This window comes from Amblyomma maculatum, chromosome 1 (genome assembly GCF_055883805.1).
Source record: "Amblyomma maculatum isolate TAMU_Amacu chromosome 1, ASM5588380v1, whole genome shotgun sequence".
Taxonomy (NCBI): domain Eukaryota; kingdom Metazoa; phylum Arthropoda; class Arachnida; order Ixodida; family Ixodidae; genus Amblyomma; species Amblyomma maculatum.
The window spans coordinates 78,421,422-78,709,779 of NC_139344.1; the positions used below are offsets into that span (position 1 = coordinate 78,421,422).

Below are 288,358 nucleotides of genomic sequence, written 5' to 3' on the forward strand. Positions count from 1 at the left end.
TAACACACCAAACGGAAATCTCCTTCGAAATTAAATAAAAATACTGCGTTCAAGCTCGTTTCCAACAATTGAAATGTATTTTATTGCGAAAGCAATACCGCGCCAGGTTTCGAGCCTTCAGCCTAGCGTGGTCCGGTAGTTAAGCTTTACACCACGTGACTACTGACATCATACCAGCGCGAGAGCTGGGCTACCAAGTCGGCTCTTCAGCGTAGCGTGGCTCGTAGCCACGCCGGGCGTTTCGCGTCCGGCGTGGCTACGACAGTCTAACAGTCTAAACAAAATTTAACAATAAAGATGACGAATGTGCAGTATGTGGTAACTCCACTGGAACAATTAACATATTATACTCTAATGTAACGGTATCCATCCGGAAATCGATGCAAGCGCAGTCACTCTTCCTCAAGCTCTGGGGTTTAGATATACCAGTGGCCGGGTGAATAAACCTGCGGTGGAGGTTAGCAAAAAATGACTGGAAGATTGGTGGCTTAAAAGCAGAAAAGTGACGTAATGTTAGTATTGTAGAAACAAAAATACGATAAATAGAATGACGGTATAGTTAACCGATCTAAAACAATATTTAAGATATAAGGGGGGGGGGGGGGGGGGAAATGAGCATGATAGCAACTGCTCCACCCCGTTTCAAAGGGGACGCTCCTATATTCCATCCATCCATGGTGTGACGTCATAAGCGAGGCGAAGATGGGCTACTAAGTCGGCTCTTCAGCGTGGCTCGTAGCCACGCCGGGTGTTTCATGCTTCTCCCACTAGGTGCCCTGTGGTCTAACAGGTGGTAAAGTCACTGGAACTCTAACAGGGTGCCAGGGGCTTTGCCTCGATGCGCGCTCCCCCCTCCACCGCTCCGGAGGGTGGGGTCAGTGCCGCCTCTACACCTCCATATTTGAGCCCACGCAAGTGTGTCCCGCTTTTGCGGCGGCTGTCGCGTGGCGTTCCTTGGCGTGCGTTCAAGTTTGTGATTGCAGATGGCAGGAACGCTAGACAAGATGAGACTTCTAGAGGAAAGGCGCCGTATCTTACTTTCTCTGAGAAATGTGCGTTTGGATGGTACGCCATCGCTCCTGTCGCGTGGCGTTCCTTGGCGCGCGTTCAAGATTGGGATTTGACATAACAGGAACGCTCCTGAAGCGCTATGAGAAGGGTGGCCAAAATATGGCGGAGTTATCTCCACCCTTCGAGGGCACGTGGGCGCGCGCATCGAGGCGCCCTACAGGTGGTGTCGTCTTCCATTGGAGGCACTTCGCCTCTCATACTTTCGCAATCTTCTAGGCTTAACTACAGCTAAGCCGCTGTGATTTTTTTTTTCTTATACGCCTTTTATATGAGGTCGATAGCAGATCTTGTGACCATGCGGTACTGAATGAGCTCTGAAATGAATCATTTTATCAGGCGAAACGGACATGCCACAAACAAATGTTAACAAATTTAAGAGTATCAATGTAGAGCTCTCAGCCCATTTTCATTGGTTGACAAACGAAGAGAGGAAAAAGGACAAGATCATGGTAATAGGAATTGTGCATGTCTCGTATCTGCACTTTCTGTAAATAGAAAAAAATGAATTCTCTATAACTATGTCAGTGAAAGTAGCTGCGCAAACATTGTCTCTGCCCATCACTGAAGACCGTAACGCGGCTCAAATGATGATGGTGGCTGCCTTTTCCTTTTCCGTACTGGGATTTTCTTGTACATAGGTGGGGAAATGCTAACATTGTAACTTACGCTCTTGGGTTCCTTCCATTTCCAATTGTCAATAAAGTGATTACAGATGAAGGGTGCAGCTTTGGCTCCGAGACTCTCGTGTCGTCACTCCATAGGGAACAGAAGGCACAAAACATCCGGTTGCAACCGAAATTTAAAACATTCGGCATTTTACACGATCACACAGTAACCAAATACGTAGACGCGTGCCTCTTCTTTCAAAGAACCTGCTTAAGGCCGACCCACATGGAGCGATTTTCCCGCGGCAAACCTTGCGAACTAGCCGGGTGCGACAGCTGCGATGCAAGCACGTCTCTCATCCAGCTCCAGCTGCACGCTCTCATCCAGCTGCAGCCGTTGCGGCATGGCTCTGCCCCGATCCGTTTGCATGTCACCTCCGCAAAAACGTGCAGCTGAAATTAATCATATTTTGGTTTTATTATTGCAGAATTGGATTGAGAGTTGGATGAGTAGCCGTTTCATGTACCATCGACGCGAAACAAAATTGTCCTATACGACGATTTGGGAACAGCGCACAGCTTTGTTAAGGTCACGCCATGAGGTGCTATAAGCGTTGAGTTTTTGCCTACTCTGATGATACAGCTGAAGCGAGACCTTTTTAGACGTTCCGCTCATCGCGCCTGCAGTACGTTGTTGCTGCGGCGTCCAACGTACTCGGATGCTGTATACAAGCGTGGTCGGGCGCCATTTTAGACGCTGCCTATTTTATGTGTTGCTCTTAAAATGTCATTCAGTGTGAAAAGCGCCTTGTTGAAGCGGATGTTTTCTCACTCGGGCGCGGCCACCGCCAGCCGCCAATTTTTTCGCTGCATGTGGTATACGTACGGCACGGCGACTCTGAAACATTTTGATCCACAATTTGACGGGCTGTGCTTGCAGTGTGGGGAGGTGTCTGGCACCTACCACATGGTGTGGGCCTGCCAGAAAAACCCATCTTTGCCCCCTATCCCCAACCCCACCCGAGAGAACTGGGAGGCGACCCTGTCCGGCTGCTGCACCCTAGAGGCCCAAAAGGCCGTAACGCAGCGCGCCCGTGCTGCGGCAAACGCCAATGGTGTGCCCATCCCAAGCCCGTTATGCCTGGTGGCACGGGCAGAGGCATATTATTTTATATTTTTTTTTGGTAGCCTCACCATAATATATGTCTAGGCATCCCGCCTAGTGTCTCTCTGTACATATACCAATATATGTTTTTACCACCACCACCAGTGCGCCGGCGTCCCACCGCGCCACATGAAGTTCGCAGAGAAAGTTCGCTCCATGTGGGTGGCCCTTTAGGTCACCCACCACTCATGCTTGTGTGAAAAGCGTCCGACGAGTTCGCGTAGCTGCCAGTGCAGCCAACAACGCACTACGTTTCGCCAGCATTATTTGGCCAGACTTTGTTTCACCGCATATATTCACACAACTAGCCCAACCTTTCTGCTCTTCTGAGGATATATTCACTCACAACATCATGTAAACATTCTGATTTCCAATTTTCACACATACCAACGACAAACAGCGCTCCAATGAGCTGGCTAGGGCCGGCGCATGCCAGCAACGAGCGATGCGCTGAGAGGCGGTGCCACCCGTTCAGCTGTCCGGTCCCTACACTCCAAATCGAATTCGCCATTTTTTTTTACGCCACCGCCTCAAGTACTAGAATATTCTAGTACACTGTACTCAAGTAGTCCGAAATGTGGCGTCAAACTTTGATCATTTACAGCAATGGCATCCTTTACGTAATGAAACGCCATTGTTACATTATCATATAATGCTTATGCATGACGTATTTCCCACCACACAACGTCAGCCAATCAGGTTTCAGGAGGCGGCTCTTGACAGTGGGCAGTTCATTTCACCCCATTCGTAATACAAGCGTAAGTGTTTTCCTCTCTATCATCTATACCTCCGTTTTCCCTCCACAATTACTTATAAATACAATCCAGGCATCATGAATAGCGTTGCTAAAAATCTGTTTTCACACTCGCGTTATTTTTATGTCACCGCAAAACAAGATTTCGACAGACCGCAATTTCGAGCCCCAAATTTGAAACACGTGACTATTTTGCCAACCAATCAGAGAAACAACATGGCGCCGAACGGCGTCCCCCGGTTGTTACGGCACGGTTACAGTGAACTAGAATAAAATATTCTAGTTCACTGTAGCACAGCGCCCTAGACGCGGTCGCCTCAAAACCTCCTCGATTTGGCTACACTTTCGGCACGAGTTCACAAAAGGGTAGTGGCAGGTGCCAGTAGTAGTGCGAGTGCAGCTCGACACCAGCGCCCTGTGTGGCGCGACCAAATGGAGAGGTGCAAAGTATGCAAGCCTTGTCGTCTGCTACTGGTCTACTGGTGAGTAAGAAACTCTATGGCTGCGACGGACGTGTCTGTCTGCTCCACGATCGGCGTTTTTGAAGTTGTTTGCGACCCTTCTACTGTTCGAAGCGGGGCTGCGATTAGTCTTTGTGTACTGTGAATCAGACGAACATGGCTGACATTGTGCAGATAGGTCCAAAGTGAACGTTGATCAGTTCAGTCAGCCTAATCCACATTTTTTTCGTTCTGTATGGGTTAGAGCAACATATTGGTTATTTTTTGTTTTTTGTGGGCACATAAAGAAACTGCACCATCGGTGGCGGCGACAGCAAGCGTGTTCGCCGGTCGTCTAGAACAGAATCCTCGCTGCTTTTGGCGCGGGCTCAATTTTAAGTCGACATGGGAATTTCGATAAATGGCTAAAAACAACTACAACTAGAACAACGTCGAAACAGTTGCGAGCGGCATCGAATATTTGAGATAAATCTGGGCGCGCTTCGCATCGCAAAAACAGTGATAACACGCTGCATGCCGCTGGCTGTGAGCATGAAGAAACAAGCAAAAGAAAGTTTCGCAAGACACTAATCAGAGAAATATCTCTGGGGAAGGCTACTTGATTCGCAGACAAAAAGCCCTGCCCATATAATTTAGCTCAATTGTGCTTCGCCTGTAATCGCTGCGCACGACTCACTTGAAGCCGCATCTTGAGTGCGCCAGCTCTTTATATTTCTCAAAACAGCGCTGTGTGTCTAGGCCACGTCTCTCTCTCATTTTCGGGCACCAGCTGCGCTTCAGCGCTTGTGCCCGTGTCATCGGCTGCCGCACAGGCTCCCATAGGTGCCATTGGTCGGGGTGCTGCATGAGCAGCTGGAGCTGTATCTCGGCCCTCTTCGCGACTGTCGCCTCAGAAACAGCCGCACAGGCTTCCGGTGATGCCGCTGGTCGGGATGCTGCATGAGCAGCCGCATCTCGGCCCTCTTAGCGGCTGCCCGGGCTGTCGCCCTCGAAAACAATGCAACGCGGAGGCCATATATAGTTTCAAAGAAAAAAAAAATCTTTAGCTGACCAACAAAGAACGCACTGCTTTCAAAACTCAACGTCGGTATCGTACAGTAGCCCTCGATCCTCCATCTCCCAGTGCGTGGCAGCCGCTGCCATTTAACACGGGAAATGTTTCCCGCTCCACACCGTTCAAATAAATGCGCATGTCGTCTGCTGCTGTCGCGCGTGCACCGCTTGCACTTGCTTTGGTGAGAGTGCCACCGTTCAAAGAACTTTGCACGTTGCCAAATCGAGGACGCGAGTGCAGGTGGCGCTCACTGCACTTGTCAAATCGGGTGCCAGAGTGCAGCACTTTTGAACCGGTACGAAAAGTGCAGTCAAATCGAGACGACCTTCAAGTGCTCCGAAACGTGGCGCCCAACTTTGTTTATTTCATAACCTCCTTTATAAAAAAGGCTATGGTTATTTACATCAACGGCTTTGGTTGGTGGGCCACTTTTATTTCTATCGGTGTTGTATTTGTTGGGTTGTGCCGAAGGCAGCCGCGAGCCTGCGTTCCTGTGCCAAAGGCAGCCACGCGTGCCTGCGTTCCTGTGCCAAAGGCAGCCACGTGACTGCGTGCCTGTCGCTCACGCTTCTCTCCCTCTTCTGTAACTCTCTCAGCACGAGAGGGTTTATAATCTCGGTTCTGGGCAATAAACGCTGTTGTTCACTGCCGACCAGCGTTCGTGTTGCTGCGCAGTTCGCGCTAGCTTTACTACAGTGGCGACCAGTTCGAAAATTACCCATGCGGTAAATGTTGAAGCCGACGAGAGCTATGACCAGCCTGCAGCTCCCTACTTTCGACAACACATCAGATGAATAGAAAGCGTACCTTAAAAGGGCATATTTTGAAGCCAATGCTATTACCGACCCAAAACGGCAGCGAGCCTTGCTTGTGGCAGCACTCAGCACGGAGACTGTTTAAGTGTTATCGGGACGGATTCCACCTCGGACGCCGAATTCCCTCACTTATGACGAAGCAGTCGCAGCTACAGCTACTACGACCTGAAGCGTCACGAGATAGCGGAGAGCTATACATTTTTGAAACACCCGTTGTCAACAAGAGGGTGAGGCAATGCAGGAATTTCTGGTCGAAATACGGCGCATAGCAGACGGCTGCAATTTTGGGACTGCGCTAGACCGAACGCTGAGGGATAGAATTGTTTGCGGTGTGCGCTCAACTAACCTACGCAAGCAGTTACTGGCGAGGAATAACTTGACGCTGGAGGAAGCCGAAACGCAGGCAATAGCAGCAGAAACAGCCGAGAACGATGCAAACGATATTAGTGCAGAACAACCAGCGGTGCTAAGAATGCAAGCCAGTCATCGCGAGATAATCATAACAGCGGCGCAGTGCAAGAGTGCGGACGATGTGGAAGCGCGAAACACGATGATAACGCCTGCCGCTGGGCTAACGCACGATGTTTCCGCTGCAGGCAACGTGGTCATTCGGCGAAGAAATGCTACAACAGATGAAAATGCTGCTAGGCGAACTGCGAGTGCCAAAGCACTGACAGTTAAAACAGCGTCTAGCAACGAGAGCACGGATAAGGCACACGTCTGGACGTTCATTTCTGAAAGGAAAAACTGGTTGGAACCACCGTTTCGCCGCACATTTCGGTGGGGGGAAATAGATCTGGAAATGGACACAGGATCCCCGTTGTGCGTCATATCACAGAACGTTTACGACCGACACTGAACGCAGTGACCACGCTTGAAAACACATGTGAAGTTGTCATGTTACGCGGGACAACTGCCGGAGCTTGGCGAACTCAAGCTTCTGGTGCGATACAAAAATGTGTCGGTAACCTGTCCACTTATAGTGCTTGACTGTTCAGGACCGAGCCTGTGAGGCCGCAATCTGATTGCGGCACTTGGCAAGACGGGCGTTCCGGTGACAGAACTCACTACGCCGGATTCGACAAGAAACGCGCCAAGCGACCACATGGTGAACAGACTGCTGGCTGAGTATAAAGATGTCATTTCGACAGACCAGGGGCTCATCAGGGACCGCCAACAAGCCTAAAGCTCAAGGAGACGGCGACGCCGAAATTCTGTAAGGCCAGACCACTTCCTTACGCCCTCCGTGATAAGGTCTCTCGTGAAATTGATCGGTTATTGTCCCTTGGGGTCTTACCACCCGTTCAACATTCAGAATGGGCTACGCCCATCGTAGTTGTCCTGAAAAAATATGGCACCGTAAGAATATGCGGAGACTTTAAAGTCACGCTTAACCCGGCTGTGATATAGAGCATTACCCACTTCCAGTGGTCGAGGACATATTCGCGAACTTAAATGGAGGTGAATACTTCAGCACCTTGGATTTTAAGGACGCGTACAACCAAGTGCCCCTTGACGAAGCGTCACGCGGACTTTATTGCGGACTTTTTCGTTACAACAGACTTCCGTTTGGTATAGCTTCTGCCCCAGCTATATTTCAAAGAAAATTGGACGCTGTACTCAGCGGGCTACCTGGCATCCAAGCCTACCTTGACGACGTGTTAGTGTCAGAAGGCAAATCGGACAACGGAACGCGGCTCAAGAATGTGCACGTGTTGGAACGATTCCGGAAGCATGGTGTCAAGCTTAGGGTCGACAAATGCAAATTCCGGCAGAATTCAGTGACTTACCTTGGGCATCATATAGATCGACAAGGCCTACACCCTATCGAAAAAAACGTAGACGCCATTATGCAAGCCCCGCGACCAAGTAACGTGAGCGAGCTGCGTTCGTTCCTTGGTATGTTCACGTACTACGCACGGTTTCTGCCGAATATGTCGACTGTGATCAGCCCGTTATATCGACTCATGGGGATAAGAACCCGTTGGGAGTGGTTACAGCCGCAGCAGTCGGCGTTCGAGCGAGCTAAACAAGCCTGAAGAATGCACAAATCCTCGTGCATTTTAATCCTAAAAAGGAGCTGAAATGAGTGTGACGCCTCTCCGTATGGTGTGGGCGCAGTGCTGTTTCATTCGATAGGAAATGAACACATGCCAATTGGATTCCTTTCCAGAGCACTAACGAAAGCAGAGTAAAACTACTCGCAGCTGGAGCGAGGAGCACTAGCCCTCATTTTTGGCGTTTCTCGTTTTCGTGACTATCTTCTAGGTCGGCAGTTTGCCCTGGTGACCGACCATCAACCAGCTCAGGCCTGACCGTCAGACGCCGCCGATGGCTGCTGAGCGAATTTAACGGTGGGCACTATTCTTGGGTGGCTATACCAGTGCAAGTTACAGTACGTGCCAGGGAAACAGCTGCTGACAGCAGGTGCCCTCAGCAGGCTACCAGCGCCGACTACGGAACCCGAGACCGAGGGGTGAACCGCCAGAGTATGTCCTTTCATTGGAATAAGGTATAGTGACAACGCATGAAATGCAAGAGCTGACGGCCAAAGACTCGAGGTTAGCCAGTGTCACGCACTTCATTTTGCATGGATGGCCTAAAACGACTAAAGGAATAACGAGAGACTTGTTGCCGTTTTTTTATCGTAAGCTGGAGCTATCGTGGGCTCACCGCCTTATCTACTGGGGCAACAGAGGCGTGATACCGCGGAAAGCGCAGGAACGGATGTTGCAGCTGCTACATGAAACTCATCAGGGCTCCTCGTCAATGAAATCGTCGCGCGTTCATTGTTTTGGTGGCCAGGCCTGGACAGGGACATGCAAAACTTGTCTGCGCAGTGCCGCAACTGCGCGCAAAACCTGCCAATGCCTATACGGCAGCCCCACCAGTGAGTTGGCCGAAGACAGCGGACCGGTGGTCTCGTATTCACGTCGATTTTGCAGGGTCGTTAGGCGGCAGGATGATACTAATAGTGGTTGGTGCCCACACGAAGTAGATTGAAGCAGTACCCTTGAAGCACGCGAATACAGCTAGTACAATCCGATGCTTAAGGAGCATGGCGTTCCTGCTTTCTCTACTAGTTGTGTAACCTTTTCTTTTTTTTTTTTTTTTGGATTCCTCTGTCTAGGTTGAGTCCTACTTTTGCAAGGATCACCCTGCTCAGATCGGTCGTGCTTAGTCTCTCTAACTGGGAGACTCTCACTGCCTCCGCCAATTCTGCCCACGTGTTGTGCACCCCGAGTTCGAGCAGTCGTTCGCTCGAGGTGCTCATGGGCAGTCCTAGCGCCTTCTTAACGCATCTTCGGATCAGGCAGTCTAATTTCTTCTTTTCTCCGGCCATGACGTCGAGGTAGGGCGCATCGTAACTGATTCTGTTTATTACGTACGCCTGGATTAGTTTTAGTAAGTTTCTCTCATTGAGGCATCTTCCTTTAGTGGCGACCCTCCTCAAGAGCCCGAGGGTTTGCATCGCGTAATTTTCTAATTTCTTCAGGACTTCTCCGTTATATGCCCGTAAGATCGGACGACCGTCCCCAGGATCCTGATCTGATATACTTTTGGCACCAGTTTGCCTTCTACCCGAACTCCCCGCTATTCTTGCAGCGGAGGTATTTTGGACTATATACGAACAACTCCGATTTTTGCGGTGAGCCCGAAAGTCTCCTTTCAGCCGTGTGATCGACAGAGATGCCGGTCGCTGCCTGCAGGCATTCCTCCATACTTGCATCCCTCGCCTGATTAATCCAGAGGTTGATATCGTCTGCATGGATGCTAAAATTTAACCCCTTGATTTGGTTAAGTTTACTAGGGAGGCCTCTAATCGCCACGTTAAAATGACACTGAGCTCTGCGACGTACCTCTACTTCCTGACTCTATCGTGAGAGATTCTAAAGTTTAAAATCTCATGCAGGCTTTTCTTCCCGATAAGAAGTCTTTTATATTGTTGTGCTCCCCTTCTCCGAGAAGCTTTGAGCCCTTCGGGGTTTGCTTCATGTCTGATATTGTCGAAGGCCTTGGTGAGGTCTAGGCCCATGATCACTTTGGCGTCTTTCGATCTCGAGTCTACGATATCACGTTTTAGTCGGAGCATTGCGTCCTGCGTGCACAAGGCGATTCATGCTTGGGCTGTCGAGCAGTGCGGACATGCGTCGCATGGGCTCCCACCTCAAAATCAGCTTTTGACGGAACGCTTCGGTTCTTGGACCTGCCACGTATTGGAACATCTCTAAGGGATCACCCAGCACCCGTGGATACCAATTATTGACAAGTTGGCGCCCAGCTTCCGTACTTTTCGGACGTTTTACCCGGACCAAGTGACGGAGGGAGCTAACGCGCTCGGCCCCGTGCCGACGGGCACCTTTAGCAAGCCCGAGACCTGCGCAACACTGAAGATGTAGCAAAGAAAGAAGCTGGAGCCGCAGAAGTGAAGACAAGTTCGATAATAAGGTGAGCTGGCCGGATAAGGCCTCTCATATAAACAATACTGAAGAAAAAGAACTACGGAAGCAGATAGGCACGCGATGATAAAATTGCCAAGATAGAAAAGGTGATGGCGCAGCTCCGCCAATTAATTAAGAATACTAGGGCACTAGAACTCCCAATAGCTAAGGAGACGCGAGCCCCGTTACCGGTGCTGCCGGTAGGGGTGGTATAACGATGGAAATGGACGCTAGAGCCCAGATCAAAAGGACATCTGCCCCGAGCGGAGAGAACAGTAAACGAGTAGCAGAAGCCTCAGAAACTGATATGCCGCAGCACACGAGAGCAGCCCCGAAGAAACTCGAGACTGTTGTAAATGCACTCACAGAAAGGGTGGACGCCTTAACCAACAAATTAAGGGTGTTCCAAAGTGAGGTAACCATGTCGTTCAAACAAATTATGGAAAAAACTAAATGCAATGGAGGCGCGCCTTCCTCCGTTGCCTGGTCAGCAGCCAATACACACATTTGCTACGCATCATCACGCCCCCCCGACAGCAAATTAAAGTGTGGCAGTGGTACTGCAGAAGCTTCCGCCCTAAGCAGGGAAATTTTCGGCGCCACATACAAAACCTAAAGCTTCCACCAGACGTTATTGCGCTACAAGAAGCTATAGTGGTGCCGTAAAACTTCCGAGCTACAAAGCTTTCCTACCACCGTGAGATATGACGCCAGTACCGCCACGGGTGCGTTCACTGCAATGTCACGGCAATAGAGCACAATATTGACAACTCCAAGGAAGACTACATCCTTCTTGAAATAGTGTAAAACAACTCTAGATGACCATAGATGAGTACGTGCAAGATGCAGGTCCAGAATTATCACCTCAAAAGTCCAGTTACATTCATGTTGCCAACAAGAATGGAAGAAAACAATTGGCAACGCAAAGAGTCACCCTAAAGATTGGAAATCAGGCATTGGAAGAGGTGGACGAGCTGAGAGTTCTCGGCCTAGAAATTCACAAATCCGGCAAAGGAACACAATGGCTTCATAAGGTGAAAAAAGTAGCTGCGACTTCCTTAAACTTGATAAAACGCATTTCGTCTAGGGGAGGAGGAGCTCGAGCGGACATGGCAAGACGTCTTGTACAATCAGTGTTACAGCCGAGGATACTATACCAGGCCCAATTCCAAAGACTCACGAGGCGGCAATGGGCGAAATTGGAAACAATAAATAGAAACGCAATGCGCACTATCATGGCCTTACCAAAACTTACCCCTATCCCTATTCTCCAAGAGTTTGCACAGATAAATACGTTGACAGAATTAATTGAACAACGAGAGGCAACAAGGGATATGAAGCGAAAGTACGTTACGCCCATAGCATCCTTGTACAACGAGGTGGCAGTTCGAACACCACCAATGGCTGAACCCCCTCCGTGGGAATTCACGACTATTACGACAAACAAGACCACTCGGCTTCGTCGCAAAGAAAAGCTGACATCTCGACCTCTGGTTGGTGCACTTCCAGGTACCTGCATTGCATATACGGACGCATCAATTATAGAAAATGGCGGTAGAACAGCAGCTACTAGTCCAACACACAGCGAACTAAAGGTACATAAAGAATATGTTTTAGAATACCCGGACCCACTTGTGATGGAACTCTATGCAATCCGCGATGCTATGGAGGCCATAAATAAAATAGAATCGATAACAGAAGCCCACATCTATACAGACTCCTTAGCCGCCATAAAACAACTGAAGAAAGTGACGAAGACGCTATGTGTTACCCAGGAAATCCATGCACTCAATAAAAAAACAAAGATAAGCATCCAGATACACTGGACACAAGACAATGTTAAGAACGCTGAGCAGAGAAAAGTTGACCATCTCACACACGAAGTTCCAAACACTAATGCGCCCCCTGCCAGGCTCCCTTTCGATGTCCGCTCCGCTGTTCCCATCTTAGCATCCTCTTTAAGGAAAAGTACACGTGCCCTCATTCCCCCGTGTACATTCCCACTCCCTCGTAACTTAACGAGATTGGAGGAGGTTTCCCTTAGAAGGATAAGAGCTGGGGCGGCCCTTACCCCGTCGGTAAAATGCCGATGGGAATCGCAAGCAGACATCGGACCAACCACATGCCCGAAGTGTTCCACACCAGCTGCAGAAGTGGATGTTCGCCACCTGCTATGGACTTGTGCAGGGACAAGGGCATCAAGGACACAGATTCTGCGCGAAGTGGGACTAACCACAATGGAAGAGGACTTTTCTAAATGGCTCACCGACAACGCTAAGAGCGGGAGCCTGCTCCGGTTCCTCACGGAAAACTATTTACATGAGTTTATATAATATGCCTTATGGCAAGCTTGCGTAAAAAAAAAAAAAAAAAAAAAAAAACTCTAGATGACAAAAATTTCTTTAGGTATATACAGCCCGCCGAAAGATAGAAGAACGGTATTCCGCAGCTACGTCAAAAGCCCAAAGTTGACAGCCGAAGCGCAGCTACTAATTGTCGGCGACTTCAATGCCTCGCACCCGGAATGGGGATACGTTAAAGCCAGCCAAACAGGCAACATAGTATGGCAAGCGATACAGATGCATGGGTTGCTCCACAATAAACAACCCACAGGATAAATGCACGAGGCTAAGCAATAGTATCAGCTTGTACACATTACCGGACCTCCCCTTGCCAGAAATACAATGGAAGCCAATGGCTAAACACCACGCTAAGCGAACCTCTCCCTCCGTGATTACTGAATCTAGAGCTGGATTTGGGAGTCCGCGGTAGTCTGGCAGTTGAGTCCAAGAGGCCTTTGCTGAGATATCGATCCTCGTTCTAGCAAGAACTCTTGCCCTCGTATTTGTGGATCAGTCTAGCAAGCTGATTTTTCTGTCTATTTCGTCTGCGTCGGGTCTAGTAGGTGTTTGAGCATTTGCAAAGTTTTTTTTTTTTTTTTTTCATCCTATCTGTCCATCCATGCGGTCGCATATTTGACCCCACTGCTTTTTGTGAAGCTCCAGCATGTATAGCTTCTGTCTTTCTGTAGTTTCGCTATACGTTTCCTTAGCAGTCGTATCTCGAGCATTCGGCGGAGCGAGCGAGCGTAATCCGCTGCCGCCGGCACTCTCCATTGAATCAACACATCGCCGCCATCGCGCTTCGGCTGCGAGCTGTTAAGTGTCGAAGGGAAAATAAATTATCATTCAATTTTTCACTAAATCATGGCAGATCTGACCCACGTACTGTAGCAACAAGAGCTTCAACGTGCTATTCACAGGCATCGTAAACAAAAGGGGCATACGCACGTGCCGCTCATACCAAGGGCAGCATCGATCGTATTAGTGTCATCCTTCAACACATTGCTCTTGTGTTCGAGGTGACGCTTGTCCTACCGCGAACGATGTAGCTTCACAGCGTCACAGCATTTCGGCTGCGGCCGTCACTTATTGTCAGCCGATCGTCGATTTCGAGTACTCTGTTGCCATGTTGGCCCCTGAGGGATGCTAACCAAACTCCTTCGAAAAGCACTGCCATTGTTAGATCTTTCTGCCACCCCGCTGGTATTGGCTGAACCCTGAGTTTCCTCCTCGCCGCCTCCTGCCTCCCCAGCATCCTCCGCTCTCCCATTCGCCAGTGCGTGTCACGTGTAATCGCGCGTTGCGCTTTTGTATATTTTTTTCTTTTCCGGCGCACTCTGGTCGCCATTTTCGCACCAGCGCGACGGAACTGCTGAAAGTGCAAGCTTCATCACGATGCCATGCTTCTGCTGCGCCTTCGGTTGAAGCAACCGACAAGGCGAAGGCAAAAGGCTTTTATTTTTTTTTTTCGTTTCCCATCCTGCTAGTGCAACGCAAAAAGAAAAAAAGTTTGACTGTGCAGAATCGGGTGGGCTGACTTCAAGGAAATTGAAAAAAAATTCACGGCTTTGTGAAGTGCCATGGCTCATTGTTTTTTTTTTCTTTTTTTAACCTTTTTGACTCCTGCCTCTTTAAAAAAGCGTTTGCACGTGTCTAAGCTGTGCTCGAGTTTTAGCGCATTTGAGTTGACCCTTTTCTCGCGAGAGCTGTGACATAAGAGCGACTTCATTCAGGCCGTGATTTCAGTTCCATTATCGACACGGTTGCTAGGCTCGGCTTATGAATGCACTCGGTTAGCTTCCGCGTACGCTCACGCGTATAATTTGGTTTGTGGTCTCGAAGCAACTTAAGATATATGAGGGGATGGCTCCAGATTATTTAGGTCACCTGGGGTATTTCACGGGCGCTTTGATCGTATATAGTACGTGGGCATATTGCATTTCGTTCCATCCCAGAACTTCGTGCGCGACCTCGAATCGGAGGTATGAGCGGCTGCTCGCACGTTTTGTGTGTGGGTTTATTATAACAGAGAAATGCTAACTACCACAGGCCCCTGGTATGGATTAATAGCTTTGCTGTAATATAATATTTCTTCTTTCATTTCTTTGTGTATGTGTTTTTTTTTTTTTTACAAACACATAACTTTAGAATGCGCCTGATTATGCAAAGGGGTTTTGTATACGCCATATGCGCTTATGTTGTCTTGCATCATGGAATGATTTCTCACACTGTGATAGCTTGCCACAGTAAATTTATCGTTTTTTTTTATTATGATGTGCGGATGGAGTCGCTGTGGAAGTTGTGCACACAGCAGTCGTTTTTTCAATGCAGTAATTTTTTTTTCTGTTTTGATTTTCCGGGTTATTTGCTGTTCAGGTAGCTATTTGGGCAGTCAGGTTTACTGCTTGCATGGTCAAAACGATCTGCCCTTTATGAAAATTTGAGTGTCAACTCTGATCTTCGCTATTAAAAATATTTTTTTATTAACTCACTTGCTGCGATTTTTTATGTTTCACATTCGAGAGATCCGTCCGTCATAGGCCTCATTCTCACAGCCGATGCTCCTCTCCCTCGCGGCGGCAGCGGCGGGAGACACCGCACGACGGCCGTCAAACCTGTTCGGACGGAGCCTCGCTGCTCCCACGTCAGCGCTTTTTTTTTCTTTTGCAAGAAAAAAAAATCGGAGGTGGCGGCTGCCCTCCCTGCAGTGGTGGAAGTCGTGTGATCCGCGTCTGCATAGAAAAAAAAAAAAAAAGCGTGTTGTCTCACGTGCTTTAGCAGCAGTTTGGAGCTAGAACGCGTTTTCATCTCAGCTTCGGTAACGGTACAATCACCGCGCGTATTGCGCCAAAACAAATGAGTATAATTATAGCAAGCATGTATTAAACCGCAGCAGAAATAATGTTCACTCCAATAACATTATACTTCGCAATCAGCGGAATTCACAATCAGCGAAATTATTCTTCGCACTCAGCGAAAACATATAATGAACAATTTTATAAATAAAAAAAAAATTGTTCGCGACAACATGGCAAGATGCTTTTGATACAAGGGTTAAAAAATCAAGCTAAAAAGGCACCAACTGAAACAATATTTCACGCAAATCTGTCGGAAGTCGTGGTTAGCAGTGACGCCCTGCATATTGCAAAATGAAATAAAATCGGCTGTTGTTGTCAGTCTCTTGTGCTTTGGGGCTGGAGTGCGTTGCCATCTTAGCTTGAGTAGCTGTACGCAACTCTACAGTTTACTGCAAAGTACCGCGCATAAAGCGAGGAAGCAAATGAGTACGAATATAAGAAGCGAGTATTAAAGCGTAGTGGAAATACACATTCTAGTTACATTACTCTGGGTAAACAGTTTCGTCACAGCGTTCATAAAAGGGGTTCTCTGTCTGGCGGGTAGACTGCGGCCTTTTCTTGAATTTCTTTTTGTCACTGATATGCTTCTTTATTTCTTTCCTTAGACCTCCCCTTGATGATGTTTTCTTGCCGCGCCATTCATCCGCTGCTTGTCTTTCTTCCTCTCTTTTCTTCATTTTTCTCCTCTGTTTCTTTCCTCACCTTGCCCATTACCTCTTTCTTTCCCTTCTTCACCTTTGACTTCTTCATATCTGCCTAGCCAACAGGTTTTCCGCCCGTCCAAATCTTTACTGTCCCGAACCTTGTTTGCCACGCCGTGCTTGTTTTTGGTTCTGGTTGTGTCTGTATAGTGTATAATGGCTCTTAGCTGAACTTGTGAGCCACATGCTTTACATGATTTCAATTTGCCAAGGACCTGTTCTTCGTTTGGATCGGCTTATGTTTGCGAGAAAAACTACCACCTTAACTGTTTGCAACGAGATACCGTTTGCGTAGCTCCGACATGAAAGGGAGTGAAATTCTAAATCTACTACTTGAGAATAGTGTTACTTCAGCACCCCAGATAAAAAAAAAATAATCCCCATCTCTTACATTCCGCATTTAGTGCCGCGACCTCTCGCAGCAGTTTGGAGTTCGAACGCCTTCTTATCTCAGCCTCAGTAAAAACACCGCGTGTACTACGGAACAACAAATGGGTACGAATATTGATACGTGGCAGAAGACTAGTACCACAACAAGGGGAAACCACAACAGGGGATGAGAGACATAGATGTTCAGGCAAGCACCAACCGTTTCTTCAGCTTCGTCGTCTATCACTGAGTTGTCCATCGTCGTCCTCTTAGTGGCATATACGTAACATTACCCCGGCACGAAAAGCATAGTCCCGGTGCGTACCACGTCGAGGAACTACAGCTGGAGTGGTACGGCTTCATGCGAGCGACATGAACGATTTCTGTACGGGGCATATCGATCTGTCGGTGTGGGTGCACAGGGGTGACCCCGTATGTCACGGAAGTGACTGGCCGTAAAACACGGTAGGGGCCTGTGTACCGCGGCAAGAGCTTCTCACAGAGCCCAACTCTACTTGCGAGAGTCTAGAGCAAGACACGAGAGTCCGGAGAGTAGTGGACATCCCTAGGACGAGAATCATGGCGGCGTTTTTGAGAGTTTTGGGAGGAAGCCAGTCGGCGGTGAGCAACAACACGGGCGGCGTCAACTCGGGATATGGCGTCACAAACATAGGAACCTGCATCAGCGGTGTGAGGCAGTACGCTGTCAAACAGAAGAGAGGGGTCACGGCCGAACAGAATAGATAGAAGGTCAAGTAGCCCGTCGTATCATGACGGGAGGAATTATACGTAAACGTAACAAACGGTAAAGTAATATCCCACGGTGATCAGCCGATACATACATTGACAGCATGTCCGTGAGTGTGCGATTGAGGCGTTGGGTGAGGCCGTTCGTTTGTGGGTGGTAAGCGGTGGTGAAATAGTGCTTAATGGAGCAGTATCGGAGAATTTCTTCGACTACTCGAGCAATGAAAGCAGCGACCACGGTCAGTAAGCAGCTGGCGTGGTGCACCATGGAGCAGGATAACGTCGTGAAGGAGAAACGCTGCCGCGTCAGTTGCACAGCTGGTGGGTATCGCTTGTGTCACGGCGTAACGCGTAGTGTAGTCCGTAGCCACCGCAATCCATTTATTCCTCGAAGCAGACAGAGGAAAAGGGCCGAGGAGAACAAAGCCAACTCGGGAAAATGGGTCTATTGGTATGTCGATAGGCTGTAGGGATTCAGCAGGCACAACCGAGGGCTTCTTCCGTCGCTGACACCTGTCACAAGAAGCCACATAACGACGAACACAGCGGTAGAGGCCTGGCCAAAAGAAGCGCTGGCGAACGCTGTCGTACATACGAGATACGCCGAGATGACCCGCAGTCGGCGCGGCGTGCAGCTGCTGAAGAACGCGGTGGCACGCAGGTGGCCGGGGACTACGAGCAGAAGCTCAGCACCATCTGGTCGCATATTGCGCCAATATAAAGTGCTGTTGTGGAACACATACAAAGCAAGGGTAGCGTCTGGGTGATCAGTGTTGAGGCGGTTGATAATGTCGCAAAGCTTGGGATGTAAGCGCTGCTCATGGCGAATGTTTGAAAGGTCAGACATCGACAACACACGGATCATCGTCACACTCGCTTTCAGACGGCAGATCTACCGGGTTGCGGGACAGGCAATCGGCATCAGTGTGTAGCTGGCCGGACCTGTGGACGACAGAAAAAGTGTATTCCTGAAGACGCAGCGCCCAACGCCCGAGACGACCAGTAGGGTCCTTCAGCGAAGAAAGCCAACATAAGGCGTGGTGGTCGGTGATGACGGAGAACGGGCGGCCAAACAAGTAAGGGCGAAACTTTGTAATGGTCCAAGGGCTAAACACTCACGTTCTGTGATCGAATAATTTTGCTCAGCCGCTGAAACGAGGCGACTGGCATAAGCAATGACGCGAGTGCGACCCGTCTGCTGCTGGGCGAGAATGGCACCAATACCGTGACCACTGGCGTGGGTGCGTACCTCCGTTGGTGCTGAGGGACTGAAGTGTGCCAGGACAAGCGGGTTGATGAGGGCTGCAATCAGCGCAGAAAAGGTTTGAGATTGTTCTGGGCCCCAGCAAAATAGAACGTCGTTCTTGAGAAGAAGAGTGAGTGGACGAGCCGTCTCCGCAATGTCGGGGCATAAAGGAGGCTATGGTTGGGGACAAACCGCCGAAAATACGAGCAAAGGCCAAGAAAACTGCGAACGTCACTGGTACAGCGGGGTGTAGGAAATTCACTTACAGCACGAATTTTGTCGGGGTCGGGTTGAACGCCGCGGGCATCGACCAAGTGTCCGAGTACCTTGAGTTGACGTCGGCCGAAGTTACACTTCTTTGAATTCAGCTGAAGGCCAGCTCTTCGGAAGACTCCAAGAATGGCATCAAGGCGGTGAAGATGGCTCTCGAAGGTCGAAGACAATGACGTCATCGAGATAACATAAGCACGTCGTCCAGTTAAAACCACGTAGAAGAGAGTCCATCATACGCTCGAATGTAGCGGGCGCATTACACAGGCCGAAAGGCATCACCTTGAATTTGTACAGGCCATCGGGAATGACAAAGGCCGTCTCTCTCGGTTCCTTTCGTCAACAGCGATCTGCCAATAACCGGAACGAAGATCAATCGAAGAAAAATAACTGGCACCGTGTAAGCAGTCGAGGGCATCATCTATCCTGGGAAGTGGGGAAACGTCCATCTTTGTAACTTTGTTGAGGTGCCGGTAATCAACGCAGAACCTCCAGGTATTGTCCTTCCTTTTAACAAGCACGACTGGTGACGCCCAAGGGCTGCTCGAGGGCTCTATAATGTTTCTTGCCAACATCTTATCCACTTCATCTTGACGTGACGTTCAGAAATGGCGACTCGGTAAGGTCTTCTGTGAATTGGGCTGGCGTCTCCGGTATCAATACGGTGAGTAACGAGGGACGTTTGTCCCAAGGGTCGGTTACGAAAATCGAAAATGTCACTGTATGAGGTCAGAAGGCTGCTAAGTGCTTGAGCACGATCAGTACACAAGTCAGCGAGCTACCATTCCTGATATGCGGGCCTCCGTAGGCGGAGATGGCGCATTCCTTGTCGATACTCTAGCAGTAGGGTCAGGTAAAAGTGCACACACATTAAAGTCAGACAACGGGGTCAGTTCGGCGAGAGAAATGCCTTCAGGAAGAACTTGTACAAAGAAGCTGAAGTTCAGGACTGGAAGATAAGTGTGGTTATTCGCTATACATGCACAATATTAAGAGGAAGGGCTATGCTACGCTGCAGAGTCACATCGGTTAAGGGGAAAACAACGTAGTCGCCATCAGGAATGGAGGGAAAGGGCGTCATCAGCACAGCGGCTTCAGGTGGCAGGCGAGTAAATTCAGCGGAGCGAAGACGGAGCGTTGAAGTTGCATCAACTTGTTCATCGGGACAACACGGCAGGTCCAGGTGAAGCAGTCCAGAAGAACAGCCAATGAGAGCGGAGTGTTCAGTTAAAAACTCGAGGCCTAATATAACGTCTTGAGGGCAACTGGTGAGGTCTGTAAATAACATAGGGGTGTTGCGGCCGGCAATGCTAATGCGTGCAGACATACCAATCACAGTAGCTGTGCTGCCGTCCGCAACACGAATGGTAGATGAGGTGGCGGGCGTGAGGACGTTCTTGAGGCGTCGGCGGAGCGAGGAACTGAGGACAGAAATGTGGGCACCAATGTCAATAAGTGCAGAAATTGGAACGCCATCCACAAGAATATCAATGAGATTACGTCTAGGTGCGGGGTTCAGAACCGAGTTGGCAGTCCGGGTCGGTAATGCAGCATCACTTCCGGGCGCTGCATTCGCTAGTTTCTCGAGTATAGGCGCCAGCGTATGATGGGGAGGAGCCGCGACTAGGTACCAGTGAACGGGATCGACGAGCCCGGAGAGATGGAGATCGGCTGAAGCGACGAGCAGTTGCGACGGTTTCAGTGCGAGGTTCATCTGGTTGAGGAGAAAAAAGTGTGTAGGTCGATCATAGGCGGGGCGAGGCTCCTCTGGTGGGGCAGCAAAGCGTCGAGGTCCATAGTAATACCGACGGTCAGCGTTGTAATAGGAGCGAGGGGTGGGGAAGATACGGCTACGGCAATACCGCGAAGTGTGGCCGGCTCGACAGTCTGAGTGCGCCACTCTGCAGGATTATGACCAAGGTAGCGACGTGGGGAGGCTGTGCTGGTGGTTGTAGCAGCCACTAAAGGAACAGGGTGCGATGGTGGCGGGGGCGGCACGGAGCTAGAGGAGAGGCCCACGTTTGCAAGTTCCTGGCGGACAACGGATTGTATCATGGCCACGGTGTCGGGCAGCGGTGACGGGAGTGGTGCAGGAGTTGGGGCCTCGAGTTCTCTGTGAACGATCCGAGTCACGGTCGTGGGATGGGAAGGTTGGAGGGGCCAGGTCATCGCAGGATGAGGTAGCCGCGGTGTTCGGAAGGCGCTCAAAGCGAAGTACGAGACGTCTTTGTTTAGCCTGCTCGAATTTTCGGCAGACTTGAAGAACTGAGTCGACGGTAGAGCAATCCACGCAGAATAAAATGTAGAACGTATCATCCGCGATATCCTTGAGGATATGCCCTACCTTGTCACTTTCCGGCATGGAAGTGTTGATCTTGCGACACAACGCAAGCACGTCCTGAATGTAGGCGAGGTAGGACTCCGTGGGAGATTGAACACGAGAAGAAAGTTCCGGTTTTGCAGCCAGAGCGCGTCCAATTGGTTTCCCGAACAAGTCCTTAAGCTTTCGCTTGCAGGTATCTCAGGTAACGAGCTCTTGTCGTGGTTTTGAAACCATGTTCGAGCTGTTCCCGCCAAATAAAAGATGATGTTAGCGAGCATGATGGTGGCGTCCCAGTGGTTGTTCCGGCCGCAGCGCTCACACTCATCTAGCCAATCGTCAACGTCTGGGTTGTCGTCGCCATTAAAGGTGGGAGGGTGGCGAATTTTCGTTAGAATTAACAACTGGCTGAGGCGATGTTACCGCGGTGGTAGGGGCTGCTTCGGTAGTCATCGTGGCTGTTTGAGACGTGGTTGTGATCCCAGATAGGTGGCGGCCGCTTCGCAAATCCAGCTTTTGGCAGCGTAAATGGGTTAATCGGCGCGTACGGGGATCTTGATTCACCTCCACCAAGATGATACGTGGCAGAAGGCTAGTACCACAACAGGGGATGAGAGACGTAGTTGTTTTCTAAATAACTTATACCACATACCCACAGAGGGGGATCGGCCAAGAATTGGGTAGCAAAAAAAAAAACATTTTTTTTAATTGTACTTGCATAAGAAAAAAAATGATTTGAGGGGTAGAGGAAAGGAAACAAAACGGGAAATTAGTGAAATATAAAATGAAAAGTGGTAACACTTACGGGAGATTGACACTGCAATTGTAGAACAAGTGATGTTTAAATATTTAGCAAGGCAAACGATTTGATTCCAGTAAAAATATTTGCATGGCGGTAAAAACAGACCTAGCTGTGACTGTGCGCAAGGATGGTGGCGCCAAATGATAACAATGTCGGGCTGCTTAAACTAAGGCCAAGCTGTTGCAATAGCTTTTCCATCAACTGTCTTCTCAGCGTAGTAAAGCGGCGACAAAACAATAAAAAGTGATCTAATGTTTCTTGTTCATCGCAAAATGCGCATACGGGAGACAATGCCAAACCAGACCTGTAAAGATAGAAATTTAAAGGTGGGATACGGCATCGCAGCCTTGTTAGAGAAATCTCAATTTGCCGTGAATGACGTAGGTGTTCTTCTTCTTCTTCTCCCTCGTTGTAATGGCACATACCCACAGTGGGGGATTGGCCAGAATTCGTTGTAGGTGACATAATATTTTTGATAATGTTGATTTGACTGTATGATATAGATAACCTAATAATTAGGAGCTAGTGTTGCTGAAATAACTTGAAATTTTGAGGCGATGTAATAGAAAGCAATGAAAGAAAGGAATAAAATTGTAAATGACTAAAAATAATAAGAAGAAAAATACAATTCAGACAGATCAGCGCTAACAAACAAATCTTCCAGTAGCAATATTATAATTATGAAGTGAGTCACACACCGGTTTTAGGGCACACCCTTTGACGGTTGCACCAAAGGAGAGGAGGACAGGAACTGTAAATGGCAATCCTAGGTGAGTAAGAGGTATTTCTAGATAATGTCTTCTCTGAGTAGCATACCTGTGGCAGGAAAGGATGTAATGTTCAATTGTTTCCACGTCATTACATGACGCACAAAGATTCGACGGCGTGAATCCAGAGCGACATAAATAAAGATTGAGGGAAGGAATTCTACAACGCATGAGCGTCATGGAAACCTCACATTGGCTCGAGGTACAACATCAGACATTCCAATGGAAATTTAAATGGTTAAAATCCGTAGTCGCAAGGAGTGGCTCATGGCTCAAGGAGTTTAACGTTTCAAGTTGTTCAAAACGGGATATATTTAGCAAGATAATATTGGGTACAACATCGGCAACAGGCCCACTGAGAGCTGAATTTGCTAAATAATCCGCCATTGTATTAGAAGCGATGCCGCAGTGTCCCAGAACCCACTGAAAACGTACTTCCTGTAAGTGTATCGGAAGGAAAAACATCAGGGTTTGTTTCAAAAGACGCATTTTCGGACTTTCTAATGCTGCTAAGACTGACAGGCAGTCAGAGAGTATGATTACGTGAGTAACATTACCGGGAACTTTTTGAAGGGCCAAACCAATTGCAAGCAATTCAGCAGTAAATATTGGCGTGTAATCAGGGATCCGTACAGAAAAGCTCCAATCAAGTACTTGGGAGTAAATCCCTATTGCTGCTTTTTCATTTCGTTGTGAGGCATCTGTGAAAATAGCTACATGTCGTGGATATTGTAATAGATAATCTTCAAGGTGTCCCTTTATTACCGTGGTAGTCAAGTGTCTGAAAATAGCTACATGTCGTGGATATTGTAATAGATAATCTTCAAGGTGTCCCTTTATTACCGTGGTAGCCAAGTGTTTTGCATTAGATGGCAACGACTGGTCAAAGCACGGTGTGGAAGTAGCTTGAACATTGCCAACACGTCATACTGACATAAGCGAAACTGCAATTTTGGACAGCAAGGACTGAGTAAATACAAATTGTGGTTGCTTATATTGCGGCCAATGATAATCTAGAAACTGAGATTGGTGTGTAATAAAAATGGGAGAAGCCACTCTAGACAGAGATTCCAGTGCTCGTAAAAAGGTTCGCACAGTGAGCAGCTCAAATCGAGAGTTCAAGTCACGTACACGGGCCTCTAAATAGAGGACTGCATTTGAAACTGTTCTTGGCAACCCCAAACATAGTCGTAAAGCGCACCTCTCCAGTAGCAACAAAGGTTGTAGTTTGTATTTAGGACTGCCCGAGAAAAGAACACAGCCGAACTCCAGAATTGGTCTCAAATAAGTTTTATAGAGAAACAAAAGAGTATCTCTACGCATACCAAATTTCTTATGGCTAATTCGAATCAGGCGACCAAGGGCTCGCTCACCTTTCAGGCAATTACTTTTGATATGAGGCCGCCAGTCTAATTGGGAGTGGTATAATACACCCAAGTATTTTAAGGATTCAACCTGTGAGATTTGTGAACTGCAATACGCAAGGGAGATATAAAGAGGGCGTGCCAGTGGGAAAACGAGTACTGAGGATTTCTTCACATTGAGAGTTAATTTTACTTTACCGAGCCAAACTTCAAGGGCATTCAAGTAGGCTTGCAATAGCTGATATAAGGAATGAACATCTCGTGCAGAAGAGAAAAAGGCAATATCATCCGCATACACGTACACTTTTATATTTGGATGAACAGGAATATCTCTCATTAATATATTAAATAGCAATGGAGACAGCACCGATCCCTGAGGCACGCCTCTAGTTTGGTAATAAGTTTCAGAAGTTATAGAACCTCTCGTGCAGAAAAATTTTCTATTGCTTAAGAATTCTTTTAACCATGCAAACATGTAAAAAGGTGACCTAATTTCGTTTATCTTATTCAACAGAATAGAGTGTTCTACACTGTCATATGCTTTGGCGATATCCAAAGTGACCAATGCCAACACTTCTTTCTTCTTCATTGCTAACCTAATTCTACTCTCCAAATCTGTATGAGCCGTCCAAATGGAGCACCCTTGACGAAAACCAATTTGTGCATCATTAAATGCATTCAGGGTCATCACATGGTTTGTGAGGCGCAAGTGAACTATGCGTTCAATAAGTTTCACTAGGTGTTCAGGCAAGCACCAACCATTTCTTCAGCTTCGTCGTCTATCACTGAGTTGTCCATCGTCGTCCTCTTTAGTGGCATATACGTAACAATATATATATCAAGCCAGTATCCAAGCGCAGCGTCAATGCGAATTTCTATGATATTATTCATAGAAGTCAGCGAAATCGAAGAAATCTATAGGAACATATATAACTCTGTGATCAATAAAGGAATGAGTCGCCAGAACTTGCAAGATTTCTTTTGATACATCCATTCAAACAAACAAGTAACTCATCAACTGAAACATTGTAAAGTTTTGTAGGTGGTCGGGCTAAGCTGCGACACTTGGTGCATTGAAAAATGAAAAATATATACGGCATCTGTTGCGTTTTGTCAGCGCGCGCTTCGCTGGGCACCAGACAGGAGCGCAACCCACGCTTTTTTTTCTACAGAACGGGCCGATCTCTCAACATACTGACGGACTCGAAGGAGACGTGCAGGAACTACACGAGAGGCAGGATCAGCAGAACAGCCCTTAAAATACTCAGCGGGGTAACCTCAGCCGAGGAGAAACCCAGGCATAACCTAATCTGGATCCCGGGCCACACGGGCATAGGGGGGAACGAAAGGGCAGACAGCCTAGCTCGAGGTAACGCATTCCGGGCAGGGCAGTCAAATGCTCCGGAGCTCCGCCTACAGGCTTGCGAGGGGGGATATGCAGAGATCTTGCACTTGCATAGGGGAGCTAGAATTAGATATCCACCACCACACAAAGCCCTAACAAAGGAGGAAGCGACCGACTGGCGCAGGTTACAGACCAACTCCTTTCCTAACCTACACATACTTAATAAAATGTTCCCGACACAATACAGAGCCACCTGCCCTTGGTGCGATGCCACACCTACACTTTATCATATCACATGGGAATGCGAACGCAACAAAGCATTCCACCAACACGAAGACCCCGAGTGCGGAGCAATGGGAGAGTCGGCTCACCAGCGGCGAGCTCGTGACCCAAAGGGCCTTAGTGCAGCACGCGACTGATGCAGCACGACTCAGTGGAGCTTTGGAATAGGGGCCACCCTTGCTGACGAGAAGCCTCAAGTCGCCAGCGCCAGAGAAGACGACGGAGACTTCACAACCGCGAAACCCTTGAAATATCCAATAAAGTATTCACTCACTCACTCTCTCTTTGTGCTCGTGCACTACCGTCTGCACTAGTCTGCATACGAGCCCGCAAGGGCCGCACGCAGCAGCTCCGCCGTCGCTCACTCGGGACACGCAAGCCGTGACGTAAGAGTCACGGGAGAGAAGCGAGCGCCATCACTGGTCCATCTTTCGAGGGGCGGAGTCCGTCGCTTGCCGGACGGCGGCACCGTAGAGCAAAACCCTACGGCGCCGGCCACCCGATTTCGGAGAATATCGGCTCAAATGCCGGCCACGGCCAGTCTCGAGGGAGAGAGCTAGCAGGTTCTAGCTTCTATAGCCGTCTTTCAGTGGGGAGCCAGCTCGTACCAGCTGGTAAGCCAACTGACCTCTGCCATTACTGCTGTTGAGGTCAGCTGTGTATTATTAATCTCAGCGGATGCAGTGAGAGCAGTGACAAAAGAAACAAATTATTAGTTACAGGTTATGACTGCTAGCTGACAACCGCCCAAGTAATTTCTCTCTGCTGTGAGCTAAGATGCGAGATTCTCAGGCGGGTCAACGTTGAAGATCTCTTCAATAATCTCTCCCAGCTAAAGGCTCGAAAATGATTATGTAAACGTAAATACCTTTATTCACTTTCTTAAAAGTGAAACAAAAAATGCAGACGTTTTACGAATTTGCGCGACTGAGAGTATTCCTTTTATTCACTTGCGTAAAAGTGAATTTAAAAAGGCAAACATGTACGAATATACGCGACTGAGCATAAAATCTGCTTAGGATTGGAAATTGCGAAGGCCAATTTAAATGACTGTTTTCATTAACTGCATTGTTATTGTCATGAACACTGTTTTGGACTATTTATAGTGTTTAACATCCCAAAGCGACTCAGGATATGAGAGATGGTGTAGTGGAGAGTTCCGAAAATTTCGATCTCCTGGGGTTTTTAAACGAGCACTGACGTCGCTAAGCAGACGGGTGCCTTGATTTTGGCCTCCATTGAAAAGCAGCCACCGCGACCGGGAATTGATTACGCATCCTTGAGCACAGTAGTCCAGCGCCCTAACCTCTGCACCACCGCGGCAGGGCTGTCATCGGTACTCTCACCATCATCGTAATTGACTGAATGCACCATCATTTTCATCGCTTCTGTCATCGTTATCACTAACTACAGTGTCATTGTCACCGCTACGGTTATCACTAACTGTAGCGCTATTATTGTCGTTACTGTCATCCTTACACTATCTGCTTTTCATGAGCCTGGTTGGAGCAGTGGTTCACTTCCGGTGAGTGCAGAACGCGCGTCGGCCATGCTGGTGAACTGGTGAACCACTGCCATACCGAACGCTTGTGCATCACTGCGTAATTTGTATTGCTTCGTGTTCATTTGCGTCTTTCAGCAACTACGAAATGATTTTCTGCGTTATATTTGTCGCTCCAACCGAACCGAACTGTCGCTCCTACCGAAGCGACACTTCGAGGCGAAAGCAGAATCTGACAAATACGCACTTTTCGCTTGCCGAGAATCAACGCAGACATGTGTGAACGCACCAAGACGCTGAGTACAGATCGGTGCACTGCGTGGGTGGCTCGCATTATTCGAGCCGATTTGGACCCCAACAACTCGAATTTACGGGGGCATGTGGCTTGCATGTACCGTGAACGTGTTTTGCAAAGAAGTGGAAAGCGAAAGCTGAATGAAGTAAAGGGCCCCTGAAGTGCCATTTACGGTCGTATTTTGACGCTACAGGTGTTTAGAGGTGGTCTTAGTGAGCACTGAGACGATATTCGAAAAGCTCTGCGTGTTAGCTATAATTTTCAAATAATTTTTGAAAATTGCCGCTCGCAGCCTACTAGGGCGACTCACCACCATGTATGTGTTCAGCTGCCCAGCCCATGCGACGTCATTGGGGCAAGCGTTATCATTGGCCATGGCCATATGACGTCACGTGCAATTTTTTGCAATTATATTTTAAAATGAGCACTATTGTTTCTTGAAGTAATATATGATTCGTTGGTAATTATTGTATAATAAAAAAAGCTAAGAATTCTGCGCGCATCTTGATGGAAACAGAACACTTCCGGCCGAGAGAAATCCGTCTGCTCGCAAAAGCACGTGTTGTCCAGTTGTCCGTTTTGAAATCTCGAGATACCAACTGGTGCTGCTTTGTTTCTGGTTCGGAATGGACCACCATTGCTGTGTAGTTGGCTTTAAGCGCTGAGGACAGAAAAGATGTCACAATGAGACATTGTGTCCCAACAAAACAAGGTGTCAAGCGGGAAAGCTGGCTCCAACGCATCGGGCTGTCATCGTCGGACAAGCGCCAGGAGCTAAAAGTCTGTGGCCAATATTTTTCCCTTGACGCATTCGAGTAATATTCCAGTTTGACACAGCTAACTGGCCTAAACGTGAGACGTCAACACCTGAAATCCGACGCGTTGCCGACGCAGTTTCTCTCTTGACTGGTAAGTTTTCTGGGTTGTGAGTAATTGTGCAGACATGTGTAACACGGCTCAGAGTCTCGCATGGGAGTGCATGAAACCTAACGCAAGTTTTCCAGGCGCAGATATCTTGCGCGCATTATGTGGGAAAAACAGTGTAGCTTATAGGATGAGATTTCGGCCACTCTTGCAAGAGGACCACAACTGCAAGTAAAGGCGCTGAAAATGCATGAAAGGGAGCTCACGTCTTGCGCACTTCCATGCGCAATCGTCAGCTATAGCTCTTGTTTCCTGGTGCGTTAATTCTGAAAGCGCATTAGAAAAGAAAAATAAGATGATGCGAGCTGCGCACATTGAACCATGAAATAACATACACTAATGTAGACGATCAGCACTACCGCATTATATAATTTGTTTGGGTGATGCAGTGGGTTAGGACGGTCGACTGCTGTGCCCAAGGCACAGCGGCCGCTTTTCGACGGAAGCGCAAGCAAGGCACCCGCATACTACATGTGCTGAGCGATGTGTCAGTGCTGTGCAGCGTTGAACTGCATAAACCAAACCGGGTTTATAATAAAAAAATAATGCAGCACACTTATAAGAATACAGACCGCCTGCCCCCCCCCCCCCCCCCCCCCAAAGAAATGTTTATGATTTTACAGTGCGTAGAGGAAATGAGGGGCTTGTTATAATACAATGAAAGGAGCCAATACTCTGAGAGTCCAAGGTAAATGTAGGTTTTTTCTTTTTTTATATAATTTTGTGGTTAATGTTGACCAGTAGTCCTGTAATGAGTTTAGGGAGAAAGATAAGAAACACAAAGTAGAAGGAAAAATAACATGCAGTACACAGATAGAAAAAAGATATCCCGTTTTTACCTTGGACTCGCAGACTGTTGGTTCCTTTCATTCTCATTCATGTGCAGAATAATTAAACTGCCATTAACGCTATGTTGATTATGCACCAGTTTTCGTTCTTTCCTAGCATGGCAAACCATTGCCAGGAAGCCCGAAAGACCTCAGCACTACGCAAGTTTTCACTAGACAGGTTAGCACTGTGATCACGGCATTAATAACATATGTATACATTTAAATTTAGGCTGCATATATAGCTTTGCAATATGTTGCACACATATATGATGGATCTATTGCTTGAAGTTATATAAACTAAAACTGTAGCTATGTATTTGTGCTTTCATGCAATTGTGTTCAACTATCGCTTGAGGCACCTACTGGAAGTGATCCAAATACCACAGCTCTTCCTGTAGAGGTGAGAATATTTTGGATGGCTCATTTTGTCCAGTGGATGATGCAAGTCTTTTGACATACGAGTATGTACGTGCTTAATTTTCAACTGTACTGAACAGCTTTGCATTGTATCGCATATGATGGCTCTATCGCCCGGAGTATGTAAGCTATGCAAATTAGTACAACTGTTATGTCTATATGTGCTTCCATGCACATGTTCAACCATTGCTTGAGGAACCTTCTGGAAGCAATTCAAATGTTGTAGTAGCTCTTTCTGTAGATGTGAGATTATTTTGGAGTTCAAATAGTTCATTTTGTTCAGTGGACGATGCAAGGCTTTGGTGTGCAGTGGCGCACCAAGAAAAGAAACTCGGAGCACATATATTAACTGGATTAACATGGGAGACTCGACGTTCAAAAATAATGAGCTGCTGGATTTATTCATGAAACACTGTAGTAGCCTACTACCCTGCATTGTCTTTTTTGTTTGTGCTGCTAATATGCCTCCAAATTTTGCTGAGATCTTGAAACTCAACAAACAGTCTGTCCGTGCAAATGTTTTAGATATATCAGTTCTCCACTTTCAGAATATTTGTGCATGTGTAGCAGGTTCACAACGTTTGCATTTTGTTATGGGCAGTTCACTTTATACAGCACCTGAAAATGAAAGCATGAAAAATTTCAAATCTGTAACCATCACTATATTTATGAATATCTGTTTGTAGGAAGCATCACAAGCGTGGCCTTCAGATACTCGCATGCAGACTGTGGCAACAGAGACAACATGGGAGCACCATTCTGTTGGTAAGTCATTATTGATAAAGCTGTAATAGTGTTGCGAAAATGCATTAAAGAGAGTTACATAGTTGATTACATTAAATGTAGATGGGGTGCTTGCCAACAGTTCTAAATATATGAAATTTTTTCAGGTACACAGGTGTCTATTGGACTTAAATCTCTTGTCAGCACAAAGGTTCAAACAGAGAAGCCTGCCACCAGAGAAGCCAGGGTAGAGGCCGACCAGGGAGCCTGTACAGCTAGGAAAACAAACCTAGCTGCAGCGGTACTTGATCTGCTACCACCTGCAGCAGGGCACTTTCAACCTCCTCGTGGCTCAACACTCATCCCGATGGAAGTGGATGACTCTCTGTGCACTGAAGACGACAACAAGCTGCTAACTGCAAAGAGGGACATCAGTTATCTGCTGCCGTTTGATGCCAGCTTCTGCAGGTAATGATATTTCCGCTTCACCAGAATCTCATTATTTAAAACCAAAGGCCCCAGCTACAGACAGCCATGATATTGTGTATTACAGTGAAAAAGTAGATAGGTTGCACTTATTCAAGCTAGCTCAATGACAGACATAAGCAGTATGTCTAGTGGGAGCATACAAGTATTTAAAATTTCCTAGTTTAGTTCATCTTTAATGAAAAGCAGCATAAAAGCAGATGTAAAAAGAAGAAAGAGAAGCATAGTACATGTTTAGTGTTTACTTAAATTTTCTTGTCCCTGTCTGTGTTGTTTCTCCTTTGAAATGGATGTCACCCAACTTTCTATCTACTGCAACAGAGTCAAGTAGTGCATGTTCACAATTATTTCAGCCAAATCAGATGCAGACTTGAGCTTTCAAATATCACAAAGTTCCAGAAATATTGTAACAAAGTAAAGTTCATCTAAAAAACTCGCTAGCTTCCTTCTTGGAGTATTTCAAGGACAGGATCAAGACTGCAATGCCCCAGTACGTGGGATGAAGGGCTCGACCGCACTATGGAAAATGTAGTTTTGCACGTTGTGAACAAATAAACACATAACACGGTGGTGACATAGCATCTATGTCATAGCTTCCTTCCTGGTTCTTAGGAGTGTAAATTTTGGGATGTGAAGAATTGATGCGAGATGGTAGAAGGAGCCATGAAGTCTGCTTCTCTGTAGTGTGCGGGACGTTCATGGTGGGACCAAGAAGCAGAAGAGGGAGTCGAAATATGCGAATTATGGCATTACATACTCATCATGTAAATAAGTGAACAAAATGCAAAGCTGGGAGCTTGATTAGAAAAGGGCCTATACCGCAGGCTACGGTAACTTCATTGGGAAGTGCTAAGTACACTTTCCTGTGGTCTGGTATTTCCTACTGTCACTGGCCGCATGTTCGAACAGAACTTCTTTCAGCCACCTTTGTGCATTTGCTGGCCATGCCAGGCAAGCAGATTTGTCATTTCAGCTCTGTTCATGGGCAAAAAGAAAAAAAAACATGACGAGATACATAGACGTGACATATATGCTACATAACCGATATGTCACATGTTCATTCGTTCACAACCTGCAAAAGTACCCTCCCCATGACACAGTCCATTCGAGTGACAGCGTTCATAACTATCATACATGACTTGACATGATGTGGTAATGCTCACAATGGGTCAACAAATACTGCCTTGATGAATCTTTAGAGGCCATGTCTCATACATACCTTGCTCACCACTCATCTCGAACATGGTGTTAGGATATTCACAGTTGCTTCTGGTAGCAAAAGGGCAGTTTCGCCTTATATAATATGGTCATATTGTGTTTGCCTAGTGTACATTAGTGCTGTCTTCAGAGCTACCATGGAGCCATCACACTGCACTTTGCTGTTTCATTTTGCACAAACATTTGAGCAAGTCACCAAGATGCATAAGAATATTTGAATCTGTTGTGAAAAAAATATAAGTTGCATAGCCCTAAATTCTACCTAATTTGCCATGGTAATTTTCTGTTTCCTGATGATAGAATTAAACAAAAAAAACTGCATACCTACTTTGAACTTTGACAGCAGATTTATTTAGCACGATATTTTACAACCAAGACATTCTGAGATGAACATCGACGGCTGCCACATATTAGTTCATAATACATAATAACAAACACAAGGCACCAATTGCTGATGTCATTGCACTTCTTTTTCAGCGACCATCAAGATGACACAAGCCAGTCAGCGATTGAGCAACCCCACTACAAGAAGCGAAAATTCTTTATGTTCGTGGGTTGCCTGCGGCAGCTTCTTCAGACCTGCGCAATATGCGGGCAAAAAAGAACTTCACTTCAGCATAGTAGGAAGTCTTCTCACTGTGAAGGGAACTTACTCACTGCAGTATTTCCTCTGAAAAAACCAACCACTAGTTGAAGGAAAGACAGCAGGAAATGTCCTCCTGGCCGCAGGCATCTTGTTCTCTGGCTGCGGTGTAGCTGCAGTTCTTCGGTTCCTGCAATCCATCAGGGTGCAAGACATCACAGAGAGGACATACTACAACTACCAAAAGGCATACTTGCTACCTGCCATAAATGAGGTTTGACGACAAGGATATCTCTTGTACAACACAGAAGTCAAAGTATATGTCATTAGCTCCATAACTAGATGTCGCATCCTTTCATAATAAAAACCTGAAGCTACAATGCAACACATACAATGCAACATATATGCAACAGCAGTGGCATTGCAGTGCAATGCACCTGCCATGGCACATGTCTGTTGCCTTTGGCTATATTTTTAAGTGACCAGCTGCATGCTCTAGTACTGAAGACATCATTTTTGCAATCTACTTTTTTTTTTTCGATAAATGTGCTGTGAGAAAAGCAAAAGGCAACGCAGCACTTGAAATCTAAAGGACTTTTCAAATGCTACTTGCGGTAATGTTCTAATGCAAGAAATTTATGAGGTGGTCTTTGCAAGTAATCGAGTCAAATTGAAAAGCTTTGTGTGGAGCCAACCTTTACATTTAAATTTTAAAAAGTGCTCCTTGAAACACTTGCAACAGACTTGGGCAGCACATCCTTACTTTCAAACCTCATCATTGATGTCAGTGGGTCCTCTACATCAATTACAGTACCTCATATGAGAGATAACTGGCAGTCAGTGCTGTGGTCTATGTCTGCCACCTCTTCACTCTTTGAACACCGATTATTCCCAGCTTCCCACAATATGAGCCCTTCTTCTTCACTAGTCTGCCCGCACTTCTTCCTCTCCTGGTACATCGCAACTAGTTGCACGAAGGAAATACCTGCACAACTGACTTCAGGAATCTCACCGTGGCCACAGCATGGCCATAAAGAAAAGCTTCTTCAACTATAGTTAAACAGTTCACCAGCCAGCTTCACAACCACCATAGTGCAGCCAGCCTTAAAAGTAATAGGTCTTGGAGGTTATTGCTACAAAATGCCAAATGTAGCCAATGGGTGGCTGTAGAAAATGGTGTTGGGAGGTTACACATTAGACAAGCCGCGCTTCTTTGCAAAGTCGAAAGCCCTAAAATACACCTCCTCGGCTGGAACCTGGCCTCCTGGCCTTGAAGGAATGCTTTCTTGGACTTGTTAAACAGAAAAAGGATATTTAGTTGCATAACAGGCCAGTCAGGTGGCACAGGATGTGCCTAGCTTTGACTGAAAGACACATAGAAATTTTTGCATACCAATGATAACACAAGATGATCAGGTCAATCTGGAAGCTTAGAGGTGAGCCGATGAGAGTGATCACTCACTTTTGCCACAATACAGAGAGCCAGCAATGAAAAATAGGTTTCAGACAAACACTGCAGAGCTGTCTTAAAAGAAAATATTTTCAGTTTAAAGAAGCTCGTTATACCAGCTCTAAAATACCGCTGGAAACATCACAATTCATAAATGAAGCTGAGCCTGGATATATGCAACAGACACCACCATTCACAATGGTCAGCAAAACACACCCCCACTGCTAGCATGACACATGTCCAACTAGCTAGGTCTCCTGCACATCATATGAAACCAGGCAGAACATGGTGAAGCAATCTCTAAAGTACATGAGGCACTCTAGAAAACTGTGATGAATGCTTCATTTGATAGCAAAAACTGCAGGACTTCTAAAGGAAACTGCACATCAACAATATGCAACCAATGGCACAAGCCCTAACATGGATACTGCCACACCTACGAAACAAAGAAGCAGAAACTGATGTCACAGAATCAGTTCGAAGACCAATATCTTGAGTGTAGGTTATTGTAGCCAATCCCAACAGAATTAACGGCATCTGGCTCTGCATGAACTTGAGGCAAGCCAACCAAGCCATCCAAAGAATGATACCCAACGTCAATGGTTCAAGCAACAACAGGCCCCAGTTCTGTGGTATCATCAGCAGGAACATTGAAGAAGCTTCCTGGGGCATAACCTTTAGCAGATACTGTAGACAACAAAGGCTGAAATGTTTCTGAGAGTACTTCAAGTAACACAAAAACAGGCAAGTGCTCAACTGAGAAGAAAGAAGCAATGTTTCAGAAAATGTCAAGGCATATAGCAAGGATATCGAACAGACTAAAACTGCAGGAAAGGTAATACATATGCTAAAGCATGACAAACAAAGAATGAACTGAAAGTAGTGTGTATTTGCTGCCAACAAATTACACATACAGATGAAAATGACAGAACCAATAGAGATGAGAAAGCCCCAGAAAAGGTCAATGAGCTGTAAGGATTTATGGGATTTGCCAACTTTGAGAAAAACTCGTGGCACAGTTTGCATCCTAGATAGCCCACTGCAAAAACTGCACCCCCCCCCCCCTCTAAAAAAGTTCCCAAGCACACTCAATTCTGCTTAGGTGCAGTAATGTGAAAGCCCTGCGAATTATGTCACGCTGGTTGGTGGATTGGCCCGACATTGCACTAGCAAACCTCAGCCACACTCGGCTAGATGCCTTATGTGTATGCCATATTTACCCAGGTTAAATGAAGGAGTGGTGCAGATGGAACTTCGTGAGGATGATGTTCGCCGCACAGCTGAACAGTGTGTTGCAGTTGGAACTTGATGAAGAGAATGACGTTTACTGCACAGCACGAGAGTGTGTTGTAGAGTATGTTGCTCGTACCGTAGACGGGGAATGCCTCAGTCCACGGAACCAAAGCAGAGGCCAGTGGGGACCACGCCCTGGCATGTAGCCCGCTGGAACCGTCGAAGCTGACAGCCCACACACCCACTTAGCTGGTCGAAACGCTCTGCCCTGGGGCACGTGACCTTTTTCCCTTCTATAAGTGCTCCCTTCTTTCTCCTCTCCTAGCAAATTTCATTATGGTCTTTTTGTAATGCTGCAAATTCTTCGTCTCCATTTTTTATTTGTGGTGCTCTGTTCTATATTGCCTCTTTTTCCCGTGACAATCCAGCAGGAAGAAGCGACCATGAAAAGAAGTCAAAAAGGAGGACACACGTGGATAGAAAAGCGGCTGAAAAAACTAGAAACATATTCACTGATCTTAAAGAATCAACAAAACAAGTGAAGCTATCGACAATGTCCAGGCTCTAGAAATTATAAAGAGAACAAGTTAAAAGCATCCTCATCAACAGTACTCAATGAATGAATTATGAAAGAAGCTCCTCATTCTATAAAATGCGAGAGAGATAAATACTAGACGAGGCAATGACAAGGTCTCCCTGCCCGACCAAGTGATTCCTTTGGGCCTGGCACCAAAGAGAGAAGCAATGGCTATCATAGCTGGCAGAATTCGTGTATATTCACTCGTGAAAGGAAAGTGGGACAATGCACAGTAGATATTGCTGATAACCAAAGAAGAGGGGATTATGTCCAGGCATAACAGTTGGCGGTAGCCAAGACAGCTAAAGTAAGGCTTCCAGAGCATCAGCGCTACGCATTCCATGCACAAACCTCAAAGTGAATGCAATGCTGATTTTGCACTGTCATGCTGTGCAGCAAACATTGCCATCTTTATAGCTCAGGCATGAGAGCACTATGCTATTGCCACAGCCTATCACACCTTGTTGTAAAACTGCAAGACACTCTTGTACTGTAAACATCATTGTCTCCATCAATTTCTAACTGCAAGATATTTTCGTGCTCTACAGTGAACATCATCATCTTCAAGTTTCATCTGCGGCACTCCTTCATTAAACCTAGAGAAATACGCCATACACGTTAGCCCACTTGCTAAAGACAGCTGCAACCGTACCAGACAGGCTGCCGAGACTATGGAACAATGAGAAGCCAGGCTAGCTTGTTGCCAAAAAGTGCTTAGCAAGAGCGCAAGAGAGCCAAGATCGAAGCGGCAGCAGTGACTGTGGCCGATGGCTAACGCTCATGAAATTTGGTTCAAGGATGGTTGAACCTCCACAACTTTTTGAAAATTGCAGTACTACCCCTATACTTTGGAGAACACAGCCAAAAGGGACCAGCTACTACTGCAGCTTGGAGATAAGAAATGTGACATTCTGCAAGTGCATTTGGCTGTAAATAAATTGAAACTAACATTTCAGCTCAGCAAGTACAGGAACAGGAGTTGTGGTTTTATCTGTGCTTCACCTGTATTACAGCACTGCTGGAATGGTTCTGCGGTTTGTTGCCATGCATTCACGGCTAGAAGTATCAATAAACAAACCTTTAAGCACTCATTTCCTTGTGTCAATATTGCGCACTCGCATGGTAACAATAGTAACATTACATATAGGTTATGCCTGCAGTCCAGGCTGCCTCGGCACAAGCCTTCAATGTTTTAATTTTTTAATCCTGCAAAATTTCATTCCAAATGAATTAATGTTTATTGTAGATGTTTGGAAGCATGTGCCCAGAAAGAATTGGTGATATGCTCAGCGTTGTCCTCCATTTATAGCGAACTAGAATAATGAGTATTCTAGTTCAGTACCTGCATTCTAGCACCTTGTTGTTTGGATGTGTATCTTTTTTCTACCAGGATTTGAACTTCCTTCCAGGCTTTGTTCGTTTTTCGCTGGCTAACCTTTCTTCCTTGTACACCTAGAAGTTCTACGACAGATATCCATTTGTTTTTGCAATTTAAAGGAATGAGATGTCTGTTCTTAAACAGTGCCACAAAGCAGACAGTCGACTAAGTGCATAACTTGGTTTTCATAAAATAGCATTCTCTATTTTTCCACCCTAAAAATAAATTGCCACTACCATGCACCTCTAGAAGCAGTGCGCCTGGCACACGTGATAAAGTTTAGAATACAGCATGCAGTGAAACGACAATCACCTGAAATTAAAGGGGAGGGTGCCCGAATCCTACATAGGTCACCGACGGAAATTCGCGCCGAACGATGCCGAACGCGGCTAACGACGCAGGCCGGCAGCACCACTCTGTTGCCTTCGATAAGCCTGCCCCAAATCCACTTCGTGAACAAGTGGTAGGATATGAAGTGCTGCTGCCTGAAAATACTACGCGTTACAGCAAATGGATCACAAAAAACATGCGCATCTGCCACCCGCCGCTTCCGGACTACATACTTATTTGTTCATCCCATCGATGTTTGTCCCCTCCTCCGCCAGTGCAATGCGCACAGCCCGAAGGACTTGGGGCGTCAGACACGCTTGGATTACTGATCACCCAGCACACCACCTCTGGAACGCTGCGGCAGCACTGGCTCACTTTAGTTATAGTGCTCTAGAATATTGGGCAGTGTGACGACCGCGCGCGAAATGCATGGGAGCAGGGGGCCGCTTTTGCGATGACGGAGGCGCTGCAGCGCAGAGGGCGCCACCAGCAACTGGTGTGTCAGCCGTCCGAGCGCCCGCGTATGCGCGCTGCGCGGCATAGCGCGGCGGGGCGGATCAGTACGTTCTTTTTCGCTTGTGCCTCGTCTCGATCTGCTAGTGTCAACATTTTACAAATATGCCGACTAACGCTCGTCTAATATATTTTCCATTTTGGCCGTCGGCAACACCTCGGGGAAGCAACATGACAGTAGTTGGGCTATAGTGCTCTTGGGCTCCGAAGAAAACAGCTTGGAGAGGGGCGCGCGCACGAATTCAGACTCGCACAGCACGCGGTTCATTCGCCGTACAGCTTGAGTTAGCATTCCTAAAGCACTTAATTCGCGTTTTGGAGTGTAGTCGTTTTGAAAAGGGCGGTGTGGAGCCAGGATGTATGAAGAAGTCAAAACGTGCAACACATGCGTTCGAGCGCTGAATAAATACAGCTGGTCATCAGTAAACAATTATTAAGTCCAAAATGGTATATTCCGTTGATTGACATGCAAACCATGCCGACTACATTGCGTCACCTGAAAACACTAGAAAAGTCGGCATTGCAGATCGATTGAATTAAATATAGATTGTCCCGCTGAAGGTATACATGATAGCAAGGAGATAAAAAACGAACGACAAGCAGGTAAACAGGCTATTGAATTACAGAACACAGTGGGTCTGGAAACGTGGAAGAAGTAGGAGGTAAAGACTGCAAAAAAAAAAAAAAAAAAGTGTCGCCTAAGAGGGAGAGAGAAAGGGGTGTGTGGGAGGCATGCGGCATCGTGAATAGAGTGACCGTGAAGGTGAAGAAAGGGTTGAAATTTTTGTGCGGCACGGCAAACGTACGACTCAGAAAGCGGACAATTAAAAATAGAGACATATGAAAGGCAATAAAGAAAAACGGAAACGGCCGAGCTTAAAAACCAATTGAAGCCATGGGAAGACGAAAGCAGTGCACAAACAATTAAGCTACAATTCGGGCGTGCAATCGAACGCGTGTAGAGGTATGACTGTCGATATTTAGGAGTCAAAGTGTACGTTAATCTAAGGACAAACCTTTTTTTTTTTTTTTTTTTTTTCAATAAACTAGAATTTCTTGTAAAGGATGGCTTTAAATATCCGGAGAAGCGTGTTTACTTAAGACGTTTAATCTCAATGCGTTATAGCTTGACGGTAACTCAATTGTCCCAGAAAATGTTTTCAATCTAAGTAGTTTGTTTTATTCTGCGTGCTCAAGCAACAGGCAATATGCAAGTGATTCTTACCCCCAGAAAATCGCTCTAGGGATGTTGTGGTGCACATACAAAATGAAAAAGAAAAATAATAGCTTTGAAAAAAAAAAAAAAAAAAAACGACGCATAGAGGACGCAGATGCTATAGTATGCGCGTAATTCGCTGCCGCTAGACCATTATTATAACGTCAAAACGTTTAGTTTACTATATGGAGGGATTTTCGATCAGCTTTTAACACGCTGCGAAAGAGAGGTTGTAAGACCGGCACTCGGTTTCTCACCATGAACAAAAGCTGCGCAATAGGCTCGAAGCTAGGTCACAGTTTGCCCAACAATTTGACTCGAGTGGTCTTTCTGGACTCCTGCGCAATTCATATTTTGCAACATTCCTGTAGAGTGTTGAAGCTGAAACATTTATCTGCTTGGAACAGAAAGCTTACACTTGAAGTAATGAAATTTCATGTGCTTTTGCGGCTTCGCTTTTTCCGAAGTCAAAGAAACGCGACAACAGTTCCCAAAGGAAAATATAATTAAATTTCCTTGGAAGTATTTCACGTGTAATATCAACTTTATTATAATTTTCTTAGGGAAACAATTATAGCCTGATTAGTTCTGTAAAGAGTAGTCGCCAAGTCGCCCCATTATAGTCATTTAACTAGTACATTCGATTACTCATATTTCGTACCACACACTCGAAAATAAACACGCATTAGTGTCCGAAATTCAATTTAACCTTACATTAATTACTTGCTTATTGGGTGCTCCTCATTTGTTTCGCATTTTTTCGTTTTCTTTCGGTGCGCGACAAGAACCGCAGTACTTGCCAAGGTGACACGCAATTATTAGTGTTTTTTTTTATTTGCTCTGTACATCTACCATTGATATACTATTAAACGTCCACACTCAAGTGCCCACTATAACCGCATTCCTTCGTTAGTGACCGGTTTAATTTTTCGTATTTTATTTCAAGCATTGCCCTAGCTGTACTTGACTTTTTTTTTTCATCTGTACAACTGTTTCACCCTTTCGTGAGCGGCACGTAAACAATTGTCCGTGACATATGTATTTGTTAATCGCTAACAAAAAATAAATCCTTGAGTGGCGTATATGTTCATTTATTTTCGCCGGTACCCAGTGCAATGCTTCAATTTATATGGTTAAGAATAAATATATTTTGCTCGCGCACTGTAATTTGTGTAAGCGGTGATTAAGGTGCAGAAAGAACACCAATTAAGGAGATAAATTACAAATTGCTGATGATTTAAGATAAACGTTCAGTCATATATTGATAAGCGCAAGCTGCAAAATATAAGCAGGTGTTCGTAAAAGATTCGCAAAGAGCCCTCATAAAGCTCAATTAAGCATTGATTCTCAGGTATACTGTTTTCCTCCGCGTATAATACCGCTCCTTACGGGAAGAACGAATACAAAAGTCCACGATTCGTTGGAAACAATGCGTACAAATATCTCATCTGACGATTTGTGGCTGTCCGCAGGAGTAAAAAACGTTGAAAGAGATTCAAATAGCGATTCAAACATCGCACGCAGCTCTGAAGGAATACCAAAGCGTGCAAGGCGTCTCCACAGAGATGTAAAGGAATTGCATGGATCAGTTTAAGCCCCTGGAATAAGTAGTCTCTTTATTAAATACTGCACCAATGGCGTAGCGTTGGAAAATAGCTCCAAACAGAACCGCACCGCTCATCTGTACCTCCGCTGTCCCCGCAGCGGCTACGCGCCGAGCGCCGAACGTGGCACCCCTGTTGCAGGTCGCGCCCTCTCGCGGAAGTCGGTTCCTGTCATCGCAAAAGCGGCCCGCTCTCCGGCGCCGGTCGTCACACTGCCCAATATTCTAGAGCACTATACTTTAGTCATGCTTTCGCAGCGGCCGCATAGAGAACATAGCGAGATTGGCGGCCGCAGCCATAGAGTTAATACAAAGACTCTAGAGGGAAAGCTGCCCGTTCACCCAATGCATTCGAGGAATGACCGCGTGATTGCCGCCATTATCACACTGTTCATTGGTTGCCAGATGAATTTTACTTGCTAAATCTGGCACATGAAGATGGTTTGAAGCTGGCAACTTGGATCGTGGGAAGATGGCGGAGTGCAGTTAACCGACGGCGGGCGGCTACTGTTCAGTAGGTGCTGTAAACAACGGCAGAATCGTCGCGTGAGGAGCATTTCTTGTGATATGTTGCGTCGCGTACCTACTGTAACATCACATAGGTGTCCTGATTCTTCTGAGTTGTTATCGCAAGGCCGGCTATCCCTGCGATTGTTTCGCGCTTCGCATGCATTTCGTCCGTCGAGCGCACATGCATCTCCTCTGTGCCCGATCACCTGAAAATATGTCAGAAATTTGCTTTGGCGCAAGACGACGACCACAGTATATTAAAAAAAAAAAACGGTGACGAATTTCACAGCAACGGCCCTTGGTCTATCCGGGATGGCTAGTGCTGCATACAGTAAATGTCAAAGGGTGCTCGTGTGTGTTTACTGTTGATCTGCTACGTCTGCTCGCAAACATGGTTTCCAATTGTTCTGTATCATTCCTTTATGGCCAAGAAGGTGCCTGAAAGATTATATAATATGCTTGAAACTTGAAAACAATGTATAGAAATTTCCTACAGTTGTGTTATTGGCAGCGGTTTTTAAAACTTTTGTTCAAACCTTTGTTCATTTTTGACGCAGTGAGCAGAAACTGTGCTGGCCACAATGATAAATTTGATGATGGCGGCGAACCAGTGAGAAGCTCGTTTTCCTGCCCAGCTTTCCCTCTAGAGTCTTTGTATTAACTCTATGGCCGCAGCTGGCCGCAGCGGCATGAAGCGATGCATGCTGGGTAATCCTCCATGTTGGCAGCAGACGACGCAGCACGGCACTGCCACACAGCCTCGTCTACATGATCGAGTAGTGCGCGCAGACGACGCTGGCGCGATTGGACAGGCCGACTTTGGGTGCTTCGGGTTCTTTACGATTCCAACAGTACGTCTGCATGAGGGCGAGAAGGCAAGTGATTCCTCTAGCGACGCCGACGCGAATGGCTCGCACGTACGGGCCAACACACGCGAGAACAACACCAATCCGGGCAAGTATAAAACTACATACTTGCTAGAATTAGAAATCATGAATGTCGGCGATGTCGACGGCGGCCAGGTCCAGACGCATAGTGCAGTCAGTCGTTGTCATGTCGTTGTCGCGTAGCTTGAACAGGTCCGCGTCGCACTGCAATTGCATTTCTTCATAGCGCGCCCGATTTTTCGGGCACAACGTCGACGCGTACGTTACTCAGGAATCTGCTAACAATTGCACGCACGTAAGAGCAGCGCACAAAAAGCCGCGTATTTGTTCGGTGGACCGTCGAAAATACAAGGCATTTGCTCAATTCACCCTGGCTGCGCTGCTTGCCGTCTGCTGCCGCAACGACATCATCATGGCGGATTACCCGGCATGCATCGCTTTACGTCAGCTCGTGACGTCAGTGGAGGTGCGGCGGCGCTGGCGACAGCAGTGGCTTTCGTGGTGTAGGCAAAAGCATGCGCCGTCTGCAGTGGATGCGCGGCACTTGCTGCGTTTTTGAGATGTAGCAGAGAATAATTCCCGATATTCCTGCAATATGTGGTGCTGTTGGTTGCGCCACCAAGGCACAAAAAAGAAAATGGTACCGGTTTTCACTTGTTTCTTGCGGTCGGATAAAGATTAGAGCGAATGACAGAGACGTTGAGCGCGATTGTACACCCTTCGGCGACGGGTTGCCATGACAGCTAACGTGCGTTGCACTTCTGCACTGAAACTTGATCAGTTCGTTTGCAACTCTTAATTGTCGTTATTGCTTTTCGACCACACGACGAATAGCGCTATAACAAACACCTGCAGCTCGTTCACGTCTTGGTGTATATACTATACCAGGCCACATGAAGTTTAGACGTACGTGATATTCCGTGCGCGTATGATCTTAATCGAACACAGTTAGGAAACCGCACTGTGAGTTCCATTCATGTGCGGTACTACCCGTGCATATTTTCGTACAGAAATGGACACAAAAGCTGCAGCGAAGGCAACTGCATGCAGTTACCTTGAGCGGTCACCAGCGCGATATTGCCGAAACGGGCCAAGAGTTGTGAAATAGTTTTTCTTTGTTTTCACTTTCCCGAATTTCAACGAGTGACGCACTTTTCATCAACGGTCCTAGAAATCGAGTGAACAAAGTTAGGATCCGGACAAAGTCAAGCAGCGCTATTTCTGAGAGTATTAAATTTTATTTTTGAAGGTCATTAAGATCATAATTATAACCATGTACAATCAGCTCTGATCGAGCAAGATTTTCAATCGTGGTATTTACGGTACATGAAGCTTAATGTCCCAAAGTGGAATTGGCTGTGAGGGATGAAAAGTAAGCAGAATATGACGCGCATTTGAATAAAATTTTTCCCAATATATTAAAAAATGTCAGCAGATCGCGCAAATTATGCTGCAAGTGATCGTGGATATCGTGGAGAACATTGCATTTGCGCTCATAGCAAAAAAACAAAAAAACAGCATTCTTACGAGCCTTCATGTATATATTAACTTGTGAATGACCCTGACTATACGTCTGTGCGATTAAACAGACGTCGAACGCCTTAGTCTTAGTGCTGGAGTCTTGCCCTCACACCTGCGGTGACATGAACATGGCCGCAATATCGATATTTATATCAACGTCCAAGATGTCCTGTCTGCAAGTCACCAGATCACGAGGCAGATTTTCACCACTTGTTGGTTTGCCCGGCACTGAAGCCGACGAGAAATCGGCACCTGACGGCAGTGGGCCTTTCGCCGAACAACTCATCTTCATATATTGCCTGGACTCAAGGGTCTTATCATCGCTCTCCCTTGAACTTTATTAGAACATCTAACTTTTTTTCTTTCAATTATTACCCCTCTATTTTTACATATTCCATTATGCCCTGAGGCAAAAACAACGTTATTAAAAAAAAAAAAAAACCGTCTTAGTCGAGCGGCATAAAACAAGTTGGCAACGCGCCCACTTGGCGAATGCTACAAACAACTATAGAAGATTGAGTTTTTCTCATTCAGTGAAATCCTATGACTTACGTTGCTGGTACAGTGAGCTAAAAATATGATTTCTAGTTCCGGTAATATTGTTCTTTAGGGTGAAGGTGCTTGGAGCAGAATAATAGTAATTGGTTCACAGGAAGGGAAAGGCGCCGTAACTGTCACACTTGCTCTGTGGACACCCGAACCGCGCCGTAAGGGAAGGGAGCAGGATGGGAATGACAGTGGAAAGAGAGAAACAGGAGCCGGTAGTGGAGGGCTACGAAGTAATTTCGACCACCTGGGGATCTTTAATGCGCGCTGACATCGCACAGCACACGGACGCCTCTTCGTTTCGCCTTCATCGAAACGCAGCCGCTGCGGTCGGGTTCGAAGCCGGGAACTCCGGCACAGTGGTCGGACGTCTTACCACTGCACCACCCCGGTGGGCAGCAGCAGAAAACGTACGTACTCGTCAAAATAGTCGTCATATGAAAAACGAACTTCCAATCATTCATATCATCGTCCTTGCATGCGCTAACAATAGGCCCAAACGTTAGACAGTGTTCACTATATATTAGTTTTTCTTATACATTGCGATTTCTCGTTTTCATTTAATTTAATCAGTCACTACAGTCGCCCACCGTAGCCACGCGCTGTTAAAACCACGGAGAACGAAGCCAATGCAGCGCTCTTCGCCAGGTAATTCCAGCAGTAATTGGTTAGTAAAGTGCTGAACTACTCTCCCGGCAATGACCAAACTATTTCTACGAACAAGCAAAGCTCACGCTTCAGAATATTTGCACGCGCGAACTGGTTTCGAAGTCGGCGTCGCTTAGCGCAGTGTAGGCACGCTGCGTTTTTGCCTACACCCCTTGTCGCTGTCGATCGCAGCGCCACCTTTGTTTGCAAACATGACGTTTGTTTTTACGTAAAATGTGAGAAGGCGCCGAAGCAAACATGAAACCGCCTTTTGTGAAACAATAAAGTTGCGATAACTTATGTGCCGTAGCGCGCGCGCCATGCACGATACGCACCATGGTAGGCCGTCGTCTCCGTCGCCACCGGCGATGACATGCTGCTGTCGTCCAGCGGGTGCGGCGGCTTCGCTAAGCCTCGCTTCGAGCTCTAGATCCATGCGGACCATGGCAACTACATGGCGACCGACCGACGCACGAAACGCGAACAAAATCGGAGCACCACCGGAAGTAAACAAACCAAGAGTCAGTGGCACCACGGCACCACTTCGTGGCGCTCCAAGGGCGGGGCGTCGTCCCGGAGTTTTTTTTTTTTTTTTTTAATTTATTTTGGCACTCGCTGCGGCGTGTTAGCGCGACGGAAGAGGAGGAACATCATTTTAATATGGAATATCTGCATTGTTAAAGAAGTTAGCCTAAAAATTTTGGCGCTGTGCTGACTAGTGATGGAGTACCGATAACTCGTGCGCCTTTCTTAAGTACGGCTTCAAGCTTTTCATGGGACTTTGGTTTATTTATAGTGTTTACCGTCCCAAAGCGACTCAGGATATGAGAGATGGCGTAGTGGAGAGTTCTGAAAATTTCGACCTCCTGGTGTTTTTAACGAACACTGACGTCACTAAGCCTTGAATTTGGCCTCCATTGAAAAGCGGTCACCGCGATCGTTAATCGATTACGCATCCTTGGGCACAGTAGTCCAGCGCCCTAACCTCTGCACCACCGCGGCAGGGCTGTCATCGGTACTCTCACCATCACCGTAATCAACAGAATGCACCGTCATTTTCATCGCTACTATCATCGTTATCACTAACTACAGTGTCATCGTCACCGCTACGGTTATCACTAACTGTAGCGCTATTATTGTCGCTACTATCATCTCTACACTAGACAAAGAGATACACTATCTGCTTCTCACGAGCCTGGTTAGAGTAGTGGTTCACTTCCAGTGAGTGCGGAACGCGCGTCGGCGTATTGCTTCATGTTCGTTTGCGTCTTTCAGCAACTACGAAATGATTTTTTGCTTTATATTTGGCTGCTCCAACCGAAGCGACAGTTCGATGCGAAAGAAGGCGACAAACACGCACTTCTTTCGCTTGCCGAGAATCATCGCAGACATTTGCGAACGCACCAAGACGCTGAGCACAGATCGGCGCACGGTGTGTGTGGCTGGCATTAATCGAGCTGATTTGGACCCCAACAACTCGAATTTACGGGAGTATGTGACTGCATGTACCGTGAACTTGTTTTGCAAAGAAGGGGAAAGCTCTACTATTGCTATGTTTGAACGCTGTCTGATGCCGCGTTGCTTTTTTTAGGCGAAGCAGGGCTAGAGTACCTACTTCACATTTCATCCCATTTGAACGCGTCTACTTCCGCCACATTTGATTAACTGCGCAAATCATTTTTTTTTTTTTTTTCAGAGACGCCGTCGGGGCTGTCGCTGAGCCTTTGAGAGCGATTGACCTGCAAATAAAATTATTAGGCTTGCACAAAGGAGCACTTTTCGTTTTGAGCAAAATAGGCACATGCACAGCAGATAAACTGGTCATGGATGAAGTTTCCACTGTCCAGTGAAACCTATCTTGCATAACTTTCCATTCAACATTGCGTTTATACCTCAGTACTTTTTCACAAAATATGTTTTGTAAAGAGTAACCCCAAGCAGTCACTGTTTTTCCCATTTTCCTCTCTCCAAAGTAATCCCTGTTTGTTTTATGCTCAAAACTGCGCCCAACTGGAACAACCCGTCCTCCGTCGTCTCCATCGAAGCTCCTCACACATCCAAGGATGCTTGTCTTCATGTGCTGTAACTACATCTATTTTTTGTTGATTTTTTCCTCTCACTCAGTGTTACGCCTGAGCAGCCTTGAAAGTAATAAAATGAAATGGCTATGTAGGTGGACATGCAGGGCTTATCTTTGTCAACTGCATTTTTGACGTGCTCCGCAAATTTCGGTTCGCGGACATCTGATACTCTCTCGTAACGGTAAGCGCTGCCTTCACAGCGAGAATTTTTTTTTTCTTCAAGTCGTGGATATTCATTCACGTAAACCATTTCGTGTAATTTAATTTCCGAGCAGAAGCACTTTTCATCTCGTAGACGCATCGCAGCCAGGTTTTTCACCCACACACTGGAGAAATAGTTGTGCGTCTCAAGTTATTTTAATGCATTCATTTCTTCCAAACTCACAAAACAGGAGGAATAAACTAAATAGCCGACGATATCACTGTAGGTCCCTTCAGGAAACACATCAGCGTCGACCGTCGTGTCACTCCCGGTCGTATCTGGATCCGTACCGCCGCACATTTGCACTTTTTCTTCATAGCGTACGCGCGCCTATCCAACTAGTTCAAGGTAATACCTTGCACACACGGCTCATTCCTCTGGGGAGGAGCATTGCGCCCAAAAGAACACGAAAATATCACCCAAAGCGCCTGTACAGTGGTCCGGCGTTACCAGCGCGAAGCACAGGCGGTCGGACGAATGGTTCGGCACATGATTCACCAGCATGGCCGCTCGCGCTAGGCGAGGGCGGGAGTTTAAAGGCGGAGCTTAAGTGCCCACCCTATTTTTTCCGACCGCCGCCGCAGCATCTACTCCGTGGACCGAGCTGGATACGCTACCTCGTAAAATGTAAATTTATTCTGTAAATTGAATGCTGAAAAAGTATATGATACCTGCAAAAGGGCTTCATTCTGTTTTGAAAATGGAAATTATGTGCGAAATGTAAATATATAGTGTTTACATGCAGAGAATCTGTATGAAATGTAAACGTAGTTACATATTTTTTTTTTTTAGCGTGTTAAAGCTTTATTTTTGCTCCAGTTCAGTAGCGATATCATTTTCTGCAGGCGCCACTATTTCAAACAGATTTAGCACCGCGCATTATGCCAGCGTTTGGAGTAATGAATAGTATTTTCTGTACTTAAAACCACAGGCGAGCTTCAGTTTGTCTTGCTGGATGAATTCACAAAATTAAATATTTGATTATTGGCAGAGTATTTACGGTAATAAACTGCAAATAGCTTTTGAATAAGACTCATCTCTATACTTCGCCTTTGCTCACATGCAGCCAATCATCCTGCGCTATCGAATTAGTCAAGAAAATAACCACTCAATAAATCTTTGTCACGAATTCGCGTTCTCATTTTTGAGGGATGATGTTGTGTGTCCCGTGATTTTCTAAAAGAGCTCAGTCTAGACACCGGTCTATCCTTGTGCTCCGCGGTAAAGTGTATGCTCAGGCGATGTTAACAAACGGTGCGCAGATTTTTCGAATAAATATGGCGTGTGTTCTGTGTAGAAAATTCTAAACTCGTCAAGTCTCAAACATAACAACATGGGACAGATAGGGTGGTAGGGGCTACAGGGGCCTTCCTAATATTTATCGAATCGGGCCCTCACCACTGTTAATCCGCCCCCGTGCACGGGCGGCTGCGGGCATCGGAGTCGATAGTGACAAAATATTAGGAAACAGCGGAAGAGGAACTTTTTTAAAAGTTTCACTTATAACTGGAACCTATATGGAACGAGAATGAGAGTGCAGCATTGCGGGGGCCAGAATCTCAACTGCGGCACATCAGACTGAAACTGACCAGGCAACCACACAAAGAAATTGAAGTGATATGGGTGCCGGCTCATTCGGGGAATCCGGGAAATGGATCGGCCCACAACATGGCTCGAGGTTTCGACAAACGAGTCTGTAGGCCGTTCGTATCCATGGATGACTCCAAAGTGGGGCTTTCATCTTTCAACGATATCACAAGCCATTACAGATTGGAACGACATAAATTTCCACCACCTGATAAAACGTTGAATAAGACACAAGAGATCGCTTGAAGGAGACTCCAGACGAGATCCTTTCTTAACCCCTATCTGTTAGCAATAATGTACCCGGATTACTTTAACCCCGCGTGCAGTGTCGAAACAGCCACGCATGATTATATACTATGGCAATGTAAAGAACCTCCACCGGAGGATCCAGTACAAATTTCTTCTCTTGAGCGATGGGAGGCCATTCTGGTCAGCTCGGACCCGGGCATTCAATCCATGGCCACCGAGTGAGCCGCCAAAGTCGCCGCCAGTCATAGGCTGGAGGCCATCTAGAGCGGACCGTCTGCATCTGCATTTTGACGAAATAAATTTTTTCCAATCCAAAATGCGCGCACAAGTGTGGTCGGAAACTGGCCACCTCGTGCGGCCACAGGTCGTTTTGCTCCATGAAGCACGTTCGTCTGGACTACGTGCTCCATCAACTTCCCCATGCATGAGGCTAAGGAAATTTGTCTCCAATTTTCCAATTGCGGGGGTTTGCCCGGTTTCGGTATTAGTATTTCCATTGATCTGGCAACCGGCTCGTTTCCCAAACTTTTCCAATGCAGCACATTCTTTACGTAATTAAATGTTATTTTGACATAATGTTTATGCATGACTTATTCCCGCCACACAACGTCAGCCGATCGGATTTCAGAAGGCGGCTCTCTACAGTGGGCAGTTCCTTTCACTTCATTCGTAATACAAGCGTAAGTTCTTTCCTCTCTTAAATATACCATCCAGGCATCATGAATAGCTGTGCTAAAATACGTTTTCACGCTCACGTCATTTTAACGTCACCGCAAAAAGTCATTTCGATAGACCGAAATTTCGCGCTACAAATTTGAAACACGTGACTTTTTTGACAGCCAATCTGAGAAACAACATGGCACCGAACGGCGGCCATGTGTGTCGAAAATAGGAACCCTGCTAAAGTGAGCTCACTTTACCCCTGCATAGCAGAAATTCTGACGGAAGTCACATGCTTTCGCAAGGGCTACTGGGATTCAGTATGGTTTGCCCACATGCGTCGTTTGCATCACTCCTATCGACTGCATTGTTGGTTTCTTTTATGGGGTTTTAAGTCCCAAAACAACTCAAGCTACGGGAGACGACGGAGTGGAGGGCTACGGAATTTTCAATTACAATGCACAACACACAGACGCCTTGCTTATATCCCCCCCCCCCCCCTCGAAAACTGGCAGCCGTGGCCGAGATTCGATCCCTCATCGTTGAGCACAGTAGCCGAGCGCCAAAGCACGCATGCACCATCACGGCGGGTGGCTGTTGTTGACAGAACCGGCCGGGATGAGTTGAAAATTTGCATTTTTGAGTTTTGTGGTTGGCGCAAGGTTTTAAAGGCCTACAGTAAGCGTTCGGTTTCACTATTGCACGTTTAGTTCATTCAGCATGCCATTGTAAGCGGATTTGGAAGCCGATAGATGGCGGCGGCCGTAGACGTCGCTCTCCCTTCTCTCTCGCACGTGCTCTGTTTCCGCCATCCTCACGCGTTTCTTTCGCATTGAGAAACGAATGTCGGCTTTGCACCTCCATGCTTAAAACCCTGCAAAACTAGGTCTGGCCAAGCCAGAGCTATTGCGCGACCTTTCTTTTTAGTGCGTAGCACTACTAGCCGCAATCACGGATTTCACCGACGTCTGTCCGAAGCCGTTCACTCTCCCTCTCCGTGAATTTGAAGCGGAGAAAGAGAAGTTGGCGACGCGCGCATCGCAAGGCTCAGCATTGAGGCGGAGCGGCCGCATAGCCGCAGCAGACGCCGCTCTCTCTCTCTGCCTGTCTCTCCATGAACCTGAACAGGAGAAAGACAAGGTGGCAACGCCCGCATTAGGCGACTTAACAATGAGAGGGCGGAGCTAAGGTGGAGCGGCCTCACAGATGCACCCAGTAAGAGTGGGGCGTGTCACAGTTGTGGACGTCACAGAAGTCACTGGGAAGCATTGTACAAGTGTTATTCCGGGCGGCATCTCTCCCCTCTAATCAGTCACTCCTCAGCCTTCACGTACAAAAAGCAGGCGTGTACGCGCGGTGCTCCCTGGACCTCGGCTCCAAGCCAGTCGTCGCGTCGTGTAGCAGCTTGTGCTTACCTTCAAGCGCATTTCCTGCTCTTGGATTACCTCTCTTCGTCCTGGAGACCTTTTTTCTGTGCTCGGAATGTGTTGACGCCGTAACTCTGGAGCATGTTTTGCTCATGCCTACATTCTCCCCAAACCTCTTTCTCTCCCCCTATGATATGCCACCCCAGACTTTTCGGGCGCAGTGCAATGCATTCCAAGAGGGATGCAACACAGTGTGCCTATTTTCGTTCATTTGTAATAAGAACCATTCAATATGATGTAATAAAAGCTTAGGAAAGTTTACTTCTCTTCGCAATAGATGACGCCTGGCCGTCTCGCACTGCGGCTAGAGCACTATACTGCGGCGCAGGTTCGCCGTGCTCGATGAGCAGAAGTATAATGGTTACGAAGTCCCCCCAGCGGGAACGTCACTCTACTAATTCTGATATTGCAGCTAAATGGCGCAAGGACCTCATAACAAAGTGTAATATGCATGAAAAGTATAGCAGGGCTACTTCTTATTTGATTAAAGGGGCGATGACAGGTTCGTTCGACGTATTGCTGTTTTATACTTCTGTGAATAATATACAGGTCTGTGATTCTACTCGCAAAGCTTTAGTGCCTAGCGCGCGGCGCACATTACAAAAAAAAAAAAAAAAAAAAAAAACGCGATAGAAATCGGAATTCGGAAGCTCCTCCCACAGAGAGCGACCGCCATTTTAAAATGCTCGTGCGACGTCAACCATGGCACGCACAACAACGCAACATGAGAAAGGGAGAAAGAGAGAGGGCCTATGGCGAAGTAAGGTACAGCGTTGGTGAAATTCGAGCTCTGGTTGGACGGCGTTCCAAACGGCGTCTCAAGTGCCCGACAAATGAAAGGCGCGCAGCAGGGAGGACGCAGAGAGGGACGAGCAGGAGGAGTTTCGAACCGCCCAACGTTATGGCGTCTCCGCAGTACAGGGTTGCCACAACGGCCGCCTGCTAAACCTGATAGTGAATAGGGTCTATACACGGTGTAGCGTCGTCTGCAAGGCAGGCTGCAATATGAAAGGACACGTCTTTTTTTTTTCTTGTGACGATTGACACGGTGGTCGTCCCTCATGTAGTAGTGCTTGATGAAGATATGCTACCGCCGAAAGCGATATAGAGTAAGGCATATTTTCTTCGGCATAAGGCACACTCACAGTTAGTGGGCTGCACGGTTCCTTAGCTTATCAACGCACTGATCTTTCGCATGATGCCGGCGATGACGCCAGCATGGCCAACGGTTGCCTATCACCGTAGTGTCAGGTCATAACCTCCTATAAAGGAGGCTATCGTGAGGTTTTCGGTACCGCGACGCCGATGGAACTGATCTGCAGACGGTCGTCCGATCTGTTTTGGTCAGATTGGAGGCCAGCGGGAACATGACACCCGATACTCGAGTGAACGGCCTGAACAGCTTAACCGAGTTAGAAAAAGAAAAAACAAGAAGCTAAACTTTATATGTTCCTCCTTAATTGTTATCAGCAATGACCTTGTCCAGAAATGTTAGCCGGCGCCGAACTGCCGGCTCATACAGCGACGAGTAGGCCTAGCTCGAGTATATGCGCATCAGGGTGTAGAGTTTCGGCAATGACGGAGCGCGTATTCACAAGCTTTAGCGGTTGCGTGTGGTCATCGAGTGTAGTTCTGGCAGTATAGCGACCCCAAATCGACGACTGCTCTTGTTCGGTGCGGGCATGCAGTGTAGAGCAATCGAATCGCTTTAATTTTTGCGATGACAGGACTGAAGCGGTGGCGGCGGCACATTCTTTCGTGCGCTGGCCGTGGCCAGACTGAACATAGTTTTGCAAAAATGCCTTACCAGCCGAAATAATTAAGTCTGACTAACACGCACATATAACAGCAAGTCACGAGGATAGCGATTCGTTCCAAAGCTTTGGCTGCTGCTCTAATGTCGCAAGGTATGCTCTCGCGTCAAGGTACGCCTGTTTGAGATTTACGCTTAGTTTTTGGACCCAAAGAGCGACGGGAATAGCTCAACAATCAGGCACATAACGATATCCCCTCCCCACTTTCGCGGCACATGTACACGGCCGAAGGAAACATTGGACAAGTGCCTTTTTTATGCGGTAGCGGTTGTTGCTAAAATAAGCTAACTCTCATAACGTAAGAATAATACGCTTCTGATTGCATGCCTAAATTATACAGCATGAGTTTTCTGATTTCGGCCTTTTCAGCAATCTCTGGACAAAGCCCGAGGATCTCTAAGTTCGCATATTATAGTGGTTACTCAAAGAAAAGAGAATATGTGAATAAAAAATTCTTGCTGAAGAAAAAAAAAATTCTGAGACCACCATCCGCGACGTGCATGCTAGAGTGCAGCCGGCACTGCGAATAGCAGACGACATGGAGACGTCACAATTGACGTTGTGACGTTTGGTTTGGTTCTGAGGTTTCCCTTTTTTACCAGGTGGACCAGACAGGTCCTAGCCAAGTCCATTCCCTACTGTGACGGAGTCTGTCCCGCCCTGGCGCAACGTCACCAACACTATCTAGTATGCCTTATCCAGTTCTCAAGGCGTCGTTTGGTTGTCTCCACAGCCGCAGCCCTCTGATCCCGCTGCGTCGCATCACTGTCCTCCGCAGCGTCTCCTTGCGGCTGTTCAGACGTGAACCCCAGCACCTGCGGCAAAGTTGACCCGCTAGGTTGACATGCCATGAGCACTTGGCAAGTCAACAAAATATGTTCGATCGTCTCTGTCTCCCGCCCGCACACCGCACACAAGACATCCGCGTTGTCCTTGTTCTAGATCCGCGCGTGCCATTTCTTCGTGCGCAGCACCCCCGCACGGGCCTCAAAAATGGCTGAGGCTTAGCTTGGTTAAGCTTGGTCAGATGCGAAGCATATTAATTGCTAAACTCGGCTTTCCATGGTTACACTTGGCTAAACTTTTCTTTCCTTGGTTACACGTGCTTTTACGTTGCTCGTATCAGTGGAGCATCGTAGTCGCCGAGCCGCATGCCGAGCACGCTCCTTGGCCAAACGTTCTTCCCGCTCTTCTGGGCTCTCTGCAGCACGCCGCAGCCTTCACTTTTCATTCCACCGCTCGGCTGCACTCCCTGGAGGCATCGCCACCTTTTGTGAGGGTCTACTGGAGGCAAGCGCAATTGTCTCCCCTTTATATATAAACCTGCGCTATACCACGTGGTCCGCACAGCGTGCAACCGCAGCCGACGGCGCGAGCCAGTCCCCGTCTCTCCTCTGTCGTGACGTAAGCGTATCACGTGGTGTGACGTCACCATACCACGTGGTCCGCACGGCGTGCAACCGCAGCCGCCGGCGCGAGCTGGTCCCCCGTCTCTCCTCTGTCGTGACGTGAGCGTATCACGTGGTGTGACGTCACCATAACACGTGGTCCGCACGGCGTGCAACCGCAGCCGACGGCGCGAGCTGGACCCCCGTCTCTCCTCTGTCGTGACGTCAGCGTATCACGTGGTGTGACGAAGCATTCCACATTCTTTGCACGGAGTGTAACCGTCACGAAGGGCTGTGGTTTACCTCTAGCAATATGCTTCGCATAAAAGCAGGGCGCTCCCCAGGGAGTTGTCATAGAACATCTCCTGAGTGATGCCCCTCTTGTGCGTGGAGTACATACCAACAGCCGGCTTGGCCGCTGCATCAGTTCGCCACCGCCTGGTCTCCGCCGCTGCCACGTGTTCACGCCCCTTCGAAGTAGTCCAGCAGGTGTCTTTAGTGTTTGTTACAGTTGGCAATGGTACCTCACACTTTGCACTCAGTTCACGTACCCTCCTCTTCCAGCGTGTGCCTACTCCGCAGTACAAAAGGCAGACGTCAGCGGCTAATGGTTGCCAGACCAGAAAGCTGATTCCGAAATTAATATTAAAAATTAATTTTAAAACTATATACTGCACGGAATGAGCTCAAATTTCGAAGATTTATAATTTAAAGTGTGAAGAGTAAAATGCAATAGTCAGTTTATGCTCAATTGTTGGCTGTCGTGATCCCTTTAACTATGCAAATTGGCAGTGTTTTTTCTACGGGCGCAGGTTTCGACGCCCATTTGAACACTGGTCTAAACCATATATATTGATTACTTTTAGCTGGGCCACTATGAACAAAAAGAGCAGACGTGGCAGTCACGCACTATTGCTGTTGTTCCCTGAATTGATTTCATGGTTACTCTGTGTATACTATGCGCTGGTGCTTGTTCTTCTTTCCTCGGTGCATATGGCACATAGTACATACCCATAGTGGGGCATTGGCCGAGTTCATGCACGTGTAAGAAGATAATTTATGATGTCGGGTTAGACTCTATGATAGACAACTTATTAATAAGGAAATAGCGTTTCTAAAATAATTTGAAAAAATTTTGAGGTACTAAACACTTTATCGTAACAAATTTGAGGTAGAAGAGCGAGTGACACGTGCGGCGCTGCGCGAGACAAGTCTTACGTCACGACCACTGCCGTAGAAACACGTAGAACAGTCGTGCTACGTCGATCACCGTGGAAAGCTACTCCCATAAGTGATGGCAGGAACTGCGCGTTAACGTATGCATAAACAGCTCCATGGACAAAAGAACAACGGAAGAACCCGCCAGCACCTTAAGTCGAATTGCCGGCTTCTTGTACCAGACCTTGACAGATCCACAGCTTTTCAAGAGCCGCAATGAGGTGTGTATGCGTACCGGCACCATTTTCCTCTTCTATCGTAACATAATGTATGTGTAGGCACTGACCGAATGACGGTGTCGACATCGTTGCTGCAGGCGTCCGTCGATCGTTTTTTTGGAATGCATATGCATGCGTTCTGAACGGTGCTCGGCGAAATCAGCCGCTAAGTGAACCATTGTCGTGTGAATGGAACATTGCTACAAGAAAAAATGTTAAAATGCGCATGTCGTGCACATTATGGCGACGAACGCTCAGCTCTCCGCCATATTGTTTAGTGCGTTCGGCTGCCAAGTCGAAAGATCGCGGAATTAAATCGAAGCCACGCCGTTTGCGTTTCAGTGGAGGCGAAATACATTGGTTTACTGGAAAGGCGCAATGTCTATCTCACTTTTTCTGTGGACACCAGAACAGCGAGCCGAAATGGAAAGGAAAGGCGGGTGTGAAAGTCGAAAGAGGAGCCGTAGTGGAGGGGCTGCGAAGTAGCTTCGACCGCCTGGGTATCTTGACATCGCTCAGCACACCGACGCCCCTCTGTCTCACCTCTATCGAAACGCATCCGCCGGCGGTCGGGATCGAACCCGGGTACTCCGGCACAGCAGCCGTCATCTTAACCACTGTACTACCGCGTCGGGCCAACACGATATTAACCATGTGCCTTTATGCTGGAACCATGGAGGAAGGAATCTTCACTTCCTCCATGTCCTCCATGTCTGGAACTCACCACAACGGCGCCGCTCTTCACGCATAGCCATGCATAGCATGTTCAGATCCGCGGTGAGTAGTTAAAGTTCGCGGTTTTTTTTTCTCACAAATTATTATTACTACAATTACATTGTTATTATTATATATAAAGATATTGATTTTTTTCCCCTTCTTTTATGGCAGTTCTGATTCTGGCGTTTCGGTTTTTCTATGGAAATATAGGTCACGTGATCAGCGCTCGGACTCTAATGGCGTGATCGTGACGGTTTCTGTTCGCTATGATTGCGTAGCTCGGCCGTTCGGCTTAGTTGTATGTGCTGCAGTCTTTTTACAATGACGACAGTGGTTAGTACTTGCTCTGCTATGTAGTATATGGATAGCTTGCTAGCTTTGTGATGTTCATTTCGTACGGGGAATATTATAGTACCATTACTTAAAGAGCAATTTTAATTTGCGTGTTCGTTCAAACAGAATTCGAAGCTCGCGCTGCTCGTACCGGCTCGTATGCGATGAACTGCTCAGTTAATTTCACACACACACACAAACACAAATAAAATAATAATAGCAGTAGAGACATCAAAATGTAACCAGAGTAAAGTGAACGGCAAAAACATTTATCTGGCTACTTAATTTGCATAGGAGAAGCTGTCGGGCCAGTTGGTGCTGATCCATTGTGTTCGTTTCAAAAGCCTTCGAAATCCGTACCGCGCGTACCGGCTCGCATGCAACGAGCTGGCTTGTGTTGTTATTTCTGTTTCCTGTGCTCTGTCCGTGTGTCTAAGCGCTGTCAACCACAATGTAAGAAATAACGGAATTAAACATGCAAAGGAAGCACTTGATGGCATTTCGAAATATGTGCGTTATCTCATTTCAAGTGCCGAGTACAGCATATTATGCAACGAGAGTGTTTAGCAGTGAATGTCTGAAAAGCAGCTTTGCTGGGCTGTTTACTGGTTCCAATTTCCTTGACGCCTTGGAGTGTTCGGACGCGCACGTGTTTTTTATGTTTGCCGCCCGCACTGTCTGGTGAAAAAAAAAAAAAAAAAATTCTAGCACACAAGAATGATTAGATTGTCGTCGGGCTTTCACATCCCAATTTCAGACTTCGCAAAGCAAGACGCCACCGTCACCGCCAAGTTCTGATCCATACACGAGCGAATGCACGGCTATGCGACAAGAGCCTCAGGAACGCCTGGAGAAACTTCATGAAGACAGGGCCGGGATCTCGGAGCGCATAAATGAAGTGTTCAGAGGGGTAAGTCCTTGACGCCTTGGGAAGTGTTCCGACGCGCACGTGTCTTTTATGTTTGCCGCCCGCTCTGCTCTGTCTGGTGAGAAAAAAAAAAAAAAAATCTTGTACACAAGAATGATTAGATTGCGTAGTGTCATCGCGCTTTCACATCCCAATTTCAGACTTCGCAAAGCAAGACGCCACCGCCAAGCCCTGATCCATACACGAGCGAATGCACGGCTATGCGACAAGAGTTGCAGGAACGCCTAGAGAAACTTCATGAAGACATGGCCGGGATCTCTGCACGCATAAATGAAGTGTTCAGAGGGGTAAGTCCTTGATGCCTTGGAGTGTTCCGACGCGCACGTGTCTTTTATGTTTGCCGCCCGCTCTGCTCTGTCTGGTGAAAAAAAAAAATAAATTCTTGCACACAAGAATGATTAGATTGCGTAGTGTCATCGCGCTTTCACATCCCAATTTCAGACTTCGCAAAGCAAGACGCCACCGCCAAGCCCTGATCCATACTCGAGCGAATGCACGACTATGCGACAAGAGTCTCAGGAACGCCTGGAGAAAGTTCATGAACACAGGGCCGGGATCTCGGAGCGCATAAATCAAGTGTTCAGAGGGGTAAGTCCTTGACGCTTTGGAGTGTTCCGACGTGCACGTGTCTTTTACGTTTGCCGCCCGCTCTGTCTGGTGAAAAAAGATCTTGCACACAAGAATGATTAGATTGCATAGTGTCATCGCGCTTTCACATCCCAATTTCAGACTTCGCAAAGCAAGACGCCACCGCCACCGCCAAGTCCTGATCCAAACACGAGCGAATGCACGACTATGCTACAAGAGTCTCAGGAACGCCTGGAGAAACTTCATGAAGACAGGGCCGGGATCTCTGAACGCATAAATCAAGTGTTTAGAGGGGTACGTCCTTGACGCCTTGGACGCGCCTGTGTCTTTTATGTTTGCCGCCTGCTCTGTCTGGTGAAAAAAAAAAAAAATTTCTTGCACACAAGAATGATTAGATTGCGTAGTGTCATCGCGCTTTCACATCCCATTTTCAGACTTCGCAAAGCAAGACGCCACCGCCACTGCCAAGTCCTGATCCATATACAAGCGAACGCATGGCTATGCGACAAGAGTTGCAGGAACGCCTGGAGAAACTTCACGAAGACAGGGCCGTGATCTCGGAAAGCATAAATCAAGTGTTCAGAGGGGTAAGTCCTTGCTGCAGTACAACTATGCTTAGCCGGATGCGCGTGTGTTCCGTGAACACATTGATGCTCAAAACGCTGTCAGCCAGGCAGTACTTTGCTTTGAAATGCTTAAGATATAATACAGTTTTCGCGTAGTGGGGTAAACAGGCTTCATTCTGAAGTGCACAGTGACGTGTTACTTCTAAGCAATCACCAGTGGCATTATTTTACACAGTTTCAAGACAGTAGCAGCTGGGGGCTGCTGCTTCAAAAGGGGGGTCTGAAAACGGTTGTGGCTTTGGAGTAGACAGCAGAATTCTGCTTCCTGCGCAGTTCCAAAATGCATAGCCACATCTAGGTTATTTTCACTTCATGCTGTATTAAGGAAAGGCAAATGGCCATTGTCTAGTGAAACACTTAAATGGACTGGAGGTGCCATAGTGGAGGGCTCCGGAAATTTTGGCCACTTGGCGGTTCTTTAATGTGCAGTGACATTGCACAGCACGCCGGCGCCTTGCTTTTTGGCTCCATCAGAAAGCAGCCACAGCGGCTAGGATTCGATCTGTCAGTGAAGCTTTGTTCTTTGTTCTTGGACCTCTTACGTTGTCACTAAGGTTGTTGTTGGTATTGAGGTAAAATAACAATTAATAAAATTTTATTCTTTTTTAGGTACCGCTCAAACTTTCTGGTTTATTTTTAAAATTTGTTACTTTTTTTTTTTTCATTTTGATTTCATAACACAATTCATGTATTTTTTGGATGAATGTTATTTTCTGTTAACTGCCTTTTTTTTTAGGTTATTGTTCCAGGTTTTACTGTCGACTTGTTTTCTAGCAGGAGTATTTTAACAAAATTTGACGACGGGCTAGCTGGTGCCTTGCAACTTGACGAAAGGTCATAGCGCACAGGAAGACACACACTCGAGACAAGATGACGCAGGACACGTGCTAACTCTCATCTGTTTTATTTATGGCAACAACAGCTAAAGGCAGTCAAAACAAGGAAACAAAATATTACAAAACACTCAAGGAAACTGATCTCTGCCTTTCAGAGCCGCACCGACGTATCGCTCACACTTTTGTCTCCCCCTTTTCTGATGTGAAAAGCTTCCAAAAGTTCACGTGCTGTCATATCGCGGCCTCTGCCCACGATCTTTTATGTCACTCAGTCGCGGCTGGCACGCAGTGCAGTTCGCGCAGTGTGCTGTGAAATTTGTCCCTCTGCCCCTTAAAGCCCACAAATGATCCCCTACCCGATCATTAATACGGTGCCTGTTCTGGCCTATGTAGGGCCTCCCACAGGTCAGCGGGATCACATAAAACGATTCCCATGCAGCAGTCGACAAACCGCTTAGCATGCTTCTTACAGCCGTTCAATTTTTTAATATGCGAAATGCGTGAGCACAGCTGCACCAGCTTCTTCGGAACGGAGAACACCACCGGCACGCTATGTTGGTTCGCCACTTTCTTCACGTGGTGGGCAAGCTTATGCATATACGGTACCACAACAAGTTTAACCATGTTTTTCTCCGAAACAATCGTCTTTCCAAACATGGCTCGCTTGGTTTTTGGAATAAGGGCTTCCGTAACAGACATGACCGCTCAGGGGTAACCGGCAGACAGCAACTGGTGTATTTCCTTACTAAAACTCGACTGCACAGCATACAGGCACGACCTCGTAAGGGCAGATCCCAAGCATTGGTTAGCAATAGCTCTCTTCACAGTTTTTGAATGGGCCGATAGGTAGGGCAAAAGTCCTTTCTCTGCCCATGAAGAATACATCTGACAAACATGACCATTCCCTAAAGTAATGTTAGCATCTAAACTGCAATGAACCCTGTGAAGGAAGTTCGTGCGTAAACACCAGACCTCTCCCATTCTGTGAAAAGTTGTCAAAAATATCACCCACTGCGTTAGTGTACGTCAAGTGTGGTAGTTTAAAATCATCCATGTATCAAAACACCTCTAGCACGCCTATCCAATTAAAACTCTGTTCAAGAGCGTTGTCTACAAAAGCTAAAAACACATTGCAAAGAACCGGGGCAACGCAGGAACCAATGCATATCCCTTGTCTCTGGCGATCTTCTTAAACTACCACACTTGACGTACACTGACGCGGTGGGTGATATTTTTGACAACTTTCGGCAGAATGGGAGAGGTCTGGTGTTTACGCACAAACTTCTTTCACAGGGTTCATTGCAGTTTTTTAGATGTTAACATTACTTTAGGGAATAGTCATGTTTGTGGGATGTACGTTCCGTGAGCACTGAAAGGACTTTTGCCCTACCTATCGGCATATTCAAAAACTGTGAAAAGAGCTATTGCTAACCAATGCTTGAGGTCTGCCCTTACAAAATCGTACCCACATGCTGTGCAGTTGAATTCTAGTAAGCAAATACACCGGTTGCTGTCTGTCGGTTACCCCTGAGTGGTCATTATGTCTGTTACGAAAGCCCTTCTTCAGAAAACCAAGCGACCCATGTTTGGAAAGATGATTGTTCCGGAGAAACACGGTTAAGCTTGTTGTGGTACCGTGTATGCAGAAGGCTGCCACCACGTGAAGTGGCAAACCAACATAGTGTGCCGGTAGTGTTCTCCGAACGGATGTAAGAAGTATGCTAAGCGGCTTGTCGACTGCTGCATAGGGGTCGTTTATGTGATCCCGCTGACCTGTGGGAAGGCCTACATAGGCCAGACTCGCCACTGTATTAATGACCGGGCAGGGGATCATTTTTGGGCCCTTAAGAGGTGGAGGGACAAATTTGGCAGCACATTGCGCGAACTACACTGCATGCGAGCTACGACTGAGTGACATAAAGATCGTGGGCAGAGGCCGCGATTAGACAGCGCGTGAACATTTGGAAGCTTGTCACATAGGAAAAGGGGGAGATAAAGGTATGAGCGATATGTCGGTGTTGCTCTGGAAGGCAGAGATCAGTTTTCTTGAGTGTTTTGTAATATTTTGTTTCCTTGTTTTGACTCTGCCTTTCCGTTATTAATATGCACTGCACATGTGTCCCTTTCAGCATATATTTGCTGCTGTTGCCGTAAATAAAACAGATAAGAGTTAGCCCGTGTCCTGTGTTGTCTTCTCTCGAGTGTGTGTCTTCCTTTGCGCTATTACCTTTCGTTAAGTTGCAGGAGTAGTTTATGTACGAGTAAATAATGCAAAAATAGTAGTGCTTAAGATGGATTCACATGGCCGATCAAATTGCATACCTTGATGAACTGTCTCATTCATGATAACATGGACAGAAAAATGAGGGCGCTTTTTTGTTCTGGGAACGTTTTGTTTTAATCAGGAGTTTGAATGCTGTCAGCATTAAGATGGTCCCCCGACTTGACTTGATGTGCCATTATTCCACGATCTCATTTGCTGTGTGAATCCACCTTTTAGCAGTGGCTGCATTATTGCCGTGAAAAGAAGGTTAGTGTTCAAGGTAGTCGGGCATAAAAGAATGAATCTGAAAACTAGGTTATGCCGAAACTAGTCAGGGGGGGGGGGGGGGGGGGGAATTGGCAGCGGTTTAGCTCTGGTTGAACCTAGTTGAGTTCGAAAGCAACAGCGCAACAGCTGCATGGCTACATTTAAGATAACTTAGGCTATGCGCTGAGCAGCGGCCGGACTGTCCTTCTCTATAGTTGGTCGATTCTGGCCGCACGCTCTTAGCTATATATTACACCACACGCACCTCTTCTCCGCACAACCAACGAAGAGAGTGATGCACAGCTGGCTCCGGCTGTGGTTATGACGTCACTTCTCCGGCACCGGCAGAGTGCGCAGTGAAGCGCAGCCGCGGCGGCAGCTCCAACACACCAGCTGCTGCCTCTGACATCGCGCAGCTTGGCCCTCACTGTGCCACGTGAAATGGCTCGACGACTACCGTAGTGTTGCTTTCGCAACAAAAAGGCAAAAGCATTGAGGATAGAGCAGGGGACACATACACTTGCCTCATTTGAGAAAGTGGGGCTAGGCCTTTTTGTTCAGTTGCCTTTTAATCTGAATAACTTGATCCTATTCTTGTTTGGGGATCAACAGATATTTTGCTCATTTACTTTCAGAACAAGCTATGAAAGGAAAAATGCTTTGCAGGAAAAAGCTTTGGATTTGAAAGAAAGAAAAAGTGACCACAGCAGAAATCTAAGAGAAGTGAGGGACTTAAGCTTGTAGTTAACACGTACAACGATGGGTGATGGGAGTCTTGCTCAACTATAGTGGAAGCCAGAACATTATAGTTTTTGGGGATGCTTGGGCATAGCTGTGAGTCAGTGAAGGGGGATGATTAAGGGCATTTTTGATGTCTTTAGATGCCTTGAAATGAGCACTATGTAATGGATCTACTAAAGCAATGACAGCTTGGAAGAGCAATGTGCAGTGCCATAAGACGTTTGATGAAGTGGAGGAGCCTTGTTCTTTGTCCGATATGCGTAAAGCTACTGAGTAGCTCTTCAAAACTTGCAGCTGCATTACTTGTTCCAGTGATCTTAATGTCTTGCAGTGCTCTTGGCTTTAACGCTTTTATTCCCTCTTGTTACCACTTGAAACATGTGATGAGTAGCCAGCAAGTAGTGGCTTGCATCTCAGAGATGTCGCCTTAATTTTTTTGGTTTAAACCAGCTTTCAAGAAATAGAGTTGGCATAAGTTTTTATCGTATCTTTTTGTTTGTTTGAACTGAGAAATTCAACTTAAGCGTATTATTTTGTTTGGTATGCAGGTTTATTAATGAAAATGTTGAATAGTAATTGGTTAAAATTTCCTGAAGAAATGAAGGAAGGCTTCATTTTTACCCTCACTTCGTGTTCAGTTGCCAAAAGCTGCAAGGGGGGAAATGGCAGTTACAACTATTTTCATTATGTGAGGAGTAAGTATAACCACATTTGGCACATTTTATTACAAACTAGCTGTTGTAGGTTCAGATTATACTTTGTAGCATTAAATATTTAGCAGCAAAATCCATAACTTCGTTCCATCATGTTCATAAAGCCCTGCTGTGTGCAATAAAGCAATTTTTTTTTTTTTTTTATTCCCAACACTCCTAGGAATAAAAGTATAATTCCAGCATGCCTATTTACATGTAAATGTTTCTTCCAAAAATAACTATAAAAGGTTTGAGAGCATTATTGCACTGCTCAATGTTTTAGTGCTTATGTGTGAACAAAATTCTTCTAACTCTCAGTAGGTGCAGAGTTCCAAACGGATGAGGGATAGCATTCGGAGAAAAAGCAAAAGCTGGGGAAATCAACCTGAGTGCGGATACTCTCATTTATCTCCTCGTGTGCCTTTACTTTTAATTAGAAAAGTGCAACATTGCAACCAACAGTACATCTGATCTTATCTCTCCCCTTCATGGTGATACTGTGCTCTCGGAAAACTTTTTGTGGTTGTGAAGCCAAGGCTGCAGGGGTGGATCTCGGCTTTCATCATGGTGCAGCCGACGTAGGCTTCGCGGAATTCCAAATAGTGCAGCCATTGCATTTGCATGGCATAATGTACTGATTTTAAGATGCACTAACGCTTTATTGGTTTGTATTGCAGTGCTGTCGATGTGAATAGTATTTCCATGGCGGTATTATATTCCAGAGCACTAAAATTAAATTTCTGAAGGGACTATATTCTGCTGCATATAAGGTGATATGTTTTGGCTCTAATTTTGGCTAAATAGCCACAAAATGTTCAGTAGCGTGGTTTTTTGGGCTTGTTGGTACATGATTCCAATACACTATAGCGCAGCAAAAGACGAGGACACAAGAGCGAGAGACGAACACCATGAGCGCTAACTTCCAACAAATTTTATTCTCCTGAAGCATGATATATAAACGCCAGAAAAACATGAATCACATGTGCCAACAGTATCAGTTCCTTAGAAAGACAAGCTCTTTATCTGAGAGGAGAATGGAAGGTGTGCTTACACACGCGCATCCTGAACTAACTGTGCACAATCCTGAATTGGATTGTGCACAGTTTCTGGATGCTTGGTTGGCACACCTTGATTATGCGATTGTAAGTGCTGTAAAATTACTAGTAAGGTAAAATAGGAGAAGTGCTTCGATGATTGCATTCTTTACTCAGTATTTAGCCATGTATAAAGGCTATTTTTTGTTGAGCCATTGCTTTGATGTAATGTTGGCTGATTAATTATCTGATGAAAATGTAATTTATTGAAACATGATTTGCACATTTGAAATCAGCATTCAAAAATTGAATTATGTGACATTGAGTGATTGGGATTAGATCAAAGCTAAGGGAAAGCTGAAATCAGTAGTACCTCTTGCCCTGCCTTGGTGGTGCAGTGGTTAGGGGACGCGTCTTCTGTGGCCAAGGATGCGGGGTCGAATCCCAGCTGTGGCGGCCGCTTTTTGATGGAGGCAAAAGGAAAGGTGCTCATGTGCTGTGTGTGCAATGTCAGTGCACGGTAAAGAACCGTAGGTAGTCGAAACTTCCGGAGCCCTCCACTATGGCGCCTCATGGCCTGAGTCACTTTCGGATGTTAAACCCCATAAAATAAACAAGCAAGTAGCCCCTCTTAAAAGCGTACGCAAGTTGACTTGCCATTGCACTTTTTTATTTCATTATAAAAGTATTTGCCCTATCTTCTTTCATTAATGTTCAGGAGTGAACAGCATGGAAATGTGTCCATATAGAAGTATACTTGGTTGCTTGCCAGACCAACGGCCATTGCATGTGCTGAGAAAAATGGGTTCTTTTGTATAGGTGACACTTGTCATTTCTTCGGCGCACTATTTATAGTTGTGCTGTCCTCGCAGAAACCTGCCCAGGAAATAATTAAAACCACTGGGCTGCTGCTGCATTTCAATCAGATCCTTACTGCAGGCCTACATGACATACTTATAATAATTTCACCGAGCATTTACGGACGCTTTGTCATTGATAACAAACCTGCGTTTGGAGATCAATTAAGGGGAAATGAGGGTGCTCGTTATAATACATGAAGGAAAGAAGCCAACAGTCGGCGATGCCAAGGAAAGTGTTGGGGATGGTACTTTATGTATTTTTTTTTTAATGTTTACTTGATTATCCAAGTAAACATTTAAAAAAATACATAAAGTACCATCCCCAACGCTTTCCTTGGCATCGCTGACTGTTAACTTTTTTCCTTCAACCTGCGTTTAGTCACTGCACCCTCATGAACTTCAGAACACACAGCAATTTAGGGAGTGTGGCCTATTGTAAACCCCCTAATTGCATTGCCACTAAACGATTGCAACACAATTTTTCCCTTTCCTCGTTTTGCCCACTGCTTTAAAAATTCTCGTCTAGGGGCAGCAGCAGGTGAAAGCCTGCTGGGCACACAAGCTGTGGAGTAACATTTCGCATTGCGCACCAAACAAGCCAGAGATTGTGCACAGCATTAACTGCTATCTGTGAATGACCTATACTATTTCCTTTTTCTGTGCTTGCACTAAATTGCCTGCCTGTGTTTTTAAAATGTAACTACGCTTTGATATTTCTGATAAAAAGTGTACTTGAGCAAAAAGTTCGGATGCTGCACCCGTGTTTTTCTATGCTTCTCAGGCTGTTTTGCTTTACTAAGAGTTGGCATATGAAATTTATATTCAACGAAAAACTAAAGTGCTTTTTTAGTTGCTGCTGATGAATGATGCTACTTGGCCATTATAGGGTAAATGACAGACTGGTGTGTTCACCCTGATTAGCATAGCCACTGCATAATTTCTTTTGAAGTAGGCATCCCACTTCATAGTGGGTTCAGCATCTCCTTTTGGTTAACAGCCAGAGATGATTGATTATGCTTTCTGCTGTTTCATTGTTTAACACCTCATGCAGAAACACACTTGATTTTTGGTAAATGTGTCATTATGTTTGGAGGCTTATGTATAGTGTACTGTTGTTTGAGGTGTGCAACTATTTTTCATGCAGGTGGACATGATTGTGGAGTACGTGAATTCCTTGACAGATATGAGCGAGTTTTACTCTGGTTTTGTGGCCGCCTGTGCAGCCATGGAACAGCTCAGTATCAAGCTCTTCAGGATTGGTCTTTTGCTCAACAGAGAAAATAACCTCATTGGGGCTTCACAGCAGCAGAGGTCATCTGAAGGGGCGACTGTGAATGATGGAAGTGTAGATCAGTTCTCTGGTGCTACACAGCAGAGGCCACCTGATGCAACCGTCACATCCCCCGGCAGTAGTGATGTCTCTGAAGAGGCGACTGTAATTGATGGAGGTAAAGATCTGCTCTCTGGTGCTAACCAACAGAAGTCACCTGATGTAACCAGAACATCTCCTAGCAGCTGTGATGATTTTAAAGAGGAGACTATAATTGATGGAGGTAAAGACCTGCCCTCCAGTGTGAACCAACAGAAGTCACCTGATGTAACCATCACATCCCCTAGCAGCTGTGATGACTTTAAAAAGGAGACTATAATTGATGGAGGTAAAGACCTGCCCTCTGGTGTGAACGAACAGAAGTCACCTGATGTAACCAGAACATCTTTTAGCAGCTGTGATAACTCTGAAGATGCGAGTATGATTGATGGTGGTAAAGACCTGTACTCCGATGCTAACCAACAGAAGTCGCCTGATGTAACCATCACATTCCCGAGCAGTAGTGAGGACTCTGATGGCTCTGAAGAGGGGACTTTAATTTATGGTGAAGATCTGCACTGCATCAGCAGGGACGACGTTGAAAAGGTGACTATAACTGGTGGAGGTGAAAACCTGCACTCCTTTTTGTCCAGTGTATGTATGTTTTGTTCCAGGACCTTATCGTTGCCTTTGATAGTTAGTATTACCGGCATTCCCGTACCAGAATTTGCAGAATTTTTAGGCATAATTTTATGAGAGGTGTATGTGCAAGTCTCATACAAGAGAAGACAGCGCATGACAACTGCTTCCGTACAGCATGGACAGCAGCACGAAGAAATAGAATACGATATATATGTATGTAATAGAGGCAGCCTTTCTTTTCTTTTGCGATTTGGGGTGAAAGTCGAATTCGTAACCATTACACTGATAAAAAGGGAAAAAAATTACTATTTTTTTCTTGTTTTTTCAAATATTATTAGGGGTGTGTGAATATAAAAATTTCAAATACAGATTAGATACAAATATGGAAAAGTGCCTTCGAATACCAAATATTTTATCTGTGGAAAAAAAGGCAATGTACAAAATAGCAAACATAGTTTGTCTTGTTTATTTCGAAATTCACATGTATTTGATATTAACTTAAATTAAAATTGAGCCCAGCATAAATTTTTACAGAATTTTAAACCGGTTTTCTGCATAGGAAGGATCTGCATGAAATTGGATGGAGCCTGTGATATCACTGCTAAATACAGTGAACTCTTGTTAATTTGGCCTTCAAGGAATCAGAAAAAATGTCCATCAAATGATTTGGTTTGTGGTGTTTAATGTTCCAAATTGACTCAGGCTATGAGAGACGCTGTAGTGGAGGGCTCCAAAAATTTAGGCCACTTGGGGTTCTGTAACGTTCACTGCCATTGCCCTGCAAATGGTTGTCTTGCGTTTCGCCTCCATCGAGCAAGCAGCCGCCGCGGCCGGGATTCTATCTCGCATCCTTGGGCACAGAAGTCGAGCGCCCTAACCACTGCACCACTGCGAAGGGCCCCTATTCATCAAATGGGCATGCAAAAACTGCCGAAAAACATTTGCATCAAATTTTATCTGATGAACACCTTCATGGTAGTTGTCGGCATTTGAGATGAAATTGAAGTGAGAATGACGTTTTTTTCAGTGCACACAGTCGTGAAGGCCATCTTCACATAAGGGAAGGCCCCTCTCCACAAAAGGTGCTGTCACGTTTTGAAGGGGCTCGACTGCACACTCCATGAGCTCAAGGATTACAGTGAAGCATCCCCAAAGCATGATGGGGCTGTTTTGTCAAGAGGAACCTTCCCTTTTATGACAAGTGCCTTGCCAGCACTGCTAGTCTGTGCTGTAAAGCATTGCAGTCGAGTGTGCTGTGTGGAGAAACTGTGGCAAACTCATTTTTTTTATGTATTCAGTAATTTTCGAACTTCCAAAAATTCTGAATATCAGTTTTTCGGATACGTATATAACAACAAACATATTCGATTTGTATTCCAAATTTTTCATATTTGCACAACCCTACAGTATTAAACTAAAATACTTGCATGAATGAGTTAGCAGAAGAGATGATAGTAAATCCATGAGGCACAGAACCAAACTGAGAGGATTGATAAGTTCCAGTTCCAAGATTGCTTGTGATTGTTGAAGGCGAAGGTATGGTAGTTGTGGCAAGACTGCGTGCACTGGCTGTTCTTGGCTGTTCCCGATGTTCTCATTGGCATGCATAACTTTTTCGTGTCACTTGCCGGCTGAAGTTAACTATTAAAACAAAAATTCTGGAATTTTTGCACCGCACAGTGGATGATACTGCCAACCTTATTGTAATTACTGGTATGGTTTACACAGGGATAATTCTTAGTTCTTTTTTGTTATTTGCTTTACAAAGCTCCCAGGGTTTCGGCTGTTACATGAATGCGGCCATTACACAGCTATATACTGTAAATGAGTGCAGTGGATACATTTAGGATGCACGACAATATAGCCCAGATATAATGGGTGCTTTTCCTCAGGGATAAGTACAGAGATCAACATTGAAAAGTTTATACTATGATAAGAAGCTTTTGGTGAGCAAAAAGGAGGAATGGGCACAGAAGCTAATCGAAGCACAGTATCTGCTGTTAGCTGGCTCCCATAAAACGAGTGACAGGCTAAGTTTGAATCCCAGTAGTCGTGAATCCCAGTAGGCAACATGAGCCAAACTAGCAGATATTGACACTGTGCTTTGACACTGCTTTGGGTGGTCAGGCAAGCGACCCAAAATACACGCAAATGCACATTAGTGTGTTATTGCTCAGTTAATATGGTTACCACTGCACTGTCTGTATATAGAGCTGTGCTGGCTGTTATTGTTCTTAGGTATTAATCATTTCTATGCTTTGCTTTTTGCCTCCATCAAAAAGCGGCCGCCTTGGCCGCAGTTCGATCCCGCATCCTTGGGCCCGGTAGTCGAGTGCCCTAACCACTGCGCCACACCGCAGGGTGTCCCCCCCCCCCAAAAAAAAAAGAGAGAGAGAGGTCCTAGAACTGTCGGGCGCAGTGCTGTTTTCTTGCAGTGCTACTCTAGTGCATAAAGCTTCCTTAACCGTTCAGAAGCTAGCCATTATCAAATTTCAAATAGTGTGATATCCACCGTGCTTGCCTGATTGAGAAGAGGCTGTCATCTATTTCAGGCTCTCGAAAACGTTATGAAGAGCCCATAATTTCAAGTATGTGACATTCCATTTCCTTGGAGGACCTAGAGGAGTGGAATGGCAGATGTCAAAAGTGTTTTCATCTTTGCCTTGACGATGTTGAATAACTAGCATCCTTCTACTGTTAATTTTTCTTATTAAAGCTCAAGACTTATCAGCACTCTCTTGTGTATCAAGCACAGCACAACTTATCACAGTTATTCTGTGCTATTACAGACCACTTATCTCTTGTTAGAGATAGTATTTAATTCATGGAAACGAGATCTTAACTTGTGTGTGCGTTGTAAGTTGTGATGATTGCAGGTCTGACGGCAAGATTAACTTTTAGTGCGAATGCACTATTTCACGAAGTCTAATCAGGCCTTCAGTATATGGGCCACAGGTATTGCGGCTCTTTTTTCTTGTGAACCAATTATCATATTATTCAAGTGTCCAGAGAGAGCATGACGGATACTGCTCCTTTCGTTTCCTGTAAACCAATTAATGAAAGCATTAATAGGGTATCTAAAAATGATTTGGTAATTAATAACAAATACTAATAAAATAATCCATGATAATTAGTGATAAAAGGATAAAAAAAAAACCTAAGAATAACGAGGAAAATAAATAACATCTTGCTGCGCGCTATGGTTGTCTGCATAGGCGCACCGCGTAATTAATATGGCACGTCAGACCACGCCGGAGTGGAGAGTGTGGCAGTCCTCCTACTGTCTTGGCCGAAGAAAAGGCCCGTGTCCGGCAGGCTGAGTTTGAACAGGAGAGAAGATGCCGTAAACGTGAACCAGTTTCCTAATGTGTGTATATCTGGGGGCGTAATTAAATTGAAACTTAGAACAAAAAAAAAAAAAAAGAAAAACAAACACTGACCAACAGCTAAACTGAATTAAACTGTGCTTTTGCATATCTGACTCTGTTTAGCCTTAGTTGAAACCCTGAAAATTTTCTTTCAGCCGCAAAACACCTCAGAGGCATCACCACAACATGTGTCTGTCTGCGAGGAGATCACCACCTCAGCTGCTGCAAGTTTTGTGCGTTTGCAGCGAAACATTCCAAGTGTGTTGCCCCCAGATCGTGCAGCCTCCAGAGGTGCATCCTCAAAAATAGTTGGCATTGCTAGCAAGATGCCTGTTGTGATTGCACACCGTCGTATAACTCCACGCGCTAAAGCAGACGTTGTTGGTGTGCCTGTTCCAGTGAAGCAGCGGCCTTCAGCTAGGCCGATCTCCGTCACTGGCTTTGATCAGTATTGCAGAGAACAGAGGGAACGAAACAAAGTTTCTGAAATTGTATCATCTGCAGCGCAATCAAGGGTTGCTGTTACTGCAGCAATTTTTGTACAAAGCCAAAGTGGCCAGACTGAAGCACCTGGAGGTGACACTTCTAGCTTCACTGCGTCGCAAGAAGCACTCAATCCAAGCACGTCACTTGTACGCAGGAGTGCGGCTGGAAGAGAATTAAGCATACTGGAGTATGATGAAATTCCTTTGTATTATCCAGACATTATAAGAACTACACAAGACGTTGTTCTTTCATTTTACAAGAATCCTGCAGAGTTTTGGCTTCAGCTGGCGACTTCTGCACAACAACTGGAGACCTTTGCGAGAGAATTGCAGTAAGTCTCAAGCTTACTTTATGTGCAGTAGATTGTCCAAGGTCACGATTGGGAGCAGGCACTGAATTATTCTATTGTTGCAAAAAAAAAAGTGCACTGCTAATTTGCCTTGCACACACAAACACCTACCTGGAGGAGATCGGCAAAATTCTCTTGTGCAAGCATTGCAAGCAGTTGATTATTATGGCTAAATGCTCCTGTGCATAAACTTGTTATTGTTAATGGGAAGTAGCCACGTTTAAATCTTTGTTTCCTGAAAGTTTGCTTTGTTTGCATTTTACTGATGTGTATTTTTCATGTCGTGCTGTGTATTCGCAGTGAACATTACAGCTGCGTTGCTGCTCAACGCCAGGGGTTCACAGCTAGACCAGGTATGAGCTGTGCAGCATTCTACACCGAAGATGGCCGCTGGTATCGTGCAAAGATTGTGGGGGTGTTCCAAGGTATATCAGTCACTGTTCTGTCATAGTCTGTGATGTCACAGCTGTCGGTCGATGCTTGAAACTGAAACCGAAGCAGCAGGAGAGAAAAAACAAAAACAAATTATTTACTGTTTTTCTGCACAATTACTGCGGTTGGGTGAGCTGGTTTACCATGTTAATCGTGAAAGCACGAAGAAAGACAAGAATGAAAGCGTTTATTTGTCCTTTGCTTTAATCTTTGCACTTTCATGGTTGGCATGTATAATCTAAGTGACTGTTCATGTTTTCTAATGTGCTGCGCATCATTCTGAAGAGGGCTTTAAAAGATGCACATAGGAATAAATCATAGGTCTGCAATAAATACAAAGCATGCATTAGTTTCCATGCAGTTAATTCAGCTTTTTCTATGACAGACTACCTTTTCTTCATAGCACACTTCTGGTTTTATACATCTACTCTGGATACAACAATTCAGTGGGAATGAAAGGCCCTATGTGACACTGCAGTTGGATACAAATAAAGTGTCATACAGATCTCAGAGGAGACCCTCCAGTCAGTTGCATCAACCATTCTGGCGGTTACGGCCTCAGCACATCCAGTCAGTTGCATCAACCGTTCTGACAGTTACGGCCTCAGCACATCGCCGGCGGCTGGCAGGTGCCTTCGTGAAATGGGCCTAATGCAACATCATGACAGTATAACTGACCCCTATACATAGTATTCATTAATTATGATAAGCATTTGACTCTGCCTGGACTTCAACAGTCATTGCAAATCAGGGTGTAGATGAGCCATAAATGGAAATGCTGGAAGATATTTATAGTGGCTACACAACCGCAGTTTTTCCATTTTTCCATAAAGAAAGCAATGAAATTTCCATAAGAAAGGGGGATAGGCAGAGACACGGATCTTTCTACAAGTACTATTCACTTCGTGTTTAGAGGAAGTATTGAGAGTAGTTAGGGATAAGGGTTGACTGAGAACATATCAATAATAAATTCGCTTTTTAATAACCTAAACAGTCAAAGCAGAGTGATAGGCTTAATAAAAGTACGGTTTAACACCCTCTTAAAAGAGTAATTTCAGGTCTTGAATGATTGCTGTTAATTACCTAAGTCTGATAAAAAACTGCACTTAGCACTATGTCGTCGTATATTATTGAAAAGGTCTTGATGAGTAGGATTTAAAAAGTGCTAAACATGCAAAAACAATATATTGCTCATCTAACTCGGTTCAGCCATGGCTAAGCTGCTACCAGTTTTTTTTTTGATTGCCTGTTTTTCTGTGTAATGATGCTCAATAATTAAGACACAACAGCCGTGTCATCAATATTTAAGTGCCTCATGTGACCTGTCAACTCAATGTCTCAGCCATCACTCTGCTGTTGAGAACTATACTGAAATGGCAGGAGAGAAGTTCAGTATTGCGGCATATAAGTTCTCCTGTAAACCAGTAATTTTGTTGCAAGTGTCTTTTAAGGAAGAATAGAATTTCAATGCTTCTGAAGTAATGCTAATATGGATTTGCCATCGGAGCTCGTAAGATAATGTTAGGCAGAGATTTTAGTTCTCAGAAACACTAGTCAGAGATGTATCATGCATGGGGCAGGTTAAGAATGGCGTTTCATTGCCTCCGAAATAATGTTAATAGATACGGCAAGAGTGGGATTACCAGTTGCCTCCTGCGTATGTGCATTGACAGGGGGGGGGGGGGGGGGGGTGGGCAATTGCGGCCACTGCACCTGTGTAGGAGGTGTCCAGTAAACTGGTATATGTCAACATTAGTAAATCGCCCCTCTGCTAAAAGCCCCAGAGTTTCTCATTAGAGGTCATTAGCTTTCTGAAATGCTTTGACATGCCATTGGCTGTTTTGATGGTGTGCGATTTCTTAGCCTTATATAGTTGCAGTCAAATAAGTATCTGAACAAGGTAGTGTATATTCCTGATTTTGTATGGATGATTTTTTTTAAAATCTTTGTGTTCTTTTACTCCTGCAGGCTATGTCGTGGTTTACTATGTGGACTTTGGAAACACTGACACCGTGGACCTCAACAATCTGTGCCCCCTTGATCGCCAGTTTGCATCGCTCCCCGAACAAGCTCTGTACTGTGGTATCAAGGGTGTAAGTGTGCTATTACTGTGCGTTTTGTTTGTGTTGGCCTTAAAGGTAAAGTTCCAGTATGTTTCCCATTCCAGTATAAGCAGTGCATGCCTTTTGCAGAATAACTGATGATGAAGGACAAATTGACATTATTTTTTTAGATTTCAGAAAAGCTCTTGACTTGGTTAACCGCAGAAAATTACTAATCAAACTAAAATGTGTGTTGCAAACTTCTTGTATTGTTAAATAGATTGGATCATTAATTGCTAACTGCCACCAGTTTGGCATATCGCATGAGAAGTCTGGAGGGCTGAGGGGTTCTTTTTGTTCTTGTCTGTTACAATCCGCCTTTTGCGCGAAGTCGTAGCGGCGACCGATGGAAACACATTGGACGGCATCGACGGTGTTTCTCGGCGCTGCCAGTGCACGGGGGCTGGCGGCACCGGGCGGCACGGTGGCCGTCACAGGCTTGGCTATGTTATGCCAACCACATCTGCTGCATACGGTTGCCACTCTCTAAGCGTACCAAGATGCAAGACGCGGTTTTTCAGGTTTCCTTCGGCGAGCCGCGGCCAACAACGACGTGAAGCTTGAATTAGGGCCACCAAGAGTCAAGATGTGAATGGCCGACCTTAGCAACCGACTGCATACTCTCGACTGTGCGAAAAACACTTCGTTACAGGTATGTATGCATCTAAAGGAAATGTGCATGATGAAAAGTATCTACCGAAGTTTGCACCAAGCCTGTAACCCACCAGTGATAGCCGCAATGAGCATTTGTTCGGTGCGTCTGATGGCGATGTATTTTGTCGTTTATTTTCTTTATGTGCGAAGGGGCCGGGTAGTACAGATATCACAGGTGGCTGTGTGCGCTAGACTGTAATATTTAGCATGTTTTGTCGCGACTGCCGCTTGACTAAAAAGAAAAAAAATTGGGCGTTGATGTACCGCCGTTCGCGAGCCGAGTGGTTGAGCTGGTCATGAGGTTCGCGAACGGCAGTGCATTAAAACGCCGTATTTTTTTTCTTGTTAGTGAGGTGGCAGTCACGATAAAATATGCTAAATATTACGGCCTAGCGCACACAGCCGCCTGTGATATCTAAGCTACCTAGCCCTTTCGCACGTAAAGAAAAAAAACGACAAAATACATGGCCTTCGGGCCCTGGCGCAACTAAAGCAATCACGCACCGAAGAAATCCTCATTGTAGCTATCACTGGCGCGCTACAGCCTGGGTGAAAATTTCAGTAGGTACTTTTCATCATGCATATTTCGTTTAGATGCATACATACCTGTAGCATCTGTGCTTTTGCCGCTCGGAGCATATGCCGCACTTGACACTTTTGCATGACGCACAGTATTTTTTTTTTAATTAAAGGCTCGCCTTCGTGCACGCCCAAGCATCCGTTTTTTTTTTCCTTCGGTGTACGCAATCAGATGCACTTCGTTAGGGAGCTTGATAACCTTCGTCTTCGTCCAACCGTTTTCAACGGCAAGGAAACCACGCGGCACAATAAATGAGTCTCCTGGAGGGTTCATGCTCGTTCCCTTGCAGAGTGGATCGCTCTGGACGTAGAACAGGGTTGGTTCCTGACCGAGATGCGCATCCGATATGTAGGAGATGCACATGTGTCGCCAAGTTGTTGATTCTGCAGAAATCGTGGCGGAGGCAGAAAGGAATGTTGTGGATCCTTTCACAACGGAATGACCATTCTCAGCGCACCGAGAACCTTTTCACCACTGCGACCACATCCGTTCTGACTCCTAAGGGCAGAAACTGGCTATAGCACTGAATCATCCGTTGCCAGAAAATGCCGCACGTTTCCTGCAGGTGTGCATTCCGGCCGGGACAATGCCCTTTTCAGGAGGGGTGTATATGTGCCTCTCTGCCGAGCTTCATAGATGAAATCCTATAGCTGCACGCTTGTAGATGACGCAAGGAGGAAGCGACGCCATTGCACCATGACGGCGCCTCGGTTACCGCATTGTGCTCGGTAACTCAAGACACCCCGCGCATATGCGCTGCTCGAAGTCACAGGAGACGATTCCACCTAGCTCTGCAGCATCAACAAACCCCTGGCTGCTTTGCCCTTTGAGATCCCTCTCTCTCTCTCTTCTCTCTTTGTGCTCCTGCGCTCTCCTGTCTGCCGAAAATCTGCATGCTGAAAGCGTCTCATTCTGTCACGTTGAACACGGCCCACGCTACACGCTCTTACAATACGAAGATAGTATATGCGTACGTACATTATGAGTGGATTGTGAAAACTCTCTACATTCCCCCATATTGCGTGAACATGATATGCTGCAATCACTGTCACTACTTTCCGCCCCGAGGCCAAAAAAGGGGGGAAGCTTTCGCTTTCTGCCTAAGTTGGCGTGGCCATTTCGTATAGTGCGCTTTCGTGTCGTCTGCTACACTGCCGTCCAATGTGTTTCTCACCCGCTCCCGCATGATGGCGCCACATCCTCCCGCAAAAGGCGGATTCTTGAATAACTTGAATACAAGGTAATACACTTAACTGAGTAACAGTACAATTATCTGGGAGTAATTGTTTCTTCAAACTTGAGCTGGACATTGTACGTTGTAAATTTGATCAGTAATGCCAATAAAAAATTGTACATAAAATGAACACTTAAATCTTCATTGGTTGAGACAAAGCTAATCACTTGAGATTTTGTTGCACCCAATTTTGGAGTATGCCTGTGAGCCTTGGGATTTGCACGGTCAGTATTTAATATGAAATTTAGAACTAGTAAAAAGATGTGCACTCCGATTTATCTTCTCTGTTGAAAACATCATTCAGCTTCTCCATTTTGTGACAAAGCAAATTTACCAACCCTTCAGTTAAGGGGAGACACTGTACTTGAAACAAATTTCTTTGTTATTAGAGATATCACAATGAAATTCGGTGTGTATATGTATTTCTTCCTGCTGTTTTCAAAAATATAATTTGTTTTACTATATCTCAATTAGTTCTCATACTATGGAAACATAACTGATGCCTAATTAGGTCATTTCTTACGGGTGATTAAGACACTTTCCCTCAATATTATTTGGCTCTGATTAAAATGTAGCTGTAGCCAAAGACCTGCCATGTGAAGCTATGCTATTTATATTATCACTGAGGTGCGTTACCATATAAAAATGTCCAATTATGCCAATGCCCCATAATATTTAAATATAGTTAGCTGACACTACTCTCCCCCAAATTTGATATGTTCAACCTAGCAACATAAAAATAGCATAGCTCCACAGTTCAGTTCTTCCTGAATGCAACGGTGTAAGACTTATTAAAATTGTACCATAAGAACGTAATGAAAAGTTCCGTAAGGCTAGTCATGTTGGAAAAAATAGGAAGTTGAGAAAATCGCATTTGAAGTTTTGACTCTGACTGCAGAAAATTTTGGGTGGAATCTTCAAGTGCAGATTTTATTTCAGTGTTCCCTATCTGCCCCCCTGCAAAACAAAACAAAAAGTGTCTTATTCCATTCAACGAAACATTTCCTAAATATTTTTTTGAAGATGTGTACATGACGAAATTGTAAAAAAAAAAAAAAAAAAAAGAAAACCAAAGAGTCATGGGGCTAGGATGTCCAGCTCGAAGTATAATATCTTGAGCCCTGCAAACGGTTTCTTGAGGGAACTAGCGGTCCCGTGCCAAGGGGGCCTGTGGCAAACAGTTGAATGGCCCTGAAAAGCTCCGTTGTGACGTTCGTGCGATTGACTGCTCGCATCTTTGCGATCTCGCCGCAGGTTCCGCGCTTCGTGTGCGCAATAAAGTTATTAATGCTTTCATGTCCACAATCGCGAACTCTGTACTGGCATCGCATTCCGTGCTGAGGCCACGGTGAAACTCGCGTTGGGTCGCGACAAAACGGACTTTGCGTCGACGGCTCAACACAGTGCGTCGGCTCAGCCGTAGAGTAGTACGCGGCGGCGGCATCAGTGTATCGTGATCCGGGATGAGTCCCAACAGCACGCTTGCGACCCGCGCCTTCTGGCTTTTGTTCCATGCCTGTTACTTACGGCTTCCAAAGGCTCGTTGCGTGCACGGTTACAATCTACCGTTGTCCGGCATCTCGATCGCAAGGGGAAAAATTACAAAAAATTCGATCGGCACAGAACGGTGCTTCGAGAAATGCGAGCTCAAACGCAGACGCATACGAAGAGACGGCCACGGTGACGAATGCTTTAAAAAAAAAAAAAAGCGCTGGTCAGGCCAGTCAAGGAGACATAAGCGCGCCGCGTGACAGCCAATCAGAGACCATAAACGGCCTTTGGAAAACCGGCGCTCGCAGGCGTACCGCTTGAGCGACGCCATTTTGAGATAGCGCAAATTGCGCACAAAGAAAACAGCTTCAAACCAAGCCCAAGATGGCGGCGATCGGCCGGCTGGAAGGCGCGTGGGAATTTCGAACAAATGTTCTATTCTCGGGGGGCATTTCGCGGCTGCCGTGATGTTTTGAAAACCGATTTTATCGCATTTCCTGACCAATTTCAGCATTAATAATTTGAGTGCAGGTGCTCGATAGGTTAAACCTTCAGAAAGTGGGTGTTTCTCAAAATCGATTTTTTGACCATTTTCAGCCGTTCTAAGACCCGCGTCTCCCCTTAAGGGTAAAGCAGACACACTTAACTCATTTCTATGCCTTCATATATAGTCTTTTCGATTGACAAGCAACCGGTATATAAAGAGAGCCCACATACCGAATAAGGCGCAGCAAGAATTCCAAGCACGTACAAGAAAAACGTTATTAGACTGCGTGAAGTACCGTAAAAGCCTGTGCGTTATATGAACCTGCATATAATATGTGATGCAATTTCGGGATAGCAAAAATGGAAAAAAACGTTTTCACCGAGGAAAGATCACCAAAGTATTTATTTGCATTACATTTTGGAGTGACCCCGCGAGGCGTACGCAGTCCGCGTTTTCACATCCAATGCCACTCTGCTACAAGCGTCACAGTGCCATGAACCTTCATGGGCTAGTGCTGGTTTGCCCCCCTTTTCGCGCCAACCTGCCTTGTCAGAGAATGTCATGCACCATGAGAAGAGCCACACATTTTTCCCGGCCATCGTGAATGTCACATGATCCTCCTGTTGCTCTAAAACTAGTGGGCCGCTTCCAGCTCGGACACAGGGCAGCAGCGCACGAGTGGCCGACCACGTGTCGCACTCGTGCTTGTTCGCGTCAGCACCTCATGTAGGCATGCAGCGTGTGTGCCCAGGAAGTGTTCTCAGATTCAGGGTTTTCGCAGTTGTCGTTGTCCAGTGCGTACTTCTGCCGAGAGTCCCTTGCTGGCAACATAATTCAATAGAAAATCTTCTTCTTTGCCTCTAAATGTGTTCGGCATCCTGCATTCTTTAAAGCGTGACCGACATACTCCAACATGACTGGAGAGGCCCGTGAGAGACCCCAATGTGCAGAGTGATTCTTTCACCACCCCACATCGTGCGAGGTGCAGTCGATTTCCTTGCGTGTGGGTCGCGGCATTGTGACAGCGAGGATCGCAAGATCAGCTTGGGGAAACCGAAATTAACGAAAGTCAGCCAATGCCACTGCTAGATAGCGCTTCCTCTTGCCTAGAGCCTGATGCTGATGGTGCTGATTAATAACAAGGCATGAACTGCCAATTCAGGCTGAAATTTGTTCAGACTCTCATATAATATGAGCTGGAAATCTGATATGATAAAATTGAAAAAAAAAAACCGCATATTATGCGTGGGGTTTTATGCATTCCTTTTTTTGTAGAAACAGTGCAAGATTGGAATAAAGGGCCCAAAAACAATTTGCTTGCTGCAACAGATAAACCAAACAAAATTGGTAATCAGCCCCTTGTGCCTTTTACATATAAAGGCCAATTGAAATGAGGTCTAATGCAGTCGAACCCGGATATATCGAACCCGAATATATTGAATTTTGGTTATATCGAACTCACGGAATATCCCCTTGAAAATTCCATGTAAAAGTATAGGAAAGCCGCATCATATTTCGAACTCAATTCAATATATCGAACTCCGCATCACGCCCTGGAAAGTGTTCCCCAAACATCGCATCACCCTTGGCCGTTTGCCGCGTGATGTTTTCAAGCCACGCGCGGAAGGAATGAGAGGGGACAGTTCGGCGACGGTTGGTCTAGGGCAGCGCCGTGCCCATTCCCCAAAGGAGCGCGCATCTGCAGTTATCATTTCCCCAGCTCCAGCACGTGAAGTTTGCAAGCCATGTGCGTGAATGAACAAGAACCAGTGGAAATGAGAAGGGAAAAACGCAATAGGGCGAAGCACTAGGGTGTGCCCTTTCTTTTGCCGAACTATCTCTCTCCTTCCTCTCTCTCGGCTTTCGTTCACAGTAGCACACGCTACGCATGCGCCAAGCCAGCTCAGCCCGTTTTCAAACAGAACGTCGGACGCTTTCTGCAGCATATGTTTCGAACCCTCTGCGTGCGGCGGCTGGCATGGCTATGGCGCCTGCGGACGTTAAGAAGTAGCAGATATATCTCTCTCTTTTTTTTTTTTTTGCGAAAATCGATCATTCTTATCGTTGTGCTGTACGCGCGACGTAGCGTAAGATATGGCAGCTGCGAACGTTATGAAGTGGCAGTTTTTTTTTTTTTTTTTTTTTTCTTTTTTTTTTTTTTTTTGCGGGAGTTGTTTATTCTTGCATGTATGAATCGATGAAAGCACGTGGTGAGCTGCGATTATGACACCGGCTTTTAGCATTTTTCGCTTCAAACTGCATTTGGAGCTGTCACGCTTTCCAATGATTTTGTGGCAGTGGACTACGCTTGCCCCAGCCCGCCGATTGCTCCAGTTTCTGCGTCATTTCTGGCCCTTAGTAATGGCTGCCTTTTTTTCAGTTTAATTCTAGAAACCACGGTGTTTGCGAGCTGTTCTTGAAACACTTGCTTCATTTTCGAATGCTATGTTTCGCTTTTAGTGCTCCCTCTTGCCGTACTACTAAAAGATGCTCCTTTTACGGAGCAAACAATTTTGTTCCACCATGATGCAGTAGGCAGAAAATTCATTTCCCAGTCGTCTTTTCATTTTTTGAGACCTTGGAGGAGGAGGAAAAACTTCCGTTGGATTGTTTTCTTGTCTTTCTGAGTGGAGTTGAGCCCTAAGTCCAGGGCTCAGTGTGCCACCGTGGGATGCTGCTGGCCCAATAGAGCAGCTGTCGCTGGTCTTGCGGGCTGGTGCTGTTGAGAGTACTCTCACAAAGAAGTGCTCTCAGTCCATAGCCAGTTGGCCACTGCTATCCTCCCAGCTTTCTCAGCTTGCTCAATCTGGCGGCATTGGTCAGTCAGCTCTGTGCTGGACAAAGCATCATGGCAAGAGGAGGGGGTGGGAGGGTCATGGGTGGAACACCGGCAGCTGCCATTCTGTAGGTCCAAACGGAATAGTAGAGAGTAGGTTGGTGGTGTTGGGCAGCTCGGTTATTTTTCTTGGTAGCAGGCACGCGAGAACAAATGCTTGTGATACAGGTTAAGCTACGCAACTCTGGAGTTGATGCCATGCCACAGCTTCAGCCTGGGTGAGTCTTGGGTGTGGTGTGGGCATTGTTCTTTTTTATGTAGGGTCATATTATGCGATATGTGTGCATGGGTGCAGAGCCACGCAGGCACCCCCTATGTCTGCTTCCCCTCCGCTTCCGTTGACAGCACCCAGAAGGTTGTTGCAGCATTATTTATGGTCGCAAAACTTCTCCATCACTCTCTAGGGGAGCTCGGTACGCTTCCCACAGTCTTATGTTAAAACAGCGCTAGAACACGGATAGATAGAAACAGATAAACACACATTGCGCTGATCCGAAGTGCTGGCCTTGTGGTAGAGTATCCGCCTTGCATTCGGGAGGCACCAGGTTCGATCCCAGGCACCGCCGCATACCCACCGGTTTTCAGTGGGTACAAGATTTCCCTCGGCTTGATGCTCGGGTCTTCTGGGGTGAAACGCTTGGGAAAGGGGTCATGGCCCAAATAGTTGCGCCGATGGGACAGTGACAGGGCTTATTATGTGGTCCTTTTTTTTTTCTTTTTTTGGAAACGTTGCTGCTGATGCCAAGGCTCAAAGTGAGAGCCAAGATGAACATGAACCACCTTTGCAGACTGCGAGGTTGTTTGAAGCTAGATTTGGCCCATCAGGGGCACAGTGGGGTTTGCAGAGCTCCTCCCAAGCGCACACCCCTAGGAAAGCCGAGTGCCAGGTGGTGGGACGCTTGTACCTACTGTTGCCGGCGGATTTCCAGCGTTGGGTTTTGAACTGACCAGCTCCCACAGCCGAGACGGGCGCTCTAATCACTATCTGTCTGTGTTATAATGCTGTTTTAACATAATGTTCAACCAACTCACCCAACAAGCCACTCTGTAGTACTTGAGAGCGGGCTAGTTGGTTAGACGACTCCGAAGATCTCTGGCGCTGCATAGTTATACAAACATAACACACACACAAGAGATTAAAGCAAGACATTCACACCGGTGATGCGCTCACTATGTACTGGCTGTTATTTGTGATACGAAAAAGAAGAAAGCATCACAATGAACGTAGGGTTACAATAAGAACAAGAAAACAGAAGATTCAGAAAAAATGCAAGGAAATATTTAGAAGGAAAAATAAAACTAAAATAATGGCAAATTGCGTCTATCTGTTTGTCTAATTTTCTGAACGAAGCAGTATCATTTCCTTCCTGTTGAGCGTCACCGATGGAACACTCACGTATTCCCCTTCCCCCGAAATCATCTTGAATGCTTTGATAATTTTTCTTTTAAAACTGTCTTTTGCGCCGGCCAGCACCTTAGTTTTGGTGAACTTTGGTACACAATGGTTATCTCTCGAGTCCTGTTGATCGTCTTCTGTTCTACAACGAGAGCAATGGGTCGCCAGTTTTCAGGAGCCGACAACATGGGGCAGACAGGCAGATGCCTCAATGAGAGGCTAAGGGAACATAGAAAATTCGTGCTGGTGCACACGCTCACTTTCGCATGATCAGACACAAAATTCCTCCGATGCAACGGTTACCTTGGCGGCATCTTCCACTGTGCGACATCACATCGGCTGCTCCTGGCTTTCATCATCGGAACAATTTCCGCCTTCATAGAGAACTTCTGATAATATGTCGTCGTCGGTCAGCATGCTAGCAACAGCAATATTATCATATATTGCAATGTACTCATGAAGCTGGACACCATCTTCGTCATCTATGTTTTCAGTAGGCTTTGGGGGGTCTTCAGGAATGGCTTCATCTGGACGGCCTCAGTCGTTGGGCATGACTTCATTTGGATGGCCTCAGTTGTTGGGGCAGATGAATCCACTGTGCCTGAAAGGATTCGCCATGACATCTGCTGACGTGTTGCTCCAAACATGTGCTAAACATGTGAATAGCGCTGAGCAGGTTTAGGTCATAATCTCAGCCGGCCTCCTTGCACAGCAGCATCCGCTCCAGCACATGCTTTTGGTATCTGCTTTTCGCATGCTAGATTATTCCTTGATCCAGCAGTTGCAAAGCCGCCATTGTGTTCGGAGGCAGAAATACTAGCTCGATGCACTCCAGCCCCGTCACAATGGCGTGCGCGCTGCATTTGATAACTACAATCAAAACCTTCCACTCTTTAGCGGAAAAGGGACGATCGAACTGCCGTAGCCAAGTTTGGAAGATATCAGTCATCCAGGCCTTTGGATTAGCTTGTAGAGAATTTGCGGGGTCACAGTGTAGCACCAGAACAGAACGACCAGTGTGGCAGGCTTCTCAAACCGAACAGCTCGTGCCTTGCGTGTGTGCACACCGTGCAAGTGCCATTCAACTTTATTTTCTATTTTTTCCGGCTGGGAATGTCGATCTTAACACCTCTACTTTACAGTGTTGCTGTGCGTTGCAGGGCCCCCTGCCCAGACGGAATGGCGACATATATGCACCGACGGGGCAGGGATGGGGATGCCAAGGCAGCAGGCAGGTCAGCAGATACGCCAGCAACATACGAGGGGAGGTCCTTGGGAGGTGTCTTCATGTATGCGGGTTTGAGGCGATCCAAGGAGATGATTTCTTCTCGACCTTCCAGCAGGATAGTCACCAACTTTGTCTCTTGTTGAGGACGCGGTGCAGGCCATTGTATGGAGGAAGTAAGAGGTGTTCTTACAGCGTTTTGCCTTAGAAAAACATGCATCGAGGACACAAAGTCCGGCTGCACGAAGACCTGACGGTCAGATGATTGAGGCGGGACTGGGCGCAGGTGTTGAATGCAGTCTTGAGACGAGGGAGTCGAAGGAAGGAATAAGAAGTCTCCGGGAAGCTGCAGGAGTGCACTGAAGATGAGTTCGGCTGCTGAACAGCGAAGGTCACTATGAAGAATGGCGCGTAGGTTAAGAAGCATCATAGGAAGGTGGTTAGCCCAGTGCTGGTGATCAAGGTGAGCAGTGAGGGCAGTCTTGAGCTAACGATGGAGCCGCTCGACTGTGCCAATGAATTTGCCGTTGGCACAGGGATGGTATGCTGTAGTGCGGCAGTGTTTCGTGCCGAGCAGATGGATGAAAAAAGTGAAGAAGGCACATTTGGACTGACGGCCGCGATAACAATGCCGGGTTAGCTGAAGTGGGAAACCCATGCTGAAATGAAGGCTTTGGCAACTGTTTCCGCAATAATGTCTAGAATGGGCACTGCTTCGGGCCGAGTGAAGCGGTCGATCATCGTCGGAATGTACTGCAGCCATTAGAGGGAGGTAGCAGTCCAACCAAGTCCAGATAAACATGGTCAGAGCGACAACCAGGTGGCAGGAAAGACTGGGGTGGAGTCTTTGTATGGCGGCCCACTTTGGCGGACTGGCAAGCAAGGCACGAGTGGGCCCACTGGCGAACGTCGGTGTTAATGTTGGTCAGACGTGCCGTTGGGTAACGAGGTGCTATGTGGCTCTTATGCTGGGATGGCAGATATCATGAAATGAGTGAAAAATGGCACAACGAAAGGCCTCCGGAAGGAATGGATGCTGTAGAGCCAATGACATGTCGCACCAGAGCAATGCGGTCGCAAGCGGATGAGGCACGAGCTGCAGATGGAGGGCACGGGGGTGGTCACGCAGGGCTTGAAGCTCTGGGTTTTAAGCTGTGCCTGAGCCAGACATTTCCAGTCCACAGCAGATGTAGACACGCCAATGGAGGTAATGCATGAAAGTGCATCGGCTGCCTCATTGTCCATGCCTTTGATGTGCCGAATATCTGTTGCGAACTCCGATATGTAGGCCAGCTGACGAAGTTTGCGAGTGACATACGTTAGTACGGAACACATACACCAGAGGCTTATGATCCGTAAGACCGTATGATGGCTGGCCCTCCAAGAAGTGGCGGTAATGCTGGATGGTGGAGTAGATGGGGAGCAGCTCACAGCCAAATAGTCTGTAGCGAGTCTCGGCAGGTTGGAGCTTCTGAGAGAAGAACCCCAGTGGGTGCCACTCGGAGTCGATTTTCTGCTGAAGAACAGCACCAATGGCCATGCTAGAAGCATCCACCACAATACGAGTGGGCGCGGAAGTCCTAAGGTGGATGAGAAGGATCGAATCGGTGAGGGCTTGTTTTGCAGCCGTGAAAGCAGCCTGAGTTTCGGGAAACCAGGAAATTGCAGAAGAGGAGGATTTGGTTGTGTGAAGAAGGTCGATCAGGAGGTGAAGAAGCTCAGTGCAGTGTGGGATGAAGCGTCGGGAAAAAAGTAGGGCCAGGAACTCTCGGAGCTTACGTAGGGTAGTGGGTGCTGGGAAATCTTTTAACAACTTGGACGTGAGAAGGCAATGGACGAAGTCCCTGTGCCAGGTTGACGACCAAGCCAAATTCTTGGAGGCATTGTGAGTTCCTGGAGTTGACGCTCGTGATCTTGTAAGAGTACGACTCACGACTAGGATGTCATCGATGTAGGCAAAGACAGCCGGGAGTTTGTGCGTCACTTCAGCAATGAATCTCTGGAAAGTTCGAGCTGCATTGCGTAGCCCAAAGGGCATGCGCACATATTCAAACAGGCCGGAGGCTGTCTTCGGGATGTCAGCCGGTTCAACAGGGATTTGATGGTACGCTTTTGCAAGGTCCACTTTACTAAAGATCTTGCATCCGTCCAGATGTCCACTGAAGTCTTGGATGTGTAGAAGGGGATAGCTCTCGTGGATCGTGTGAGTGTTGAGAGCCCTGTAGTCGCCGCACGGACGGCAGTCACCCGGTTTTTGCTTGGGCACCAGATGGAGCGGTGAGGCCCAAGTGCTAAACGTAAGACGAATAATACCCAGCTGGAGCATGTGGTCGAATTCCCATTTAGAAATCGCTAGACGCTCACCAAAGAGGCGGCACAGACGAGAAGCAACTGGTGGACCACGTGTGACATGTGATGGGTTATACCATGCTTGGGTGGCTGGTGGAGATTACAAGGTCTCGTGACCTCGGAAACGTCTGCGAGAACGTGGGTGTACGAGTATGATGGGATCAGCGTGTGGATGCCACTGGAAGCAACAGCCGATATAGCGCCAGTGATGGAAAGGCGCGTTGTGCTGTCGGTGAGACGGTGGCGGCGCATGCTGACGTCCACATCAAAATGCGTCCAGAAGTCTAATCCAAGGATGGATTGATGGACGTCGGTGACAATGAAGACCCATCGAAACCTGCGCCGCAGGCCAAGGTCCAGAGTGAGGGACCAGAGACCATACATGGCGATGCAGGTTGAGTTGGCCGCACCCAGAGTAAGTCTAGGTGAGTCGGAAGTACGCTGAGCCTTGGCGGACAGCAGAACGCTGACTTCGGCACCAGTGTCAACGAGGAAGCGCAGACCTGAAGTGCGGTCCATGTCTATGAAAAGGCATGAGAGGACGTCCAAAGGGCATTGAGAGAAGCGGCCAACTGATGGATCCGTGTCTCTAATTGTGAAATGACTGTGGACTCTGGTGGAGAGAAGAGGGCGGCGACGGAAGGGGAAGTCACGTCATGGATTCGATCAGCTAGCGGGGCGAGGCGGTCAAAGGTCATATGCCCCGCAGCAGCCAAGACGAGGCAAGTGGACTGTGGCAAGCGCTGCAGGAAGAGCTCTTGCAACTGTGCGCCGTTCGAGTCGGCGTTGCTTTCGCCCAGGAGCTGCCGCATGCTAGTGAGTAGCTGGGAAGGGCGGTAGTCTCCCAGCTTTTCGTAGGTGAGCAGCTGCTGGAGACGCGCAGTCACAGACGCCGTGGTGCAGTCCAGAATGCACTGCTTAACTCTTTCCTGCCTGCGCCTATTCCCATCGATAGACCACTATCGATGGTTTCACAATTCGAATTTTCCCGCTTTCGAAGCGCTCCTTGACAAGTGGCGTCATCCAGTGGGAAATAGAACTCTTCTTTCAGCTTTGTTTTTGGTTTTATTGCGAAAGCAATATTAAGCCAGGTTTCAGCCAGTCATGTAGTCCATGGCCGCAGTCACGAATGACCTTAAACAGCCGCGAAGAAGATGAAGAAGGAGGAGAATGCTCGGTCACCCGCAGCTAATGCTTTCCCTCCACATTCGATTCAGCAGAGTTGACCCTTCTCATTTTATATGTGGGCTGGTAGCTTACACTCTGGCGTCATACCCTTAATGGATGAGCTTAAGTGTCCCCAATAATGTAGCGCCTTACACTGATAGGGCGTGATAGGGGAATAACGAATTCAGCTCTTCAGACTTTATCACTGACAGCGAAACGTCAAACCAACACGGAACGTCGACAGCCATGCGCCGATAAGTTTCGCCTTCATCCCCGAGAATTCCGCTTTTTCTGCACGCTGATCAGAAAACATCACTGTTCTGAAGGCCGCATCCACCATTCTTTTTCAAGATGACGTCAATTTGACGTCGGCAAGACAGCGGGCGCTGCTTCGCGGGGAGGACGGGAAAGGCAGCGGCTAATCTGCGATGGCGTCAAATCGTAGGTGTGTTCACCACGAGCGTGTGGCTTTTTCTGGTACGAAGCATGTGTACCGAAGTGGCATTAGACACAAAATAAATCTAATGATTACATAGTACTGCAAACTAGTGAATAATAGGCTTTTTTAACAACTGCCGAGCAATTATCTTGGCTCATGAGTACCTTTTCCACCGCTAGATGGTGTCGCACACGCAGCGGCGGCATCTGCTTCCTCGCTCGCTGTGAAGTTCTTTCACACAGAATGGCAAATGTCCTAAGAACGAGGTCTACAACGCCCGTAGTGATGCAGTCCGAATCACGCTAGCTCTATGACCGAAGATTTCCTGCCGCCGTTGCGTGTACGAACAAGCTGCTTGATACGGGCACTGTGCCGGTGTGTTCGCGCCTGCCTATGTAGTGGGGCAGCATCCTTAGCCTACTCTGAGCTCAGAACGGCTCCCTCTCGAAGTGAACCACTTTGTCGAGGTTTCTGCGCCGGCTGGCAAAACTGTTCTTCTCGGAGTGGTGGCCCCGCCCCGTGATATACAGTCGAACCCAGTTATATCGAACCCGGATATATCGAATTTTGGTTATATCGAATTCACGAAATATCCCCTTGAAAATCCCATGTAAAAGTATAGGAAAGCCGCGTTATATATCGAACTCGATTTAACCGGTCGTTCGATATATCGAACTCCGCACGCACGCACTGGAAAGTGTGCCTTCCTCAAAGACGATCGCATCACCCTTGGCCATTTGCCGCGTGACGTTTTCAAGCCACGCGCGGAAGGAATGAGAGGGGACAGTTCGGCGACGGCTGGTCTGGGCAGCGCCGCGCCCATTCCCCAAAGGCGCGCGCATCGCAGTTGTCGTCTCCCGTGCGCCAACACATTACGTTTGCAAGCCATGTGCGTGGGTCTTTTCTTTTGCCGAACTCTCTCCTTCAGCACGCGCAATCCATGCGCCCAGCCAGCTCAGCCCGTTTTCAGACAGACGTCGGACGCTTTCTCCAGCGTGTGTTGCGAACCCTCTGCGTGCGGCGGCACGGCGGCGGACGTGGCTATGGCGCCTGTGGATGTTAAGCAGCGGCAGCTCTTTTTTTTTTTTTGCGAGTCATCCTTTCTTATCGTGCTGTACGCGCGGCGTAGCGTAAGATATGGTGGCTGCGGACGTTTAGAAGCGGCAGGTTTTTTTTTTGGGGGGGGGGGGGGGGGGATGTTTATTTTCTTCTTTTTAATCGTTTATCTTTGCATGTATGAATCAGCGAAAGCACGCGGTCAGTTGCTGCGATCATGACGCCCGCACCAAGCGCAGCGTGGCTTGTAAAATCAAGCCATCTCGGGCACTCTGCCAAGTTCGCTCCCCGCCACCCAGGAGCTATCAAAAGATAAACGCGCCCTGACATTATCGCTGCGCAGCATCTTGGCACGCTGCCAATGAGCTGTGGATGAGACGACCGAAACGGGACGGACGCGCGCCATCGACATGCAAGCGAAAATGCTCGCGATTTCTGCCTCCGCGGCGACACAGAAACCTTGTTTTGAGCTGCCGCGGTGGCTCGAGCGGCGAGAGGGACGCAGTTCCAACAAGTTTGAAAATTTTCGCTCTGTCGCTGCCGCTCGTCACTGAGATCGCTCAGTCGCTTGCATGTGAACGAGCTGGCCTTAACGCATTTTCTTTTTTTTTTTTTCAAATTCTCGGGTGCAAAAGTGGAGGGTGGGTTCATTATGAGAGTGGGTTGATTACGCGACAAATACGGTATCATTTTTTCGCATCGTAAGTGCCGTCACAAGCAGATTTCTGTATATCGAATTATCAATATATCGAACTATTTCGCGATCCCCTTCGAGTTCGATATATCCGGGTTCGACTGTAGATGAAAAATGCGGAGCTGCCTCCGGAAGTTTTGGGTCATGCCGGACGTGACGCAGGCAAACAATTAGGAGCAGCAAAAAAAAACCAGTTCTCGAACGGAACCGTGGCTGGATCTGGCAGTCTTTGGGTGACAGCCTTTTGGGCAGTATTACTTATCGTCGGCACACAGGTGGCACGCAGGGAGTAGTTTTCCTCTAGAGGACAGCCAGGGGTCAGTCTCGGCATAATCGACCTCGACTACTGTTTTCTTTCCTAACCCAGCGAATACTGTAGACAGAAAGCTAGAATTTGCTGCAATGTTTCATTAGTCCCTGTTGTGAAAAACAAATATTTTGAAAAATTTTTATTTTTTGTGTCAAGAAACTGATGCTTTTGTGCGTTTTTTTTTTACTTAAATTTTTTTTTGAGAAACAAGGCGCCCGTGTACTGTGCAATGTCAGTAACCCCAGGTGGTCGAGATTTTCATGTCCTCCACTACGGCGCATACCCTGAGCCACTTTGGGATGTTAAACCCCACAAGCCAAACCACTTCTTTTTTTCATCTCTCACTCAATAAATATGTTGATTGTCACTAATACCATAGTGAAGAGGAATTCCTCCTCTATAATTTGATACTAGACAGCCCTCTACGAAGCGAGCTTAAAGAAAAAAATGTTGACACCACCCAAAACCAGTCACTTTTCCCATGGGCAGGAAAGAGTTAAGTCGCTGATACGGAGTATCACCCAAGTTTCTAAGGATGCCATCCACTACCTCTTGAGCCACCTCAGTAGGCAGATTGGAAAGCGACGAAACCAAGATGCCTCCGAGGTGGCGGGGTGCAGATGGAAGATGGCTTCCACCTGGGCGAACCAGATCTGCGGATGCTTGGGCCAGAATGTCGGCAGGTGGAGCTGGATAGCCGCGATGTCTCGTGGGCACAAGGTAGCATTAGGCGGAAGGTCGCCTGAGGGAGGTAAGTGGCTGGGGTCAGTCATTTAATAGGCCGGAGTCGCCACTATAGGGAATTTAGGGGGCTGCAATGGAGTACCAGAACAAAACACACAAAATGACCAGCGTGGCAGGCTTCTCGAACTGAAAGCTGGTATCATGCGTGCGCATTGAGCACATGCCATTCAACTTTGTCTTCTTTCGTCGGCTGGGAACACCTATCTTAGCGCACCCGCTTTCCAGCATCGCTGTGCGCTACAAGCTCTGTACTCTACAGGCAACCGGTGAATGTTGTAAAAAAAATATTTGGGTGGCTTGCCTTCCTGATGACAAGGAGCGGCAGGCACTCTGTGCCCAACATGTTCGATGCGAAAAGCACGGCCACATGCTCCTTGCTCCTCTTGCCTCCGACGCACAGGTCACCCCTAAATGTGATGGTTTTGTCCGACAAAATGTGCAGGCGACAAGGGGCAATCCTGGTGAACTCTCCTTGTTATGGCGAAAGGAGGTTGCTGTACAAAACTCGTATCCTGTCGGTAAATACCAGAGGCAGACCGAAGCAGAAATATGTGAAGTCTCGTCTGCATTAACCTTGGCAGGTTTATGAGGAGCCAGGTACTGGGGAAGCTAGGTTTCCTTCCAGTCAGCACTGCAATCTTTGTCCACCGCTGGCTTCTCGCGCACACTCCGAAAAACCAATCCATGCCTTTCCTTGAAGCAAGCGAGCCATCCTTCAGATGCACTGAACAAGTCGACCTGCATTTTTTGTACATATCCTTCCGCTTACTGACAGATAAGCTTTTCCGCTACTCATATGTCTTATCCACCTTAACAGAGCCTCGTAGCTTTGGGTTTGCAGCCGTCCTCTAGCATTTTCTTTTTCCAGTGAATTTGCAACTGTCGAACATGTTTTTGCTCGATTCTTCACTTAGTCATTTCACATACTACTTATGATGCCATAATTTTTTATGATCTGTCGAGAAACTCTTTTGCTCAGCTCCTTTAGTATTTCTACCTTTTCTTAAATTGTTTGCTGGCTGCTGTGGTCGCTTCACTGGAGTGGCGGTTGCCATCATTGTGGAGGGTGACAGCAGCAGAAACAGGCCCAAGCACAGTCGAACAAAGCAACGAGCGCTTATTCACACGACTTGCGCGCTGTCATCGTCACACTACAAAAAAGCGGGACAAATTAGGCATGTAGCCAGTGCATCCACGGTACAGCAGTGGGCACGTTCGATTTTCAGTCTCTGGCAGTCCTGGAGTGCTTGCTAGCAGGTGTCCACCGTTCGATTTTCCTTGGGCAGCCCAGAAGCTCCGTTTACCAGTAGTTCCCGTGCCAGTAGTCATATTGATTTATACTCCAAGCACATTCTGAGTACTTTTTGTGTTCCTGCAGACGATATTGTGTGCTAAACAATGACACAAGCTCTAGCTTTGCATCTTTGCTTTCTTGTCTTGAATTTGAAGTGTCCAGAGCCCCAAGCAAGGATTTATTGTTCATGCTGTCCAGAAGTGTGTCACCTGTTTCGTGGTTTTTTCGGCGCGCAGGTCTAAAAGCATTGCAAGCAAACTGCGTTGTGTGCTGGAGCAGCTAATGCTTGTTGTAAATGCTTTTGCAAGCGCTGTCACCTGCATTTGTGTGCAGTGATCTGGACCCTTGGAAGAAATTGCAAGCAGCATCGGCAAGCAAACCCTGCCAAACTGGGTTCTTTAAAATGCTGCACATTCAGGCATGTCACGCTCCATTTGTGAAAAGCATCAATCTAACTGCAACTCTGTTATCTGTCTCTTGTATTACATGCCCGCCAAAGGATAAATGTGCACGTAGCATCACTGCGAAAGAACTGCATTGTGATGACTGATGGTGGGCATTGTCTAGTAAAAGGAAACGATACAGGAAGCTGGGAGCTTTCAAATTCATGTGACCATAACTCTACTTCCTGTCAGAGCGGAAGCAGAGGCCTATCGGCAAATAGTTCGGGACTGGAAAAATTAAATGCTCCCAGTGGCAGCAGTGCAAATCAATTCGCTGTCCTAGAATGCTTGGAATGTTCAGGTGACCTTGACCATTGCATCGGGTGGTGGCTGGTGCCACCTAGCTACTGCTCTCATGATCCGTTATATTTTTTGCCACTAGCTTTTTTTTCTTGTCGTTTTTCATTTTTGCTGAACAGCGCGCAGAGCGATTCGCCTCGCATAGGTTTCCCTTTTCCCATCCGCCGTGGATGGACATCCGTGCTGTATTGCATGGTAACGCGGGAAAGTCTGTATCCCTTGTTATACCGTATGTACTCGCATAATGCTCGCACATTTTTTTGCGGAAAATTGATGCTAAGTAGGAGGGTGTGATAATTTTCCGGAGAAAATTTTCGAGCAAATGTTTTGGAGCGCTAAAAGCAAGTTTAAATAGGTGCAAATCGGGATTCGTAGGTCAGCTATTGTAAACGTAACCAAAACATTACTATCAAGCAGAACTTACCCTTGTTATAAAAGTAGGGTCGCCAAAAGCACAAATTGCTAAAGCACTATTACAGCACGCAGCCTCATCATCACTTCCCGCGTTTCGTGGTATAATGCTCACAGGAGACCGTACAGTTCTACTCTTGATCAGAGACTTGATCCGAGTTCGTGTCGACACTGCAATCGCTGTCTCTAGTAACTTGCAGAACTCGTTGACGTCGAAGTGCCCGCTGGCAGCGCGGTTGCCATGCTGTAGCCTGTACTCGAAAGCTTTCAACTTAAAAGCAGCTGTATAACTTGCGTACTGCCCCACCGCAATGCGGCACCAAGAACACAGTAGACGGAACAAAGCAAGCAACGCAGACGGAACGAAGGAACAATGACAACGAGACGCAGAGACACCTCGCAGAATGGCAACTACAAGCATCATGGAGGTAAAAAAAAAAAACCATAACCGATGATTTACCCGAGCACGCTATCGCCGCCTGGTAGCGCATGCACATGAGGTCAGCTAGGTTCAGTACGCTCCAAAGATGGCTCTTGTTACTACTAGTATACGACTCTCGCGGTGGTAATATTGGTGGTGCGATGATTATGCGAGGAAAAAAAAAAAATATTTGACGCCCAATGTTGGGGGTGCGAGCGTAACACGAGTGCGAGCATTATGCCAGTAAATACGGTAGTTTTCAGGGTTAACTGAAGTGACTAGAAAAATAAAAATGTCGGCACGCTAGGTGTGTCCAAATATGTCTCATGAATCATTGAATAGAATGGTTCCACCAAAGTAACTGCGAATAGAGTTTAATGCATTATGCATGAGTTGAGCTGAGTAGTAAGGGCATAAAACAAGCTTACATCATTTTACTTGCGAACACCATTGGTGCCTTTTTTTTTTTCAGCAGCTTATTTTATTGCTTCTGCATCAACTCCTTCCTGTTCACTTTTTTTCAGCAGTTCTTTTTCTTCCTTCGGCAGCAACTGCTGTTCTTTTTTTTTTTGTTTCTTCCTCTCCGGCTGCGAGGGCACAGGAAGTTTCTAGTTTGGTAACTTTTCTTTTTCTCTCGTTATCCGCACCGTAGCTGTTAACTGTATGAGCAGGTGCATCAACGTACCTTGCCATTCACCACAGGCAGTGCGTTCAGGGTGCTGATATCTGACCTTCTCTGTTTTGCTCTGAGAAATATTGCAGTGCCGCATTATTTGAAAATTTGGGGCTGCATTAAGTCAGAAGCAGGTACATTTTGTGCCTTTTAGTCTGCTGGAGGAAATGCATAGCATACGCCCAATACCTAGGTCTGGGCAAGTTTATTCACTGTGCCGTGCTCACGCAGGCATGTAGACATATTGCTTCTGCTTTCTTGAGTAGAAGGTTTTTTGAAGGTTTTGCACCCGCTAGTTCCACTGGTTGGTGCCATCATGGTTTGCACTCACTGGGAAAGTTTATCTTAACTGAAGTACACTTAGAGCAGTTTATATTAAGCTTCCCTTTTTTTTCGTCAGATTTTGCAATTCTTTTGGGTTGTCTACCTCATCCGATAATTTGTGGAGTGTTGATCTAGACTTCTGGCCAGTCGTAATATACATGCCTTTATTTTTCCTCTTTAAGAGGATGCTGCCCTAGGCAAAATGGAGGGGGCATACACCTCTTTACCTTTTTTTTTTTCCTGATTTCTCAGATTTTCTGGTTTAACTTTACATCTGCATACACGACCGATGGCGTACTAGAGTGTGCATGGTCATATCAAGTGTGTGTTGATGTAGATGTGTTTTGTAACCTACTTTCTGGCTATTCTCACTAGTGAGATTGTTTGGCCCCACCATGGTGCTACAGTGGTTAGGGTGCTCAACTACTGTGCCCGAGGATGCTGGATTGAGTGCCGGCCTCGGCAGCCTCTTTTCGATGGAGGTGAAAAGCAAGGCGCCCGTGTGCTGTGACATGTCGGTGCGCGTTAAGAAACCCCAGGTGGTCGAAATTTCCCAAGCTGTTCACTACGGCGTCTCGTAGCCTGAGTCGCTTTGGGACTTGAACCCCACAAACCAAACCAAACTAGTTCAATTGCTGCAAGAGTTACAATTTGAAGTAGAGGTAATGAACTTTTTTCTCATTGATAAAGTATCAGTACTTGTAACTTTCAGAAGTAAAGTTAAGGAAATATGCGGTGCTGAATAATGGAACAGGAGGGCAGAAGGCTGGGGTAATGACCACATGCTTGCTTGAAATGATAATCTGTGGCAGCTCTTGCAGGTTTTGGCTACTATTGATTCACACAACTGTTTAGCCAACCGGGTTGTATGTAACGTTTTTCTAATTTTGTGTTCCTTTTTGCAGCTGAAGGTACCATGGGGCTCTCAAACATTTTCTCTAGAGGCTATGCGCTCATTCCGAGAAAGGATCTCTGCACGGAACATAAAGTTGCAAGCCTTTTTTCATGCACGAGAGCTCAATACCCACTACCTTGTGGACATTGTGGCTAGGCCAGTGGAAGAGGCTGTTATGAATTTGTCTCAAGAATTCCTCGGCCTCTGCATAGAGGAAGGATCACAGCTTATCCACGTGAGCCCCTTTTCTGCTTTGAAAGCCAATGTTCCATTGTATCTTGTGGTTGGTCTCAAGTTCTTATGTAGTAAAACATTGTTAACGTGAAACCCATTAAGCCCATGTGAAATCTTTGAATTCAGAAAGTTTTCAAATTGCTATAAAATAAAACTAAAAAGACAAAAATATTGTTCAGTTACGTGTGACATTTTGGAGGTGCCATTATTGCATTTATAAAGGCTACAGTCAGCATTCAGCAATCTATTGCTACTACAGGAGCTCGGGAGAACTTGCTGCAGTAAGTCGTTATCATCAGTCTTCAAGAGTGCTAGTTTTTGTCTTGAGGACACTTTTTGTACCTTGCATACACTGAGGAAGCCAATTGCGGAATTCACTTAACGTCTGTTTCTTGATCTATTGGTGATTTGAAAAGCTCTTCATCTGCTTGGTGGCAGTTTTATGCTTCAACATTCTCAGCGAGTATAGGAGCAGTGGCAAAGGTCAAAATTTTCAGTTTGGCAGCACCACATCAGCTGAAAATTTATCCAAAGTCTACAGTGCAACTATGACATGAAATTCTAAGCATAGCCAGAATGTTCTGTGTTTAGGACCAGCTCTCATGATCATGCATGCAGTGTTTTTGGATGGCCTTGGGCTGGTATGGTAGCATAGTGTGTAGCATAGTGGTTCAGTTCAGTTCAGTCCAGTCGTTCAGCCGTGTCCGACTCTTCGTGACCCTATGGACCATATCAAGCCACGCTTTCCAGTCTCTCACTATCTTCCTACCATCACATAACTTCATCTGCAGCGCTTTGAGGAGGCCATCTAACCATCGCGTTCGCTGCCTACCCCTTCTCCGGTGACCCTCAACCTTTCCCAACATCAAAGCTTTCTCCAGCGACTCCTCTCTTCTCATCAGATGACCAAAGTAGCTGAGCTTGAACTTTAGAATTTGACCCTCCAATGAGCAGTCAGGGTTTATGATCGACAATATCGACTGATTTGATCTTCTGGCAGTCCAAGGAACTCTCAAGAGTCTCCGCCAGCACCACAATTCAAACACGAATTCTTCGGCGGTCAGCCTTCTTTACAGTCCAACTCTCGCATCCATACATCCCAACTGGAATGACCATAGCACGAGTTATACGGATCTTGGTTGGCAGTCTATTGTCTCTGCTCTTTACTAGGCGGTCAAGGCTACCCTTTCCCCCTTCTCTTTCCCAGAAGCAGGCGTCTCCTAATTTCATGGCTGCAGTCTCCTTCCGGGGAGCCCAAGAAGAGAAAATCTGTCACAGCTTCCACTTCTTGTCCCTTGATGCGCCAGGACTTAATAGGGCAAGACGCCACGATTTTTGTCTTTTTAATGTTCAGTTTAAGCCCAAACTTCTCACTCTCTTCTTGTATGCGCATCAGAAGTCTCCTGAGTTCCACTTCATTTTCTGCCATTAAAGTGGTATTATCTGCATATCTAAGGTTGTTGATACGTTTCCCAGCAATCTTCACTCCAGCTGAAGACTCATCCAGACCAGCCTTCCTCATGATGCACTCAGCATATAGGTTAAATAGGCAGGGTGACAGTATGCAGCCTTGCCTCACTCCTTTCTCAATCGGGAACCAATCAGTAAGACCATGCCCAGTTTTGACTGTGGCCTCTTGTCCTTCATAAGGTTCCTGAGGAGACAGATGAGGTGAATTGGAACTCCTATGTCTTGGAGTGCTTGCCACAATCTGTTGTGATTTATGCAACGCTTTCGCATAATCAATAAAGCAGAAGTAGTTGGGTTTCTGGAACTCCCTTGCTTTTTCCATGATCCAGCGAAGGTTGGCAATCTGGTCTCTAGTTCCTCTTCCCTTGCGAAACCCAGCTTGCCACAATCTGTTGTGATCTATGCAGTCAAGCGCTTTCGCATAATCAATAAAGCAGAAGTAGATGGGTTTCTGCAACTCTCTTGCTTTTTCCATGATCCAGCGAAGGTTGGCAATCTGGTCTCTAGTTCCTCTTCCCTTGCGAAACTCAGCTTGCACGTCCGGAAGCTCCCGATCCACATACTGCTGCAGCCTACCTTGGAGGATTTTCAACATCACCTTGCTAGCATGTGAAAAAAAGCACGATCGTGCGGTAGTTGGAACAATCTTTGGCACTGTCTTTCTTTGGGATGGGGATGTAAACTGACCTCCTCCAATCCTGTGGCCACTGCAGGGTTGTCCGAATTTGCTGACATAATGTATACAGAATGTTAACAGCGTCGTCATGGTTGAGGTTTTGAAGCAACTCAGCTGGAATGCCATCAATTCTACTAGCTTTGTTCTTAGCAAGGCTGGCTAGGGCCCATTCAACTTCACTCTTCAGTATGCCCGGCTCGAGATCAGTAGTCACAACCGTCTTATGTTGGGTTTGCACATCCGGCTTCTTCTTGTACAGTTCTGTGTATTCTGTGCCACCTCTTCTTTATCTCTGAGGCTTCAATGAGGTCTCTGCCTCGTTTGTCCTTTATCATGCCCAGCTTAGCACAGAAGCTTCCTTTGATATCTTTGATTGTCTTATACAGAGCTCTTGTGTTCCTGAATTGGCTGTTGTCCTCAACTGCTTGGCACTGTATGTGGTAGCACATGCAAAATAGAGTAGCCAATCAATTTTTCTCCCTGCAGTAACTTGCACTTATGCCATGCTTCAGACTTTTCGGACTTTGTTTGAGAAACCATCATGCACCTCGTAGAAACGCATAGGGCGCTTATTCAAGTCATAGTTTTGAACTGCACAGAGCACAAAGCATAATTATTAGACTAAAATAGACACTGGAAGCAGTCTTTATGTGATGTAAAAGTGTATTTGTTTACGTAACACTCTGTATTTACCTCCCATGTTTGTTGATGAGAATTTAGAAAGAAAAAGTTAGCTTTTCTTATCACATCCCTCAGTTTCTCGCTGCTGTTGCCGTGATCTACATCACAGATTTTGGCAACCTGGAAGGAGCAGATAACATTATGGCATGTTTAACTTTCTATGAGAGCTCGTGTAGGGATGATGCTCTTGGCGAAGTTGGCCGAGCACTAGGACGCATAGCACTTGTGACCTGGTGTTCGTGTTCGCTTTATCTTGCTACTACAGTCGAACCTCCATACAACAAAGTCCTACTTGCAGCCGAAAATTTCGTTAAATCGCGAACTTTAGTATGTTGAGGTTCCCATTCTAGCTGCCCAAATAAAATAGGTTAATGGAACACTGCTAGTAGATGGGAACTCGTAAATTGACGAATTCAGGAATTAAGCAGTAAATTGTAGCGGTAGTAGCACTAAAAAGGGTACCGGATGTTTCGTATATCAGGGGGATAATGGGTGGAAAGATGGACGGCTTTTGTAAAAAAAAAAAGTCTGCTTCTTCCCACATTTTGAATCCTTCCCTCAAACTGACACCGATATGGCGCAAATGCAAAGTGCGGTGTCTCTAAGCTAAAGCTTTAGTTCTCATTCCATTGTCTCATCTCATCCCAGTTCTCATCTCATTGAAATAGCTGATACATGCATGCGATGCACAAGGACTTTGTTAACTCAAAAGTGCAGCATAAAATTACTTCGGTAAACGCGAAAAAGATACATGGTTTTCAATAGGGCAGGGATTGGGAGATAAAAAAATGCGTTATATCGCAAATTTTATTACATTTAGGTTCGTTATACCGAGGTTACACTGTATTTGGTGCTACCGTCAACTGTCACGAAATCATTGGATTGTACTGTGATGTCAGTAAATATTGTTTGAAGTGAACAGTGCTGCTAAGAACTGGCCTCATGATCATGGCTCTGTGTACTACATGAAACTGGCTTAATGGCGTCTGGCACTGCTTTCTCTTGGAACACTGCACCACTAAGTTGCTGGTGCAGTTTTTGCTACTGCCTTGCCGGAGAGGTGAGCTGCGATATGAGTCTGTTGCATAACAAAAGCTGGGCAGAACTGCATAGTGTTGTCCTGTGTCAGTAACCTAAGTCATAACCAAATTGTGTGAATTACCTGGTCAGCAGTGCATTGGCATCTTGAATTGTCTGGTAAATCTTGCATTTAAAATTCGGAACCACCCGATATTTTAAGGTTAACTGGAAAATAAACTCAAGCAACATGGAATATGCCGAGTTGTCATTGTTTTACTATATTCAGTTTGACTTGTAGACTTGTAGGTGTAACTGGTGCATGAAGGCACTTTTTACCATGTTTTCATTTTACGTGCTTTATATATTACTCTGCTGATTTATTAGTGGACACATTTATCTTTTTGTTTCAGACATCCCAGGATAATGAAAACTTCATGAGGACGTGCGATCCATTTTTCGGTAGAAAAGCTCTTGAATCGTCAATTGCTACACCTCCATCTGGTGTGCATAGTATGCCGCCTGTGGTACCCCTGTCATCTATGCCAACAACTGTCTCAACTGCTTCTGGTATGCTTTCAACTAGGGTGCTTTCATCGTACACAAATTCAGGGCCTGCACGTACGGGTAGCGCACCTGCAGTTGCTTTGGGACCACCTCCAGCTGACATGCCTCCGGCTCATATGCTTCCAGCCCATATGCTTCAAGCCAAGGTGTTTTCATGCGCTGCAGATTCAGCTGGCTTGGTAACAAATCGCATGACAGTCCCCAGAGTCTCATCACCTGCATTATGTCAACTCTGTATGGCTTCAGCTGGTATGGTGGCATCTGGCACTGCTTCACCTGCCGTGGATCAGTCTGTTGTGAATGCATGTGTTGCAACCACTACCAGTGAAGGTGTCCTTGGCACGGCTTCAGCCAGCGTAACTGTTCCGGGCATGGCTCTTTCTGGCTTGACTCCTGGCATGACTGCTGATGATGCATTCATTACTTCTGCTGATATGTCTACCTCTGTCCCAGCTCCAGCCGTCACAACTTCGGCTGGTTGGGCTGGAGCCAGCATGACTGCACCTCTATTCACTCCAGCAGTCATGGCTACATCCTACATGCCTACCCCTGGCGTAACAGTAGCTGGCATGGCTTCATCTGCTGTAGCTTTATCCACCACGGCTCCACTTAGTGTGCCTCTACCTGACATGGCTGCCGCTGGCATGACTTCGTCTACCATGTCTGCAACCAGCGTGTCTCCACATGTGGCACCAGCTGGAATCACTCCATTTGCCATGGCCCCATCTTCTATGGCTTTATCTTCCATGGCTTTGCCTGGCATGACTGCGGGTGGCATGACTCCATCTGCCTCTGCTCCACTTGGCATGGCTGCTGCAGGCATGGTTTCGCCTGTCTTGGCACCAATCAGCATGGCTCCACATGGAATGGTGCCAGCTGCCATGGGCATGGCTTCACATGGGACGGCACCAGCCACGGGCATAGCTTCTCATGGGGTGGCACCAGCCACGGGCATGGCTTTGCATGGGATGGCACCAGCCATAGGCATGGCTTCACGTGGTATAGCACCAGCCATGGGCATGGCTTCACGTGGGATGGCACCAGCCGGCACGGGTCTGCATGGGATGGCATCAGCTGGCATGACGCCTCATGGAACTGCACTAACCACCATATCTTCAACTGGCATAGCAGCTGGCACGGCTCAACCTAGCGTAGCTGCAGCCAGCATGATTCCACCCAGCATGGTTTCACCTCGTGTGGCTCCGCCTGATGTGGGCACACCTGGCATGCCCACAGCCTGCATGGCTGCTTCTGACGTGTCTACTCCTGGCTTTACTGCAGTAGGCATGGCAGCAGCTGGCTGGACTGCAACAACTATGGCTGCACCTGGCTCGACTCCAACCGTTCTGTCAGTACCTGGTTCCACTGCAACCGGCATGTCAATACCTAGCTCCACTCTAGCGTATGTCATGGCACCTGTCTCCACTCCAGTCAGCATGATTGCAAACAGCATGGCAACACCTGCCTCTGCTTCAAGTAATATTGCAGTACCTACTTCTACTCAAACCAGTATGGCAACAGCTGGCTCGACTCCGGCCAGTACTACAGATGCCATGGCTACACCTTGCACGGAGAGCATGAGAGCATATGATCCTGTCGCCAACCTTGTACCCAGCGCGGCTCTGCATGGACTGAATTTATTTGGCTTGGGTACACCGGGCTTGCCTGCTGCTTTAGCTTCACCAAATTTGACACCTGGCGTGGTTCAAGATATATCTGAACAGCAAGTGAATCGACCTTCTCGCCTTCTGTCACCAGCTACCGTGCCTCCAGCGGTCGTTCCTGAGGGCAACAGTTTTCATGTGATGCTCTCAGTGGTATACAGCCCAACGGACTTCTATGTTCAGATTATTGACCATGCGAACACTACAGCCAAGGTAGGAATGTTACCTGCTTTCTTTTACTACCTTATGTGTTGAATTCAAATCTCATTGGGGCATACTTACATACTTGCCCTAAGGAGTAGAAACGCCAAAATATAGTTCTGTGTTCTTTCTTTGAAATGATGTGTAGCACTTAGGAAACTTTGATAGTTGTGTGGGTTATGCTAGCTAAATAATTTATTTTTTTGTTTCGTGCTGTCTGGATTTTAACTGCGGAACAACTTCTGTGATGTAACTGATGATTTTAGATCAGATGAGGAATACAAAAACCAATATGATCGCTTCGTCCTCCATTTTTATTCACACTTACTTTTAGCAAACGTGCCTGAGAGTTCTAATCACAGAAATAAAATGAACGCACAGAAATTATACAGTAAAAGCTCGTTAATTCGAACTTCACGGGACCAGGAAAAAGTTCGAATTATCCGATGTTCAAATTATCAAATGGCCTCGAAAAAACTGACACGAACCATTCGTATTACAGTAAATGTACAGTATTTATTCCTGTAACGAACTCACTCGCATAATGAACCCAGCCAGCCCCGATTTGTGCCAACGAATCCGAAAAAAAAAAAAAAAGGCGTCAGTCGTTAGCGCGTCCCTCTGTTTTGCACCCTCACCATTATGTCTACGACACATTTCTTGGCTGTGAGCCAAGATGCTGCCCAGTGATAACGGCGTGTTTATCTTTTGACTTTAGCTCCAGCAGGGGGAGGGGGGGGGGAGCGAACTTGGCAAAGTGCCAGCGCTTGTCCGGTTGTGCAAGCCTCAAAACGTTCGCTTTATCATGCTATGAGCGACTGGGGCAGGTGCCCTCTACTGCCACTCCAATCATAGGAACGCGCGCGATAGCAGGAAGCGGCTTTTGAACTTTTGAAGCGAAGCGTTTTGAAGCGTTGCTAAAAGCCGGCGCCATGATCGCGGCTGACTCTCGTGCTTCCGTTGACAACTGATGGGTGGAAGGATGGATGGCTATTGCAAAAAAAAAAAAATAAAAAAGTTTAACCCATAGTGCTCATCCGAGATCATAGCCTTTCATGGGCATTGGCTGGGACCGCGGTGACAGTACTTATCCATATTTTCAAATTAGCAGGGTTTGAATTAACGAGTATTTAGTTGCGAGCTACAGAGGTTGCGCAGGAGAGAGAGCAGGAAGCCGCCGCCGCAGCCACGCACTGATCTTGCCGCTGCCGCCGTCCCCTCCCTCCAACGCCGCCGGTGTCCGCGCTGGTCATGGCGCCATTTAAGTTTTACCCACTCTTCCATGATTTTACCTGGTTCCATCTTCTGTCCCCGTTTTGAATGTGTGCAGCCTCTAATTATGCCTTCCAATTGCAAAGGTGTTTCTTTACGTTTTTTTTTTTTTGCCTCATGATGTGCGCCCAGACGCGGCGGTGCATAATTCGAATTATCCGTAGCGGAACCGACTCGTGTTCGAATTAACGGGCTTTTTTATACACAGATCTTTTGGAGCTTGGCCGGACCAAGTAGTGTAGTTTGAATTATCCAAAAATTCGAATTATCTGGGTTCGAATTAACGAGCTTTCACTGTATCACAGTTCTTGCATCGCTCAAATAAGCTGAAATCGTTCCTTATGTGAGCCTTCGCACTGTAGTTAAAACCAAGGTGGCATGGGAAAAGATTGCTATAAATTATTCAGCTAGTATAGGTCAATTTTGCACTGCAACATGTACTGTTGTCTTGCCAACCATTATAAAAAGAAAAAGCATGCGTGCAAAAATTTGGGGCCTGCTTCCTTAAGCTGCAGTTCCTCTTAGATCTAGGCGCATGAAATCGCATACTCAGCTTCTATTAAACGTCATTTTTTGGCGTCCACTTGCCACATTTTGGCTAATTGTTAACGTCTTGGCTAGTGCATACCTCTCATTGTGAAGATGTTAGAGAAAGCGGCCATGAACTACGATGAGCATCGTGCATTTGCAAGGAAACTGCATGCTTAAGCGGCGGCGACACGTCAAAAGAGGCATGCGGAGCAAGCATGCTTGCAGATGCTGACATGCCCCAGGAAAGAGCAGTAGTACCTTCCATTGCTAGGAACGCCAGCGTGCCTCCGTGATGCCCCACCACCATCCCATTCAAGGGTGCTGGTGCTATACTGGTGACTGTCCAAGCCATGCGAATATGCCTGTCACTTATTGTTATATGACTCAGCCAGGGGTCTGAAACTTCCATAGAAGCCATTGCCCCTCATTTAAGGTACTCGTGCCAATGAAAGCCCATTGAAACGTTGTAAGAAGCTTTTTTGTCATGCGCGATTCGAACCACCACCAGTGAAAAAGTAGTACATCCTGATACCGGCGGCTTGGACTGCTTGGCCACCACCGCATCCTACGGGACTGCATGCATGCTGAGGGATTCATTCCTTTACAATCATCAGCTTCCTTCAGTCGCTAGGTGCGCTGTAGTATTTGAAACAAAAACTAGCAAGAGTTTCCTACCCTTGGTTAAGGTTCTGTGCAGCACAGGAACTTTGCAGCTTGGGCTAGCCATAGCCATTTTTTTGCATGTGCCGCAGCCACTATTGCCGCTTGCACAGGTGGAATTGCTATGCCATTTCCATCATGCTGCACCTTACAAATTTCTTGGGGCCATTTTGTGCCATAGAAAACAAATAAAGCCTTCAACAATAGCTGGTGCAGTTCCACGCACCACAGTAAACTGGGCACTAGAGCTTATAGCTTCGACCTTATATCAACTTTTGGCTTTTGCTTGGCTACAGCTTCACTGAAGCCATTTTCATTGTGGAGGAACTTCTTGGCTGGCAGTGGCTGTTATTGCTTAGACATCTTAAATATTGAAGAAAATGGCGAGAAAGAGGTACATTCTCGCTACTTTAATCAGGGCAGCTTACCATTAAAAACTCGCTGCAGGGGCTTAGTGGTTTAATCCAAGGATGCGAAAGAAAAAAAAAAGCAATGTGCCTGTGTGCTATGCGATGTCAAGTGTGCATTTAGAACCCCACATGGTCGAAATATTCGGACCCCCTCCAATATGTCATCCCTCATGGCCAGAGTCATTTTGGTATGCTAAACACCATAAACCCTGAATAATATCTACCGCACCCTCAATTTTCAAGGAATTATAATGTCGATTCTGTGGAGTGAAATGCAATAATCAGTTTAGCTCCAATGACCCCATTAATAGAGCTCCAGGTATAAAAAACAAAAACAAAAGACGAATAAATTTTTTGCTTGTGAAACTTCTCTGCGTGCAGAAATTGAAGTTACACATCATTTACATGGTTGTTTGCCCCACACTGACCACGTAAATGCCGATTCAGCGGTAAATAGCTTGAAAATAAACTTCCTGTAATATCTTATGGCACATCACACCAGAAGGTAAAACAATATGGCTGCCAGCATTTCAGTGTGCCAGCTGTTAATCAGCCCGGCTACATGCGAGTATGGTGAACATGAGGAAGATGTGTTGTGTAACGTATGATTCGAACTGCCTAATAAAAAAGTTTAACTGCTGAATGGGTAGATAGGCATTTAGAAGTTAGACTTAGAATTAATTTAGTTGCAAGCTTCAGAGGTTGCGAAGAGGCAGCCGCGGCCGCCAACCCCTACCCTCCGACGCCGCCGGCCGCCGCGCAGGTCATGGAGCCATTTCGAATTAACGAGCTTTCACTGTAGGTGTAGTTATCAAATGGTTCATCCCCATCCCCCAAAAGTACCACAAAAGAAGCCGTCGAGTTTCTCTTCATGAAGTCATATTTTCGCGAGAACGGGTGCTTCGTATGTTGGCTCGTTGGCCATCTTTGATGTTTTGCCCCGTTGCACCCAGGCACTGATCATATTTTCATGCCGCGAGCGCTCGTTAGTATGCCTGGTTGATCGCAAAATGTATTATGCGACCACAGTTTATCGAAAGTCGAACATAGTAACCTGGAATTCGTGTTATCCGGGAAAATATTAACCGGGAGAAAAATAGTGTAACTCTGTGGAAGATGTTTTATTGCCCGCAATTTCGAACATATGAAACTGGAAATCATATAAACCGAGACCATGTCAACGAGGTTCTACTGTAGTTGCAGAGAAAAAAAATATAAGATAGCCTCACTTAAGACTTGCGGCACTTTTGAACTTTTTTCTAGGAAATTGCGACTTCTCAGCATTGGAAATATGCCTGACATATGAGGGGCTATCAAAAAGTTTTTCAACCTTGGTGTGACTGACAGTGATTTCTCTATACCCTTTGTTTAGGTCATCTTATGATTCAAGCAGGGTCTATATACCAAGTTTTTCAACTCCCCCTTGGTCTCCATTAGTTAGGGGTGGCATCCTTTCACAATTTTTAATGAGTATCAGAGTTTGATAAAGTATTTGTCAAAAGAAGGAAGTTCAAGCAAAGAAATTTGCAATGTAATGGTGTTGTGCATGACAGTGAATGTCCTTCGCATACTATTGGTGCAAAGGGAATAAACTGTCTTGTGGATGTGCAAGATAACCCATGGTCAGATTGGGCTCAGCACTTGAACCGACTTGAATTTCTGAAGGTGCCACAGAATTGAATGAACATTTTATATTGCTATGATCACAGAATCATCTGTTATAGCATTTTGAGGGATTCGGCGCGATAAGTGTTGCAAAAGGTTTTTAAGAAAGATCGGCACAGCTGTATGTGCGCATCAGTGAAGCATTTGCACCTTAATTCAAGTGACCCATTCATGACTTTTTCTCCCTCTTTGTGACTGTGGATGAGATGTGGTTTTACCAGTGGAAGCATGAAATAGTAGAGAGTAGAGGTGTCCTCTTTGGACACGAGTCATATTCATAAGTCTCATCTTACTGAGGCAGCCATTAAGAGAGAGTGACTTCTACAAACTGAACCACCCACCCACTTTTTTTTTTTTCCTAAAGCCTTCCAGGAAATTGGGAGTAGGGGCTAGGAAGGGTATATTGAAACATTTTTTTCAGAGCTGTTTTTTTTTTTTTTCTTCTTTTCAAATTGCAAATATTTTGATCATCCCTTATGCTCTTTTACACCAGGGTAAAAAAAGAAACTCACACTGTCTGTGAAAACGTTGCCTCTGCCATTATGGCATTTGTAATTTCTTTTTTTTTTTCTATATATTAGGTTTTTCACAAGACTAATTTAAGTAATCAAGGAAATATAGTAAATACATTAAGTAATCGAGGAAATTAAAAATCGGAAATATTTAGGCAGATTGATCTCTCGTGGAATCGCCCTTGAAATAAGCTTTGTTGGTCCCAGCCCCTGAATTTACAAACTCATAAAAGTTAGCTCCATTGCCGGTTTCCCACCTTGAAACACTACGAGCAAGTTGTCACTGGCATTCCCAAGACGTTAGTGGTGCTGTGACCATTGGTTGTTTGGAGGGGTGTATGTGTGAGGGAAACGGGCAGATTGGTAACTAGTAAGCTTGTTAATTGAATTGTGTGGTAGCTATTACAGGCACCTTGTAATTAGATTTGTATCAAGAGCAGCAATGTGCTTACTATGTGGGCCCTCTTCTGTCCTACCTCAACCCATAGGTCCTGGAAGAGCTGCAGCATCACCTGAACATGCATAGCATCCAGACACTACCTCCATCTGATCCTGCAGTGACCAGAGGTTCTTTCTGGGCCTGCTTTTATGAAGAAGACAGAAACTGGTACAGGGTACAAGTTCTTGACGTCTTGCTGACAGCAAATCACGCCGTAAGTATGACGTGCCATCAATGTGTGGCATTTCGATCTCAGCTTAATGGAAATTTCACTTGTTTTGCAGTATCAGTAGAACCTCAGTAATACAAATCTGTGTCATGAAAACATTTTGTATCATGTGAAATTACGTATCGTAAAAACGAACAAAATCCACATGTGGAAGTATGAAACATGCATTATACAGATTTGTTTCCGGTTGAGATCTATTTACGGCCACGCGCTGCATACAGTGGGACTGGTGATCCCGATTTTGTTGTGAGAGCCATGTGCCGCCACAAACTGCTTCATGTGGGCACAGGATGACTGTGAAGTCGGTGATGTACTCCTTGCACTGCTGTAAACTGCTTGGGGTGCGAACAGCATGACTGCCGATCGCAGATGCAATGATGCATGTGCGGGAAATATCGTTATTTCACATGTTACTAGGACTGGTGCCACTATACAGACAAGCGAAGTTCCTATAATGTGAGTGGCAAGATCAAACGGATAGCATTGATTAAATAATGGGGACATTGCCTCTAAACTTTTTGGGAGCCTTCATATTCAGCATATTGAAAGCAGGGCACTTCGTTTGGATTTCTCAAAGGGATCACTGCACCAGGCCAACTTGGAAGTACACTTTCTTGCTTGCATTACTCTTGTGCAGTCTTAGTATGCGAGTCTGTTATTTGGCACCCTGTAGGGCTCCTGTAGTAAACATGCTTGAATTCGTCCTAAATAATGTTGCTGCACTCACAGCTTGCAGTTACTGCCTTCTTATTTTTGTAGTCACCCCGCCTTGGCGGCTTTGTGATTATGGCATTTGATAGTTGTTCATTTGTTATCAAGGTTTGATTGTACTTCGCTATGTTCAGATTTCTGTCCGTAGGCCGCGACCTCAAAATTGTGTCCGTAGCAGTTGTGAGTAATTGAGAAGCGATAGAGGTTAATGAGTGGTGTCAGTGGATAGAGGGTGACGTTATGTTGTTGCCAAAAGATAATTAGGCCAATGAGCTAATTAGGTAATTGCGTAGAGGCAAAACACACAAAATCATGTCCGCAGCCGTTGTAATTGAAAAGTGGTAGAGGCTAATGAGGGGTGTCAGTCGATAGAGGGTGACGTAATGTTGTGTCCGAAGTAGAGCTGGAAAAGGGCATAGGAAGGGATTGGCACGCAATTTAAAAGTACCGAAGAATAATACCGGTTTCCACTGGGCGAACAAGAGCAACGAGCAGCCAGAGCAGCACACGAGAACACTGGGGACAAGCGTTCTCGTCTCTCCAACGGAACATTCAAGCTGCTCGGAGAGCAGCGTAGCGAGGTAAGCGCGTGACGTCAGGCGTCATGTGATCAAATTTTTCCCGCGCTTGCGTTCACGCTGCTCGGAGAGCAGCGTAGCGACGGGGAGCACGTGATGTCAGGCGTCATGTGATCAAACTTTTCCCGCGCTGCGTTGCCCGTAACCAGTCCCGATGTCAGAAAGCTCACAGGACTTCCTCCGTTCTCCCTTTAATCCGCCGCTGGCGACGGAGCACCGAGAACTGTTCTCGGCTGCTCTTGGGACCCCAAAAGCGTGCCTCCTCTGCCAATAGAACACAACGCTACTGCTCCTGTTCGACCACTGGTAGGCGCCGAAACTCGCAAGAGCACTTTTAGTACAGCTAAAAGTGCTCCTGTTCGCCCAATGGAAACCAGTATTAAATGGGTAAACAAGAAGTGCATATATGTGGTGTCAAGGATGTGACGTCATGCAACCAGAAGTAGAGCCGAAAAAGGGCATGGGAAGGGATTGGCACGCATTTTGAAAGTACCAAAGACTAAAATGGATAAACAAGAAGTGAATTAAGCAACTAGAAGCAACCAGAAGCAACCAATAGCAGCATCCGTGTTTTTGCATTACTCCAATGCAGACTCAGCAGTGCTCTTCAATTTTTTTATAAGGATTTTCAGGGCAAATAAACGAAATGAACATGAATTAGTATATCCGGATCTGTATCCTGAGCTGCTAAACTATGGTCATAAAAACTGTGATTTGTGCAGAGGCATATAGATTATTGGCTCGATTATTTATTTAGGCATCAAGCTTTTATGACAGCATATCAACTGAAGAGAAGCTGTCAACTTGTTTTTATGGTATTACTTTGTCAAGAATACTATCCACAGGACATTGGTTATCTCCCCTAGACATGTGTGCTTTATCGCATATAATCATTTTCACATAGATGGCAAACATGATTTGGGCAATGAAGGCAGTTACTTTTTTTTTTTTTCTCTGAGGTTTGGATATGGCATTGCACAGAACTGTGTGAGGCAGTATTATGTGGTACAGTTAAACCTCGATATAACAAAGCCGGTAAAATTGGCCACTTGTTAAACTGAAATTTCACAATATCGAAATTTGCTACGTTGCATGCAGAGAACCCTCCAGAACTTTTCACACACCATTCAGATGGAAAGCCTTGAATTGTGGTGGAATTGGCCGTTATGTGCGTGATGCGGACGATAGATGTGTATACCATTATCGCCGCCCACAGATCATTTTGCCGATTCGATGCAGCGTTTGGTCACTGGCAGCACGCAGTGGTTCCGTTGAACTTGGCGTACTCGAATAATGATAGAAGCACATGGATGTACGAACGAAAAATATGAGTAGGCTTTAGAACGGCATGACGCCGTCCCAGAATAAAGCTAAATGGCCAGTGATGCACACTGCAGTGTCTCAAATGGCGTGACACACCAGTTACAGAAATTAAGTTGTTCCCAAGTGCAGAAACTTGAAGGCTGAGAGTGGGCAGTGGTTGGCGGATAGTTGGAAAGGGGGGCCTGAGAGATGGGCAGAAAAACTAGTGTTGCCCACCATGGGGGAAAACCCTGCTTGGTGAACTGAAACCAATTTCAGGATGATTGTCGCAAGCGCGAGCATGCGCGTCTTTGTTCGCGTGCGCTCACAGCGTCTGAGTGGTAAGTTAGGTCAGGTAGACGGGTGTACCTACCTTTTCAGTTTATTATTGATCTTTATGAGTAAGCGCGGTAATTGGCTGCATCACAGGCGTAAGACTTGGTTGGCTGCGTCGCAGGTGCAGGATTGTTTTTCTTAAGTGTTTGTGTGTTTATTTTTTTTCATTGTGAATGCGTTTTCTTGCAGCTATTTGTACAAACACATGGGCATGCAGCACAACACTGAATGTCGCTTGGCAGGCCAACTAGCTGTCCAAGGTCTAGTTTTGAGCGGGTTGCAGTGTTGCGTGTGGAGTGCCCTTAGAGCATCTTTTGGGGTAGTACAGTCGACGACCGATTTTTCGGACACCCAATTTTTCGGACATGCTTGATTATTCGAACTTTTTCCCGACCCCAGGACATACCTTATAAAGTCAATGTATTACGCTACTCAAAATTTCGGACACTCTAAGGAGGGCTATTTGATTTTTCGGACATTCCAAGCGTCAGCCGGCCAACTGCCACACATTTTGAGCGGTGTCGCCGCCATCTTGTTTGTTTACTTTTTCATTCGATAGCCTCGAAACCGGTGCAGGCCTTGCCTGCCGCTCCTCCGCTAAACATGCTGGATCGGGGCTATATTGTTTGCCTAGCAGCTTCCGTTTCTGGGACGCCGCTGCTCACTGCCGGACTGCTTTTTTTTTTTTTTTTTTTTTCTTTTAGCGTGATCGTTTCGACTACCTGTTCCTATGTGTGTTTGCCGTGCGTTTCACATGCGTTGCTGAGCGTAGCGAGTAGGCCTAGTCATGGTCGATGCAAGAACTACGTTCTGTCGCAACTGTGACTCGCATTTAATTGAATCGATTTCAGTTCTTCATGAAGCTGTTTCCAGATATTATAAGGAATTTTTTTTTTTTTTTTTTTCGTGCAACGTGGCAGTGAGAAGGCACTCAACGGAGTCTGTGTTGTGATTCAGTGGTTGGTGGTTGTAGTGTGCCTCGGCAGTGGGAAAACCTACTCTGTCGATCTGCTTGGAGCACTTAGTATCTGCGCAGATGCGTGGAAGTCTGTAGCACCCACAACGCTGCGCAATTGCTTCCGCCACACGGGATGTTTGCTGAATGACGAGTCGGCTGCCTTGGACGAGGAGAGCGTCGAGCAGCTGTCAGGCAGCGAGCTGTTTATTCACGACCTTCGCACTGCTGGTGTCAAAATTCCATCGGCCGTCTCGTTTTCAGAGTTCACAGACATGGACCACGAGTTGGAACTGTGCGCTGGGCTCGTAGATGCAGGAATTACCGTATACACGCGTGTAATGGCCGCACTTTTTTATCCCGAGTTTGGGGTGAAAATCGGGGGGTGCGGCGATTACATGAGAAAAAAGATGACGAAAAAAATTATTTGCTGTGGTACCTGCCTTTATTATTGTCAAAAAACTCCTCGTCCTCCTCCACTAAACTCGTCGGGATCGTCGGGATTTCAGGCTCGTCCCGTGTCCAAAACATTACTCCTCGTCGTCGTCCTCCTTCTCCTCCGAACTCATCCGAAAGCGCGCCTCTGAACATTTGTTTTTCTGAGGGCATCTTCTTGGGAGCACCATCGCCGTACACATTTTTGTCAACGCTGAACTTTCGTCCAGCCGCTCTTTTTCCTTCTTCTTTCGTGTAGTGAATCACTTTCAGCTTAAAGTGAGCGGTATAACTAACGTATTTTTCCATCGAGGAAAAAGAAAATCTTCAGCTCACGAGCGCAGAACAAATCAGGGCAGCGATGCGTTCCGATTGCGAGATCGCATGTGATATGCTTCGGGCGATCGAGGAAATGGCTGTAAAATGGAGGAGCGAACAGACTTGGATTGGACTGGATTGGATTTGCTGGCCTTACCCTTTGTAACGGAGGTGGTGGCCGCTGCCCCCATGCTCGACTTTTTTTTTCCTGAAATATTTTGTTCTTAATTCTTATTGGCAATTCTACTTCTAGCCTTACGCTTCATTTTGGCTTTCACTTGATTTTTGGGCCCCGCCTGGCGGCAGTAACCACAAAACGTTCCATATTTCTTGCACTGCACAGTAGACGGCACTGCCCAACTTCCTGAAACTCATGGTGCGGCTTTTACTTTGGAAATTTTTTAAAAGTTTTTTTTCCCAATTTTCATTCTAAAGTTCGGGGTGCGGCCATTACACGCGTGTATATGGTATTCGCCAAGTGCTTGTGGAGTCTGAAAGCGACGACGACAGCTCACCTGCAGCAGCGCAGCCGACGCAAGGTGAGCTGATTCAAGCGAAATTCAGGTGGACCTGTTAGCACGGAAGCGGAGTGTGGTGCAGAAAAACATTCATGACTTTTTCCAGCCTCAAAGTGAATAATAGGCAATACATTTAGCTTTTTTGGTGCACTTCTGTTTTTTCGGACATTTTCGTGGTCCGTTGAAAGTCCGAAAAATCAGTCATCGACTGTACTTGGTTGGGATGGGATGTGTTCATGTGACGGCAGTCGTAGCATTGCAGATGACTCGGGGATTTTTTTGCCGCTAAAATGAGGCGGTCATGCCTTGTGGTTCAGTCATGCCGTTATCCAGTGTTCAAAAAGTTTTACAGCCAATAATGTATAGTTGCAGCTTGTCATTAAAATTTGAAACATTTAGTGCATACATTCCTTATGGAGTGCTTCTCTCGCGTTTGCTAAAATTTTGTTTTGCTTTGCAAAATTGCAAATATAAGGTGCATCAATAATTAACCAAAAGGATTTTATGTATGCTGTTTTTTTTATGTTGATGGTGTGACATTATTATTATGTGCATTAATTATTATCTGTTGCTGATTATACTAGCTCTCTATGGATGTAACCATGCTGTAATTTTCACCGAGAAATAGTGAAAAGACCCGACAGGAGCTGTCTATTTTTCTGTGGTAGGAAAAGAGCTCAATATTTCAGGAATGCAGTTGAATCATGGCAAGGAACTATCTTGTGTAACTTAAACAAAGCAACCAGAAATGGACAAAGTGAAATGTTAAGTCCGAGGTTGTGTCCCAATGTTTGAAAACGACAAAAGGCCCACTGAAACGGTCACCAAGAAGCCACTGATAAACGTGTTCAGTGTGTAGAACGAATCCTGTGTAGAACGAAATTTGCGGGCAGAGAGATTGTCGCTTGGCGGCGTCGCATGGAACTATTTCTTTAAGCGTGACGTCGCGGGTGAGTTGTCTGGCAACGCTTGCTAGAAGCTGCCATTCGCTGCGGCCACTGCAGCCATGACGTCACGGACACACTTCCAGTAGCCGCGAAAGTTTTCTGCTGGTGCGCTGCTCGAACTCTGTGTGGGCTGTTGTTACATAGCTCGCCGCCCTTATCGGTTAGGCCACTATTGCCCATCAAGTACAACAACCGAAGTGACGCAGTGATCGGCGGAATGAAGCTGCATTTACAAATATCTTATTTACATAACGTGATTTCAGGAGTACCGGAGTGTCATCCAACGAGTTGTCAACAGCACGGTCGAGCACTGCACGATGGCAGCACCTCCTCGACCGCCGTAAACACCGCCGCTGTGGCCCCTCCTCCCGCATACCGTATGCGAACGACACGGCAGATCACTAGCACCGATGTCCGAAATAAAGCGTGCTAAAATTTGTTCGCGTCTGGAATACTGAGCCAAATATCGAGTATGAAGCCCTCGTGAGGATCGCTGACCAGCAGCAAATTGCTGGTAAGAGCGATAGCCGTGATACAAACAGGTTTCTGCTCAAGCCAGCTGCCGCTGGTGCATTTCGGCTCATCCGATCTGCTCGTACTAACTCTGCGATTAATGCGTCGCCATAGTTAATCCTATGATTATTTTACTATGGCAGGATAGGATTCACAATAAGGCAGTTTCACAAGTAGACGATTTACGACAGCGTTGATCAATTCCTAAGCACCGACTGCCGCGGCTTCGAAGCAAAACAATTTAGGCCTAGCGACAACTAGGGATGGTCACGCACGGCGTTGTTGTTCGCCGCGCTCACGCGCCCCACCCCCGCAGTAATTGTATAACGTACACCAGCCTGCTCGCGGCATCCGGTGCTGCAAGCGTTGCGAACTCGTGCTTTCGTAGCTAAGGCCTCTCGTTTTTTGACATTCTGCTCAGCAACACGCCGTTCAAACGATACTGCAGGTAAAACAAGGCTTCAGTACGCAGTCGCTGCGCTGTCGGCCGTAATCGAAGACATCGGGCGGCACCATATTCTATATATCGATCTTTAAACATGATACAGTGGGCAAATGAATAACTTTGTGAAGCAGACCCGCTCGCACGTTTCGCGCACTTGGACGCCGACGAGCAGCCTCCATCAACAGACGCTGCCATGACCTCGGTTAGCGACGCAAACCGAGGTCGCCAAGCTAGGTTTGCGATAACCGCGGTTAGTTGTGCAATCATGGTTTTGTCCGTCGTGTAACATGGGCTAACCACGGGTTCGGGTAACCGCGGTTACAGTAACCATCGCTGAGCGAACTGGTGAACTCCTCAGGCGCCTCAAGCGTGTGCGAGCGAGGACGGGTTGACGCGAGTATGCCTGCGAGCGAGCGCGGGGCAGCCGGAAGTTCGTCGAAGTGACGTATTTCTGGGTGGAGCTTTGAACTTGCTTGTATTCTTTATTTTTTTATGACTCCCTTCGGCGTACGAGTTGAAAGGGAAAATTGGAAGGGTCATTTTTAGTTGCCGATATCTCTGGTGTTGCAGAAGCTAGATCGAAAATTTTTGCTGGAGAATGATGGGTGATTCAATATCTAGCAGTGTTATGGCGTTGTTTACCCTTCTTGGTGACCCATTTCTGTGGACCTCTAAGCTTGTGGTGTAGGAGTCACGATAATAGATACGCCCTCTGATACTCACAGAGCTCCTAAGGCATTTTAGGCCCATATAACTCAATGTGAAGCTGAGTACAGTAGAATTTCATTGATGAGAATTCTTTTATAAATTTTCTCTAGAAAATGAGCCTGAATGCCACAAGCATATATTATGTGGGGGTAGTTATAGAGGCATCATGGATGTAGGAGAATTTGAATTTGGTTGTGCACCTTGCAGTTATTGTATGGCAAGAATTGTTAGCATTATCATCTTTCCTATTTTGCACTGTCAGTTGCCACTGTGATTTAGGCTTTGAAACTTTTGGAGGTACGTTCAAGCATTTTGCTCTCTGTTGTCCTCACATATGTTGTGCAATTTTGTGCAGAAACGTTTCCGGGTCCTCTGTGTGGACTATGGCAATCGAATCACAGTCAGCTCCACGTACCTACGATCACTGCCATACAGCCTTTCAGGCCTTCCTGCCTGTGCCCATCGCCTGGCACTTGCTCACGTGGCTCCGAGGGATGGCCTCATGTGGGATGCGGTTGCTACTGGGACTTTTGTCCGCGCGACTGGCTTCAAGGATGTGTATTTTGCTGAGAAAAAAGGCGAAAGAACAATCAGGTAGGAAAATTTATACCTGTCTGCATGTTTATTTACACACTTACCTTGCGCAAAACTGCCTGGGACTTATTTTGCATCTTTGCTGTCTAGACTCTAAGGGATAGGAACACCAGTATTTTTTTCAGTGATGCATAGATACAACATTAGATAACATGAGTAGCTATGGGAACTTGCTAGGGGTGTGCGAACATTCGGGTACAAATCAAATATGTTCGTTAATCAAAAAACTGGTATTCAGAATAGTCAAAATTTACTGAATACACTGAAAGTTTCTGAATTCACCGCACTTTATTCGGAGTTTTTCACTGCACTATGTGCTTGACTGCAACGCTTGACCGCGTGGGCTGTACAGTGAAGCATCCTCAAAATGCAATGGTGCCGTTTTATGAAGAAGGCCTTCCCGACAGCGTGCATAAAGTGAAGCACTTGATAAAACAGGGAAAAAAATATAATTCTCTCATGGGTTTCATCTCAATTGCTGATAAACATTGTGCAGGTGTTCATCAGGCAAAATTATTGTGATGCAGAGTTTTCAGAAGCTTTTTAGGCTATTCAGTAATTCGAGCTTTCAGTTCATTCGAGCATGTTTTCTTGTCCCTTGAAGACCGAATTAACGAAAGTTTACTGTATTCAGCAACGATACGATAGCTTCACCTGGTTTCATGCAGGTCCTTCCCGTACAGTAAACAGGCATATGGAATTCTTTATGAAGTTGATACTTGTAGTTTTTTTTTTTTTTTTTTTTGCAAACACCCATGGTAAATCTGAAATAAACAAAAAGGAATAATGTCTGCTGTTTAAATTTTTTTTTTTTCACTGATCAGGCAGTCGATATTAAAATGCATTTTTTTTTCCCATATTCGTATCCGAATCGTATTGAAAACATTTATTACAGTGAAAGCTCGTTAATTTGAACCTAATTTGAATTTTCGGATAATTCAAACTACATTACTCGGTCCGGCCAAGCTCCATAGAAATCTGTGGATGCAAAAAGTCCGGTAATTCGAATGCAAGTCTGTTCCGCTACGGTCAATTCTAACTATGCTGTGCAGCATCGCACCTGGGCGGCCTGGCACGTAGCACGAGGCCAAGAAAACGCCCCTGCGATAGGGCTTTATAGTTACAAGGATGTGCGCGTCCTAAATGGGGACAAAGATAATACAAGGTGGCGGCGGAAGAGTGGGTATAACCTAACAGTTACAGTGGGTTTTTTATGCGCTTCCATCGTGGTTTTTCCACTGCTGCCAAAATATATGCTCATCAAGTGCGCCATTCAGTGCCTCGTGCTGTGAAGCCTCACACGCGATCCAAGCTGCATGTGAAGACTACTGCCGCTACCGCGTCGCAACGGGAACGGTGAATTATGGCGAGGAGTCAAGGCCGCTGGCACTCTAGCCAAGTTCGCCCCCCCCCCACGGCTAGAGATGACGTCAAAAGGTATTCATACGGTGATATCGCTGTGCAGCATTTTGACGCTCTGCCAAGAAATGCGCTGTGGACAGCACGAAGCGGAGAGACTGCTAGCGACTAACGCTTTTTAATGTTTGAACGTTGGATAATTCGAACTTTTTTCCGCTCCCGTAAAATTCAAATTACTGAGCTTTTACTGTATTTGCGCATCCCTTAGAATTACCAACACCAGTGTATACCATGCTTACTTAAATGTAATGCCAGTTTTTTGTTACTGACAGTAGAAGTGAAAAGTTGCCTCTCGTGTTAGAAGACTGGAAAAGGACTTGAATTTGAATGTTTCGCAGACATAACAATAGAAGCTTGAAGCCACCGCCCTTTTGGCTATAGGCCTTGTGTATCAGCTTCATGCATGCATATGGTGCCAACTGGTACTTGCCAAGGAGAAAGAGTTGTTTGGATGAGATACCACTAACATAGTGTCCTGATCTCAACATTTTTTTCTGCTGCAATAAAAAAATAATTCACAGTAAAACATGCTACTCTAGTTACTGTTGCATATCTGGTTGTCACACACAGCTGACGTTGGGGACTAGCAGGTTGTCCAAGGTTTCCTTTTTTTTTTTTTTTTTTTTTTTATGCCTGTGGTGGAGCATATTGAAGTTTACATTTTCCCCTAAAGGCATCTGAAATACACGAGCGTCATATGTTCTACTGCTCGTGCTGTCACAGCTGCTTGGTCTACTGATGGAAGACTGATGCATGGGTGGTCTGTGGCAGCAATGTGAGGCAAACTAGACTTGGAAATTAAACAAAGCTTGCCATATTGTGGATTCAACCCTTTGCTCAGCAGAGGGATATGCTCATCACACTTTTCTGCCCTATCTAATGGCGCTTAGCAGTTGAGCAGAGCAAGTCCCATTGCATCAAGTATCTGTTTACATTGTGCACTTCCTGGGAGCATTTTTTGTTAAACTCATGTTGTACTAACCTAATATAGCATGTCTTATTAACATATTCCTTTCCTCCTCATTCAGCATCACACCTTTATCGCTTCTTTCACCTTTTCCCAGCATAAACAACACTGATGAAAGAAATGTGTCGTGAGTAGAATTTTTCTTTCTTGCTCTGGAGTAAGCACACAGTAGACTCCTGTTAAGACAAACTATTTTATGGCGATTTCTGAAATGTAACGAACTGTGTGGGAATATATAGTTAGTACTCCATAGACTCATAATAAAATACAGTTGACGACCGATTTTTCGATTTCTCAATGGACTACGAAAATGTCCGAAAAATCGTGCAGTCCGAAAAAACAAATGTGCACCAAAAAAGCTAAATGTATTGCCTATTATTCACTTTGAGGCCAGAAAAAATCATGCTGTTCTGCACCACGCTCCGCTTCCGTGCTAACAGGTCTACCTGAATTTCACTTGCATCAGCTCAGCTTGCGTCGGCTGCACTGCTGCAGGTGAGTCGTCGTCGTCGCTCTCAGACTCCACTAGCACTTGGCTAATAATTCCTGCATCTACGAGTCCAGCGCACAGTTCCAACCCGTGGTCCATGTCTGTGAACTCCGAAAACGAGACGGCTGATGGAATTTCGACACGAGCAGTGCAGAGGTCGTGAGTGAGCTGCTCACTGCCTGACAGCAGCTCGACGACGCCCTCCTCGTCCAAGGCAGCCGACTCGTCAATCAGCACAAATCCCATATGGCGTAAGCAGTTTCGCAGCGTTGTGGGTGCTACAGACTTCCACGCATCGGCGAGCGTACTAAGTGCTCCAAGCAAATTGAAAGAGTAGATTTTCTCACTGTTGAGGCACACCATAACCACCAACCATTGGATCGCAACACCGACTCTGTTGAGTGCCTTCTAGCTGCCGCATTGCATCCAAAAAGATAAATAAAAAATTCTTATAAAATTCAGAAACAGTTGTTTGAAGAACTGAAGCCGATTCAATTAAATGAGAGTCACAGTAACGACAGAACATAGTTCTCGCATCAGCACGACCGTGGCTGGGCCTACTCGCTATGCTCGGCAACGCATGTGAAACTCGCGGCAAACACGCAGAGGAACGAGCAGTCGACGCGATCACGCTAAAAGAAAAAAAAAAGTACTCCGGCGGCGCGCAGCGACGGCAGCGGCGTTGTCCCGGGAACGAAAGCTGCTAAGCAAATAATATAGCCTCGTTCCAGCGTCAGCTGAGGAGCGGCACGCAAGGCCGGCACCGGTTTCGAGGCTATCGAAGGAAAAAGTAAACAAACAAGATGGTGGTGACACAGCTAAAAAAGTGTGGCAGTTGACTCGGCTGACGCTTGGGATGTCAAAAAAATCGAATAGCCCTCCTTAGAATGTCCGAAGTTTTGAGCAGCGTACTATATTGACTTTATAAGGTATGTCTTGGGGCCGGGAAAAAGTCCGAATAATCAAGCATGTCCGAAAAATCGGTCATCGACTTAAACTATTTTTTGGGAACTTTTGCAGTTACTGCAAGCCACGGTGGCTCTGCAGAGTCTCAAAGGCTAACCGCTTGAGGCGACAGTTTGCGGCGTCACGCGGTGGGATCAGGGCTGCCAAAGCTTTGCGGTTCATCGCTGTTGCTCAGGTTCCAGGTTTTCGGAAAACTTCTGTTGCCTGAAGCAGTTCTCGAGGCAGCCAGTCGCAGAAGAGTTTGGGGGTGTGCTACATCCGGTCTGGCTTTTTTGAAAGTGCAGTTTGTTTTCCTATTTGAGCAAAGCATCTGCAAATGCTTGCTTCGTCTGATCTGGACAGAACGCGTCGAGCCATTGCATTGGTCGTGTGCGGCGGGGAAGCTTGCATGCCACAGAGACACAGGGGAGGGAAGGCGTAAGGCTCTGCTAGGCACGGCCGTTCTGAGGGAGAGTTTTGAGCACTTCCCCTCAAGACCGTCCGTGGCCTATGCCTCTGCGCGGTGGAGCAGTCCGTTCTGAGGGTGCGCTGACCGTGGTGTTGCATTGTGCTCCTCTATTTGCTTTGTCCAGGCCCCTGCTTCGCAGTTGCACATGTTTTGTGGCAGGTGTGCAGCAGCGTTTGTGCACGTGTCTTTCTAGCATGGTTTTCACAGTGTGCCGTCATCATTGCCACGATCTTGGTGGTCCTGGATTTTCCATCAACAGCAATGGAGGATCCTCCTTCAGGAAGCGCAACACAAACAGTGCAGAAGAGGAAGCGAACGGCAATACCGCTAGAAGTTAAGCGGAACTTTGCACGTAAGCACGAGGACGGCGTAAAAGTGTGCAGCTTGGTGCGCAAGTACAGCCTGACCCAACGGACAGAATTAAGTCATCCACAACACGCTCAAGATTGAGAACAAAAGCGATGCCAGTGCTGCCCACGCAATGGACGACGGCTGGAAAAGGGTTTGACACGGGGCCTGCAAGCATGTAGAGCAGGCGCTCTACCAGTGATTCCTAAACGCCCGTGCAGCGAACCTGCTGATTAGTGGCCCGATTTTAGCAGAGAAGGCTAAACACTTATATTTCCTGTGCAACCCCAATTTCCAGCCTGGTGGTGGTGGGATTCAACGGTTCAAGGCGAGACATGGAATCGTCTACAAGGCAGTCGCGGACAAGGCAGGATCGCTCGATGTCGACTCTAGGCAGAAGTGACTTAAAGAAACGCTGCCCTGCATCCGAGAAGCATATGCGGACCGGGATATGTACAATGGGGACAAGTCTAGGCTGTTTTTTTAGATTCTGCCGTCAAAGACGTACACTGTCAAAGGCAATCCCTGTAAGGGCAGCAAGCAAAGCAAATTGCGCGTGACCGTTTTCTTGTGTGCCAACATGGACTGCAACAAGTGCCCCGCCTCCGTCATAACAGAAAAGCATGGATGACGAAAGGGAAGGAAAGCGTAGCAGGGAGCGGCAGAAAGTTAGGTGGGCGGATGAGGTTAAGAAGTTCGCAGGGATCAATTGGATGCAGCTAGCACAGAACCGGGGCAATTAGAGGAATATTGGAGGAGGACCTTCGCCCTGCAGTGGGTATAATCAGGCTGATGATGATGATGGATGACGTGCGAACTTTTCCGCGCGTGGCTGGTCGAGTTTGATTAGCGGAAGCAGCGCGAAGGCAGGAAGGTGGCATTGCTGCTCGACAATTGTACTGTGCACCAAACATCTCAGAGCTCTCGCATGTGGAAGTTTTCTTTCTCCCATCTAACACCACGGCAGGCTTGCAGAAGCAGTGGCGGGTGTAGTAACGGTCTACAACAGATAAAATCGGTGGCTGGCTAGCCCCCGCCGCAAGCGGCGTTGACCTACCGTCTCAGCCCCATAGGGCCAGTAACTGCAACCCTTCACCACCTCCTCCTCGAAAGAGAGGAACACGCCTACAACAGATAAAACCACCACTGACGTAACCACGGGGTGCACTGTCTAAACATCGCTCTCACTGCACTCGTCGCCTGAACCCAAACAGTGCGGCCCGTTGTCACGAAATCGGCACAGGCGTGATTGCTTGCTTCAAAGCACTGTATCGCCGAAGTGTTTTGAGCAGGCTTGTGCTGAACCTCGAAATTTCTGTCCGAGAACGCCGACTGGCGCCAGACTTGAAGATCTCGCTTTTGATGGCAGTGCAAGTAATTTTTGGAGCATGGGCAGAGGAAGCTCCTCCACGATCATGAACTGCTTCAGGAAGACTGGCTTTGCCGGGGATGCCGGCAACACGGAAGGTTGCGTAGCTCCTCCTGCGAACACAGCGGTGGCCAAACTTTGATCCACTGTGTGATGTAGTGACGGCGACGCGTCAGACTTAGGATTTTTACATGCCGACGATACAGTCGCGACAGATAAAGAGCTGACAGACAAGGCTATCGTTGCAGCGGTCTGTGGCGCTGGGGACGGTGACAGTAGCGACGGCGACGAACTGGAACCTGTGCAGGTTACATGTCACCAGGAGGTTTTAAGAACGATAGACTCCCTGCAGGGACTTTGCTTTTGCTAAGAACCTTGCACTGCATTATATTCAGCAGTTACGGATTACGGGTTTCTTCCCGCTACGAACTAAAAAGTGTAGACTACTTTATCCTCATTAAATGTGTAGTTTATAATGTTTTCTTTGTTTTTTCGGCCTAACCCGGTTATAACAATATTTCCATAACACTGCAATATTGTATAAGTGGGTTTGACTACATCAAGGTCTACCGTTGTTACGTTTTTGCACTTTAATGGGGACAGCGTTGGGAAATTGAAAAGCTTCGTAATATCGAAGAATTTACAACATGAAGGTTCGTCACATAGAGGTTTAACTTAACATACCATTTTTTAGTATTAGAACAGGCCTGTCATGCCCTAGCTTTTCAGCTCGCTTCAACTAGAATAAATGCTGTTTTTGCAGCTATCTCCTCATTGCAAAGTGATTTTTATTATGATGTAACTGATATTTGGATGTACCTTGCCAGCTCACACATCCCTTTTTTTGAGCACTTCTAATGGGATGTACAAATCCTCATGGTTCATGCAAGTTTTTCTTAAAAGGAGTCTGCTGTGTTCGAAAACCTTGAAACTGTATTTTAGGTTTACTTATGGCAATGTGTACTTGTGACTAACATGCTTTGCTGCATGCCTTATGAAGCCCAGTTAGTGGAATGATGGCATGCATGCATAATATCCTTGCTACTTCTATAGCATTTTGCTTTCTTCACATCTGAAACGGGCTGCAGAAAAGCATCTGAAGGGTGCTGCTCCATTTTCTTCATTCTGCTGCAAACTGCTTTCCTTGCTCCATGCTGCTCTAATACACAATACAGTAAAAGCTTGTTAATTCACAACTTGTTCATTCAAAATTTTGGATAATTTGAACTAGTCGTCGTGGTCCGGTCCACACTGCATAGAAGTCTATGTGTATAGCAGCTTGTTAATTCATTCAAAAATTGGTGCCGCCACCGATAATTCGAACTGCACGTCGTCAAGCATCGTTGTTGAAAACAATCGTTCGAAGCTTTCATGGCTGAATGATGGGTGGCAGAACCGTCGACACACTGGCGTTGTTGAGAGACTGGGCAGGCTAGGCCTTTTACCTTTGTGCAGCGAGAGACGATTGATGTTGTGAGCGCTAGTTTTGCACGCCGCTTGCCTTGAGCTTGTTGTGTTCGTGAGATGTGTTCACGCGGAAAGTACTGCGCCAAAACAGTGCGGGAGAAGGGATATTTTGCGTAAAGTGGACCAAGGGAAGATCAGCAAAGTGGAAATCGCAAAAAAGCTTAGTATTTCGCCAGGCACGTTATTGATAAACATACGCAATAGAAAGGCCATCGAGGATGCATACGAATCAGATTTATCCAACAGCAGAAAAAGGCTACGATCAGCTAAGCACCCCGAGGTAGAGACCACAGTCATCACATGGGTGAAGGAAATGAGAAGCAATAATATACCCCTGAGTGGCCCAATCATCATAGAGAAGGCGGCCGATTTCGCCCTGCGCATGAATGTGCAAGATTTTGTTGCCTTCGAGGTTTGGTTCCACCGCTTTAGAGACTGGCATAATCTTGTCTTCCGGGTGCTGTCCAGTGAAGCAAAAGAAGTGGACGCGGCGACTGCCGTGAAGCAGTGCTTTGCGGCAGTATTTGGACAGTTTCTCGGCAGAGGACATATTTAATGCCGATGAAAGCTTTGCTCTACAAGCTTCAATTGGAACATTCAAAGGGGACAGCTGTGCTGGCGGTAAGCGCAGCAAAGAGTGGATTACAGTTTTGGTCGCCTTGAATATGACCGGAACGGAGAAGGTTCTACTTTTTGTGATTGGGAAGTCGTATAAGCCCCACTGTTTCAAAAACATCCGAACACTGCCAACCAAATACGCCGCTAACAGCAAGGCGTGGATGACGGGCGAGTTGTTCAAAAAAATGGCTGCTGAAGTTTGACCGGAAGATGGAGCTAAGCAACCAAAGTTTTGCTCATCGTCGATAATTGCTCGGCACACAAGGTCGACGCAGAGCTGAAAGCTACCAGATTGGTGTTTCTGCACGCCAACACTACTACTACCCTGCAGCCATATGCTCAAGCGCATGATTTCGTGCACGGGCAACCAACACAGCCACAGCATCACATTGCTATCAGCAATGTGATGCTGTGGCTGCGTTGGTGCGTGCATGGGAGCAAGTAATGCAGTCTATGATTGCGAACTGCTTCCACCACTGTGGCTTTGTTGCTGGAATGGAAGAAAGTGGCGACAACGAGAGTCGGGAACCTCTGCCTGCGGCGATGCGTGCTGCGCTTCAGGACATGTTTTGATGACTACGTTGAAGTGGACTGCAATGCAACAGTGTGCGGTGCCCTATCTGATGAGGACATTATTGCTGCAGTTGTTGAACGGTCTGTCCCAGAAGAAGACGAGGATGAGGAAGAGGCGCCCATGCGGCCATCCGTGGCGGAAGCAGTGTGCGCCTTTTCTTTACCTTTGAAGAGGGGGAAGAAGACTCCTTCGTCGCATTCGCGTCCTGGAAGATAGAGTGGTGACTGTTGCCCTCATAGAAAAGAGGCAGAAAGTGATGTGCTGTCCCAAGCCGATTTTTGTATATCGAATTATCGATATATCGAACTATTTCGCGATCCCCTTCGAGTTCGATATATCCGGGTTCGACTTTACTACTAATGCCCGGTATCCCTAAAGCAAAAGCATGAGGAGCAAGGGGCAGGAGGCAGTGAAATGAAGCTGAAGAATGAGAAGGTTACCCTTCAGGGCCATCCATCCTCCTGAAGGCACTGTACTGACCAGTGCACAGGAATTAGCCAGCATAGGCGTAGAATCAAATAGGATATCCACAAGATAAAGCAGAAATGTGACCATTGACGTGAACTACAAACTGGTACCTTTGCTTGAGCGCATTGAAGTGGTCGACTCCATGTTTAAATCTCTCAGACAGGCAAAAACAATAGATTAATAAATTTTGTTTAAATGGGGGGTGGGCAGTGATTCAGGATATTGCGGTAGTGACATGCGTCACATCTAAAGAACAGTACCATATTTACACGATTGTAAGTTGACTCAAATGTACGTAGACTCTTCCCCCCCCCCATATCGCAGGCCCTGAAAAAAGACACCGTGGATGCTCTCGACAACGAAAATATATTGCTCCAATTCACATAATCGGCGATACACGCAGCAAGCTTGCCCTCCAGCTCTGGATAGCATACCATTTGTATCCCTTGGAAACCTCTTTGCTTGGCATCACAGTTGAAAACTTTGTCTCGCTGCCACCACCATTCCCGCATAAACCGTTTAGAAGCTTCGAACTTGCAGCCCACAGCGCAGTTGTTTCTTGGGCATAAGAGATAGCCACCTTCTTAACGCTGCACGGAGCAAGCGCAGAATGCTTTTTGGACTGGAGAGCTAGTGACGAAGCATGCAGCTAGTCAAAAGTGCAAACGCGCAATGAGCGCGAACTCAATGAATGATCGGTGTCGGCTCTTCCATCAACCTCGACACTCCCTTGAAGTGCTGCCGTGGCATGTGACCCGATGCAACTGACGTGCAAAAAGGGAGCGTCGAACGGCGGCTCTTGCGTAAGCTATCGACACTCCCACAGCTGCAGGTTGTGCTGCGTAGTAAAAGTTAAAAACGAAAAGTTCTTCCCGAGAAGCATGCATAGTAATCGAATGCTACACTTAAAGCCGTAGAGCTAACAAATTTGCTGTAGCCTCCCCGATATGGTTTTTGTCTTGCTCTTCACTGTCATGCTTTGGTTTCGATTGTAAGTCGACCCCCAACTTCGGATTTTCAAATTTATAAAAGGATTCAACTTACAATCGTGTAAGTACTGTAGCTACCACTTAGACGAATAAGTGCACAACACAACTCTCCACCATCTAGTTATTCTATTGAGACCTTGCAGAAGTATTTCATTGGCTGTGTGAAGGCACACCTCGTTTCTTTGAAAATGCATTGATAAGAGTGAAAGTCTTGCTGTACATGTACGACGGTGGTCTTTTTCAAAATTTTGTGCTTTTCTCAATATATATGACCACTGGCAGGTGCTGCCGCTTCTTAGGGCTTGCAAGAATTGCTACAGAAGTCATAGTGCTACAATGCTGTGGAGAAAGAAAACTTTTTGATCTTAGTGGTTTTGTATGGTCTATGATGAGGCACTTGTACACTTTCGATTTCTCGACCTACATGATCTGGTCTTAGGGAGGGGGGGCATGTGTTTTCATTATTTCTACCATATTTACTTGCATAATGCTTGCATTTTTTTTTTCTGAAAATCTGTGCAATAATTATGCGAGGAAAATTTTTGAGCAAACGTATAGGTTTGCTAAAAGGAAATATAAATGGGTGTAAATCGAGATTGTTAGGCCAGCTATTGCGAATATAACCGAAGCATTACTTTCAAACAGAATTTACCTTTGTTAAATACAGGTTCACCAAAAGCACGAACTGCTAAAGCACTTTATTTACCACATTCTTTTTCCGATTCCTCATCATCGTCCCATACCAGGTGGTGTTCAGTGGGGCCCAGGGCATTCGAAATGTTTTTTTTTTTTTTTTTTTTTTTTTTTTTTTTTTTGTGAGATTCTGATGGACTACGTCTGTGGCAATTATGCCCCATGCCTCTGATATCCAACTGCAAAGCAGCTCCACGGATGGTCTTCTGATTTTTCCACCCAGCGTTGTAGCATGTTTGTCTTCAGCCATCCTGCGATCAGCCTCTAAACATTATCTTTAACCGGCTTGTCAAGAGGCTGCAGCACTGACGTAAGGCCACCTGGAATAATAGCCAGGTATGTGTGCAGTTCTTTCAGCTTGACCTGAACAGTCTCCTGGAGGTGACCACGAAAACTGCCCACAGGGAGTGATGAAAAAAATTGGCAGTGGCTTAGCTTGACTATGCCAGGATATATGGAGCGAGAGGTTTCCCTGGCTGAGCTTGTTGTGGTCACTGTATGTTTAGCCACAGTCTCTGGCACACATATATGTGCCCAAATGGATTATTCACAAAGTCTGCTTCAAATGTCCAGGTGACAGGGGCACTTTCGGAACTCAAATGGTGTGATCACATGACAGGCCTTCACATTCTCTTCTGTTGGTTCCCGTTGACTGACGTCTTTTATAGGCTCCATCTCGGCGGCTATGCGCCGTGTATTACGCTTGGTAGTCTGGCATCTCTGTTTGGCAAGCTGTTCCTCTCTCTTTTCGGGCGTCTGTGTTGTTCTTTGCCTTCTTACGCTCATTTTCTCTTTGTTGAGGAGCCAAGTGCCAGGCGACAGCCTCGGGATCGGAAGAGTTAATCTTCTCTTTTCTATACCGCTGTAAAACAGGTATTGGGCTCTGATCTGTTCAGCGCCTGTTGCTGAAGAGAACAACGACAAGCATGTTCAATGCGCGTGACGGGCAGGAAAGAAAACGACAACGAAGCTTGCTTCGACGCTCGTACGTGTGCCGACACGTCTCACGACTGATCGCAGAACGTTCCATTGACTGTTGACGACGTATCGCCCTGTTCAAGGTCTTCTACAACAAGTGGTGGAGGTGCCAGCAATCCCCTCAACCTGGAGCTTCGCAGCTGACCTTTGCCTACCACTTCCGCGATGCCTGAGACCGCCAGCCAACCGCCAACCCCATCGCCTGTCGTCTGTCCCGGTGCAGCGCGTCAGCGCGACCCAGCCATCTTCAGCGGCACCGATGACACGGATGTAGAAGACTGGTTGGCGTCGTATCAACGCGTAAGTGCGTACAACAAGTGGGACGACACCGTGAAGCTTACAAACGTCATTGTCTATTTGAGTGACGTTGCCAATCTATGGTTTCGCAACCATGAGAGTAGACATTTCTACCTGGACGGCTCTCAAGACCAGCCTGACCGAAGTTTTTGGCCGTCCCGCTATACGTAAGCTTCGCGCCGAGCAACGCTTGCAAAGTCGGGCACAACAAACCGGCGAAAACTTCACCAGTTTCATAGAAGGTGTCGTAGACCTCTGCAAGCGCGTAAACCCTACCATGAGCGACGCCGAGAAGATCAGACACATTATGCAAGGCATTGACGATGACTCCTTCCAGATGCTCGTCGCCAAAAACCCCCAAACTGTGTCCGACGTTATAAGCTTCTGCCAAAGCTTTGATGAGCTGCGCAAGAGGCGGCTTTCCACACGACGTGCTGGCCTTCAGCAGGCCATTCTTTCCTGCTTGGCTCTCTCCGGGGACAGTGCCCAGGACCAGCAGTCGCTAGTTCAGCACATTCAACAGTTTGTTCATGAGAAAGTCGCACGCCAGCTTTCCTTGTCCACCTTCACTTGCCCGCCAGCACCTGTGCCTGCGCCGCCGCTCACTCCCACTCTTCAGCTGTTGAGGTTCTGCCTTCACCTCCTCAGCAGCCGTTGGTGGCGGCTCCTCTCACATACGCTGACGTTTTGGTGCGGCCACCACCCCCTGTCGCCCCTGTGTACAGCCGGCCTCCCCTCCTATACGAGCCTCAGGGACGTCAGCAAACTGAGCAACCTACAATCCCCCCTTATGGTCCGGTTCTCCGCCGTCGACCACAGCCACACCCTTCCAACCCCTGTCGCATACAAGACAACCAACCTATTTGCTACGCCTGTGGAGTCGCCGGCCATGTGGCTCGTTTGTGCCGCAATCGTGGCCCTCGTCCCTACGACTATACACGTGAGCCGATGTACAATCTTCCTCCGTCCCCCTCACCTGTGTTCCCTGAGCCTCCTCCGCAGTCCTCTTCAAGTTACGATCGCCGCTCCCATCGCTCGCCTTCTCCTGGCTGTCGTTCCCGTTCTCCAATGCTCCGCCGCCAATCAGCCGTTAACACGGAAAACTAACGGCCGCAGTTCCGGAGGCAAGAACTGTGCCATCAGGGACCAACTCAAGACCTGTTCACGTACCAGCCAACATTATTACCATATTCATCGAGGGAGTTCCTGTCGAAGCACTTGTAGACACTGGCGCAGCCGTTTCTGTTCTTAATTACGCCCTCTGTCGCGAACTCAAAAAGGTGATGACGCCACTTCCTGCAATTTCTCTTCGCACAGCCAGCGCTCAGGACATTCAACCATTAGCCACCTGCACCGCCTGCCTTGTCATCGACGACGTCCAATACACAATAGAATTCCTCGTCCTCGCCGACTCATCACACGACGTTATCCTTGGTAGAGACTTCCTCTCCAATCATAACGCCATAATATACTGCGCCCGTGCTCAACTTGAGTTATCACCCCTCAGTGACACTTTTTTCGACACAGCCGCTGCTGCTGCCGCTACCGTGCACGTCGCAGAGGACACCGACGTTCCGCCTTTCTCCTCAGTGCTTGTGCCTCTTTATTGTGCTGCTCTTTCCGACGCCACTGTTATCTACACACCTTCGTTACGATGCGCTGACCAAAAATCCATGTTGCTGCCCCATGCTGTGCTGACAATTTTTCGCAACTCAAGTGCTATTTTTGTTTGTAACCCGTGCCCCTGCCCTACCACTTTACTTCGTGGCCAGTCACTGGGCAGTGTTGCTTTGCTTGATTCCGCGCCCACCTATCCCTTCGACGACACCATCGCCGGCCTTCACATCAGCGCCATAACACCTATTCCTGTCGCCACTCCATCATCCCTCGAAGTTTTCCACCGGTCCATCGACGCTGGCCTGACGCCCTTACACGCCCTGGCATACTTGTCGCCATCCTACAACATTTCGCGGCTTCGTTCGACTCCCAGCAACATTCTTTGGGGTGCACAACTACCGTTACTCACCATATTGATACCGGCACCCATTCCCCTTTGCGCCAGCATCCGTACCGTGTTCCAGCCGCCGAGCGCTGCATTATTGACGAACAGGTGACCGACATGCTCCAGCGCAACGTGATCCAACCGTCGCACAGCCCTTGGGCATCTCCGGTGGTCCTGGTCAAGAAAAAAGACGGTTCCATCAGATTCTGTATAGATTACCGCCGACTGAACAAGATCACGCGCAAGGACGTTTATCCTCTCCCTCGTATCGACGACGCCCTTGACTGCCTGCAGCGAGCAGAGTTCTTTTCTTCAATAGACCTGCGTTCTGGCTACTGGCAGGTGCCGATGGCAGAGGCCGGTCGCCCAAAAACCGCTTTCGTCACACCCGATGGGCTCCGAGTTTAATGTCATGCCATTCGGACTGTGCAATGCCCCTGCCACATTCAGAGGGCTCAAATGGCACACTTGCCTTTGTTACCTTGACGACGTTGTCATCTTTTCCCCAGATTTTCCATCTCACCTCCAGCACCTTGAGACAGTTCTGCGATGCCTGACCGACGCTGGCCTCCAATTAAATTTAAGGAAGTGCTGTTTCGGAGCACAGCAGCTAACCATACTCGGACATGTCGTCTCCAAGGATGGCGTTCTTCCAGATCCGGCAAAATTACGTGCTGTGGCAGAATTTCCCAAGCCAACTAATGTGAAAAAACTCCGCAGCTTCGTCGGCCTCTGCTCGTACTTCCGCCGCTTCGTTGCAATTTCGCCACAATCAACCCTCTCATCAAGCTTCTGTCCAGCCACGATCTTTCAGCCTGATCTCCGCACTGTGATGATGCCTTCGCGGCACTCCGCCACCTTCTAACGACTCCGCCAATCCTGCGTCATTTCGACCCTTCTTCTCCCACGGAAATCCACACTGAAGCCAGCGGCGTCGGCCTCGGCGCAGTACTCGCTCAGCGGAAGTCTGGCTTTGATGAGTACGTTGTCGCTTACGCAAGTCGGACCCTAACAAAAGCTGAAGCAAACTATTCCGTCACCGAGAAAGAGTGTCTCGCTATTCTCTGGGCAATAGCAAAATTTCGCTCCTACTTGTATGGCCGTTCTTTTTATGTCGTCACCGATCATCACTCCCTCTGCTGGCTGTCTTCTTTGAAAGATCCTTCTGGTCGACTGGCCCGTTGGGCTCTGAGGCTCCAAGAATACGACATTAACGTCATCTATCGCTCTGGCCGTAAACATGCCGATGCTGATGCTCTCTCACGTTCTCCCTTGCCGTCTGAAGCCACTCCTGCTATATCCGTTCTACATACCACCGACATGCCCACCGATATGACTTCCGAGCAACGCAAAGACGCATGGATCGCTTCACTCCTGGATTTTTTATCTGGCCGCGCTTCACGACCTCCTTGCCGCGCTCTCCGTCGCCAGTCTCACCATTTCGCCATCAGAGACGAGCTCCTCTACCGTAGGAATTGCCTTCCAGATGATAGAAAGTGGCTGCTTGTAATTCCGACCCATCTACACTCCGTGATTTGTTCCCATTACCACGACGATTCCCAGTGTGCCCACGCCGGCTTATTGAAAACCTTCACTTGCCTGCGACAGCGGTACTACTGGCGTGGGATGTACCGTTATGTTCGTCGGTTCGTCCAGTCCTGCCAAGAGTGTCAGTGCCGAAAACACCCACCTCGCTAACCCGCCGCTCCTCTGCAGCCGCTGACCTGCCCAGCTCAGCCCTTTGAGCGTGTTGGAATAGACCTATACGGCCGCTTCCTAGCACATCAACAGGCAATCGCTGGATCATCGTTGTAATCGATCCTCACACACTACGCCGAAACGGCGCCTTTGACATCTGCTACAGCCCAAGACATTGCCTCCTTCATCCTCCATCACATAATTCTTCGCCACGGGGCTCCCAAAGAATTGCTGAGTGACAGAGGTCCCGCTTTCTTTTCTGAAGTTGTCGAAGCTGTTCTTAGAGAATGCAAAATCGTTCACCGCGCCACCTCCGTGTACCATCTGCAAACAAATGGAATGATTGAGCGTTTTAACCGCACCATGGGTGACATGCTAGCAATGTATGTCGCTTCCGACCACTCCAACTGGGACCACGTTCTTCCATTCGTCACATTCGCTTATAACTCTGCCACACAAGCAACCACCGGTTTCTCGCCATACTTCCTCCTGTACAGTCGTGAGCCCTCTTGTACCATGGACACCATTCTCCCTTACCGACCGGATTCTTCCGAATTCACGACTGTTTCACAAGCTGCAACTTATGCCGAAGAATGCTGCCAGCTTGCCCGGTCCTTCACTTCTTACGCCCAGCAACAGCAGAGAACCACCCGAGATCAGTCTGCACTTCTTCCTACTTACCGTACAGACTTTTTGGTCTGGCTATGGGTGCCTTCCTCCAGTCCCGGCCTTTCATCCAAACTTCTGAGCAAGTATCAGGGCCCCTACCGTATTGTCAAGCAAACATCCCCCGTCACCTACCTCATCGAACCCCTTATGCCATCCACTGACCACCGTCGCCGAAATCGTGAAATAGTGCACAGTAACCACCTGAAACCTTACTACGATCCGGCCATCGTCACATCGCCATGAGCCGCCAGGATGGCGTCTTTTCGCCCGGGGGAAGTTGTAAAACAGGTATTGGGCTCTGATCTGTTCAGCGCCTGTTGCTGAAGAGAACGATGACAAGCATGTTCAGCGCGCGTGACGGGCAGGAAAGAAAATGACAACGAAGCTCGCTTCGACGCTCGTACGTGTGCTGACACGTCTCATGACTAATCGCAGAACGTTCCATTGACTGCTGACGACGTATCGCCCTGTTCAAGGTCTTCTACAACACCGCTGTTTAGCAGTGGCTGGACTCTCCATCTCTGCATCCATGCCAAACGTTGTGATACAGCTGCCTATTTCATATCCATCTTTTATACGCAATGATGCGAATGCGATGAGTCGTGTGGGTGACAAAGCGGCGTGTGGTGAGGTGGCGACGAAGCGCGTGATGCACCTGTGGGGTCTCTCTGATTACTATGGTATTGGCGCACGTACACAACTGCTCATCCATGTGACGTCACGCGTGGCTCTGACAGCGGAGTGAGTGCGTGGCGACGACGAAGCTCACGCCACACCTGCTACTTCTCTCCAGTTACCATGGTAACAGCGCATGCGCACAGCTAATCTTTTCCGACCACTGCGAAATGCTAGACTGGCAGCCCAATGTAGCTCTTGCTACAAAAGAAAGGCTCCCAGTCGCTGCCCCCACGCAGTCTGGAACCCCGCACGTGCACACTAGGGGGGATCTTGCACTTAAAAATGACATGAGGACAGCTTCCCCCGTCCGCAGTTACGCCTAGCATAACTGTGCACTTCTGCTTTTCGGTGCCTGTCATCCTGATGTGTGCAGTCCATATGCGTGTCTGCTCGACTGTTCTGCTGCTCTCTGTGTCAAAATTGAGCTGAGTTTCGTCCGTGTTGCAGCACGCAGTTTTTCTCCTCTCAGATCCTTATAATAATGAATCGATGAAAGTGATGACATTTGCCCTTGTAGGCTGCAGGTCGCCGCTGACAACCTCCTGAGAGAAAGTTCATTGCTGCACATGAATTGCGTAGCCCACCCGTTACTAGCCCAGAAATCTTATGCCAGGATGCCCTCCTTGCGATTATGCACGCTTCGTTCCTTATCAGTTTTGTCGACACGGCGAATCCATCCGCCCATAGAAAGTTGGTGTACTCAAGGAGTGACGTTTCTAGGCCAGGAAACTTTCCACTCTTTGGACCACACAAGGCACGGCGCGTCTTGTTTGTAGTCTTCAGTTACTCATACTGCCGCCAGTAACATACGCAGAACTCGTTGACGCTGAAGTGCCTGTTGGCAGTACGGTTGCCATGCTCTGCATGTACTTAACAGTTATGAGCTTAAATGCAGCAGTATAGCTTGCGCACAGCCCCATCGCGATGCGGCACCATGAACACAGTAGGCGGTGGAACAAAGCAAGTAACATAGACTCAACGAAGGAACAATGACAGTGAGACATGGAGACACCTCACAAAATTGCAGAAAGAAGACTAGGTAACTTGAGGGAAATGCCTTCCTTCATGCTAGACAATGAGCATAACCTATTAGTACCTATGATGATAATAATACACCCAAGCACGCTATCGCTGCTTGCTACTACTAGCAGACGACTCTCGTGGCAGTAATTTTGGTAGTGCGATGATTAGGTATGCAAGGAAAAAAAGTTCCAATTTCTGATAATCATTGGGGGGTGCGAACGTTATGCAAGTAAATACGGTATTATTTGCACGTCCCTTTATTCAGTAATTACTGGTATGTGAATATTTATTATTTTTAGCTTTGTTTACTTAGTTCTGTTCAGAATGTTGAGATGTCTGTTTAAAATTGTCTTATAGCCGCATGCACCGTCTTTTTCTTCTAGCAGTGACAGGGAGGCCTTGTCGTCCGTCCCTGATGACTTTGAACGACGTGCTTGCGACCTGCATACCACATGGTATAGAATTACTGAATTTTTTTTTTTTTTCACTGACTGAAATACCAGCCCCAAAATTTCTTTTTGTCCACTAGTACCAAGACTCCCCTCGTGCAATTTGCTGATGTTTACTGGTCTGTCTGGTCCACTTCCCATGACCTTGAAGAACAGAAGGGAAAGGGCTACACCATGCACTGCAGCCACGAAGTGCATGGCAGGACACACCTTATACAGTGTTCTGCAACTTTATCGAACCCCTGTTTGAAAAATTCTCTCACCACAACCGGAGGATCATTTGGGCTGAAACTGCGCACAAAGCTTGCGAGTTGTCGTCCCCTTCTTTACGAGGGAAGTTTGACCATAGTGCTTACTTGGTTTGGCCGCGCATGATCAGAAATCGGAACCGTCCGCGACGAGACTGAGGAACAAAAAATGCCAGCGCAGTTTCTCTAGCAAAAGGCAGCTGTGGCGCCATCTGGCGTCACTGGAGGAAAGTGCTGTTTCAAAAGCGCCGAAGCAAGCAATAAACGTTCCTGCAATGGTGCTAGATGGCACCACTGCTGCCCTTCGGCGGAAAATTTACGTTTGAGTCTTTTGCTCCTCAGTCCCGTCATGGACGATTCTGTTTTCTCATCATGCACGCCCAAAGCAAGTAAGCACCATGGTCAAACTTGCCTCGTAAAGAAGGAGACAGCAGTGCGCAAGCTTTCTGTGCAGTTTCAGTGCAAATGAGCCTCCAGTTGAGGCAGGAGAATTTTTTAAACGGGGGTTCGATAAAGTTACAGAGCACTGCACATGACATAAAAGGGGCGACAGAGGCTGTCTAGCCATATGCTCATCCATAGCCTCCTTTATACTCTGTGCCTGTCAACGCGCCGTGCAAACAATAGAGTGGCGCCGTCGGGTAAAGTTGCGCGGCTCTGCCGCTCCCCTCACTGAGGGCGCCACTGACGTAGGGGTCGAGGCGCACGGGTCGCACGGGTACGAACGTCGGTGCGGGGCGGGAGCGCTGTTATTCGCTAGCGGGATAACTGTTGCTGAGCATGAATTGTGCATATTCAGCATATTTACTTGTAAGGCCGACATCCACTAAGCATAACAAGTGATCATCATACTTGTTAGGCAATAACACCAATGCTATATGGCATATTATGTCAGGCAGTTTTAAGAAATTGCGTATGGCTCGAAAAACTGCATGACTGCTCCGCTAACACCTATGGTAATAAAGAAATTGCAATGCTAGTCTACGCTGCAATAAAACAAAATTTAAGAAGAAAGGCATCAGCATTTATTTAGACATTTCACAACAGCAATTGTGCTACAAGAGTACCATGTAGAAGTGGTGTGATGAATAGTTGCCGCAAATAGGAAAAAATGTTCACGGTGACTGCTGTCACTGATAGCACTTCAGAAGCCAGCTTGATTTACAGATGACTGGAATAACTGCATCACAGTATGCCATTGAGATCTGTAAGGAGAACAATTTTGGTATCAGCTGTTAATAATAATTGGTTCACAGGAAGGGAAAGGCGCAGTATCTGTCACACTTGCTCTGTGGACACCTGAACCGCGCCGTAAGGAAAGGGATGAAGGTGGGAGTGAATGTGGAAAGAGAGAAAGGGGAGCCGTAGTCGAGGGCTACGGAGTAATTTTGACTACCTGGGGATCTTTAACGTGCGCTGACATCGCACAGCACACGGACGCCACTTCGTTTCGCCTCCATTGAAACGCAGCCGCCGTGGTCGGGTTCGAACCCGGGAACTCCGGACAGTAGTCTGGCGTCTTACCACTGCACCACCAGCGCGTCATACAAACATTGTTTTTTTTTTAACTTCAAAAACAAGGAAAGACAAATATACGCGTTGCATCTTTCTGTTTCGATCGCTCCAAAATTATCGTCACATAAGGCAAAGTTAGTGTTTTTATTTTTTCACAGAATTGCCCAGTTAGCGAAACAAAAAATACTGAGCTGGAGCACATGTAACATACCACACAGACGAGCTAACCAGGGCGGAAGTTAATTAGCATCGCAATCCAGAAAATACACATGCACATTCATTATTATTATTACCTTACTGACGCGTAATAAACACACTTCTGGTGCTGTCATTATTTTTCACAGGTCTTAATGCGGTTGAGTACGAGTTTTGCAGTTTCCGATGCTAGAGAGGGACAGCGATTTAGTTATTAGATAGGTTTTGCACGATTTGGTTTAACTCACTTTAAATAAGTCTTCACAATAGGTAAATATTGTGTTTCTATTTTATCACAAAATTTCGTAATTAGCGTATACTGCAAAAAAAAAAAAAGCTTCGCAGGAGCACATCTAACACACTATGCAGACGAGCTCGGCAGGGAAGCAATTAGCATTGCAGTCCAGAAAGCACAGGTGCACATCTAACATTACTATTGCAGTATTGACACTTAATAAACAGTGCTTGGTGCTTTCACTATTTTTTACAAGCCTCAAAGCAGCTGAACACTACGCAGCGATCGCCGGAAGGACAAAGCAAAGCTGGCACTTACCATTTGCTGCAATGCTGTGTTTCTGCAGCACTCGAAGGCAGAGAAAGTAGAAACATGACCTTGCACACAGCAAAACAGTCCACGAAACAGCGAGAAAGCGGCAGCGCGTGGCTATCCGCACCGCTTTGCAACACTGCACACCCCCACTCACCTGGCGAGGGTGACCCTATGTCGCTGTCGCCATCTCTCGGCAGCCAGTGGCGTAACTTGTCAACAGAGGAGGAGCGGCGGCGACGGCTGCGGAGCACGGAGTTGCCAGGCACAGAGTGTATAAAGGAGGCTATGGCTCATCAGAGCATCTCCAAGCTAAACCATCCGGTTTAACTCAAACTGGTGAAGCAGTGCACCTGCTTCGCATTTGTTTAACCATGCGAATTTGCTGTAAATTGTTTTGTTCTTTCGTTTGTTTTATCGATTTTGTTTCTTTGAAATCGGAGGAAATATTTGACGCCAAAGGAAGTTTGAAAAATATTGACCCTCAAAAGGTCGACTACTACCGTATATATTACTCATTACCATATTATTGTATTACCATATATATACTCATGTAAGGGCGATACCACCTCTTGGCAGCCGGCATTTCGAGTGCACCCCTGCTAGCAGCATGCTTCTCTGCGGGCACACGTTGGCTGAATACAGACCGTAATAGCATGCTGTTTGTCCAGTGCCTCTAGGCCTAGCGTGCTTCGTATCAAAGTTGTAGTGAAACTGTCCTGAATGTTGTCAGTTTATCATAAAAGCTCTGTTCTTGTTAACAGCTTAACCTCATTTTTAAATTAGCACTTACATACAGTAGAATCTTAGTGATGCGAATTTGACGAGGTAGCAAAAAAGCTTGCATCGTACAAATTTTGGCGTTCCTATGCACACAGTGAGACTAGAAAATGTTAAATCAATGATGTGTGGGCAGTGCATAGTGCTCGAGGTTTTGGTCACGACTTGAGCATTCGTATCATCCATAATGGCGCAAAAGACTTCAATACATCTGAAATTTTGCACTTTGTATGCAATACACCTAGGCAGGAAATTTTATGAACTGGTATCCGCAGGGTTTGTGTCGCCAAGATTCTACTGTAATTAATTTCCGTAAGGCTGTCTACAATGAGACGTGGAAGAGCAGGGCATATGAGGGCCACCTCATGCTTATGGTGCGACTCATTATTGGCAGTCAAGTGCTGTATCTTCAGAAGACCTTAAAAGAGAAACCCAGAGAGCCCAGTTGACGTCAATAGGAAAGGGGCACCTACAGACATGAGGGGAGGTGTCGCCCTAATTGGTTGCGTGCGCTCGCCAGGAGCGCCTTTTTTTAGAAGACGTTTATAAATTATTGGGTTCACACAGAGCTTTTGACTCTGAATACTCACAAGACCATCTTTATGGTTTTGTTGAATTAAAGTATTAGCTTAAATATTGTTTCAGGGTCATTTAATAGTGTATACATCACATGTGCGGGTAAACTAATCTAGCAGCTTGTTTTACTCTGGGCGGTTAATTCATGGTGGTCGTTAAGTCTTATTTTATATCTGAAAGATTGACTGGGGCAGAGTTTATATAAAAATTGTCGCAGCATAAATGGGGGATGTGTAATAGAAAAAAAAAAAAAATGTGGCTCTTGTGCAGTGGTGGCTCAGTGTTTTGAGCATCTGTCTTGCTTGCGGGAGGTATGGGCTCATTCCAAACAGTGGCTAGACCCCTCCCCTGCCTGTTGCTCAGCTTATCTGGAGCGAAATTCTTTGAAAATGGGTCTTTGACCCCCGCCTTGTGTAAATAATTGCAGAGTGGTGCTCTTTGGCCACAGCTGATCTTGCACCATAAAAATATGTCACTAAATGTGCAGCCCTTACATGAGTGGATACGGTGTAAACCATAATTTTTAAAATGCAGTTAGTGTTCTGTGTGCCTGTATAATGCCAAAGCTTCTCATAATATCACTTTATGTTGCCTTATGTAAATTTTAATGTTGAATTGAAATGGTAAGCTTGCAGTTTATCAATATTATTACACTTTATTTTCCACAATTTGCTGGGACCTTTTCTTTCCACCATAATTTCAAGATGCATTTTAATCAGTTGTTGTTTTAAAAAGGTTTTTTTTTTTCTGCTCAAAGGAACATCTAGGGGTATACTTGCCGGAAAACTGTTAAAAATTGTGCTGACATAAGAATACAATACTAGCGCCTATCGGCATCGCTTGTTCATTTATGCTAATAAGGTTGACTTTAGCAGGAAGTGGTATCTGTATCCTACTCTGTGATACTTTAAAAAAAAGAAAGTTATTCCTGTGTGCAGTCTTGTACTTATAGTACTCTACAAAGATTTAAAAATGTGTGATAGGTATTCCTGTGTGAAGTCTTGTACTTATAGTACTCTACAAGGATTTAAAAATGTATGATAGATCTACATGATTCATGCCAAGTTTGTTTTCGCTATTTTTATTGATGACCTTTTTTTTAAATTTATTCCTTGAGGATGATCATATACTAGTGATCCAGGCACACACTTCATGCAGTTGTGCTTGTTGGCTGCAGTGGCTTTTTTAACAAGAACACGTGAATGATACATATTAGCATTAGCAGCCTCATTGGGAAGGAATTAGCCCAATGTCTCTCAAAGGGCGGCATCCCAAAACCACCTGCCACAGTTGTCAGTTAAATGAGGTGGATTAATTTGAGTATAAGCCAGCTCCATAAATCTCTTGGTGGCAGGTGGTCTGGCAGTTACATGTCCAGCTGTGATTGGTGAGTGGGTTGGGTGAAGTCGAATATATGGTGACCTGACTGTGTGCTGATAGGTTGTCGGGGTGTGCAGCATAGTGAAACAGTGTGACATGGCCAAGTTTACAGGCGCCAAGAACACTGGGAGTAGGTTTGATCTGCAGCCTGAAATAAGTGCTAAAAAGAAAAGTTGATAGTGACTACATCTGGCTGCTATGAAGAACCCCGCAGCATTGTTGCTTCTAGTTAAAGTAGCATCTTGGTCATAGAAACGCTGTAATTTATTGATGCAAGCAAAATTTTATTTATCTTCAGTATCTATATAGTCCATAATAAATTGTCCATAATAATGAATCATGGAACAAAATATTCAGAACTTTATGATCATGGTCGATTTTTGAGGATAGTGTAGCTGGTGAAATTAGAATCAAACACAGTTCTGGGATGTCCAGATTATCCTGGCCACATTTATGCTTGAAAGAGTGTGGGGCAGCTTGATGCATCTACTTGTCTAGAGACTCTTGATGGCGTGTCATGTCAGACGGATATTTGAACTGTTCACATGCCACAAACCATTACTGTATAATAGTAGTGACATGCACCCGGCCGAAAGCTGCTGAATACGGCTTTTTACATGGCACGAGCAGCAAGCAGAGCTTTCTTCACACCTATTCATGCAGTAGCGAAAAAGAGAGGTGCATTGACTGAGCAACTTCACTCCGTAAAGCATGAAAGAAAAGAGGCTTTTCTCAGTCATTTGCAGTTTTTAGTGGATCCTCGCTAGTGTCCTACCCTCAAAATGCTTGAAATTAATCATCTTGTTGGGGCTGTACAGATTTTCTTGCTATCATTACCCATAATGACAAAAATAGATGGACCCTAAAGGGCTGTACGCATTTTCCCTTTGTCCATTGTCGAGGCAGCAAATTGGCATTAATGAGACTATTTAGTTATATGGGGTTTAATGGCGCATAAGCGACTGTGGCTCTTGCACCAAACACAATGAGGTCAGGCATAAATACAATGAAAAAATTTAGGCCTCTGAAAAACTGTCCCTACTCTGAGCCCATAATAATTAGGTCTTAATGATCCACGACTGTATATTTTTTCACATTTTTTTGCTGTGAATTGAGGGGAGTTGTACCTTTAATCTGAGAAGCTTTAGATGCGTCAATAATGGTGTCCAACAGTGAGGCTCTGTTCTTGTCACCACTACCTTTGCACATGTCACAGCTTGCTACACAGTTCAGGCTTTCAGACGGATATTTGAACTGTCGCTTGTTGTGCCAATGATACCACTTGGCCCTCTTTTGGGACCATGTTAAGGGGGGACAGCTAACCTGTTGTATTGACCTCAGTGCTGCTTTTTTGTTCTCCTGCAACATTGTTGCAAGACGGCCAGCCAACCAGAGTTTTGATATTTGTTTGAATTCACCAAAAGTGTGAATTATATTTTAATTATCAGAAGTCTACTGTATTGCATGACAAAAAAATATGGTCTGTAGCATGTTTTCTGGGCTATGCCACTGATGTCATTGGTTTGGGAGCGTGCTTCTTTGCATGAAGTGAAAAACCTCCTGCTCTCTAGGTTGATAGAAGCAGAGCAAGTCTTTTTAAGATTAAGGTCTAGTGGAAGTTAACTTAGTGCATTTGAATTTGGCTACTTTTTCCAACCATCTGGTTACACGATTCATCACAGCTTCTGCTTGTTTGCCCTACTTCATTCTGAAGTATTGTGTTTGCATTTTTTGCGTTCTATTTATTTTTATTATTATTGTTACATTTTTTTTGTGAGCCTTTCTCGGGCTCTGACAAAAGTGGACAAAAAAGTAAAAACATGCATGGTGTTCCAAGACAGTAGGAAAATGATATTTGATATACAGTAATCATCGCATCAAGAGTGCGGATCAGTAAAAGCAAGCAATCGTTGATACTATTGATTTATGAAAGTTCGGTTTGGTAAAAATAGTTATTGGTTTTCTATAGTATGACTGCTGACAGACATACGACTTTTAATGCAGGAATATTTAGTGTTACAGCTTACAAAGGTCAGTAATATTTTATGACATTGAGGTTCTTCCGGGTAGTGCAAGCTTGTGTTTTGAAACTTTGTTATCAAATGCTATTCATGACTGTACCTCACACAGTGATCTAATCCATGTCATTGTTTTCTTGTCATTTTTTTTTTTTCTGCAGCCTTGAGAATGTCATAGACGTCGTGCTGTGGAAAAAGACTGAGATGGTGACAGTGAACATCAATGCCCTCCTGCTTGAGAAAGCTGTAGCCGTCATGAAGCCTTGAGCGACTTGTGAGCAAGGAAACTGCTCTTGTCCCTTTTTTTTTTTTTCACAAGAGATTTCTGAGCATCGAGGAAGATGGCATTTCCTTTTTTTTTTTTTTGGTTGTGTTGTGTTTAATATGGCATTTGACACAGAAGCAAGGCATCCATCACTTTCCTGCTTGTGTGTAGGACTTTTTCGTGCTCCCTTTTTTTTTTTTTTTCACAGGAGAGTTTAAAATGTGCATTTGGCACAGAAGCAAGGGCACCCATCATTTTCTTCCTTGTGTGTGGGACTTTTCTTTTTTTTTTTTTTACAAGAGAAGATCCTGAGCATCAAGGATGGCGTGCTCAAGCTCACCAATGACATTTCCTTTTTTTAGTTGTGTTTAGAATGTGCATTTGGCACAGAAGCAAGGGCACCCATCATTCTCTTCCTTGTGTGTGGGACTTTTTTTTTTTTTTTTACAAGAGAAGATCCTGAGCATCAAGGATGGCGTGCTCAAGCTCACCAATGACATTTCCTTTTTTTAGTTGTGTTTAAAATGTGCATTTGGCACAGAAGCAAGGGCACCCATCATTTTCTTCCTTGAGTGTGGGACTTTTTTTTTTTTTTTCACAAGAGAAGATCCTGAGCATCAAGGATGGCGTGCTCAAGCTCACCAATGACATTTCCTTTTTTTAGTTGTGTTGTGTTTAAAATGTGCATTTGGCACAGAAGCAAGGACACCCATCATTTTCCTGCTTGTGTGTAGGACTTTTTAGTGCTCCCTTTTTTTTTTTTTTTTTCACAGGAGAGTTTCAAATGTGCATTTGGCACAGAAGCAAGGGCATGCTCATCATTTTCTTCCTTGTGTGTGGTACTTTTTTTTTTTCACAAGAGAAGATCCTGAGCATCAAGGATGGCCTGCTCAAGCTCACATTTCCTTTTTTTTAGTTGTGTTGTGTTTAAAATGTGCATTTGGCGCAGAAGCAAGGGCACCCATCATTTTCTTCGTGTGCATTTCAAAGCAATAAGCAATTTTTATTTGTATGTATGCATGGGCTTGAAATATTTGCTGAAGCACTAACAGCTCTACTTGTGTGTAGGACTTTTTTGTTCTCAGATGTGTCCTCACTTCAGCAACCATAACACCCTTTTGTATGCAAAGTTTTTTATTATTCATCTTGTGTGCCTTGTTTTCAATTGACAAATGTTTTTGTTTATCTGAGTGCTGATGCAGAGAGCAATAGCATATTTCTTAATATTTTTTTTTGTGCAATATTGAAAATGAAAAAGGGAGTATTGTGGAAAAGGTTCATTTCTGCTTCAATTTGAGACATGGTAAACAAGCGAAATTCCAAAATGTTTAGAAGTTTGAATTAAATCATATCTTCCGGCGGCAGCAGGCTGAAAACCTCGGAATGCTACTAGTTATGGAATATCCACTCCTTAATTTGGTTGTATTTTTGGAGCAACATGTTGGCACATGCTCTGTTTGACCTGGAATCAAATACAGGAATGCACATTACTTTCTCAGTTATGCATGCAAGTCATGCAGCCAACAGTCATGTGAAGTAGTGAGTCGTTTAGAATGCTAAATGCTCAGTAAGGTGCCTAAGATATGTGCATGCGACCAGCCCTCTGGTGTCATCAGCGTTTTCACACACCAAAAATGCCTGTGATATTTTGTACCTGACTGTGTTCTTGAGGATGTTAGGCAAGTTAATGCTCTTGTTGTTTGTGCATTTGGGTGTGCATTTCAAAGCAATAAGCAATTTTTATTTGTATGTATGCATGGGCTTGAAATATTTGCTGAAGCACTTAACAGTTCTACTTACCCCCTACTTCGATTAGCTTCACCCTGAAGAGGCATTCTTTTGACCAATCCTAGAGGTGTGCTAAATGTAGCATCTTCATGCTTCAAAATGCTGGTGGGAAAAAGCAACAAATTAGGTCTGATTGGTCACGCTAAATTATGCTTTGTGAAGTGCTAGTGCTCACCTGCCTCTTTCCTGCTGTAAGGCCTGTAGCGCAGCACATATCTCTTGCCATGCATAGTGTACATCTTCGCTTTCAGTCATGCGACTGCAGACTGCAAATCTAAGAACAAACACACCCCTGAGCTTTGTTGGGGTCAGATGAATGGTCCTGCGTTTGTGTAGTGTCTGAAGCAAGTCTTCATTGTCTGCATTGGAGCCCTGTGAAAGAAGCATTGACTGTGGTCACCAAATACCTCTTTTGTTAAGGAAACACCAAAGTGCACTTGTCATTTTAAACTGTTTGTTGTGTGTTGCATCTTTTTTCTGTTCCATGCAAATAAAGCATGTGCAGTTTCGTGTGAAAAATGGTCTGAAAGTATCTATGCCTAATTTCATGACTAAGCAATGCAGCTAGGATGAAATATCTAGACGGACTAGTGTCGTGCTTATGAAACCTATCTGAGCACCTAGTAATGTTTGGCAAGAAATATAAAAAGGTCAGCAGAAACATCTTCATTCCTGTTGAGCATTTTTGTATGCCTTATTCACACATTGAATATTTCTGTTCTAAGCATGTTATGTGCATTTGTCAAAACTGGTGGCATTCTATGGGCATTAAGTAAAGTGTGCAGTGGCTCCCGGACACAAAATGCCCAAGCATAACATCACTAAAAGTACACATTTTGTTGGTGCCATTAGGTAAGCTTCATGGCACTGGACAGCATGAAATACCACAATGAGAAATAGAAAATTGGTAAATGTTGCTGGGTATACATTGTAAAAGCTTTTTCTTGCCTGTGTCATCTATGGCGTACATTTTCTGCCAAAAAGCCCCAGCACAGCTCAATTTATTATCAGGGCCAGTTTCGGTTTCGATCTCTCGGGGCACGAGCGCGCGATGACGTCAAAGATACGAGAACTAATGACTAACGAGAACATGGCCGGTCTCGAGGGAGAGCGCGCTTCTCTTTAAGGCCCGTCAATAAACTAAAAGTAGCGCCAACATGTGAAGTTTGCCTCCCACCTCCTCTCATTGGCCGAGCGCCGTCACGTGTGCGCGCTTTTTTTTTTTTTTTGCTGAGCGTGCAGCTTCCTCCTTTCACGCGGCACATATCGCCGTGTGTTCTGCTGCCACGCGGACTGCTGCTAAATTGTTCCCGCCGGCTAGTTAATTTTTTCAAGCATGTTGCGCACTTGGGCCGGCGGCTGATAGAAGCACGGTGGTGAAGGCGAGTTCAACCAAAGCAGACATCGCGTACGAATGGTGTCACACACTGACAGTTGAAAACGGAACCGTTTCAGCTCAAAATATTAAAAAAAAAAAACTACCACGCTCCTCATGTTTAACGGTAGCTTACAATTCAGTCCAACCTGCAAAGAAACCACACAGACTGCAGCTTCCGCAGCCTAGTTAAATTTTTTTCAAGCATGTTGCGCACTATTATCAACGGCTGACGGCCTCGAAGAGGTGAAGGCGAGTTAAACCGACGCCAAAATCACGGCCGCTCGATGGAAGCGCACTGGGTGCGGCCTGCTGCGTCGCGCCGCCGTCAATGGGCAAGCACGTCCTTGGGGAGTTTACAGTTGCGCCCGCTATTTCTGCTGAGGGCGCCACTGTTCAGGGACACGTCGCCGCCGAGGTCGCCGGCTCTGAGCGCGCGGTTTGCTTCCTTTCTGAGCGCGTTCGCCTCGCGTCTCCGTGGTAAACGAAAACTTTTTTGTGCGCGCATGTGCAAGCACGTTAACGTTGAGACTGGATGCGTTTGTTTTTTAAGGCGAAAGCCGTTCTAGGCCCATGAAACGAAAATCTATGCGCAGAAACTGTGCCTGTTATCTGTGCGCCGCATCCACAAAAGCGGACGTGCAAGGAGGGAGATCAAGAATGAAAATGATTGATGGTGATAGGTAATCAATAAAAGTTATAGACATTGATAGAGATAATGACTAATGCTAATAACTAATAATGGTTAATAATGAATAAAATGATTTGTAATGACCAGTATATCAAACTACGACATGTAATGACCGCAATTGATTAGAAATGAGTAAAAGTGCTTAGCAATGTGTGGTAATGACTATAATAGCTAGTCATGACTCATCATTACGGTTAATCACAACGAAATGACCAATATGTGAAACGACATGTAATGACCACTGCTGATTCTAAATGGGTGATAAGGGCTACAATGACTACGCAGGCAGACTCATCATGACTGAGAAACGACCAATATATCAAACGACGACTTGAAATGGCGAACTGTGACAAACGATGAGAGGCAAATGATAGGAGAAGGGTAGGCTTTCGCCGTCTTGCGCTTAAAGGCCCACTGTCCAACCTCCGGTCGAAAATATTTTCTTCCCCGGTGACTGTGAGACTTCGCCCCTGGAACGCAAGGCCGCAAAATGTTTTTGAAAAGAGTAACTAATAACGCAGTTACAGCCACCTCAATCACCCGATTCTATCCTGCCTCTCTCCTTCCGTTCCCTCGCAAAGGTTTTTCACTCTCCTGCCCGAGGTCGTCTAGCCTCCGCAATACAAATTCCCCTTCCTCCTCCGCGTTTGGCGGGAGGTGGGGCGTGGCTCTCCGCGAGCGCGAAAAAAAAAACGGTCGAGGGAGCGCGCGCCGCTGGATTCAGTCTGGCCGTGGCGAGGGAAAAGCGCGCTGCGAGCGGTAGACACCCATCCTTCTCCCGTCAGTCAGCTAGACGGACCAATGGACGTCGTTCCCGATACGTACGTCGTTATCGGGGCCCGTCGGGCCAGCGCAGAGAGCGGTGAAGCTGGCTTCTCAAAGGAGAGCATGAGGGAGCTTTGAATTGTATTTTCGATGCTTTGCGGCGCCGCGTGTGTCGCTGTAGAAATTTGCACAGACTATCTCCGGTACCTGATCGAAACACTGGGCTCCTTTTCTTAAAAGGGCCTTCCCTGGACAGTGGCCCTTTAAGAGACATCTAAAAGACCCTCTAATTTTATCTGCTGAGCTCGCTTCAGGCAAAGACAGCAGCGAGGAGTGGAAATGCACTTGCTTCCTCTGAAATGAAAGCGGCGCTGCGGTTAAAAAGTCCAGATGCGGAAGCATAATGCCCTATCAGCTGCCATTGAATTTGCTACAAGGGACAGCAGATTGGACTTGTTGGTGATTAATTGTAGGTTAACCATGCAAACAACGCGACGGGAACACAGGAGAAGAAGACGGCATAACCGCGCTAGTTGTGTCGTCTCTTTTCCTGTGTTCCCGTCACGTTGTTTAACCTATTTATTTACCAGGGAGCTGGCCAGTGAACTAGGATTTTTAACTATGTGTTGTGAAGCAGATGAACACGATGAGGTAGCACCAGAAGCTTTTCTCGCAGGTTATGTTGCGAGGACATATCAGAAATATCTACGAAGGTTTTTTTTTTTTTTTTTCTTTATGTAAGCATGCAATTTGTTCTATATTTTGCCGCGCTAGTCTGAGTGGCCTTGCAAGTAAAGGAGCCCGTGCATACGACATTTGTTTATACTGTTGAGACTGTTTGAGCCGATGCGATAAAATGTAAAGCCGCGTTCCACAGAAAATCCGGCGCCCGCTCTGTCGGCGGACAGTCGAAAAAAACCTCTCTGGTAAGAGGCACTTTAGTTGGTGATATCCAGACACCAAACCAGAGAGAGTCAATAAGATGTAAGGGTGAAATGGGAATTATTGAAAGCGGGACCCTTAGACCCCAAGTCAGGCACACTATACTCCTATAGGGCACGTTCGTACGGCTGCGGTAAAGAGGGGCTTTATAGTATAGCTATGTGTAGGGTGCTATTTCATATAATGCGGTGGCTTAAGGCTGCATTCTAATGATATGAGACAGAGGCAGCAATTACGGGATACGGTGAATAAGCAGGCAGCAAAGTGCGGGCACTCTAACGAGGCTCCTCAAGGAGACTTAAGAACCCCAAGTTTTGTTTACCACTACCAGGTTGTTGCTTAATTTATGCGATATTTGGTAATGGTTTTGAGGCGACATGTCAGTCGAGCAAGAGCCTGTTGCAGGAAATATAGTCAACTGGACCAGTTACAGGTTAATGAAAACCAAGGACAATGGAGGCTTGATGTACCCCGCAAAGGAAGTATAATCAAGCTTTGTCAGCTTACGAGCACCTTCATTAACAGGATGATGAAGTCTGAAGAGGCCCGGTGAAGTAGCAAGCTGTGTAAACTTTTGGTTTCATCGTTGTTTTCTCACTGTACACAGTACCTGCAGCTAATCTATGAAAACATTGATCGAGCCCATGCTAAGGCGCTATGCAAGATATCTTTAAGTTGGTGCCCCCACTGATAGCGAGCTGGGCTGGAAAAATCAACTCAACAGTGGAGCGATGTGTATGGCTGTGGCATAAACCTCTCTCAAGAAAGGTTTTCCGTCTGCGATTGGTAATTTTCTTCATTTTTTTGTGTGGCCATTAAATAAGCGTACTTGGCTGCTCGTTGAATCTCGGCTGCAGTTGCGCTCTGACGCGTGAACATTCTTGAGATCACAGCTAATAGTTTCACAACAGCAACACTCGATGCGCGTTCTTCTACTGAAAATTACGAACCAGCAAAATTGTATGCGTTTGCGAGCAGCCAATAAAAATATTATTAAAAACTTTCGGCGCATATACGTAGCACCTTGAGGCAGACCGGCTCTATCAAGCGCGCTTACTTTGTCCGGTCATGCAAAATGCGGGAAGCCATGACGGATAGCGTTCTGGCGTACAAAGTTTAAGGTCTCCAACTGAGTCGAAGATCCCAGGTTATAATCTAGATTTAACCTAATAAACATCTTCATATTTCCACCGTAAAATGTGTCGCAATGAGATAGAAAGGTTGGTTACATGTCGCGTTTTCACGGAGGTTGCTCATAGTAGGACATTTTTTTATTGGATAGCGCTGGCAGCTTAGAACAGGTTGACATCAATTTGTGTATAAAAGCTGTATGCAGGAATCAGTAAATGGTATGAAAATGACACACGGAATTCGCGACACAGTTAAGTGGTTATGCATTAGGCTACCATGGCAGCTGAACAGCTTCAAATTGTTCACAGCCGGGTGACATTTTGACGAACATTGGACGAATGTGACGAACAATTGGATCCGATGCAACATCATGGTAATGCGAGCTCTCCATACGAGTGGCCTTAAACCACCGTGACTTTAAGTTTTTCGGGGTACACTCCAGTGTACATCCTCGCCGAGCAAGCGCTAAGTGCTGACATGGTCACACTAGACATGACAGTATATACTAAGTCTTGCTGCCAAATTGTGTGAAGCGGAGCTCTTATATCCTTAAAATAAAGCGCTTCTACCACGCCGACGCCTCCCTCAAAGCGCAGCCAGGCGCAGCTCTCCGCGCGCGGCTGTCCCCGAACGGTGGCGCCGCGGCGGTGGCGAATGGAAGTAGGCGCCTCCCGCCGGTTTCGGGCGATGTAGCAGGCCGCACCTTGTGCGCTTCCATCGAGCGGCCGTGCCAAAATCGTGTACGTATGGTGACACACCATGACAGCTGAAAACGGTACCGTCTCAGCGCCAAATATTAAAAAAAATAACCGCTATCACCCTTCCCAAGTTTACCGGTAGCTCACGAGTCACAAGTCAGCCAAAGCTGCAAAGACACCACACAGATTGCAGCTCTTCTGCCGCCTAGTTAATTTGATCTGCAGCTGAAGTTGAAAATACATGGAAGACAACTGCTGCCACACTTCTCAAGTTTACCTGCAGCTCGCAATCCAGTCAACGCTGCAAAGAAACCATACACAGACTGTTTCAAAATTGTTCCTGTCCGCCGCCTAGTTACAAATTTTATAAAGCATGCCGCTGAGGCCGCTGAGTTTGGCCAAAGGTGGCGAACTACGGACACAAGGAGATGACGGCGAGTTGAACCAACGCCGAAACTATTCTGGTGGGAAATCCCTGTCAACATTTGGTAATTATGCTTCAGCAGTGAGTAATATTTTAACCTGAACACCTTGCGACAAAATGCAAGCTGAAATGCTCTGGTGTGACCCGGCGCCAGCGCTTTTACCGGCGCACGGCCGCCCCGATCGGCGCGCGCGCGGCGCTGATGAAGACGGCTGTGACCGGCGCCTGCTCCGGAGACCGCGCGCTCGCTAGTCGCGCACCCCGTAGGTGGAGCCACGGTCGAAATGCGAGAGGAGGAGCGGCGCCGCCGGAGGAGGAGAGAGAAGATGGCGCTACTTTTAGTTTATTACGGCTTCTCCAATGCACGGCCGGTCTCGAGGGAGAGCGGAGAGCGCGTTTCTCTCTTATCTTACGGCCTCTCCAATGGGGTCTGTTTCCACCGCCCGCCGTTCCTCGGTGGGGTCGCCACCGCCCCACTGCTGCTCCTCTGCTACAGCCGTTCACGCACAAGGGAAACGCGCGCTCGCTCTTCGCTCCGCCCGCATCGGTTGCAACCGGCAAGTCCTGGCATTTCGCCCCTTATGGCTTATAGGAAGAAGCCGTAATCAGCGTCTGATTTATCGTGTATGAGCAATAAAATAGTCAATAATGGGCGCGAGAGCGAGCGCGCCTTCGTCAGTGCTGTCGCGCACGGTCGAATGAAGTTTCGGGTGCACTTGCATCAACACTTTTTGCCCCTAAATTTTTCACAAAACTATATGCACTATTTTATTCAGCGTGCCTTTGAAAGCTGTAAGCAGGTACAGCGCGACCTGACGCTAGTGCATGACAAAGAGGCACTGACGAAAATTCATAGCACGTCTCAGATTCAGAGTAAGGAACAAAAATTTACGCATACAGTTAAAATTTCAGTTGTCTAGTGAAGTAGGCTGTTCTAGCTTCGTTTAAAACAAATCAGTAGGTTGAAAGACAGCAGATGTATACGTAGTCGCGACTGACGCACACGTAGACAGTCGTAGTCAGTTTAATACAGTGATAAAAAAACAACATTTAATCAAGGAAATGGGCATAAACAGATATGCATAATTGAAAAGAGCAACAAGCAATAAAAAAAAATGTCCTCTAAAGTTTACACATTGCACTCATTCATCAAAACGGTACATGCGGCTAGAAAATTAATGTCTCAAAATCTTTCTGGGCGGTTTGTGCACATAAGGAGCTGGCCTTTCGTTCCTGTCTGTCACTTTCTTAGCATAATTGACAAGAAGGATTCTGAGAAATTTCTCACATATTAAAGAAGCGGACCTTATAGCATGGCTATTGTCAATGCCTTCCGGGCAAATCAGCAAAGGTGAGTTCTCAAGTGCTGGCTGGATTAAGATTTGAAGGACTTCAAGGACATTTGTGTGCGGTAGGTGCACGACAGCTTTTTCAAAAAAAAAAAAAAAGACACAACCTTGTCCAAGAGGGCTACAAACTCTGGTTTTGGATAATGCAGTCCGCTAGAATCTTCTCCTCGCAGAATAGTGTACATGGGGCTGCTTCTTTCGCTGGTTTCAAGAAAGATAGCACAAGCGTCACACCCGAAGTCACTGATTAGCTTCACAATGTATCCAGCGACGTAAGCTAAGCCAGAATACGTGACAGGGGTAATGGGATGACAGGAGATACCATCACTTCTTTCAGTTCCTCGGTTACTGATAGCGGCAGAGCTGAAATGATTTTGTCGGTGTCGACACTAGGTGCCTAGGCGCGCAATACAGCGCGACATACAACTCCTATAGTCACCTCTGAATAAATAGCACAAAGAAAAGCTTTTATATCCATTATTGAGGAGTATCCCTTGAGTAACAGTGGCGAATGTGCAATAAGCAATCCATTTTACCAAATTAATGGGGCAGCGATTGCTCTCTAAGGCAGGCAATACTGCACAGATAGTTGGAACTATTAGTTCAAAAACATACTAGAAAAAGAAAGAAAATATTGCTAGATATTAGTGCTTGAAACAGATTTCCTGTTTTTTCATGAAATAATCATATCATGTAAACATTTCATTAAAACAACGTTTATTTGCAAAATTAAAATAATGTTTATAATACAACATAAAACATTTGCTGGTCTATAATTTATAGCAAAATTGATAACAAAACTTAAAAGCGTTTACTCTGACGTTATACTAATACTTTGTCATGTAAGCATTGTGCAACTTACATTACATTTTTATAAAATTATTTTCATCTTCGGTGTTACCTCGATGGTTTCTCATCTAGCGCTGAAAGATGGTTTTGCCATTGTTGCTGTTATGTTTGCCTTGAAGAAGCTTTGATGTGATCATGCTCATTCATTTTTTTTTATTCATCTTCTTGTACGGGCTTGGGAAAAAATTCAGATTAAAATGAACAAAAGTAGATACCATGCCGCAATACATGTCATATGCTTGTCGAACGTTTGCTGAGCGACAGTGTTTTTTAATATAAAGACTCCATTCACGTGTGTAGCACGTTGACAGGATGCCGCTGCAGCATCTACCTTCTGTAATCTTTCATTTAGGGGCTGCACTCACCACGAAACCAGTGGGCGACAGCGCGATGCCAGGCAAAAGCCACCCGCCGCCACTGAAGCAGATGCGGAGCGAACAGTGAGCAGGTCGCGCCCCTTGCGGCGGCGGAGAGCGTGACTCAAGGAGAAAAATTCCCATAGTTCACGCGGCGATTGAGAAGGCCGTAAGAAAGAGCGCGCGCTCTCTCCCTCGAGACCGGCCGTGCTCCAATGAGGTCTGTTTCCACCGCCCGCCGCGCCTCGATGGGGTCGCCACCGCCCCACTGCTGCACCCCCGCTACAGCCGTTCACGCGCAAGGGAAACGCGCGCTCGCTCTTAGGCAGGTCCTGCCATTTCGCCCCTTATGGTTTATACAAAGGCCGTAATCAGCATCGAACATTTATCGTGCACGAAGAATAAAATACAGCCAACAATCCGCTCACGCGCGCGCGCGCCATCGTCAGTGCAGCCGTGCACAGTCAAATGAAGCTTCGGGCACACTTAAAAATTTTTTGCCCCCAAGTTTTGTTCAAAAATGAATTTACCAGGCTTTTCAATGTGCCTTTGAATGTTGTAAGCAGGTGTAGCGCGACTTGACGTGAGTGCATGGTCAACTGTCAACCGCTACCGTTTTCGTTTAGATCAATACAGGCACCGGCGAAAATTCATGATGCTTCTCAGGTTCAGAGTAAAGAACAAAAATTTACTAATATAGTCAAAATTTAACTTGTCTAGTGGAGTGGGCTATTCTAGCTTCGTTCAAAGATAGAAGATGTATATGTAGTTTCGCGACTACTTTTAATCAAGGAAATGGGCAGAAACAGCTAAGCAGAATTGAAAAGAGCGGCAAACAATAAAAAAAAAAATTCCCCTTCAAAGTTACACATTGCATCAAAATGCGACCTGCGTCTAGAAAATTCAGTCTCAAAATCTTCCTGTATGGCTTGGGCACATAAGGAGTTGGCCTCTCGTTCTTCTCTGTCGATTGAGAAGACGAATTCTGAGAAATTTTTCAAATATCAAAGAAGTGAACCTAATAACATGGCTGTAGTTAATACCTTTCGGGAAACTCAGTGCTGGATTCTGAAGTGCTGATTGAATCAGGATCTTAAGTACTTCGAGAACATTTGTGTGTAGTAGGTGTACGGCAGCTTTTTTTTTTTTTTTTTTTTTTAAATAAGCTTGTCCAATAGGGCAACAAGCTCTGGTTTCGGATAATGCAGTCCACTAGAATATTGCCCTCGTAGAAGAGTGTACTAGTACCCCCAAAATAAAACGGACCAGACATACCACCAAAATTTCATTTCGCGGCGCGCCCTGCAAGCGGATGCGCATGTTTATGGTATATGGCTATGGATGCGTGTGGGTCACCCGGATGTTCAGCTTAACGCCCTTGGTGTTAGCCTTCAGCAGCCGGGACGAAGGAGACCGCTTTTTCCCCAAACTCGCGTTCCGCTTTATTTTGTGGGCACTAGTACATGGGGCTGCTGCTTTCGCTAGTTTCAAGAATAGCGCAAACGTCACACCCGAAGTTGACTGACTTAACAATATATCAAGCGACGTAAGGTAAACCGAAATATGTGACAGTGGGTACTGGGATGACAGGAGATGCCATCACTTCCTTCAGTCCCTCGGTTAGTGATTGCGGCACAGCAGAAATGATTTTTTTTTTTTTTGGCATCGACGCAAGGTGCCTTGATTTTACTCTCAGATAAAACTGCAGTCAAGTGCCGCTAGCTGTTACGGCCCTCGCATCCAGAATGTCGTTCCCTTCCGCACATTAGCCTTACTTTCCCGAAGAGAGCCTCAATGGGTCGCTATATAGGGCTTGAAATGTGCCTTCAGTGAGAGTGTCCTTCTTTAACGTTTTCGAAGTTTCTTGCATGCTTTCGATATAGCAGGTGAATTCATTTGTAAGGTACGGCATTCACCTGCGTCATTTATTGGCCTCTTTTTACCACTTCCAGCACATGTGGTGTCATGAATATCAAACCATTTTTTATTGTTTTCATGAGCTTAATACCATGTAAAAATTTCATTAAAACATTTATATGCAAAATTAATGTTTATAATACAACACATTTGCTAATATATGAATTAAATTACATTTAAAACTCAACCCTACAACGTTTACTTTGTTACACTAATATTTTATATCATATGCAGGCAATTTACAATTTATATTACATTATAATGAAAACATTTTCATCTTCGATGCTATGAATGGTTTCGCATCTGCGCTGACTGTTTTGCTGTTGCAGACGAGATGCTGTCATGTTAGCCTTGAAGAAGCTTCGATGTGATCACTGTTCATTGAGTTTTTTTTTTTTTTTTGTTCCTGTTCTTGTACAGGCTTGGGAAAAATTCGTATTAAAATGGACAAAAGTGTCTACCTTGCTGCATTGTATGTCATACGCTTGTCGAATGTTTATCTGAGCGACAGTGTTTTTTTATATAAAGACTCCGTTCACGTGTGCAGTACGTTGACGACATGCCGCTGCAGCATCTACCTTCTGTGTTCTTTCATTTCGGGGCTGTACTCGCCACAGAATCCGCGAGGGACAGCGCGAAACCAGGCAAAAGCCACCCGCCGCCGCTGAAGCAGACGCGGAGCGAACAGTGAGCAGGTCACACCCCTTGCGGCGGCGGAGAGCGTAACTCAAGGAGAAACGTTCCCATTGTTCCCACGGCAATTGAGAAGGCCGTAAGAAAGAGTGCGCGCTCTCCCTCGAGACCGGCGGTGGCGAGAACTAGAGACTACAGTGTTCTAGAAAGCCTTCTAGAACACTGTACTAGAGGACGGGAGAATGTTTTTGCAGATTGACGATGCGCAATCACGTGACACATAGATGACGTAGCCTACACGTCACGTACGCGTATTTCGCGCAGTCTTTCTTTTTTCTTTCCTTGTAAGAGGAAGCGCATGCGGCAGAATATATATATATATATATATATATATATATATATATATATATATATATATATATATATATATATATATATATATATATATATATATATATATATATATATATATATATATATATATATGAAGGGGAAAATGAGGGTTCTCGTTATAATAAATGAAGGAGAGAAGCCAACAGTCGGCGACTGTTGGCCTCGCCGACTGTTGGCTTCTTTCCTTCATGTATTATAACGAGCACCCTCATTTTCCCCTTCATATATCTGCTTGTAGCTTACGGGGGTCTCGGTTCTGGCAGTCTTGAAGCCATAGGTAGCGTAAGAGGGCTCTAGCACAGCTTTCGCCCTCGCTCTTGATCACGTTCTACGTGACGCTGGCGGTAACACAGGACGTTCTACGTCCGCCGCTATGGTTGAGGGTGGCGCTAGTGAACACTCTCAAGGTTCGTATACAGACAACATTAATACCCAAGAAAGTAGCAGGGGGGACAGCGGCCGATGTAGCTCAGGTGGAAGAGCGCCGGGCGCGATATTCGGAGGTCGTGGGTTCGGTCCCCACCGTCGGCACGTTGTTTTTTCTTCTACTTTGTGTTTATCTTTCCCCTAAGCAGACTACATTACTAATTTCTGTGATTATCCCAGTAGAAATTAAAAAAAGACATAAAATACAATCCCCAATGCTTTCCTTGGCCTCGCCGACTGTTGGCTTCTTTCCTTTATATATATATATATATATATATATATATATATATATATATATATATATATATATATATATATCCTATTCTTATTGGCGGAGATTTCAACGCACATCACGCGGCCTGGAGCTCATCTCAGCCTAACCAACGTGGTAAACACCTATATGACGCCCTTGATCAAACTCTTCTTACCCTGTGCAACGAACCTAACGTGCCGACCCGTATCGGTCTCCATCCCTCTCTAGCAGACACTACACTGGACCTTACATTCTCATCACCGCGTCTTCTTCGGCGCTGGGAAGTCCTTTCTAATTCTTGGGGTAGTGATCACTTGCCCATCTTGCTCACTCTCAATCGTAAATGTCTTCGCGTTCGGACAACACGTTCGTTTTTCAACTGGGACAAGTTTCGTGCTAATACTACGACCCCCTTCTCGGATATTGACTCCTTCCTGTCTGTACTCCGGGATGCCCGCACTCAAGCTCTCGAATATATCCCCTGTGACGATTCCACAGTTGGCATGGATGCTCACCTGGCTAACCTTTGGCGTCGCGCAGATCACCTCACGCAACGTTTTCGGGCACGCGGAAAACGTCACAAAGATCTCGTGCTTCTTCGACGACAATTCAAGCTTATCCGGGCATACCAGCTTCACCTGCAAAGTGAGGCTTGGCACTCTACATGCGACCGTCTTGGACAAGTACCGGGCCTATCACAACTTTGGCGCATCTTTCGTGGCCTAAATGGCAAGGCACGCGGGGCACCACCTCTCGCCGATCTCCTTCTCAATGGCAACCCGGCTGATGTTGAAGATGAAGTTATACACACCTTTTTCCCACACGCCAGCCTAACGCCTCCACCAGCAGTTTCCATTTTCCCAGTCGGAAACCCTGATCCAGACCTGGATCGCCCATTCTCAAAGGGAGAACTGCAAGCAGCCCTCGGAAGAGGCCGAGCTCGCGCCACACCCGGGCATGACCGAGTTAGTTGGCAGGAGCTTCGCAATCTCGACTCGGCAGCCCAGGATGCCCTTCTCGACATCATTAATTCTTACTGGGAGACCGGAACGGTACCGGATAACCTCAAGCTTTCTCTTATTCTTCCTATCCCTAAACCTGGCAAAAACCCTCGACTTCCTAGTAATTTGCGTCCAATTGCACTGACTTCACATCTCTGCAAACTCATCGAGCGCCTGCTGCATACCCGGATTAGTCACTACATTGAATACGTCAGTCCTGGATTTTATCCAGCTCAAGCCGGCTTCCGCCCTAACCTTGGAACGCATGACTGCCTTTGGCTTTTGTGAAGAGTTCTGAATAGAGCTCATCGTAAAACGCTACCTGACTATCTCCTGGCTGTCGATATACACAAAGCTTTTGACAATGTTCGCCATGAGGTTATCCTGGAGGAACTCGCCAAACGCTTTCCTAGTAATCGTGCCCAAATCTGGATCCGCAATTTTTTGACATCTAGACCCATTCAGCTACATGGCAAAGCTCCGGGATGGGTGCCCAAAACCTATTACTTGGATAGGGGTGTACCTCAGGGCTCGATTCTCGGACCCATATTGTTCAACTTGGCCATGACACGCGTCGCCGAGAATCTGGAAATCAGCACAAGCGCAAGATTCGCTATATATGCCGATGATATTACCGTCTGGACTGAGGCAGCGGATTACGTAGACAAATATTCTATGGAGACTGAACTTCAGGCGGCCCTTCTTTGTCTTGAAGATACACTAACCAAAATTGGCCTCGAACTCGCACCACATAAAACAGAATTGATTAGTATCGATGGAAAACATAAAACCAACCCCAGTATGCAGATCCATCTTCACATCGGAGGCAACACCATCACCTCCTCAAATGGGCAAATCCGCATTCTTGGCCTGCCCATATCAAACTGCAACAGCCCCCAGAAATGGGTTCATCAGTTACAACGCCTTTGGCCAGCACTGCTACATACTATTCGTCGCCTGTCCAACCGGCACGGCGGTGCGCGGCAGCATGCCTGCCGTGCGATGGCCAGAGCAGCGGCGGTCGGAAAAATCCTCTATGGCACACCGGTCCTCCAACTGTCGAAGAATGACTTCGCTAAGGTCGAACGCCTTCATCGCGCAACACTACGCACTATTACCGGTCTACCTAAGCACACTCCTATAGCCGAACTTGAGCGTTTGGCAGCTCTTCCACCTCTCACTACCATCGTTACCGAGTCACAGACGCGCCATCGAATACGTCTAGAGAACACTGTCCAGGGGCGTCGCCTGCTGGCCTGGGATGAACAGCGTAACGACAAAACACCAGCCCTATATGCATCACTTCCCCCTTGGGAGATGCCAGTAGTCACACGCGTCCATCGCCGACCTATAAACCGCGATTTTGTCATTCCCCGGGAGCTCCTAGCTGCCCATCACCGACAAGAGCGAATCCCCGATACGACTGACATATACACCGACGCATCCATTACAAGCGAATTCGCATCTATGGCCTGGGTATGCGATGACAACCCTTCCCTTTCAGGCGCTTATGCCTGCCATCTACCTCAGGGTACCCCTCTTCACGCTGAACTCCTCGCGATTTGGGGAGCCTTGTCAGGAGTGCCTTGCACCGGAACTGGGTCACTACGTATTCTTACTGATTCCTTTGAAGCTTACAAGGAAATCGCTACTCCGGGTTCACAAGATGCAACAGCTACGGCTATACCACCAACTCGCGACCAGAACTGTCGCTATTCACTGGACCCCAGGTCACTCGGACGAATCAGGGGGCAATGCGGCGGCACACGCCGCGGCTGCCTTGGCAGGTGGGATGTCCACATTTACTCCCCCACCCCTCTTGCTTCATCCTTATTCGACCTTGGGCGGGCAACTCACCCCTTCTCTTGCCCTTATGCACTATACTCGGACCAGTCTTCGTAGCCTCAGTCAGCATCGCATGCAGGTGGCCACACCAGACCCACCTTTTACGAGAAGAACCCACCTCACCCGAAGTCAAGAAGTCTTTTTGAATAAGCTCATCGCCCATGCGGCTTACACGCCACGTATTATGGCCCGCTGGCGTCAGTATAAGGAGAAAATGATTACGTGCCCCCACTGTACGACTCTAACCTGCGGCGGCATATCTCATTTACTTTGGGAATGCCCTGCTTTTTCTACTGGACGCCCCGAGATCGAACCCTACCGCCCGAACTACCGTTCCCTTCTAGAAACTGATGCAAACACACAGATGATATTTGCCAAGTATGGCTCGCTTAGTGGCCTGGTTAGAGCAATGTGATTCGAGTGACGACCTAATCCATGAAGATTATGTCTACTCCCCTTTATCCCCATCCATGGCCATGAGCCTTCCAATTCAATAAAGGACATTCAATCAATCAATATATATATATACATAGGGATGGGGTTGAAGCTCCGGTAGGGCATAAACTTAAAGGATGTGACACACGGTGGAAAAAACAACATTTTAATCCGACGTTTCGGCCGGGGTCCAGCCTTTGTCAAGGAATGTGTTTCCACGGTGTGTCGCGTCCTTTAAGTTTATATATATATATATATATATATATATATATATATATATATATATATATATATATATATATAAACTTTGAAACCACGCTGTCTACATTGGCTAGCCTGCCCGCACCTAAAGCAGGGGCTTTACCCGCCCCTCCTTTCAACCTCTCCACACTAATAGGAAAAAAAAATACGGAAGAAAGCGTGCGTGCTCGATGCTCTCCCTCCGCCAGCTCGAAGCCGCGCTCCGACGGCCAAGCGCTTTGCCCACTGCCCCAGTAGAATAATAATAATAAAAAATAAAAAAAAAAAACCGGCGATTGGACACGCTGAAGTGACGTAGTAGCCCCACGTCACTTTTGTGTCACGGGATTGCGCGTTCACAATCAGGGGGTTTACATGAGACCGACGAAGTCGGGTCGGGGAGGCCTGTCGGGCTGAAGACCGGCTATCAGGCTGGGGGGGGGGGGGGGGGGGGGTCGAGCTAAACGACCGTCGGGTCGGGTCCCGGCAGCCCGACTGCAGGGGGTGGGTTGCCTCTGCCTACCCGATGGGCGAGGGGCATGTATACGCTGACGCGTCGGGCAGGCGCCTCCTCTCTTGCCTCCTTGCTGGTCGGGGACGGGACCGTGAGCTGTTCGTCTAAGCATTCCTCCTCTTCCTCCTCTGCCGCCTGCGCCTGGTTCACTTCGACGCACGGTGTAGCAGCGATCTTTGCCTGACTAAAACCCCTTGATACTTTGAAAGTTGAACTTTGCCAACGATTGAACTTTGCCGCCGCCGCGCTACCTCCTCGCCTCCTCCTCGCCCCTTGCGCGCTCCTTCGCTGAAGGCCGGCTCTCCGCCCGATTTCCTGAGCGACGATTGGTCTTCCTGCCGTTGCCCTTGGAAACCAACGCGCGTCCGGCGTTTTCCTTGTGTTTTCCTTTTTCCTTCGCGCCATTTTTCTCCTAGTCTCGGCGAGCGAATATTGCGCGCTATACTTTTATTCCAGCGTGCAAGCTCTATGCCGTGCTGTTGCGCGTACAACTGCAGCAAGCGGCCTGATGATGGTTATGCGGTACTCATGATACCTCAAGGCAAGCGTGACGGCTTGTGCACGAGTCAATGGATTCACAAGATTAGTCTAAAGAAGTTTATTCGTAGAAAGAACAGAGTTGTTTGGGACGTAAGGTGCCTTTCTCATTCCCCGTAATAACGCGTCACCTGACGCTGCGTTTTTTATTCCTGCTTGCTCCTCAATATTTTTGCGGCGGCAACATGTTCATTTTATAAAAATAAGGTTGTCCTCTGCAGCATGTTGAATATTCTGCGAGGCTCCAAGGCTCCATCCTTTAACACGCTGTCGACTTCTGTGCAGTCAGAAATAGGGCACTATAATCTGCCTTTTGCTGTCAGAGATAACATGGAAACTTACAGTCTCACGATTGCATTTGTCGCAATTATGCTAGGATCCCTGACCTCCTTCACTAAAAATCAAAATTCGGGCTTGTAGAGGATCTAGTCTTTCCAGCTCGTACTTGTAGTGTCCGTCGGTTACTCGGGATCAATGAATGCTGGCCCTGACAAAACTCTTTGGCAAGTAAACCCGAGGTATTGCGGGTAATCTGCACTAGTTAGGTCGTACGGCATTTTTTTTTTTTCAATGCTTGAATGTGTCTTGCCATGCTTCGACGCACGCGTGGGTTAAAAAGTATGCGTTCGTTTTATCAGGGATACGGCCAATGTACAGGAGGTGTTCACATGATCACACACGCTTCACTTTGACCATGACTACTAGGCGTTGGCAGGTTACCTTCGCTTTGAAAGCTGGAGCTCTAAAACCGCGATTCCGCGTATTCATTTACTGCGAGAAAAGTTTTCCCATCGATGTCAAATCAGCCGGAATCATTGCATCAATTTTCTGTATTTACGAAATTTAAACAATCAATAATGATTATAGTTATGATGCAAAAAATAGGGGAACATTTTGCGAGCAACAATTCTTAGCACTGTAACATATTACTCATTTCAATTGTATGCAAGAATTTTTTTTTCACCTTGCCTGAGTGATCAACTCATCGCTCTCTATGTTCTAGCTACATTTCACTGAAGACCAGTTTGAGTCGCCAATATTACACGAACTCGAAAAAAAAAACTGAGGCTCAACGCAGTTCCATCAATTTTCTCTCACCGACCTGTCCTGAAGTGAAGGAAGCTTCCTCGACAGATACATGAACCTCGCGCTGATAGTAGTCAGTTATTTCAGTGGCTTGCTCTTTTCCCACCTCCATTTATGAGAAAACAAGAAAGTATAAGAATTAAAAGTCAATGTATAGTTGTCTCGTCAGATATTTGAGATAATAGAGATATGACTGACAATGTAAGTCAATAAAATGGAAGTATATCAATGGGTCATGGGACGGCATCAGATTAAATAGTGATGATTATGAATAGTGATAGGTAATGATGGTGGTTGTTACGGATAATAATAGTAAATGATAGTAATAGGCCTGGATAGTGAGGTGATAGTGTTCGTTGCGGATAGTGACAGTTACGATAGGTCACTGGCATTAGTAGATATAGTGATAGATAGGATAGCGATAGTTAATGAATTGGCAGTTATATGCTTTCTCATTTCCGCACGTTGAAGACCTATGTGCACACTGTAATTTTTTTATTTGATTGTTGCGTTCAATGAAATCACGCTCTTTTACATAGCGCATGAGGCCGCAGTATGCTTGCCCCAGAACTCCAGTATGTCGGCAATAGAGCCCACCACTTCTCCCAGTGTACCCTGCTGTCTTTTAACCACACGCGAAGTCAGTGAGTGGCCGCGTACTCATAAAATTATTTAATTCCTACATCAGCATCATATCAAGACTGCCGTGGCAAACCTGTTCCTTACCTCGAAGCGGCAATTAGGAACAGCTCAAAATTTGGTTTTATACAAAATTAACTAATTAACGCAGATTATCGCGGACCGCTAACTAGCACAGTGCCATTACACTTGGCCTAAGCTTTCCAACGGTATACGGTTCGATGTTGCAGCTAAAATTTAGATTTTAATTGCAATTTACTAAATATCAATTAATTTGACCCAGTAATTGATCAAAATACATGTATAATCACCCAATAATCAAATCTCATGGTTAATCACGTGACATATACTATGCTTAGAGAGATAGCTTGACAGTAGCGAAATAGACTAAATCCTGCTTTGACCTTCTCTGATCTTGAAGTTCAAAGCACCAGCCTGGATCGTTTTCCGAAGTTCTACCGCGGTGAAAGATTTCACGCTCTAAAAAAACACAGACAGAGGCAGTACTAGATTAGGTGCACAAAGTAAAACCTTACCATGTGACTTAAAAAGTGTCTGCAGTACAGAACTCGCCCGAAAGCTTTGTTTATCAGTATTCCCCATTCAAACAGTTCAAAGAAGAAACCAATCAAATCATGAACTTTACTTTCGGCATTCACAATGCTTTTCTCGCAATTTTTCAAAACTTTGTGCACTCCTGGAGCGCAGAACTGGCCCAAAAGCTCGCGCTTCACTCACTGCTGCGGCCGGCCGGCGGGTGAGAAGGAGAAAAAGCGTGTCGTGCGCAGCGCTTGCCGCCGCCCGCGAGGAGAATCGAGGAGGAAAGCGCGGCGCGGAGGAGAGTGTCACCACTTTAAAAGTAGCGCCAACATGTGAAGTTTGCCGCCCGCCTCCTCTCCGGCGCTCTCCTCCTTCGTTCGACCCTCTCATTGGCCGAGCGCCGTCACGTGCTCGCGCGCGATTTTTTTTTTTTTTTTGCTGGGTGTGCAGCTTCCTCCTTTCCAGCGGTGCGGGCGGTGCGCGCGCGGCACATATCGCCGTGTGTTCTGCTGCCACGCGGACTGCTGCTAAATTGTTCCCGCCGGCTAGTTAATTTTTTCAAGCATGTTGCGCACTTTGGCCGGCGGCTGATAGAAGCACGGTGATGAAGGCGAGTTCAACCAACGCAGACATCGCGTACGAATGGTGTCACATACTGACAGTTGAAAACGGAACCGTTTCAGCGCAAAATATAAAAAAAAACTGCTACCACGGTTAAGTTTAACGGTAGCTTACAATTCAGTCCAACCTGCATAGAAACCACACAGACTGCAGCTTCCGCAGCCTAGTTAAATTTTTTCCAAGCATGTTGCGCACTTTTATCAACGGCTGACGGCCTCAAGGAAGTGAAGGTGAGTTAAACCGACTTCATAATCGTGTACGTATGTCGTATGGTGACACACCATGACAGCTGAAAACGGTACCGTCAGCGCCAAATATTAAAAAAAAATAACTGCTATCATCCTTCCCAAGTTTACCGGTAGCGCACAAGTCAGCCAAAGCTGCAAAGACACCACACAGATTGCAGCTTCCGCCACCTAGTTAATTCTGATCTGCAGCTGAAGTTGAAAATACATGGAAGACAACTGCTGCCACACTTCTCAAGTTTATCGGCAGCTCGCAATCCAGTCAACGCTGCAAAGAAACTATACACAGACTGTTGAAAAATTGTTCCTGTCCGCCGCCTAGTTACAAATTTTTTAAAACATGCCGCTGAGTTTGGCCAATGGTGACGAGCTACGGACACACGGAGATGACGGCGAGTTGAACCAACGTCGAAATCGCGTACATATGTGGTGTAAGACACTCACAGCTGAAACTATTCTGGAGGAAAATTCTTGTCAACATTCGGTAATTGTGCTTCAGCAGTGAGTAATATTTTAACCTGAACACAAAGCGACAAAATGCAAGCTGAAATTCTCTGGTGAGACCCGGCGCCAGCGCTTTTACCGTCGCACGGACGCCTAGATCGGCGCGCGCGCGGCCGGCTGTGACCGGCGCCTGCTCCGGAGAGCGCGGCTTTAGAGAGCGCGCGCTAGTCGCGCACCCCGTAGGTGGAGCCAGGGTCGAAATGCGAGAGGAGGAGCGGCGCCGCCGGAGGAGGAGAGAGATGGCGCTAGTTTTAGTTTATTGAGGGGTTTTATGCCCGAAAGAATCGAGCTCATGTAAACTCGACAACCGGCTCCCCCCTACCCGATCCGCTTGCGTCGGGCTCATGTATACAAGGCTAATGTGCAAAAATACCCTCCCAACGAGGGAGCCACACGATCGCCTCCTACTGGCAAGATTGGTGATGGCGTAAACATACAATCTGATGACGCATTCGGGCTGCGTTTGTCGTTTGCCTGCGGTCGCATGTGCAAGAAAATATCATCGTCGAGCAGCGCTTCAGCGTAGCATAATTAGTACTGCGACATTGTTTCACCCGATAGCGCGGACGTTACTGACATTGCCGAGCATTTTGATTCCGACCTGCTCGCCTGCAACTCAAGCGACGAAGCAGGAATCGGCAGCAGCCACGAAATCTTGGTGGGTCATTCTTTGTCATTTCGGTAACCGGTTGACCAGCGCTGTGAGCCAAGCTGACGTCCTAAAAGCTCACGCCTACTCAAGCGCTGATTGGTCCCGACGCGGCAGGCCTGCGTGCCGCCGTCGAAGCATGTGGCGCCATTTGGCTCAGTCAAGGTAATCTGGGGGCGTAAAGCCATGGCCTCCGTGATCACCTCCGCGCACACGCGCGACGCGAGAGGAGATCTCGGAGGCCATGGTAAAGCCATGGCCGCCGCGATCAGCTTCCAAGTGTCCCAAGTCATAGCGGCCTCATTCATAGCCTCCGCTATCGGTAATCTAGCTATCGCGGATCGTTCTTCATTCGCTTACATAACTATTTGTACAAAGGAATATCAATCACGATTAAGTTGCGAGGATTGTTCGGCCAATACTGAGGTCTTGGTAGAGTAATTACAGCGATACAAACTTTTTTTTCCTACAGCTGCTGCCAGGTGCGACGTACCTGACGTCTGCTAGCTCCGCTGCTGTAGGCGTCGTTCAAAGCAAGAAAATATTTTACGAGATGAGTCCACTAGTAAAGCGGCGATAAAGTCCGACGTTTATAGCAGCGTTAGCCCTTTCCGAAGCGCCGTTCGCTGGCGCTTAGATGTGAAACCACCTAGGGCTAGCGACGTCTAGGGTAGGCGGGCAGCGGCGCAGTTCGTTCCCGGCGCGCCATCGAGAGGCACCATTGCTGAAAGCCCTGAACTTGTGCAGGCATGTATACTGTTGGGGCCCGAGTATAGACCAACACCGTGTTTACAAACAAAGGGTAGGCGCTCGCGGCGCCGCAGCCGACTGGGGGTGAAAAATAGGGTTAGCGTCCATATGAATACATGGAATTGAAATACTCCAAAGCAGTTTTCTAATTTCACGGGGCACCTGTGATGTCGTTACTCGGTACAAAGCAACTATGAACATCCTAGAACAGATCGTCAAATTATGAAATCTCATTAGTGAGGCAAAGTATTTTTAAAACACCGCGAAACATGTTGGGGTGCGAGTTGGGAGGGCGACCCGTAGAAATACATGTAAACACGACTTACCGGAGCATTTCTCTCATTTCGCAGAATATCAGAAGTAGTGGCCGGTCGTTAAACGTTGACCAGCGCTTTGAAGAAGTATGTGATAAAGTATGGTGCGTCATTACGGAGGCCAGTCTACTTATAAAACTCCCCGAATAACCTGTGTTATGAATCCAGACACCGCCAAAAGGCAAGCTGGGTGTAGCGAATCGCGCAGTTTCGCTTACAGTCTGATATGCTGCCGCATAGGGTAAATAAGCTTGATAATACTGTCGCTCCAGTGATACGTCCTAGACAGAATTACATTTAAAAAGCAGTTGTCAAACGCCATACGACAATATGAACCGAACGAGATTCGCGCATTGCAGCAGACGACAGCGTAGCTGGCTATACCCACCGCGGCCGCCTCCAGCTCCGGAGCGTACGCTAGCGACAGCGGGTGGTGCATGGTCGTCTTCAACTGTGCGCGGTCAGTTTATCGTGCTGTGAGCGGTCCCGCAAGTCGACAGACTTGCATTACGTGCAAGAGAATGTAGTGTGTCATGCCACATGACGTTGGGGCGTCGTACAAGACGTTCACCAAAAAATGAGAAGGGTTCAACGCTGTTGAACCGAGCAAAATGTTGTGGTAAGTTGTGTTTACATGTATTTCTATGGGCGCCCTCTCAACTTGCGCCCCGATCCGGTTCGCGGTGTTTTAAAAATACTTCGCCTAGGTAATGAGATTTCACACTTCCATGATCTATTCCAGGGCGTTCATGGTTGCTCTGTACCGAATAACGACATCACAGATCACCCGTGAAATTAGAAAACTGCTTTGGAATATTTTTTTTTAAGTCGATATTTATTGCCTCAGGGCATCAGTACGGTATGAGATGAAGTATGAATAAATTATTAAATGAATGGAAAAAGGTTGGCTGATTTTATGAAGTCCAGAAGTGAGCGTTGATGAGGTCCCTGCGTCCAAGTGACGTATGAGGCAGGATTGGTTGTTGAAAGGCCAGCTATGCTCAGGTGCCGGATTCGTGTTGGCTTGAGTGCTGGGCAGTCCCACAGCAAGTGGCTGATGTCGGCCTCGACATCTTCGTTTTTGCAGATCGGGCATCCTGGGCGAGGATATAAGTGTTGGAAGTATGACCACGTCCTAGTGACAGCTGGTGTAAGGGCAACACCGACCCGGATCCTACTAAGCGCAACCTCCTCTGCACGGGCGAGGCCGCGGGGAAGGGATATCGCACGCGGAGGGATAAGTGCACTTGTGCGGCGCCGGAGGTGCTCCTTTCTTCACAAAAGGAGGGTTCCATGTATTCCTATGGGCTCCATTTCGCTTCCATGTATTCCATAGAGTTAATACAAAGACTCTAGAGGGAAAGCTGCCCGTTCACCCAATGCATTCGAGGGGTGACCGCGTGATTGCCGCCATTATCACACTGTTCATTGGTTGCCGGTGAATTTTACTTGCTAAATCTTGCACATGAAGATGGTTTGAAGCTGGCAACTTGGATAGTGGGAAGATGGCGGTGTGCAGCTAACCGACGGCGGGCGGCTACTGTTCAGTAGGTGCTGTAAACAACGGCAGAATCGTCGCGTGTGGAGCATTAATTGTGATATGTTGCGTCGCGTACCTACTGTAACATCACATAGGTGTCCTGATACTTCTGAGTTGCCGGCTATCCCTGCGATTGTTTCGCGCTTCGCATACATTCAGTCCGTCGAGCGCACATGCATCTCCTCTGTGCCCGATCACCTGAAAATATGTCAGAAATTTGCTTTGGCGCAAGACGACGACCACAGTGACGAATTCCACAGCAACGACCCTTGGTCTATCCGGGATGGCTAGTGCTGCATACAGTAAATGTCAAAGGGTGCTCGTGTGTGTTTACTGTTGATCTGCTACGTCTGCTCGCAAACATGGTTTCCAATTGTTCTACATCATTCCTTTATGGCCAAGAAGGTGCCTGAAAGATTATATAATATGCTTGAAACTTGAAAACAATGTGTAGAAATTTCCTACAGTTCCCAGTCGGAAAAAAAACTACAGAAAATGTTGCGATGTTACGATAGAATTTCTGTGCGGTTTTTGACGGGAAACCTGTTGTGACAACAGAATATTCTGTAGTAACATCAGAAATTTCTGTAGTTACAACAGAAAAGTGCTACAGAACTACAGACAACAGAAATATACTACAGAAAAACTACAGAACTACAGAAAAGTACTACAGAACAACAGAAAAATCTGATGGTTACGACAGAACTACAGGATATTTTGTCGTATTTTTGACACAGTTCTGCAGTTTTTTTCGACTGGGTTGTGTTATCGGCAGCGGTTTTTAAAACTTTTGTTCAAACCTTTGTTCATTTTTGACGCAGTGAGCAGAAACTGTGCTGGCCACAATGATAAATTTGATGATGGCGGCGAACCAGTGAGAAGCTTGTTTCCCTGCCCAGCTTTCCCTCTAGAGTCTTTGTATTAACTCTATGATGTATTCCTATGGGCGCTAAGCCTATTTTTCACCCCCAGTCGGCCCACGCTGGCGATAGAAGCGCCACCGCATCGTGTTTACGTCACAAATCGGTGTTGGTCTTTATCAGGCAGTCTCCATATGTACACCGGTGAAGTAATTGTAACACGCACCAACGAAGAAGCCATCGAGTAGAGCGAGCGGAAGCGTAGAACTTTCTCAGGGCACTTCCGGAACCGGCGGCAGCGCCGCCGCTGTCCGAGTCCGGCCATGTGTCGTCACTGCTCTTTGCTTTGCCGACTACACGTCACAGTTGTTTGATGACGTCATGTTGTTTACCTATGTACATGTTTTCGTCACAGAGATGTCGCTGTCAATGGGTTTTGAAAAACGGAGCACTTGCTTGACTTGTTTTTAAAATCAAATTAAAGTGTCTTCGCGACAACGTACGAGGTTGGGATTGCTTGGGGAGCATCTCTGTATAACCAGGAAGGCAATCGTATTCCTTCTGACGCTTCAAAAATTGGTGTCTATACTCCTTTAAAATTGCCAAATGAGCCCGAAAAAAAAACTGACTAGTACCACTTGCATCACGGCAAATTTGTTGCCTCTCATCGATGCTGTTATTGCATGCTGCCAAGCAAAACGTCTTAAGCGCACAGTTGCGTAATTGAACCGAAGAAGGTGAGAGACGCGCAGTGCCGCCAATGTCCGATCGAAGCGACGCGCAGCTGGGCTTACTTGGCTGGCTGATGCGAAGCTAGAAAAAGCGAAACTGAAACTATATGGTTTGCTTGTTATTTGTCGCACCTGCCATTGGATGTTCATGTCATAGGTACGTGGCCGACTCGGCAACATGCGGTTCAGGTTTTGTCAACTTATACGGTTAAAATTTTTATGACGCGGTTATGATCACGGCTACGACGGCCGCGTTTCGATGGAGGTGAACTAAAACTAGCGACTGCAGCTAAACTCGAGGCGTCCGTGTACTGTGCTATGCCGGTGCACGTTAAAATGTCCCAGTGAAAGGGAGGAAGGGGCGGGGAACGAAATGAATGATTGTGTAAATGCGCGCATTGGTGCTACTGAGACACTGACTGGCAAGTGTGATCTTCAAGTAGAACGAATTATTCTGTTGTGAGGAGTGCTTGAAAACGTATGCCTTAGTTTTAAAAACTCCACGCCATTTGAGCGTCGCACCGGGCCTGTGTACGTGCGTGTACCCTGGAAACACCAGCATTAACCCGACTAGAGCTGTGCACAAGCCCGGGCCGGCCCGCTCGGGCTCGGGCCACTCGGAAGCCCGCGGGCTCGGGCTGTGCCGGGGTGGACACCTTGATCTCACGTGAACACATGTGACTAGTGCGAAAGCGTGAATACGGTCATAGTGCGATAAGCGTCTTCAATGTGCAGTATTTTCCCGCGTCCTCCCTACACGACGGTTTCCGAATTCTTTCCTGGCATCGACCCGATTTTCCTATTTCCTCGCCGCGAAAGGATCTTTGTTAGCCGTCAGTGATAGAGCAGAGGGGCGCTTGTGGGCTATTTAGTTTCGCATTTCCGCTTTGGGGTGCTTTCCAATACCCCCTCGTAGACGTCTACTTAGACGGCTACGCGAGCAGCCGCCATCTTGGGACGCGTTCCAATTCTCGCGAAGCAGTCTCGCGAAGACGGCTTCGCCGAAGTCAACATCGATGCAGACTACTTTGCTGTCTAAACATGGCGGACAGAACTCTGTTCGCGCTGAGCGAGTCGTGCGTGCGGTGATTGCAGTAGCTGTACGGTGGTCGTGCTCTTTGCGAACGCCGGAGTATGCATATGAACGATCTTTCAAACGTGAGTTGTTACGTCAATGTATGCACTAGCTAGAGGCTAATTTAGCTGTCCTTATGGTCGTGAGATTCATAGCACTGCAGATTCTTGTATCGCGCTCTGAGAGGAAAGCGTGCGTTGGATGCTGTTGGTCTTCTTTTTTAACTTGACGACGAGTTTCTTCAGTCTTGATGTTATCGACGAACTCGTCGCTTTCTGGGCACCTCGCCGGGAGTCAGGACGGCTGCTGTACGGCGCACGTGTGTGTTTCTATCTTGCTGTAGTAGCCGTGGCAAACTCTTCTGCGGATTTTCAGTTAATCTCGAAAGAACGAACTCGCCTGACGATGCCGACTTGTTGCGCATTGATTTTTTTGTGCCTGTACATTATTAAAACGAGTTGTTGTCTTTGGTTTCCTCGTCTAGTGACTACAGACAACAGGTGTAACGGCACAGTTTTTCGTTTGCTGTAGCCGGTTATCACCTTTCGTCCGTAATCCCCTCAAGTTTACAGTATTTTGCATGTTTTCATCCTTACAGCTGTGTGAATGAGACATCTGAGAAGCATGTACACTTCAGCATCAGTAATAAAAAAGGAAAAACAGACTAACGTTCTCTTCCGTCAATTCGTAATAGGGCTCATTGCTTGAGAAGTCGGTCTGCTACAAGTTAACCTATTAATAGTCTATCTACGCTGTGGCGATTACACATGTAATATTGTTGTTGCGAAAAATCGGCGAACCGTTAAAAACGTGATTTTCACCTGTATTGTCGTAAATCTTTAAAGAAAACAGTGTTATAATAGTTGTTAAAACGGTTTAGTTCAACCTTTATGCCGCGAGGTGACGCTAGGCGTAAACAGGTAGACGCGTTCCAATACGCGAACCTGTAGACGTCTACGTAGACGTCTACGAAGCAGTCTTGCTAGACGTCTAAGAATTGGAACGCACCCTTGGTAACACCGGGGGCCCTATTCTCGACGGGAGGATATTTTTGCAGATCTTGAACGCGCAATCACGTGACACAAAAGTGACGTAGAGCTACGTCACTTCAGCGTGTCCTTTGGCCTTTTTTTTTTTTTATTCTACTGGAAAGCGCTTGGCTAGAGCTTGGCCGTGGGAGCGCGGCTTCGAGCTGGCGGAGGGAGAGCATCTAGCCGTCCGCACTCAACAGTCCGCACGCTTTCTTCTGTATTTTGTTTTCCTATTAGTGGGGAGAAGTTGAAAGGAGGGGCGGGTAAAGCCCCTCAATAAAGTGGCTTTAGGGGAGCCAACGTAGACAGCGTGGTTTCAAACGAATCATGGCATGGAGCTGCCTGCTTCCTTTCTTCGTTTTCCTCATCTGTGAGGTATGGGCTGGTTTGGCTTGAGCGGCAGCGGAGGGAGTGCTGAAGATTTGTTGTGCCGTTTACTTGGCTCAATCAGCCGCTTTTGCACCTTAAAAATTATGCCTCAATTATGTACATACAACTATATATATATATATATATATATATATATATATATATATATATATATATATATATATATATATATATATATATATATATATGAAGGAAAGAAGCCAACAGTCGGCGAGGCCAAGGAAAGCGTTGGGGATGGTACTTTATGTCTTTTTTTTTTTAATATTTACTTGGATAAACACAGAAATTAGTAATGTAATCTGTTAAGGGGAAAGATAGTTAGACACAAAGTAGAAGAAAAAACAACGTGCCGATGGTGGGATCCGAACCAACGACCTCCGAATAACGCGTCCGGTGCTCTACCAACTGAGCTACATCGGCCGCTGTCCCCCCTGCTACTTTCTTGGGTATTTATGTTGTCTGTATACGAACCTTGAGTGTGCTCACCAGCGCCACCCTCAGCCTATATATATATATATATATATATATATATATATATATATATATATATATATATATATATATATATGTGTGTGTGTGTGTGTGTGTGTGTGTGTGTGTGTGTGTGTGTGTGTGTGTGTGTGTGTGTGTGTGTGTGTGTAGTGACGTATTCGTAAGCTAAGTAACATGTATAATTTCACAGCTTAAAAACATCAATGTTAGCATGCAAGATGCTCTCATGCAGTTAAAGTAATTGGCTTTTTGCCACTACAGAACTGCATGTTTGTGGGCGCGCGTTTGTGCAAATAACTCATGCGCAGGTACTCAATATATTTGTGGCCCCGCATAAGGTCGGTACTCTTGTACGTTTTCATTGTAGTGAGGAAGCAAACTCACAATCCCTGCAGCGCGCTGCGAAGAAGCAGACTCACGACTCGAAGTCCCTGCGTCGCTTCGAATACCAGCTCTAACCCCGCCAGACAACCGGAAGAAAAAGAACGAAAGCAAAAGACTGCGGGGGAGGAAAATTCTGTTTTTCTGCTGGCCATAATCATGCCAGCACTGCTTGGAGCCATGGGGGAGGGGAGAAGACTGTGTTGGAAGAGGAGCCATGGCGTGGACAAAAACTGCCGCGAGCGCTTCCTCTTACAAGGAAAAAAAAAGACACCGCGAGATACGCGTACGTGACGTGTAGGCTACGTCACCCATATGTCACGTGATTGCGCTTCGACGATCTGCAAAAATATCCTCTCAGTTGAGCACCCGCTCTTGCTGCTGTGACGTCATACCGCTAGGCGTGCCGCGCGCGGCAGGAGCAGGAGCTAAGCCCGGTTGGTCACGGCCGGTCTTGGGGGAGAGTGCGCTTCTCAGCGCGCTCTCCCTCGAGACCGGCCGTGGGTTGGTGCGCACCGCCATGCTACAGTGGCTGAAGTTCTTGTACAGCATTTACAATGATTGTACCGGTATTAATAAAACACTTATCTAAAGCAGCCATATTACATTTCGGAGAGACTAAACAACACGAAAAAGATTGAGTTATCAATGCCGCATTAATGTATTTAAGTATTCGTTTTTCCCTAAAACAATTCTGGACTGGAATAAGCCTCCGAATGATGTAGTTTGTGCACCTGGCTTCCAAAGTGCTGTTGAAATGGTGTTGTGATATATTTCTTCCAGACCTCGTGCGTTCACCAGCGCTGCGTTTGATGTATGTTATGTTATCACTTATACTACTTGTGAATTCATAAAGTGTTCTACAAGTGTTTTGTTACCTTGCTAACAAGTTTCCCGATACTTTCTATGCATGTGTTATTGTATGTAGTTGTGTCCCCCCTACAATAATGCCTCATAGGCGCTGTAGGTACTTACAATAAATAAATAAATAAATAAATAAATAAATAAATAAATAAATAAATAAATAAATAAATAAATAAATAAATAAATAAATAAATAAATAAATAAGGAAAACACCGGGAGCCGAAATGTTTGCAGGCTACGCTTAAATGAAATTCTATAGCTGCGCTCATTTCGTGTTCACGTTCGATGCTGTCAAGCTAGATATCATCAGATATATCAAGCTAGACTTCAACAAAACACGTATCCCTGAACGCAGGTATATATATATATATGTAAATCAAGCATAAGGCATTGTGGGGATACAATAGGTATGAGGTTTTGAGGGGTATTTGGCAAGGAATTATGGTGCCCTGACTTACTTTCGGAAATGCGGTTTTGTGCCTAAAATCAGAGGTACAGTCGATATTAGAAACAAATCAGAGATCCGTTGGACGATTAGCACTAGGCGCCCACGGCAAAACTACAAATGAGGCGGTACAGGGAGATATGGGCTGGCATCTTTCGAAGTGCGGGAAGCTCAGAGTAAAATATTATATGAGGAACGCCTGAGGAAATTGGACAGTAACAGATGGGCAGCTAAAGTATTTAAATACTTGTACCTAAAAAGCGTTGACTCACAATGGAAGAAAAGAACTAGGAAACTAACTAGTAAGTATGATAGTAACAAGGACGGAGAAATAAAGAGCATTAAGCAGCAGGTGAAAAACACAGAAGGTAAAAATTTGATAAATTCGATGGAAAAGAAACAGAGTGTGGAATTATACCGAAAGTGGAAAATGCAGATCAGGAAGGAAGATTTCTTTGATAACTCAAGAGGCAGTGCCCTACTTTTTGAAGCTAGATCAGGGTGCCTTAGAACACGCAGCTACAAAAAGAAATTTAACAATGGAGATGACGCATGTGCTGTATGTGGAAACTCCAGTGAAACAATTGCCCATATTATACTCAAATGTAATGGTATCCATCCGGAAGTTGGTGCAGGCGCAATCACTGTTCCTGAAGCTCTGCGGTTTAGAGATAACAGTGGCCGGGTGAATAAACCGGCGGTGGAAACTAGCAAAAAACGACTGGAAGATTGGTGGCTTAAAAGCAGAGAAGAGAAATAATGTTAGTAATGTGGAAACAAAAATTTAATAAATAGAATGATAGTTTAGTTAACCAATCTAAATCAATAATTAAGATATAGGGAGAAAAATGAGCATGATAGCTACTGCTACCACCCCGTTTCAAAAGGGACGCTATTATATTCCATCCATCCATCCTATATATATATATCTATATATATATATATATATATATATATATATATATATATATATATATATATATATATATATATATATATATATATATATATATATTGCCTACTTCAGAATTATTACCCACTTCAATAGCTTAAAGTCGACCTGCCGAAAGCCGTTTCGAACTGTTACATAGTGTTGTGACAGTGGATCCCACAGCTGCCACCAATGTTGTGACAGTGGATCCCACAGCTGCCACCAATGCTGTGCCGGTGGGGTTATCACACAGTAGCCCACCGTCAACAGGGTTGTGCCAAGGAGCTGGTAACGCAGCGCTCGTCACCCGTTTCGTGAACGAGGGCTGTCAGCTTCCTGGGCGGTAGCGATGAATCCGAGTCGGCGTTGGTGAGATGAAGAAAAGGCTTTATACACTATTTACATGTATTTATACAACAAGATCGGCTCTGGGGCCGAAAGCTAACATAGCCATACGCGACTGTTCTCGCGCAGCGACGGCCGGGGAGATTCCGCCGCGTCCGCACTGTCAGGGGGCGAACTGCTCCCGATGGACGCTCGTGACGAACTCACCCACTCGGAGTCTCGAACGGAAGCACTTGAGACTCCGTTGCTGAGAACCGTTGACGCTCAAAATGGTCCAATCCGACGGCAGCACTTTCGCAGGGCCAATGGGAGAGCTTGCTGCGCTCTCGCTTCAAATATGCCGCGGGGCGAGAAGGGGTTCACCGTCAGGGCCACGGCGCGCCGTGCTGTCTGGACGTTCAGCGCATGTTAAAACACGTCGCTTCTGTCCTTTTGGTACGGCTCGCCTCCAGTGCACTGGTGCTTTGCAGAGAAGTATCCAGAGTTTGTGAAGGAGGCGTTCGCCGAAGAAGTTTGGCGTCCGGCTGAATTTCTAGGCGGCTTTGGCCAGGCACAACAGCACCCCCGCCATCAGACAATGCGCCGGGAAGACGAGCTGCTCGCATGTGGCTCGGATGCCGGGCGCGCTCGTTCGCCAGGTTCCTCCAAGCTCACGTCCAGTGTCCGGGCGCCAGGTAGCCTCACGTGCCTCGGGTTCCACTCGCCAGGTCAGGATCTTTGCCGACAGCCTTGCCACTCGCCACTGGTAATGGTAGACTTTTCTGCAGCTTGCAAAACCGACCGGCAACAGGCAACACCCAACACAAGCAAGTACCCTCGGTCACCCGTCAAACACCAGACAGTGGCAAAATTTCAAATTCAATTAGCTAAATTGTTGTCCCCTTTTTGCTCCCACTACAACAAGAGACAAGTGTATAGGATGCAGTACACAAGGTTCAAACAACAATTTTGCATATTAATGGTATACATTAAATAGGATGGAAAATTAATGATCAGTAATGGAAAAGAGTCTCCTTGAAGTCACCTGGGCCGTAAACCACAACTGAGGAAGCAAGGAGGTCATTCAATTTTGCCCCGATCTGCCTACAACATTACCATTAGCGACGAAATGGTCGTCGAAGGTAGCTATGTCTCGAATGCACGACTCAAAGCATCCGAGTTCGCATTGTGCTGCTCTCTTCCGCAAGCGGCAGAATGCGCAGCAGTATTCGGGCGGTTTGGCTCTCCTCCCTCCGCTACAGCCTCGGCTGTCCATTTCTCTACGAGACCTTTCTTTCCACTTTGTGTGTGAAAGAACAGACGAGCACAAGTTACTTGCTTTGTGGAACGACCTGTCTCGTTCCTTACGCTTTGCGCACCAATCGCGCATTTTCTCAGCACGGGTGCATTTGTGCCGCTGAGATCGCCGCTTCTTTTCCTTTCGCGATCGTTTGCGTTTTCTCACCTTTCGGTGACAGCATTCTTTCATGCACCTGCCTTTCCGCTCGTTTCGGCGGCTGCACTTGAATGTTTGCTTTCTTTCTTTTGGTGCCAGCTCTTTCAAGCTGCCGGTAACCGGAGATAGTATGGCGCCGACATCGTCGGAGTGCGGCGCCGCGCCTGCATCGCGGCCAGCAGCGCATGACTCACTGCCAGTCGCGTCCGAACAAGGGCAAGGCTCTCTCACGCCAGCCCCCGAGCTAGGCATATCCTCTGCGGGCTCGCCTCTCAAGTTACACTGATCTGCCGGTGTGCCGCATCGCTCAGCGCTAACCGGCGCGCGATCACGTTCGTCCGACAGCTGGGGCGTTTCGGATCGCGTGAGGTCCATGTTCGCACCAAGGTTGTTTTCGCCAATACAATTGAGCGCGTCAGGACAGGAAGATGCCTGGCTCCAGTCTAGTCGCTCGCTGTCGACTTCACAGGTGTGGTTCTCAACAGCGTCCGCGTCATGGGCCTGCCTTCGCTGTTCACCACTCGTGGGCTGCGCAGTTTCCATGAACGGCACTTCGTCTTTCTGTGTGTCATGATCTACGTCGACCCTGACTTCGGAAATTGCCAATTTGTCGTCTACTAGCTTGACTACATCTCCGCCACGCTTGACAGCTTCTGCTTCTGAGTTGTCAGGCGGTTGATTTACTGCCAATTCCTCACTCTCGATTGGTGGAGTGCCTACAGCTACGTGGGAATGCGTGCAGGACGGTGTCACTTCGGATTTCTCGCCGATGGAGTCGGCTCCAACCGTCTCAGCTGCCAGTGGCTCGACCAAGGTAACCCTAGACACTTCTGTTCGAGACTCGATCAGCTCGCTGCTGCGGTCGCTTTGCTCGGCCGCTTCCCCAAGTTGTGTCTCATTCTCAGGTGCAAGCACAATTTGCTCCGAGACTTCCTGACTGTCTAGCCATTCGGTTACATCGGCTTTCAATTGATACGCCAAATCAAAGTATGCCTTGTTACAATGTTTCTCGCTCTCATATCTCTTCCGAAGATCCTGAGGCGTTATCTGATATCGTATCAGCAATGACTCTTTTAGTTCATCGTAATGTTTCAAGCGGTCGCCAACCAATCGCTTGATTTCTTCCGACGCTTCAGCGGAGAGAAGAGCTACCAACTTCTGTGCCCAACTATCTCGCTCGAAACGTTTACTTCTGCAGACATTCTCGAAGTCTGCCAAATACATTGCCATATCCTCGGCGATGAGGAACGGTGGTGGACAGTCTCGCGGTATTGAACCGTTACAATGAATGGCATTAAAAGCTTTAATCTTTTCCACGCTCATTCTATGCACTGAAACCTCCAGCTGCATCAGTTGCCATACACGGGCGTCCTCTTTCTCGTGACGTTCCCTACGTTCACGATCCTCTTTCTCCTCTTTTCTCTCTTGAATGTCATCCCAGGCCTCTGCGGCTTCCTCAACCGTCACGTCTTCTGCCTGCATGATCTCAAGAATTTCCTTTTTTCTTTTTGTTGAGCCCAAATCGATGCCCAACTCATCACAAATTTGGAGAAGTTCTTTGACCTTGTAACTCTCCATATTTTACCGGCCTCTTGTTGTTTGCCTTTTTAGAATAGTGTACTATACGTTCGCTATCTCGCTCCTAGCAAGAGATGCGCAAGCCTTTCTCACACTGATTCCCTTCTCAGCATCCCCTGGTTTTCAAAACACTTCCTGTAGGCTTGAAACACGCAAGGTTAACACAATGCTACGCTCAGCTTTTCTCTAAGCTACCCTGTGTGTTAGAGAAGTCTGGCGTTTGAGGGAAACTTCAGGTACTCACCGCGCCGAGGTGCCTGACGCCGGTCGATCCCGCAGCTGCCATCCAATGTTGTGACAGTGGGGTTATCACACAGTAGCCCACCGTCAACAGGGTTGTGCCAGTGGATCCCACCGCTGCCACCAATGTTGTGACAGTGGATCCCACAGCTGCCACCAATGTTGTGACAGTGGATCCCACAGCTGCCACCAATGCTGTGCCGGTGGGGTTATCACACAGTAGCCCACCGTCAACAGGGTTGTGCCAAGGAGCTGGTAACGCAGCGCTCGTCACCCGTTTCGTGAACGAGGGCTGTCAGCTTCCTGGGCGGTAGCGATGAATCCGAGTCGGCGTTGGTGAGATGAAGAAAAGGCTTTATACACTATTTACATGTATTTATACAACAAGATCGGCTCTGGGGCCGAAAGCTAACATAGCCATACGCGACTGTTCTCGCGCAGCGACGGCCGGGGAGATTCCGCCGCGTCCGCACTGTCAGGGGGCGAACTGCTCCCGATGGACGCTCGTGACGAACTCACCCACTCGGAGTCTCGAACGGAAGCACTTGAGACTCCGTTGCTGAGAACCGTTGACGCTCAAAATGGTCCAATCCGACGGCAGCACTTTCGCAGGGCCAATGGGAGAGCTTGCTGCGCTCTCGCTTCAAATATGCCGCGGGGCGAGAAGGGGTTCACCGTCAGGGCCACGGCGCGCCGTGCTGTCTGGACGTTCAGCGCATGTTAAAACACGTCGCTTCTGTCCTTTTGGTACGGCTCGCCTCCAGTGCACTGGTGCTTTGCAGAGAAGTATCCAGAGTTTGTGAAGGAGGCGTTCGCCGAAGAAGTTTGGCGTCCGGCTGAATTTCTAGGCGGCTTTGGCCAGGCACAACAATAGCGAACACGTACGCTCCTCGATCGGCGCCCAGGAGAAGATCCAGATCAACGGTTAGGCGCACACTGCACGCTACATTCAGTGACACCCCACTCTCACGAACCTTTATGACGTAACAGAAAAGTCCATGCGTGCATGCATGTAATTAAAAGCCAGTTTATGTTCAGAGCTGGCCGGTCATCAGGCTCCTCACATGCCAGTGGCCGCAGCCCATTAATCGTTATTTGCCGTCGCCTTTATGGCAGTGCTGAACGATGGGCACAGCCTCACCTTATGATTATTTTCCTTGAAACGGTTTTTGACACATGCATATCAAGGAACAATCAGAAAAATGGTCCGCAACACGCCGTACAAAGCCCCCCCCCCCCCTCCCCCCCCCCCCCCCCGATCGTTCTATCAATTAACATTAGCAGTTGTGCCGTAAATAACGTGCCAAAGCTGACGGAACAGTAATTATTTTCTAAAGCAGCTCGCAAACAGCAGCGTTGCGCCTTTCAATAATTTCGCTCACAGAACAACTATTCCTAGTACGATTTGTGCCCGCTTTTGTAACGAGGTACAAAACAATGACTTTGTCACCGGCTCATCATACACCGTGAGCCAGAATTTGCACCAAAAAACAACGCAAAGCGCCCACATCCCGTGCACACTCCAGGGTTCAAGCACGCGTTTCATGCACCGACCTGACGTGTAAGCGAGAAGGTGCGCGATCTAGCGGAAACATCACCAGACGGCTTCAATGCTCCCCATAGGCGCCGCTTGGCGGTAATCACACTTGCCATGCAAGACGACGGCAGTTGGGCGCCTGGTTTTTTGCGGCAGCTTGGATGACGTCACACCAAAGGTCATGCTAAAGGTCAAATGGTATGGACCGCCATGTCACGCGAGGAGCTGAAAGTGAAAGTAGTATTGCTTTCGCAATAAAACGACGATGCTCCTGCAGGAACCGATACGCTGCGGTGTATTCCGTGATTAGGAAGCCTCGGGTTGAAGTTAGGCGAGTGAAGTATGCTGTAGCGTTGCGGTATCAGTGTGTCATGACATACTTGCAGTCGAACATTCGGCATCAGCTACGCACGGTAAGGCTGCGCGAGCTTCAGCTGAAGAGAAAGAACGGCAACGGAATATTCGCAGTGTGTTGGTGCAAAATGGGAGCGGAAAGTAGCATTGCTGTTCAAGCGCTGATGACCTCTCGCGTTTACTTATCAGCGGCTTTTAAATGCAGGAATTAAGGACTTGGTCGTAAACAGAAGGAATCGACAGATTTCAAAAGTAACTCTAGCACTGACGAAAAGACGCCGGCGCAGCTGCCGGCATGGCCCAAGTCTGAGGACAACGCTCGCAGTCTTAAAAGTATCAAGTACTGTTAGTTACTGGCTGTGCTACCCAACTTTTTCGAAAAGCCGCGTTATTACCAGCAGCTACCATCAGGTCACCAAGTCTGCTTAAGTTTATAACATATTGTGTCGGCTTGAGTTGTGCAGAGCGCGGACAGCAGCGCAGAGAGATGGAGGGAGAGAGTGAGAGTCTTCCACACACACACACACACACACACACACACACACACACACACACACACACACACACACACACACACACACACACACACACACACACACACACACACACACACACACACACACACACACACACACACACACACACACACACACACACACACACACACACACACACACACACACACACACACACACACACACACACACACACACACACACACACACACACACACACACACACACACACACACACACACACACACACACACACACACACACACACACACACACACACACACACACACACACACACACACACACACACACACACACACACACACACACACACACACACACACACACACACACACACACACACACACACACACACACACACACACACACACACACACACACACACACACACACACACACACACACACACACACACACACACACACACACACACACACACACACACACACACACACACGCACACACGCACGCACGCACGCACGCACGCACGCACACACACACACACACACACGCACGCACGCACGCACACGAAGTGGAAGGCATACACTGTGCCTTACACCTAGTCGGTTAGTTTCATGCGCTGGCGTGCGAAAAGCTCTTGCGAAACGCAAACGATGTCAGAGAAAGAGAACGAAACAGAAGAACAGAATAGCAGGAAATATAATTAGGCGATTCTCAGCTTACCGTACACGTGCAGAAGGGGATAAACGGACAATGTGGAAAGAAAGCGAAGGATGACTGACAAAATCATCGTATGAATCTAGGGCGGCGCCGCGCGCATATTCCTTACTGTCGAAACAGTAAAATGCAAATTAATAAAGGGAGATTATTTTCAGGTTGTGTTAAAAAATCAATCAACACAAAATGTCACTCAACTACATCATATGATTAGAGCGTACCGTCATAACGTGCTCCGGAGTACTTATTTTTTTCTAAAAAAGAAGCAAATGTGAGCCCGCATGCGTATTAAATAAAAACTTTATATATGAAACACATCACATGTGAAAAGCAAACATGTGTCATGTACATGGAACATACATTCCTTTATTAAAATAGAAGCTGTATTTTTGCTTGCTGTGCCTATCGTGGAAAGGCTGTTCAATCCATTAAAATTGCAGTGAGTGCATAGCGCAAGGCAAAAAAGGCAGTGTTTAGGGCCGACGTTTAAGAAAGTGTTTGGTGATCCCTCGCTGCCTGTCGCGCGAAGTTTCTGCACAGCCATCGAATCATATTACCCCTCAGGTTGTACTCACGAACCGATCAGACAGATAATTAGAAAGCATCGCGGTGCTCTCCGAAATTCATGATGGTTTGGTGGGCGCTGTTTAACATAGAGACAAAGAGAAGAAAACACGGGACTGGCGCCTTTATTGCTCTTCTTAGTCTCTGTGTTAAAGAGCGCCACGAAACCATCATGAACAACCTACAACTCGCCCACCTTCCCCTTCTGTTGCTCTCTGAAATGCCTCGTCTCGCGCATATCAACCGCTTGAGTTAGTGGGCCACATTGCTGCGCTTGGCAACGACGGCGCGGATCGATGGTTTCTCTATGAGAGCAAAGCATTCGCAACTGGAGGGTAGCTATGACCAAGGAGGTTATATAGAACTTGAGTGGCGGCGGTGCGTGAAAAGTGAAGCCGGCGTCCGCCATCTTGCAAGGGGCAAGGAGGTATCGCCAAAGGGCCCTTTCATATATAACGTCCCATTTGCGGCTCTACGCTACTTTGCACTCGTCTGGATATCTTCACGCTCTTTTGGATCGCATGGGATAAAACTTCAGCTAAAAAGTTCTGAAAAAAAAAAAAAGTGTATATTAATGAGCAGCATTATCGGATCCTACGGCACAGCGCATTTATAGTGTGTATAAATGTGCTGTGTTGATTATCTCGAGTATGAGAGCCTCAAGTGTTATGTCGTGTATAATTGCACTAGACTTATTGTAAGTCTTAATTGCTATCAATAATAAAATAAAATCAATAAAAATAAATTAGTTCTTTGTAATAAATTCAACTTTCCGCTACAGCATCAAGTCATATATCGTTAAATAGCTTGTATCGAGAACGAGATATTGTACTATACGATTTACTGGTATTAGCTAAGGAGTTTTAATTAGGTGATTTCATTAACAATTGAACTTTAGGCTACAAAATCGTCATATATCGTTTAAAAGGTCTCTACGAGTAGAATTCAAAATCAAATGGTAAACTACGCAAAACGATTAAAACCGAACTAACGCGGGTCTCACTCTGTTAAAATAAACGCCTGATATAAGCGAAACTGTCTCAATGTTTACAGATTCACAGCACGTAAGGAGTGCTAAGGGCTCTCGATAATTATTTTTTTTGACCGCTTGAAAGAAACTAACATCTGGCGTTGGCACGTGCGTCTCCTCGGTTAGCTATTGGCAGAAACATCTGAAAAAAGACACGATCATTCGTTTCTTTCCTGCACTTCATAATTTCTGTAGCATCAACATACCCCTTTTGCAGCTTAAAACATTTTTATTAAAAGGCTGTCATTTTTTCTCACAGTGCTACCCAAAAGAGTCTGAAAGATGTCGCACTAGTTCTAGAAGTCGCAGTGTTAATACAGTTTTCAAATGCTAATAATATCATTAAAGTAACAGACTTAGTTGATTCAGAGCTGGTAAAGCAGGCAACGAATGCCGCTCATTTGGACATAAAATTTTCACGCTGTCAGCAAAGCATACGTGCCGCAATACAGATTTAAGGGTATATTCTCATCCCGAAACAGTGTTCGTCAACTGCGTGCTCTAATTGTGAAACTCAGTTTACGGATGTGTTATGTGCGCCGCATCGCAAGAGTGTTTTTTGGTCCAAGAAGCAGAAAAAAAATCTGGGGAACATTATGATAGCTCGGCCCCGATTACATCCACTCTTATCACAATGTAGAGCGTATGAAACAAGAAATTGGCAGGCTATACAATGGATTTTGACGACAACAGAATTTCATTAAGATTTTTTTTTTAATTCACATGCGCGCAAGTGCTCGCGAAACGCGCGCGATGCGCTTGCGCTGGCCGGCGCCGCGTGCTTTTTGCCCCTTGCAACATGGTCGCCGCTGGCTCGGCCGGCTTCACTCGCTCGCATTGGCATCCATGGGGGACCGCCACTCAAGAAGTTCTATATAGCCTCCTTAGCTACGACCCTCGTGCAACTGTAAATCTGCGTCTTCATTACTAATCCTCTAAAAGATGACGCAGCTGAAAAATTCCCTTATGACGTCGTTTTAGTGCTTTCTGCAATTACAACAAGAAATGTCAGCTTACTTCACCACCCACCAAACTCTCTACCAAACTGCGGTGAGCCAACAGCCGTCAGCAATGCACGTCGAATTCACCATATTTTCTTCGCGGCCGCCTAAAGTGGTTCAAAATGCGGTGCCCAACTTTGGTCATTTACAGCAATGGCAGAACATCCTTTGCGTAATGAAACGTGATTTTGACGTCATCATTAAATGTTTTTGCATGACGTATTTCCCGCCACACAACGCCAGCCAATCAGATTTCAGGAGTCGGCATTTGACAGTGGGCGGTTCATTTCAGCCCATTCGTAATACAAGCGTAAGTGCTTCCCTTTCTATCATATATACCTCTGTTTTCCCTCCACAGTTATTTATATATACCCTCCATGCATCATAAATACCGGTGCTAAAAATTCTTTTTCACGCTCACGTCATTTTTACGTCACCACGAAATGACCGTTCCGACATACCGAAATTTTGCGTCACAAGTTTGAAGCACGTGACTGTTCTGAGAACCAGTCAGAGAAAAAAATGGCGCCGAACGGCGGCCATGTGTGTCGAGACTGGGAGGCTGTTTTTGCACAAGGCAGGATATTTTTGCTGATCGTGAAAAAATAAACGATAGGACTGCTCTGTGTTTTGCCGAGGGCAGCTCCAAGCCGTCACTGGTTTGAAACCGCGCTGTCTACGTTGGCTAGCCTGCCCGCTTCTCCTTTCATCCTTTCAGAAAGCGTGCGTGCTGTTGTGTGCTTTGCTCGCCGCCCATTCCCCAGCAGCGCCGCTCCGACGACCAAGCGCCTCCTTGTATCCTTCCCGCGCATTGGCCGTAACAGCTTGCAGCCACCCTTTCACTTCCTCCAGTAAAACGAAAAAAAAAAATAATAATGAACACCCATAGGGCGCGCAGAAGTGACGTGGGCCTAGGCCACTTTTGTGTCACGTGATTGCGCGTTCACGACCTGCAAAAATATCCGGGGCCCACCCTTGCTGACGAGAAGTCTCAAGTCGCCAGCGCCAGAGAAGACGACGGAGACTTCACAACCGCGAAACCCTTGAAATATTCAATAAAGTTTTCACTCACTCACTCACTCACTCACTCACTCACTCACTCCCCGCCCAACTCGCGAGAGTATTTTTGCAGATCGTGAACGCGCAATCACGTGACACAAAATGACTTGGAGCAACTACGTCACGTCTGCGTGTTCTGTCGACAGTTTTTTTTTTTTTTTTTTTATTCTACCGGGGCAGTGAGAAAAGCGCTTGGTCGTCGGAGCGCGGCTTCGAGCTGGCGGAGGGAGAGCATCTAGCCGTCCGCACTTAACAGCACGCACGCTTTCTTCTGTATTTTCTTCCTATTTGTGGAAAGAGGTTGAAAGGAGGGGCGGGTAAAGCCCCTCAATAAAGGTGCTTTAGGGGCGGGCAGGCTAGCCAACGTAGACAGCGTGGTTTCAAACGAGTGACGGCTTGGAGCTGCCCTCGGTAAAGCAGTATGCACGCTTGCTCCCTTTCTTCTTTTTCCCTAGCTGTGAGGTATGAACTGGTTTGGCTTTAGAGGCAGCGTAGGGAGTGCTGAAGATTTGCGGTGTCTTTTTCTTTGCTCAATCAGCCGCTTTTGCACCTTTAAAGTTACGCCTAACGACAAAGCCTTCAAAGCACTTATGTGTTTTATGAGAGACACAAACTTGATTGAGAAACTGTGACTGTGCTCCTCGCCGCCTTACCTTTCCTATCATTCTCTTCTATCTTTCTCCTTTAAACTCCTCATTCCCCTTCCCCAGTGCAGGGTAGCAAACCGGAAGCTTTCCTGGTTAACCTCTCTGCCTTCTCTCTCTTTCTCTCTCTCTCTACGCCTCCATTATGTACATACAGCTATATATATATATATATATATATATATATATATATATATATATATATATATATATATATATATATATATATTGTATGTGTGTAGTGACGTATGCTAAGTAAGATCTTGATAATTTCACGGCTTAATTCCAAACATCAACGTTTACGCGCAAGATGCTGTAAAGTTATTTGCTTTTTGCCACTAAAAAACTGCATGTGTGTGGGCGCGCGTGTGTGCAAATGGCGCATGCGCAGGTACTCAATATATTTGAGGCCCCGCATAAGGTCAATACTCTTGCACATTTTCATTGTAGTGAGAAAGCAAACTCACAATCCCTGCAGCGCGCTGCGAAGAAGCAGACTCGCGACTCGAAATCCCTGCGTCTAACCCCGCCAGAACATCGGAAGAAAGAGAACGAAAGCAAAAGACTGCGAACGCACAAAATCTGCATTCACTCATTCCCCTGGGGGAAGAAAATTCTGTTTACTGCTTGGAGCCATGGGGGAGGGGAGAAGACTGTGTTGGCGGAGGAGCCATGGCGCGGACAAAACTAACTGCCGCGAGCGCTTCCTCTTACAAGGAAAAAAAAAAAGAGACTCCGCGAGATACGCGTATGTGACGTGTAGGCTACGTCACCCATGTGTCACGTGATTGCGCATCGGCGATCTGCAAAAACATTCTCCCGCCCAACTCACACCGTCGCTATCGCCTTGCATAGTAGTGCGGACCAACCCATGGCTATACCCATGGCCGGTCTCGAGGGAGAGCGCGCGCTCTTTCTGCGTTTCTCCTTGAGTTAGCCTCTTCGCCGCCGTAAGGGGCGCGACGTGCTCACTGTTCGCTCCACGTCTGCTTCAGCGGCGGCGGGTGGCTTTTGCCTGGTTTCGCGCTGTCGCTTGCGAGTTTCCTGGTGAGTGTAGCCCCGAAATGAAAGAACACAGAAGGTAGATGCTGCAGCGGCATGTCGTCAACGTACTACACACATGAACGAATATAATAAACACGGTCGTTCTGCAAACGTTCGACAAGCACGACATACATTGCGGGCATGGTAGCTACTTTTGTCCATTTTGATCCGAATTTTTTTCCAAGCCTGTACTAGAATAGGAAGAAAAAAAAACCTGAAGGAGCAGTGACCACATCGAAGCTTCCTCAAGGCTAACATGATAGCAACTCTTCTGCGAAAGCAAAACCGTCTTCCAGCACTAGATGCGGAACCATCCATATAGCACCGAAGATGAAAATAACTTCATAAATATAATGTAAATTGCAAAATGCTTGTATGATATAAAGTATTAATATAACAGTCAAAGTAAGCGTTGTAGGGTTGAGTTTTAAATGTTCTTATAATTCATATATTAGCCAATGTGTGGTATTATAAACATTATTTTAATTTTGCAAATAAACTTTGTTTTAACGATATTTTCACATGATATTAAGCTTATTATGAAAACAATCAAAAATGGTTTGATATTCATGACACCACTTGTGCTCAAATTGGTAAAAAGAGGCCAATAAATGATGAAGCTGATATTCGATGCATTGAGTTATATACAAATGAGTTCACCTGCTATATCGAAAGTATTCAAGAAACTTCTAAAGCATTAAAGAAGGACACTGTCACTGAAGACTCATTTCAAGGCCTATATAGCGACCCATTGAGGCTCTCTTTGGGAAAGTAAGGTTAATGTGCGAAAGGGAACGACATAAGCTAGATGCGACGGCCGTAACAGCTAGCGGCACATGACTACATTGCAAAGACGGACGTTTACTCTGAGAGCAAAATCAAGGCACTGAAGGAAGTGATGACATCTCCTACCATCACATTTCCCACTGTCACATATTCCGGTTTACATTACGCCGCTGCATATATCGTTTAGTTAATCAACTTCGGGTGTGACGCTGGCGCTATTTTTCTTGAAACTAGCGAAAGAAACAGCCCCATGTAGTACGCTCTTCTACGAGGACAATATACTAGTGGACTGCATTATCCTATCGGACAAGCTTCTTTTCTTTTTTTTCGAAAACGCTGCCATGCACCTACTATACACACAAATGTTCTCGAAGTACTTATGATCCTGATTCAGTCAGCGTTTCATAATTAAACACTGAGTTGCCCGAAAGGAGTTGACAACAGCTATGTTATTAGGTCCACTTCTTTGATATTTGAAAGTTTTCTCAGAATTTTTCTTATTAATTAATTATACCAGGAAAGTGACAGAGAAGACCGAGAGGCCAACTCCTTATGTGCACAAGCCGTGCTTGAAGATTTTGAGACTGAATTTCCTAGACGCAGACCGCATTTTGATGCATTGATGAATATGTAGTGCAATGTTTAACTTTGAAGGACAATTTTTTTATTGTTTGCCGCTCTTTTCGATTCTGCTTAACTGTTTATGCCCATTTCCTTGATTAAAAGTAGTCGCGAGACTACATATACTTCTTGGGTCTTTCAACCGACTGATATGTTTTGAACGAAGCTAGAACAGCCCACTCCATTAGACAAGTGAAATTTTTACTATATGAGTAAATTTTTTTTTACTCTGAATCTGAGACGCACCATGAATTTTTGCCGGTGCCTCTTCTGATCAAAACGAAACGGTAGCGGCTGACAGAATCTCCCCCCAACAGTTAACCGTGCACTCACGTCAGGTCGCGCTACACCTGCTTAAAGCATGCAAAGGCAGATTGCATAGCCTAGTAAATTTATTTTTGTACAAAACGTGGGTGTAAAAAATGTTGAAGTGTACCCGAAGCTTCATTCGACCGTGCACGGCCGCACTGACGAAGGAGCGCGCGCGTGAGCGGATTATTGACTGTATTTTATTCCTCGTACACGATAAATGTTCGATGTTGATGACGGACTTTGTATAAACCATAAGGGGCGAAATGTCAGGACCTGCCGGTTGCAACTGACGCGGGCGAAGCTAAAAGCGCGCGCGCGTTTCCTTTGCGCGTGAACGGCTCTAGCGGAGGAGCAGCAGTGGGGCGGTGGCGACCCCACCGAGGCACGGCGGGCGGTGGAAACAGACCCCATTGGAGAGGCCGTAAGAGAAGAGAAGCGCTCTCTCCCTCGAGACCGGCCGTGGCGGGAGCACGGCCGGTCTCGAGGGAGAGAGCGCTCGCGCCCTCTTCCTCGAGACCGGCTGTGGCGGGAGGCGCCTACTTCCCGTCGCCACCGCCGCACCGCCACCGTTCGGGGACAGCCGCGCGCGGAGAGCTGCGCCTGGTTGCGCTTTCAGGGAGGCGTCGGCGTGGTAGAAGCCTTTTATTTTAAGGATATAAGAGCTCCACTTCATACAATTTGGCAACACGAATTAGTATATACTGTCATGTCTAGTGTGACCATGTCAGCACGTAACGCTTGGTCGGCAACGATGTACACTGGAGTGCACCCCGAAAAACTTAATGTGACGGTGAGTCAAGGCCACTCGACTGGAGAGCTCGCATTACCGTGATGTTGCAATCGGATCAAGTTGTTTGTCACACGAAATATAACCCGGCTGTGAACAATTCGAAGCTGTTCAGCTGCCATGATAGCCTAATGCATGACTACTTAACTTTGACGCGAAATCCGTGTGTCATTTTTATACCATTTACTCATTTCTGCATACAGCTTTTATACACAAATTGGTGTCAACCTGTTCTAAGCTGACAGCGCTATCCAATAAAAATATATTGTCCTACTGTGAGCAACCTCTGTGAAAATTCGACGTGTAACCAACCTTTCTATCTCATTGTGACAAATGTTACGTTGGAAATATGAAGATGTTTATTAGGTTAAATCTACATGATAACCTGGGTTCTTCGACTCAGTTGGATACCATAAACTTTTTACGCCAGAAGGCTATCCGTCATGGCTTCCCGCATTTTGCATGACCGAAATAAGCGCGCTTCATAGAGCCGGTCTGCCTCAAGGTGCTACGTATATGCGCCGAAAGTTTTTATTACTATCTTTATTGGCTGCTCGCAAACCCGTACAGTTTTCGCTGGTTTGCAATTTTCAATAGAAGAACGCGCACCGAGTTGTGAAACTCTAAGTTGCGATCACAACAATGTTCACGCTTCAGAGCGCAACTGCAGTCGAGATTCAGCGAGCAGCCGAGCACGCTTATTAAATGGCCACACAAAAAAGAAAGAAAATTACCAATAGCAGATGGAAACCTTTCATGAGAGAGGTTTATGCCATAGCCATAAATGTCGCTCCACTGTTGAGTTGACATTTCCAGCCCAGCTCGCTATCAGTGAGTGCCGCAACTTAACAATATCTTGCATAGCGCCTCAGCATGGGCACGATCATTGTTTTCATAGATTAGCTGCAGGTACTGTGTACAGTGAGAAAACAATGATGAAATCAAAAGTTTACACAGCTTGCTACTTCGCCGGACCTCTTCAGACTTCATCATCATGTTAATGAAGTTGCTCGTAAGCTGACAAAGCTTGATTACTTCCTTTGCGGGGTACATCAAGTCTCCATTGTCCTTGGTTTTCATCAACCTGTAACTGGTCCAGTTGACTCATATTTCCTGCAACAGGCTTTTGCACGACTGACATGTCGCCTCAAATCCATTACCAAATATCGCATAAATTAAGCAACAACCTTGTAGTGATAAACAAAACTTGGTGTTCTTAAATCTCCTGTAGAGCCTCGTTAGAGTACCCGCTTTTTGCTGCCTGCTTATTCACCGTATCCCGTAAGTGCTGCCTCTGTCGCACATCATTAGAATGCAGCCTTAAGCCACCGTATTATACGAAATAGCACCCTACACATAGCTATATAAAGCCCCTCTTTACTGAAGCCGTACGAACGTGCCCTATATGAGTATAGTGTACCTGACCTGGGATCTAAGGGTCCCACTTTCAATAATTCCCATTTCACCCTTACATCTTATTGGCTCTCTCTGATTTGGCAGCTCCTGCCACATTGAACATGTCATGTGTTCTCATTGCGCCAAAGGTGTATATCACCAACGAATGTGCCTCTTACCAGAAAGGTATTTTTCCGGCTTTCCGCCGACAGAGCGGGTGCCGGATTTTCTGCGGAACATGGCTTTTCATATATATATATATATATATATATATATATATATATATATATATATATATATATATATAAACGCTTCGTACCGTTTTCTGATATGTCCTCGCAACATAACCTGCGACAAAAGTTTCTGGTACTACCTCATCGGGTTCATCTGCTTCACAACCCATCGTTAAAAATCCTAGTTCATTGGCCAGCTCCCTGGTAACGAAATAGGTTAAACAACGTGACGGGAACATAGGAAAAGAGGACGACACAACTAGCGCGGTTGTGCCGTCCTCTTCTCCTGTGTTCCCGTTACGTAGCTTGCACTGTTAACCTATAATTAATCACCAACAAGTCTGCTTTCCCTTGTAGCAAATTCACTGGCAGGTGATAGGGCATTATGCTTCTGCATCTGGACTTTTAACCTCAGCGCCGCTTTCATTTCAGAGGAAGCGAGTGCATTTCCACTCCTCGCTACTGCCTTTGTCTGAAGCGAGCTCAGCAGATAAAATTTGAGGGTCTCTTAGATGTCTCTTAAGCGGAGGACGGCGAAAGCCTACCCTTGTCCTATCATTTGCCTCTCATCGTTTGCTACAGTTCGTCATTTCAAGTCGTCGTTTGATATATTGGTCGTTTCCCAGTCATGATGAGTCTGCCTGCGTAGTCATTGTAGCCCTTACCACTCATAACTAAGCAGGTTACTCATTTAGAATCAGCAGGGGTCATTACAGGTCATCCTTTCACATTTTGGTAATTTCGTAGTCATTAGCAGTAATGATGAGTCATGCCTAGCTATTATAGTCATTACCATACATCGCTAAGCACTTGTACTCCTTTCTAATCAATTGTGGTCATTACATGTCATAGTTTGATATACTGGTCATTACAAATCAGTTTAGTCATTGTTAACCAATATTAGTCATTAGCATTAGACATTACCTCTATCAATGTATATTTCTAACTTTTATTGATTACCTATCACCATCAATAATTTTCATTCTTAATCTCCGTCCTTGCACGTCCGCTTTTGCGACTGACACACCAGTGCACAGATGCGACGCACAGATTACAGCCACAGCTTCTGGGCACAGATTTTCGCTCCATGAGCTAGAACGGCTTTCGCCTTAAAAAACAAACGCATCCCGTCTCAACATTAACGTGCTTGCACACGCGCACACAGAAAAATTTGCGTTTACCACGCAGACACGAGGCGAACGCGTCCAGAAAGGAAGCAAACCGCGCGCTCAGAACCGGCGACCCCGGCGGCGACGGATGGAATGTATGGAAGGATGGAATAGAGAAGCCTCCCCTTTGAAACGGGGTGGTAACAGTAGCTATCATGCTCACTTTTCTTCCTATATCTTAATTATTGATTTAGATAGGTCAACTAAACCATCATTCTATTTATTAAATTTTTGTTTCTACATTACTAACCTTATGTCACTTCTCTGCTTTTAAGCCACCAATCTTCCAGTCGTTTTCTGCTAGTTTCCACCGACGGTTTATTCACCCGGCCACTGGTATCTCTAAACCCCAGAGCTTCAGGAGCAGTGACTGCGCCTGCATCAACTTCCGGATGGATACCATTACATTCGAGTATAATATGGTCAATTGTTTCACTGGAGTTACCACATACAGCACATGCGTCCTCTTCATTGTTAAATTTCTTTTTGTAGCTGCGTGTTCTAAGGCACCCTGATCTAGCTTCAAAAAGTAGGGCACTGCCTCTTGAGTTATCAAATAAATCTTCCTTCCTGATCTGCATTTTCCACTTTCGGTATAATTCCACACTCTGTTTTTTTCCATCGAATTTATCCAATTTTTACTTTCTGTGTTTTTCACCTGTTGCTTAATGCTCTTTATTTCTCCGTCCTTGTGACTAGCATAGTTACTAGTTAGTTTCCTAGTTCTTTTCCTCCATTGTGAGCCAACGCTTTTTAAGTACAGGTAATTAAATACTTTAGCTGCCCATCTATATCTGTTACTATCCAATTTCCTCAGGCGTTCCTCATATAATATTTTACTCTGAGCTTCCCGTACTTCCAAAGATGCCCAGCCCATATCTCCCTCTACCGCCTCATTTGTGGTTTTGCCGTGGGCACCTAGTGCTAATCGTCCAACGGCTCTCTGATTTATTTCTAATGTCGACTGTACCTATGATTTTAGGCACAAAACCGCATTTCCGAAAGTAAGTCTGGGTACCATAATTCCTTTCCAAATACCCCTCAAAACCTCATACCTGTTGTATCCCCACAATGCCCTATGCTTCATAATCCCGGCATTCCTTCGCCCTTTGGCCTGAAGTGATTGCTCATGCTTTCCAATGTATGCCAATCCTTCGTTTACCCATACCCCCAGATATTTATATTCTGCTACTCTGGGTATTTCATGGCCTTGTATTGTAAGACCCTGATCAGTTGAGCCGTCGAAAATCATCAGACCCGACTTAACTGGGCTAAAACGGAAGCCTAGAGCGTCCCCTTCGTCTCCGCAATAATTAACTAGAGTTTGCAAATCTTCCAGACTCTCAGCTAGCAACACAATATCGTCTGCATACATCAAACCGGGGAGGCGCTGCTCTACCGCCTTTCCACCTAATCTATATGACAGGTTAAAACCTAGGTTACTGTCTTGTATCCTCCGTTCCAGGTTTATCATATAAAGCATGAACAGCACCGGTGATAGAGGACAGCCTTGTCCTAATCATTTGCATACTTTGACATCCTCCGTACTTCTTATCCCTTCCCACGTAATTTCTACTTTGTTATACCGGTATATTTCCTGTAGGAACTCTATTATCTCATAACCGATACCTTCGTCTTTTAATAAGTTCCACAGTAGTTCCCTGTTTACGTTATAGTACGCCCCGTTTATGTCCAGGAAGGCCAAATACAAAGGCCTATTCTCCATTCTAGATATTTCGATGCATTGGGTAAGCACGAACAGGCTATCATCTAAGCGCCTACCATTTCTAAAGCCGTACTGAAGTTCTCCGAGTATCTTGTTACTTTCTGCCCATGCTTGCACCTTTAATTTCACCGCCTGCATGGCCAACCTGTACATAACAGATTTTATAGTAATCGGCCTGTCGGATTTTATGCGCATCCTTTCTCCTTTCCCTTTATAAATCAAATTCATTTTACTCTGCCATCAGCTACCCGGAATTCGCGTATTCTTTATGACTGTTTCCAGAGCTTTTAACAACGTTTCCTTACTTTTTGGACCAAGTTCATTAATCAGCTTGATCGGAATTCCATCTATTCCTGTAAATGTGTTTTTAGAAATAATGTTTTGTGCCTTTTTCCAGTTTAGATTGGTCATTTCTTAGCTGCTTTGTATTCTGCTACCTTTTGTTGCTTCCTGATTTGCGAAGATTACCCTATCGTCGCTCTTAAATTTGGGGACACAGCGCGGAACAAGACGCAACACAAGAAAACGAAGGTAGACAGGACGGAGCGCTGAACTGACAACTTTTTCCTCCGTCCTGTCTACCTTCGTTTTCTTGTGTTGCGTCTTGTTCCGCGCTGTGTTCCCAAATATGGATTTGAACCAACTAGCCCAACAGCAAGTGTCGCTCTTAAATGACTCGGCTATAATTGATGTAATGTAGTTCACTGCGTTGTCTCCCTTTAAACAATTTCCCTCGTTATCTTGAATTCGATCCTGCTTTCTTTGATTCTTCTTCCCTAGCCAGTTTATATGATTAAAGAATTTTCTTGCTCCGCCTCTAGAGGCATCGTGTATGTCAGCCATCCAGCGATCGGTGGACTGCCTTATTTTACTTCGGTCGAGGGCCTGTACCTCAAGTTCCTTTTGTCGATAGGATTCCCATTTTTTGTCGATTTCCTCCTGAGATACCTGTGCTTTCTTTGCCATTCGGTGTTCCCTTGAAGCAGCCCGTAGTTGTTCAATAGCTTCCCTGATTTCCTTATTCCACCAGCTCCGTGGCTTCCTCTTTCCATTCCAGCGGTTTGCTACTTTAACCTCCTTAATTTTCCTCCTTATGAGTAGTTATACCTGTTCATAATCCCAGTCTTCCATGGAGATTTTCTCTATTGCTTCCTCTATGTCTGCTGCTACCTGCGCTATTTGATCGTCGTTTAATTTTGCGTTTACTTTTTGTCTAAGTTCCATTTCTCTTTTCATCAAGGACCCCATCTGCAGACTAATACGTTTATGATCACTTCCCAGACTACACTCCCCTTCTTCGTCTATTTCCATTTTTGTGACCTTGCTATAAATTTCCTGCGACATTAGACAGCAGTCAATGGTCGTCTGCCTGTTGCGGAATTCCCACGTTATTTGGCCTTCACCCCCCCCCCCCCCCCACCTTTTGTTTCTCTATTTACTATAACTATATCGCGTCGCTCACAGAAATCTAGCATTAGCTTCCCGTTACAATCCGTGTATCCATCCAGATCATCGATGTGGCCGTTCATGTCCCCCAAGAGAATAATATTGGCCCCGTCTCCAAACTGGCTTATATCGTCACCGAGACATTCAACAAGATCCTTGTTTTCTTGCCTGCATTGGTGTCCTGTTCCTAAATAAACTACCCCTAGCCACGTCCTTATGCCGGCAATTGTTATTGATACCCAGATATGTTCTTTACAAGATGATTTAATTATTTGCCAATTTGTTCCCTGGTGTATCAACATACCTACCCCTCCACCCTTTTTTTCCGTTCTCGTTCTGTTGCACCCTTCCCAGACGTAGCCATCTATAAACAGCGGATCTTCTAGATCCCTGGGATGAGTCTCGCAAAGAGCGTACACACCTATTTGTCATCCTTCAACTGCTGTTCAATCTCTAGCCATTTTGCTCTTTTTCTACCTCCTTGCATGTTTATGTAGCTGATCCTAGTGCTAAATTTCTTTTTTGTACTTTTCTTTCTCGACCTCCTCCTTGCCAGTTTTTGGGGCTCAGCCTCTGTTATTACACTTTCTTCTGCTTCACTTCTAACTACCCCTGTGCACGGAGTCCTCGCGGACCCCCTAAAAAAGCTACAGCCCTGCCTGCCAGGCGCCAGCTGATCTCTGCTCCCACCCTTCTGTTAAAATGAATGCCATCTCGCTGAAAAGCCCTACCAAAACCTGCTTTATGCATCTCCCTGTTTACCTCAACCACTTCGAAACGCTTCTCCAGGCTTAACTTTCTTATGTCCTGATTAACTGTCACCACGTCCGTTTCCAGCTTTCCGTTCAATCCTAGCACCTCCGGTACTGTGCATACAACTATCTGCGCTTGCTGTGCTATCTCCCTGATATCGTCAACTCCGTTAGCTAAACTTTCCATCACTCCTGCAGCGTCATCATTTGGGACATCGTTTAGCCCCGCGGCTACTATCACCATACTGCGCTCTGCGGAACTTTTCAACAGCCAATTTTTACTCTCTTTCAGCACTGCCCTCATTGTGCTCCCTGGGAAGGCTCCCACTAACACTCGCTTATCACCCTTTACACGTTCCAAGATATCTCGCTCGCACCTGCTCATGTTAGAATCTCTGGCGATAAGCACCTGGGCCTTCTCTCTCCCTCTCCCAACTGTTGGCTCCTGCTTTCGGTTATTTGTTTCCTTTTCTCTGGGATTTTCATTCTTCCTTACTTCTTCCTTTTTTTCCTGCTTCTTTGTAGCTGCTTCTAAATAACTCTGTTGGTTAGGATCCACCTGACCTACTTTGCTTATGCCTTCCATGCCAGTGCTGGTCCCAGCCACGTTGCCCGCCCTGCAATGTTCGTCCTCGTTTCCAAGGACAAAATCCTCCTGACCTACTTTGCTTATGCCTTCCATGCCAATACTGGTCCCAGCCACGTGGCCCGCACTGGAATATTCGTCCTGGTTGGTTCCAAGGATAAAGTCGGCCATTTTTTTTCTATTTGAGGAAGCTGTCCAAACAGTTTCTGATTTTCTGTCCTTAACAAACGTACTTAATTTTCTAAATCATCCCCATGAGACACTAAACTGCCCCTTTCTTGATCAAATCTATCTAGGCGCGCACTCAGCACGCAACACCGACACAAAAAGTCGCTGCCTTCCGCTTCACCAACAGAGTCAAAGGGCGTTTTCTTGAGCTTAACCTGCGCCTCACACTGAGTACACTTTACCTTCTTTTGATTGCACATCTGAAGCATGTATCGACTTAACTATACCTATTACGAATTCTCAGAATATACAAACTGCCACAAGAAGACACAAGAAACGACTACCAAACACGCGTTAAAATCAATTCTGCGAATGCCAATAGCCTAGAAAAAAATTATTTATCTAAACAAAATAGTTAAAGAATGAAACGCTGAGAAAACCTAGCTGCCGCCACGAAAAACCAGGCCGCTAGGACAAAGAGCTAAAATCTATTCTTTAGGCTGCACCTTACCTTACTAGCTGAAAGCGAAATAAAGTTAATATAAGAAATAACTCATCTATTTGACGCTTCGGAAGCTCCCGCTGTCGCCAGTCAGTCCGTTTCCGGTAGCCACGTGCAATCGGACGTGCCCCCGAACAGTGGCGCCCTCAGCAGAAATAGCGGGCGCAACTGTAAACTCCTCAAGGACGCGCTTGCCCATAGACGGCGGCGCGACGCGGCAGGCCGCACCCAGTGCGCTTCCATCGAGCGGCCGTGGAAGCGCGCTCTCCCTCGAGACCGGGCTATCCGGGCGTGACCAACCGGGCCTAGTTCCTGCTCCTACCGCGTGCGGCGCGCCTAGCGGTATGAATAACTCAAGAGGCAGTGCCCTACTTTTTGAAGCTAGATCAGGGTGCCTTAGAACACGCAGCTACAAAAAGAAGTTTAACGATGGATCATGTGCTGTATATGGAAACTCCAGTGAAACAATTGACCATGTTATACTCGAATGCAATGGTATCCATCCTGAAGTTGATGCAGGCGCAATCACTGTTCCTGAAGCTCTGGGGTTTAGAGATAACAGTGGCCGGGTGAATAAACCGGCGGTGGAAACTAGCAAAAAACGGCTGGAAGATCGGTGGCTTAAAAGCAGAGAAGTGACATAATGTTAGTAATGTAGGAGCAAAATTTAATAAATAGAATGATGGTCTAGTTAACCATTCTAAATCAATAACTAAGATATATGGAGAAAAATGAGCATGATAGCTACTGCTACTACCCCGTTTCAAAGGGGACGCTCCTATATTCCATCCATCCATCCATTCAGAACGGCTTTAGAAATGGTAGGCGCTTAGATGAGAGCCTGTTCGTGCTTACCCAATGCATCGGAATATCTAGAGTGGAAAATAGACCTTTGTATTTGGCCCTCCTGGACATAAACGGGGCGTACGACAACGTAAACAGGGAACTCATGTGGGGCATATTAAAAGCAGAAGGTATCGGTTATGAGACAATAGAGTTTCTACAGGAAATATACCGGGATAACAAAGTAGATATTACGTGGGAAGGGATAAGAAGTACGGAAGATGTCAAAGTATGCAAAGGATTAAAACAGGCTGTCCTCTATCACCGCTGCTGTTCATGCTTTATATGATAAACCTGGAACGGAGGATACAAGACAGTAACTTAGGTTTTAACCTGTCATGTAGATTAGGTGGAAAGGCGGTAGAGCAGCGCCTCCCCGGTTTGATGTATGCAGACGATATTGTGCTGCTGGCTGAGAGCCTGGAAGATTTGCAAACTCTATTTAAGTATTGCGGAGACGAAGGGGACGCTCTAGGCTTCAGTTTTAGCACAGTTAAGTCGGGTCTGATGATTTACAACGGCTCAACTGATCAGGGTCTTAAAATACAAGTCCATGAAATACCCAGAGTAGCAGAATATAAATATCTGGGGGTATGGGTAAACGAAGGATTGACATACATTGGAAAGCATGAGCAATCACTTAAGGCCAAAGGGCGAAGGAATGCCGGGATAATGAAGCATAGGGCATTGTGGGGATACAACAGGTATGGGGTTTTGAGGGGTATTTGGAAAGGAATTATGGTACCCGGACTTACTTTCGGAAATGCGGTTTTGTGCCTAAAATCAGATGTACAGTCAACTTTAGAAATAAATCAAAGATCCGTTGGACGATTGGCACTATAGGTGCCCACGGCAATACTACAAATGAGGCGGTACAGGGAGATATGGGCTGGGCATCTTTCGAAGTACGGGAAGCTCGGAGTAAAATATTTTATGAGGAACGCCTGAGGAAATTGGATAGTAACAGATGGGCAGCTAAAGTATTTAAATAGCTGTACCTAAAAAGCGTTGACTCAAAATGGAAGAAAAGAACTAGGAAACTAACTAGTAAGTATGCTAGTCACAAGGACGGAGAAATAAAGAGCATCAAGCAACAGGTTAAAAACACAGAAGGTAAAAATTGGATCAATTCGATGAAAAAAAAAAAAAAAAACAGAGTGTGGAATTATACCAAAACTATAAAATGCAGATCAGGAAGGAAGATTTCTTTGATAACTCAAGAGGCAGTGCCCTACTTTTTGAAGCTAGATCAGGGTGCCTTAGAGCACGCAGCTACAAAAAGAAATTTAACAATTGAGATGACGCATGTGCTGTATGTGGTAACTCCAGTGAAACAATTGACCATATTATACTTGGATGTAATGGTATCCATCCTGAAGTTGATTCAGGCGCAATCACTGTTCCTGAAGCTCTGGGGTTTAGAGATACCAGTGGCCGGGCGAATAAACCGGCGGTGGAAACTAGCAAAAAACGGCTGGAAGATTGGTGGCTTAAAAGCAGAGAAGTGACATAATGTTAGTAATGTGGAAACAAAAATTTAATAAATAGAATGATAGTTTAGTTAACCAATCTAAATCAATAATTAAGATATAGGGAGAAAAATGAGCATGTTATAACTACTGCTACCACCCCGTTTCAGAGGGGACGCTCCTATATTCCATCCATCCATCCATCCATCCATCCATCCATCCATCCATCCATCCATCCATCCATCCATCCATCCATCCATCCATCCATCCATCCATCCATCCATCCATCCATCCATCCATCCATCCATCCATCCATCCATCCATCCATCCATCCATCCATCCATCCATCCATCCATCCATCCATCCATCCATCCATCCATCCATCCATCCATCCATCCATCCATCCATCCATCCATCCATCCATCCATCCATCCATCCATCCATCCATCCATCCATCCATCCATCCATCCATCCATCCATCCATCCATCCATCCATCCATCCATCCATCCATCCATCCATCCATCCATCCATCCATCCATCCATCCATCCATCCATCCATCCATCCATCCATCCATCCATCCATCCATCCATCCATCCATCCATCCATCCATCCATCCATCCATCCATCCATCCATCCATCCATCCATCCATCCATCCATCCATCCATCCATCCATCCATCCATCCATCCATCCATCCATCCATCCATCCATCCATCCATCCATCCATCCATCCATCCATCCATCCATCCATCCATCCATCCATCCATCCATCCATCCATCCATCCATCCATCCATCCATCCATCCATCCATCCATCCATCCATCCATCCATCCATCCATCCATCCATCCATCCATCCATCCATCCATCCATCCATCCATCCATCCATCCATCCATCCATCCATCCATCCATCCATCCATCCATCCATCCATCCATCCATCCATCCATCCATCCATCCATCCATCCATCCATCCATCCATCCATCCATCCATCCATCCATCCATCCATCCATCCATCCATCCATCCATCCATCCATCCATCCATCCATCCATCCATCCATCCATCCATCCATCCATCCATCCATCCATCCATCCATCCATCCATCCATCCATCCATCCATCCATCCATCCATCCATCCATCCATCCATCCATCCATCCATCCATCCATCCATCCATCCATCCATCCATCCATCCATCCGTCCGTCCGTCCGTCCGTCCGTCCATCCGTCCGTCCATCCATCCATCCATCCATCCGTCCGTCCGTCCGTCCGTCCGTCCGTCCGTCCGTCCGTCCGTCCGTCCGTCCGTCCGTCCGTCCGTCCGTCCAGGATGTGGGTGGGGCATTGGAGGGCAAAGACTTCGCTCTCCATATACATACAGACTCCGTCGATAAAAACTGTCCTGATTTCCTTGGGAAGATGTCTCGGAACAAGTGCTATATTCAAGGGCGAGCAGATGATATCAGTGATTTGACCTCATAGTTTATGATGGCTACGCAGTAATAATTTTCGTAGATAGTAATATGTCCGTGCATGGATATAAGTGGGTGTAAAAAAGAATATTGCACATACCTTGAACCTAAAACACACCAGGGCCATTGTGACAGGAACTACAACTTCGAAGTTCTTGTTCTCGTTCACCAGGGCTTCGAATTCTCTTGCGAGGTTAATTTGCTGCGCAGAAACATTCATCATATGATTATGCGAGAAGCGTGATCAGACGAGTTACGAAAATCTCACGCATGCTGTGCTGGTGCATGAGGTTCTAAATGCTTCGATTTATAACAGTGGTTCATCTAAAACTGTCACCAGTTTTTAAAATAAGCCTCTTTTTTTTTTCTAAGTTACAACACTTTTTCGGCACTGTATTGTCATCGGTGTTGTGCATTAGAATACAGCTATCATGTGCTAACAGCAGGCTAGATAACTAATACTGAATAGCTAAATGTTTAACTACTTGTTGTTCTTACTATTTACTGAGTGGCTTGTTGCCCACTGCAAGTAATATTAATAACAGTACATAGAATGTCGAAAATGCCGCCATGTGACGCGTGCTCATAGGCGCAACTCTCCGCGACCGCTCAGTTTTGGTTTTGCCTTGTGTGGTCCCGAAATTCCTCATGCTTCAGCGGCAACGTGAATGACAGTTTGGAAATTTAAAAACAGAAACGGTTATTACTGTGGGTTACGAGTCTCTAGATAAATAAGGACACTGCGCAGTATGGGTTAAAATTTTAATCATTCAGAATAATATGAGTTAACGAGCTTGCTAGGTAGCATGTCTTCGCTGAATTCTGGCGCACTGTGCTAATAATAATGCTGTGCCGAAAAATCGCATTTCTATAGCTTGATTTTAAAAAAAAAAACTTACTAAGAGTACTAAGTAAAACACACTATATTCGATACCCTTGGACGTGCGCACATTCAGTTAAAATTTCGCATGACATGCACGAACACAATGATATGTACATAGGTAGAGTACTTCAATGATATAGCATGGCACTGTCAGAATACCATACAAAAATTTCTACAAATTCGGTCAATAACTTCAGAGTGGTCTGTTGCTCTCTAATTAAATGACCTCAGAAAGGGGCTCAGAAAAGGGCTATCAAATGCGTGCGTCATGTAGAGGAAATACAACTCAGTGTACATGCATACTGCATGCAGTTTGTCAACAAGTGAGCTGATGATTTACATGATATTTCATAAAATTCCCGCTTTCGCGCCGCCGGCGATCCGCGCGATGCAGGGCGTTCGCCCTAGTTCCTGCACATTGCATCGCCTCGAGCATATTACTTCAGCTGTAGAGGGCTATTAGTGGTTCCCAAAGAAGTGGAGTTTTCGTTCAGCCATGCAGGGGACCACGCTGCGTCTCCCTTTCCACTCTTCTCATTTTTTCTTTTTTTTTAGGTCTGACGAGGGGGCAAACGGCAATAAAAGTAAACCACGTTGTTATAATAATATACCGTGAGTAAACGACCGAGCCGGGTTGGCTGGCGACGCTTACGCTGGCGAAGGTCTGTACAGCCGGTGTCTGAGTTGAGAGGGAAGAAACGTAGGCCGTCTTCAGTTGCCATGTGTACCTCTGGTGCTACCCGATCTTTTTGCAATTCGAACGAGTTACTGAATAACCGGGTAAAGCAGAATTTTCTCCCGGTTTCCTAAAAAAAAAAAAAAAAAAAACCTTCCCGCGGAACCACTCTAAATTGTGAGCCTTACAGGATTCATTCCACAAACGGCTGGTGTATTTAGGCTGTTACCAAATTTAGATACGCGGAAAGCAGCCAGCCAGGACGACCTTCCAAATGTATACTTAAGGTGGCGGTCCCGCTCCAGCGGTGAAGAGACGACATTTTTGGTGATATTCATACGTCTACTGTGCCTCACTCGTTTAGTTTATAAATGTGATTTTAATTTCGTCGTAAAGCTGATTTTCTCTGCTTTTGAATGGTGCATTTGGTATATAAATAGCTGCAAATATGTTTAAGTTGTAAAGAAAAACACAAAGGTAAGAAACGGCTTTTCAGCTCTATTTGTCTCAGGAAATGCAAAATTGTGCGAAACTTTTTGCACCTAGAAAAAAACCGTTCGAGGTGATTTGAGATTAGATGCTAATGAACAAAGTTAAGCATTTTTATCAGCGTGTATCGCATAGTTTATTAGCCACGCGCCTTTGAAAAGTGTACAAAACAGGTAATTATATACACAATAACTTTCAAGATATGCATTGCGCTGCGGAGATTTTTGGCACAGTTGGATGTTATGCAGGGTTTGCTTTTTCCTGGAAATATCGTCTGTCTGCTTCATTTAGTGTAAAAGTTATTTATGATCAAAGTTGGGCGTTTTTTGTAAAATGGCTAAAAGAAAATGCTAAACTCTTCAAGTAAGAAGCTTTTAGCGGTGCTGAGGTTTCGCGTGGAAAAGCTCTACACTTCGCTGTCAGAGGATAAGCATCGGTTTTGCTCTACGACATCCGAGGAATGTGCACGGTCAGGGTGATTGCAGTTAATTTTTTCGTGGTTCTCTTGAAGCGCGCGAGCTCTTTAAGCCCGTTTGAAATGCTCCATGGCTTGTTTTTTTTCTGGCGAACGTAACTTAACGTTTCAGGCTTTCGTTCCTTTATTCAAGTGGTAAAAATTATCAACTACAAAGTCTACAAAAAACAAATAATAATGAAATAGCAGAGCCACGTGCGATGGATGGATGGATGAATGGGATTTAGGAGCGTCCCCTTTGAAACGGGGTGGTAGCAGTAGCTATCATGCTCATTTTTCTTCCTATATCTTCATTACTGATTTAGAAAGGGTAACTAAACCATCATTCTATTTATTTAATTTTTGTTTCCACATTACTAACATTATGTCACTTCTCTGCTTTTAAGCCACCAATCTTCCAGTCGTTTTTTGCTAGTTTCCACCGCCGGTTTATTCGCCCGGCCACTGGTATCTCTAAACCCCAGAGCTTCAGGAACAGTGATTGCGCCTGAATCAACTTCCGGATGGATACCATTACATTCAAGCATAATATGGTCAATTGTTTCACTGGAGTTACCACATACAGCACATGCGTCATCTCAATTGTTAAATTTCTTTTTGTAGCTGCGTGCTCTAAGGCACCCTGATCTAGATTCAAAAAGTAGGGCACTGCCTCTTGAGTTATCAAAGAAAGCTTCCTTCCTGATCTGCATTTTCCACTTTCGGTATAATTCCACACCCTGTTTCTTTTCCATCGAATTTATCCAATTTTTACCTTCTGTGTTTTCACCTGTTGCTTAACGCTCTTTATTTCTCCGTCCTTGTGACCAGCATACTTACTAGTTAGTTTCCTAGTTCTTTTCCTCCATTGTGAGTCAACGCTTTTTAAGTACAGGTATTTAAATACTTTAACTGCCCATCTGTTACTGTAATTAAATGCGATAAATGTAGTAGGTAGCGCCATCTATGAAAAGTATGTGGACTAACGATGTCGCAGTTGAGTAAAATTACGAACTTGGCGCTACAAAAATCCTGAATCGAGGGGGGGGGGGGGGGGGTAGGGGGCATTTATGAGAGGGTATTATGTTTCTACTACGTTTTCTCTCTGCCCAAATTTCCTTTCCATTGGGCGAGGGAGGTAAACACTGGTGGGTCGGGTCGAGTGGTTGAGTCGAACTATTGTGCAGGGGTGGGTTGACTAGGCGTGGGACGCCGCACCATGGATTTGTCATGGAGGGGGACTGTGGAACAATAGCTGGTGTATTGTGCCTGTCTTCCCCTCTGTGACTAATCAAGTCTGGTGACCTCTGCACATGGACCTTTTTTCTATAGCCCACCCTTCTTGAGGGCATCAGCGGAAGTACTATTGACAGGACGGGTTGCCAAGAATGTGTGCACAAATTCATTCCTAGTAGTGGGGTGAGCTTATCTTCCAAACGGTAGAGTGTTGGGCTGGTGTTGTCTAGCCGGTGCGGAGACGCGTGAGTCACCTGTGAACATACGTTGATACACTACCCCACTTCCCTCCCCTGTTAAACCATGAAAATGACAACAGGAAGCTGTCGAACCTGGCCGCGTCTTCTCTGTTGAGGCAAGCTGCGGGATGCGGGGAGAATATAATGCGTGCATTCCTAAGGGCTAGAAGATTCTAGTACTGCCCGCAATTATTGTGCAGCAGTTTGTGGCGTTGATGAAGCGAGGGTCGTCGTTTCCCGGAAAAGGATGTGCAGCGCAGTCCTCCTTATTTTCGCGTGGCATCCCGGCGAAAATGGTGTCCGAGGACGCTTCACGCATGCGCAGTCGAGCTACTTGAAAAAGAAAAAGGTCCATGGACAGTGTACACTTGGTTGCTTTGTGATTTATCATCTCCCATTCAGTATGACCTTGGAAGACAGTTGGGCTAGTTGGTGTGTATTCGTTAATGACTGCGATATTGCAACTAGCGTGGAAAAACACGAACAGCGACAAATGGTACCGACGGGATAGTACGCTAGTGTTCCGTCGGTGCCTTTTGTCGCTGTCCTTTGTGTTTTTCCACGCTAGTTGCAATGTCGCAGTCATTCACTCCCATTGCTACTGTTCCCAAGGACGCGGGATCGAATCCCGGCCTCGGCGGCAGCTTTTCGATGGAGGCGAAAAGCAAGGCACCCGTGTGCTGTGCGATGTCAGTGCACGTTAAAGAACCCCAGGTGGTCGAAATTTTCGGAGTCCTCCACTACGGCGTCTCTCATAGCCTGAGTTGCTTTGGGATGTTAAACCCCACAAACCAACCAACCATTCAGTTTGTCATACTGTTTGTGTGCCGAAACACCGCCAGAGCTGTCGCGCGTGCAGCTGAGGTGCGCCCCGGCTACAGTCAACACTGTACCCCGGCGAACGAAACGTGCTTCTTGTCCAGTACAAGTAGTGGCTTTCGTTACTCGTTTTTAGTTTTTTTTTTTTAGTAACACACATGGTTTATGCTTGTGTTGTTTGGCAAAAGCAGGCATTTCGTAACTCATGGGGCTGCCTCGCAAGAGAAGCGAATAACCGCTAACACGGGGAACCGACGAACAGAGGAGGCCTATTCCTTTCCACAGAAACGACTAAGCGGAATCAGCAATTCAAAGAACAGTTCTACGATAATTTCAACCTACCAGCTAGGGATATAAAGAGACAACACAGAATCTCTCTGCATTCTTATTATCGAGTCAGTCTTACACTGAAAGTGAGGCGTTGAAGTCTTGCGCGTTAGAGGGTCGGTATCATGCAAACCCTCGAAGGAAAACTCAAATTTCATGCTATGGAATTAAGAAATGAGGAGAAGAGGTTGTTACGTGCCACACAAATTTATTGCATATGAAGATTTTACGAGTTCACAACAAAGATAAAAATGGTAACAGAAATGCTAAAATTCTGCTTCGCTCTGCACACATAATAAAGAATGCATCGGATGCTAAACTCTGGTATCGGCCCACTACATTGCTGTTTGCTTATTTCCCACATTTTAGGCAGGACAGGAAAAAATGTTATAAAAGTGTGAATAAACTTTACTTTGACTTTGCCGCCTCAGTCCCGTTCAATCATCGCCGAGTACTCATGCAAGATAGTCCAGCCGAGGGAAGAAAAAAAAAATAGTTGGCAGGGCCGCAGCAACTAAAATGACCTCACCTCTCTCCTTTGTTCTCAACGTGTGTTCTGCACTTCCGCTTTCTTTTGGACGGGCTTGTTTATTTTATTTGTGCGCTTTTTTCACTACACTTACTACCTTCATTGTTTCCCTGATTGACAAAGAAACGTTAGCGCTCAGAAACAGCGGTCCAATGTACTTCACCGTGCCCGTCATGTTTCGTGAGGCTGGAAACAAGGACATCGGTCTCGGTGACTCTTTGCAGTGTACCTGTTGGGTCGACAATTATCAAAAGCATCGTTTTTATAGGCTTGCCATCACCACGTGCGCAGAGGTGGTGTTGCTGCTTCCGTTCCTGCGCCTTCGTCGTTTCTACTGCTTTTTTTTTTATTATTATTTTCCTTTCGAAGCCTCGCTGCAGTGCTTGTGCCATGTTCCATTGCATTTAGTTTATCTACAACAGTACCAGTGGAGGAGAAAGTGTGCTGGCCACTCGTGTCTTTCATGTTCGCCGACTACATTTTGTTGCAACAGAAACTACGCGTCTTGAGGAGCATTTGTCCTCGCAGTCAAACTCTATCCCCCCCCCCATACACACACACACGGACGACGTGCGCGCGCGTGTGAATAAATAAAATGAGGACTCCGTGGAGCATCGAATTGGAAGAGGGGAAGAGGACACCATCATAGGCGCCTATAAAACTGGCCCCGTTCGGTCCTTTCTTCTGGCAACGTTCCTTTACAACCCCCCTCTCCCCTTCTCCCATTTCCCACATAGTTTAGGGTGTATCCGCCTCTTCAGTGCCGAAGTGAACATGAATACATGCTAGCATACTGCGCAGTACATAGCCTCTTGGTGAATTTCATGTCTCTTTCGCAATATCAATTCATCTCAAAAGGAAAAAAATGAAATTGGCATCATTCACTTATCTACACATTGCAACTTATAACTAGTTTCCAAGGTTGGACCCCCCCCCCCCCCCCCCCCAAATGAGCACTAACTAAAAATAAACAAGGACGACTGTTTACTGAAATTCAGCTAATTATAGCTATATTATGATATATGTAATAACGTTTGATAAAACAAATTTTTTGTTGACCACAAGAGCTGGCAGTTTACACTTAAGTCGAGGAGTGTTCGGGTCCCTACTATATCAATGGCATCAAGAATAGGGAGCTTTGGAATAGGGGGCCCCTACTGCTTAGTGGGATAGGGTAATAGAGCGTGGACAATGCGCACGCGCCGAGTATTGCGATGAATAGGCGAGGGGTGCAGTAATTATACTGGGCACACCTACTTGCACGCCGCTATTACCTTATCTCCCTAACCGATAGGGTCTCCGTATTCTAAAGCTCATGATTACGTGATTGCACAGCGAGAGGATCAAAGAGCACAAGACAGGCACTGCCTTCAAGTCAACTAAGGGTCATTGTCGAAGCCTACAGAAATGTATGCATGAGACAAAAACAAATAATTTGCAATATGCCGCCACTTTCCCCCTTTTGGCATCCGCTTTTCCTTTTCACTGGTACTAAATTTGCACTGTGATCATATTGACATCCTGTTTTATTTGTTTTTAGGCGGGCTAGCGTACTGCAGTCAAAGCCACCTAGACTTCTGCAGTGCAGTCCAACCCCCTCACGCACTACGGGGAGGAATAATCGGGTTCGTGGCTCTACAGCGCAAACTATACTTCGTCTCACAAGATGTTTGCCGCACTGCGAGAAGCAGATGCACTCCGGTCCAATCAGGATCACGAACACTACAATAGGCAATTGTGCTCCTACGCGCCGCTCGCCCCCAAAATTGGCGGGGGTGACAGTCATCATTATCATCATCATCAGCCTGATTATGCCCACTGCAGGGCGAAGGCCTCTCCCATATTTCTCCACTTAACCCGATTCTGTGCTAGCTGCATCCACTTGACCCCTGCGAACTTCTTAATCTCATCCGCCCACCTAACTTTCTGCCGCCCCCTGCTACGCTTTCCTTCCCTTGGAATCCAGTTTGTTACCCTCAGCGACCATCGGTTATCCTCTCTTCGCACTACATGTCCTGCCCATGTCCATTTCTTCTTCTTAATTTCCACTAGAATGTCGGTAACTTGAGTTATTTCTCTGACCCAATCTGCACGCTTCCTATCTCTTAGTGTTACCCCTACCATTTTTCGTTCCATAGCCCTCTGAGTTGTCCTCAACTTAAGTAGAACTCTCTTGGTTAGCCTCCACGTTTCAGCCCCATAGGTGAGTACAGGCAAGACGCAACTGTTGTATACTTTCCTCTTGAGCGATACCGGTAAGTATGAGCACAATTCTCCATTATAGAGCGCAGGGGGGAGAGGTACTTAGAAGCACAATTGCAAGGGCTCCTCTGCCTTTCCCAGTGCTGAAATTATATTGCGAGATCAAGTATAGGCAGGAGCTGTAAGAAGCACATGTTGTAAGCTGCTAGGACGCAAGATTTAAAAACATTATTTCTTCTTTTGAACACACTGTCGATCCTGCTCCCAGCAGAACGCGGCTTCAGGCATGGCTTCTCTACGATAGCCCAGTTTGTAGAAACCGTTTATGATTTTGCCTTAGCTATTAAAGATTGCAGTCAAATTGATGCAATACTCCTCAATTTCACCAAAGCATTCGATAAAATCTCGCGCTCTAAATTTATGATAAAACTACGGGACATATTAAAAAATAACCTTCTTTGTGATTGGATACTTGGATACAACCAGATACCTATATCACCTCGAATCAGAAATGTCAGTTGCATCAGATGTTCCACGGGGCTCTGTACTGAGCCCTTTGCTCTTCTTGCTCTTCATAAATGATATCGTTGATGGACTAAAATGCCAGGTCAGACTCTTCGCGGACGATTGTATCTTATATAATATTATTAACTCCGAGGATGGCAAGGTAGAACTTAACACGGAATTAGGCTATTGGTCTGGTGTGACACATGGCAGATGTCGGTCAAATAAAAAAAAATGTTATCATGTGGGTGACTAAAAAAGTAACCGCTCATCTTTCAGCGCTTACTCGTTGGGGCACAGCTTGAACGTTTTACCGAGCACAAATATTTTGTATTACATTTTACGAGCAATCTGTACTGGGACCACCATATCTGCATTATTACAAACAGTGCAGTGGGTAAACACTTTCTAAAACGAGCTCTCCGACACGCCTCCTGTAGCACAAAGATTTTGGCATATAAATTTCTTATACTTCGAATCATTCAATGTGCGAATTCAAATGCTCCATGTTTGGAACCTATGAGGTATTTAAATAAATAAACAAATAAATAAACAAACAAACAAACAAATAAATAAATAAATAAATAAATAAATAAATAAATAAATAAATAAATAAATAAATAAATAAATAAATAAATAAATAAATAAATAAATAAATAAGAAAGGTACGCGCGGCAGTGGAACCCTCGGCGTGGGCACGTTACCGCGGTGATATATCAGGTTGTCGCCATTTCGCCGGAGCATATGCGGCACATGCTGAGCCAGCATAAACCTTATTGACAAAGACGTCTTGAGAGCGGCCCCGCCGGAGTGGCGCAGTGGTTACGACGCTCTACTACTCTGTTCAATGATGCCGGATTAAATCACGGCCTCGACGGCCGCTTTCCGATTGAGGCGAGAAGCAAGGCGTCCGTGTGCTGTGCGATGTCAGTGCACGTTAAAGAACCCCAGGTGGTCGTAATTCCTTTTAGTTTCGCTACAGCTAACTGTAGTTTGGGTCGACGATCTGGACTATGACTGGTGTGAATGGGAAACTGGAAACAAAAACGTCAGGGGCGAGTGGCGCGCCACGTGTCGGGGCAGCGCCGCACATTGCGAGGAGGGGTTCTTCTGTGTTTGCCGTTTATGAAGTGCATGCCGGGATTTATCGCTCACGGCCAACGCCGCCGACGACACCGGCTTTTCTGCGACACGAGCTCCTTAACGCTACCGCGTTAAAACGAAAAAAGCAAGTAATATACGATGGGTAGCCGTTTCAACCAACGCGTTGTCACGTCTGGGGATATCCCCGTCGAGACGCGAAGCCGGGAAGCGATGCGCATGTCACACATACGTTTGCACTGCTCTGAAAGCACCTTCGTGGTCCGCAAGCTCTCCATGAAGCAAAGAGCGGACACCTCTTTCACCGGCTTCCAAACGTAACTGGGTGCGAAAAAGTGCTAATGTAGCTTTCACCCCATAGCCTCTTTCGTTTTGTCACAAAAAAAAAAAAAAAAAAATATCGAAGGATCGCCGTGGTTGCAAAGTTCCTAGGCTAGCAGGTGCGCGTGCTGTCTGCTGGGAGATGAGGGGATTGAAGAGCGGAAGAGAAAAGGGACGAGGAGTATAGTCACAATTTATCGCTCAAGCCGGTTGATGTCAGATAAAAAATAAAAATAAAAAACAGTGTCTTGTACGTCTTGACTATTGTGGCCATGGATCGAGGATCTTATCCGTCGTTAAAAGGCGAGGATCGAGACGGTCCAGCGCACAACGCAACTTGTTTTTCACTCACAAAAGCAGGGCATTCACACAGGAGATGCTCAACGCAGCTCGATAAGCTATCCAGCTATGGATTTCACAGCATAAACTTCAGTTTTTTTATCACAATTAACTGAGCCAATTAACACCTACAATTTATACAATGAAATTGTACTTGACAAAAGCTATCCAACGATACATGACTTGGCGATGTACCGTAAAGTTCAACTTTAATCACAAATAACTGATTAAGTGTATTTAATTAAGGCGCGTAATTAGTAGAGTAAGTAATGCTGTCATGCACTAGTTCACCATAGCACAGAAAACTAAGCGAGACATGTCGATAGGCGGGCTAAGTCCTAGTTTGACTTTGGCTCAGCTTGAAAGTCATCCGGAAATACCGAAGCGTTCTTCGGAGTTGTACCTGCAGTAGTAGAGCTGTAACGCAGTTCCGACAAAAGATCAGCGGATATACGTTTCGTCGTGGTGCACTCGTACGCATCGCGAGTAATAATGCATTCGTGAGCAACTTCCCGTTGGATACATGCACTTGTTCACAATTACAGGAAATGCTACCATTGCAAAAAAAAAAAAAAAAAATCAAAATTGAAAATTTATGTTCTGCGACAAATATTCTAAGAATGCCTTGACCTCCAGCCGTCTGCCTTATTGATATTTGTGCGGGTGTTTAAAAAGAAATAAATGGTAGAAAATATTTTTGAAATATCGTACTGAAATTTTGTGAGTAGCTATAATTTCACTTCTAATATGCTGAAAAAGCTTCGTGCAAATTCACTGAGAAATTAAAAAAAAAAAAAAATCTGAAAGCCGCGTCTGTTTTGACTAAAGTATTCTAGTTCACTATAGTTGTGACCCTTACCGGCTCGAAGGTGCCCACACCATAATTAGACCCCCCTCCCTCCTACCACCACCCCACACACACACACACAAAAAGTGAGCAAACACCGCGGAAAGCTTTTTTTTTTTTTTTTTTCGATGGCATACTCTTTCTAGCAGCCGGAAGAGCACAGCAAAGAAAACAAAAATATTGCTGTTTAACGCGGCTAACGTTCGAAAGCGCTTGTTTGGCATTTGTTTACTTTGGTAAACGTAAATGCCTTTGTTGCTGCCTTTTAGCCGTCACCTGCCTGAGGCGCGCTGGTCAGTAGGGCGCTGGTATATATTGCCCAAGTTGTGACTAGCGAGATGAGTATAATATTCCCGCTTTAGACACTCCGTACGAACTTGCCTGCGTGGCCTAGAGGGGAAACTAGTCTAACTCGGAATGCAAGTGTTCAGGAAAACTGGATTATGATGTTACCTATCCATTTCAATGGCGAAGCCCGAGTTGGTGGCGCCTTGAATTTTGACGTTGCTGGGAATTGTCAGCCAGTTGCAGAGCCCGCGAAGTAATGCTGTCGCGCTAGAACGCCAAACACGAGGCTGTACAAGCTCGCACAAGCTCGTGCATTTTCTTTTCTTTGTCGTCTGTCCAACCGTTAAAACGGCTGTCAGCTAGTGAATTGGTTTCAGGATCTTGGTGGCATTTTTCAATGAATTGAGCCCAATGAAGAGGCGCGTTTTCATGCTGCCGGCTTTGTGCGTGGTGTCTGATACAACTAAAGAACGCAGCGGCAAATAGCCAATGGAGTCGAGCGATTCTTCTGACGTCGTGGATAATCCTCTTGAACATGCTAGTGTGATAGGCTCTGGAACGGGGGTTTTCCCAGATATTGAAAGCATCCCCCCCTTTCTTTGCTGAGCACAGATGTGAGCAGCATCCATCCTTAAGGTGGTGCGTTTAGAAAAAACAAGAAGGTGCGTACAGTCAGGGTGTGCAGGGAAATCATTGGCGCGGCAGTTGAAAAACGATTAACCTCTTCATCTTATCTGGATCAATCCGCAGCCACGAAAATCGGTCGACGCCATTGTCTGAAGTGCTTTGCCGTTTCGCTTTTGGATGGCATCCTACGGTACACCATTTTTGTCCGGGTGTACGTTTAGTTCTAACTATAAAAGAAAACCTAGCTGAGTCCATCTTTATTTCTTGTTTAAGAATGCAATTCGTCACAAGAATTGTTTGAACTGTGATTCAACCTTTTAGGTGCCATGCACGCATCTGTGTACTCGCGCATACTCGTTTGTGCCAGAATCTGAGGGGACTAAATAAATAACTTCATGGACCTAAAAAGATTGTACACGGGGAGCAGGGATCTTTAAATTTGAACATGGGATAAAGTGCTTGCTATCCTGCCTGTCACATGGCTATTATGCATAATTTTGAGATAAAGTGCACTTTTTCAAGGCCAGCTGAGGTAGCGTCTGACCGCATTTCTAAGCACATGCTAGTTAAAGAAAGAACATAACAGAGCTAATTCTCAGCCACAACTGCCTTGACACGGTCTAAATCTTCTTTAGACTTCATTTAGTTGCTCGAGGCGTCCTTGTGCTGCGGCAAAAGTGTGCGCAAGAGAGAGAGAGAGAGAGAGAGCAATAACAGAGCTGATTGGAAACGCTGTTTCGAATATCCAGTAGGCTCAAGGCAAGTTAGCGATAGTCGTTACAGGAAAGCAGAACTTGAGCGCAGCCTCTACACAGAAAGGCGTCGAAGGGTGCGCATATTGGAGACTGGTCTCTGCTCGTTGTCTCTCCCAAGCACGCCCCACAGCCTTGCGGTCAAACCGGCTTCTCCGAGGCTTGCGAAAAGGTTTTTACTCCGCTGGCGCCGCTGCTGCCTCCGCGCTCGTGCTGCAGTCCGAACGGTGACGCGTAATTCTGTTCTCTCAACGGTAGGGTTCTCTGAGCAGCGTCACGTGGAAATATTGTTAAAATGATTAGGAGCCCAAATGTGACTCTGGCAATAAGAGGCCGTATAGTTGAGGGCAGGAGCGTAGACAGGGGGGGGGGGGGGGGGGGGGTCGGAATGCCCTCCTTCCCCCTCCACGAAATTTTATTAGCGCTGCATCCCCGTCCTTTCGGCCTTTATTACGTTCGTGACATACGTACCACATCTATATATCAAAATGTAAAAAGGAGAATAAGAGGGATGTCGGTTTGTTGACAAGCGGAAAAAAAGCCTAAGCTATTGTTTGGGTACAGGCTGCCTTTCTTTATACTTTTACGGGCAACCTAATTCCCTGATAAATTTTTCTGGCTACGCCAGAAGACTTCCTCCTCGATAAATCAAAGCTTATTCTCCTCCTGGCTTACGCCACTGGTGGAGGGCTCCGGAAATTTCTAGCATGTGGGGTTCATTAACGTGCACTGACATCGCACAGGACACGGGCACCTTGCTTTTCACCGCCATCGAAAAGCAGCAGCCGCGGCCGGGATACGATCCCGCATCTCTGGGGTATAAGACAGTCGGGCTAGCGTCCTAACCACGTCACCGCGGCGGCGTTAAATTAAATTGAATCTGTATCGACATAGTGCCTTATTGTAACGACAAAGACGTTAACCTTTCACCGAAAACGGAGCTTTCATAAGCTATAAAAGGAAAAAAATAGATACAGGTGTTGCCACTGACGGCTCCGTTCACAAGTAAACTGCAATATGTTGTATACGATTGCATGTTACGACTTCTATTTATACGGAATGGTATGTGCCCTGAAAGTCAGAATTAACGTGGCTATAATGTAAAAACAAACTGGAAACTCGGAATTGACCCAAATCAGAATATGCACCGGCCATCTGGAGCCGGCATAAAGCGTACCTAATTACTGAAATGGAATCCGTTAAAAATCCTGGCGTCCGATTTATCCATTCTTCATACCCACATGATACCGGTGTTTCAACTTTGACAGCAAAATCCGCACCACCACTCTTTTTGCGTCGCCGCATTGCAAGCCTTGCTTTCTTTTGTTGTTTTATTCATATTTGAATCATGCACCCTATACCAAAGCCGCAGCGTACAGATCTCACCGCACCAGTCATCCACTTCAAGTTGCGCGTCCACAATCACACACAGTACTACCTTTTCTGCTTCGCTCCTTTCTCGAGCAGCTAGACCTACCCCATGATTTGTTACCTTTTTTTTTTTTTTTTTTTTTTTCAAGAACGTGTAACTGATCATCTTAAACTTTGAGAAAAAGTGTGTTCGTATTTCCAGTGTATCCCCACCCCTTCTGTAACACCCTCTGAAGGGCCTTTTAGAAAAAAAAAATAAAAAAAGAACTGAACTGTTGCAGCGAGCGCGAAATAGTTCCATGAAATGAATCTACCAGCTTTATAACGCATGCGAAACCACCCTCGCTGTCATGAATTTAATGGGAGACGAGACAATTTTTCTAAAAAATGCTCCTAAATATAGCAGGACTAAAACTAAAATTCAACACTACGCAAGTTTCTCATTAAAAGCGCGCCTTTTTGCGTGTACGTTCACCGCGATCGTTTCGTCGAGAAGAAAGCCTGAGGCAAGAACTTGAACAGTATGACACGGTAGTGTTAAAGGCTCCTTATAGTAACTAGTCAAGTGATGCCACGGATGCCATTTTGTGGTGCAGAGCCCAGCTTCTGCAGTGCAAGCCAGGACAGATAACGATAAGCCGATTAGATATGCGTGAAGCCTTTCACCGTGCTACCGCAAAATGGCCGCCACTGTGATTTAGATGCATGCTCCCCCCTGGCGCACCCTATCGCAGACTTGACACGCTTGTTCCCTTAGCATGTTGCTTCTGAATTGAGCCAGAGGCTTTTTGTTTAGGGGGCGCGAAAAGTTCTCTGTGGCGGTCACGTACTGCAGACTCAAGTTGTATCCGATATTTATAAGAGTAGGCGATAAAGAACTATAGCTATGTGAAACAGGGTGGGTTATATCTCGTAGGTCATCTTTCTCATTGCGCATCGAGAGAAGAAAGTCGTGCTGGTGTATTTTAAGCCATAGCCTGTGTGACACGAGATTTGCCTGAAATGACATTTTTGCGCAGCGATAGTGCGATTAAAAAAAAAATCGCCGATCTGTAGCACCAAATAGCAGGTTTATTCAAGGCGCATGTTGTCGAAATTGGCGCATCATACCAGTGGAATAGTCTCAATTCACAAGTTACAGACGGTCTTGAAAAACGGCTAGCTCAAATGTTTACACCGAGGTACCATTTGCGCAGCTTTATATGCCGGTAATTATAAGGAAGCTACCATTTGCTGCAGCATACCCCTCGCCCAGGGCACATGCAAAGTCAACACCACGTATACATTGGCGGGAGCGCTTCAGAGAGAGGCGTTAATTGCTCACTAATTCTCGTCTTAGGACGCAGCGCCGCTGTCATGTGGTAGCTATACAGTGCTAGTTGTACCCTGATGCAAACATTGCAGCCAGCTAATTTTCAAGACGGTCTGCAACTTTTTAATTGACATTTGCATCCTGAAGGCAGTGATTAAAAATTCACATACTTCGTCCGCAATAATTACGTTACAAGAACGAAGTGAACACGGCAGACTGGACTACGCGTTTCTCAATAGAACTCAGTAGCAGTTGGTTTGACTAGGCCTGTCCTCAGCCTGTCTAAAAGGTTTGGTTAACTTTAGTCTGTATCAATTTAGTCTGCGCGCGCGCGTTTGTGTGTGTGTGAGTGTGTGTGTGTGTGTGTGTGTGTGTGTGTGTGTGTGTGTGTGTGCGCGTGCGTGCGTGCGTGTGTGTGTGTGTGTGTGTGTGTGTGTGTGTGTGTGTGTGGGTGTGTGCGTGCGTGCGCGCGCGCGCGCGCGCGCGTGTGTGTGTGTGTGTGTGTGTGTGTGTGTGTGTGTGTGTGTGTGTGTGTGTGTGTGTGTGTGTGTGTGTGTGTGTGTGTGTGTGTGTGTGTGTGTGTGTGTGTGTGTGTGTGTGTGTGCCTGTGCGTGTGTAAGCCTGCAGGAACAATATAGCAGTTTAATAATTTAATACGTATTTCGGCCAAAGCCCGCGGTGTTGTGATTCTTAAAAGCGCCAGATTCCTAACTTGCGTATAGTGATATTGGCATGCAGTGAAAGTCAAGAAGAGCCTAACATACGGTAATGAGTTTCTGATAATAATGAAATAAAAAAAAAGGAGGGCGGGGTGGAAAGGAGATTAACTACGCGGCCCTATAACCGCCAGCCTGGACATAAAGGCGCCAATAAAGCTGGCGGTGTATCGATGAGCTTTCGAACGGTGCTCACGATTCGCTGCCAGTACAAGTGCAGCTCGCGTCAGTCACATGGTGGAAGGCTTTAGGTTCACTTTTTGCATGTTGTAAATAATGTACTACAAAGCTCCCAGTGTCTTCTCTTGCTATCGTTCCCTTCTGTACTCCTCTCCCTTTTCTTTCCCGCCGGCCGCAGCTCGGGTCTTTCAGATATTAGGTATATAGCAGTTGCCGCGGCGGGCAACACTCTTTTTCTTCTTTTTTGATTATGTTTCAATAAGTGCCGGGGACCCAGCAAAGCATTGACTGCGGAAGCCATGTGCCGAAGCTAAACTTAAGGCGTATGCGAACACTGAGATGTGGGCACACAAGCTCAAAGCTGCCTGGAAAATACAGCAAGGTCATCGTAAAAGCACTGCAGAGAATCTGCTATAAGTCGGATACAACGTTACTATTTATGTCTGCAGTTATCGCTAACACTCGAGGACTAGTGCATTCCCAAGTAGAGAACTGCCATGCCAACCGCGGAGAAAGTTCGAGAGAAGCCCGGGCTCGATCCCTCTCCCCCTCTCCCCACTGGCTAGATTCCTGGATGACTCGAGACGCCGTTTTTTTTTTTTTTTTTTTTTTTTTATGCGCCCTTGAACACGCATCGGTGGTCAAACTCCTCTCACGCATTCGCTAGGAAAAACTGAGCGTTGTTTATACTTGCGCAAGGAAATGCTGCCGGTGTGGTTGCAAATAAATACAGCACACTTTTCTGTCTGTTTTACGCAACGCGATCGAGGGTTTCGCATGCCGAAGTCAGCTCTGTATTATTCTAGCCTTGTTTATTCATACAAAAAAAAAAAAAAATCTACTGAAGCCAAGGGAGACAAATGAATGCAATTCGCTAAAAGGTTGTTTAATTATTATGGAGAGAAATATTTTTCTTAAACTTGAAAATGAGGATAATTTAGGGTAATTGGAAGACAACGTTGACTGTGGAATTAACAATTATTTCCGCATGATGTGTGCAGTGCTCTATCAAATGTGTTACGGAATCGGCTCACTCCCCTTTTGTTTTCAAGTGTAGTCGTGCCACGTGCAGTCTAATCTTGAGCGTTCACCAGCGCCCCAACCACACGTGTCATACCGCATGTACGTACGTAGAACGTGACCGAACGAGCAGGGCATGAAATCAAACCTTGCTTTCACTGAGTGTCGTCTTCTTTCGTTTGCCTATCCTCGTAAATACATCTGTACTTATCACCAAGGTAGTTGCGAGTCCAGGGCAACCATCCGGAAGACTAATGAATGCGGCAAAATGAATGACCATCTGAGACACTGCAGCAGGGGCTGTTGCCACATTAGTTTATGAAACTGACAACAATATGCACACGGAGGGACAAGAGAAACGGTTTACTTTAAGTGAGGGAGAATATGAGAAATTAATTGCTGGTAAGTTTGAAAGGGGGAAACGTTAACAAATATAGAAAATGCTTCCAATTTTGGTGCTAAACAGCAACGACAAAAGCCGGAACGAAATAACTGCGAGATGCACAAACATTCCAATGTATAAAAGGGAAAAAAAGTCTAAGTATTCATTTAGTTATGTGTAATGAGCCCGCACCTTCTCCAGTTTTATGAGCAGTTTTTCTCTTGACGTAAAATATCCAACAACTTTCAAATTTAGTGGAGGAATAACCAAAAAATTTTCATTTTTTTTTTTTTGCGCAGAGTGGTTGTTATCCTTAATGTCGGAGGGCCTGTATGCCTAGCACGCCTCATCACCTGAGCGGTTCCTTTCAATGTCTTGCTCAGCATTCGATAGCACTGCAGTGACTTACGCGTCGGATGTGGGCCTGCAGACCACTGACCCCGTAGCAGCGGAACACGAACCAAAGTTTGAGGGAGCGGAACCGCCTGCCGAGAGGGATGGTCCAGTGCTGAAACGATACCGCGGAATCGGTGAGAATCGACAGAAGATGTCGTCGGAAAGAAAGCGCCAGAGACCGCGTATGTATACGTACTCTGTAGTCGGGCACCTTGCCGCCTTCATTTTCATGTCTGAGGTAAAGCGGGTTGACTTTAAACGCTTCCTCGATGTCGTTTCTTTTTCTGAACCTGTTGAGACCGAGATACGGAAAAATGAGCAGCTTATATGCGAGGGAAAGAGAGAGCGCGCGACACAGCACCACTCATTGAGCACCGAGAGAGACTCAGTGAGCTGTACAGAAAAAAAGAAAACAAAAAAAAAAAGAAACTATTCCTAAAGAGGTTATTGCCGTATGCCTGCTTTACTAAATATCCTGGTTGCTGAAGAACAAGGAGAGAAATAACCACACTGGGGGGATTCCAAAATACGTGTTAAACGAGGTCACATTTCAGCTCGCATTTCATGCCAGGTCTTGCCGCGCAAAAGAAGCAAAATGATCGAAGCACTCGCGGTAGTAACGGATCTCTTGGGGCAGTTACTGTTTTCAGCACCTCGCAATCTTACTGTTTTTTTTTTTTTCGAGAATCGAATGCCGCCGGAACTTTAAAAGCGTAAGCGCTATTTATACTTATTTTCTAATCTCTTCCGAGGGACCCTGTGATGCCCCCTGTCGCCGAGGCATATTCATCTCGGTCGCTATCGGGCTGAAAGCTGCACAGGCAAGACGAAGTGCCGTTAGGGGCTGAGGGTAAAAACGTCCCCGGAAAAAAGGTCCCCGGAAGATACGGCCCCTGGAAAAGCGGTAACTAGGAAAAAACGTCCCCAAGGCAAAAAGTTGCCCTAAACACGATTTCTTCCGGAATTCACACGAAAAAAAGAAAAGAAGAAGAAGAGATACACATTTTATGCCATTCTTTCTTGGCTTTGAGTTATATGCTATCAACATTTGGAACCTGCGTCCTCTGCGCACCCGAAATGCCTACAAGAACTGCGTAAAAGCATGGTGAAAGAGCCAACTGGCCCTTTATACGTTGCGTGCTTCCGAACTCCGCAGCTCGTTAAGCAATCATAGGTTAAGTCTAATCAGCTGAGAAAGGTACAGGCGGATTGGCGAGTAGTAGTCTCGTGGAACCGCCCAAAGCAGTCACTATAATTACCTCGCAGACCTGGTGACCAGGTTCAACCGTTCCTCTGATGGTGGTGTAGAATGGTGATAAGGGTGATGACGGTGTAAGGAGGGCGAAGGTTAACCGGTTGTGCACCATCGCTCCAAGCTTCTGGTCCGGTAAAGCCGGTGGTCAGCTCGCCTCTTCCCCGCAAATAAGCGAAGACGCGGCTCTGTCATAGTATTACCGCTGCCATCATTTTTCTCTTTTTTTTTTATTATGAATGCCCGCATCAGTTCGATGTTCGCTGTCACCTCCAAGCCGACAGGTGAAACCGCTGTAATAAAGTTAACATGCATCATTCATCATTTCAGCTCGCCACGGGGAAACGCAGGATGTCAGTCCCCGTTCGGGGACATTTTTTCCTACTTCGCAAAAAGGGACATATTTTTCCGAGAACGTTTCTTCTGGGGACGCTAATTTCTTCCGGGGACATTTACTCCGGGAACGTTTTTCGGGGACGTTTTTACCAGATCCCGCTGTTAGGCCCCATTCACCGTGTGCACAACTCTCGATGCCTTAAGTCATATCTCTATAACTGGTCTTCGACGATGCCAACCGTGGTGGTTCGTTTTTAAATCGCTGTGCTGCAAGCTTGCTGTCACTTTACTTCGCGGTGCAGTAAAGGCCGCCCTTACGCGAAGTAAGCGGACAGGGTTGGCAGCTAGCGATCTAAACAGAATAGTATATGTGTGGCCCTTTAAACTTAACTCGCAGTCGCGTGCGGCAGGTGCTGTGACAGCTGTGACCAACTGCGACATAAGTGAAACACTGTAGCTTCATCGATGCCATATACAGCATCTCATATTAGCAAGCTTCATTCGAAGGTATTGGGCAAGTGAAAGGTTCACTTAATTTGAACCCAGATTCCATAGCCACGCTCAATTTCAGGTGCGTCGCTTCCTCCGACACTGAGCAAAGTTCACTTTGCATTTCCTAATAAGCTACCTATACGTATATAATAGCCTACAATAATAACCTACATAAGGTCACGCAAAGTCGTTTCCTTTTTACACATGATACTTACAGCATATTTTGTTTTTGTTTTTTTCTGGTTCAGTATATCTGAATGGCGCTTGTTTGTTTCTTATTTTTCCGGCTGTTGTCCAACTACCAACACGGTACCTTTCGCTGGAAACGCTGTCCCTTGAGCTTTAGGGAGACTGAGATGAACAACTGGGAAGCTTTTGCTTACCACATTGCTGAACAGTCGACGTTGACTAGGAGCCACTTGTGCGGGTTCATGCTGAATGACGACACATGCTGAAATGGGATAGAAAAAAAAAAAAGAACATGCACAACGGGCTAGCACAAGCAAACCGCATCGTTCGGCTAACTGAAATGGGGCAAAAGTAACCTCGATTCCCTTCATGTAGAGCCTGAACTCCGGGCATATGAAAGCGGACCCGGCATACGCTGCGTCAACGTGAAGCCACAGGCCTTCCGCTTCGCCTGCAATAGTAATTAAGCACCATTTTAAAGATTATTTGCAAAGGTTGTGCATGCGTTTTGTAGCTTGCTTCGAGAAATGAAAGCATCGTTTTTTGTTACAGATATTTTACTACACTAAGAAGGAACGATAGTTTCTGGCATGTTTTAAACTAAGAAAACAATGTGCAGGAGACTTGCAGACGGTTCCAATCTCTGCGAGGTTGTCGAACGCGCAGGAATTTGTTGTCCCCAGGGTGGCAATCATCTGAAAAAAAGAAGTGAGAGAGGGAAGACAGAAAACACAAGCAGAAGTGACCTTTAGTGAATTACTAGCTTCAGCAAATTAGTACATGTTGATATAGTTTGCTCGTTGGTCAGTTTTGACGCATATATGACGTTTATCACGTGAAAAGATACACGCCTGAACCTTTCCTATTATTTCTTTCTATTTCCGCTGCTAAGTAATCTACTACGTGCTGTGTGAAAAACTTATAGGTACGTTTCCAGCGTTATTCACTCCGTTTAATTTAAAGGCTTAAATGCCTGCTTAAATTAAATGCCCATAAAAGTGCCTATATGTACAACTGTTGCACAAAGTTTCTAGAAACAACTTATTTGCAGTTAACGTTGCGATCGGAAATTGATGGAGCTGAGCTCAGGCAGTGTTCAATAAGCCGGTCTCTGTCATATGAATTTGGAGCACTGCCAGAGATGCATTTTAGGATTTCGATTTCAATCCCAAACTACACTGTATTCCGCCTCAAGCACTGAACTACCCGTCTAAGTGTATAGCAGCGTAGTTTGATGTGGCCTGTGTGAGCAAGTTGCAATCATGTTCAAAAAGGAGAGATAGTTTTTCTTCTCTCTTTCTTGTATCAGTCTGTTTGAGCAAATGCGAAAAAAAAAAAAGCGAAAAGAAAAAAAAAAACGTTCATATCCGGAGGACTTTGTTAAGACTTCCGCAGTTTTCTCGCATGATATGCTACAACATTATGAAGCTAATCGTGTCCTCCATTAGGCGATTCGGAGCAAGCTTTCCTTTTCTTTCTCCGCTACACCACGGAGCGTGTTAATGTGGGCCATTTTAATTCAGATTCTGAGTGCTGACAGGACTACAACGGAATGCGCTATAAGTTATAAAAACGGTTGCGAAAACGAGAAGCCAGAAAGTAGATCGACGCGCGAGCGTTTTCTATCATCTGGAAATAAGCTATATAGGCAGAACTGGTTTTGGAATTTTTTTCACTTCGTCTATCAATAAACGCACGCTATAGGAGGCGGAGGGTTGTCGTACCATGTAGACTCGTCGCAGCTAAATGAGCGGCCGCGGCATTCCTCAGGATACTGTTTGGTTTGATTTGTGGGGTTTAACGTCCCAAAGCGACTCAGGCTATGAGAGATGCCGTAGTGGAGGAATCCGGAAATTTCGACCACCTGGGGTTCTTTAAAGTGCACTGACATCGCACAGCAGACGGGCGCCTTGCTTTTCGCCTCCATCGAAGAGCGGCCGCCGAGGCCGGAATTCGATCTCGCGTACTTGGGAACAGTAGTCGAGCGCCGTAACCAGGATACGGGATATATGCGATGGTTGGTTGGCCTGTCGGGATTTATGGCGCATAAGCCGCCTGGATATTACACGCCAAACACCGGGTTGAAAACGTCTCACTGTTCTGAAACGGCCGTCTCCTATATTACGAAGGTCGCGAGTGGGAGCGATTGCACAATAGCGCACGGCAAGCGTTAATGCAGGCGGCGCAAGCCGCGACTTACCGCCATCGGGATGAATCCCATGCGGCGATCCTCCTGGACGACTGCGCGCAGCGTTGAACCGCGCACGGCCAGCTGGTCGTCCGTGTTGAGCACATGGAAGCGCACACTGGCCAGCAGAGCGGCACGCTCCACCGACGAGTGAGCCTGCGAACCAACCCGTGAATGGGCGCGCACTTGGCCGCAGCCCTCCTCAAAGACTTCCTAACTACTCATGATCTCATTGGGTGACGGCAGTGAGTGATGAGAAGAATGTTCAATTTGCGCTTATCCTGGCATGTATTTGCTAGTCCTGATGCTTGTTGTGCATTTGCGGCTTTTTTTTTTTTTTTTGCGGCGCACACAATAAAAAGGGAAGGGAGAAGGAAAGTTTAGGCTACCTTATTCACACGTTTTACAAATTAGGCATCGGCCGCAGCCTTCGCCCAGCACATGTTTTGACATGCTTGACGACGGGCTTGCCGGAAGCTGCAGCTGAGCCAAGTTCGTTGATGCAGAGAGAGGATCGACAGCAGCCGGGGATAGATGAAAGTGAGAACATCGACGTCGCGATCAAGAGGTGCACGACAACGATCTTGGAGGTTTCAAAAACGGGTGCCCGTTCTTGAAACGTTCGAAAACTCAAAATCACAACTACAGGATGAGAGGGGAAGTATCACCGAATGAAACTGCGCGCGCGGCAATGATTCAAATGCCGAGGAGCACCTTGTGACTCGTGTGTTGCCCGCGCGCGCAGCTTCGTTTGCCTGTCCCTTCGAGGCCCATCCCGTAGTTGTGACATATAGGCAGTCGGGATGCACAGGCCTTGTCAAATTATCGGTGGTAACGAGCTGTCGCGATGCATATGGGTTGTAGGTTCAGAGGAGACTCGGAAAACAGCTAGGTTGAGCGGACGTTGTAACCAGGACTTCATTGAATTGTTCTTTTGATCTAATTGACGTCGTCGGTACAGGTTCATAGAATGCTGCGGAGTGCAGGGTTGTGCCGTTTTAGCGTTGGATGCCAACATGACGGCGCGCATTCTTTCTCACACACTAAGAATCTGTGGCAGCACTCCTACTGCGAAGCGTCGGCTGCTATAGGTGTTTGCTAATTAATATGTCAGGTCACCGACGCGTCGTCCTTATGGCGACTACTCAGAATATTAAATGCACGAGTAAGCGATAGTGTAAGAGATAGTGTGCCAGTGCGTATCTGAGGGGGAAATAGGGGAGGAAGATACAAAGCAAGCCTGCGCTACTGCATTAGTACCGCTCCATGAAGAACAGCGCATGACTATTGCTGCCAGCATTTCAGTATTTCAAACTTCTAGTAGGAATCGGATGTCTTCATTTGTTTCGTATTCGAACTAACGGAAGAAAAAGAAGAAACGCCATTATTTAGGATCACAGAAAACAAATGGCGAAAGCGGTGTCATGCTTGTTATTTTCCTGTACTCTGTACAGGGAGCAATACTCTTGTTTAGTATACACGACTTCGTCCGTTTTGCACCCTATTTATTGCGAATAATGGGCAAAAAATTCAGATGCAACCATTGAAGCAATCATGCTTCTCAGAGAAACTGCGCTCGTTTTTCGGCTCCAGGTAATCTTTTTGGTCACAGGGAATGTCCGCGCTTGAAAAAGAATATATAAAGAAGAATGTAGAAGGGCGTACATGTATGTATACCTTCCGAATCAAGACTTTCTTATTGGCTCAGAAAATAGTTATTGCGGGTGTCCGTCCCTCGGCGCAGTGAAATTCGCTCGTTCTTTATACTGCGGTGCAAGGCTGTTGATTTCGTCTCAATGTCACTGTGTGAAGCCTTGCTCTAATTACGGTTCGTTGAGGTTGAACACAACACGCATGAAAGACAATTTATTTCGTTTACATAAGTTTGGTTTCTGCACAGTACTGAATGCTGAACTTCAACCACCTGACGATTGGAGGAACAGCAGTGATGACCACACTCCGGACGTGCCAGAAGGGGGGGGGGGGGGGGGGGGGATCCTAGCCGAACTTTACTCAGTAACGCCGGTTTTTGCTCTCCAGGCGGGCGCCCCGATAGATTTCCCAGTTGTCATTATCCTGGACCTACCGTTTATCTTTCAGTCTGGGCCTGTCCGGCTCCATCTGGGGCTCAATTCCTCATATCTCACCGCCCAGACCCGCTTGGAAGGTGGCCCTCTCCGGCACTAGGCCGTTCGACCAGTAACAGCTGAGAGAGATTGCATGCGAATCATGGCCAAACAAGAGGACATACCTCTTCTCTCATTTCATCGGCAATCTTCTAATAGCAATTTTCTTCTGTCCCCTCTTCGCGGCAGTCACTAAATGCAGTTTTCTTTGTTTTTCACGTGGGCTTTATTTTATTCCCGACGATAATTATCGTAAAATTTACAGGCTGCTCCGGACTTGCTCCTGTCATAAATAAGAGCTCGAAAAGCGTCATCCTGTTCACCTCCCTTTCTGAAAGGTCTTGCGTGTTTTCAAGGCAGCAGAAACACTTTTTGTGTAGTGTTTCCCCGAACTTGTCTTTTGTTACCCCGCAAACCCATGGCATTCTAGGCTGCAGTTTTATAAACATTCACGCCTGGGTTCGTGCGCAGAGATATAAGTGTGCACACCCAACTGTATACGTGCAGTTGAATTGGGCACTCCGTACTAATTTGGAGAAATACATGCGTACGCACAATAGGTTTCCACACATATAGGTACTCCCATATCAACTCGATTTGCTAAACACGCATCTTATATACCACCATTCTTCACACGTTCAGTCTCACCTGACAAGATGCGTAGACGACAAGCTTGTCCCAGATCTGGCAAGGCGTCATCGACGGATTCTGTTGCAGCAGGTGCGTAGTGAGCTTGGTTTTCGCGGCGAGCACCGCAGTCAGGGTGCACTCGCTGGCAGTGCTCTGGGGAACAAGGAGAGCCAGATTGGCGAGTGCTGGCCCGCGCGTCATACGCGCACGAGCGGTCCTGATCAAGCCTAGCGCCTCAACAATTGTCGTGCGAGGTCTGCAGCAGGACAAGACCGCTGAAATAAACGCTTCCGTGTCGACGGGGAGCCACGACGTCAAGCTTGACATGCCTTACGGGTTTTACCGACATCGCCTCTCTCTCAACAGAACAAAAAAAAAAAAAGCTATAACTTTGTGTGTGTGGGGAGGGGGGTTGTGAATGGGGGGGATCGACTAACTGGCCGAGCATGGTCCCTGTGACACCGCTGGATTAGATGCGGCGGCGCACGCCACGTCCATATCGGCCGTATGTGTAAATAGTTGTTTGCTGCCACACCTGCTGCTGCTGCTGCTGCTGCTGCTGCTGCTGCTGCTGCTTTTGCCTCGACTGATGTCACAACCAAATGAAAGGTCAAAAATACGGGCCCAGTATAGCGAGCAGGTGCTAGCATAAGGCCGGGTCTATCAGCAGTTCGCTGATTAATCAACATGGCGAGGTAAATTCCCAGTCTAGGAAGTAATTACTTATCTACATCCACTCAAGCGCTGTCATGTGGCTACAAATAAAAGTTTGTGTCAATTCGCTCAATATTCCTTTGATACCATATGGCCTGCACTGGGTTGGTTGCTGACGAGCGATTTCCCACCTGAACCAGATGCCCAGTGCATGAAGGGAGCCGCTGCATGCAGTCATCTTGCGATATGCCTATCAAACAAGTCACTTCGTACACAGCCACACCAAAACTTCGACAGAAATTGAACATCTGCGGCACTCTACAAAATCAGCTCAACATATATGGCGCTGCTGATTTTTCTTTCTCAACCTTGTTGCTCGGAACGAAAGTTTGTTTTATCGCTCGCATATTAATTTTTATCGAAGACCATGCATAGGCGCAGAACCGCCTTTAAGACCTGAGAAAGCATTTACATCCGAACACTAACCCTCTCGGCATTGTACGCACCGTGTGCAACTGAAACAGTCTATATTTAAACACTGGTTCTGCGCACCAGGCTCGAAGACAAAAAAAACGTGCTTCGCTACTTTGCGCCGTCGGCCGCTTTTGCTGGGGGGCGTATCGAGAATCCTCGAGTCTCCAGCATGCTGCGCGAACGAGACCTCGCACAAGGTGGCGCGAATGTGCAAGACATGCAAAAGCATTACTTGTATGACGCCGCCGCCGTTGATGCCAGGCGTGGAGAACAGGAAGTGTTCCGGCAGTCCGATGGCTTTTCCCAACCAGTCCATGACTACCATTTCGAGCTCGGTGTTCGCAGGACTCGCAATCTGCAGTATTGCACATGCGTTCGATCTGAGAGCATGATACGTAATATTTGTACGTGTACAGTGCGCTTCTTGCCCCATTTCTGCACAAATGAATACTTCTTGGCACTTTTTTTTTTTTTTTGTTAATATAATATCTCTACACTGCTATAATCGTTTAGGTGCCGGCATAGTGGACTCAAGCGACGCTAGAAATTTACCAGCGCATTTAGATACGTATTTCGCATTTAGTTGACTATGTGGCGGCCGACACTGACAAGGCGGGACAAAACGAAAGATACTGTGCAAGAAACCTCGTGAGAGTTCGGCATCCTGGAATAAACATGCTCTTATACCTATTACAAAACTTCGCTTATCTTGCTCCGCAGAGGATTACTCCACCGTTCAGACAATTGTGCTTGCGTGTGTACTCCGATTCAAAGACAAGCGATCGCGTCCTGTAGTTCAACCCTATACAACTGCTTATGGAAGAGGATGAGAGCAGCTTTTATGCGAAGAAAATATTGAAAGTGAGCGCCGTGAATGGAGTCCTCAGTCTAGGGCTAGGATTTTTTTTTTTTTTGCTATCTTCACCCATTTGACAGCTTTCTCTCACTGTTCGTTAGAAGGACGGGTAGTAATTATGACATTCTTACTGCGTTCACAAGGGGATGCCATGTGGTAAAATGCACAGGGCTTTACACAGTGGGTGAAGTTTGGTGTGAATAGTGTTGGAAGGATTACACGTATCCTTGTGGCTTGAAGGAAAGCGATAGTCTGTTGTTGCCTCGATACAATACTGTTTCCTACTCTTTCGCAAGTGTTTTGCGACCCACATGTTGGCCAAGAAAGTCTGTAGTGTTATGTAATGCATCTGAAAGTGAGCAACGATTGGCTGACCCGCTGTTAGCCCTATCGTGGAGCCCCGCCGGCTAATTCTACTCTACTTTGAAGGTTCCCGCAGAGAGTAGAGGGAGCTGACGGCCTAGCGGTAAGAGATTGCTGGAAAAGTTGGGACGTTGATTTATAAATTTTATAATTTGATAAAGGTGGTGGCCGTGGTTTGTATACGATGGCACTCACAATGGCAGCCTCTTAAGCTTCCAGCGTGGTAGTGTCTTAGGACACGAGGTTATCTAGAGTATGGGTGTATTTGATGAACACAGTCGTAATCGCTTTCGCTCAGGGTAGTTGGTCGCGTCTGGGTAGAAAGCTGTGCTGGTCTGGCCATATTTCGTCTCCAGACATGGGGATCTGGCAGTTCTTCATGCCGCATGATGCTGCGAGTGTATGTTATGAAGGAGAAAAGCTGCTGTTATGTTGGCTCTGATTTTTTTTTTTTTTTTTTTTTTTACGGATGTCTTCGGCTGGCTTATTTGTTGGGGTGACTGCATTAGGCGTTGTAACAGCTATCGGTCAGTCGGAGTGACTAGGCGCGTTTGCTTTGGGATGTAAGCTGGGCTTTCGTGAGTTCCACCATCATACATGGCAAAATTACTTTTGAAAGGGAAATAAATTACATTACTAATTACTTTGCTGAAAATCGCAGAAAAGTAATTAAATTACATTACTTATTACTGCTCCCAAAAAGTAATGAAATTACATTACAATTACTTCTACTGAGTAATTAAATTACTTTTAAACTACTTACTAGTTTTCATCCATGCATGCAAAAACTAAGCAAAGCTAGTAAACAAAACAACAACTTGTTCTCCAGACGCGAAGCACACCCATTCTTTCGTCTTCCCGCGAAATTTCGTCCCAGAGAGCTATTCCTTCCCTCTCTCCTATAGTACGGGCGATTACAAAAACAAGACGACCGCAAAAGAAAAAAAAAACATGGTCGAACGGTCTTGAAATGAGCGGCGGACCCAGCGTCTTGCTGGCCTGGAACAGTATCCGCCATTTGGAAGGCCCGAAGCTAGGTTATTTATTGCTTCCGCAGTCCCAAGAATCGATGTCGGTACATTTGTACTCTGCGCAGTAATGTTCAAGCCACGGTGCCTCACTTCATGGACCCTTCTGCCTATCTCCCCCAACCCCAATCCTTCCTCGCCCCGTGGCGACGAGTGTAACCAGGCACCACTGTGCCCTAGCCGACGCAACAGGGAGTGACGCTGCGCCGCGCTCAAAACTAGTTTTCAGCTCCAGCCTTCTTGCACCATCTCTCCCTTCAGCATTCCCTTGACTCCTTGTATCCTGCTGCTTGGAAAATGGTTGAGGTCTCAGACGCACTGGTCCCCCTTTGCCGATCCGTTACGCTGGCTTCGCTTGCCGCACGCCGTTCCTGCTTTCGCGGCACTCTATTTCGTTGTCTACTGAAAGAGTAGTGGCACATTTTAGTAAAAGTAATTTCGAAAGGAATTAATTACTTTTGCTGCGAAATTACTGCTAAAAAGTAATTCATTACATTACTAAATTACCAACCCGAAAAAGGAATTCATTGCATTACAAATTACCGAGAAAAGTAATTAAATTACAGTAATTCCATTACTGTAATTCAATTACTGCCATGTATGTCCACCATGGTGTTGTAGAGTCCCAAAGCTAGCAGCCTGTCAGTGGATTGGCTCATATATAAATTGAGGGCTTGGTTATACACTTTCCTGATTAGTGCATCTAACTTCCTGTGCTCAGAGGGCTGGAGTGCAGCGTATGGTGTGACATACACACTCCCCACAAAGGAAGAAAATCTGTACTAGGTGTATTGTGTCGTGATCTTTTATTCCGTGTTTCTTGTTAGCGAATGTCCTCAGCATAAGAAATTATTTTGTTATTTGTGACGTCGAATCTTCGATTGATCCGATTCTTGCTACAGTTTTACTGTAGAGCAATTCTTAGGGCATTGCGTTGTGGAAAGGGAGGGTGTGAAACGGGCCTTGTCTAACTTGATCTCGATCGTTGATGTTGAAGTTGTCATGAGACGGGATCTCTTGCTACAGCTTCTTACTTAAACGCTACAGCGTTCGTTTTTTTTTCAGAAAATACAGCGTTGTAGCGCCTCCGTCGTCGGCGATGCGAGGGAAAAATTATCAGCACGCCGGTGACAAGTTTTAGTTTGCAGGTGACACGGCCGGGTACATCCTGATTGGTTGGCTGGTTGTGTGACGTAATGATACTATATGACATCGAGTTGGTAGGAGCTGACAATTCGGATAGCGGTTACGAGGCGAGAGGGTGAGATAGGAATCAAACCCCTCGGGACCCTATAGGCTAGTCAGGCACACGCGACCGCTCGTAGAGTCGTAGGGCTTGATCAGAGTGGAACATTGTACCCATGTCGGGTGTACTTGCACATAATGTGGTCGCTTATGGCTTTATATACTAATGAGTATGTATGTGACAGCAGAAGCGTACATTTGTGGATAACGTTTTGAGTAGCAAAAGGCATGTACGCAAAGGGGGATCCGCAGACTGGAGCCATTAACGGCATCTAATCAAAGCGTGATAGGCGTAGCCTTAGTGGCCGCCTTAATTTTTCGGGAACGTAGTTTCCTCAGGTCGCGTCACTGAGAATCGATGTTCCACCAAATATTTTGCAATATCAGAAAAATAAAATTTTATTACGATGCGTATTTTCACGCCACACGTGACTATACTGCTTCTGTTAGCTAGAAATTTGCATAGTGAGCACAAGTCTTGCTACAGCCTGAAAACTACCTCCAACATCCTGAAATTGTTTTTATCCTGTCTGTTTTATCTTGTAATATAGTAATCTTTTAAGGTTGGTTTCCTAACGCGGAAGTAAAGTGGCGGGAGTATTGGTAATGAGTTTCGTTATTCGAATAAGAAGAAACTGAAATCGCAACATTGTGTTTACATTGTACTCAACAGTGAACAAACTGGAAACCGACAGTGTTTGAAAGCATAGAACACTCTGAATACAGAGCCCTGGCTAACAATTAAAAGAATAAAAAAAAAAAAAATTCTAGAATTGCTGTATGCTAAAAAATGCAGCTCGAGGCAGAAATATAGATCGCCCGGCTTCTAGGCCAAGTACACAAGTCTACCAAAAATCGGCACTTACGCGCTGCGCAATAAAGGCACAGTATGAACGACCTATCGAGGAGGTTGGTCCTCCTTTTCAAACCCTTTTTTCACTCCGCCTCCACCTGAAATTTTGAAATCACAAGACAAAAATCTGCGCATAATAATTCGTTGCGAGATTGTTTATCTAAGGAAGGTTTTAATACTTACGTTGGGACTTAGTTTAGGTAAGAAATCAATTTCGGAAAAAAAGTCAGGAGTAACATCAAAAATGAATGTGTGATTTACCAACCTAAATTATATATAAGGGCTGCAGTGACAGTCCGAGCCGAATAAACGCCAATAGATATGTAACATGAACGACGGTTTTTTTTTTTTTCTTTAGAAATGTAAGGCTTGTGCTTTTCCTCGAATAATAACCGAATGAAACATTTCAAGGTGGGACAATTATTAGCTTTATACGAAAGAACAATGTATGCAAGAACAAAGCAAAATACCCATTTTAATTATTTATGTCTTTATGTGAACGTTTACCCAGCTCCTGCTTCGCCGCAGAGTGCCAAAATCTTTCTAGGAACAAAAATAAGTAGCACGACTAGCCGGATGCGCTGTGCATGGGTTATTTGCAGCAGTTTGTTTAGCTGCGACTTGAGGAGCGGTCATATATAAATCGAAAGGCGGAAACGTGTCGACAGGAAAGCAGGCACAGAAAGGGGATCGATCTCATTGCGTGCACAGCTATGAAGATGAAAAATGAAGAATTCATTATTTTCTTTTCTCGCCAACAGAGCCGTGCAGAGGTTTGCCTACCCAAGTGAAGCCAACTATGGCAAACGTTGAACTCAGTATGTCCGCAAGCAGCGATGGCGGGCTTTGTCCAGTCGGAAAATACGCATGGAAATGCGGAGAGTGCCAGTGCGTCATCTGCAAGTTAAGAAGAGAAGAAAAACAGATAAGACATCCAACATGTCAGCCTTAGGCACTATAGCGAAGAAAGCTTATGCAACAGTTTGGCGTTAATGCGAACAGAACGGCCTTATAGCGACAGCTGTTTAGGAGGGGCTTCTAGATGCTAACGCACTTGATAAGGACAGATATCGCGCTCAATTCGGCCCTCGCTCGCATGAAAACTCGCGGAGTGTTTTGCAAGCCCTCTAGGCTTATTTTGCACGCCACCGGGAGAATTTCTCAATTACTCTCCGTATCACCTTCGCAATGTACAGGCAATGAAAATACGAGGAAAGAGAATTTAAGTTTCAGAATTTTATCGTTATTAGCCCGTGAGTTCTGCGAATATAAAGTACTTTCAGTATTATTAGAAAAAAAAGTTACCACTGAGCAATAAACATTACCCTATTTGGTCATTTCTAAACCTTTGAAACTAACTAAAACTGCACATTGAATTTCGAAAGCGTAGGTGAAGACAAGAACCAGATAACTTTGCCAGACAAGCGCTACTCGAAACTATATTAGCCTGCGCAGTTGCGGTGAGCACCAGTTTGCACAGCTTACATGGCAAAGACAGAACGGAAGAAGAAAAAACAAAATGAGCAACATAAAATCACGTGAATGATGGATGCCAGGTGTGTACACCGCTTGACATGACTCCAGAATGCATGCCAGGGTCACCAAAACTTACTTGTCCGTAAACAGACACTCTTTTTGAATAAGCGATATTTCCGGTATTTCTCTTTCAATCTGTTTTTTGTCGCGTCCTACAAGCGCCGTTCAGGGATGCCTCCGCTCCAGTTCCTACAAAGGAGTGGCCGATTCGCTCCGCAGCTTGTTCCAAAAGACCGATCGTGTTACTTGAGGATGTTATTAATACACCGGCTAACACATCGGCCAGTCTTGACAATCCACGGCTGAATGGTACCCGACGGACGACACCTTTGTAGCAAGAAGCACGTTGCCGCTTTACTGGGCTTCGTCGCAGTGGAGGCTTCTAGGAGAAGCTCCCAAGTGTACATGTTCCTAGCTGCTCAGGGGTCGTACGCCCGTGGTGTACGACATGTGGCATCATTCTCTTCGTCAACATACAATCAAGAAAATTTGTGTTGGAAATTTTTTATGTTTCTTTTTTCTGCCTTTGGTGATTACCTTTGCAAGTCGATTCTTACTGCGACTGCGTAGGTGAGCTATCCATTACAAGGGTGCATAAATAAAGCTATGGTTGTGAGTAGCGCTTGTCCCGTCCACTTCTGTCGTCCTTCGTCTTTACTCGCGGTTTCAAAATTCGGTATGCTGTAACAACTAGCCCTACATACATATTTGCTTGGAAGTGTTCATTACGTAGTACTGTGAGTATTTTGTACTCTTTTTGTTTTTTTTTTTCAGCGCAAGCAAACTTTGGAGATTTGTGCATTCGTGATACGTTGTGCAGTGCAGGGTTAAAATACGGGAATTTTTTTTTTTTCAAACCTTATCTGATTTACAGTATCTTGTTGATACGGTTAAGAGACGTTAAGGGATAGGAAGTGGGCAGAGTGGATCAGAGAAATGACTCGAGTTAATATTATTCTAGTGGAAATCAAGAAGAAATGAGTATGGGCAGGACATGAGTGCAAAGAGAGGATAACCGGTGGTCGCTAAGGGCAACATATCGGATTCCAAGGAAGGGAAAGCGTAGCAGGGGCGGATCCGGGTTAATTGAAGGAGTATGGGAGAGGCCTTCACCTTGTAGTGGGTGTAGTCCGGCTGACGATGGCGATGTGTACTGAAAGCCTTTGTCAGCATTGGCACGTCGTAACTGCTGACTAGGTGCCATTAACTAAATGACTGCAGCTAATCAGAACGTCTTACCATGCTATCGTGAGTACAAGGTGCATACTTCGGAATATCATCTTTGATATCCCGTTAACAATTGCAGTCGTATTATAAGAAAGGAGCCAAATTAAGAACAGGAACTAAACACTCGAAACCTCGGAAGTTTTTTATTTTGCCTAAATTAGTTACCGTCGGGTGTACTCCTGTCTGCATACCAGAAACTATATTAGAGCTCCAAACGGAAGTGTTTCTATATTTTCGATTATAAAAGCTGTTAGCAAGTGCACAATAAAGAAATCGTCGAGTGAATGAGTCCAATATGAATTGCGTCTAACTATATTGCAACACGAAACAAGTGAAATCGCCTAAGGATTACAAGATCTCCGGAGGCGAATCGTACTCGCTGCGAGTTACCGCATTGCGTGGTTCCTGCACTACTGTGGGAATTAAGCTATAGCGCTACGTCGACGAAGAATGTAGAAGACTTTGAGATTTGCGATGGCCTGTATCGTTATGCGCCCTTTTCTGTTCACTCCTCAGTGATGTGACGGGCGCGAATGGAGAAATGCAGGATAAGGGAAAGTATACGACTGCTCTGAAGAGTCTAGTGGAGCGCAACCTTAGCCGACATTGCTGGCTGAGGAGTCCACGAGGGTCAGAATGAGGTTTGGCTCGTATTTTCATGAGTCTTTTCTCTACTGTAGCTGTTATAATGGCCTGCTAAGTGCGTGTTAAAGCTCTATTCGTCGTGACATATTTGTAAGTTAGATGTTACCGTAAGGTCTGTTCATATTTCTTCCTATCTCTAGTTTTATTCGCTTTAACATAAATATTGTTACGTGGAATATTGTTACGTAGCAATATGTATGACACACTGCACGTGATACCTTTTGCTTTTTAATAACTAAACCTCTCAGTATGTTTGCACGTACGCTGTACGTGCAAACATACTGAGCCGTGGCCTAGTGGTTAGAGCGCCCGTCTCGGCTGCGGGAGGTGGTCAGTTCGAAACCCACCGCCGGACACCCACCGGTAAAAATGGGTACAAGCGTCCCCCGGCCTGGTGCTCGGCTTTTACAGGGGTGTGCGTTTGGGAGAAGCTCCGTAAACCCCGCTGCGCGCCCCTCCTCCGCAGTGGGCCCAAACCCAGTTTCGAACCTCGCAGCCTGCAAAGGTGGTTCTGTTTGTCTTGCAAAGGTACTTCCTTTGACCCTCACCTGAAGTGCTCCCTTAGAGCCTCAGCTGCAGCAGTCCTAAAAAAAAAACAAAACGAAAAAAAAAAAGGGCCACATAATGGGCTGTTGCCGCGCAAGGCGGACTTATTGTTGTCCGATGGCGGAACGAATCACTGCCACATCGGCGCAACTATTTGGGCCGTGACCCCTTTTCCCAAGCATTTCACCCCAGAAGAGCCGAGCACCAGGCCGGGGGAAAGCTTGTACCCATTTAAAAACCGGTGGGTAACCGGCGGCACCAGGGATCGAACCCGGTACCTCCCGAATGCGAGGCGGATGCTCTACCACAAGGCCACCGTTTCGGTAAGAAGAGTGCGGTGGCCTATCAAGCCTGCAGTGTAAGCTGGAAGCTTCATGGGGTCGCACGAAACTTCTTCACACTTGGAATTTTCAGTTACAATGATACCTTCCTTTGTTTATTAATGTCATTTTACGCTTCCACACAAGCATGTCTTTCCCTCAACTTATTTGTTTATTGGAACAGGGAAGAGACGAAAAAAACACCTTATTGCTTAGAAGCTAAAAACGTCGCTGTAGAAAATTCGCGACCTGCATAAAACTCGTAATGTCAGGACAGGCCGCTAGGGAGCGAAGAAATAGGGGTCTTTTTTTTACTTGTCCTCCGAAAAATTCTGCGGGCGCCTTTGCATGCAACTATGAGCAACCGAACTACTCATGTTCTCAAGGACCGGGATTGAGGACACGGTCCCTGAGTACACGCCCTGGATCAGTGCTCATGCATCGTATGCGCGCAGACACACTTTCGTGCGAGCTACATTTTGACACCTTTTCCCGTTTGTTAAACACCGCGACGACAACGTGGTCACTCGATTTACCTGCGCCTGTGGTCATAACAATTGTGAGGAGCGCACTGTAAGGAGTTGCAGCCATGCGAGCAACTGCTTACGCCTGGAAGGATGACCCTCTCGATGTCTTTGAAGATGTCCTCCCACTTGTCGGGCTCCTGTGGCGCTTCAGGGGGCACCAGGGCGGCCAGGTAGCCGGGCGCCACGTCGGGTAAAACGGGCCGGTTCCTCAGCCCGTTCCAGTATGACAGCGCGAACTCCAGAAGCTGGTGGCCCGCCTCGAGGAATTTTTCGTCGTCCATACTGCACCAGCAGGTCAAGTGGTGAATGGGCGTTCGGGGAGTCGTGCGGGGAGCCAGATGAGAGGCGTGGGAGCGGTGAGAAATGACATCAGGAGATCATGCAAAGAGGGCATTTCGGCGGATAGTTTATGCCTGATGTTATGTGCGGGAGACAGTATACTGTTGACGTGTACGATACACAACTGCGCAGCGTCTGCGGAGTGTTTTCAGTGACGCAGTTTCCCTCTTGTTAAGAAAGAGGCAAGACAACACACCACTCGTTATAGGCTCCCAAAGCATCGTTGGGCGGCGCTGCGGCTCCTGATGGGCAGCGCCATCTGTGGCAGAAAAACACACACTGGGACGCCGCCGGCTCGGTTCGCTGCCTTCGCGACGTGCGCCGCGCGCTTTCTCTCGAACAAGCACGCGCCCTGACGCGCCCCCGCAGACGCATCGCGACATGCCGCCTGCATTCCGTCTTGATGATTGTACAACCTCCCGCGTATTTCCATGGAGGAAACGTAATTATAGGCGAGAAAAATTTTATTAACGTCTGCACTGTAGAGCAGACGACAGACGGCGATGAGTAAATATTGATTGTGAATGCGTTTCCCACGTTAGCGAAAACGTAGGAAGTTTATCTCGAGGTAAGTCAGCTGTGTAACTATATTGTCGTATATTGTCACGTAGCCGTTTAGGCCCGTAACCAGAAGGTTGGTTTTAATAGGGGGTTGATATAGCAGGCACAGGAGAGCAGGTCGAGCACCGAGTGACAGCAGCCGACTTCAGCTTCTTCTCATCGAACGCCACGGGGCCACTTCTTCGAGTCCGCGCACGAGACTCTCGATGAGCAGCTGCCTAGCGGCTGCTGTTGCACACGCTACATTATAATATGTTTAAGAACTGCGGAAGTATTATCAGTACTTTGAAATAAAGCTGCTCGCTTGTTGATCATCGTTTTGGCCTGTAGCATGATATCTATATACGGTTTTGTTTTTATTCTTACGACGTTACTAAAGCAAATCTTGCAGTAGAATAAGCTATAGTCCGAAGGATATGTTTCTTCAAAGGCACGAACGCTAGCAGTCTCAAAAGCACATGCGTGCTCCGCGCGCTGCACGCGACATAACCGGCTCGCTGGCTCGGAAGGAAGGTGAAATCCAAGCTTGTACTACAATCCTGCTTTATTTCGGTTCTTACTAAATGGTTGTGCTTCATTTATATTTGGTTTGCATTTACGAAACCTGTGACGCGAATAGGGTGCTCCGTGCAAGTAGTGTCAATCGAGCCATAATTAGGATCGCTTTTGTATTGCACTTCCAACATATTTTTGTTATGAATAATAATAATGTTGGTTCATTTATTGGCAAATTTGCGGAAATCTGTAAAAGCGGCTCAGCCAAGCATGTTCCCCCCCCCCCCCACACACACACACAAAAAAAAAAAAAGAGGCCTCCTTCCTAGATATTTTCTTGGTCATAGGGCACATTCACACATCATTGTCGATCGCGGACGTCGCACGCTGGATATCTGTTGATTTGGTTGTTTTCAGAGCACTCGCAAAGCAGGAAGAGAGTACAGAAATTTGGCAAAGCAAGACACGCGCGGAGCGAAGAGCAGGATAATCCTCCACCCCCTTCACTTCGTATACATGGTTGTACTCCATTGTACTCTTGTACCATTGTACTCTTTTGATGCGTCTCTAAGACGTCTTTGTCAGCTGTCGAACATTTTTGAGTTTATGGAGAAGGGGAAAATTAGCCCTTTTCGTTTCCACAAAGAACGCGAGACTTCTCAGAATGCTGTCATGCGGTTGGAAAACAGGTCTTGTGGAAACGCTTCCAATGAAATCTGCAAAGTTCCACACGTGAACCTCGTCTTTTGGCGCTTCGCCTACTATTGTGGCTACCCATGACACAATGCTACTTAGTACCTCCGTTTCGCATCCACGGAAACGTTTTTGTACCGCCAAATAACCGCCAGGCGCAACTCGATCGCCGCACATGCACAGGAAGCTAGCGGAGCGTCTGCTCCGGCGACGTCCCATCGTTTCACATTTCGCCACCATGCCAGGAATGCGGCGCTGCCATCGCGCGGCGAAACTTGAGCTTGGGTTCCCTATTGCCAGCGATGAAGGCGCCTGCCACTCACGTGCTCCGCTGAGTATGCAGTGAATTTATGTGAGTAACAGTTTACGCTGCGACATTGTCACCCGTTTCTTATTACTAAGAAAAATAACTTGAGAAGTAGTCCTGGAGCGAAGACTTTGGTCGAAGCAAGCGCCTGACGTACTTTACATAAAACAAAAAGATATGAACTTGAAACGAGAACTGAGCTTCTGGTGCAAAGGTGCCTGTCTTGAATAATTGCAGGCAGCTGCGCGCTGAAACTTGGAACTCGCAGCTGGATAGCCATGCGTCTTATCTTTTCTGGCGGTGTTAGCAGTAACCAAGAGCTCAACAAATATCAAGTTTATGTCTCTTCCTGGGTACGTTAGTTCAAGCTTCAAACGCTCTCATATATCTCATAAGCGCACGCAAGTATTTCACGCCTAAATCTGTATTCCAGGTGGCAGGACGTTGGGTGAGGTGATTTTGCTTATTAAGAATAATGAGGGGACAAAAGCTAGAACCGTTAGTGGCTCTCTATGCGGCTGCCCTATGCTCGTTGGCGTACATGCACTTTGCTGCCGCTTAATCACTAGTCATTTAATTTGTGTCTCTATTATCTCACACGTACTCATTACGTATACAGTCGTAAGCTAACACATTACTGGATAAAAAGTCCCGCTGTAACCAAAGTCTTACGAGAGTGTCTGCGTGGACTAGGGACAGCGTATCTGACTGTCACCTCAAAGGAGCTGCGTCGGTAAGGTCACGTGATCTCGTGACGTCACGCAACTCGCCGACCAATCAGTAACCGGCTTGCCCAGCCAACTATAGACTACATGTCAGACCCATTCTCGTGATTAATATAAACAGCGCGAACACGAAGACAAAGGACAAGATAAAAGAAAGCCACAGTACAAGCGCTGACTCACAACTATGCCTTAGCCCCTTACTCCAAGGCCCAGAAAAAACAAACATGAAGAAAACGAAACAGTCACGTGAAACAACCCCTGGGTTCACCTGCTGCACAAAAAATCATTTAAAAGAGACACCTCTTTGCTTGAAAGAGCAAGAGAAGTCTTGCTGACACACTTATTGTCCGTTGAAATAAAATATGATTCCACTATCTCTCTCGTCATCTTCTCTTTGTGACGATACAAAATCCTAACCTTGTCAAACTTAGGAGTGCACTTCTTCTTCTCCTTCTTCATTATTTCACATGAATGGCAATGTGATACCAGAAACGTTTTGTCCTTTCCACTTCCCAAGTTGTTCCGGTGTTCCTGTAGTCTCTTATTAATACATCGTCCTGTTTGTCCTATATAACTGGCTCCACAAGAGAGTGGAAGCCTGTACACAACACCTGTCTTGCATCCAACATATGGGTTTCTATATTTCACCCCACATTCTTGCTTCTTCGCTTCTCCGTCCCTTTGAATAGCCGGGCAGATCCTCTTCATCTTGAGCGGGGCGGTTTCTGGTACCACATTCTGGTATCTGGTATTCTGGTAACGTTTCTGGTATCACATTGCCATTCACGTGAAATAATGAAGAAGGAGAAGAAGAAGCGCACTCCTAAGTTTGACAAGGTTAGGATTTTGTATCGCCACAAAGAGAAGATGACGAGAGAGATAGTGGAATCATATTTTATTTCAACGGACAATAAGTGTGTCAGCAAGACTTCTCTTGCTCTTTCAAGCAAAGAGGTGTCTTTTTTAAATGATTTTTTGTGCAGCAGGTGAACCCAGGGGTTGTTTCACGTGACTGTTTCGTTTTCTTCATATTTGTTTTTTCTGGGCCTTGGAGTAAAGGGCTAAGGCATAGTTGTGAGTCAGCGCTTGTACTGTGGCTTTCTTTTATCTTGTCCTTTGTTTTCGTGTTCGCGCTGTTTATATTAATAATGAATAAGTACCAACTCGCCCAACAAAGTATCTTGGTAAGCCATTCTCGTGACTTCTCGCTCACAACGCGGATAACGCCAATGTCGAATTTTCGGTCGGTGTGTTTGGTACAACCGTGCATAATAAGCAAATGAGGTCATTATGGGCCAAACACGGGATTAAAAAAATCGTTGGTGGTATTTATGGACTACATTTATTTGTTATATACTTTATTCAAGACATCTGCATCCTTCAAAACCTAAACGCATGCGGCATTTCAACAAATACATTTTCTTTAAGAGCAGCTTGAGTCATTGTAAAATGGAGTGACATACTTTTTACTTGTTTTTTTTTTTTTAGTTTTTGTACATGGATGTAGAATATTAGTTATTGTGAACTCGTCTCTAGATTTTTCACAGAGAGGTTTGTTGCATTTTTTCACTAAGGATTTGTGCATATAAGGTGTGTGTGTGTGTGCCCAAAGCAAAGTCGGTATCAGGTTAATTCAACAAAGCGCTCAGGAACGGTACTTGCAAGACTTCCATTTTTCTAAGTTGGGTTTATGAAGTGAAGTTTGTTATTTATTTCTTTGTCTCAGGCATTTCGCCTTTTGTCTTTCAATTTACTGTGTATTGACTTCACGAAGCCTTTATGGGGTAGGTTCACTTTCCTGATTTCAACATTCCGATATTGTGCAGCACACGCGTTTTCTCTTTCGTTACCATTTGTACCGACGATTAAGACTCGGGACTCAACAGGATATCATTACTTGTATTCATGTTGGAACACTTTCTGTGTTGTGTACGATGCTTCCTACTACGGGTTGAGCTACATTTCTTGACTCTGGCTCTGTGAGTACGCTCAGCGAATCAGTGTAGATTATTCTGATTTGATGTTTTCATTTATTATTTCAACGCGATAGCGTTAAAGGTCCTGTTCACCTAATATCCGGCGTTTGAGTTTTGAGAGAAAAATCGCGAGCATGGCGCTTGCAGGCAGCAGCTGACATGGCCGAGCACTGACTGATCCGTAGGGCCTGACGTTACGTTCCGCAGTAGCTGCCAACTCGGGTCGCTCCTTTCATATGAGATGGTGATACCAGAATTAGCCTGCCAGGACCCTTCCATTCACGTTACCCTATAAGCCACGCCTATAAGATTGTTGTAAGCTCGGCTTTAACCAAGCCGTATGAACGGCTTGGTTAAAGCCGAGCTTACAACAACCTCGGCCAGAGGTACTCCATGGAGTCGTAGGAATTATAACCATATGGCAGAACTCAGTGCTTTACCTGGCGTAGCCGAGTGAAGCTATCGCGACAGACTCGGTTTAAACGACAGGCTTTTTTTTTTAACATTTGGCAGGGGCTGCCAACTCAGACCTTTCATATGAGCGGACGATATCGGAATCAGCCTGCTAGGACCCTTGCATTCACGTTACCTCTAGGCCACGCAGGCACGTTCATACGGCTCAGTTAAAGCAGGGCTTTAGATATATTGGCTGGTAGCTTCCGCTATCGTAGGGTGCCTCGCATCCATGCTATCGCGTCGCACCCTTAACGGCGGAACTTAAGTATTATTCTCATAATTTTTTCCTGCGGCTATACGTACTGCGCAACATTTGGCATAAAAAAAAAACAGATTATGCATATTTCGATGGCCTTAGTATTTTTAGTGCGAAATCGCTACTTCACAAGGTAGATCAGAAAACCGCTAGCTATGTGAGAAGTCTCGTACTTTGACTTTCCCAGAAAAAAAAAAAAAATCTCTCGTAGCGCGTTTGAACTTAGGAATGTGACGAGGAAAATGAGTACGGAACCTCATAGCCATCACCACCGAGTTTTAATTTTTATTTTTCATTGTTTATGTTCTTGCGCTTTTCAAATATTACAACCTGAGTTTGGATCCGGAGAGGGCAAATATCTGTCGTGCCAGCCATGCGAAGCAACTGCGTGAAAAAATATTTTCTTATGCAGTATGCAGTGGTTTTTTGTTGGTAGATGGTGCATATTTATAATAATCGACAAGAAAAAGTTTAAAATGAATTTTCGATGAGCCGAAGTTTAATGACATGTGACAAAATTACATATTTAGGCAATATAATACTTCCTCTCATTACATATTGGCGCGTGACGAAAAACATGACAGGAAAACAACAATTTATATATCCCAAACAAACAAATAAACGCGTTATAGTGCATGTACACAATTACCAACAATACACGCAAGCAGCAGCTATTTCGGGCAGTGTTGCTCTTGCTAGATGCTTAGATGGGACTAAAGGTTGCTGCTAGCTCAGCTTTTCTGGTCACAAATGCCTTGATGACGTCTATAATCTCAGGAGGACCATTCTTTCTTTATGCACATGCAAAATCAGATAATGCGATAACCTCTTTTGCGTCATTCGTTTGCGCAAATACATTTTCTATTAAGCGCGGAGCACTAAAAGAGCGTTCCCCAGGTGCAACAGACGCAGGTATGGACAACAGAAGCTCACAACCTGATCCAACTCGCGAATGTTTTGCTACCAAAGCCGCCTGTAGTTCATCTGCGCTTTACGCCGACTTCCCCAGCGGTGCTGGTTAAGATGTCTTCTAGTTTTACGAGTTGTTCAATGCCTGGCTGCTGTTACGACCGTGCATCATCCGCACTTGCGCGCTCTATTGTTCGCCTGTGGGCATGGATAAGTGCTGTGGATATGTGCTGTTGGTACAAGGGCGCTAAGCGAGCCTGTTTCCAGGAATCCTTTTGTGTAAGCCTGTTTTGCTTTGTGGACACCCTGCAAATGCCAAATTGACCCTGTCAAGAGAACGTCTAGAAAAACACAAAGAAATGTCCCCCTGCGGGAAATAGCCGGAAGTGCTTTCGTTCAATTGTTCACCCTTCCCGTCGAGAAGTGCTATCGTCCAGTGAGGAATGCCTACTGTCCAAAGGAGACGACAGAGTGACACGTCCGCTGACGTACAGGACAAGAAAGGAGCAAGGTGATTACGGCCATTAGAGGATTTCCTGGGAATGCAGGAAAGATTTGCAATTGTTGGAAAGGGACAATGCTGGGAGCCGTATGCGGCGCGCACGTGCACTTGGGTTTCTGAGAAGTAAATCCACTTGCCGGAACCAGCCTATCGATTCTTGGCTGAAGAATAGAAATGTACCTCCTCGCCGTTCCCAAGCTTTTCCCGCCAACAAGTGACCAGGCCCAACGAAACAATGCCGGGCCAGTCAGTGCTTCAGACCATCAGTGCAGTGATGTGTTCGATTGGATGCTGAGGGGCGTGCCCTGGATTTGGTTGGTCAGCATCTTCAGAGAGGGGCTGGACATAGGGGGTTTTAAGGACGCTGCAGAGCACGAAATGTCGCTCTGAGCCCTGGGTAAACGGCTCATCCAGTCGCTTCTCGCTATGAACTCTTAACGCTTGCCATTTTGCTGATGTACCCTTCTTTTTCTTGTAAATAATCTTGTAAATAAGTTTTCTCAAAGTGCCATTAAACCTGCTTGTACATATTTCACCAACTTCGAAGATTCAGTCCTTCTTCAACCCCGAGTCTCTGCACGCTGCCAAGTGAAGGCCGGGTCGACTTAGCCCCAGCGTCACGACAACTGGTGACCAGCGTTGGGATCTGAATCTACAAGCCACAACATCTGATGACTGGAGGTGGGATCTGGATCTACAAGCTACAACATCTGGTGATTCGAGGTGGATCAGAATCTACAAGCCACAACATCTGGTGATCGGAGGTGGCATCTCAAGCAACAAGCAGGAGCAACAATCGGCCAACAAGAGGGCAGCTCGGAACATCGATCGCATGTGTGGGTGAGTGCTTGGCTTTTCTTCTGATGTGGACCAGGTTCTAGAACAGGGTTAGATTTTAGAACTGGTAAAAGGTGTTGAAACGCCTTTAGGTTTGGTAGTTTGCACTGTTGTTTTGGAAGTAGCCGACACTCGGAGCGATCATGGACCTACAAAAGCTGCAGAAACCGGAACTGTTGCAATTGTGTGAGGAATTGGGAATTGATACAAGTGGTTTGGCACGAAAACCTTTGATTATAAAGGCAATCACAGATTTGGGAGCCGATGATGAGGAGCTCAGTGAAGCATGGAACCTCATCGCCCAAAAAAAGGAGGAGCAGCTCAGACAGCAGATAGAGCGGGAAAAAGAGGAAAAGAGGCGTGAGCGTGAACTTGAGAGGGAAAAAGAGGAAAGGGAGCGCGAACGTCAGAGGGAAAAAGAGGAAAGGGAGCGCGAACGTCAGAGGGAAAAAGAGGAAAGGGAGCGTGAACTTGAGAGGGAAAAAGAGGAAAGGGAGCACGAACGTGAGAAGCTTGAAAGAGAAGCAAAAAAGCTGGGCCAAGAAATTGAGCTCCGGAAATTAGAACTAGAGTTGAGCAAGAGGTCGGGCGATTGTCCCCAGCTAGCGGTACCTCGTCTCAACAAGGAGGCAGATTTCAAGATGTCAAAGTACATGCAGCCATATGTGATATCAGGGGATATCGGTCTGTATCTGGCTAACTTTGAGCGAACTTGCGAAAAACTGTCCTTCCAGCGAGACACGTGGTCTCAGAGATTATTGACGGTTCTGCCCTGCGAGGCAGCGGAGGTTGTCGCGCGGCTAAGCAAGGAGGACGCGGACAACTACGAGAAGGTCAAAGCTTGCCTTCTGAGAAAGTATAGGCTTAGCGCCGAGGCGTTCAGACAACGTTTTCGGAACGCTACTAAGTCCAGGGACGAGAGTTACCCTGAATTCCTGTACAATTTAAGAGTCAATTTGGGCGAGTGGCTAAAGAGCACTGATTCCTACAGTGATAGGGACGCTGTAGTCGAGCGAATTCTTTTGGAGCAGTTTTATAACTGCCTCCCAGAAAAAGAAAGAAATTGGTTACAGGACCGAGGCGACATTAAGTCGGCAACTGAAGCTGCCGAACTCATTGAGGAGTATGCTTCGCGCCGACAATTCAGCAACCCAGCAGTGGATAGGCCCCGCAATCCCAAGTTGAGTGTGAATAACCGTCAGAAAAGGCACTTTGCTAGATTTGCAAACGAAGAAAGGAAGGCTTCTTCAGGCAAACGCCCTAGAAAGAACGGCAGTGAGAAAAGTGAGGAAGTGACCAACGCGCAGAACACAAAGAATAAGTTTGAGGCTAGGAAGCCGCTCACATGCTTTAGGTGTAATGAGCAAGGTCACATTGCCGTCAACTGCCGGAAAGAAAAGATTGCTTTCTCGTATGTCAGTGACTGCGATGAAAATATGCAGCTTTTAGAACCCTACCTGCATGACCTAGTAGTCAACGGGAAGCCTTGCAAGGTATTGCGCGATTCGGCCGCAACGATGGATGTTGTCCATCCGGCGTATGTGTCGCCTTCCGACTATACAGGACAGTGTGCATGGATCCGCCAGGTAGCGGAGGAACAGAGTGTGTGCTTGCCAATCGCGAACGTGGTCATCGAGGGCCCTTTCGGCGAGTTAACAACCGAGGCTGCCGTTTCAGGAAAGCTTCCTAAAAGCTATCCGTATTTGTTTTCCAACAAATCGGACATGCTACTGCGAAAGAGGGGCATCCTGTTCGGAGACAGAGTTGTGCAAGCCTTAACACGTTCAAAGGCGCGAGAACTAGCTACACTGCTCATACCAGAAAATTCCACAGCGGAGGAAACGGCAGTTAAAACAGTGGTCGATGTGGAAGATAGCGGGTCAGAAAACTTTGAGAGCGAGGCATCTCAAATAAGTCAACTTGAAAGTGAGCTTGATGAGACGCGGAATGAGGACGTTCTTGAGAGTAACCTCTTGCCGCCAGTGTCTAGTAATCTCCCGAGACTTTTAAGTGGAACCCGAGAGGACTTAGCTATGGAGCAAGCAGTGGTAAATCTAACGTTAAACCTTCCCGAGGAGATGGGGGACAACTTGATTTGCCTCAGCGGAAAAGGAAGCAACGCTCAGGAGCTTCTCAAAAAGACGGAGCAGAGAGGAGAACTAAAGAAATCCCAGCTGTCCGATCTGGGCAAAATAATAACCGAGTTTGAGGCCTGCTTCGTGGACAGGCCAGGCAGGACTGATTTGACTGAGCACGATATTGAGCTGATTTGAGACGTGCCAGTGCGATCAAGGTGCTACCGATTCTCTCCAAGGCAAAGAGAAATTCTGGATAGGGAAGTAACTCGCATGCTGGAATTGGGAGTAATAAAACCCTCGGAAAGCGATTATGCTTCGCCTATGATCTTAGTAGAAGCTCCAGGTAAAGACCCTAGGCCTGTGGTAGACTACCGAAAGCTAAATTCTCTCACCAGGGATCAAGTGTATCCTATTCCGAATATTGAGGAGAGAGTAGAACAGGTCAGTAGAGCGGCATATGTGACTACGCTGGACCTTACTCGAGGATACTGGCAAGTACCGCTCACTAAACGCGCAAGCAGATACGCGGCTTTCGTCACTCCGACGGGCAGCTACCAGCCAACAATGATGAGTTTCGGGCTCAAAAATGCTCCATTTTGTTTTTCCCGACTCATGGATAAGGTTTTAAAGGGGTGTGAAACATTCGCGGTGCCTTATTTAGATGACATTGCGGTTTTTTCCGACTCATGGGCGGACCATATGGTACATCTAAGAGCTGTACTGAGCCTTTTGCGTCAAGCTGGACTAACCGTAAAGGCCGAGAAATGTTGCCTGGCAAGGGCGACCGTGGACTACTTGGGTCACAATGTAGGTCAAGGTTTCAGGAAACCCAGCGAGATTAAGATTTCTGCGGTAGCAGACTACCCGCGGCCGAGCACGAAGACGGAAATTCGAGCATTCCTGGGTCTGACTGGGTACTACAATCACTACATCCCTAACTATTCAGCTTTGGCTAGCCCTCTGACCGACGCTCTCCGCAAGACAGAACCGACAAATGTAGTCTGGGACGAACAAAAGGAAGCCTCCTTCGTAAACCTGAAGGCTGTGCTGATTAGCCGTCCGGTATTGCGAGCTCCAGACTATGACCGAGAATTCACGGTCCAGTGTGATGCAAGTGATCGAGGGCTAGGTGCTGTTCTCTGCCAGAGAGATGACGACGGTAATGAGCACCCCGTGCTCTACCTGAGCAGAAAACTGAGTTCTAGAGAGAGAGCTTATTGCGCGTCAGAGAAAGAGTGCGCTTGCATTGTATGGGCCATACAAAAATTGCAGTGCTATCTTGGAGGGGCCAAATTCACCGTAGAGACGGACCATTGTCCCCTGGCTTGGCTGCAAGCTGCGACATCGAAGAACAGTCGCCTTCTTAGGTGGAGCTTGAATTTACAGCAGTACAATTTTGAAATAAGATACAAAAAAGGGAAGCTAAATGGGAATGCGGACGCGCTTAGCCGCTCTTTCTAAGCGGTCCGAGATGTTCCTCACCATGTATCCAAATTGATAATCAGGTTTTTTTTTCCGTGCGCTTGTATATGTGTGACTATGTAAAGCAGCACGTTTGGTTTTCTAGGAATACGTGGGTCCTGAACGTCTTGAGAGTGGGCTTTTCTCGAACAACAATGGCAGTTTTCTTTTAACCTGGTCTCTTCAGACGGGAGCCGAGTGCTTGCTTCGACATGTGGTTGAGTTTCAGAGACAGCTCAAGCAAATTGGCCTACGACAATCAAGACAACGCGACAAGCAACAGCGAGCTTCAAGCGTTCATGTGCAGGCCATTAAGTCGTCTCTTCATGCAGCAGCTGCGACTGCTGCCCTCCGAGACTCTTCTGGCGGGGGAGGAGGCTGTTACGACCGTGCATCATCCGCACTTGCGCGCTCTATTGTTCGCCTGTGGGCATGGATAAGTGCTGTGGATATGTGCTGTTGGTACAAGGGCGCTAAGCGAGCCTGTTTCCAGGAATCCTTTTGTGTAAGCCTGTTTTGCTTTGTGGACACCCTGCAAATGCCAAATTGACCCTGTCAAGAGAACGTCTAGAAAAACACAAAGAAATGTCCCCCTGCGGGAAATAGCCGGAAGTGCTTTCGTTCAATTGTTCACCCTTCCCGTCGAGAAGTGCTATCGTCCAGTGAGGAATGCCTACTGTCCAAAGGAGACGACAGAGTGACACGTCCGCTGACGTACAGGACAAGAAAGGAGCAAGGTGATTACGGCCATTAGAGGATTTCCTGGGAATGCAGGAAAGATTTGCAATTGTTGGAAAGGGACAATGCTGGGAGCCGTATGCGGCGCGCACGTGCACTTGGGTTTCTGAGAAGTAAATCCACTTGCCGGAACCAGCCTATCGATTCTTGGCTGAAGAATAGAAATGTACCTCCTCGCCGTTCCCAAGCTTTTCCCGCCAACAAGTGACCAGGCCCAACGAAACAATGCCGGGCCAGTCAGTGCTTCAGACCATCAGTGCAGTGATGTGTTCGATTGGATGCTGAGGGGCGTGCCCTGGATTTGGTTGGTCAGCATCTTCAGAGAGGGGCTGGACATAGGGGGTTTTAAGGACGCTGCAGAGCACGAAATGTCGCTCTGAGCCCTGGGTAAACGGCTCATCCAGTCGCTTCTCGCTATGAACTCTTAACGCTTGCCATTTTGCTGATGTACCCTTCTTTTTCTTGTAAATAATCTTGTAAATAAGTTTTCTCAAAGTGCCATTAAACCTGCTTGTACATATTTCACCAACTTCGAAGATTCAGTCCTTCTTCAACCCCGAGTCTCTGCACGCTACCAAGTGAAGGCCGGGTCGACTTAGCCCCAGCGTCACGACACTGCTCAAAGCGCTCTTCTTTTCTCTTTTTTTTTTTTTTTGTTTTCAGTTACAAATACGGTCGGCAGCAGCGTAATACTCCTCACGCAGTGCGGTCGTAGCGTCAAGTACAACTGGCTGGGCAGGTCTGTAAGTCGACCTATACCGCCTAGGTGGTTTTGTCGGCCTTTGTAATAAGAGGCTTCTTCAGGCCTAGGCGCTCTGCAATAGTACTCGTGCGCTGCCACAGCTTCTCAAACGCAGTATCAGAACACAACTGGGAGATCGCCTCACAGAGAGCTCAGGGGGTCAACGGTAACGTTATAACAACGGTGGCAAGCATTAGTGTTCTGGGATTACGAATTCAGGCTAACGGCAGGAATTCGGAAACAATACAGAGGCTAGACGCTAGCACCAGTCAAACTTGTAGACTCCTGAAGCGGATCGCAAACACACATACAGGCATTAAAGAAGCTCCTCCTTAGCTTAGTCCAGTCTTTCATAATCAGCAAGACAGTCTATGTGGCGCCGTGTTTACGACTTCACAAGGCGGAAAAGGAGAAACTTGACGTTCTCATTCGTAAAGGGATCAAAACGGCGCTAGGTTTACCACCCAATACATCGACAAACAAAATTTTGAGACTAGGGGTTTCCAATACCCTCGAAGAGCTCATTTGGGCTACAACGACCTCACAATACCAGAGACTGTTGAGCAGTCGTACTAGTCGGAGCATTTTGGAGAAACTGGGCTATGAGCCGCAAGCATGCTCCAGACGTACAGACAAGGTTCCTAGATAGGTTAGGGACAAATTAAAAATACCTCCGCTCCCCAAAAACATGCACCCCGTTTACCATGAGAGCCGGAGGAGTGATAGAGCAGCAGTGCTGCAAGCCCGTTTTGAGGGAAGACAGGAGGAGGAGGAGGAAGATTAGGAGGAAAGGCAGGGAGGTTAGCCCGTAAAAGAAACCGGTTTGCTACCCGGCACTGGGGGAAAGGGATTAGTGGATATAAAAGTTGTAAGAGAAGGATGGGTGAAGTTAGTACAGTCACATCACAGACATGTCACATCACGTCACAGTCATATCACTTAACATAACAGCAAACTCATAGTCTTTCGATTAGGCCTGTGCTTTTCATAAAGCGGAGCAGTGCATGGGAGGCCTTCACTGCAGACGATCGCCATGACCAGGAACCTAAAATCTTAATTTCAGTCAATGGGCGTCCATCTAGACGCTCCAGCGCACGGCATAGGCAGTGTCTTTCCTCACTGTATATGGGGCACTCACAAAGAATGTGGCCTATAATCTCGTCGCACCCACAGTTTGTACATGCAGGGCTTACACCAACTTACAGGCGGCACAGCAAAGTTTCTTCACGTCGGGATAGGACAAGCACGTCTCATATACAGATGCCGCACAATGCGCGGACGGTATGGGTCGCCTTTCAGTAACAACTACAGAAAACGGGAGCTCGGTAGTTTTGCTGCAGCACCTGACACTCGACCGCAACGGAGGCGGAAGAGGTGGCTATTGCGCTGATCTAACCCAACAACAGGTCAAAGGTATAGTTACAGACTCAAAATCAGCGATCAGAAACTTTGACGCGGTTCGCAATTCGGTCATAGCAGCAAGAGTGTTGGCCAGTGGTCCACCACCGGCAGAGTAGGTCGCGCTCATTCGGATACCGGCGCACCAAGGGTTGAAGGGGAACGAGAAAGCGCACGTGCTAGCCCGAGAATTAGCTACCTTCCGGGATTCCAGTGAAGTATTATACGCAACCCCGTACCTCTTGCGCGATGAGGAGCCCCTACAGTTCGATGATAACCTTAGTACCTACCAAGATATATCCTAAATCATTACAAATTAGACAGATCAATATTTCTAAGAGCGTGTAAGCAACTGACCAAAAACGAGGAGGTTATGAGGCGTAAGCTACAAACTTGAGTATATTCCCGAACCCCCAGCTTTACCGAAAGTGGCGCCCGGAAATTTTTTGCTCCAGGTGCAAACGTTGCGATGGCATAGCGGACATGATCCACATGATATGGAAGTGTCCTAGATTTGGAGAACATGACAGAACAGATTAGACCTGGGAGGCACTACTTCTCGAACAGGACTAAAAAGGGCAACATGAAGTCATCTGTCTCGCCCTGGCCGCTGCTCAAATCCAAGAGATCCAGGTCGACGGCTGAGGGGGAGGACATAGCTGGGACAGAGCTGCTCCTCGGATCCTCGCCAACCTTTCGACGGGTGCAAATAAATGTTATCTCTCTCTGTCTCTCTCCACTCGCAGCGCGATATGTCGTGCTCTGGGGAGACCTTGCTAGTTCTAGAATAAACAGAGAAAGAGGTGCCGCAGTGGAGGACCACGGGTTAATTTCGACCACCTGGAGATCTTTAAAGTGCACTGATATCGCACAGCCCGCGGACGCCTTTGCGCTTCACCTTCCTCGAAATGCGGCGGCCGCGGTCGGGTTCGAACCCGGATACTCCGGTTCAGTAGCCGAGCTTGTGAACCATTTAGTCACTTCGGCGGGTGCCTTTACTCGTTATAACCAGGTTTGAATAGGATTAAACCTCCGCTATTTTTTACTCTTTTTAAGACGTCCTTTGAGGCAAAACACCGTATTTCGAGCAATATATAGGCACTGGCATCATGACATCGATGAGATATTTATTACAGTTTCTTTTAGGGTACGGCACACAACTATGGCAATGAAAACCGCACTGTAATTATATTAGCAACAACTACTTCACGAACGTAGCCTCTCGTCCTTGTCCTTCCAACTCCGTGAGGTGACACGACAAATTGGGTCAGAACATTACTCAGCTTTACTTGCAGCGCTGTATTAAAAAAAAAAAAAAAAGTAGCAGAAGTTCAGCATAGTTGAACATGGTATTCAGCGTAAGCTTCACAGCATGCTTAAGCTTGGAAGAACTCTTTCGTAGCCCGATTTAACTGGCACGGGTACAACAAGTAAGCGCAGCATCATTGCCGTTGGCGTCCGTGGCTGGCTCCTGTCATGGCTGTTCCTATCGTGCGATGGCTTGACGTGACGTCACCCACGGGATTAATCACATGCTGCAACCCTTCCACTCTCTTCTCAGCTTTAAGTTTGAAAGGTCAAAGGCCACCAAAAGGTCAAATGGTCAAGGTCATGACCTTGTGTTGCAACACCAAGGTGGTTCGTAAAGTTACACTTCCCGTAGTCGGACGTTTTAGGGAAAGGAAGGTACAGTATATTTATAGCCACACTTTGCCCTGTGGCTCCTTGAAGGTCAATGGCTAGCCCACGCTGATAATGTGTGTGTGTGTGTGTGTGTGTGTGTGTGTTTTTTTTTTTTTTTTTTTTTTTTTTTTACAGGATACTGCCGGCCTCAGTTTGAGGCCTTAGGCAGGAGTGGGCATATCAATAATACATCAAGAAAACGAACATAGAGAAAAATATCGCAAGAATTTAAGTGAAAAGAAGAGACGAAATCCAGCCATAATAATAGTAACGAAAAGTAAAGCGCGACAAAAACAACAAGGCGCGTACACAGCAGCATGACACAACCACGCATGCTCAGTCACTTGAGCAAGAAACGAAATGTACAAACAATGAAAACAATCATGCATATGAAGCACTCAAGGCATTGCGCACAACGACACGATGGTAATTCTATTTTGCTTCAATACTGTTAAGCATGCCGCAGAATGACTGGACCGTCGGGCATTCCACTGTACTCGAGGTGGGCGCATTCCACTCACGTACTGTCCGTGGAAAAAAGAGTTTTTAAACACGTTAGTCCTGCAAGAAAATTCTTTAATTTTTTTCGAATGATTAGATCGTGTTGGGCGCTTAGAAACTAAATTAATGTTGATTTATAGGAAAGGAAATTCACAGTATCTGTTACATTTTGCCATGAACACCTGAACCGCATAGCAACAGTCACTTCTCCTGCTCCTTGAAGGTAAAATGATGGTCAGATTGAAGCCCACGCGAAGACAGCTCTACCTTGCATAGCGAAGATTTCGCTTCCAAACAGATCGCGCTGGCCTCCTAGGAAAGTGAATCGTAAAACAACCTGACTCAGGAAAAGCGCTGCGCCATTAAATGCTTTCATCATTTTTTCTGGCCATTAATCTTCACATAGGTTCTGATCCGCTATCATCGTTCAACATAGTATATTGTGGGGCCAGTTGGTCGGAAATTATGCTCAACGGAAACGTAACGAAAAGACAGGGCAATAAAAGGTGAGGACTGCACGTATGCTACACTTGCATCTGAAGGAAATCGGACGACGAAAAAGCTAAAAAAACAACAACATCCTATCACTGCGCAACAACACGCATGCGCAAATCCTGAAAGAATGAAAAAACCCAACCCTGATAAAGGAACACCATATACATTTTAAAGGTAGCGCAGACAATTCACAAAATTCAACAATGTAATGAACCACTTCCCTATAGCATATCTGTAAGTCTGAAAAGAGACACAAGAGCAGCTAGTGCCAAAGACTTCAGTTTACCACTGTGTCGCAATATAGTTACGGGCAACGACTAATAGAGTTCAGTGGAGCCATTCCCATTAGATTAAAAGGAAAACAAATTATTTGCAACCTCTCAAAACGTTCCTGATTAATATGTGAAGTTATGGTGTGAATTTGTGGCAATGCCATCACATTTCCAGAAGAAATGGCTGTACATTTTAATTCTTATTTCCATTCTGTGTTTTGCACTAACTTTCATGAAGATGTTAATGTGAACAATATATGCGATTCTTCAAGCGAAAATGTTGTGTTGTTCTCTTATGAGGGGGTTGTGGAGATGCTCCTTAGACTCGATCCTAAGAGTTCTTCTGGCCCTGATAATATACCCAATCAATTTTTAAGACGTTATGCAGAATATCTAGCCCATTTCCTTGTGAAAATATTTCATGAACCATTGTTGTCTGGTTCATTACCCCCTGACTGGCCTATGGCCAAAGTTGTACCTATTCACAAAAACGGAGACCGCTCATTGGTGGAGAACTACCGTCCAATCTCGTTAACTTCCAATTCCTTCAAACTCATCGAGCATGTAATAGCGAATCATATAACGGAGATTCTAAATTCAAATTCAGCTTTTAGTTCATGCCAGCATGGCTTCAGAAAGAAATTTTCAACTGTCACGCAATTAATTACAACCATTCACACCTTTAGCGAAATACTAGATAAATCCGGATAAGTTGACGTCATATACCTCGATTTCAGTAAGGCTTTCGATAAGGTTCTCGTAATGAACTATTTCTGAAGCTTAATACAATTGGTGTGCCTGCGCCACTCATCAGCTGGATTTCCGCTTACTTAAAACAGAGAACACAGTATGTGGAGATTGACGGATTCTGTTCCCCCCCACTTGATGTTACCTCCGCGGTGTTCCGCAAGGGAGTGTGTTGGGTCCTTTATTGTTTTTGATTTATATAAATGATTTGGTCTCTTTTATTTATGAAAATGTTAAAGTTAATTTTTTTGCTGATGATTGTATGCTATTTAAAGAAATCCGCTCTGGTTCAGATCAAGCCCTGCTTAATACAGCTTTAAATGATGTTGCGTGTTGGTGTAACCAATGGGGAATGTCACAGAACCTTGAGAAAACCGTATTTATGCGTATTACGAGAAAGAAGGTGCCTCTGGACTTTACTTTGTTTACACCCTTAAAAATATACATGTGACTAAAGTAAATAAATACAAGTATTTAGGCGTAATAATTAATGACCAGTTAACATGAAGTGATCACATTTCCCATATAACTTCATCTGCAATGAAAAATCTGGGTTTTTTAAGACACAAGTTGAAAAGTGCACCAAGTAACGTAAAAAATTAGCTTATGAATCTATTATTCGGCCAAACCTCGAGTACGCTGCCGTGGTGTGGGACCCTCACACGAAAAAAGACATCGCGCGGGTAGAAATAGTTCAAAGGCGGGCCGTACGCTTCATCTATAACAAATACCGAAATTCTGATTCTCCATCTTTCCTTATGGAAACGAACAAAATAAAACTGCTCTGTACCCGACGAAAGATAGCAAGATTAGAATTTTTACACTCCTTAATTCATGGAAAGCTCGGAATATCGGCAACACTTTATGTCACACCATCCCTCACTCGGAAAACAAGACACACACACATTTATAGCTTAACTCCCCATTTCGCCAGAACCAACATCCACAAATTCTCCTTTTTTCCACGAAAAATCAGGGACCGGAATGTACTGCCTGGGGAGGTTTTCACTTGTGAAAAATTCAGGAAAGCCATTGGCAATGTTTTTGACCACTGGGAGAGCTTTTGTCTGGTTTTTTGCAATGATTTTGGCCACTGGGAGAGTTATTGTCTGGTTTTTATTTTTTATTTATTTATTTTTTTTTGATGGCGACATAATAAAAATGGCTATCTGTACCAATTCATGCTTCCAGGTTATTTGTAAAAGTGTATCTGTGCATGACATACAAATTTTTCTCCTTTTCTTTGTTATTTCTTCTTTACACTGATTTTGCCCATTCTGCTTGGACCAAAGAGGTCTGCAGTACTATGTAATAAATAAATAAATAAAGTTATGGTGTGAATTTATTGCGAATATTAGTGCATCGTGCGCGCTTTCCTTTGTTTTCTCTTAAAGTGTTGTGAATTTTTGACTTTTATTTCATGAAGAGAATGTGTTCGTCTTCGCATGATGCAGTTATGTTGCATTGTATTGCATTGTGCATGGAATCGACACTAGCCCTTAGCTATGGGCCCAGTGGCTTATTGCATATTGTATTGTAGTAAAATAATTTCTTTTTTTTTAAATAAAAAAGAGCGGAGAACGAAAGTATAATGACAACAATGTAAATTTAAGCCCTTTTTAAAAACTTCAGTTTTTTTCCATGAGGCCAACAGAAGGTGTGCTAATGCACGTGTCGCCACTGTCTTTCGCAATTTCACGGGCTAATATCTGAGTCCGGTTCAGAAAAAGAAAGCAACCTTAGAATTTCTTCTAGTGCTGTGGCAAATGTTCACCCGTTCATTAGCGTAGTGAAGAGGCATGTTCACCAAGCCTTACTTTTAGGCACCTGCCCGTTTAACTAATGTACACGCTTTCACAGCGGAGAGGGAACCGATAGACAATCCCAGTGGTATTGAGACGAGCGGCGTATTATGTTTTGTACCACATACAGTGCTCTTATTCCTCTCACGGTCTGATAAAGCGCGTAGCTCTGTAAGCTTGAGGGGTTCTGAAAGCACAATATCCCAACCACCAATTCCGCTGCCACTCTGTTCATGTTGTGCGATAGCCTGTGCACAAAAGGCATTACTTCAAACTTCCTTTCGTTTTGATCTGCAGGTGCATTTTACGGTGGTAACTGGATGGCTTCTTTTTTCTCTCTCTCTCTCTCTCTCTTTTCGTAGCTTTTTGATGAGAGCCTCAGCGACTGCCACAAGAACATCAACAGAGAGGCCAGCTTTCTTGTCTTTCAACCTGATTTTCGAAAATAATTCCCACTCTGTAAGGACACGGTTGATGTATGGGATTTAACGTCCCAAAGCGATTCAGTCTATGAGAGAGCACTCCGGAAATTTCGACCACCTGGGGTTCTTTAACGTGTAGTGACATCGTGTAAGGACATGACTTGAAGAGTGCGGACCTAAGACATGTTTCTGCTATGCCTCGCTTAATGAGCTTCGGATATGGAGTCGTAAGATAGCAGCGGTTTGTCTGTCTGAGGCTCGCAATCTCAACGAAAATTTTCAACAGGATTAAAATACAGGTGAATATCTAGAAACTGAATGGAGACACGAGCTGGCAGTTTAGTTTTTTTCTTCGTCCGATTTTTTTTTTTTTTTTTTTCATTTAAGAGTGCAGCACCCGTTCTGTCCTCGCCTTTTTTTGTCTCCTCTTTTCTCTGCGTTTTCCGTTGACCATACTAGTCATCGTTTCCGTATTGCCAGCGAAGCCCACAGCGCGGCACGCCACACTCGCGCCTGATGTGCCCTAGCTATTCTCGGTCATCTAAGACAGAGGGGAACCTTCCCGGCAACAACCACCAGGGTCACATAGCCTGCGACACGCAACTGGAGCAGAACGTCTTCAATGTTTACCTAGCCTTCAGATCAATGTTCACAGTTCGCACTGAAGAACCTTTGTCGGTTATCTCTTTAATACAACAGCGTTCCTGTCACCTCCTTTGCCTTGACAGAGTGCTAACGCAGCGCGAACGTCATCGTCGTACCACGTTTACTCGTTTTCTTTGACGTCATAGTTTGCCGTATCAATCACAAGGCACCGGCTATCGTTGATGTGTCCTTTACCAAATACGAGCGCTTTCTTTACTGCTTCGGTGTCGCTGAAAGTCTCCGCCAATACATATATACGGTTCACCTGGAACTGCCCCAGAGATAACACGTCCTAAAGCAATTCCAGACCAACCAAGCCGCCAAGAAAATATTCTACCTTGAAGCGCCTTGCTTTCACGTTCCTATGGTGAAATGCGGTGTTCAAAACGCACAAATCTGCTGGCAGTTTGAGTGTAACTTGGCACTGCTGGTTGCCTTCGACAAGAAGCCTGTCACCGTGGCTGTGTTGAGCTCATGTTCGCAGGCCTTATCGCTATGAGTGGAAGTGAAACCTCTTAGTTAGTGCCGCAGCCTAACACCCCACGTGTTTTACTCTATCGCGGTGTGTACTGCATGCCGAAGTCTTCATCTTCCATCCGTGTCTCTAGTCACCGATTTTGCCGATAATTGTCTGAAGCTTGACCTTGAAACCCTGGCCTCGAATCAAAAGCGAAGTGAAACGTGATGCGCTTGCGCACACCTATATAGTTCGCATACTGCATTCTTTTTACAATTATAGCACTTCAGTTGTGCGTTGCTGTTCTCTTAAGGTTTAGGGGACTCTCCCGGGAAAACCAGTGAGGCACCGATCGAGGCAATTAAGCTTTCATAGCAATCGCCGGCGCGCTATCTTGTGTTCGGTGTATGCGCAGTGGTACAAGAGCGTATTTTCCGGTTATCGCCGGCAGGCTCGTCTACAATCATGACTCGAAACAACCACTGAAGAAAACCTAAAACGGAGCAACGGGAACGGCACTGTGCTATTGTCCGCTCACGCAAATATTTTCGCATTTTGGCGCATGCGCAAAATGAAAGATCACTGGCGGGTGTTTGGTATGAACTCCTGAGGCACTACAGCTGTTTTGTAAGCCGGCCTGATTACAGTGACAAAAAAACTTACAAAACAGCTTTAGGCTTCTATCATTACACAGGCAAAGAGAAACTACTTGCGCTTGGAATAAAACACATCTGAAAACAGAAGAAATGAAAGAAGCAGAACCGACAATGCAAATTCGCAGGTGATGTACTACACCCACGGGAAGAGCTATCCTACATAAACTGGGCATCTGAGGGAAACCGATGATGGACTCTCCAGGACCAGTACCAGCAAAGATACGAAAACTGATCATGATCAAGCCACTACCTAAAAACATGAATCCACAAATACAACAAGGCCGGCGTGAAGTGTAGAGTGTGGAGCTTGCATCGAACTTCGCAAGAACTCGAATACGTGTTATATGTAGACACTGCATCTAACCAAACCGACCCGCAGATTTTTGCCATTTGCGGGGTCACGTCTATGATAGGAAGACCGGTAAGACTGGCGATGTCGGAAACCATCACAACCTCGAACTTCCTTGCTGCAGAAGAAGCCGCCATCGCAACGGCTATAGTCTACACTAGAACCACCCCCATAATGAGCGACTCTAAGCACGTGGATGTATAGTTACATCAAAGGAATAATCTCCAGCATTGCTTGGGGCGTACTTTTTAACCGTCACCCAACTGGACAATTTAGAGAAATCGACCTAATTTGGAATCCAGTGCGCACGGTATTAGGTTTGGGGTTGCGCGTGCCTGAGTATCGTACCGCTGCCACCAGTTATTACATGCGGCTCGCGGCCCCTCGGTAGCGTTGGCCTGGCGGCTCCGTGGCTCGGCGGAAGGCAACAACGGTTCCAGCAAAGATGAGGCGTCTTCTAACGAAACAACCTTTACTACAACATCATGAAGAAACGGGCAGAGAAGCTGACCCGGAGAGAGTACAGACACTCTCACACAGCTAGCGTCTAGCGTCGTGTCAACGGCGCGTCAAAGTAGTCTCTGTCGCAGCGGAGTCTGCCGCTGCTTTTTATAGGCTTGTCAGTTCACAGGGAAAGGGAGAGCCCAACAAGTTTGGGCAAGACGAGATGACTCAATCGCAGGTGGCCCGACCGCATCTCCTCCACCTCCTGCAGACGGGCGAGGGCGATGCACTCTCCCTCGAGCGCCGGGCTTGGCCAGCGTTTGCACACACACGCACGCACACACATTTGGCGCGTGGAAAGATCACGCCGAGACTTGCCCGCGGGAGGAAGCGTTGGGCGGCCGATGGACGGCCCCGAAATGGCCGAACCGCTCGCTGTTCTGCCTGTTGTCATGCGGTGGCCGCGTCAGCTGTCACACTTGTCGGTGGCGAAACGTAACAACGGGGAACCCAGGAACGAGGCTGCTTACTCATATGTTCGAGTACAAGCCGGTCAAGCTGTGGTCGTCGCCTTGGACCTGGAGGCCTCCGGAGAGCCGCTCACCTCATACCACGATTACATCCCACACCACTGACTCAGAAGAATAATATATCCACCACCACAAAAGCGCGCTTCTACCCGGCGGTCCACTGGTAGAGACGACGCCATCTCTGCACTAGCGCTGGGCGGTTCTACTCCATCAGAGGACAGCCTTTTGGTTCAACAAATCAAAGCGTTCGTTCGAGAAGAGGTCGCCCGCCAGCTATCACTGATCCCTCACTTACAGGATACTGGCCGCCTTGTTCCTGACATGGCTCCGTCTTTGGCCCCTACCATACGGCGTGCCGTGCAAGATTACATCGCTGATGTTCTTCCGCCCAGCTCCATGCTCCCGCCCAGCCCTGTGCTCCCGCCCAGCCCTGTGCTGCAGCCCAGCCCCGTGCCGGCGCAAGTAACGGCACCACTGACTTAAGCCCAAGTTGCGGCCAGGCCGCTAATGCCATCAGCATCTCTTTCCTACCAGGCCGCTCCTTCCAACCTTCCTTCGCCTTTGCCTGGGTCTGCATTCCATGTCCCTATTCCAAGGGTACGCCAACGCCCTACGAACCCTTGGCGAACCGCCGACAACCGGCCAATTTGTTACTCTGGCGGGCTGCCGGGCCATGTCGCACGCCTTTGCCGCCAACGCCTTCCACCTTCTCGAGCTGACCTCCTACGATACGAACCAGCCCTCGCCGAGAACTCCGCCCGGTTCCGACTTTGTATCTCGCGACAATCAAACGTATACCACTCGCCGATCACCTTCCCCTCGTCGCCGTTCCCCGTCCCCACTTCGACGTTCTACCGGCACTGTTGAGGGAAACTAACAGTCGCAGTTCCCGGCGTCGCAATACTGCTCTTGTCGACACGGGCGCTGCCGTATCCGTCATCAGTGAAGCTCTTTGCCGTCGTCTTCGTAAGGTGACCACCACGCTTTCTTACTTTTCGCTTCGCACCGCCTCATCACAGCGCATTCATCCCTCAGCGGTGTGCACGGCCCGTGTTCTCATCGAAGACGTCTTATACACCATTGAGTTTATTGTACTGTCTCGCTGCTCACACGACATCATCCTGGGCTACGATTTCCTTTCCACTCATCATGCCGTTATTGACTACGCCCGCGCGGATGTTTCCTTTTTACCGCTTTGTGATACCGTCTTGTGTGACATCCCTACCCGCCCTGCAAAATTCCTCGTCGCCAATGACACAGACATTCCTCCATTTTCTGCTGCCCTGTTCCACTCTCCTGTGAAAGCGTTATTAGTTTGACTGTCTTCTTCACACCTTCCGACGCCGCTTCACGCCATCCCTGCCTCCTGCTTCCATTTGCTGTCCTCAAGTTCGAAGATGGCCTTAGTGCAATGTACGTCTCAAATCCATTTTCGTGCCCGTCCATCCTGCTACGCGGCGAGTGCCTCGGTCGTATTGAAGAGCTCGATCCCGCGCTTGTAAATACTCTTCCTGCCACGCCTACTTCATTAGACGTTAATGTTCTCAGCTGTTGCGATATAGCGACCGCTTCGACAACACCCGATGTTCTTCAAGAAGCCATTGACGCAGATCTTCCACCCGTACAACGCGATCAGCTCGCTGCTCTTCTACAGAACTTCACTTCTATACCTTCGACCTTCCTCACACTGCTCTGGGTCGCACGTCTGTCGTTACGCACACAATCGACACTGGTACAAACGCACCTTTACGGCATGCATCGCCGGGGCGTCATACAGCCATCTAACAGTTCATGGGCTTCTCCGGTTGTTTTAGTTACCAAGAAAGATGGTTCTATCCGGTTGTGCGTCGATTACCGTAGGCTAATTAAGATCACGCGCAAAGATGTCTGTCCTCTGCCGCGAATCGACGACGCCTCGGACTGTTTACAGGGAGCCGAGTATTTCTCCTCATTGGATTTGCGCTCTGGCTACTGGCAGGTACCGATGGCTGATGATGACCGCTCGAAAACTGCCTTTATAACACCGGACGGCTTATACGAGTTCAACAGAACTTTTCAACCGTACTCTGAGTGACATGCTGGCCATGTACGTTAACGACGCTCATTCCAACTGGGACGAGGTTCTTCCCTTCGTAACCTACGCGTATAACACTGCGATACAGACCACCACTGGATTCTCTCCCTTCTTTCTTCTTTACGGGCGCGAGCCAACCTGCACAATGGACGCGCTTTTGCCCTACCGCCCTGCTGTTTCTGAATCAACGCCACTCTCGCACGCCGCCCAGTACGCAGAAGAATGCCGCCAGCTAGCTCGCTCGCTTACAAAGGAAAACCAGTGGCAACAAAAACACCATCGTGACACTGGCGAGGCTCCTTCTTATGCACCCAACTCCTTGGTGTGGCTCTGGGTTCCTGCCTCAACAGCCGGCCTTTCAAGGAAGCTTCTTGCTCGGTATCACGGTCCATACCGAGTCCTTCAAAAAACATCTGTCAACTACGTAGTTGATCCCGTTACGACCTCTGCGGACTTGCGTCGCCGTGGACGCGAAAAAATCATGTGAACCGAATCAAGCCATACTACGATCCGTCTGTCATTCGGCTCCATGAGTCGCCAGGATGGCTCCTTCTCTGCCCGGGGGGAAACTGTTGTGTGGTAATCTTCATCGTTATTGCCACTGACATGCATCGCGTGCTGGCGCTCTCGAGGACGAAGAAGTTGGTCGTTGTCTTCGTGATTCGGTACGCCTGACGCTCCGCTGCGAATTTATCCTGAACAGCTGAATCCCTCTGCGTGGACTGAATAATATATATATATATATATATATATATATAACATTTTTGCCTAAAATGGAAGCTTCTAATGTTCCATGCGATCATTTTGCGATCATGGGACTTTTTAGCATATGGAAGAGCCGCACGATAGAGTGCCACGCAGAGCCACCACGTTTATCGAAGTTTCTGTTCAGATAACAGTGTCCTGTGATGCGGGGGGTATATGCTGCACAGTATCGACTTCCTGCCTGATTACCTTTACTCGATGCATGAATATGTCTCCCGGAATTTTATGTGTGGGCAAAGTGAGAGCTCGATGCTGGTGTGACTGTGTATGACAGGTTGCGAATGTGACCTGGTTAAGCCGGGCTTGAAGTACTTCCATGGAATTAATAAAAAAAAATCCCGGGTGTGTCGCAAGTTGGTTAAAGCGCTCGGCTGGGGATCCGAGAGATGGAAGTTTGATTCCCTCTGGATACAGTTTTTTTTTATTTTTCTGATGACGTCATCTGGATTATTTACAAGTGGAATCCCGTGGTATCCTGCGGAATCTCGTCCTTTGACTACAAATTTCGAAATTTCCGCCCAACCAGATGTGACGTCACATTAGGTATAGTGTGACGGAAGTGTGTGACAGAATCGTTGCCGACAGTACGAGTCGTTAAAGGCCTACAGCTACGAACGTGCTTCGAACTCGCGGCGAAGCGTACAGGTCCGCATCTCTGGTCGGTGCATCAGGCAACAAAGCCATTTCCGCAGTCTAACATCGCACGTGTTAAACATCCACTTTCTCGGGCTGTGCGTCACCGTCTTTATCAACTTATATACGTTCGTAAGTCAGTTCCAAAGCAAGATCACACACCCACTTGTATGTTCAAGTCAAAATTTGAACACGTGACCTCATCTAATTGGATCAAGGCACCGCAGGTTCTAACGACTAATCGGACTGCACTAAGTTATTGCTCCGGGAAAAAGCAGTGATAGAGAAGAAATGCTTTTGTGTGCGCTCCCGGCTTATATCGGAGCCTTTTTAACACTACACAAATCGATAAACTCACATCAATTGATGCTTAGCACTGCCTAATTTAAATTTTTCAGCTACCTGCGCAAAATGCATGTAACTTCCAGATTTTGCTTTCAGAGCTCGGTATTTTTGTATTATGTATTTGTACGTAGTTCGCTTTTTTTTTTCGAAAATGAATTAATGCGAAGGCACACATGGCGGCAGTGGACGTGTTCTGGGGCGATATAGGGTAGGGCATCCAACACTTCTAACTCGCGACATTTATCTTCAAAGCGAAGTAGCAAAGGCGCGATGGTTTGGGATTTATTGGCGAATAGTGTTCTAGATGCTGTTACGTTTCTCCACCGACAAGTGTGACAGCTGACGCGGCCACCGCATAGCAACAGGCAGAACCGCGAGCGGATCGGCCATTTCGGCGCCGTTCATCGGCCGCCCAACGCTTCCTCCCGCAGGCAAGTCTCGACGTGATCCTGCCACGCGCCAAATGTGTGTGCGTGCGTGTGTGTGTGTGCAAAAGCTGGCCAAGCCTGGAGCTCGAGGGAGAGTGCGTCGCCCTCGCCCGTCTGCAGGAGGTGGAGGAGATGCGGTCGGACCACCTGCGATTGAGTCATCCCGTCGTGTCCAAACGTGTTTGGCTCTCCATTTACTGTGAGGGCTTTCCCTTTCCCTGTGAACTGGCAAGCCTATAAAAAGCAGCGGCAGACGCCGCTGCGACAGAGACTACTTTGACGCGCCGTGGAGACGACGCTAGACACCAGCTGTGTGAGAGTGTCTGTATTCTCTCCGGGTCAGCTTCTCTGCCCGTTACTTCATGATGTTGTAGTAAAGGTTGTTTCGTTAGATGACGCCTCGTCTTTGCTGGGACCGTTGATGCCGTCCGCCGAGCCACGGAGCCGCCAGACCAACGCTACCGAGGGGCCGCGAGCCGCATGTAATAACTGGTGGCAGCGGTGCGATACTCAGGCGCACGCAACCCAAACCTAATAATGCGCAGTTAGTAGTAATGAAGTAAAAAATGAGTTCTGGGAGGGATCTTGTTTTCAGTATGTATGTAAGTACATGTAAGCATTATTCTCTATCTGCGAAGGGTGATTCATATTTTTAATGGCATAAAGTCTATTTATGGATGATGTTATGTATGCACCAGGTTTGGTACCGGATCCAGTGTTCAAGGTTCGACGGTCTCGCTAATCCATCCGCAGAGCGATAAATGTTTAATTAAACGACATGTCCAGTCGACCGCTAATGTTTTCTCGAGATTACTTTGAGTGTGTTCAGCGATCGAGATGCTTTATTTTGAAGGTATTCATACGGAGTAAAACTTTTAGTTTCTTTTCAATTGTAAAGCCTAGAAAATTGTGCTCGTTTTTGACCGGTAGAACAGTTTTGTTTAGGCGCTTGTTGGGGTAAGTCTGCAGGCCTCGTTTGAGCGGAAAGACATCTGCCACTGATTTCTGCGGGGCAAACTGAAAGTAATTTTCGTCAGACAATTTCGCAGTTTATTTATTGTTAACTGCACTTTTCCCTCGCATGTAGACGTGCTGGACGATCTGCAGGCTATTTGAAGGCCCTCAATATAAACTGAATTCATGCCATTATGTTCGGGGCAATATCTTGGATTTACAACGAAGGGTGTCGTGCTTAAGATACACTTTTGAGGTCCCCCCCATTCTCTTCTACAAACTTCTCTAGAGGGTTGAGTCTATGCGTGCGTGACTCGAATGGTTTACAACCAAGTCATCTAGGCAGTTCAACATCCTGCCGCGGACGCCTAGATCTAGGTTGCGGATAATATCGAGCCTCAATGTTGTGTCGTATGCTTTCTCCACATCTAAGAAGGCGGCAAGACAGTGATGACTATGTATACGAACGATTCTCGAGCAGCATTTTCAAGGCGAACAAGATGGTTTATTGTTGAGCATGCTTCATAAACCCACACCGACGAATTCCGAGAAGTTCGCGCGGTTCTACAACAAAGGTTAACCAGATATTCAGAATACCTTCGAAAGATTTGAAGAAAGAGCTTGCAAGGGCTATAGATCTATAACATATTATTTTTCAAGCTTGAAGTATTTTCTACTGTCAACATTTTGTTTAAAAGCTTCGAAAGTGCCTCTGCAGCAGGCCCGTAAAGATAGGCCAGCATTTCGTTAGCAGACTGTATTCTATTTATTACTTGGAGAGAAATTAAACCATTATAAGGTTCGTCGGTGCCTTCATTTGTCGGAAGCCTTTTGCTTTTCAGTTTTTTTTTTTTTTTTAATCTTATGATAGACTGCATAGCGTGAAAACCTAGAAGCTGCAGCAAAGTGTTCCCCTAATATGTCTGCCTGTTTTCCTATTCTTTTTTACGTACCTAGTTTTGTCAAATAAGAATTGTAAACGGTAAGTAGCTGCCATTTAGTTTTTCAACTTGCTGCCACATTGTTTGCAAGGCGGTTGAGCTGTTTATAGACGGTATATACCTATTCCAAGATGTTATTTTACCACTGAGCCGGATATATAGTGCTTGTCATGTGTTGGGTATCTTCGAAAGGAATCCAAGCTTTATTTTGCCTTTTCGAAGCAGGCTTTACTACGCTCTTCCGTATACCTTGGTCGGCGTGTGTTTCATATGGCCTTGAACGTGCCCAGCGATGCGCGGCCTTAGTGCCGTCTACGGCGCGCGGAGCCGGAGGCGCTCGCTTTTTCTTCTGCATCACACACCTGCTTCTTTTTCTTCTTCATACGCCTGGTAAACTTCATTCGTATCGGTACATATCTCCATCAATATACAACATTGCCTAGCAATATGTCACACAGCCTTCCAGTCCCCTGCCTACCCTTTTCCGCCACAGCACCCTATCTGGCTCGCCTCCTGGGACCTCCCACTTCAAAAGGTCCTCCACACCTTCTGGCCATCTAGCTCGCCTACTATAGGACCTCCCCTTTCAAAATGCCCTCGACACCTTTATGTCGACCTTTAAGGCTAAAGGTCTGTTATGCAGCGTTATCAACGGCTTCAAGTATCCGTTGTTACCGCCTGTAGTACCAGTTCTGAACGATGTCGCTGAACGGTTAATAACTACGCGCAACCTTCCCCTTCAAAAAGCCCTGGACATCTTCTAGTCGTCTATACCCGTCGATGATGTCCTTGAGGTTCGCTGGCATCCATGGGGGAGTCGCGCGCTTTCGATTTGTCTACTTAGTTTAGCCGTATTAAACATTTCCTTCATCTTTCTTTTTTGCTTCCCTACATTCCCTTGTCAACCAGGCTTTGTGGTTCTGGAGCACCAGTCCTGTGGATTGCAGAATTGAGAGATGCGCGGCAGCAAAAATGCACGTTGCGAACATTTAGTTGATTTCATATGTGTTGAAATTTTCTGAAAATAATTTTCCTAAACTGACTTCTCATCTAAGCATGCACCCCAGCCAGCTAAATGCAGCTTCCGGCGTCGTGGTTATGTCGGGATGACTGATGGTGAGGATGACAGGTTTATGACGACAGGTAGATCATCGCTTCCAAATGGGCTATCTAGGATGTCCCATTTAAATACACTCAAAATAGAAAGTGAAATAAAAAAAGCAAATCTAAACACTTTATCTTCGCCAACGTTGGGTAGTAGTATGTGAGTTTACTCGAGTTCATTAAATAATCATTACTGCGCCGGATAAAATGCTTTCTCAGCTGACTTCGAGTATCCGTTTTCTCACTCCTTCAAAAAAGCATGACTTCGCATCTTTAAAAGATCTTCTAAGTCGTGGAGAGTTGATCTGAGGTGTAGTTCAAGACGCAGAGAACGCAACATGACTGTTTTGTGTGGGAGTAGAGCGGCTGCTACAGCGTGGTATCAGGTTTTCTGGTTTCAGCTCACGAGCTGCAACACCGGTTGCCACTATGATGGCTACACCACACGCTCTCGATCACGGCGGACAAGTGTAAAATTCTTAAGAAAATTTGCGTGTTGAGGACCTAAATTCATTTTCTCAAGACGTAAGTCAACAAGAGAGAGTGTGGCTAGAGTGTATTTTACGTCATTCATCATCATCATCATCAGTCTGATTATACCCTCTGCAGGGCGAAAGCCTCTCCCATATTTCTCCACTTAACCCGGTTCTGTGCTAGCTGCATCCACTTGACCCCTGCGAACTTCTTAATCTCATCCGCCCACCTAACTTTCTGCCGCCCCCTGCTACGCTTTCCTTCCCTTGGAATCCAGTTTGTTACCCTCAGCGACCATCGGTTATCCTCTCTTCGCACTACATGTCCTGCCCATGTCCATTTCTTCTTCTTAATTTCCACTAGAATGTCGGTAACTTGAGTTATTGCTCTACGTCATTATAGTTATTTAAAAATCCTTCGCAATTCTACGGTATTACTAATGCCATCTTTATATTTTGTGTGAATGGGATGAAAAAAAAAAAAAAGCTAGGTTAAGTTTGTGTTAGGTCCCATGACCCGGATTCTTTTTTTTTTCTTTTTTTTTTTTTTTTTTTTTTTTTTTTTTTTTTTTTAGGGTCCAAAGAGTCCCGCCGTCCGTCTAACGTCGATGTCACAGAGATACTTTGGCCGATCTGCATAGTCTCAGAGGCGCTGGAAGAACGTGCAACCGGTACGTGCACATTCAAGTGAGGCTTCACCCTGTGAGAAGAGGCTTTTTGGCCCGCCGACCCGGCGGTCTGCGCAGCTATCATAGGAGGTAGTGGAGTAGTGCTAGTTACTCCAACCAAAGATGCGAATGGCCCTGCGTGTGGGCAAAGACTAACATGGTGTGCCGCCTCAACGCACCGCATCTGCGAAATTTGTTCTTGGAGTGAAGGAGAAAGTCCTTCTTGTTAATGCAAATCGCCTTTGTACTTCCTTGAAAGATATGCTTTCTGTAGTTTTTTTTTCTTTTTTTTTTGTAAGGATTTTTTTTTCTTTCTTTCAGGGCGGTCACGATAGTGAATATACGGGGCGGCTACCTTCACAGTTTGCACAATGCGGTGTGCCATCACATTTCTCAGAAAGGTGCTCTCGAAACACACTTTCCGCAAGTTTGACAGCCGCGAAAACTCTTTGAGCCAGGTTCATTTTTTTTTTTTTTTTTTTTTTTTTTGCATCTGAAGGGTTTGCGGGACTTTGCTATGTAGGGTTTTACGTTCACTACAAAGTATCCTACTTCTATGGGGCCAGGCAACGTGCCGAGCTTGAATGCGATGACGAGGTGTTTTGTAGTTATTTCCTTTTGTCCTTCCAGATTTTGATGTGCTGAACGTATATGACATCTTGGTCAGCGAGTATTTCAAGTATATTTTGGTGAGATGGACAAAATCTGTTTCATATATTGCTTCACGGGCTGCGTTTATTGACCTTTGAGCTGTTATAGGAAGCGAGGTATTCTCAGTTGACTCAATTTTGGGAAGACGTGCTGCTGGTCTATTTAACTGCTGCCGCATGTTATGAAGACGCCAGCACAAAAACGCAGATGAGACACAGAGAGAGGGGACGTATGACTATTTATTAGGGTTACTAGCAGCTGTTTTATTCATATATGAATCAGAGAATATGAAGAAATATATAGTTTGGATTAAGGCAAAAAAATAATTGAGTAAAGCACATTCAGCGTATAGTTTAACAGGGTTGTTTGTTGGGATAGTTGGTACAGAATCATAACTTTTGGAAGCGCTGAGACAAACATGCACGAGAGAAGTGAACGGGACAAACGCTGATGCATCAGTGACGCTTCTTTGGAGATTTATGATGGTGAATGTGCTTTTCTCCATTCTTCTTTTTCCTTAATCAAACCGTGGTTACGTGATACGTGAACCTGCACTGTCCCCCTCTCTGCGCATGCTCATATTATTTTTCTTTATATTCTCCGCTTCACACTTGAACGAGACAGTTGGTAACAGCCGTGTTCAATCGTATTATGTGTCTCCTTTCTTCGTCCTCGTTTTTAAAGCGAAAGCATTCGTGTCTCATGAGTGGCGCCATCAGAGCGTGTCGGCAGAATGTGTGGACAGAGCCTGTCATCTAAGCGTGTCCGCACAAACTGTCATTCATTCATTGCGTGGCTAAATAACGTAATATTTGATTAAGTATTTATGTTATAGTATGAATAAATAATTAAATGAATAAATGTCTCATAATTACATTAGTCAATTACTTCCCGTGTATGGGCCATTTCATTATTTCTGTTTATTACATAATTACTAATTTAGTCAGTTAATAAATTATATTAATTGGTAATCGGCAAATGCTTTATGAAACGAACACGCTGCAGCAGAAGAGTCCATTAAGAAGAATTAAGTGCAGCTCTGCAATCTTTTTTAGCTTTGAATGCTGGTCTTGATTTGGAAGTTTAGCAGTAAGTCGGCACTGGCCATTTTTTTTTATCTTCTTCTTTTACCTCACCACGGACATGAAACTTTCGGAATGTTTTTCTTTTTCAGAAGAAATCTGCTTCTTCGTTCCACCCTCCTTTTGGAGGACGATAATTCTTAGAAAAGAGAGGTGCTCTAAATATTTGCCGTTAGGTCATGGTGGCAGTCACCCACCCAACAAGAGGACGGTACAGGAACTTAAAAGAAAGTCCTGCCTACTACAGCTGTACACCATGACTATTGCCAAACATGATGCAACGCAAGGTGGTTAGTCACACAAGGGAAATAAAACCGCAGCAGGCACAGGACGGAGGGTGGAGACAACACAGGGTGGTCCTGTCCACCCTCCGTCCTGTGCCTGCTGCGGTTTTATTTTCCTTATTTCTCACCAACTGGCCTACACTCCTAGCCTGCTAGTCACACAAGGTTAGCTCTCGCCTCCAGGAAGAAAGAGAAAAAAAAAAGAAACAAGAAGGAAAAATTAGACCGGAAAGTCATGAGGAAGAAAACGGTAAAAGGGGAAAATGAAATGGAGGACAAGAAAAGATCAAGGAAAGATCACTATTTCCCCCTGTTGGGTCAACCCGGAGGTGCAGTCTACAGGAAGCAGGGCAAAAATTGTGTGTTGCCTCCGTCGAGGAGCCTTTAGTCCGGACACTCAGCGTCAGCTCAACCACCGGAGCTGACGGAGCTTCTCCTTTTTCCCTACACACGGCGACGCCGCGCACGGCTAAGAGTGGGTGCTCTCGTTCCGTGCTGTCGCACAGTGCACACAAATACTTGCCTTGAAGATACCCCCTCCGAGGAAATTTTATGGAGAACGTGGTATTTAACGCTTTAAACAAACCAGAAAGAACCTTCGAAGCGAAACATGCAACCGAGACGCCTATCCTGCTTCTTTTCCATAGGGTGCATCGTTCTTCCTCATTCGTTATAGTGTGTCTGTGAGGCTATGACAAAAAGAGGCAGAGCAGCGGTTAACCCGAAACGCTTAAGTTTTGGTTGTGGCTTCTTCTGGGAACCAACTGCACTAAAGTATACAAGATGTATAATGAAGATTACTCTACTAATTTACAGAAGCTGTTAGCGACATATAGAAGACATGGAACTCATTGCATTCAAGTGAAGGAGCCAGTATACCTGCCTTTGTAATTAATTTCCGTAGATAGCTCGTATAGCATCCATGCGTCCTCTCTGTGAGGGTATTGTCAAAATTTAGGTAAATGTTTTTCCTAATCACGTGTCCACTTGTGAGCCTTCGACTTCATTATATGGTTTCCACGAAAAACTACGCCATTTGCAGGGATTTGTATTTGTCTCGGCGTGCCTTTTTCAAAGCGATTCTGTATGCCGCAACGGCGAAAAAAACGTGATGGGAGAACCAAACTCATGCAAAGCTTACACGCCCTTATCAAAAGCAGCGCTTTAAGCATTATGCGCCACATGCTCAGTGTACCTTTCAGGTTAACGAATTCGTGATTGCGAAAAAAAAAAAGAAATATCATTATACAGGCCGCGGTCACAAGCATGATGATTTATCGATCTCGCACACTTTTAAAACCGATTTTTACTTTTTTCCCTTTACCTTGATCTTTCACGGGCTCCCTCGAGTGGTGTCCCTCAAGCTCAACGCAGTGGTTATTGCGCTCTGCAGGTTCGGTTCCCCTCTTGCGGTAGTCAGGAGCGTCCCGGTGACCGGCCGGAGATCCAGAAGCAACAGGTCCGCGTCCCGCGCCGGAGAAAGCCAAGTGAGCCGCGTCGGCCGCACTGCTCCCCAAAAGGACGCGGAGGATTCCGCTGGTCCCCCCACGTTTCCCTCTTTTCCCCTCTTCCGGGGAAAGAGTCGCTGCCCCATTTGGCTACATTTGCGCCGGAGCTTCCCCATTGGACCCCCGGGGTCTTCGCGTCATCAACTGGCGTGACGTTGGCCACGTTGACTTCTCCTTCGCGATTCTTCGCTGCTTTTACGCTGCTATGAATAAAGCGACGACCCGAGCGGAAGGCGGCCAAGGTTTGGGGGAGGAGGGGGGGGGGGGGGGGGGGGGGGGGGGGGGGGGCGGGGGTCTTAGTTTCATCTTGCTTTATTTTCCTTTCGCTACACTTTTTGCAGAGTGGGCGACGCGATACGCACTGACTAGCGCGAGGTTTTTTTATGGTCGCTAGTGGCTAGGGGCTTGCGCGTATGCTTTTTTTTTCCCCATCATCATTCTTCCGGTATGCGCATAAGGCCATTGTCTCGCTCCGTCTACTTATGCGTTAATACGCCGAGCTCTCCGATATTATCCACTCTGAACAGCATCTAGTCCACGCTATGTGGTCGCACACACACACGAATAAAGAGCGAGATGGGATGAACAGGTATTTTATTTCGAAGGCGTATTCTTTTACTTGACTTCCTTCTTGCCCTTTAGAAAGAGTGACTGCACAATCAAGATGCCAATTTATATACGTGGTCCTATAGCATGTTAATTGCTCGTCCAGTGTGTATCATTTCTTTAATTCGTTTCCTGGGGTTGTATTAACATCCTGCACCCCCAAAGTAGAGCACACTGGGTTACTGGTTTTAAGAAAATGACGAGAAGAAGCTCCGCACGTAGTACATGTAACAGGAGGCAAGCAATACGCGTTAGTCGAACTAGACACTTTCACTAGCCAAAAATGCATCTTGAGAGAACAGATTCAGAGCGAGCGTTAAATAGCAGCGCGAATAGAACACTGCACTTATGTAGCGACAGTGCAGGCAACTTGAGCCCTTCAGAACCATTCTTTGTGATAAAAAACTGTAGCTGGCTACCAGAGCTGATACTAATGGCCAGCAGAAATTTTTCTATTGTATGTATCATCAATGGATTTTTAACTACGCTTTCACGTTTCTCATTCGTCGGCTCACAGATAACCTGTCATGAGTTTTACTCAGAATAAAAGGAACAAAAATTCAACATCGCCGTAGGTCAGCGCTCTGCTTGTTAATACGGGGTTAGACGGCGAAATGAAAAACAGTCACCCATATTTTGCATGCATGAAATTATACTGGGACGGCTCTGAAACTTACTGGAATCTTATATCGTGCTGATTATTTATTGCGAAAACACTCCTTCCCAACCTACAGACGTTAGGGAAAGAACACAAGGCTTCAGTTCGACTCAGGGGGGAATGGGTAGGAATGGAAACGTAATAAGCAATGCGCATTTCGGGAGTGGTCCTGCAGAACATGAATGACAATGCATAGTAAAACACACTGGACGTGTCCAGGACATGTCATGGCCCACCCGAAATTTGACCTTGAAATGGCCTTAGCCGAATTTGAGCGTGAATACCTCTAGTTGACATCGGATGAGAATTGGCTTGGCCCATGCGCGAAATTGGGTTAAGGTGTTCTTGACACTGTCTTGGTCCACTCCAAAAATAAACTTGATCCACCAAATAAATTTTGGTGGCGCACCCCCCAAGTCACTTTGCCCAATTCGATAACTGAGTTGACCCGCGTCAAAAACCGAGTTAGCCACTCTCGAAATTAGGGTGGCCAACCCCCAGAATTGACTTAGCACAATTCGAAAATAGAGCTGACCTGCATTTAAAACTGACTTGGCCTACCACCGAAATTAGGTCGGAAAGTCCTCAAATACGGATCGACAGTTCAGATTTCGACGTTCTCGCACGATAGTTCGTTGGTTGGCGGAGTCAAACCCATCTCTCTTTCTTTCTCTCTCTTTATATATTGTATTGCCTTTTCTTTTTTTTTCTAGTGAACAGTCGGTAGCGTTCATCCTTGGCGGCACGTAATGCTTGTTGGCTAGCAGCCCTGACGTCAATGCTTCAATAACCATTATCAGGGCAAAAGAACGAACTGAGAATAGGATCGCCACAATTACGACCCATGAAGGCATGTTTCTTTCATCGATTACTTTCCCGATGCACTACTTTTCTCTCCTATCATTCATGCTGCAACATACGACATCAGCACAGATATAACTAGTAAGCAATGCACATCGCTGGCCGTTGCCCAAATGGCGATGCTAACGAGCGACAAAAAGAGAATAAAATAATGAATAAGAAAAACGACTCATTATGAAATTCGAGTCCAGGTACGGTAAAACAACCATTTTCGTTAGGTTCTGTTCCGTTATCATCCACTGTGCCGGCTGGTCGATGGTGGACAATTAGCGCGGCTTCGCAGTGTCTCAGCCAATCACAATAGACGACCACGAACAGAATTTGAACAGAACTGCCATGGTTTCCTGGCCACGCGTGGCGCTGCGGTTGACGAAGAAGCTGATAATGAGAGCGCCGGGCCGTTACCGTTCTTCAGTATTAGGGGGATTCAGCAAGCTGTCACGACCCCAGTAAAACTTATTTTTGTCTCGCCCTCTTTCATTACTTTTTAATACGCATGTAAAAGCAAACAAACAAAAATCCATTGTTGCTCACGATGACCGAGCCAAAAAGAAATGCCACAAGCACAGTTTCCTAAGGCCGGCACATCGCTGATGGGACGGCGGTACGCTTGATAAAGGTTAATTTCTGCCTGCCATTCCCCCCCCCCCCCCCCCTCCCCCCCTCCTTCTTGCTGTAAAAATGGGAGCGGCCCGATGAGCATGTCTGCGAACCGCAGCGCCCCGTGTTGAGATATCGCAGCTCTGGACTCGCCAGCCACTTGCGCTATTATTTTTTACTCCTGACTGTACATTCGCGTTCTTCAAATAAGTCTTGTGCCCGGCGTGTTTTAAGCCTCTCGGTAGCATCAACGAAACTATTTAAAAGTTTTCTGGGCGATGGGACAGTGCGAAAATTTATGGCACCCTGGTCGCCGTGTTCCTCACTAAAGTAAGCGATGCTGAAGAAAAACAATACGTTTTAGCAATTATAGTGCGCTAAAAATGCAAGCGAAAATACATGCATCCACACTGAGTATCCCACACAACTAAGAAACGCTGCCAACCTAAGCAGGTTACCAAAACATAAAAAAAATAACCATTTAAAATCAGGTCGGGCTGTCCAATCTCGCTGAAGTAGAAATTCATACCTAAAGAAGAAAGGAAAGTATTTGAAGAGGTAGTCTTAGCGGCATAGTGCACGAATCAGAGAAACTTGTAATGCTTCGCTTTAACTATGCACTATAGCTCTGCATTCTGTAGTGGCAGCCGCCTTGCAGTGGCAGATTCCTCCGCTCTCACAATATATTCACAAGGCGTGAGACTAGCCTCCCATCCTCTCTTTTTACCTTCCGTCTCGCACTTTTTCTGTGGGTTCAACGCTAGAGTGCAAGGCTGTAAGTCTGAAGCAATCCTGTACGAGCTCTCGCTTAAAGAAAAAGGAGTAGTACGGCACCATGCGTGTACTCCAACTGACATAGAAATCCAGAGAACATAGTATATGTACAGTGCAAGAGATACAACCGCCAACTGAGGGTATAAAGTGGCGGGCTTTGACAAAGTATTGTTTAAAACCAGTTATAGTTGATTTAGGCAGATGACGGTTCAACTGGCTATCCAGCTCTCGATGTGAAGATTGCGAAGGACGAATTTCATTTTCAAACCGCTATCTAGTATAGTCTCCGTTGTCAGCCTGTTTCGTCAAGGGGACAGTAACATGGAAGGTCGTCTTGCTACAAGCAGAAAGAAATGTCGAACTTGTTCGTGTATATTCTTAAAAAGGAACAAAAAAAGTAGCGAAGGCATTGATGAAATCTTCCTTTACTCGCCTGGAACTATCGCTAAGCTAGTCACTTGAACATCTACGGCTTAGACATCGGCTTGAGCCTTCAATTAACCCCTCCCCCCCTCCCCCCAGATTCCTTGCTGTTTTTATCGAGACTAGCACACTCAACCAGTGGCAGAAAGTCGTCGTCAGTCAGCTCAAAAGAAATCCTCGCAATTATTACCCGGTTTGATTTAGCCAGCCAGGATGTAGCATAATGCGGAAGGGCATCAAGCGGCAAATTCTCAATTACATACGCAGCCTTACGTTGAAGTATACTCCAGTGACAATGCGAATTTCGGCGGTAGTTGGAGTAGCGTGAACTTCCGACGAGAGTATATTAACTGGGTGCCTTTTGCTAAGTCTGTTGGAGCGTTCCGGGCGCAGTGAGCGGTCATGGGGCGTGTAGGTGGGGAGAGGGAGTGTTGGGTGTAGGGATGCCGGGCAGGCATCTGTCAGCGCAGTCGCCAGTCCATCCGTCCACAAACGACGGACGTTCGACGTGAAAGATGCGGTGGAAGGGGAGAGGGGTAAAAAGAGGGAGAAGGGGACTACTTTTGTTATTAGAGTCGTCATTCTCCTTGGACCAGCCAGTGATTGGTCTGTCAGCGTGGCGCGTTGTAATTTGTGTTGTAAGTCATGTGAACTTGCAGTGCCCCCCGCACTGCATAAAACAATGGCAAAAGAGGAAGGGAAGGCCAAGAGCAGCCTAAAACCGTGCCGCCTGTTTCCTCACTTGTCTCGCTGGATAGAAACCGCCGCCATCAACCCGAAATCTCTAATGCATAGTAAAGTGGACTTGCACTGCGTCTTGCTCAAATCGGGTGGCGCTGCGGAAGTTATTTAACTGCCATCCATTGAGTCCAAGTATTCAAATTCTGTTCGTACGTGAATGTTATGACTGGCTCGCGGTGCTCCACAAATTACGAGTATCCCGATGGCTGGAGATCTGGCAGCCAAAGTAACGACAAATCATAAACAGTTTTCAAGCACGTGCAGGAGCTGAACCCGTGATTAGCTGACCCAGACTAGAGCTAGCACGACGCTACGAGGTTCTTTAACGTGCACTGACATCGCACAGCACACGGGCGCCTTGCTTTTCGCCTCCATCGAAAAGCGGCCGCCGAGGCCGGGATTCGATCCCGCGTCCTTGGGAACAGTAGTCGAGCGCCGTAACCCCGGCGGGGGCATGTTTGGATATATATATATATATATATATATATATATATATATATATATATATATATATATATATATATATATATATATATATATATATATATATATATATATATATTGTGAGCCACCGCTCGAACAGACGTCTTTATTCCAGCCACAATCTGGAACGCTTCGCGTGATCTTGCGAACACCGGTGAATGATGACGATAATGCGTATGTACAAGTGAAAGAGGTGAAAGTTATGGCACCACGCTCACAATGTATATATATATATATATATATATATATATATATATATATATAGAGAGAGAGAGAGAGAGCGAAGTGTATGCTTCATTTAAAAAAAAAAAACATTTTATTGGACTCGACCTTTCGTCCAAAAGCTGGCATTCATCAGGCGTGCGAATGTAAACCTTCGGGTTGAAACATCGAGTCCAATAAAATGTTTCTTTCAATGAAGCGTACACTTCGCTCTATAATTTTTTAAGCGGCCAAGTTAAATGTTCTCACATCCAGGCCTCGTCCTCTTTTCAAGCACAAACTCATGCGTGATCCTGCAGAGGAATAGCAGCGGCCTTGTTGTTGAAGACTAAATGAGGTTCTTCGTACTTTAGTACTGTTAACTATTACTCATTATTTTTCTACCTCTATTATCTTTACTATTGTCACTACCGATAACTTCCCTATCCCTTCCACTGTTGCTACCGCCACTGCTATCGCCATCTACAGCTCCGTCTCCACCTATTTCTACTACTACTACTACTAACACCCAATTTTCGATAATTCGAACTTAAAGAGGACTGTAAAATTTGATCAAATTATGCGATGTCTAAAAAAAAAAAAGAAAATCTGTAGTGAACAATGATGGCGGTGCCAAAGCCGTCAGTTCGATTGAACTTTAAAATTGCAATATTCCACTGGATTACTGCGGTGTAAACATTGCAAAAATTTCCAGGCACGTATGTCGCTGTAATAGCTAAAGTGGTCACAACAGCATAACGTCATCTTTCGAAGACAGGTCAATGCTGAACATGATACGTATATGCCACTCTATAATTCAATTGTGCTCGTGATGGGACTGGTTTCCGCGGCGGGAGCATTTCCTGAATTCCGCGCTCAAAAAAAAAAAAAAAAAAAAAAAAAAGAAAGAAGATGTACGTGCGTAAGATAAGGGAGGGGATTACGCCTGTCGCTGCTAAGCTACGGCGTTTGCCATTTTCTGCAAGAGATCTTCTACGGGAAGAGCTGGAGTGCCTTGAGCAAGATAATGTCATAGAAAAAGTTGATGCGTCTGAACGGGTGTCACCAATCGTAGTAGTTACAAAGCGGATAAGAAGGAAGTCTGCAACGTACAAATAGGCTCTGTATGCCACTCGTACAGCTTTCTAACCTCGATAGTTTAGCGACTTTCTCCCTTGGTTTGCATCTCATTCGTACTGAAGCCCCGCTTGAATCGCCAGTCGACCAATCGGGAAGCTTGACCCCCGATCTTTTTGCGAAGAGCATGGCGTCGTCCTTGCTGGAAAGACGGATCGTTGCACGTCCGTTTCAGCCGGGCCCCCTCTCTTTTTCTTTTTCCCAGTTGCAACTTGGGGCTCCTGAAATCGATGGGGCCCGTATCAGCCTGCCGGGGGCCCCTCGACAAAGGCGCCATCCTCCTCTCCCGCCGGTGCCAGCTCCGGTGGTGCCATGGCAACAGGCTGCCGGAGCACGCAGCCCGCTGTCGCCAAAGCGTTCTCTCGGCGGCAACCTTCGGGCCTCCGTCTCTCACGCTCCACGTTTCTTGTCCCCGTGCTTCACTTATCCATTTGCTCCTTCGCAAATCGGAAGGGGCCATCTCGCTCAGCCGCGCCACTTCCCTGAAGTACGGCTGCGTGCGGATTCCTACGAAGGATATCACACTCATTTTCTCTGCAACACTTCCTACCTGCCTGAATCAAACACATGTCGTCGCAAGTTGTTCAGCACACCTTGTCTCAATGACCGTTATGGTTTCAGTGCATTTCGACTAAATGCCCTGCACAGCTACCCTCACACCATCTGTTAGGGTTAGGGTATAGCCAAATGTGGGATGCCACTAAGACATTGCTTCGGAGCCCGAGATGCTGATGCTGGCAGAAAAAAAAAAAAAAAACTCACCAAGAAAGGCGGCGTGTCAGTCATCACGCTGTAGGAGTGATGTTCGAGCGATTCGTCCACAACAGGTAGTGTAGCTACGAAATGATGTAACGTAACCCGAAAAAAAAACAACAAAAAAAAAACGCTGAACTCCCCACTCCAACGTGTGCCGTATTTCTGGCGCGAGGCTGATATCAGGAGAGCGAAATGAGTGTACTCTTTATTATTCGTACTCACAGCGAGCTGCAGTGCGAGGAAGGGAAGTCTTGAACATCAACACGATGTCGAGCGATCTGCCGTGCAATCTGTTCAGCATGTTCTCTTGGAGCGGGTAGCTGCTAGGAGAAGCTAATCGCTTCTGCCATGGGGTCGGTTAGTTTCTGGTGCGGTGTGCTGTACTGTTCATTGTCTCACCTGCAAACGCATCCCTATTATTGTCCCGTGGTCGCAGGCTTTTTGACTTTGTTGAAACAACCCTGGGCCATAGAGAGCGCAGCGCAAACCATCATGCCCGCTCATTACGCATCGCCATAACTGTGCGACAGCCAGGTGGTCAGAGGCATGTATCGATCGCCTCTTGCCGTCGCTCAGCGCGGAAGGTCACCTGAGTCAGCAGTGTATGACGCTGCGTGCTTCGAAGAGAGCAGCGATCACAATCCGAGCCTTCTCCACACACCAACTGCATCTGTTTCGCGAATACTTGTAAAGTGTGCGTACACACTGTGCATTATCCACAATAAAGAGGGAAAGAAATGCAGCTGCCTATCCATCCAACCCTAGTGAGTACTAAATGCGCACAGGCCGTATCGCGTCGGTTCTAGCAGAATACCTGTCAGGAAGAACATACGGAGAGCTCTTTCTCCTGCCATGCGACCTCATTACGCTGAAATCGTGAAGGGCGTGAAGGATTTGTTGTGACATATATTTAAGGAAGCCAACAGTCACCGACACCAACCAAAGCTAGGCTGAACGCGTTTCTTATTTTATTTTAATTTGGGGCGTTCGTCACTGTGAAATTAACATTGTAATGATTTTTACCTATAATCATCTTGTGCAATAATGTTTTGCAGTAGTCCTACTCTCTGATGATTTATCTTTCACGGAAAAATAATCAAACTACAAATTTCCTATTGTTCAACACCACAAATTAAAATGAAGAAGGCACTCATACGTGTTTTTCTTGATCTCGGCGACTGTTAGTTTCCCATTACTCTAATCCAGGGATGTCAAAACAGCGGCTACTCACGGGTCGAAGTGCTTCTTTCGGCTCTTGCTCCCCCCCCCCCCCCCCCTAAGTCACCTGAAGCCCCGTATTGGCAAATAATGCCAACCCCTGTAGTGCAGTTTACTGTAAAATGGCTACATTAAGTAGGTCTGTCTGGACAGTATGAAGAATTGAACTCACTGAAAGGCGTAGCGAGTATGGGCTTCATTTTGGCGATGCATGTGCTCATCACCTGCAAATTAATAATGTCGATGGTTCTCATAGCTGTTTCATTTGGCTCCATACCCACATGCAGCGAATTTTTTTTTTTTTTTTCGAGTAATGATTGGCGTCATGGCAGCTTTCCGTAACGCCAGCTGCACATAGAGCAAAATCACTTGATATGATCGCATCGATCGTAGAGCGAGATCACCTTTGGGGATTAACATTAGGTGTTCTTTTTTTTTTATTTCGGCGCAGCAACATTACGGCAGTGTAGTTCAGTCCCAGACGTCGTGCTATTGCCAGGAAGCCAGAGGGCGCGAGGACCGGACGAAGGCGCAGTCACTCCTTTGGGCGACACAGGAATGCTCGCTGGCCCAAGCGTCAAATTTATTATTTTCAAACGTCGCATTAACTGTTGCACCGTTTCTTCGCAGATTTCGTACTCTGATCTATTGTTTCACGGCACTCCATTTGCCATTTCTGTCGTCTGATCATAGTGTAGTGCCTGGAACAGAAACTTCCAGGACACGAGAAAAAAAAATCTCTGTACATAGGTTCTATGTTATTTGGTACTCGCTTACTTCCGCTGCCACTCATTATCCACTGCGATCATTTTTCCCCCCGCAAGCATGCTTTGGACGGCAGGAGAACAGAGCTACTGGCTTTGGTGTCGGCTCACGAGTCTTGGAGACTTTTGCTCTTGACAGTATACGTGCAAGTTCACGAGGAAATGAGCTGTAATTATCTATTCGCGGTGACAAATTACAGCGCAGATGAATCGTTGTCCTTGCAAAAAAAAAAAAATCGTTTTAGTTAAGAAGAGGGGCGATGAGACGTTTCACCACTACCATGAGAAACGGCACTTCAAGACTTCAAACAACAAGTTTTTTTTTTTTTATTTATTCGAAGGCTTGCCATGTGGCATAGAATGAGGCTGTCATTTAACTTAAATGAAGTAATGCAGTCTATATTCTTCCAGGAACTGGAGCAAACTCCGGCTCTTAATGTTGTCCATTAGCCACAAGTGTAAATGTTCCTCCTTTATAACCGACAGTCCAACTTCTTGTAGACGTCTTATTCTTGACGGCTGCATTCCTGGGCATGTCCATAAAAGGTGGCGATGATCCACCTCGGCAGCTGACCTTGGACACATAGAGCATATTCTGTGCACTGCATCCTCTTCAGAGCCCTATCGGCACGTCACCGACGGAGTAAGGGCCGCCCTAATCCTTGTTAAGGGACACCTTCTCCATTCTCGTTAGGTTATGAGGGAATGGTAAGGGCACAGGGGAATAAGGGCACGTGCGCATTTCCTTACAACAGATACCAAGATTGGGAAAGCGGAGCGAGGGTCAGATGGGAGACTTGTGGGTGAGGCACTCGTGTTAGGGGCTTGGTGTGTTAGTGTATCTGTTTTTTATTATCTATATGATTACAAATTGCATCATTACTTGGCGCCGGAAGTAAGTAGGTACAGCGGCCATTTAAATGCAACTGAACGATTTAATTACTTTTGATAGTAATTTGTAATGTAATAATAGCTCCGGAGCAGTAATTTAGGGGCTTCCGAAATTACTTTTTTTTTTTACGTAGCCCTTTGTGTTTGTGCCGGCAAGGCCCCATTACGTTTTAAGTCGGGTAAGGCGTCTCGAAAGCAGGAACGGCCCACGGTAAGCCTATGGGAATGCGACACCACGAGGGATGCACGTCGCAACACAGGCGCTCCGAGACAGACAGTGGTCACAAGCACCTCTCATCTCATCAGAGCATCATCAAGGATGTCATGGATCGCCCTGGGAGCAGATAGCGCATTTCGGACTTGAAACTATTCAGGAATCTCGGGAGCGCTCGCAGAGGAGCTCTCATTGTTACATCTGCTGAGAGTATACAGTGATGGCCGCTTAAGATCGTCGCTACGAGGTGCGGAGAGCGATGTAAAAATGCGAATTGCGCGGAAATTTCCGAATGGAGGCTGTGAAAATGTGAATAGTACCTCCGAAGCAATAAATAACCGGCTTCGGAGACCTCAAACTATGGCAGCTGACAACTATCTGTAGCAGTATGCTTGGTTTGCCGTTTATTCGCGGTGGCGGCATGGAGAAGAATGTCGCCGGCCATGGCAGTTGCTATATCTAATATTTGAAGCACCCGAGCTGCTGCCGGCGGAAAGAAAAAAAAGGACAGGGAGAGGATAGCGAGAAGAAGTACAAGTGACAGCGATAGCAAGAAAGGACAAGAGGAGCTTTGTACATTATTTACAGGAGGAGGAAGATGAGGAGGAAAGGCAGGGAGGTTAACCCGTGAAAGAAACCGGTTTGCTACTCTGCACTGAGGGAAGAGGGTGAGCGGATATAAAAGGTGTGACAGGGATAGGTGAAGCTAGTACAGTCCCATTACAGACATGACACATCACATCACGTTACAGTCATATCACGTAACCAAATACGAAAAAAAAAAAGAGAGAGAACGAGCTCGCGTCGCTCGCGCGCAAGTGTCCGAGGATTGTCCACAAATGACTGCGCGAGCGGCCGCTGCAACTATTTACACTATAACAAAAATAGGCTGCATATATGGAGCTTGCACGAACCGGTGCATGCTGGGTAGTCGCTATCCTGTCGTCTTGGCAGCAGACGACATAGCGCAGCTAGGCTTCAGTGAATCGCCCGAGCGGCTTATTTTCGAAGGCCAACCAAGCAAACACGCGGTTACTCATGTAGCCATGCGTGGACATGAATGAATTTCGATTTCCGATGACTATAGTTGGTACTTGCCCGGATTGGCGTCGACCTCGCGTCTGTTGATTCGTGCGCGTAATTCGCACTGGCGCCGCTCAGAGAGCTCCTTTGCTTCTCGGACTCGTGCAGGCGTATTTTTTGGAATGCTGAAGAACCCGTCGTCGGCCTGTTAGGTCTTTACTTTCTGCACTTTGCTTTTGATTACAGCCCGCCATAGCAGAGCATATCATCGCGCCAGCCGGGCGCATTACGCGACCATGTAAACAAAACTCTGTTGCACTTGCGGTGGCTGCGCGTCGTCTGCTCACGAGGACGACACCATGGCAGACTATACAGAATGCATCGCTTCATGTAAGTGCGCACGTAGCATCCTGTCGCAGCCTGATCACGCGCGGAACCCATTGCACATTCCTCTCTCGAGCGAAGGGAAAGTGACTTGCTTCTGATTTATTTTTTTTTGCCGCTTCGTTTTTTAATTGTGTGTGTGTGTGCGTGCGCGCGCGCGCGCGTGTGTGTGTGTGTGTGTGTGTGTGTGTGTGTGTGTGTGTGTGTGTGTGTGTGTGTGTGTGTGTGTGTGTGTGTGTGTGTGTGTGTGTGTGTGTGTGTGTGCGTGTGTGTGTGTGTGTGCGTGTGTGTGTGTGTGTGCGTGCGTGCGTGCGTGCGTGCGTGCGTGCGTGCGTGCGTGCGCGCGCGCTCGGGAGAGGCGGGGGGGGGGGGGTTGCGCGAAGCTCTCTTTTTCGCTGTCTCCGTGCATACGCGGACAGCATGTTGGCCGCTATATGTTCGAATAGTTCGAAAAGGCAAGGGGAAGAGTAGGCAAGTGCTGGCGCTGCACGAGTGGCTAGCATCAGGGGAGACAAGCTGGCTGCAAGAAAGACTGCTGCTCTCCAAAGGAACACCTGATTCTCCCGCAGTCATCCCCAGTAGAACCAGCCTTTTAGCGCAATAAGGGAACTTTCCAAGAACTGCCTATAACTTGTGCGAAGAATGAACGTCCTTGAGAGAGACGACGACGCAACGCCCGCTGGGTGAGGACCCCGCGAGAAAAACGACTACGAAGGGGCGGTCTAGAGTCAATGGAGGACGTGCCGTGTCGACAAGCAGAACCATGAAGATGTTGTACCGCAATTTTAATTCGATATAAATGTAAATAAGATCTATGCTGGGTAATTAGTGAAACATCCTGCTTCATCGGGAGGAGTGATGATATATTTGAGAAGAGGGAAAGACCTTTCTATTAGAGGAAATGTTGGGTGGGCTGGTGTTTGGCAGGGTCAAAAAAGTGCACGTTGCGTTTTGAGGAGGAATTGTGATGCTTTTTTAACTCCGTTTCCTTTGGGAGTGAGCTGCTGAGGCTGTGTTGAAAGGTGGCGCAAAACTCAGCATAAGAACTATTTTAAAATTTTGCTTTTACATGCCAATAAGTGCGAGGCGGGTTGCGCAACTCTAGAGACACCACACCGAACATGAAATCGCTGCTGCACCTTCAGGCGAAGCGTCCTTCAAAATCAACAGTGCACGCCTGCATGACGCATCGAGCATGCAAACTGATCGCCCAATGAATGCGACGCCAGCGGCCTGACGACTTTTGAATTGTACCCACGGAGCTACCCTATAGGGGGGGCATTGGTAGAACACTGCGCTGCCCTAATCTGATGCAGAAGGGCGTGGCTATTCAGCATGGCCGAGAGCAGCCCTTCTACAAATTAAGGCAAAATTTTTCGTTGGCGCTTAGAAGCCCAGTAGCTCCTCCAATTCAATAAATTGCAAAGTCTGAAATTTATATAAATGAAAACAAGTAATTGAAAATTAATTGCATTTCTTTTCGGAAGTGATTGTAATCTATCTAATGAGATTACTTTTTGTGAGTAGTAATTAATAGCGCAATTGCATTATATTTACTCAAGCTTTTGGAAAGTAACTAGTAATCCAATTTCTTTTCAAAAGTAATATATACATTTTTTTTTTTCATGTATGGCGTACTGCGCAACCACCCGGCTCGCCTGCTGCTGTGATGAAATAGCGATAGCTAACTGCCAGTAATGCTCCCTGTGCAGGTTGAAAGTCGCGTTTCTTTCCGGAAAAAAAAAGGAAGGCAGACAAGGCTCCTCAAACTATGAGTATTTTAATGCCGAGCATACAGTATGTACATAAACCCCTCGTCGGTAACATTATCAAAACACTCAACGGAAGAGACTAAACACTCGCTCTACAACAGTGAAATATACTGAACAGTCAGGTATGGTCAAGGCAGTGGTACACCTTGAAGAAAATTAATAAGGTCAGCCTGCAACGTCAAAGTAAAACACTGCTCACACGTGCAATATATACGTTAGTCACAGACACGTTTTTTTTTTTCTCTTGCACACCACGATGTCGTTTGAAGGAACAGAAAATAAATGAAGGATGTCACTAGAGGAATACCTAGTTCTGCAGTTAAATCAAAACCGAGCTATAATATATATATTTATATATGTGTGTATATATATATATATATATATTTATAATATATATATATCCTGTCAGCTCTAAAAGAAAGCAGAGGTGTGTAGGAGGTATTCACCTTACGTCACGAACTGTTGAGTGATCTTGAGTGTAGAGAGAAAGTGTGACAGAAAAAGCCAATTTAGTCTACGTAAATACTCCGCCGTACACGCCTGCTACCGGCAGGCGGCGGCGAGAAAGAGACCCGCAGAAAGGGCGTCCGCGCCTGCGGCGACGCGAATGAGGGCCGCGAGCTAAGGTATAAAAACTTGACCGCTGCCTCAGAGCCACGTATCTTTTTCTTTTTTTTTTCCTTGGTTATTTTAAAAATCAATCTCGCCTATGGAGACTACGCGTCGAGTATCCGTAGGAATGTGCTATATGTATGTATATATATATATATATATATATATATATATATATATATATATATATATATATATATATATATATATATATATATATATATACTGACTCTTCTAGAAATAGAGGGAGCGTAACAAAGGAGTCTGTTGTTGCCACGTCTTGGTTGTTTACCTTTCTTCCGACAATGGCGCTATGCAGCATGCCAGGCTGGTGGCGTCGGCTGCGCACACGTCACGTGATCGTCTGCTTCTTATCTCCTTCCGGGGCAGAAACAGTGTGTGAGCATTCGTGTCTGTGCTTTTGCTGTGTTACTAAAGAAAATGCAAAAAACAACAACAAACAAACAAAGAAGACCGGAACGAAAACACAAGGCCGTCGTAAGAACCAAGCCGGCGACAAGCCGGCGACAAGACTCGTCGCACTCTCAGCAAGATACAAATTATTGTACTCAAAAATGGCAGGCGAGGCCGATACGGTGGCTTTTGTTCCATCGCCTTCGCCCCTCTTTTGAACGCGGCAACGCCAGCGTGCTGCCGCGCTCGGAAGTGAGGTGCAGGTGACACAATGAGAGTCAGACGACAGTCGGACTGGCCCGACAGCTGCACAAAATTCACCTATGAGACAAAGACAAGCTCTTTCACGGAAGGTCATATCTTCAGCACACCTCGAGATGTTCGTCACCAGCACAACTGAAACTTCCAGCTCGATTACATCTCTCTCTCTTCATTTATTTTGGTAATGTTTTTGACGAAAAAGTGCACAGGACAGGTATCCGATAAAAAAAAAAAAAAGTATATTCGGCAAGGCGGGTCACCACCTCCGCCTGATTACGAGCGAAACTAAACGCTAGGGTAGCGAAAAAAAATTTACAGAACAAAAAACAATAATACAGAAAGAACAGAACCTCGGACAGAAAGGAACAACGCAACCACAGCAATGAAAAATGTGCAGCCTGTAGGTTTGGAGAGGCGTGCTGGCTCTCTGCACCTACGCTGACCGTTTTTTTTTTTTCCTGATGCACATCGCTTGCAACCACTCTATAAATCACTTCTCAAAACGGGTATATGTATAAAATGTACATGCACCATATGATTCCGAAAGCACGTGTCCCCTATGTCCCCTTGTTCAACACGCCAACCCTTTTGATCCAAGAAATTTGCTCTGGGTGAACGGACGCTTACACAACTGAGCATTGGTGCACACTATACTCACATACAGCAGCTTTTTTTTTTTTTTTTTTTTTACTGCCTAATAGACACCTTTTTTCACAGTTCTCGACAACTACAACAACCGAAAAGCAACAACGATACTACAGCAACAGATGCGACATATGCGACATGCCACGCTTTTTTTTTTTTTTTTTTTTTTTTTTGCGTGCTATTGAAAAAAGAAATCGCTTCTTATTGGGGAGAAGCGCCTATCGTCGAAGAGCACCAAAAAGTGATTTCTTTAATCTTTCTTTTTTTTTTTTCAAAGCCGCACCCAATCACGTTATATAGATGGCAACAAATAATAATAAGCAGCTGCGTCAAAAGTGCTAAGCA

General features: G+C 46.3%; 2 protein-coding genes and 1 long non-coding RNA gene across 24 annotated transcripts; 1 reads left to right on the forward strand and 2 right to left on the reverse strand.

The window, feature by feature from the left end:
- Positions 1–14,951: 14,951 nt before the first annotated feature.
- On the reverse strand, positions 14,952–42,861 carry LOC146202864 (uncharacterized). Of its 13 annotated transcripts, none has more exons than XR_014703794.1 (4): positions 37,959–38,206; positions 37,708–37,880; positions 32,828–32,947; positions 14,952–15,441 (listed from the first exon to the last, which is right to left on the reverse strand). It is a non-coding gene; the product is annotated as an uncharacterized LOC146202864 (long non-coding RNA). The 13 variants fall into 13 exon arrangements; XR_014703795.1 differs by lacking the exon at positions 14,952–15,441 and adding an exon at positions 30,123–30,365; XR_014703793.1 differs by lacking the exon at positions 14,952–15,441 and adding an exon at positions 32,498–32,779.
- A 12,948-nt stretch (positions 42,862–55,809) lies between these two features.
- LOC146202865 (uncharacterized) lies at positions 55,810–143,186 on the forward strand. Of its 10 annotated transcripts, XM_084588396.1 has the most exons (18): positions 55,812–56,016; positions 57,821–57,973; positions 58,132–58,278; positions 58,433–58,579; positions 58,721–58,873; positions 59,014–59,166; positions 67,043–67,813; positions 71,373–72,034; positions 72,353–72,477; positions 74,453–74,577; positions 96,020–96,244; positions 100,501–100,657; positions 102,413–102,531; positions 108,058–108,222; positions 116,359–116,597; positions 119,045–119,110; positions 135,142–135,213; positions 142,628–143,186. In XM_084588396.1, exons 1-18 carry the CDS (start codon positions 55,912–55,914, stop codon positions 142,731–142,733), a joined length of 3,690 nt encoding a protein of 1,229 aa, XP_084444522.1. In that variant the 5' UTR covers positions 55,812–55,911; the 3' UTR covers positions 142,734–143,186. The 10 variants fall into 10 exon arrangements, with proteins under 10 accessions (XP_084444513.1, XP_084444514.1, XP_084444515.1 ...); XM_084588387.1 differs by having other exon boundaries at positions 55,810–56,016; positions 100,501–102,531; XM_084588388.1 differs by having other exon boundaries at positions 55,810–56,016; positions 100,501–102,531; positions 135,145–135,213.
- A 934-nt stretch (positions 143,187–144,120) lies between these two features.
- On the reverse strand, positions 144,121–237,470 carry LOC146202866 (aromatic-L-amino-acid decarboxylase-like). Its single transcript, XM_084588397.1, has 14 exons — positions 237,270–237,470; positions 233,172–233,285; positions 228,276–228,398; positions 226,934–227,068; positions 224,172–224,315; positions 222,600–222,666; positions 222,328–222,422; positions 222,166–222,233; positions 219,899–219,992; positions 219,716–219,814; positions 201,793–201,894; positions 144,695–144,891; positions 144,532–144,621; positions 144,121–144,193 (listed from the first exon to the last, which is right to left on the reverse strand). Exons 1-14 carry the CDS (start codon positions 237,468–237,470, stop codon positions 144,121–144,123), a joined length of 1,602 nt encoding a protein of 533 aa, XP_084444523.1.
- Positions 237,471–288,358: the final 50,888 nt, after the last annotated feature.

What these genes read in the sequence shown, in the direction of transcription:
- LOC146202865 (XM_084588387.1), top strand. Translation starts at nt 55,912, where the DNA reads ATGGACAAAAGAACAACGGAAGAACCCGCCAGCACCTTAAGTCGAATT. An exon ending in TAAATGAAGTGTTCAGAGGG is followed by an intron (nt 58,279 to 58,432) that starts GTAAGTCCTTGA and finishes TCCCAATTTCAG; the next exon opens with ACTTCGCAAAGCAAGACGCC. An exon ending in AAAGGCGAAAGAACAATCAG is followed by an intron (nt 116,598 to 119,044) that starts GTAGGAAAATTT and finishes CTCCTCATTCAG; the next exon opens with CATCACACCTTTATCGCTTC.
- LOC146202866 (XM_084588397.1), bottom strand. Translation starts at nt 237,470, where the DNA reads ATGGACGACGAAAAATTCCTCGAGGCGGGCCACCAGCTTCTGGAGTTC. An exon ending in GCAAGGTGCCCGACTACAGA is followed by an intron (nt 219,815 to 219,898) that starts GTACGTATACAT and finishes GTATCGTTTCAG; the next exon opens with CACTGGACCATCCCTCTCGG. An exon ending in GAAGCTAATCGAAGTAGGGG is followed by an intron (nt 144,194 to 144,531) that starts GTAAGTAGAACT and finishes ATTTGATTCCAG; the next exon opens with GTCAAACAGAGCATGTGCCA.